The 288358-nt window shown below is 36.9% G+C and overlaps 11 protein-coding genes and 1 long non-coding RNA gene across 25 annotated transcripts in view; 4 read left to right on the top strand and 8 right to left on the bottom strand.

The window, feature by feature from the left end:
• chrnb2 (cholinergic receptor, nicotinic, beta 2) overlaps positions 1-401 on the top strand; it is a 32812-nt gene extending 32411 nt beyond the window's left edge. The window contains exon 6 of the mRNA XM_051866767.1: positions 1-401. This exon is cut by the window's left edge and continues 2912 nt beyond it. The gene's annotated coding sequence lies outside the window, so the exon portion shown is untranslated.
• Positions 402-4771: 4370 nt separating this feature from the next.
• On the bottom strand, positions 4772-6474 carry s100t (S100 calcium binding protein T). Its single transcript, XM_051866779.1, has 3 exons — positions 6328-6474; positions 5375-5537; positions 4772-5292 (listed from the first exon to the last, which is right to left on the bottom strand). The coding sequence occupies exons 1-3, from the start codon at positions 6405-6407 to the stop codon at positions 5125-5127; spliced, it is 411 nt and encodes a 136-aa protein (XP_051722739.1). The 5' UTR covers positions 6408-6474; the 3' UTR covers positions 4772-5124.
• A 1464-nt stretch (positions 6475-7938) lies between these two features.
• On the bottom strand, positions 7939-15852 carry si:ch211-105c13.3 (uncharacterized protein LOC325758 homolog). Its single transcript, XM_051866786.1, has 3 exons — positions 15633-15852; positions 9840-9967; positions 7939-9128 (listed from the first exon to the last, which is right to left on the bottom strand). Exons 2-3 carry the CDS (start codon positions 9957-9959, stop codon positions 8961-8963), a joined length of 288 nt encoding a protein of 95 aa, XP_051722746.1. The 5' UTR covers positions 9960-9967; positions 15633-15852; the 3' UTR covers positions 7939-8960.
• Positions 15853-19100: 3248 nt separating this feature from the next.
• On the bottom strand, positions 19101-25506 carry LOC127497917 (toll-like receptor 13). The gene is made up of 4 exons (XM_051866737.1): positions 22552-25506; positions 22200-22408; positions 19480-19600; positions 19101-19357 (listed from the first exon to the last, which is right to left on the bottom strand). Exons 1-4 carry the CDS (start codon positions 25081-25083, stop codon positions 19346-19348), a joined length of 2874 nt encoding a protein of 957 aa, XP_051722697.1. The 5' UTR covers positions 25084-25506; the 3' UTR covers positions 19101-19345.
• Positions 25507-26041: 535 nt separating this feature from the next.
• Positions 26042-39173, bottom strand: pbxip1b (pre-B-cell leukemia homeobox interacting protein 1b). The gene is made up of 9 exons (XM_051865955.1): positions 39033-39173; positions 37156-37244; positions 35757-35969; positions 35473-35652; positions 33367-33589; positions 30958-31001; positions 30716-30832; positions 30174-30441; positions 26042-29267 (listed from the first exon to the last, which is right to left on the bottom strand). Exons 2-9 carry the CDS (start codon positions 37216-37218, stop codon positions 27886-27888), a joined length of 2490 nt encoding a protein of 829 aa, XP_051721915.1. The 5' UTR covers positions 37219-37244; positions 39033-39173; the 3' UTR covers positions 26042-27885.
• A 917-nt stretch (positions 39174-40090) lies between these two features.
• On the bottom strand, positions 40091-42863 carry lenep (lens epithelial protein). Of its 2 annotated transcripts, none has more exons than XM_051866792.1 (2): positions 41627-42863; positions 40091-40260 (listed from the first exon to the last, which is right to left on the bottom strand). In XM_051866792.1, exon 1 carries the CDS (start codon positions 41847-41849, stop codon positions 41658-41660), a length of 192 nt encoding a protein of 63 aa, XP_051722752.1. In that variant the 5' UTR covers positions 41850-42863; the 3' UTR covers positions 40091-40260; positions 41627-41657. The 2 variants fall into 2 exon arrangements, with proteins under 2 accessions (XP_051722752.1, XP_051722751.1); XM_051866791.1 differs by having other exon boundaries at positions 41647-42863.
• Positions 42864-43003: 140 nt separating this feature from the next.
• shc1 (SHC (Src homology 2 domain containing) transforming protein 1) lies at positions 43004-85775 on the bottom strand. 5 transcript variants are annotated; one of them, XM_051866760.1, is made up of 14 exons: positions 85518-85772; positions 78206-78339; positions 64076-64240; positions 61934-62004; positions 58171-58234; positions 54914-55033; positions 52561-52614; positions 51295-51346; positions 50875-51001; positions 49494-49653; positions 48771-48828; positions 48256-48378; positions 45994-46229; positions 43004-45860 (listed from the first exon to the last, which is right to left on the bottom strand). In XM_051866760.1, exons 2-14 carry the CDS (start codon positions 78251-78253, stop codon positions 45732-45734), a joined length of 1407 nt encoding a protein of 468 aa, XP_051722720.1. In that variant the 5' UTR covers positions 78254-78339; positions 85518-85772; the 3' UTR covers positions 43004-45731. The 5 variants fall into 5 exon arrangements, with proteins under 5 accessions (XP_051722720.1, XP_051722721.1, XP_051722718.1 ...); XM_051866761.1 differs by lacking the exon at positions 78206-78339 and adding an exon at positions 73786-73827; XM_051866758.1 differs by lacking the exon at positions 78206-78339 and having other exon boundaries at positions 64076-64836; positions 85518-85775.
• Positions 85776-87810: 2035 nt separating this feature from the next.
• flad1 (flavin adenine dinucleotide synthetase 1) lies at positions 87811-98027 on the top strand. Of its 8 annotated transcripts, none has more exons than XM_051866755.1 (9): positions 88236-89169; positions 89785-89865; positions 90136-90360; positions 90582-91341; positions 91489-91636; positions 93745-93843; positions 94393-94582; positions 97498-97571; positions 97657-98027. In XM_051866755.1, exons 3-9 carry the CDS (start codon positions 90202-90204, stop codon positions 97790-97792), a joined length of 1566 nt encoding a protein of 521 aa, XP_051722715.1. In that variant the 5' UTR covers positions 88236-89169; positions 89785-89865; positions 90136-90201; the 3' UTR covers positions 97793-98027. The 8 variants fall into 8 exon arrangements, with proteins under 8 accessions (XP_051722717.1, XP_051722709.1, XP_051722714.1 ...); XM_051866753.1 differs by having other exon boundaries at positions 89710-89865; XM_051866749.1 differs by lacking the exons at positions 88236-89169; positions 89785-89865 and adding an exon at positions 87814-88217 and having other exon boundaries at positions 90211-90360.
• A 1273-nt stretch (positions 98028-99300) lies between these two features.
• LOC127497928 (uncharacterized) lies at positions 99301-102493 on the top strand. The gene is made up of 2 exons (XM_051866768.1): positions 99301-99395; positions 99940-102493. The coding sequence occupies exon 2, from the start codon at positions 99945-99947 to the stop codon at positions 101544-101546; it is 1602 nt and encodes a 533-aa protein (XP_051722728.1). The 5' UTR covers positions 99301-99395; positions 99940-99944; the 3' UTR covers positions 101547-102493.
• Positions 102494-109240: 6747 nt separating this feature from the next.
• Positions 109241-166440, bottom strand: si:dkey-246i14.3 (ephrin A4). The gene is made up of 5 exons (XM_051866777.1): positions 165817-166440; positions 126911-127206; positions 120006-120074; positions 112410-112436; positions 109241-111006 (listed from the first exon to the last, which is right to left on the bottom strand). Exons 1-5 carry the CDS (start codon positions 165933-165935, stop codon positions 110909-110911), a joined length of 609 nt encoding a protein of 202 aa, XP_051722737.1. The 5' UTR covers positions 165936-166440; the 3' UTR covers positions 109241-110908.
• Positions 166441-182261: 15821 nt separating this feature from the next.
• On the bottom strand, positions 182262-235867 carry LOC127497949 (uncharacterized). 2 transcript variants are annotated; one of them, XR_007925713.1, is made up of 3 exons: positions 235112-235867; positions 233306-233503; positions 182262-182835 (listed from the first exon to the last, which is right to left on the bottom strand). It is a non-coding gene; the product is annotated as an uncharacterized LOC127497949 (long non-coding RNA). The 2 variants fall into 2 exon arrangements; XR_007925714.1 differs by lacking the exon at positions 182262-182835 and adding an exon at positions 198324-198402 and having other exon boundaries at positions 235112-235866.
• On the top strand, positions 202394-266667 carry efna3b (ephrin-A3b). The gene is made up of 5 exons (XM_051866776.1): positions 202394-203316; positions 255216-255502; positions 256126-256191; positions 259673-259750; positions 264225-266667. The coding sequence occupies exons 1-5, from the start codon at positions 203210-203212 to the stop codon at positions 264344-264346; spliced, it is 660 nt and encodes a 219-aa protein (XP_051722736.1). The 5' UTR covers positions 202394-203209; the 3' UTR covers positions 264347-266667.
• Positions 266668-288358: the final 21691 nt, after the last annotated feature.

Here is a 288358-nt window from a genome sequence, read left to right as displayed (position 1 = left end):
CAAAACATCTGTGTGTTGGCCAATCAGAGTGCACCTTCTTATTCACACTGGCACTTAAATGCCCGCCTCCTATTCTCACCTCCCTACCTTGGCTGACCGATCACATTTAACCTGTCAAATAAAGATTAGAAATTCATCAGCTCTTCGTGTTTGACAATTCTTGGCCTATTTGCACAAATAACACTTGTGTTTCTCTCTTAGGGAAAGTTAAACTCAATGTTTTGCACTGTATGCAATGTCTTTATTAGTTCTGTTTAAATCCTCAAACAAGATGGTCTAGAGTACTTTTTAATTGGATTTTGTGTTATTCTGCTGCCCAAGGACTTCTCACTAGTCTCTAAACTCACATCCGTTGGCATTGCCATCTCCTGACAACATAATAAATTCATGTCTTATTTCAAGTTGGCTGCGCATCCTCCTTTATGAAAGCTCTTCAAGCCAACTTTTCATGAGAGCATCTTAGAGAAAGGAAATGCACGTCCACATATTATATTAATGTGACCTTCAGTTTATACTACATAAAACAGGACCTTGCTTTTGTATGTTCCTACATCCCTGGTGACAAAAATAGTGAATGCTTCATGTAGAATGCAAAGAAGATATAATTTTACTGAATAAGAAATGGGCATTATCATGCAGTCTTTCTTTAAATGAGTGAGCTGCTGTCTGCAAACACGAAAAATCGAATTGGCCTATGCCTGAGACCTTTTGCTCAGCTTTGGTTCAATACAGCCCTCTAATGGTCAAGAATAAACTCACTCCACTTCAGTGTTCATTCATTCTTACGCAGTATTTTGTTTGTCATTTTTGTCTTTTAACGAAATTATCCTTAAACTCGAAATACTCGAAAAACGTTTGCGCCCCCCTCGTAATTAATGTTCTTCATAATTTGTGTGTTGGGGAAAAAAATACTGAACAAAACTATTTGAGTATAGGCCTACAAATACAATATTTACAACAAATAAATAAATAATAGGCCTAAATAGCACGGTATTCTTTGTAGGGACGATATAAAAGGAACAGATGGCCCATAATAAAAATCTTGTTATCTACTCACCCCCATTTTTCTCCAAACTGTTGGTGATTGTAACGTCAAGTAGGCTACCACAAAAGTAGTCCATATGATTAGTGTGCGTTCCAAGTTTTCTGATTTAATTTGATCGGTTCATGCATAAAAAAAATAAATAAATAAATAAAAAAAATCCATTAATTCAATTCATTCGAAATTCGCAATTCAAATCTCGCGCAAGAGAATTTTTGTTTTGTTCGTTTACATCAGTTACCCCAGCACTGCACATTTTAGGCCCTGTTTACAACTGGTATTGCGTTTTGGTAGGGCTGTTCGACTCCTAATTTTTTGGAATCGAGCCCGATTCCAATTCGTGGTTCTAGAATCGATTGGAGTCGATTCTAAGAATCGATTTCTCCTTCTGTTTTCGATTCTTTTTCGATTCTTGTTTTTTAGATTTAAGGAACCTATCTCGCCACGACTACAGGGTATTAAAGTCGTAGAAAGTAGCCTTCTCTTAATATGAAGCTTTATTAATAATATAAAGGTACATTTCTATCTCTGATTGATTTTAAATTGTAATTTTGGCTGCACTGCACCTGAAATGGGTCATAGTCCATAGCCCAGCAGTAGCGCTTAAAAAAAAAAAAACCCTTAGATAGACACAAAGTGTCTACATTTGCACAGTTCAGCTGAATTATGAAGTTTACTTTAACTGCTTACTTTAACTGTTTACTTTTAATGCTTTGCCCAGAATAAATATATAAAGCAAACTGTACAATAACCAGAACATTAACAACAACACTGGTGGAGCGCGTGATTTATCTGTCAATCAGATGCGTGGGGAAGTTTTACTATTCCATGAGGCCACGGGAGAGGATTTGTGAATGGCGGTGGTAGTCGTGTGATAAGGCCATCATGGCGAATGTATGTCCAGATTACATTCATACTACACACATTCATACTATAGCCTATAGAACATACTTTTACTAGTTGTCATGAAATAAACTACTTATTCAAAATAAGTTCTTAGAGCATGCGATTTTGGACGTCGAAGCCCCAGTGCTGCCAATTTAGGATTTTGTTGCTAGATTTGGCGACTTCCCCGTCCCTTTTGAAACTTTTTTTAAAAAAAAAGCCTAGCAACAAATCTAGCAACTTCTTGGACAAACCTTATCTAGATTCCGTGGTTGCGTTCCACTCCACTTTTAGATGCGCACTCTCGAACTTCCCTAAGCACTTCCCCTCAGGTGAATCCCTGCCGCCATTTTGAAGTGCGTTCCACTTCGTGAAGTTTACATGGACGATTTTGACCGAGGGAGCGAATCTAGGCCTACTTCATATATAGCCTACACTTCAGGCAGCTCCATATACCACAATGCAACACGATTGTGACGTCACAGCAGATCGCGTTTAATTTACCCCACCACAAGTTTTAGCTACTCTCAGCTGAAAGCAATTGGCAACACTGAGCCCCAGTGTTTTAATCTGTTTGTCCACTTTCAACCACTTCTGTCCTGATTTCTTGGAGGGGAGGGTTTATGGGTGGTTAAATGTATGGTTTTTTTTTTAGATCTTTCAATCTAATGGACAAAATAAGCTTGCGCAGTTTACATTTGAACATGCGGAGAGATGACGAGAAAACATACAGAGAGCATCAGTTTTAATTTCTGCTCTGACAGCTGCAAGACCACGCCGAACACTGTGAGTGCGTGTTAGAAATCAGAAATGGTGAGAGAACATTGTGCTTGGTACGTTTTTCGTACTTCAAGCTTCAAACCTAGCTTGGGTCTTTAGCCGACAAAGTTTAAATCCTATCTGGCTAACGCACTTCTTATAATGTTTACGCAGAGAGTAGGCATAGTCTTGGCTGTTCAAACACATTTAAGCACATGAATGTGTTTGAATGTGTTACACTACGAAAGCAATCAGATTGAAAGCGTTTTCACTACCTCTGGAAGTTGTCAAAAGTGGAAAAGCTCAAAACACATTTGACACTTGTATTTAGCGTCAACCACTTGTGATCCGATCGACCAAACGCATCTTAATACCAGGTGTAAACAGGGCCTTAGATGTCTCCCTAATTAAACCTGATTCAAATTATTAGCTCATTAGTAAAGACTCCAAAGCTGCATCTGAAATCTTAGGGTACACTTACACGATGATGTACTAGAAACAGAAACGTTTTTCCTTTGCATTTTTTTCACGTACAGACGACAACATTGTCAAAACGATCCCCATTCACACAGATCTGTGAAAACAACGAAGCTTTAATTACTACAATAGTAATTTCTCGCTAGAAATGACATCAAAAACTTACATTTTCACACAAATTGACCACCAACCGCAACTTTCAGACTGCATCTTTATTTATTAGCTCAACTGTCACAGAATAGAAAGCGTAGGATTGTGGGATATCAAAGTGACTTGAAGGCAAAAAAACACTGTGGTACGTGGGGAAGGAGACCAGAGGCTGTTTTTTATTGGATTTCAATAAAGGCGAGGCTTCACTACGCTGAATAAACTGCTTTTATGGGGAAACGGCTTTTCATTTAATGAATTGACAGCTCATTGGCTAATCTTCAACATGTTTGCTCTTAAACATTTGTTTTGGATTGATCTATTTTCTATTATATGTAATATATAATTAATTTAACTTGCAGTCGAATGTTTTCCTTGACATCTTGCGATTTTCGGGGCATGCGAGTTCCCGAACATAATGCATGATGGGATACGCTTAGCCTCGAATACCGCTCAGAAGCGGTATTCAAGATAGTGTGGGTTTAGTGTGCATTAAGGGCACTGCACTTGGGCATTTTTAAGACATGGGACAGTCTTGCACACTTACTTCCTGTCGCGTACACATGCTCTCAAGTGGCCAAGACCGCAAGTGTGGGTATTTGGACAGGGCAAGTGATTGACTGTCGCACAACTCTGAACAAAATGACGTCAAGGCTGTAATGTGATAGGTTATCAAGACACATGTTAGCCGTTACGCTTTCTTTGAGCCACAGACCCTTGTACCTCCCAATAATAAGACCATCTCTGCATCTATGCTGCCTTCAAAAATCGATCAGATGAAGGTATCTCAGGAGACAGGTACTGAAGCTAACATTGGATTCGGATGTGCCTTGATGCCTTCCTACCTTGGAATGAGTCCTCCGAAAGGCAGCATTTTTAACTCTGCAGGACAGTGGCTCTCCAGGAGCAGGATTGGACACCCCTACTCTAAGACTTCAGATGAGTGTCAGATAAGAGAGATATCAAAAATGTGCAGTGATGGGACCAGAGTTGGGAACCACTTGCGTAGGGCAGTGAGTGCCATAATGTACATAGAAGAAGAAACTCCACACAACTCTAGCTCACTGGTTCTCACATCTATTGTCAATGCGCTACAGTATATATTTGAAAGTGTACAAGGTCTGAGAACTCACTCTCCTTCTCCACATTTGAGAACTTCTAAAGTTATTTATTTATGCTTGTTTTATACTGATTTTAGTGTGTTGTCACTGATAAAGCCTGTTTAGTTTTTCTTTTAATATTAGCCTATGTTATGTTGTGTATAAGGTCGATCCCCTTGTTACTGACTATAAATTTTAAATAATCATTCTTTATAGATTTTTCTTCAATTTTTGCTTCATCCTTGTATCTTTGATTAAATAATAATAAAAAAAACTTTAAGATGTCTAATAACAGTAACATTTCCAATACAGTGGTGTAGCATTACTGCTACATTCCCAATGAAAAAGCACACCAACCTCATTTATTTTAAATTTGCAGTTTAATATGGAGAGATTATTTTAAAATGAACAACTCCAATTGTTAAAAAACAAAACAAAGGAAGAAACACATATTCACATATTCAACAAAGACCATCTCACAATCTCATTCCTTATGCTTTCATTTCTAATAGGTTGTTTCAGGGGTTGGAAACATGTTGCTCCTCATGGAGCATTTTGTGTACCCAGGATTGCACTGAACGTGGATGAAGAGGTAAAACATTTTCGGTATCAGTAAGCAAGATTCATACACACAAATATTTCCCTTCTCCCCCCATTTCCCTCTAATCATCCTTCACTGGTCATGTGTTGGCTTTTGTTCAGAGAAATTCAGCTCTACTCTTTCTTCTTTCCGTCCTTTTCGTGATACTCAAGGAAGAAGTCGTTGCAGGCGACGGTGAGGGCGCCCACAAGGATGATGAACTCTGTGAAGTCCACCTCACCGTCGTTGTTTGAATCCAGGTCTCCCATAACTTTATCTACCGCATCCTTATCCTGTGCATTCTGTGGAGCAAGAGAGATGCAGACAAATTTTTCAGAAACGTTTGACTCTTGCAAAGAAAACAAAACTCTCTTTTCTCCTCACCCCAAGGTAGTTGCCCAGCTCCTGCGTTAGCATCTCTTTGAGTTCCTGCCTACTGAGAGTATATTTGTCGCCCTCATTCCCAGAGTACTTGTGGAACGTCTGAATCATCAGCTGCATGGCGTTCTCCAGAGTGGAGGCATTCTCTGAGTTAAAAGCGGACATTCTGGGAAAAATAAAAAACAACATTTATTGGTCACTGTAGCAAGTGACTGTATTTAGACTTATAAATGCACTCAAGGATGCACAAAAGGTTTTCTTTAGGGGGATTATTTCTGGCTCATGTTAAATATTTAAAAGCGTGAGGCAGGCTTATTTATCTTCAGACCACAACAGTAAAAACATTGCAAAAGAAGCAGTAATATATTCTCAGCATAACACGCAGTGGCCCCCACCTTCCCCTTCCTGATCATCCTACGAGGGGCTTGACTCGACTACAGAAGGGAAATGTGACTCGCCTGATAAGGGTGAAATCCTAAACTGGAGAAAACACTCCGAACCTGGGGAGGAAGTTACTTTGCCAAGTGTAATCCGAGCCAATCTCAGTGCCCACAACTCGGTACACATACACATATATTTAAACAAACACTGCCCTGGGTTTGAGCTGTGCTCTGTCCTGATGGATGAACTGATACATATATTGGGTTGGGTCGGCAAAAATAACTTAAGAGGAGAAGAAAACTCTCCTCAGATACTTCTACACAGATTAGCCACAAGCCATGCAAAACTTGAGGTGGGGAGCTTCAGAAAAGCCATTTTAAAACATGCTTGTTTAATAGCTGCTCTTTACACCAAACTTTAATTTAGCGCACGATTCTCTTTGTGCAAAAGATGCCCAGGTCTTTATTTAGCAGTCTGGTCCAAAAACTTATAAGAAGCATCAGGCAGCCATCTAGCATATAGCAATACTTCACAATTTCAATCTGTTCTTCCACCCATCCTTTGCTTTCTCTTACCTTGCTGTTAGATGGTTGCTGTTCTTCTGTTCCTTGAGGAGAGATGAATGCTGGTGAAGACAGGAGGCGACGGTCAGCATCTTATATACCTACTTGGTTCTCCTCCCATTATACCTTGCACTCCTCCCTCCCTCCCTTCATCTATCCTTCATTTATCTCTGCCTACCTATTTCCCACCTTTTGTCCTCTCTGTTTACGCATTCACAAAAAATACAAAAACAGTGTTGCATAAAAGAGTAAATGATGTTGATACTCATTGATGTAATTGAAAGAGCGAAAGTTTTCTGCCTTAGACGGTAACTTGAGCAACTGAAAACAAGCCACATACTGTTTTGTTTTATTGATCGACTTTCATACTTATCTAATGATACAACACGAAACTCATGTATATAAACATGCTCTGAAGACCTGGACTTTACTGAAAGAAGAGCTTTTGGGTAAATAGATATGTTTGATCCTAAAGGTTAGTTATATGTACTGGTGCTTGTCACATTAAACTTTTAGAGACGTGATAGTTCAGCACCCCAAACTAAATCATTTATCTCCTGTAATTGATGACTTAGACACAAACATCACTGTACCAAAAATCCAACAGCTCTAGAAATACCACAATATTAGCAATTATGCTGTAAAATATTGTTTATACATAATGTATAAAGTATATGTATATATATATATTGACTATATATATATTGACTATACATATATATATATATATATATATATGTATAGTCAATACATAAAATACACATGTATCTCTTAAGATATGTGAGTCTATATAATTAGAATGAATATAAAAGCAATTATATAATATGAAGAAGTACATTTCTTGATGATTTTTTCCCTAAAAGTTATTAACATAACAGCATATTCCATTAGATGAAATAGGGTCAGGTGCCTGAGGACTGATTATGTTACAGTCCAACCAAGGTTACATGGCACAAATGTGGTTACTAACAGCCCAAGGGTCTTTAGAGGTGCTGATTTTCTCTCAGGTGTGTGTGTGTGTGTGTGTGTTGAGTGAGCATCTGACTACATGTGGTCCTGTCACACCTGATACTGCTGCACAGGTGTTAATTCATCATTAAACAAACAGTGTCCATACACATATGTCAGCCAAGGTTTGAGACTGAAAACACACACACACACACACACACACACACACACACACACACACACACACACACACACATTTTTTTATATGTGGTTTACGAGGACCTTCCATAGGTGTAATGGTTTTTATACTGTACAAGCTGTTTATTCTATCCCATCTACCCATCACAGAAAACTTTTGGAATGTTTTGAAGTTTTTGAAAAAAAAAAAAAAAACTTTAGTATATTTTTAAATCCATTTTGTTCACAAGGACAAAAGAAGTGTAAACCATGTTTATGTTGTAATACCCATGTCATTATACAGATTTGTGTCCTCTTAAACCATATAAGAACACACACACACACACACACACACACACACACACACACACAAATGGGCAAATTGAAAGAAAACTAACCATTCAAACATATGTATTGATGCTAGGGCATGTTGTACCTAAAGCATGATGTTTAGCTTGTATTACATGTCTGAAAATGAAAGGACAGCTTAAATGACAATTTTGTCATTATTTCCATATTTTTATTGAAAAGTTATACAAAAAGTTCTCCAGTAGTGTAACGTTCTATTTTACCTCATCGTTCTTCCAAATAGGACAAATCTGAAGAGTAAATCTATAAATCCATTTGTAGCATGGCTTACATTTTTATGCCTTGCTTTGTTTATTATCTAAGCAAGCACCAATCAAGCATAAAAAGCACTTATTTCATTGCGTAAAAACAATTAAAGGTAGGGTAGGCAGTTTCTGAGAGGTTCGCAATAGCAAGCTACCTTTGAAAGCATAAAATCCAACATGAATGCGCACAGCCAGAGCAGAGTCTGCAAAGTGTTAAATTACCTCATGTCTCAAAGCACATTACATTATGATAATAATGAACATAAACAATTTTAAGAGCTCTGACTTGTACCACCTGACTGCTGCAGATTCATTTCAGCGTTGATAGTGTTTCCACAGAAAGGCATAATTTGGAGTTCAAGGACTTGAAGCTCCAAGTGTTTGGGTTTGCCTACCCTACCTTTAAATCCTTTATGAAACCACATGAGTCTTGAAATAAAAACCTGTTACATGGAATTTAGACAAACGGAGAAAAAAAAAAAAAAAAAAAACTTTTTGGGGAATGGGGGGATTTAGCACTTGTACTTGGCCACAGGTCATAATTTCATAAATGTGAATACATGTAAACAGTATTATAATTTGAATGTAATGTTTTTAAAATGTAAAAGTGTTTCATATCATTTTAGTTTAATTGCAGATTTTATATTGCATTAGTGAGAGATTGGGGTTAGTTGTTACACTGGGAAGTCAAGGGCTAAATCACAGTATATATATCGTAATTTCACACATTTTTATTAATGTCTGTTGGCCAAAAGAACAGTTTGATATTTTGTTGGTGTGCGTATACAGACTTTTACAATTTATGAAGTAAAAAGTGTGACAACCAGCCCCATTCTCCTTTATTTACCATGATTACTGTTGTAATACTCCAGCAATACAAATTAGTGTCAGTGTAATCAACTGTCATCAGTGCTTTGGGGCTTCTTCATGTCCACTGGCTGTGGTTTTCTGCTCACTCAGTGAGTTCGCCAGGTAGCCCACCAGCGTCAGGTACTCCTGGAAACTGACTTTCCCGTCCTGGTTGTCATCCAGTCCTTTCATCATATCCTTCACTGCTGAAGCACTGTCAGTGTCCTGAGAGAGAGTGTTGATATTTAAAATTATTTAATTTACAACTAATTAAATCATTTAAAACTATACATTTAATCATTTTGTTATTTATAATAATTTTGTTATTTAAAATTAACGACCAAACAAAAACTTTCGTTTCAAGTGGTAAGTGGATTCTAACTTAAACACCTCTGATTGGCCATTGCGTTCAAGAAATCAACAGATACGGCTACATTGCTCAACACGGCAAAACACATTGTAGATAGAAACCTTTGACACTCTCCACAGCACTGGAGTGTTTACCAAATATGTTTCGCCAATATCAGATGGGGTCCCCTGATTCCCTATAGGGCCTAAGTGGGCGATTACCTCGCTTATTGATTTAGTCCGCCCCTGGACATAGTCTTGACATTTACTCATTATTTGACATGCTCTTTAGTGTGACATGCTATACTCCATCTAAAACTATTATTTAAACTAAAATTTATTTTGCTGATTGTTTTTATACATTAAATTAGGAAATATTTGTACTTTTAATTTTAATTCAGTTGTCACACCACAGGCCCACTCAAAATAAATCAATGAAGGCAAAAAGATGATTATACACTTTTTAAAAATAACATTTTGAACAAAAAATCTTTAAGATGGACATGTTATGTGTCAACTAAAATTGACCAAAAAAACTGAGAGATTTGTTAAAAACATCTGGTCAAATGTAAGAACTGAGCTCCTCACACTCAGGATGTTGCCCAGCTGACCCTGGACTAACTTCTGGAAGCTCTTCGCACCCAGGCTCTCTTTTCCACGTGCTGAAGACAGGTACTGCATAACAACGGTTTTAATGGCACCCTCCATATCTGTAACTGTACAAAGGAGAGGAACATACATAAAACATCATACATAGAACACAAACTGATTCACTTTTCATCCTCTGACAATAAGTGTACCTCATGGGATACTTGGAAATATTTTGATCTAGCTTTTTTAGCCTATAAAACAGACTTATATTTATAAATAATAATATATGTAAATAATATAATATAATATATAATAAAGTTCTTTGTGTACAGACAACAACATTGTTAAAATGATCCTTGTTCACACAGATCAGCGAAAACGACTAAAAACGCTGTATTGTGCATGCCAGGCCAGTAGTTGACTTTGTAAAGAAACTACTATAGACTGAACATGTAATATGCATGTGCATGATGTTACCGTTTCCACAAATTCACGTTTGTTCTAGTTTACATCGAGACAACAACTATATCATTTTCAAAAATGTGCACTTTGAAACCTATTTTTTAAAAAGTTTGCATTTTCAGGCCTAAAATGCATAAAAAGTTTTCCCTTTTTAGTTGAAAACGGTGTCGTGTAAACAGCCCCCTAGTCTGTGTATAATGAGCCATCATTTTCAGTCGTTTCTTTTTCTGTTCTCTTCTATGTTAAGTTGGTTGCTTTACTCCTGTGTTTCTCTTGTGCTCCTGCATGTCTGTTATTTTGTTTGTATTGTTATTAAACATTACTGCTGCAATTAGATCCTGCCTCAATGTTGCAACTGACTGTTATGGTGGTGCCTAAGATAAAAAAAAGAAATAAAAAAAAACCTAAATGTTGGGAAACACTACAATAAGTATTGTAAGGATGGAGTCATAATGTTTGCAAGTGACGTTTTAGCAGCTGGGATAACCAAAAGGAAGGGCAGGCACTGGAAAATGAGTGACCTGAGGAAAGGGATGATGCTAGAATAATTAAAGAGCATGAAGAAGGGAGGCGGGAGAAAGGAGCAGAGGAGGAGTGTGTAGAGCTGTAGAGTATATACCAAGACAATGGAACCTGTGATCTTTAACGGATATTCAATCCACAGGCTCACATTACCGTTGGGGTTGCCTGCTACATGTCTGTTACACTCTCTCTCTCTCGTCCGACAACAAAAATACACAAAAGCCCATACACACTCTTTGAAGGATGCCCACTCTCACAGGCCTTTTCTCTTGGATGAATACCCCTTTAAATCTTCCCTACCAACAAACAAATTGAAGCAATAAAGTGTAAACTACTGCACTTCATATTCTTGTACTGTAGATCCCATTGCATATTTGACACTAACAAATAATTAATGATCTAATTTGGGTTTCCTTCCAGTGACATTTAGCAGGCTAATCCATAACAAACACAAGGTACAGTAAAACACCAGTGAAGGCCACAATTCCACAAAATACACCAAAACACCAAATACATAAAAGCAAACATTTTTATATTATGGATGATAACCTGTCAATAACTGCTACTGAAATTCTATACTAGTTTGTCTAATGAAAATAAAAGCCTAAAAATGAAGCATTTTAAATACAAGTTTACACATCACAACATTATAACGTACAGTATGAAAAAAATGCTAAAGATTACATTTAATAATGTTATTAAATTATTAGTGTTTTTAAAGACTAGCTTAGATAGTATAAGATAGACAGCAAATTAAATCTAAATGTAAAAACAAAAAAATTAGAAAAACTCTAATATTGTACAGTATATCATGCATTCCTAGTTTTTTTTCCTGTACAGACTACTAAAAAACTAAACGGGAAGGGGGGAAAGATCAGATTTTTGCTGCCTAACTGAACAAGGCGTGCATTTTCCTTTGAGACGAGCTACAACGCTCACATGAACAAACAAAATTAATGTGATTTTAATGTGGGTGTGACGTATTGGTAATTCTATAGGCCACCCCTTTCAGGTAAATCTTCCATCTGACAGACGTCACACCTGAATACTTACACTACACCACTAACATTAGTACATTACACCACTGCCCTGCCATCTTCCCAATTACTGATGGACCTCTATTAACCTAATTAGAGAGAGAGAGAAGCCTGAGCAGGGCTTTGGTAAAAAATACTGAAGAAAGACCTGGTGGAATATATTGATAATAAAGGTTATTATTCCTCTCTCTTCTGAACAACCAAAGTGGCATTGCATTACTATAGTTGCAGATGTGGAAAGACAGATTCTTTGTATGAATAAGATCATGCGTGTGGCTGCGAGAAGCTGGTGTTTGCTGCAGAGAGAAGTGTCTTTGTCTTTAAAAATGTTGTCATTGTTCTAAATGGGATGCACTTCATTAGGAGTGATACTCAAGCTCAGACTGGGACAGACAAAGGCAGAAGCATCAAGCAGGATGATTGACAGGTGCTCCTAGTGATTAGTCTCAAAGGACCCAAACAAACTGTCATGTAATGAGATGCTGTGAAATTCAGAAGTCAACAAAACCCATTAACTCTTGCAATACAGGCCAGCTGCCAAACGGAAATGAGCGCTAAAAACACGCTGGAAAGCATAGCGACAGACTTGTTCAGACTTCAGTTAGTGCCACAAAATTCTCAACACATTAGCTCCTGTGTTGGGAAGTAACTAACACATTTTTTATTTATTTTTCAAATTTCAGCTGGTTTTATAGGCCTAATGTAGCTTTTCCAGTAATGAGTTACTTTACTAAAAGTGTAGTGTGACTAAACGCTGAGCTGAAGGAGTAAACAAACCATCAAATATGTAGCTTTGGAAAGTCTGATTCTGTTGGATGAAGTGTTGGAGTCTGATTTATTACAGTGAATCATTTTGTTTCATGTAAATGAACAGATTTACAAAAATTGTTATGCGTAATTTGACTCGTGTATGTAAATTAGGGTGTTTTTCTTCTATTTCTAAATTTACCTGTTCAAGTTTAATACTGTTAATTGTAATTGAGTGTTAATTCATTCAAAAATCACTCATTATGTTTGCGCCAGAAAATGTGGCTATGATTAAATTATAAAGTACATAATTGGATATACATATTTTTTTATTTTTTTAAAATAAATTGCCGCTTTAACTGTTGGTTGTATCAACAGTAGCTTGACTGTAGTGTAGCTGCTTCAAATTATTAATGTCATTTATTACTCACCCTCATGTCGTTCTACACCCGTAAGACCTTCATTCATCTTCGGAACACAAATTAAGATATTTTTGATGAAATCCGATGGCTCAGTGAGGCCTCTATTGAGAGCAAAGCCACTGAACCTCTCAAGATCCATAAAGCTACTAAAAACATATTTAAAACAGTTCATGTGAGTTCAGCGGTTCTACCTTAATATTATAAAGTGACGAGAATACTTTTTGTGCGCCAAAAAAAAACAAAATAATGACTTTTCAACAATATCTAGTGATGGCCGATTTCAAAACACTGCTTCGGAACTTTACGAATCGAATCACTGGTTCGGAGCGCCAAAGTCACATGATTTCAGCAGTTTAGTCATTTGATAGGAGATCCGAATCACTGATTCGAAACAAAAGATTCGTAAAGCTCAGAAGCAGTGTTTTGAAATCGGCCATCACTAGATGTTGTTGAAAAGTCATTATTTTGTTTTTTTGGCAAACAAAAAGTATCTCGTCGCTTTATAATATTAAGGTTGAACCACTGTTGTCACATGAACTGTTTTAAATATGTCTTCAGTAGCTTTCTGGATCTTGAGAGGTTCGGTGGCTTTGCTCATAATAGAGGCCTCACTAAGTCATCAGATTTTATCAAAAATATCTTAATTTGTGTTCCGAAGATGAACGAAGGTCTTACGGGTGGAGAACGACATGAGGGTGAGTAATAAATAACATTATTTTCATTTTTGGGTGAACTAACCCTTTAAGTTTGTAGCTTGGCAAACTACACTTTCAAAATGGTGACACTGTGAATAGCAACAGTCTTTAGTCAGTATCACAATATGTATTTCATTTTGTGCATATGAAAATGAGGCTTTGAAGAATGGTCTATTTAATAGGTTCAACATATTGGTACCAGGTTACACAACATTACAACCATTTCCACTGCCTTGTTTTCATTTTTCAAATAAATAAATACAGCGTCTACCCTAAATAAGGTCAATGGGAAGATGTTTTGCTCACGGGGGCAAATAAAAAATTAAATATTGGCAAAATGAAGCCTCGGTATGCTTTCCTCACAGTTTTCTTTGTTGAACTGCATTCCATTCCTGCTCCTCTAGATGTCCCTCCAGGCTACTTGTGGTTTACCCTTGTTTCCTGATGTTAACTAAAAAATGTCAAACTTGCATCATGTTGAAAATGTAAAGAATGAGGATAAGAAACTGAGTGAATGAATAAGACTCATGTTCAGCTCACAAACAGATAAGCTTTTTTTAGTTTGTGCAGGCAGGTGGTTCATGGCTCTTACTTCAAGATATTCTTGTTCCTGCAAGGACATACGTTAGTTATAGCTATTACACTTAACTCATTGCCCTAACATGACTGGAATGATCTCATTCCTAAAATAACTGAGGGGATACAGGACACATCATACGTAGGCCTATAATATTTTGTTCTTTTTTAAGGAATATATGTATGGATGTAAAGTAATTGGGTAATTGTACATCATTACTGATTATATTCGAGAATGTATATTTTGAAACATTAATTGGCTACTAATATTAGGCTAATTATATTTTCTTTTTTCTATAGGCCTACAATGAAGTGAATGATCTGGAACAATGTAATTTTGGGGGTGGACTGTCCAAATAAGGATAGTTTTCGGTATTTTTGTTATGTTATGATATTTTTGTTGGTGTTTTTTTCCAGTTTATGTAGCCTAAATGTTGAAGCTCTCTTTCCGTGAGGTGTGAATCATTTCCTTAGCGTGTACCAGGCTGTCAGAACTTGAAGGCAAGGTTGAGCAAGTTGTCTCGAGCTCTGGGTTATCGGACAGCTCCCACCATTGCTGTCTTATCTCTGTATTCATTATTAACGCCGTTCTGGTGGCCGTGTCGTCGCTGACACATTGAGGTCGTGCTTCGTCCGGTTGAGGATCGAGTGCATTTCCCCAAAACGCTCGTAAGGTCGACTGCAGTGCTTATCACCGCAAATGACGCATAATAAGGAGGGAATGTATTCACTTCACGTGGAGGATTTGCGGCAGAAGCCGCGCGCGTGAGCTCTGAGAAAACGCTCTGAATTAATAAAAGGCAGGTTTCTGATTTCTTCTTTGGTGTAAAAAGAGAAGGGCTTGCGTTACTTCTATAGGGAATTGGATCGTCTACTTGTAGTCACCGGACAAGCGAGCCTACGGTCGCGCTTAAGGACTGAAATATTTAGGCAGAGTAGGAAGATTAAACGGAAAGTGACACATTTGAACTGGGCACGAATCCTTATTTATGGAAGCCCGTTGACTTGATGCCAAAGTTTTGTGTTCAAGCTGATTTAAGCTGGTCTTCCAACCAACTAACAGACCAGTTTTACCAGCTGAAAAGTGCCCCAAACTTCCCTAAAACCAGCGAACAGACCAAGCTGAAAGACCAGAAAACCTTTAGGCTATTTATAGCAAGGATATCGAGACAAAGCAAGTTAAATAAATAATGAATATTCTAAACACAGAAACACATGTGTTATAATACCCACAAAGCCATCCCATTTTACTCTAAACCGACTAAATATTATCAAATAACACAATAGAGTTTGTCTGCTATCCTCTTAGGATCAAATAGGAATGCTTACCTAGTTTTTGCAACAAAACTTTTCTTCTGCTGATTCTTGCCTCTTCTATGTTAAGCCAGTACAATGCCTATAAAATGCCTCTTCTGTGAATTCCAATCTTCCCAAGTTGCTTTTTTTTCCCATCAAATCACTGGGCGTATACCCAGAACTTTATGGGTGGGGAAAACAGGATATATTACTCAAGAGAGGTGTTGTGCGGACATAACTCCCCTCAAAGCGTAGTCTACAGTCATAACCAAGCTGGAAAATGAGGTTAGAGGTGAGAAGAGGTTTTAGGAAGTTAATAATACAACTTTACAATCATTTTTTTCTTTTAATTTCTACCACATTTTCTGCTTTTTGGTTTATTATAGTGTGTTCTGTTCCAACTGCACTGCCCATGTTTAAATGACCTGTGTGAGAGAGTGTGCCTATCACAAGTAGGAGCATGTATTTGGTTGTTGCACAAAGGCTTAGTGAGACACTAGCATAGTGAGATCATCATAGCCACACCTTAAGAGTTTAGTCAGAGATCTTTTTCCAAGTTTTCAGCCAACATACTTTGCCAACATATCAAAATATACATTTAGGAAGTCTTCTTTAGTGTAACTTTCTTTCTGCATTATGAAGATATGTTTGTGAGGGAGGGGGAGAGAAAGAATGCAGCTATGTGAGAGAGAAAGCACAGCATACCAGAACACAATTATCAGGAACATGTGCTTTCCAATTACCAAGACAAAACCCTCACAGTCCACTGATTCTCCTCCACCCTGTTCTCTAAGCCAACAGTCTCTGTGTTTGGTTGGTACTATGCAACATTAATGTAGGTTTTGTTTGCCTTTGAGTAGTATTGTTTGCCATTATGGTACTGCAATACAACAGAATTTCTTGCTGTAAGTGTTGTTGACTTTAATCACAAAAGTCAAAAGTATAATATATATATATACAGTATAAAACATTATTTTATAATTTACTCATTATTATTTTAAATGTAAATATTTAGTTGAAGCCCTCTATTGACTGAATATCATGCCAGTGAAAATCTGAGCTACTGTACCTGCTCAGAATAGTAGGTTAACCTATCAAAAAACTTTTTTTTTTTCAGTATAAGATCTTTAATATAACATGGGTAGCACTTCTTACAGTTAGAAAACACATATCTGGATGTACGGCTAACTAATCATTTTAAAATCATGGGTAGCACCATGGGTTGTATTTTGGGACCAAAATAAGTCTTGAAAGGCATGTATATAAATATTTATCTGAATGTAAAATCTATCACATTGAATCAGACAGAAAGTGCTGTGTTAAAAATATGAGTAGCACATGCTGTGAAGCACGACACACCTAAATCTTAAAGGGTTAGTTAACCCAAAAATGGAAATTATGTCATTTATTACAGAACACAAATTAAGATATTTTTGATAAAATCCGATGGCTCAGTGAGGCCTGCATCGCCAGCAAGAACACTCCCTTTTTCAATGCCCAAAAAGCTACTAAAAACATATTTAAAACAGTTCATGTGACTACAGTGGTTCAACCTTAATATTATAAAGCGACGAGAATGTGCTTGTGCTCCAAAAATAACAAAATAGCGACTTTATTCCATCTAGTGATGGGCGATTTCAAAACACTGCTTCAAAGCTTTACGAATCTTTTGTTTAAAAGCCTATATCGAGCGCGTATCAAACTGCCAGAGTCACGTGAACTACTGAAATTTCAAAACACTTATGACGTAACAAAGCCCCGTTTACTGAAATCATGGGATTTTGGCGCTCCGAACCACTGATTCGAAACAAAAGATTCGTAAAGCTTTGAGGCTTCATGAAGCAGTGTTTTGAAATCGCCCATCACTATATATTGTGTAATAAAGTAGCTATTTTGTTATTTTTGGCGCACAAAAAGTATTCCCGTCGCTTTATAACATTAAGGTTGAACGACTGTAGTCACATGAACTGTTTTAAATATGTTTTTAGTAGCTTTCTGGGCATTGAAAAAGGGAGTGTTCTTGCTGCCGATGCAGGCCTCACTGAGCCATCGGATTTTATCAAAAATATCTTAATTTGTGTTCCGAAGATGAACGAAGGTCTTACGGGTGTGGAACAACATGAGGGTGAGTAATTAATGACAGAAGTTTCATTTTTGGGTGAACTAACCCTTTAATCCATCCTCTATTTGAGCTGTATCGCATTGGAATTGCAAAATGTAATAATAATATAACCTGTAAATATATTTTAAAAGCAATCTTTTATTATTTTTATCTTTTATTAGACAATATTGTTTAGTTAATATTTTCTCCCAGTTGTCAAGGTAGTAAAGAAGGTTGCTCAATTTCATAGGCGTAACTTCAGAAATGACGTTTGCATGCCAGCAAATGTATTGCGCAAGCTCAGATGTGAAAAGCACGTCCCAAGAGGTTGATGGTTTCAGAACAGGTTTGCAGATCAGCTTCAGTCAGTGGTGACATTATGACAACGATTGACTGATTGACTGCACAAAGCAACAGCTATCTGGGCACAAAAAAAATGTATGCCTGATTGCAGGCATTCCAACTACATTACATTACAATAGGCCTACATTTTTACAAGCAACATATACCACAAACATTCATTGAATTATAGTAGTGTTGTTGAGCCAGTGATACATTTTTAAAGGGCTCTGAACAGCTTGAAATTGTTATGTTTGTGTTATCTGCTGCAAAGAGCTCAGAGTGATCAGTTAAGTGTCAATTAAACAAAGACAGCTGTTGATGTTTCAGTCACATGTGGTTTTGTGAATTTCGTCTAAAATGTCACTGGAGTAAAGAATTAAAATATAAACTGACCTATGTTAACATGCCAGTTCTTTGTGCTTAATCAGACTATAGTTTATTTAAACCGTGTGTGTGTGTGTGTGTGTGTGTGTGTGTGTGAGAGAGAGAGAGAGAGAGAGAGAGAGAGAGAAACTGTGTAACAGCGCCCTATAGTGTTTAAAAGAAGGTATTGCTAGATTTACATTCAAAACCACAATACTTGCAGGATATCAGTGTTGAGAAAAGATGTTTTTGCTGAGGTATTGCAGCAAATAAAGCACATCTTTTGAGCACCAAGTTCTGTAAAGAAATTCATTCACAGGTACAGTTTATATTTGTCTACAAAACTAATTTTAAGTATTTCAACATTTTTTGACTGGTGTAAAAACAGAACATATAAACGAACATTCATAATGGAAACTGAAAACATGTTTTCTATTCTGAAATGACTTTTAGCACCAATGGTAGGTGATGTGGTTTTACACTCGAGTGTTTATGAACTCAAACATGTTTTTCCTACCCTCTCTCTTTCGTCCTACATATTTATAATAGTAAGATAGGTATAATGATACAGATGAGGAAATCAGCTTCTAGTTAATCTTTAAGTGACAATGGCTAGAGTATCTCTTCTGTTGTAACTTGTGAAAGCTGCACTCTGTGTAGAATGTAAATTTATGTGCAGACATTGATGAAAAAGATGTGATAAGAGCAATTTATTCATTTTATCAAATTAATAATTAAGTTAGGATTAACATACAGTGAAAAAAGCATGAATCAACAAGTTGCTTCATATACTCATTAATTAACACTGACAAGCATAACATTTATAAGCGTAACAGGCATTTTTAAAAATGGAATGAACTAATAAGATTTGTTTTACAGTGTATCACTTCTCCTTGACCACAGTCCTTGTGGAACGCACCAGATGTTTAACGGTGTAGTTTCAAGAAGCTTCCTGTAAAACAATTAGGATATTATTTCAAATGTAGTTTGACACCTGTAACATGATTCTTTTTTAAAGCTTCAGTTTAGATATTTGTCATATTATAGTCATACTAAATGTAGTATCTTTTCAACCTCAGTGTCATTCATGTCTTCTTCTGCAATGTTCCTCCTTAAACGATCCCAAAAGTGCACTCTGTCAGCTTCATCCTCTGGCCAGTCCAGATATGTACGGGATCTCACCAGTCTGGCCAAACTATTGAAAGTAATGGCAAACGTGTTTAGACAATATATAAAATGAGAAAATGAATCTGTTTTAAAGAAATCCATGAAATCAGAACGATGGTGTAAGATGTCCTCCCCACCTTTCATTTTCCTCTTGACCATATACTGTATCACTAAAAGTCATCTCAAAACATTTTTTGAATTATTAGATTTGACAACTAAATTTTCAAAAGGCAAATTTACAAACAATATTTGATTTAGTACATTAGTAACAACTTTCTTTCAAATAAATAAATTAGTTAAAATCATATTAAATGATTAGCATATGTACTGCAAAAAAATCAGATGACAGTTTAACCTAATAATACAGTTTGGGGTCGGTTAGAATTTTTCATGTTTTTGAAAGAAATATTTTATGCTCTCCAAGGCTGCATTTAACAAAAATACAATAAAAAACTGTATAAATGTGAAATATTATTATAATTATTACATGTTATAAAACGGTTAGTTCCTGTCCTTGATTCTGATTGGTCAATAGCTGTGTTTTATTCACGATAAAACACGGCTATGACCGCTTCACCCAACGGTTCTGTGTATCACTAAACAACACCCTTAGCAACCACTTTTAGCTACGTAAACTATGTTCTCAATTGATATTGTTCATTGAAGCTTACTGTATTATGTAGAAGAGTATTGAAAAAGATCGAGTGAGCGAGTTATTACCTGCATTCAGATTTAGCATTTTCCTTCAGGTCAGTCCTGTTCATAATAAAAAATCTGTTTAAATGCCGATGTATTATCTTGTCTTTTTAACATTTAAGGGGTTTTCCCGTGACTGACAGTGCTAGTCAAAGCATTTGTCATTTGCGTCCGTTTTCAAAACAATTCAGTCTTTTCAATATAAAAGTCTTTGCTACTGACTGACACACTCATAAAGACAGTCTTTGCCGCCATCTAATGGCTTGAAAATCAAACTTCTGTTGCTGTTCATGTTCAGGGACTATTTTTTACGGCGGAAGGATGGCTGTTAGAAAAAGTTTACTTCATGAAAGTTGCATTGATACATATTTCTGGCTTTAATATTTGTATTGTGTGGTAACCGTTTTATAAAAGCAATAAGGTACTCAAGGCTAGTGCTGTATCGTGAATAAGTCATGTATCGTGATTTATTCTCAATACAGCACAGCCTCAAGTACCTTATTGCTTACTTATAAATGTTTTTTTTTTTTTAAATGTAATTTATTCCTGTGATTACAAACCTGAATTTTCCTTCAAAAATCATTCTGATTAGCTGCTCGAGAAATATTTATTATTATTATCAATGTTGAAAACTGGTGAGCTGCGTAAGATTTTTTTGAAGAACAGAAAGTTCAAAGAACAGCATTCATTAAAAAAAAAATAATAATTCTTTACTGCCACTTTTGGTCAGTTTAATCTGTCATTGTTGGATAAAAGTATTCATTTCTTTTTTATGGACCTCAGACTTTTGTATATTGGCTGATCCATTGTCACTTCCTACACTCATCTCTAAATATGTTGCAGTTTTGCAGTAAATGTTCTTAAGAGGGTCATCTTCCAATTTCCCATAATCAGTGTTGGGGAAAGTTAGTTATTGCATTAGTTACTTTTAATGAAAAGTAATGCATTACATTACTTTTATGTTACTTTTTCTCACCTGGGCTGGGCTTGCTTGTTTGTTTTTTAATAACAACAAAAAAAGTTCTATTTTTTTGGCAAATGTAAAGGCCCTTTTACGAGAAGGTGCTCATTGCAGAGCAAATGGGTGAAGCTTACGTTAGCTCCCCCTCGCTGGACGTCTAGCGAGGGGGAGCTAACGTCCAGCGAGGAGGAGAGAATGTACAACCACACCCTAATCCTACCCTAAACCTACCCACAACTCTATCTCTCCACCCCACTGGACTTCCAGAGAGGAGGAGCTGGCCATCATAGACTCTGCAGTGAGTACCACTTGCCTTTTACACCAAAAGTGAAATGAATAAGCCTCAGGCTGAATGAAATGCATATTTACGCCTGTACAGTAGAGGGCGCAGCTCAAACAAACCTTTCAGCTGTGCTGCCATTCTAGATTAAAGAAGAACAGGATACAGGAGGAGGAAGTTCAACACTCTTATTTCTAAATCTAATATAAAGTAATTTTTGCTTATTAGTATAGTTAAATTGGATCATTGAAGGTCAGCAGCAAAGACATTGGAAAATAAAGTGAGATTAAATACATAAAGTATGTTTGTGAAATTTTAATTGAATATATTTAATTATTACAGGTTTGCATAAAATTCTGAGTTTGCATTTTGCTGTTGATTTTGTGGAATAGTGAATCTGTTTTCGTCCAAGCAAGATGAGTAAATGCCTGCTCATATTTAGCCTAGAACTACAACAACCATCATGTTCGCACACAGCGCACACAACACCTCTGCGCTTACTCACGATTTCAATCAACATGGGGACAGGAGAGCTGTCAGTCAATAAATGTGAAAACAAAGTAACTTGCATTACTTATTTGAAAAAGTAACTGTAAATTTAAAAAGTAATGCGTTATTTGAAAAAAGTAATCTGATTACGTAACTCACGTTACTTGTAATGCATTATCCCCCAACACTGCCCATAATTACCGATGAAAAGCAGAGAGCTCAAAAGGAGAGATGTGTTCGAGGAAGATGAGGATGAGTCTGTGTTTCTGCTCTTCCAGCTGCCGGTGTGTGGCCACTCGCATCTCCAGACTGCACCAGTCACTACGCAGATAGCGGCGGCTGATCAAACACACTGTACACTGACTGCTGTAGATACTCTCGCTGATGTTGTCCATGATATCTTTTCCCACCTACAAGATGTTCGCAATGAGACTACATCTTGAAAATGGATAAACTGATAATGCTTATAAAAAGCAGGTACCTCAACAGCTCAACTACTTAAATTCAGAGGATCAAATAGAACATCATTTCATTTCATTTTTATACACCTCACCTCAAAGTCTCTGTTGTGCAAACAGAGCCTCAATCTCGGGTTCCCTTGTTCCTCCAGCCGAGGAGCCATCTCCCCCAGAACCCAGGCTTCGTCTCGGCTACAGAAAGACACAAAGGCATCGTACTGCATCTCCTCGATCTCCTGGAGTCTTCTCCTCCTCTTATGCCACTGCCTGCCAAACCTCCTCTCCACCCATCCTTTCTGGCGGAAGAAGAGGACTACGCAAGGCCAGCGAGCAAAACGATATCCAACGGCTGCCGACAGCAGAAGACAAATGCTGCCAGCTGTGGCTACATAACAAATGTACTGTGCGTCAGTCTGACATAGCTTCTCCATGGTAGCCAAGAAATTGAGTTTCTTATAGTGCCAGACACACTTCTGCTTCTGCAAGTAGATAACCTGGACTTTTTCCGTGCTCTCTGCCCAATCAAGGATCCAGCCACTAACACAACTGCACTGAAAATCCACTCGGTCAAGAACAAATGCTGTTAGTGCTGGCAAAACTTCAAACACACCGTCAATCAAGATCAGAGGATGGTCGCTGTAGAGACGCAACAGTTGCAGAGATGTCAGATCTTTAACCATACTCTCAGTCAGGAAGCTGAGATGGCAGTTTACCAGCACTAGGGTTTGGAGTTGTGTTAGGTTCCTGAAGACACTTCCAGTTTCTGTATAATTGAAAAAGTTCAGGTTGATGAGCTTGAGACGCTTGAGACGGTGCAGTGTATTGATTTTAGTGTAACTGAGATGTGCTCCTTCAGCTTCTCCTGAGATCTCAAAAGATTCCACGTTTGGGAAATAAGGTGCCATGAACTCGTTCTTGCATATGAAAAAGGTGCAATTCACTTTCAGCTCTTGAACTGCCTTGAAAACAGAAGTTTTACAGTCCACAAAATCCAGCCTGTCTCCATTTAACTCCAGAAGAAATGTTCCCTTGGGCTGTGGTGTACTTCCCATGTAAAAAGTTGTTCCATAATGTGCATCGATTCTTAGTCGTTGTATTTTCGGTGGAAACCCATGAAAAATCATATTTAGATGCAATGTATAAACATACTCCAATCTACCAAATGACAGTTCACGAAGCTCCCGCTGGTCCCGAAATGTTCCGTCCTCAATAGACTCAATGACGTTATCATCGATAAGCAGGATTTCCAAAGCCTGAAGAGATCTGAAATCCTTTGCAGTAAGCTGTGAAATTTTGTTCGAATCAAGCTTGAGAATTTTAAGGTGATGCAAACCACGAAATGCATTCAGCTGTAGGGTTTTTATGGTATTTTTACTGAGAAAGAGTTGCTCGAGAAAAGGCATACAAGCAAACTGGTCTCCGTCAATTTCTTTAATTGAGTTTCCGGTGAGGTCTAGTGAGGTTAAGGACCACACAGTCCCATTCACACCAACACAGAATGGTGCTTCTTTCAACTTCATATAGGGCATTCGCAGTGTTTGCATACCTGCGTTTCCTGTCCAGAAACTAAAGTCCAGTTGGTCTACTTCCGAACTGCTCATGAATAACTTTGTCAATGTTGTCCCACAATCCTTTAAGTCCTCTGCAGACAATCTGTCTGTTGATGTATAAATGAGGCTGAGGGATTGAAGATGAAGGTTGGAGGCAAGATGACACAAATCTTTGAAGTTTGTTGAGTATTTTTCTACTGATGTCCCTGACAAACACAACTCACTGACTTTTCCAATCCCAGACTCCCAAATACTGTCCAAAGACTCGCCTTTGAACTCCAGAAAAAAGCTGGAGAGGTTCTGGAACACAACTAATGAGTTTGCTTGGATAATTTCGATACTGTTCCCTATTAGATAAAGGTTTCGAATCCCAGAAAGAACAGTCAGAGGCCAGGTCTTTGATCCCCCTGGACATTCTTTGGTCTCAATCGTTGAAATCCCACTTTCTCTAACATTCAGGTCCTTCAGATGGGACATTCCATCCGGAAGATAACAGAAAATATCACTAAGGTCCATTGCACAAGTTCTGGTAATGTCTAGTTTGATTACACTAACCAACGGATCAAATATACTGCTGGATACGTTGGATAACTTCAGACCTATCAGTGTCAAATCCTCTAAATTAGTCAAACCAGCAAATGCAAGACTTTCCATGGCAACGGATCTGCAAATGTTATCACTGAAATGCAGCCAGAGATACTTCAGATTGGGGAGTCCTGAAAATGCACCAGACTGAACCCTCGCAAGGCTTATACCATCTATTTGAAGGACTTCCAAAGAAGGTAAGTGTGAAAAGGCATTGGCAGGAATGCTTGTTATATCGCTGATGATGCAGAGGGATCTAACCTCATGACCTACCTCTGACAGATCAGTGCGAAGGTCTATAATATTGCAGTCTGTGTATGGACCCCTTCCTGGAAGATGGTTGCAGTGTGGAGTCTTGGGCATGTCTCTGATGAGATGCTCCTCAGTGGTTATGCAGCGTTTAGTTATAAAAGTAAAAACAACATTGCAGATACTTAAACCCAGTGCAAATCTCCACCAGAAGCTCGAGCAATCTGAGTCTGTCACACCCATTTTGAAGGAACTTTAAACAAATCTGTTCCTATGCCTTGACTCTGCAGAGTTTTCATTCGCATTTACCCTCACACTGCACTTGTTCAGACCCTGCATCAACTATTATTTCCCTCACTTCCTCTTTTACTGTGAAAAAAACAAGTTCTCTTTTTTAAACAAAACAAAAAAACACTCATTTCAAGCTCCGCCTCTTTGATGTGTAATTGTTTTCTCACTGAACCACCAGTTTGTCTTAATTATTCTTAAATGGGACATTTTTTAAACTGTTCCATCAAACAGACTTGAGAAAATAGGTAAAGTACAGATGAAAAATATCACTCCATATGTTCGATAAGGACATGTGGGACACTGATTTATGCATGAATTTCTTATAAAATATTATCTGATTTTCTTCAGAATTATGATAACACACACAGGTTTGCTTTGCTATCTTAGTGAGGACATTCCATAGACATAATGGTTTTTATACTGTACAAACTGTACATTCTATCCCCCTACACTACCCCTACCCCTAAACCTACCCATCACAGAAAACATTCTGCATTTTTACCTTTTTAATAAAACATTTAGTATGTTTTTAAAGCTATTTTAAATATGAGGACTCATGAAATGTCCTCATATTTCATTGTCGTAATACCAGTGTAATACCCATGTCATTATACAAATTTGTGTCCTCATAAATCACACACACACACACACACACACACACACTTCACAGTTCATTGACATTCATGCATAAATTCAGACTCTGTATGTTAAAATATGGTGCAGCACAGGAGGAACCGAGAAAACTGTTTTTTCTTTTCAGGAACTACAAAGTGATGTTGTGATGAAGAGATAAGTTTCACCAGCTTAGAACCGCATTCCAGTCACTGATGCAGGCCTCATTTTGAAGTTTTCCTAAAAATATACAAATCGTATAGCAAATAACTTTCACAGAAAAAAAACACATCATGCATAACCGCATGCACCTCTTTATTCTGTAAAAAGTTTTACAGCAAAAACATTTCCCACTACCAACATAACCATCTGAACTTCAGCAATTAAACTTAAAAAAGGCAAATTGCTTTAAGTATTACATTTATCTGTGTTGTGCTTTTTGTTACTATTTAGTGGTCTGTGACAAACTTCTACACGCTGCCTTTAAGTAGTTAGAGATTTTGCATTAGATAGTTCAACAAAGCACAGGTTCTGTGAAATCTGTAAATGTGCAAGCAGTTTTGCCTGACAGCGTATATAGTTCGACACAAGTGCAATAGGATTCAGATGAAAAACACATGTTACACACCTTAAAATGACAAACCTTCACTCACCATAAAACTAAGATGGCTGGCACTTTTCTTTAAGGATTTGCTTATATTTTTGTTGGCTATAGCAACACATTTTTTATCAATTACAAAAGGGCCAGACAATACAGGCATGTTATTTACTAAAGTTCTCCTCCATTAAAATTAATAATTAATGGTGAAACTCTCAAACAAATAAAAAAACAATGGGTTTTAAGTCCTAACCCTAATGACAAACAAAATAATTTAAAGAATTTAAAAAAAAAGCAGAGCATAATAAAAATTATGAACATTAATAAAACTCTAACATAGTCTATCAGAACAATTCTATTCAATATCTGTACACAGAGTATAAGCCAAGTAAGATCTTAAAATGCACATGGATAGTTACGTGACTACTTTAAGAGACAAAATAAGAACATTATCACAAATGAGCTTTGACTGTAACTCTCACACTCAACACTGAACTACATTCTTCTGATGAATATTCCCAGACAAATATTATATTTGTGCGAGATGTGCCAGGTCTTAAATATACACCTGATGTGCCATAACTCATAACAGTAGATCAGTCCCAAGAAAACTCAGTTCCTGACATCATTCCCTCTGTCAGCATGTTTTCCTGGAGCTGGATTCAGGAATATCTTGACAAAATGATCAATCATTTTAATGATAAAATGATTTGACTTTGTCTGATTGTATACTAACCTTCAATTGAGGTTAAATTTTTCTTATATTACAACAAACAGAATACTACAAATCTTACAGATAAATTTATTCAAATATTAATTTTTTTTTTTTTTTAAATAGCAAGCACCTCATCATCTCTAAAAGGGTTTTCTGTCTCTTTCTCGGCTGATAACTAACTTTAATCTAGAACAAACATCCAACAAACTTACAAGTATGCTAGATTATTAAAGTAAAATATACTGTAGTAGTAATATGTATTATGGATCTAGTATTATAATGCTTAATATTAAAATATTTGAATGGTCCCATGTATTTTTTTTTAAACATCCTTGCAGTCTATATCCTAATTTGAAGATGACATTTACAATGATTTTTAACATTTTCCAAAATTTTAATTCTCTGTCAGTTTTTTTTTTTTTTTTTAAAGAACCATCTTAAGAAAAACAAAAGATTCTTAAAAATTCTTGTTGGTAAGACACAATATTCTTAACATTTCTTAAAACAGAAAATAATAAGAAAATAAAAGTTACAAGTTTCATTCTTAAGAAAGTTTCTTGAATCCAGCCCCAGATCTATAGATGACAGAGCAGGCGACTCATATTGTATAACATGTTCAGATAAAGGTAAAAATGACAAGTGAGAAGAACAGTGTTTAAAGAAGGACACCATCATCACTGAGGCCTTACAGTAGTGCTTTATCTATGAAAAGAAAAAGCAAAGCCTTAATGATCAAAATGAATATGCTCTTTAGAAATGACACTCCACATTATTAAGCAGGAAATCAGGCCCGATAGTTTCCAGATGTACCTTTCACCTTGAGGATTCTTCAACCTTTCACTCTTCCGCTCTCTTTCTTCTGCTCTCCCTTCCTCTCAACCTTCCTCACTTCCTTTGGAAGTGCAAATTTCTCCATTGCCTCCTTTTCAAATTCCTCCATCTCATCGTCATCATCGTCATCGCTCTCCTCTCTCTCGCTGTCGCTGTCTTCACCTTCAGCCATGTCCTCCAGAATGTCCCCCACATCTTCCACAAACTCACTGAACGGCATCTGATCATGAGCGAACACTCCATCCGTGAAGAACTCCTTCACCAGCTTACGGAGCTCTTCTTCCCTGGAGGTCTGGTCCTCGGCATCCTGGAGCTTGTTCAGGTAGGATTGGAGAAGTGTTTCGAAGTCCTGCAGGCCGACTGGAGAGAGCCCCTCGACTCGAGCGCAGTCTGCCACACCGCTGCACGTCTCCCGCTGCCCATTATAGTGCTGTATCCGCTCTCTCTGTTTGCTCCAATAGTTCTCATGGTCGGAATGGTGATGGGAGGTTGTCTCGTGTGGTGCTCCATGCCCATGTCTCTCCTTCTGCTGTTTCTCCTTTTCATTAGTACTCCTTTTCCCCTCATTTTTATGGTAGAATGCCTTGTTTTTTTTCTCCTCCTTTATTCCCTCTCTTTTCCACTCTTCATCTTTTGACTCTCTTTCTTTCTCTCTCCAATGCTTTTCCTTCATTTCTTTTCCACCAAACTCTCTCTCTCCTTTCCATTTTTTCTCTGTTTTATCATTGTGTTTTCCCTCACTCTTTTCCTTTCTCCACTCCTTTTCACCTTTCCATTCATCTGTTTTTTTTTCTTTCCGTTCTTTCTGTTCATTCCCAGCACTCTGTTTATCGCTTTTCCAGTCTTTGTCATCTTTCCTCTCCCCTCTCAGTTTCCATTCCTTTCCCTCTTTCCCTTTCTTTTTCCCAGTATCCTTCCAGTCCTTTTTGTCTCCCCTCCTCTCATCCTGTCCAACATGTTTGTCTTTCTTCCCATTTTTATCTTCCTTCCATTCTTTTTTCTCTTGCCACGCTTTGAAATCTTTCTTGTCTTCACTTTCTTTCCCCAGTTTACCATCATCTCGTTTTTTGTCCTTTATCCCCTCTTTTCTCTTCCCTGATTTACCTTCTTCTTGGTGGCTTTTATCTTTTTTCCAGTCCTTCTGTTCTTTAGTATGTTCTCCCTCAGTTCCTCGCTTGCTCCTTTCTTTGTCTTCTTCCTTTTTTCCACTTTTCTTCTTTTTCCATTCTTTGTCTCCTTTGCTTTGTTCCTTCTCCTCACTCTTTTTGTCCCAAGTCTTCCTGTGCTTCATGTCTTGTCTTTCTATGGGCGGTACATCTCTTTTGTCTCCAGCAGGGGGAATCTGAGAGGCTGCAACGGGATGCACAGGTTCTGCTCCTTCTGGAAGAGAGTTAAGATGGAGTTTTATTTAATTTTTAAAATACATATATTTTCAATACACAAAAAACAAAAATAGAATGTAGCAACAGTTTAAAAAAATATTATATATACATATATGTAAGCAATAAGGTAAGAGAGGCTGTGCTGTATCATGAATAAGTCACAGCTGAAGAGCTTCAGCCTTGACTTATTCACGATACAGCACTAGCATCGAGTACCTTATTGCTTTTATAAAAAAGTAAAATCACTAAAAGCAAATAATCCCTGACCGTAAAAAGCAACAGAAGTTACATTATTACGCCATTAGATGGCAGCAAAGACTGTCTTTATGAATGTGTCAGTCAGTAGCAAAGACTTTTATATTGAAAAGACTGAACTGTTGTGAACACGGAACAAGACGCAACTGACGAATGCTTTGACTAGCGCTGTCAGTCACGGGAAAACCCCTTAACTGATAAAAGGACAAGATATTGCAGCGGACATTTAAACAGATTTTTTATTATGAACACAGGACTGACCTGAAGGAAAATGCTAAATCTAAATGCAGGTAATAAACTCGATCACTCTATCTCTTTCTCACAATACTCTTCTACAAAATACAGTAAGCTTCAATGAACAATATAAATTGAGAATAAACTGTTTACGTTGCTAAGTGTGGTTGCAAAGGGTGTTGTGATGTGTAGTGATACATAGAACCGTTGGGTGAAGCGGTCATAGCCGTGTTTTATGAGTATGAGGTCTCTGCGGAACAAAAGTGGGCATTTCTGTATTTGTGGGTGTTTTCAAACTGGTGGGTGTTTATAAATCATGCAATGAAAATGATCCCCTTCACCCGACCCCACCCCTAAACCCTACCCACACTCTGACGTGGGCAAATCAGGTAACGCTCTCAAAAACGCACCGCACCTGTGCTCTGTGTGAGCTGTGAAACTTTGGCTCTCAGGTGCTCCAGTTCTCTCTGCAGTGATGGCAGGGCCTCCAGCTCTTTCTTTGCTCTCACATTTTCTTCTTTCATTCTCTCATTCTCTTGCTCCAGCTCCTTCTGAAGAGCAGGTACTCTGTCTAGTTCTCCTTTTATCCTCTGGTACTCCTTCTCCAGCTCTTCTCTCCTCACACGCTCTTTCTCTCCCACCTCTGCCAGAAGCTGTGCTGCTTTCAGTTCACCTTGATGTTGCTGAGTTTGCAAACAGGGCAAATAATGAACAGTGAACAACTGAAACACTTTAAAGGGGCCATACATTGGAAATCTAAAGTTTCCCTGCTCCTTTGAAATATAGAAGACAATGATGTAATACAGAAATAGCCTTATTGCATGTAACAGTCGAGCCAAAGTAAATTACAACAGCGTTTGGAGGCCTTGAGGAACAGAATAAGAGATCATTTATACTCTCAGGTGTTTTTGGTCCATGTTGTTGGTCCATTTAGCATGGATCTGCACATGTCTGTACCTGAAGTTGTGCCTGTAGTACCAATATTTGCTGATCTTCCTTTGCCTGTTTGTTTAAAATATCTGGAGGCTGAAGACCAACAGGTGTGTCTCTGGAGACTTCAGGGTTGAGCCACTCCTATCACACACAAATACATCTACAATTCAAAAGGCTAAATAATACTGACTAAAATATAAAGTGTAGGTCTGCAAAAAAAAAAAACAAAAAAAAAACACATAAAACAGAAAAGCAAATGATCTGACCTGATTTGTTGGATCCTTCAGCTCTTTAACATCCATGTCTGCTTCTGAGAGGAAAATGCAAGTAAAAATAACATGACAAAAGCATACTTGATCATATATAATCATGAAAAAAGCAACATAGACCAATGTAAAGAAGCTGGGGAAATTAACATGAAGCTCTCAATAATAGGGATGATAGGATCACACAGAAAGCATGCGGTTGCAGCACTGCATGCAGTGTTCAGAATTTAATCTATAATAATGTGTTTGATTCGTTTTGTAAATGTATGCATCATTCATATCACTAATCTGATATGGTCTTTCAATCTTTCAGAGTTGTTCAGAGTTGTTGTGCATCCACTTGGCATTGCAGAAAATTAATGCTGCACAAACAATTTCAGTGCCCAGAAAACAACTCTCAATTTTACATATTCAGCCAGTTTCACAGAGAAGGCTTAAGCCTAGTCCTAGACTTAAATGTATGCTTGAGCTGTTTTAACTGAAAGCAACTTGAACAGACATCTTAAAATATGTCAGTGTCATTGTTTTGTCTCAAGATGCACATCAGTAATGTTTTTTTTTTCTAAGGCACATTTATAAAAGCTACTTAAATGCCCTAATTGAACTAAGGTCTAAGGTCTGGCTTAGTCTAAAGCCCTGTCTGTGAAACCGTCCATTTAGTATTATTCAAAATAAGGATATTATGTACACAAAAAATACAAAAATAAATTATTAAGTTAAATAATACAATTACAATAAATAATACACTTATTATTAGATGGTAATGAAGCATTAAAATGTTTTATAAAATGTCTGATATCAATATATAGTCAGTTATTAAAATATTTTGTGGGGTGCTGAAAATATTTTAGGCTATAAAATATTTTGAGTCACATACAGCGAGAGATGAGCTTGTATCAGTGATTCTCAACCAGGGAGCACACTAGGGTGCCTCAAGATATATTAAAATGATGAAAAATAAGACAAAAAATAAGCTAAAACCAAAATAATAATAAGAATAAATACTAACCATCTTAAACCATCTTTTTTTTTTTTTTTTTGCTGTTGTCTTAACTTAGAGGAACCAGGGATTGCATACATGGAAAACCTGGATATACGGTATGAGGCAGCCTAAGTTTAAAAACGTGATTTCTAGGTTGAGAACCAGTGGTTCATATCTAGCACATGCATGTTTTCAACAGCAGCAACTATTCACCAGCAAATTACTTTGAGCTAATTATCTTACAGCTCCATTGAAACACACACACACACACACACACACACACACACTCTCTCTCTCTCTCTCTCTCTCCTTCTACCACCATCCAGGTCCATGTTTACTTAGCTATCTAAATGGGGACATTCCATAGACGTAATGGTTTTTATACTGTACAAACTGTATATCCTATCCCCTTACACTAACCATACCCCTAACCCTACCCATCACAGAAAACGTTCTGCATTTTTACATTTTTAAAAAAGCCTTTAATTACTTTATTTTTATAACAGTTTTACAAATGAGGATGTCCCTAAAGGGAGGTTTTTGGAGATTATGTCAGGTTTTGGTCACTTCTGGGTACAAATTTGTCCCCAAAATATAGTTAAGTAGCTACATGCACACAAACCGTACACACACGCACACACTCTCTCTCTCTCTCTCTCTCCTCCTACCACCATCCAGGTCCATGAGAATACCTGTGGAACAACACACCTCAGTCTCAGACACAGGAACATATTCAAATTCACTATCTGATAAGGGCCTCTGTATAGGTACATTTTGGTCACATGATCCCTTTTATAACAAACCATATTCATTATCAGTTTGTCCAGGAGTCTTTACAGAGATTGATAACCATCATTATCTCAAACAATCACATTTGTAAGTATGCAGTTCATGTATACGTCTCTAGTGACTGATAACCTAATAACGGCATTGTCTTTACTAGGCATCAAACTGAAAAAATGGAATTCACATTCAAATTTAAACTTGGTAAGTTTTAGGATTTTTAAAAAAAAAAGTCACTCAAATTGTTATGCTGATAATATATAATTTGTAATGATTGACATTTTATTTTAAATAAGAATAATGCAAAAAGAAAGCTTTTTTTTAATGATCCCTAACCTAAAGCCCCACTCTTTAGTGCTGAATATGGTAATTAAATAAGTATCTAATAAGTATTATTAAAATTATACATTTATTACTATTTGATTATCTGAACATGCTAATGAATCCAGAAAATATGTGGCTATATGTGGCCTTATGTGTTTGTATTGTGAATGTGGATGTGCAAATGTATTGTATAGCACTATGTGAAGTGACCTTGAGCTATGAAAAGGCGCTATATAAATAAAACTTCTTCTTCTTCTAGTGATCTTTAGACCAAAAGCCTCAAATGAAAAAGAGTGTGAAAACAGGAGCGTCATGCTCACCCGAGAAAAAAATGGTTCCTAGTCCTAGAAGAATGACAGCTGCAAGGATGCACTTGTTCAAAGAAAAGACTGTTTCCTCCTCTCTTTGAGGGGGCTGAAAGTCTTCCTCCTCTTCCTCTTCATCATCATCTGCCTCAGTCTTGTCCAAAGAGCTCAGGTGGGAGATTTTTCTCTTTCGTAAACCATCCCACTCCTTCCTGTTTGTCTCTAACACTTCTTTAGACTCTACACAAAAACAGGGCATATGAGTATTAGGAGATATTCAGTATATACTAAAAGCATGGTTTTTACACAAATACACAATCTAAACAAACAACCTTTTTACAGCTGGTTAGTACAGCAGCCATGTCGCTGTTTTTTAAAATAGTTTAGGAGGGCCTTTATGAATGCTTCATATGTGTGTGTATAATAGCTAACATTATTTGTACAACTAGGAGATGAACATCCTTTTTTGGCCCTGGAACATATGATTAACCATTCACTAGTGTCCTCTGATTGTAGGGTTAGGGTTGTCTGGTGAGGCTCCACTCGTGTACTGAGACTAAGGCTCTATTTCTGGAACTCCCCACAGTCACTTCATCAGTCTGGTCTGCTGCTTCAGTGAACTAGCATTAAACTCTCTCACTGCACATTAGCAAGATGACTAAAACACGCCATACTGTAGCATTTCCAAACAAGATTATCATACATTCACAATACCGTTTAAAAGTTTGGTGACAGTAAGATTTTTTTGGAAAGAAATGAATACTTTTATTCAGCAAGGATGCATTAAAGGATTAGTCCACTTTCAAATAAAAATTTCCTGATAATTTACTCGCCCCCATGTCATCCAAGATGTCCATGTCCTTCTTTCTTCAGTCGAAAAGAAATGAAGGTTTTTGATGAAAACATTCCAGGATTATTCTCCTTATAGTGGACTTCAATGGTTGAAGGTCAAAATTACAGTTTCAGTGCAGCTTCAAAGGGCTTTAAACGATACCAGATGAGGAATAAGGGTCTTATCTAGCGAAACGATTGGTCATTTTCTAAAAAAATAAATAAATACGTTTTCCGTAAGTTGAATGGTGAATGGACATACAACGTAAGCTTTTTGGAGAATACGGAAGGCGGTCTGGCGGAAGCACTTGTGAGGCGATCATTGTGACCGATTGTTTCGCTAGATAAGACCCTTATTCCTCGTCTGGTATCGTTTAAAGCCCTTTGAAGCAGCACTAAAACTCTTCAACTGTTTGTTCAACCAAAGTCCACTATAAAGGAGAATAATCCTGGAATGTTTTCATCAAAATCCTTAATTTCTTTTCGACTGAAGAAAGAAGGACATGGGCATCTTGGATGACATGGGGGTGAGTAAATTATCAGGAAATTTTTATTTGAAAGTGAACTAATCCTTTAAATCTGTCAAAAGCGACAGTAAAGACATTTATAATATTTCAAAAGATTTGTGTTTCAAATAAATGCTGTTCTTTAGAACTTTCTTTTCATCAAAGAATCCTGAAAAAAAATGTATCATCATTATTTCCACAAAAATAAATTTCTTGAGCAGAAAATAAGCATATTAAAATGATTTCCGAAGGATCATGACCGGAGTAATGATTTCTGAAAATTTTGCTTTGACATCACAGGAATAAATTACATTTTACAATATATTAAAATAGAAAACGGTCATTTTAAATTGTAATAATATTTCACAATATTACTATTTTTACTGTATTTTTAAACAAATAAATGCAGCCTTGCGGAGTATAAAAAAACTTTGCAAAAACAAACTTTTGAACGGTAGTGTATGTTGTTACACAAGCTGTTTAAAGCACCACAGCCAAAGTCCTACAATGATTTTGCTGTAGACTCATACCTTCCTTCAAATTACATATAAACACCGTAAATTTAATAAACTAAAGACAAACATTGATTTACCATCTTAGACCATTTAAAAAGATTTGGGAAATAAATACAGAATGAAGTCTGTAGTGTTTTCATGATGCAGGTACAAGCAAATGTTCACTTAAACAAGAGGGGAAAACACATAGAGAATGATGCATCCAAAATGTAATCAGAGTTGACACGCTGTATATATAAATAAAGAACAACATTAAACAGAAATCAAGCTGTCAAGCTGCCAGTGCCAGGAGAAACTGGGCTCTCTGAGTGACCTGTAAGGGCTTCTCGCTCCTCATGGTCAGTGGTCCAGGAGCTGACGTCCTCAACAGTGGCACTGACAGAGCTGGGGTCTTCATTGACATGTGCCACATTCAGCTGCGCCCGACCCTCACTCTCTGGAGATGTTACCTGGCAAACATTTGGTAGATCAACAGAATTTACAATATGATGTAAAATTTGTTATGGCCATCAGGATTTGAGATCATCTGACGAATTTATTTAAGGAAGGACACCTGAGTTTCCTGTGCTTGTTCTGACCCATGGGTGAGCGCTGGGTCCAACTGCAACTGTGATGATGTCTCTGTCTCTGGCTGGTGAGCAGACGCTTCAGAGGAGTGCTTCTTCAGGTCACTGTTGGTCTCCGATGGGGGCTCAGGTGCTTTTGAGAGCTGCCCCTCGACCTTAAGACCTTCAGCTACCGGACCCACATTCTCAACTCCAGACTCCTGGACATGAAAAGTGTCTCTGTCAAACAAATCTAATCTCCTCTATAATTTTAGCATTGTCTTGACACAATATCCTACAAAGTGAGTAGGAGTTTATTTCATTGTGGGTCAATGACATTTAAGAGTGTCTATGATGAAGGAAAAATCTAGTTTAAAAATAAGCTCTGAAAAATGTTGGATTCATATGATTTTTAAAAACTGTTATACCATTTTCAAGAAAGGATTAAATTTAATGATTCTAAAAATGTCATGTGGTGTGACCAAGTAATAATAACATACAGTATTTTCCAAATAGGAATATGTACATCTGAATCATTTTCAATATGGTTTTTACATCTATTTTTCAATGTTAATGTATAATAATGTTATATGTAATGTGTTTAAACAAGTTTCAGTAGTTAAATAACACTTCAAAGTTTTTTAATTCATTTTTTGACTGTTTTTATGTCAGGCGGTACAACCAAGCACTTGTCCCACCTGACATGGAAAGTGTGCTTAACCATACTTGAAATTATCAGTTTTTTTTACCAGTATTTGAGAGAGATCTACAAACATTTTCACTCTGCAACAAGGATCAGTTAGGGTCCTCTGGATAATGCATTATCATGTTATTACGTTGTCAATTCATAATAAAAGAGTCATGTTTGCAGTTGTGCCACCCTGACATTCAAATTGCTGGACAATTTTTTTTTTCAATTTTCTCAACAGCTTTAAAACTACTGATATTTATAAAATGTTTTTATATGAAATGTTTCGAACCTAAAATGATGCCATAGTATTTCGTTTTTAATTTTTTATCATTAAGACACCATTTTAAATAGTTTTCTTAGTCTGTTCATTTATTCAGACAGTTGAACCGCCTGACATTTTGAGGGTGTAAGATAAAAAAACATAAAATAATATGTATTATTTAAACGTACTTAAAATGAATTCAAACTAAATAGGTTTTATAGAATAAGGTGATATATGTCACGAACTTCTCAAATTATTTTAAAAGGAAATAATGCACTCGGACACAAACATGTAGACGTCATGTCATTGACCCACCTATTCATTTTAACTTAGAAATGAAAAACATAATCATCAACGTAATGTCACTGACCCTTGTATCAAGACATGAATGCATCAACATGAACATTTTCAAACCTCAAAGACTTCCACCCCTGCGTCTGACACTAAAACGCACCTTTACCACTGGGGTAAGAACAGTCCAGCTGTTGCCATTGGCACTGTTGCTGTTTTCAGACATTGCCCCCTAGCGGCTCCGTCCAGCAACTGCAAAACACACAGTAAGTGTTCTTGAGCACTTCAGAAAGTCATCAGCTTTATTTCAGTGACAAATCAACAGACAATATAATAAAAATTTAAGCTTAAACTGTATTGCGGGTTGAGTTTCATTGCATGAGTCCATTACATTGCGTAAAGGACATGTAAAAGAACTTTGAACATGTATAATACTACTGTTTTGCATACATCACATATGCTGTCATTAGACATTTCAGAATTCAAATGGACGATGTTTATATAATAGAGATGGCAGTGAGTGAGTTCAATGAGGACGGGGACTTCACTTCAGGCCTCTGTTAGTGAAAAAAGCAAAGGAGTGAAGGAGAGAGTGAAAAGCTGGAGGTGTTGTGAAAGAGTTTTCACTTCATTAGTATTATCCTTGTGGTTTCCCATTGGTTGCACCACCGGTTCCCTGGCTGTTAAATATCTTGGCACAGAACTGTGTAACTAAGGACGTCAAGAGAAGCAGCACTAAAGGCATTAATGCAAGAAGAGAATGGTGGAGTTATACTCCTGCTGACAGCACTGACAAAACAAAGCAATGGACCTACTGCTCACTACCAGAATACCAGTGAGAGAAGCGAGACTGATGTGGGCTACTTTTCCAAGTGGGCCAAAGTCTTATAATCATTTCAATGATTTACAGCAACTTATTCAAACATTCTTCCATTTGTGCTAAATCTTATGAATATTCAGTAGATCTGGATATTAAGTAGATCTGACAAAGAATGGGAGCCAGTTAAGCCAAAATTTCAAAAATGAAAGAGGCCTAATCACAGACGTACCACTTTGTGACACACTTCACTCTTTAATAAGGATCTTCTTCCTTTCGCAGTAATTTGGGTCTGCTAATAATGTGACTCCCATGAGAGTTTTTTTTCAATGTAGCCATGAGCCATGAGAGTTGTTGAGGATCTAGAAGAATGTCTGAAATAGATAACAGCTAAAAATAACACAGAAAGAAGCACAAAGTGCACCTAACTGAACTGGTATTATCCGAGAGAATTCTGTTACGAAATTGGAATTTAATGTTTATATAAACGAATAATTATAAAAAAATATTATAATACATTATTTTTGTAAATGATTTAACTATGTCACAAGCTTAAAATATTGACAATACTGCAGCAACAGTTACTACTAGTTTCTCACAAAGCAAAAACAGGGGATTGTTATTTTTGAAAGCTTAAATAAAGTTGGAAGGGGTTCCATATTAATGTAATTGTAATTGTAATTACAAGCAATGAATAATAACAATTACTGATTATCATTTCACAGAAGCAACAATAACTGAAAACTATGATTACCATGGTAACGTTAAATGTTTAGATTTCCCATATGATTAAACGGTTAGATTATCCCACAGTTTAGCCCAGATTTAAAAGGAAAAGCTTCATTAGTTCGTCTGCATCAGTCTTATCTCTCTCATCACCTCATCCGAAATAAAATGCCCATACAAGGAAACAACTTCACGTTATGAGGACACCAGCACATCTATTACTTTCAAGCGTCATGAATACTACACTGCACGCCATCGTATGTTCTCTGTGTGTTTGTATGTTACAAGGATGTTGGACGTCTGTGTACATTTTAAGCAGAGGCAGCTGTCAAAATGGGAGTGTTCAATATAAACCCCGCAAGCAAATGTCCTAGGCGCAGTTTACATACATGCACATGCCGGAAATACAGAAAAAACAAGCTGACGGGTCTAACAAATGGTTTATGTGAGTTTGGTTAAATATGAAAAATGTCAAAAAGTATCAAACAGAAGCATACCTGGTAACTCTGAAGCACCTTTAATACAGGTTTTATTTCCACTACTTTCTCGTGTCTTGTGCAAAGTTGCAAACTCCAGTGTGCAGTTTTGTCTCCGACACGCCTTCTGTCTGTAAAGTTTTCCGCCAATCAGCGCTTGCCGTTCAGCTATGTCCCGCCCACATGCTGCCTTCTCCACCAATGACAGCATACTTTATCCTCCGTGCTTCAAAGCACTTTTTTTTTGTGACTGACAAACACAGGTGACATGAAAATGAGGAGCATATGCTCAAACAAATGGGAAAAGGATCCGAACAACCCTCCATCCATATATATTAGACTTGTGTAGGCTACGAAAAATCATAGAGAGGTGTCCTATTACTTTAATTAGGCCTATTTGTTTTCATTAATTATAATATTTGGACTTTTTTTGTTTTTTTTGTTTTATAGTTTCAAAAGCAAGGACTGTTTGGAGCAAAATCACTTGCTCTAACAGATTAAAAATGTTTGTGATGTTTTAAATGAATCAAAAAGAGACCATAATTTTATAAAGAGACCAGAGTTTTTATTCTGTAGACTTTTGAAAGAGATCTGAGCCATATTTGAGGACGTCAGTATTACTGTGCATGTGCTTATATCACTTTTCGACTTTAGTAAGCAACCACTCAGAATACCCTATCTGCATATTAACATGCTACAACCACATCATTAGCACCTGTACAAAAAATGATGCCATAACAACCACCCAAAAGCTTTGTGGTGACGAGTGTTGCATTAGCAAGCACAAGCACAACCTACATTTTCTTCTGAAGTTCTACAGACAAGTGACTCTACATTGACTTGAGTTTATATAGTATTTATTCTGATAGAGCCTATATAATATGCTACTTCCTTTGTAACCATTTGTGTACAATGTTGAGTATGTATTATAATGAGCATATTCATGGCATGTTGTATTTGCATATATTTTTAATACCTTACACAGTCATGGTTTGACTTTGTACCCTACATTTTAAACATTTAAAAAGCATCAGGACCTCTTCGGGTTTTTTTTATATATATTTTTATTTATTGCACAGTTTTCTCAAACAGTCTCTTTTAAAACATGTTTGAATAATGCTTTAAACTGCATTAATACAGCAGCCTCTAATGCTTGTAAGGCATGTGCGTTTATGCATGTGTAAAGAGATCTGAAATCAGGCCAAAGCATCAACACATCTGTGATGAAACATCCACTGGCTCAAAAACTCTGAAAAAAGAAAAGGAGACATCATAAATAACACTGTATATCTGCTTTAAATATGATCTGGCAATTAATATACTGGTTTAGTAACATGATATTTACAGAATAATATAATCACTAGATTTTGGGGGTTGCCTGGGGCGCCCTCTATAGGTAGCATCAGCAGACTGCACACAATTAAACAAGGTCAAGGCCAAACGTCTGTGACTGTGAGCCCTCGTTTTGTTCAATAAATGTTTGAATCATCGATATAAATGAACATTAAATATTGCTTAGCATTAATATCTTATAGTCCTTTAAACCTGACATTTAAATTACTTCCTTTTTGTAGTCATACAGCTTAACATATCAAAATCAGTCAACACTGTTAATATTGCTATTGTTAAAAAAATAATAATAAAAAAAAAAAACTATTAAAAACCCCTTTCTGTAATTGAAATAAAGCTGAAACAAAATATAGAACTGAAAGCCAATTCAAAATTTTTTTATAAATAGTAGACTATAATAGTATACTTAAATAACAATGATTGTATATGCTACGTTGGTATACATGCTCACAATCATTTTTTCATGTCTTTCCACACCCGTAAGACCTTCGTTCGTCTTCGAAACACAAATTAAGATATTTTTCATAAAATCTGATGGCTCAGTGAGGCCTGCATTGCCAGCAAGACAATTAACACTTTCAATGCCCAGAAAGCTACTAAAGACGTATTTAAAACAGTTCATGTGACTAAAGTGGTTCAACCTTAATGTTATGAAGCAACGAGAATACTTTTTTGCACCAAAAAAAACAAAATAATACTTTATTCAACAATATCTAGTGATGGGCGATTTCAAAACACTGCTTCATGAAGCTTCGAAGCTTTACGAATCTTTTGTTTCGAATCAGTGGTACGGAGCCTGTATCAAACTGCCAAAGTCACGCCCCCAATGGTGAACCATTGAAATTTCGAAACACTTATGATGTAATGAAGCCTCAAATCACGTGTCTTTGGTAGTTTGATACACGCTCTGAACCATTGATTCGAAACAAAAGATTCGTAAAGCTTCGAAGCTTCATGAAGCAGTGTTTTGAAATCGTCCATCACTGGATAGTCGTTATTTGGTTTTTGGCGCACAAAAAAGTATTCTAGTCGCTTCATAACATTAAGATTGAACCACTGTAGTCACATGATCTGTTTTAAATATGTGTTTAGTAGCTTTCTGGGCACTGAAAGTGTTAATTGTTTTGTTGGCAATGCAGGCCTCACTGAGCCATCAGATTTTATGAAAAATATCTTAATTTTTGTTCCGAAGATGAACGAAGGTCTTACGGGTGTAGAACGACATGAGGATGAGTAATTAAGCAGTCTTGTTACCTCCAACATACCTGTAAAACCTTTGTTTTACCTTTCTTTCAGTCAATCCATGATCTCTTTGATGCACCAGCAGCAGAGCAGGAAGTAGAGGCACTCTTTAAGAGACTGGATAACTCCATACGCCACATTTCCTCCCAGTATGCCCTTGCCATGGCCCATCCTCATAGCTGCATCTCTCAGGTTTTGGCCCAGTGAGGAGGGCATGGCCTGGGGCAGCGGGCGCTGTGGGTGCATCTCTCTCCAACGCTCCACGGTCGACTGGAGAGCGCGAGCAATACTTGAAGGGAGGAACTGGAGGAGAGCGGGCCAGGTCCTTGTTTGCCGCGGCGTGTTGTGGGTCTCCACTTTTTCCTTCAACCGTAACCTCTCTTCAGATGAAACCCTGAAGCGAACTGTGTTCCCGCTCTATGCTCTGACAGGGAAACACGGACCCAGTGCCCCCTGCCTTTTATTCAGCTGTGGAAAATGCCAGCTAAGTGTTCACTGTTATTGCACAATGGCCTCACAAAATCTCTCATCTACCTATTGTTCATCTCTAATTCCTCTACTGTCCACTGAAAGGTCCTGAATGACGGTCAAAATATTCCCCTATAGTGCACACACAAATACAGATAGTCTTTTCTCATGTTATTTATTCAGTAATAATATGATCAGTGTGATGTAGGAAATTAATGATATCACTTTAAGGTCTCATTAGTAAACGAATTAGCTAACATGAACTAACAATGACCAATTAAAGCATAATCTTTGTTAACGTCTAGTTGTTCATTGTTTGTTCATGTTAGTTAAAAGTTCATTATCAAATATTAACAAACAGTACTTTAGATTTTGAAAATGCATTCACTCTTAAAAATAAAGGTTCTTTATTGGCATCACTGGTTCCACAAAGAACCTTAAACATATTTTCATCACACAAAAGGCTCTTTATGGTGGAAAAAGGTTCTTTTGATTATTAAAACGCTCTTTACATTAAGAAAAAGTGGTTTCTTTAAGAACTTCACTAAAAAGTTTTTTGGGGAACCTAAAATGAATCTTCAGTGGCATCCCTGCGGAAACCTCCTTTGGAACCTTTATTATTAAGAGTATATTAAAGTTGATTAATAAATGCTGTAGAAGTATTGTTCATTGTTAGTTCATATTAACTGAATTCACATAGTTAACTAATGTTAATAAATGAAACCTTAGAAGAAGCCTGTTATGGCCATTATAGCAATAAGAATCTGAGATCTGACATATTCAGGGCCTGTGAACCCCTTGAGCAATAGATTTATGCTTATTAATTGAGGCTGGCTGGTATATAAAACTAATCTAGATCAGAGCCCTCAAAGAAATGTCAGTTTTATCATTTTGTGCTAAACAAGGCAATAGGTAAAATGAAACGCACCAAGAAAGATGAATGATATATATGTATTTATATATGTAATCTATCGTTTGATACAGGTGTAAACATTTATGTTTTCCCCAAAGAACAACAACATAAAACAAATTATTAAAATAATCAAAAACATGTATTTTTGTTTTTTAAAAAAAGAAGCAACAATTATATAGGCAAACAAGAAAGAAATAGCCTTTGGCTTAGAAAATAGCAAACAACCAACCACAACACAAAAGTCAATATTACCATAATAACAGGAAGGGTTTCCATGCAACAAAAGGCTGCTGTGAAATATGAAAATGAGCAAACAGTTGAGTGGCAAGTCAGAGTTGTAATAGCCAGATTATTCCAGACCATTCCAGCCCTGCGTATGTATGCATCCACGCACACAGACTCATAAACACACTTTGTTTAAACTCCATTACCGTTAGTGACCAGATCTGTGGTGCCATCAGCACATAAAAGCTGTGACGTCAAATGATAAAAAATAAAAAACATCCAATTTGAAATAGGCTAAAAATCACACAAGTGTGAGGGCTGGTCACATACAGCTGCAGCTGGAATCCGTCTGGATTTTATAATGTGGAATGAATGTTGACCGATGACTCAAAATACACAACTTACATCCATTAAAAAGTCTAAAAATAAAACCGTTGCCCATTTCAGATTCATAAAGCATCCAGATAAGGGTCTTTGTACATCCGACTAAGCAAATCCTCATCATTTACATAGATGCGTGTGATGAACACAATGTGATTGCGTTGTCTTCAGGAGAGCTTGTCAAATCTTACTCCTTTGTTTTTTCACCCAGTACAATCCTGTGAGTTTGCAAAATCCCAAGGGATTCATTTGACACAGATCCACACAGTGAATGACTGGTTTTAGACAGAGCTATTAGCATAGGCAAAGCTTATTTACATGTTCTCTTATAGGGCATCTAAAGTTGGTCTCCGAATAAGAGACAGAATTAAAGGTGTTTATTCACAAATGCAAGTTTAAGCAACATAACATGATGCTAACCGATTTTATTTAACCCACAGATCAGCACTAAACTAAGCACAGTAAAAACAGCATAGCAGAATTAACGTGCAGAAGAAAATGAAGACTGCTTTCCCAAAATCTGTACTAAGCCTCACTAAACTTGTGTCATTTTTGCAGTAGATTATTTTTTCAGTTTCGTTTTATTAAGAAAAGAAAGTGTCACGATTACCCATAGAACCACAAAAGGCGACTGTGTTTTATCGGTGTGTCTGTGTTTGGTGAAAAAGGCACAATCAATATCAGAGCAAACAAAGATGAAAAAAAGTGGTTTCCTGTCTGTGGCTTCAACAGAAACTGCACTTGTGGCTGCAAAGACACGTTCAGAATTCGTTTGGAGTGCTCTTCCTCTTCCTGGACGGAGTGTCCCCTTGCAATATGCATCATTTAAATGCAGAGTAATTATAGTGAATCTTTAAAAACAAGACGCATATTTCACGATACACATATCCTCCCACTTTCTCAAGGCTCTCAACATACTGAAGCAGCTGAAACTTTGTGAAAATTGATAGTCAATGCGAACAGAAGAAACATCCACAAGGAAAAGACAAAGAAAAATAGAACCTCCATGTCCCAGAATAAAACCATCCAGCCGATGATGTCATCAGCTGATCGACGAGATGACATCATTGCAACAAATATATAAACTCCTGTTTAAAATGACATCATAAGTAGGCTTTAAACTGTTTGATATCAAACCGCAGTCCCTCAGTCTTACACACCCATTTTGACAGATTGCACTTCATTTTCTTTTCTCTCGTCCCTTTTCTCCCAGGCTGATATATATATGATGTTATGTGGAAAGGGAATGTTCCCTTTTTCCACACACTAGTTCGTAATACCTCATAATGGGCAGCGTAAGTTCCTCACAGCGTCAGCTTAATTGCATAAGGAAAAATCCACACAGCTTCCATGCTGCTAAAGCTTTCACATATGTTCAGGGTGTTCCCAAAAGGCCAAAATTCCCAATTTTCCTAGGGGATCGTGTTCGGAATCCTGTAAAGGGTTTTGTGGGGGTGAGAATAAGATGCATTTTGAGTGTTATCCCTTGGTGGGAACACTGGAAATTCCGGTAGGATTTACAACGGATGCGATTGATTTGATGCGGATGGTGACATCTGTGATTGGAGAATGAGTGCTGTATTCTCTTTAAAGTTTTGCATATTCATCAAACAGTCTTGAGACCACGGCAATGTGAGGATTTACAAACAGACCACAACAAAATGGCTCTCTGAAAACGAACGACCAATATGAAGCTTGAGTCTTTGGATTTCGCCCATTGCACTAGATGTGAATCTTTAGAGTGCTACAAAGGTTTTGAAGTTTTAGTACATTCACATCAACCCTCGACTCTAAAAATGCCCGGGCCTGTTGCCATGGTTACAGGTGCACCCCAGTCTTAATTCAAGACATGATATTGTGTTGGGGAAGTGATGTCATATCAATTACGCATCAGCTTCTCTTTCAGACGCCTTATTGGTTGGGTTTTTGTAATCACTTATTTCAAGTAGAATGATTGCATCGCTTCTTAATTTCATGGTTGATGCGGTACAAAATTCTGTGTTTCTGTGAAGATATGATTAGCTTACACTTCCATTTGGAAAAAAAAGTATTTCTCAAAAAGAGTCTGGCAAAAAAGAAGTAAGAAAGGGAGGAGTTTTTTCTCTCTTAAAAGTGTGGTGGAGAAAAATCAGGCTTTTTTCTCAAGCTCGGCGATCAACTGGCTGCTGCAGACACACCTCGCTTCCTGCCGAGATGATTGGCAGCCGGTTGTCCATGTGATAGCTAATCAAGTGACTGACACTTTCGAAACGGTGGTCTTTGGTGCGCACCTACAAATTGTGAAAGGAAAGATACAGAAGTTAAACAGTCATATTAATATGCTATAGAATTATATAATGTTTTAATAATGTTTTAATAAGGACCAAATATTGACAATGTGGTATTTTTCACCATCTTACTCACCACTCCCTCTGGATCCACCAGAAGCAGGTGTTTGGGTTGGCCGCCCTGCTGTCCAGTGAGGACGTACTGGCCTGGTGTGGTGCCTGACTCCCGCACCAGGAAGTCTCCATCCTTGGTCAGGAGTCTTTCGGCCTGTCTGCGGCTTAGAGGTCCGTGGAACCAGGGCTCGTTCTGTAGCTGCTCTGCCATAGGGGGCGCCACTGCTCCCGACACGCCTAAAGCAGCATCAAATGGCTCTAAAAGACAGAGATCTTTGGTGAATTTACTTTCATTTATTCTATCTAGCACTTATAACTACTACTAAAAAGGGCTTTTCACACTTGAAATAGTTAACCCTGGGTCATTCTAAACCCCGGGTATATGGAATCCTGTAGGGCTTTTCACACTACGCTTAACCCCGGATTATCGTCGTTCTAAACACCGTTTTTAACTCCGGGTAAAGGAGGGTTTTACACTTGTAATTTAGAAACGGGGTTAGCACCTCTTTTTACCCAGGGTTACCGCCGCTTTTACGGTGTTAACCCCACATTGCGGTGCCAAACTTAGAATTTTAGAATTTTAGTGAAGTAGAGACCATTTCATCCAGGGTTTAGGAATGTACAATGTGAAACATCAGCTTATGAATATCCAGGATTAATTGTTAACACAGGGTAAAGTATGAGCAGTGTGAAACATGAAGCAAGATAACCCAGGATTCTGTTTAGCCAGGGTTTATAATGACCCAGGGTTAACTATTTCAAGTGTGAAAAGCCCTTGTGTTATCTTGCATCACGTTTCACACTGCTCATAATTAACAATAAATCCTGGGTATTCATAGGATGATGTTTCACACAGTACATTCCTAAATACTGGGTTACCAGTCTTTATTTGCATATTTGCAGTATCGGTGTCACTGATTGGATGAAAGCAGCACGTGACCTGTTTACATAAAAGCTCTAGCATTATTGCTGAATGTACTATCGAGTTTATATTGAATAGACATTTTGGACTATAAAAGCTAACAATTGTCATTTTCTGTCAGCATTTTACATGTTTCCTCTCAAACGCTGAATTTAGTGTTTATATACAATGCGCAGTGTTTCCATGACTGTCCAAAGCACACAAATATGAGTATGCGATTGGTTGCCTGTTGCTAACCATTTGGCTGTAACATTCTAACACTGCATCGTTTCACACTGTACAAATTTGCCACTGCAATGTGGGGTTAACGCTGCAAAAGCAGTGCTATCCCTGCTTCAAAATTACAAGTGTGAAAAGTTCCTTTACCCGGGTTAAAAGCGGTGTTTAGAATGATGATAACTCCTCCTTAGGAGTCATTCCTCCTTAGGAGTCTCCAGAAACATTCCTCCTTAGGAGTCACCAGAAATAAAAGGCTAGACTGTATCAATATTGGTGATTTTAACTTCAGCATCAAAAACAGAGTTGAAGTTCAGAAGACTGATTAATTTTTGCAAATCACACTGTATGAATTAATTAATTGAAAACAACGATTCAAGCATTTGTTCGCATCATCATTTCAAAATAAAAGAGCCTGAGTGGAATTTGTAATGTATTAAAATGTTTTTTATGTACTGCTGTTTATTACTATGCTTACATTCTTATACTGATTCACACTAGTGTTGTCAAAAGTACCGACATCAGTACCAAGTTGGTACTGAAATTTTAAAAATGTGACGATACCAGCATTTCCCACTAGCATTTTGAGCGCTGTTGAGTGGATTCTTAAACACCTCTGATTGGCCATCGTGTTCACGCGCTCAACAGATATGTCTGTGATTGGCTAAAATGATCAACGCTTCAAAAACACGTTGTAAATAGACACACATGAAGCTCTTCACCGAGCGCTTACACAAATACACACGGGAGCGTTTGAAAGCAGGGGTCTATCAGCAGATCCGTCCATCAGCGGATATATTAGGGATTCACTGATAGACGTCTGCTTTCAAATGCTCCCATGTGTATCTCTTGGTACCGAAGTCAGTACTTTGGACAACACTCACACACAAAAAAATAAAGCATTCTTCCTTGTGTTTATTTAATGAAACACATTGTGGAAAAATGCTTAGATTTATATTATTGCTGTATTCTATTGTTTCAGTGATGCACACACACAAAAAAATTACTGAAAAACAGTATGGAGAATGTTTTGAATATTTCAAAATTTATGTTTTTAAGCCATTTTAGAGCAAATACATAAATATCATATATTATATTATTAAAACATCTTTTTTCATGCTATATCATCAAGCAAGTGTTACTCACTCATGTCAAACGCATCTCTGTGAGCATTTCCATTGGCTGCTGCAGCGGCCGCCGCTGGGGTGCGGGGTTTATCCACATTGACGTATGAGGGGTCATCAAACAAGCCTCCTTCCTTAACACCCACTGAAAGGGAGAGAGAGAGAGAGGCCAGTGAGGTTAAAGTGAGTTAACCTTCAGATGAGTGCGCTTAAGCGGTGCCATTCTGAGTCCTATTGTCAGCAAGGCCGGCGATCCAGAAGCCACCTCTCAAAGGAGCTGTGTAATAGGTTTGGGAAGAGTCCAACAGAGAGCAACGGACAGTGACAGAAAAACCGCTGACTCACTCTGCAGAATGACATTCTCAGCTGAGAGGAAAATGAAATGTAGGGAAGTGTGACAATATAAGAATGACAAATACTATGTGGCACTATGAAAGGAACAGGGCAGGGATTATTAGTGTGAAAAGTGTGTGTGTGTGTGTGTGTGTGTGTGTGTGTGTGTGTGTGTGTGTGTGTGTGTGTGTGTGCAAACCTGACCTGGCAGAGGAGGTAGAGGCTGCTTGTGAATATCGTTCTGGCTGGGCTGTCCATAGGGCTGTGGAAACATATCACATTAGAGTGTTGACACATTTATTCACTAGTGGTGTTTCGTTAAAGAATGAATTTGTGTTTCTGAATCTTTTAAGTGAATGAAAATCACTTTTATACACTATATCACTTTTACATACTGAATCATACTGCTTGTTCACTGAAGTCTCTCTCTTTTGAGACGATGAGCTCTAGTTTGAAATGTGTGACTGCTTTGGTGGCTTTACAGCCTGTAAAGACTTACTGTAGCATGAGCTAATAGCATTCATTTGATTGTATTAAATTAGTATTTTAAATTAAATAATAACAATTAATAAGCAATTCCAAGAGGGTCCTCTTATCATCGGTGCTCAGACCCTAATGATTGTATTTTTTGTATACCTTGACAAAACTTGCTTAGCAGTTCACACAATGAGGGGAAAATTTTGTTGTCATGTGTAAGGAAAAAGCTTATGATGCTTAAACACTGTCTTCATAGATTTATAGATACAAAATTTAGACTTGTTTCAAAGAACGTTCTTTGTAACGAATCAAGTCAATGACTCGATTCACTCATAACACATAAAAGACACTCATTTAATGGTTGCCACTTAATGGTCACTGATTCAAAAGACTCACTGAGATCAATCAAACTAACTGACTAACACATGCTCATAGAAATGTGTGTCTCACCAGCGTGGCTCCTGTACTGTGTCCAGGACGGGTTCTCATGTCAACCAAGCCTCCAGGGGGAGGCTGTTTACCCGGGAAGTTATTGTAATACGGAACGTCAGGGGGTGGAGCCATGTCCTCTTCCTCTTCCTCCCAGGCTGACCCATCAAAAGGAGCCATGCTAAAAGAGAGAGATAAGCATTATTATATTGTTATTTTTTAAATTATATTATTATATTTACATTGGCATGCTGTTTGAGTGATGTTAAATGATGTATTGCTTTTTTCTGAAACAAGCAGTGAACAACCAGCAGTAGGAACAACAAATAATTGAAAAACACTCCAAAAATAACTTTGCAACAACATACATCATTTTTTGAGCAGTGTTATTTTAGTATTATTTAAGGTATTAATTAATATTTTGAATTAGATTTTATTTTTTAAATTTCTAGTTCTCATCTCAATTTTAGTTTAGGTTTTAGTAATTTTGTTATGTGCTTTTCATCACCTTGGAATTGTAAGGTTCTATCTGACATTCTTGTCAAAATTTATTCACATATTCTTATTCTGTGACAACTTATTTACATTATGTGATTTTTATTTTAAGTTGTGTACATTTTAGGACTTTTTTTAGAAAACAAAAAGATTATATTTACAAAGTCAAATGGAATGCAAAAACTTTGAAGCTCAATATCTGAAAACTGCTCAGAATGCAGATAGAACCTTATAATTCCAAGGTGGCGTTTTGTCATTTTTATTTTACTAATATTTCTATTAAGCATTAATTTAATTTTGTTTCAGTTTTAGTCTTTAAGTTTAATTTTAGTTTCAGAATATATTTCAGTTAGTTGTTAATGCAACATTTCTCATTTTCATTTAAGCTTAATTTTTTCATCTAATACTTATAGGCTATTTTATTTCATCTATTTCAATTAACGAAAAGATTTTAAATAGTTTTAGCTTATGAATAGCTAATATCAACACTGTTCTTGAGATGCAACATTGCATAAGATATTAATACTTGTTACCATAGATAGTACGTTGAATATAAAGTATATTTGGTATATCTGGAAGATTTTCCAGAAATTTTAACTGGACATAGGACGGACACACAGACACACACACATAAAAAAATTGATGTTTTACAGTGTACGTGTGAGTAAAAGCAGTGCAAATAGACACAATGGCATTGTGCTTTAGCATTCATAGCCAACAAGTCTATACCAACATATTTTTCAGGCTCATAAGGGTATTTAAGACTCGTTTACATACAGAATTACATACAGAAACAAAAGACACACACACACACACACCGGATATTAAGGTCTCTTCCAATGACGCTCGGAAGATAAATGTAAATGTTTGCACTACATGTTTGATCAGGCCCCACACACACTCTTACCGATCATGAGGGGTAACCAGTTTGGGGGGATTCTTCAGGTACTGTTTAAAGCGCAGTTCAAAAGCCTGACCGATGGTGCTGATGACCTCCTGAGCCAAGCCCTCTGAGCATTCCAGGATATGACACGCTACAATGCAGGAAATTATCATCAAATATCATATTCTACAATATCAGATATTATAGATCAAGATATCATGCAGACATTGCTTAAAGGTATAATTCACCCAAAAATTAAACACGTCATTCCAAATCAAGTCGTTTCATATCTTTTGGGTAAACGATTCCTTTAATTAAAGAAATATTAAATAACGCCTCATAACTAAGTAATTCGGTATTAAACATCAATTGAAATAAATGGGAAAGCAGTAATTTATAATTAATTTACAGATGTGACAGAATTCAATGTGAAAGTGTTTTTACCTCTTTGATTGACGGGGTCTTTGGCGACGTAGGCAACATACTCTGCTGTGTCCTGGGGAGAAACAGAAAGAAAGGGATGGAGAAGAAGAAAAGAATGAACAGGAGGACATTAAGAGAAATTACAGAATAGACACACAGAACAAAGGGATAAGCAGAAGAAAGTAACTCTTAGTTGAGGCAGCCTATTCACTAAAGGGCAGGAAGCAGAAGAGGAAACAGTGGGAGAAAAAGAACAGATGACTACAGACAGCGGGACAGATGAATAAGACAAATGAGCGAGGGATGAAAGAATGAAACTGAAGCTGATAGATCCATGAGCAAGATGAAAATTAGGAAATTAAATGTATCTAGGGATGTATCAGTTAACAGACTAAATGATTAAACGTATTTAATTAAAATTAACTATCAAATAATAATAAAACTAATCATAATAATAATAATAATAATAAAAAAGAAAATATAAATTAATTTATTTATATATATATATATATATATATATATATATAAAATATTATTTATATATATAATTATTGATTTAAATAAAAGATTAAAATTAAAATTAAATAAAATTATTGTATTTCCTATTATTATTATTATTATTATTATTTGATAGTTAATTTTAAAAAATTCTAAAATTTTCTAAAATTATTATAATTATTAGTTTATTTATTAGGTTATTAATTAATAATTATAATAAATATAATAATATTATTATAATAATTAATACATGTAATAATAAATATAATAATTATAATAAAAAATTAAAACAAATTCATAATTAAAATTATTAATTCAATTAGTTATTTAAATAATATATTTGTGTTTATATCAACAATTAAACACACATATTAATTATTAAATAATTAAATGTATTCTAAAATTGTGCTTTATATTTATTAATCCATAAATAAATCAATTGAAAATAATAATTACTTATAATTAATTATTAGCATACATCCCTCCAGCTGTCATGCTGCACTACAATACACTTTCAAGGTCTATACAGTGAATGCACTCGTTACTTAAAGAGAAATGCTCTAACAATGACTACATTAAGCCATTTTCTTTTTAAAAGCAATCCAAGGCTTTGCATGGCCATCAGCTCGGCTAATTACAAAACAGATTTGTGCTGCAGTTGATTAAATCAACAACTGATAAGTTTAATCAATGAAATTAACAATGACGATCACCGGCCACTGATGAACATCCCTAGTAAAGACAGAAAGAAAAGTAGAAAGATATATCGAGAGACGGGGTGTGACTCACTGGATCTCCTCCTGATGCAAAAGAGATGGACTGCATGTGATGGTTGGCGATAATCTGTAGGGAGAGAGGGATGGAGAAAAGGACAATGTGACAAAAAAAAGACAAAAAAGCGCAGTGGGCATGGCATGAAGAATGAGCAAACATGTAAGTGACAGAGGATGAGTGAAAGCAAAGGATGGACAGAGGGGGAGAAAAGAGGAGAAATGATGTGGTGAGACTGCGGTCTAACATAGAGGAACAGAGCAGTTGTGTGCAGTAATTCTGCATGGTTTAGATTCATTAAGATAAACACATATCAGCAGGGCAATTACTCCAGGCCCTATTCTGGGCTCCAGTCAGCTGCCTGCTGAGCAGCCCAAACGCTGATAAACCTCACTGCGCTAATGCGAAACACACTGGCGTATAACTGAAGAATTATTAGCGAGGAACAAAAAAAAAAAAGGCCTGTGGTGCAGCTGTAAACAAGCCAGAGGATATCTGCTCCTGCCGACTACGCCAACTTTACATAATCTATCGGGCCTCTGGGTACCACACTTATTTAGTTAAACGTCGACAAATATCTGAAGATTAGCCCCTTGGAAGACCTAATGCAGAATACTTCTAGCTATTTCTATTTTCTACTATTTAGACACACTAAATAAAATAAAAAAATACAAGAAATAATTACAATTAAAAACAAAAAATAAATAAATAAATATATATATATAAAAGAAATACACTAAATACACTAAAAATGTTTAAAGACCATTTACACCTGGTAATGACATCCATCTTGGATGATCTAATTAAAAATGGCGAGCAGTTTTATTTTACTTATTTTTTATACCATTATATTATTAATATTTTGAATTTGATATTTATATATTTTTCATTTTAATTTTAGTAGTTTTGACATGTGCTTTTTAAAATATTACTATTTACTAGGTTTAATTAATTTTTATTTGTTTTATTTTAAATTTTTTTAGTACTTTAACTAAACTTATTTCAGTCAGTTTCCAAGGCAACATTTTTAGTCTACGTGTTTCATCTAATATTTACATTTTATTTAATTTCAATGAACAAAAACGTTTTAACGCTTTTAGTTTTAGTTAATAACTCAGGCGAGACTAGAGCTGTATGATAAATTGGTGAAGACCGCACTCACGATTTAAACACCCATGCAAACTTATTCCTAAATGACATTGACTTGGCTGTGTCTATTAAACCTTTGACAAGTGTAGTCACAGCCCTGTTGCTGTCCCACAGAAAGCAGCTGTCATCTATTGGTATGAAACAGCTTCACAAACAGTTTTTTCAACCACACAGTATAATTATTTTTGTAAAAGTGTATAGTTCTGATATAAACACTGATGTCTACAGTAGAAATCAAAATAGACTAATTGCCTTCTGAAAGCAATCTGACGCTTCAAATTAGAATTGTATCAAATAAATTGTTACGCCAGTAGGTGGTGAATACTGACTGTTAAAAAGATTCATTTGTCATTGAATCATTCAAGAGATTCGTTTAAAAAACACAGATTCATCCTGTAATGAAACAAGTGAAGTGGATCAAGTGCATCATTGAATCATTCAAATTTTTAAAAATATAATCCAAAATTAATTAAACTTTTTTTTAATATAGTCTGCAGCAATTAACATTTTGTCAGAACCTCTATTAAATTACATGTTATTTTGTTCAGTTTTCTACTCAGAACCGTGGGAGAATCGTGATCTCTATTGTAAGCAAAAAAAAAAAAATTGTGATTCTCAATTTAACCAAAACCGTGCAGCTCTAGGTGAGGCAAATTAGTGTTTAACACGTCTCAAATGTGTCTCCTGTGACCACTTGCAACAACCACTTGTCATTGCGTGCTGATAAATTACAAAAAAGTAAAAATGTACATAATAATAATTTTGCATTTTGCATTTTTGGATTTTTCTTTTCAATTCACACAGAACCAGCTAATTTAAAACCTGTATTTTAGCACAATGGATGATTGACAAGTGAGTAGAAGTTCTTTTGCTTTCTTAGCTTATTTAGCGCTAACAATTTGCGATCAGAGCCAAACTAGTGTTTACACTTTTCAGGGAAAATCAACCTATAATTCACTTATAGCTGTTTCTGTACATACTAGCACAACCAGAATATGAGAAAAGTATTTTAACATTGCAAAAATGTTCAAACTTCACTCTTAAGACATACAGAGAAATATTTTATTCAGAAGGGATAGCATAATTCAATCCAACCCGTCCTGCTGTGAAGAGCGTCTGCATGACGCAGGCCGCTTTTATCATTAGATGAGGGTAACAGTGAATTTCATACAAGAAAGAAGGCACCGTATTATAACGTCTGTGTGCATGTGTGACGTCTAACCTGTTTGCAGTCGGCTGCCAGTAGGTTCAGACTGCTGGTCGACACGGTGAGGTTGATTGTCATTCCAGCAAACTGGAGATTACTCTTCCCTAAGATGGAGGAGAGACAACGAGAGGAGGGCTGGAGAGAGACAGAAACAGACTCCATTAATTACACCAGACACCCAGGTTAAAAAAAGAAAAGCTAAAAATTTCATGACAAAGATGATGAAAACTAAATATTTTATGAAAAGAGATTTTAAATGGGAAACAGGGAACATTTTAAATAATTTGGTCTGTCTCAACTCAAGGCCTGTTTCAACTCATATAACACATATAACCCGTTTCAACTCATAACACATATAAGCTGCAGAATTTTTCAATGCCTATAGTAACACGTCAGGCTCAGGTTAAGGCTCAGAACGATTTATTTAAAAGAAATTAATACTTTTATTCAGCAAGGGTCCATCAAATTGATCAATAGTGAGAATAAAGACATTTATAATGTTTCTATTTCAAATAAATGTTGTTCTTTTGAACTTTCTATTCATCAAAGTATCAAAATCTATCATTGTTTACACAGAAATATTAAGCAGCACAACCGCTTTTAACAGAGATAATAATAAATGTTTCTTGAGAATCAAATTAGCATATTAGAATTATTTCTGAAGGATCATGTGACACTAAAGACTGGAGTAATGACTGATGAAAATGTTTTGCAATCACAAGTATAAATTGCATTTTAAAATATATTAAAACAGAAAACATTTTAAGTATAATAATGTTTACTATAAGTATAATATTACTGTATTCCTGACGCTTTATATAAATAGATGCAACTACAAACTCAGCAGAAAAAAAAAAAGATTTAAAAAAAAAATGCAATCATTTGTAATACACGCTTTTACAAAGCAAAGAAATGTGAAATACCAGAATGAATTAGGGTAAGTGTACCTATTAAGCCCACTAAAATCTAAGTTCAGGTGTTTTTCATAGATATTGAAATGGTTTATAAGAAAAATAATTTGTTAAAATGCAAGATTAATCTCTCATTTGAAAATGCATAATTAGTTGATGTACATTTTAGAATATAAAATTAAGATATTTTATGAATACAGTTAGAAGTTTGGGCTTAATTGGTACTTTTGGCACCATTTAAGCCTGCATGTTTTCCAAATAAGCCCACATTATGATTGATGGAAAAAATATAGAAATCTATTGGTTTTAAAGAAGTAAAACATCAATATATTCAGTGAGAGGGAAGTATTTAAAAAATTCTTTTACTAATGTTTGATTAGAGCCCTGGGTGGGATGGGTAGGTGTTAGTGGCTGGGGGTCCAGGCCGGTGGTCTGAAGCCTTAAGTCGGCTTGACTCTGGAGTTGTAGCTGGAGTCAAGCTGGAAGCTTGACCGGGTGTATCCCGGGAGCCAAGCCGAGTTGGGGCTCCAAACTCTGGGCTTATAGGGGCCTCCTAGCGGGCCCTCCATGCTCGGAGTATAGAGCCTTAACTCGGCTTGGCTCTCGAGTTATGCCCAGTAATACATAAGGAACTTTAGGACAAAATGGGCTCTATCTCAATTGAATTAATGTGTGTAATTTGTGGGCCTATCTAAATATAGTTGTAAATTAAGGTAGTAAGTAAGGTAAGTTTAAGTTAAAGTAAAAGGTTAGTAAGGTAAAAGTACACAAAGAAATGTTATCATTAAACACTTTCACTCAGAAAATTGATCAAAGTTTGTAATTAGAGGGATTCCTCATTGAAACACATAAGGTGGGCTTAAATGAAGTGAGTAATGGTGAAAAAAGACTGTTTTCCTTTAAAAATGTAAGATATGTTTACAAAGATATGCATGGAGCTTAAATATAATGTGGACTAAGCATCATAGTGATTTTCATTGTGCCCACATTAAGAAATTTTAAGATTTTTTCATTTAAGTTTAGCTTGTGTTGGCTATAGTTTGTATGCATTTCGTGGCGCTGTACCATTGAAGCCCATCTTTAAAAAAAAAAGTTAATTTATGAAAATAATCTGTTCTACAAAACAATTTATAATGTATTTATTTGTAAATTAATGTAAAATGAATCACAAAACATTTAGTATTTGTAGTTCACATGCTTAATTCTTTGTCAGTCTATCTTTCAGTAAGGCTTATGGTTTGACATTGAGATTAGCTTTGTGCTCAAGCTAATAAAACTCATCTTTCCATTTAAAGGAAAATGATATAAAATGATAAAGTACTATTTGTTTATACACAAAAAACAATACATTTATTTCTTATTTGACATAATATCTATATACTTGCTGAAAATTGAATGGCTGAAAATTGGAGAAATGTGTTGATTTCTGAAGGGTCCCGAAACCCAAAAGTTTTTGGGTGTCTTTTTGTGAGGTCCCCTGAGATATAATGCACATGAGTGGGGCTAACTCAACTTTGCCAAATGTGATTGGTATGCAATAAAAATGTCAGGAAAGTAACAAATCACTGGATTTGCTAAAATAATGAGCAGCAAAAAATATGATTTTCTCTTTTTTTTATTTGACTTCAAAGTTGAAAGTGGGCTTAAAGGGTACACTTACCCTAGTTCCACATGCAAGAACAGCAACACAAACACTTACTATTCCGTAAATCTGCCTAAATCCAACAGATCCAACTACACTTTGGAGTTTAGTTTCACTTTTGTGTAAATTAATTAACATTTGGATATGAATACGACCCTCTTCCTCATGTAAATTAGATTTAATGATGACAATGTCTGTAATAGACTTCAAGTGCCATACTACTGATAACCATTTGTAATTAACAGCTGTTATTAAAGGGACAAAAAAAATGTGATAACCCAGAAATTATTTTATTGTCTGCACAGAGCTGCAGTAGAACACAACATAAGCCATCTGCTACAGTTACGCTGCTGCTACGCTTACACACCATTTATGCATGATGTGTGAAACAGGTCTGTCTTGATCATAACCAAGGCAGGGCTCCTCACTCATACACAAACCCTATAAGCAAACTGAAAGTGGTGTTGCACTCAACAACCTCTGAAACCAGCCATAAACCAAACACCACAGTCTGACCAGCCGAGACACTTCAGCAAACGTGCGTATGTGAGAGATAATGTTTGCTGAACATTACACAGTAACATTTTTACTGGAAACTGGTTGGGCCGTAGAACACTGTGAGGTTTGTGAGCTGTAACTGTAACTAACAAAAGTGTGAATATATTGCAAGGCTGAAAGTCTATGTCTGAGAAAGTAAGATAAGATAACGCTTTGAATACCTTTCTCCTTCGCTGAGCTCCTTTGGCACCTGGTACTGCCTCACACACCACTGATATTGCCTCCCTGAAATACAAAACATACGGTTATAAACATACACACATGCCGCCTACACGTAGTGAAGAGAACATAATCAGATTGTTAGATGAGAGTTTCCATCACACTCCTTTTCATGCATTCCCAAATTTCATATGGCTGAGGGACAAATACATTAGAAAAATGCTCCAATCTTTCCACTTCCTGTCATCACACACATGCAAGCAGGCAGACATGCATACACCAAGGTTCTTGTTCACTTATTATTAATAATTACTTCTTATTAATATCACTATTGTTACATTTATTTATGCCAGTAATAAATTTATGTCAGCAACAAGGCTATTTTCCTGGCGAAAACAGAAAAAATAACAATTTATACAATTAACAAAATACATTTCAGGTTAATACAAGATAGATATTCTAAAATAAATTTTTTTAAATACATCAGTTAAACATCTCTGAATAAAACCATTGTTTATTTATATTAAAAACATTTTATTGCAGCCCAATAAAATGTTTAATAGTCATTGTAGTTTGACATGGAAGGCACAATGGTGGTCCTTCACCTTTTAATAAATAACATGCGTAAGTCTTGTATGACCTAAACGGCATCTAGTAAAAACAACTTGATCATACCTAGATTTGAAATTAGTAAAAAAAAACATTCTTATACTTGGACTTATTTTGTATAACTTGTTTCCTTTGCATTTATCCCATTCCATCTGCCACACGTTATTAATAGGAGTTTATTACTGGTCTGAGATCAGAGGGTGGAATTTCTATTGTTAACAAAACAATTTATCTGTCAAAAAAACCCACCCAAATAAAAAAAGAAGTGTCTGATTGACATAAAAAAAAAATAAAAAAAAATGCAATAACCAAACTGTGATTGGTTGTATTTTTTTTAATCTTGGCATAAGCAGAATAAGTCACAAGGCTGTCATCTTTAAAACACTCAACATTAATAAATCTCAAAATGAATATCCATTTCTCATCATAATAGAGTGGTGCATTCCCTCAAGATTTTTCGATGAGGTTTTATAATGGGGTTTTTCAATTTATGAGTAAAATAAAGCCTGTGATAAACATAACTTGACGATACTTTGGTGTTTTGTTTTATAACATAAACTGCACAGACTCACACCCCAAACTATCTTATCTAGTTACTTACTAGAAACATACATTTTTTTTTTTTTTTTTTAATTACTGCTTTTAATTTCACGTTTTCGGTATGGGTGTGTGTAATTTACTGACAAGTTATATTTACCACAGGCTTTATTTTACTCATAAATTGAAAAACCCCATTATAAAACCCATTATATAACCCCATAGGAAACTCTCAAGGGAACAAGTGGCGAAATAGTCTTCTTGGTTTTGACATCATCCTTGTACCACTCTATGCTGTAGGGCTGCACTACACAAACTACTGTAATATTTCACTATAAAAAGCCTTGTGATGACTGAAGTGCAGCATTTAAAATAAATGCTTTTAGCTTTAAGTATTTTATATTTTTACAATAAGGTTTAATTAGTTAACATGAACTAAGAATTAAAGGGTTAGTTTACCCAAAAATGAAAATTCTGTCATTAATTACTCACCCTCATGTCGTTCTACACCCGTAAGACCTTCGTTCATCTTCAGAAAACAAATTAAGATATTTTTGATGAAATCCGATGGCTCAGTAAGGCCTGCATCGCCAGCAATAACACTTGTGTTTCAATAACACAATAACCTTATTTCAATGCCCAGAAAGCTACTAAAAACATATTTAAAACAGTTCATGTGACTACAATGGTTCAACCTTAATATTATAAAGCGACTAGAATACTTTTTGGGCACCAAAAATAACAAAATGGCGACAAATAGCAACAAAATATTCAACAATATCTAGTGATGAGCAATTTCAAAACACTGCTTCATGAAGCTTCGAAGCTTTATGAATCTTTTGTGTCGAATCAGTGGTCCGGAGCGCATATCAAACTGCCGGAGTCATGTGAACTATTGAAGTTTCAAAACACTTATGATGTAACGAAGCCTTGTTTACCGAAATCATGGGATTTTGGCGCTCTGAACCACTGATTCGAAACAAATGATTCGTAAAGCTTCGAAGCTTCATGAAGCAGTGTTTTGAAATCAACCTTCACTAGATATTGTGGAATAAAGTCGCTATTTTGTTATTTTTGCCGAACAAAAAGTATTCTCGTCACTTTATAATATTAAAGTTGAACCACTGTAGTCACATGAACTGTTTTAAATATGTTTTTAGTACCTTTTTGCACATTGAAAAAGGGAGTGTTATTGCTGGCGATGCAGGCCTCACTGAGCCATCGGATTTTATCAAAAATATCTTAATTTGTGTTTCGAAGATGAACAAAGGTCTTACAGGTGTGGAACGACATGAGGGTGAGTAATTAATGACATAATTTTCATTTTTGGGTGAACTAACCCTTTAACAATACTTCTATAGCATTTATTAATCTTAGTTAATGCTAATTTTAAAATGTACTAATACATTATTAAAATCAAATATTGTATTTGTTAACATTTGTTAATGCACTGTGAACTAACATGAATAAACAATGAACAGCTGGATTTTTATTAACTAAAATTAAAAAAAGATTAATAAACACTGTAACAAATGTATTGCTCGTTAGTTCATATTAGTTAAAACAGTTAATACATTAACTAATATTAACAACCGAAAAATTAGTATAAAATTATTAAACTGGTTCTTTTTTGGTTATTGACCATAACCTATCAAGTCAGACACAAAAGTGTAATATCGGTAAGCAAACAAACCATTTTTTTTAATGTGTATTTTTGAAAAATAAATAAATATATAACTACAATTAAAATTACAACTAGGTGAAAATTGCATTTAAAATATGAAAAAATAAATAAACAAAAATTAGTTACTTTTCAAAACTACAATAACTTATAGACACCCTCTTAATGCTTTTTCCTTGAATGCATTTCACCCTCCAGCGAGAATCGAGGATTATGCATGAAAACAGTTTATCGAGCAGCTGCTACTGTCAATATTGAGAAGCAAATGTGTGTTACGTCCATTAACAAACAGCAGCGCAAACGCACACGCAAACACAGAGAGAAGGGAGGAAACCATGAGGGTTCCAGAGGATTCTATTAAAAGACTTTGTGGTTACACAGCAGGGCTGCTGCTATTATAACGCCTCCTTCTTCCCTGATATCTTACTCCCATAAAAAAGCACAAAATTTCATTGTGGAACGTGTTGCACTAGCTACTAATGTGGTTTAATACGGCATATATGTCATGTATATGTCGTATATATACACATACAGTCTCATAGTTCTACAGATAACAACTATTAAACACTTTCATGACCCTTCATATGTGTACCCATATACATACATGCAGATTATTCAAAAAAAATGTGAGAATGGAAGAAACCAAATGGTTGTGAGAATAAAAAAAATGACTGTGTATGGTCATTATTTAGCATTCCTCTCTTGCGTTCTCTTTCTGTCACACTCTTTGAGAGAGGAACATGAATTTTTCATTAGAGGAGGGGCTTTTAACCAGACCAGTGCGAGAGAGTGTATGTTCCTGCACATGTGCATTAGGATATGAGGAGAATGTACGCCTAAATCACTCCTGTGGGACGCTGTGAATATACATCCACTGGAAATTTGAGCGAATATGAGAGGAAGTGCAAGGCGAGAGTGAATGTGTGTGCGTGTGTTACCTGGTAACCTGAGTTCTCGTGTTGAAGTCCAGTGCTCTCATCGACTGCAGCACCTCCACACAGCCCATATACTGCAGCAAAGACAAAGAAGACAAAACCTTCACTTAATGCACTTCCTGTGAGAGACCTCCAACCACAATTCAAAGCACAGAATGCAGCTGAGTGTTGCACAGTTGCCTTGTGTCAAGATTATTGAGTTGGCCACACATCTGCAGTGCATGTGGTTAAGTGTGTACGTGTGTGTGTGTGTGCATTTTATGAGAACTGATGCTCTAATAACGAAGCACTAATCAAATAAAGCAGTTCTCAATGTAGTTCCTGCCCGTAGACTTTGGATTCATCTGAAAATGCCACACATTAAAGAAAACACAATCCACTAAGCATATTAAATGGACTGTTTCACTGAAAGAACTGAAAATCAACAGAACTCCAAGCTGTTAACCAAACTTTATGTCAAAATTAGGGCTACGTTATTTAAAAAAACAACAAAAAAACAATGCTGTTTAAACATCAAGGCAAAATAATAATAATAATAAATTTCCAAAGACAAAGTGCAAAAACTACAATCAAATCAGAAATGCCTATTGTCTTCAAATTAATGTTTTGCCCAAACTCTTAAGGATTTTCACACTTCTGTATGATCATTAAAAAAAAACAAGTTAGGCTTCTTTCAGTGACCAAAAAGTGTAAAATAAAAGTTAAATAAATAAAAAAATAAATAAAAAAATGTGTTTAACTTTATTTTTCTAAATTATTTATTTTTTATAATTTTCTATTAATTGATCAGTCCACTTTACATTCATAGTTGCTTTAATAAATTAATATTATTATTGTTATTATTATTATTAGTAGTAGTAGTAGTAGTAGTAGTAGTAGGAGGAGGAGGAGGAGGAATGGATTATTATTAAATAATAATTTTAACAGTACAATAGTAATAGTATAACAATATTTTTACATTTTCTTAAGAAAATACAAGTACCATTCGCCTATGCAAATCTCACCACCACAATACTAGGATGTTCTGGGATGTGTCTGAAATCGTCTTCTAACACCGACTTTGGTAGCCTCCATGTTTACTTACAAATGAAAGGGTTTTTTAAAGGGTTAGTTCACCCAAAAATTCTGTCATTAATTATTCACCCTCATGTCGTTCCACACCCGTAAGACCTTCGTTCATCTTCAGAACACAAATTAAGATATTTTTGATGAAATCTGATAGCTGTATGACTCCTCAATAGACAGCAATTTAACAACCACTTTCAAGGTCCAGAAAGGTATTAAAGACATCGTTAAATTGGTCGACGTGACTGCAGTGGTTCAACCTTAATTTTATGAAGCAACGAAAATACTTTTTGTGCGCAAAAACAAAACAAAAAAAACGAATTTATTCAACAATATCTTTTCTTCTGTGTCATTCTCATACGTTTTTTACGTCTAGCGCTTCCAGGTTCTACGTCTGAACGCTGGCTCAGTATTGGCATCAGCATCACACACATGCGTCGTGCTGCTCACGTGATCAGCTTCGGCCAATACCGAGCCGGCATTCGGATGTAGAACCTGGAAGTGCTGGACGTAAACAACGTACAAGAATGACAAATTATGGTTGAACCACTGCAGTCACGTCGACTGTTTTAACGAAGTCTTTAGTACCTTTCTGGACCTTGAAAGTGGTGGTTATATTAGTGTCTATGTACGAGTCATATACCTCTCAGATTTCATCAAAAATATCTTAATTTGTGTTCTGAAGATGAACAAAGGTCTTGCGGGTGTGGAGCGACATGAGGGTGAGTAATTAATGACAGAATTTTCATTTTTGGGTAAACTAACCCTTTAAGCACTTGCAGTGTGAATGTAGCCTATGATATGACTGCAAGCCTATGAGATTTCTTTGCCCGTTTTATTATCAACCACTTGTGACACTACACCTCTCCTCAAGTTAAGGTAAATATTGTATCTGTAGCACAAACAGTATTCTTATGAATTATGCAAAGCTTAATACTTAAGGTTAGGAGTTTATTCAAGTAAAAGCACCACTAATTAAATCAATGGAAAGAGGAAAAAAAGGGAAACCCAACCAGAAAAGAAAGCAGAGGTTGGAAGAGGACAGATAACTGGACGGACAGACCCATACATGCATCTTACCCTGACAGTGTAAGAGACCCCACTGGTGCTGACCACATTGTCCGAGTGCAGCCAACCTCGGGTCGGCTTGTTGACGAAGGAGCCGTGCCGTGTCCACTCATCTCCGCCGAGCTGGCCCCCTTCCACACGGGCCCTCCGCGAGGCCCCGCCCAGCCGGTTCATATCCTGTGGGGGACGAGGAGGAGGAGATGGGGCTGTTAGAGAAAGGAGAGGAAGAGGAGGAGGAAGAGAAGAGCTGGCGGCGGAGGTCCTAGTGTCTTCCGGAGACTCTCCCAAACCTCCCTGACCGCCTGGCATGCTCGCCGGCCTGCTGGAGGCCTTCAGGCCTGGGAGCAGAGTGGAAGACACGCCCAGCCGCAGGGCTCCCATCTTGGGGAAGAAGGAGCAGAGGGTGGTGGGGCTGTTCTCAGCCTGCCGTGGAGACGAAGGAGGGAGAATGGGGGTGAGGGAGGATGAGGAGAGAGAAGGAGGGATGCCAGGAGGGGTGAGAGGAGTGAGAGGAGCAGAAGAAGGGAGGGAAGGATTGGACGCCGTCTCGTCTGTTGAGCTGAAGGAGTCGCTCCTAAAGGGCGTGTATTTGGTTTTGGGGACGAGCTCCATGATGTCTCAGCCGTCTCAGTGTCCACTTAACGTCCTTAAATATCTTTCCACGTTGCTCTATCGCAATCGATAACTTGTCTTCCCTGGTCTTTTATAGTCCTCTTTTTCCCTGCATCCACCAATTCCTTCATCATCGCACCAGAGAGATGACAGTGTGCTGACTGTTCAGTCCGGAAAGTATCAAAAACAGGATGTGAAAAGAGACGAAAAGACAGATGCAAAAAAGTAACGTTTTCTGTTGTTGTCATACACAGCGTGTAGAAGGTTTTGCATCAGATCTCAAGTCTGCATAGAGCTTCCTAGGACACTATAAATCACTAAATATAGTATGATTGTCATGTAGTAATTGGTATATTTATAAGTGCCTTAGACACACTCCCTCTCGATATATGTGTGAAAGAGTACTGTTGTGTTTTATATGCACGCAATCGTGTTTATGTGTGTGTTCATTGTCTTTGCATGTGCCGGGCTCCACTCTACAAGCTCTTGTCTGACAGAGTCCCATAAAAAGCCTATTAGCTGCAGCTGAGACTTTGAGAGAGGAGGCTTCCGTCAGACAGACGGATCAATAGAGTGAGAGAGGAAGAGAGCGGGAAGAGATGGATGGAAAATGCTGAAAAACTGATCCAGTGAATGTGGATCATTTAATGATGATTCAAACTGCTTCGCTCAGTGATTATTAGACCGACACCGATCAACATAATCTCCTTCGTTTGGTTTAAAAACTTAATTTAGCCCAGGTGTTAAAAAAAAGTACACCAGAGATCTTCAACAGTGGGTGCGTGACCCCTAGGATGTCCGCTAATTACAGCGTGATTTAAAACTATCTTATTTTTGTGAAAAGATTTAAATATGCATACAACATTAAGCTAAAGTGCAGTTAAATGTTTCATTTTTCTTTCAACATTAAAATGTATTAAGTAAAATTACAAAGTAGCCTGATTTACTCTGTACCTTAATAATGATGATTTTTATGGGGTTCAAGAATCATAAAAGTATATAAATATATTAATATGATACTATACACGTTATTTTAGGCCAGGTTTAAATTCAACACTTAATTTCATACAGTAAAAGAGGGCCTAAAAAGTTTGATGTGCGCTATCTAGCACCTAGATTACATGAAGTCTGAGTACACGCAGGCTTACTTGTACCGTAAATCTAAATCTGCCACCTCACTTCCTGTCACACATCTAAGAGCGCCTGGCGCTGACACATACCCATCTTTTCCCGTCACTCCCTTTCCCTCCTCCTCCAGATGATTTTGGGACATCTGTCGCCAAGCCGAGCTCTATCCCTATCTTTCTCCTCCTCTTCCTCTCGTTTTTTCCAGATCACCTCAGGCTGCTCTGCTTTTGCGCCCTCTGCGCTCGTCTCTTTGAGTCTATCCTCCTCTCTATCCTTCCTCTCCTGGAATCCCTCCCTCAGCCTCCACACCGTGTATCCCACAGCGTTCCTCCTCTCCTCCTCCAGCTTCTGCCTCTCCAGCTCTCTCTCCCTCTCCAACACACTCGCTCTCTTCTTCCAGATTATCTCTCTCTCCCCCACGCCCCCTCCCTCGTCTTCTTTCCCGTTCTCCAGGCTGTCCTGCTACTCCTTTATTCCTTAAAAAAACACCTGAGCCTCTTTGCAATCTGAAATTAATCGCAATAATTCACTGAATCGAAAAAACCCAGAAAAAAACCTACAACAAATTTTATATTATACACGGATAATTAACCCTGATAAACAACAGCCTGTAGAAATGTGATTTAGAAAAGGACAAACTAGACTCGGAAAACCCTGAAACAGTTAAGTCAAAGTTAAATATGGCTGTATAGAAGACAACATGGGTTCGAGCACCATTTAGAGAACCACTGATTGTTTGGTGTTATCTGTGAAGAAGTTAAAGTGTGACAATCCAGCTGCAAAGGAACTATGATGTTCCTAAAACAAGCACGTTCCAGCAATGTCAGGGTGATGATAATGAGACCCGATTGGCCAAATCTGAAGTACCGCCTCCAGAGATATGCTCATTAGATGCTAACTGGAAAATCAATCAGTCGCTCATTAGCCTAAATGACACCTCAAAATCAGGCAAACAGTCTTGGATGGAGCAGCTCTTTATAGATCTGCTTCCTGAGTGAAAACCTACCCTCTAAATGTCATTTAGCAAAGTCAAACACCGAATTTAACCGCACCAATGCACTTCCCCAGTGTAAAGCACTTTGAAAACCTCTGATAGAGAGGCAACAGTCTTGTAACCTCCAACAGTTCTGAGCAAACAGACCAGGGTAACTCTAAACCTCACAAATGATTAGCATTTATAGACCATTAACAGTTTCTACACCAGCTAGTAGCCAAGTCCAGCCGACTAGGGCCAAATCCAGTCTTGTTCTATTTACAATGGTTTTCACTGCATATATTTTACATAAGCAACCACAAAAACAATTTGAGCTTCTATTGTCGTGGCTTGCTTTGCCCCTTCAGGTGTTTATGATGTTTTTTTTCTTTTTAGCACCAGTGTGTGACCACAAAGCCTCAGGGCTGCAAAAGGAGAGACTGTCTTGCCTCAGATGTGCATGAACAATTGTGAAACATTTCAAGTTGTTCCAACAGATGTGACTGGCAGTCAAAGACAACGAGGCGTTCCTATTATCTCAACTGGAGTTACACAAGACCAGAAGGACCCAGGGGATTTATGTGCACTGAACTGCACTGCATCTACAAGAAATCACGTTAGCGGTGCTATTGGGCCATTCTTGCAGTGAAATTTCTCATAGAGCACCTATAAAAAGAACGGCTCGGACACGATTGACAAAGCACAATACGATATGAGCCTGCGCTGCAAGTTCGTAAACTGTATCACAACATGGCACTGAATCAGTACTTTAGCACTGCAGAGTTCACTGTATCCAAACAGCGTTGCTCTTTTTTTTTTACTGTGCACTTACACAGAAGTGTCCTAGACTTGACTGTATTTCAGAGTTGCTCATGAACTTTATTGACGTCAACACAACATGGCACAGAAGTAGCACAGTGTTTAGGAGAACCTGTACAGAGAAGTAGAAATCAAGAAGCAGACCATAAATAAAAACATTTAAATAATATCAGTATCAGTTTAACACACAATGGTAACCTAGCTTGGGTGTAGCACCTGTCGGTTATAGGAATATGGCAAAATCCCTGTATTGATATGATGATTTGTTTCAGAATCCAGTAAACATGAGTGAACGAGTCGCTGAATTGTATCTAAAGGTTGAGAGGTTCCTGTTCGTCTGAAGTAAACCAGCCACATAGACTATTGTCAATCACAGGTGTAGCTAACATGTCTTTAAGACATTGAGATTAGCTGTTTTGGATCACATTATTCATAAAGGTAAATCGGATGTTGAAATAGTGCAGTTGAGCTCCAACACAGATGGAAAAACCTGAGTTTAACTACACCATCTTTAATAAACATCATAATTCAATGATATTGATGGTCAGTGGAAAAAAGCCAATGTTGGATATGGCAACTCTGATTTAGAGATCGACTGAATGAACAAAAAAAGTTTCAGAGAAAGCACCTTGAACCCTCGTAAGGTCTGAAGGCACGACTCTTTCCTAACACTGGCGAGATTGAACTTAAAGTCCAGTTTAAAGCGTAACTTGGGACACTGCAACACACTTGCACTGAAGTTACAAAAGACAAAGCGTGAAAACTTAACATGCCAATGAAGCTGTTGCCATGGTAACAGACTGAGGAAAAACCGTGCGAGACAGAGTCATGACAGAACCCAAACAAATGCCAACAAGTTTCGCCAACACAAAACCTGTCGGCTCTCTCCCCGTCCAATCACGAGAGCTCAAAGCCAGCGAGAATCAATGTTCTGCAGCGAGCGCTGGCACAGGGTGGGAAAGTTCAGCCGCTGCAGCCACCAACACCTTAACAGTGATTGGTTTTGACACCAGAAAGCAGAATGAACCAGACGCACATCCGAATGTGCACACAGCGCAGTTGTGGCGCCATTCCAATGAGGAAATCAAATATTGCTCAAGAGTACACACACACACACACACACACTTAAAACAGACTCGTGCACGCTTCTGGGCTAAAGACAGCAGAACTAGCAAACACTAAAAAGTCATCCTGATATCTATGAAATATCTATCTATATATTCAAAAGCACCTTTTTATACACTACAAATAAAGACATCTAAATGTTTTGCATAAAAAACCTGATTTTTTTTTGTCTGCATAACTCTTAAGTAACACCAAAAACATTGGTTCAATAACAAACAGCACTATATACATTAGAAATACAAGAGTTTGTAGGCTGCCATCCAAAAAAGTCAAAGTGAAAGAATTTAAGGAGCTTTAAAGAGCTTTTTTTGTCCTCACTGTGTAGTTGTTACAAAAAGAAAAAGTAATATTTTATCTCCCAAGTCCTTGAATTTAAAAAAGAGAGTGAGAGAGCCACATTTTAGGTAAAACCGAACAACCTTCATGTACAAATCATAATCACGTTAATATTTAAACAGTGCCAGACAATCCTCTTCCTTCTCCTCTTTCTCCCTCACTCGCTTTCTGGCTCAGTCCCCTCCCTGAAAGACAAAAACACGCTCTTTTCTCTTATCCGCTTCTTCGGTTCTCTTCAAAATCACAAAGTCACGCCGGTTCCCTCGTTCAGCATGAGTCGTGTCCAGCCTCACTTCTGTGGAACGCCGTGATGAATGGCACAGCGGTCTTCTTTTGTCCTCTCCTTCCCCCACAGTCTCTCATCCTCTCCTCTCTCCACCTCCGTCTGTGTGTGAGGAGCGATGCAGCCGACTGTCCTCTATTCTCCTCTCCTCCCTGTCTGGTCTATCGCTCTCACTCTCTCTCTCACTGATGCTAGTGCTGATTCCCTTTGCACTCCTGCCCCCTCCCTCCCTTCCTCTCTCTCTCCTTGCAGCATCAGTCATTTATGCATTTATGAGAGTGTGCATGCATGCACAAGCAGCCGAGCACCTCTCTCTCTAATGCACACAATTATGATGGGGGCTGAGACAGAGAGAGAGAGAGAGAGAGAGAGAGAGAGAAAGCTCATCCATGGATGGAGGGAAAAAGCGGATGAGGAGCATGAAGTCTGCCCTCAACGCTCCTCCCATGGTAACTTAAGATCAAGCGAGTTAATGACTTACTACTTAATGATATTCCATAATCTTCCACACAATTTTTTCCTGTCTTGCTGACACTTTATCACCAAAATGAAAACTCTGTCATTATTTACTCACCCTCAGGTCATTGCAAACTTGTATGGCTATCTTTCTTCTGTGGACACATAGAAAAAAGATATTTTGAAGAATTGTTTTTGTCCATACAATCAAAGTCAGTGAGGTCCAAAACAATACAACATTGGACCCCACTGACTTTCATTGTGTGAAAAACAAAAACACTGATATGTTTTCCAAAATTCATTTGGAATGACATGAGGGTGAGTAAATGATGACAGAATTTCAAATTTTGGGTGAGCCAACTTCAACCACATCAATAAACCAATGCAAAAACAAAATGCAGGTCATCTGGTGCATCCTCAAGGTTATCTTAGCATTCGCGCTTACAGGTTCAGACCAACCTGGCAATAAGCGTCTAATCAAAGTGTGTAAATAACTAGAGTGTTGATTTGTTATTCATTCAGTCGAGTGACCTGAATTCAGGGTTATGGGGGAAGAGTCAGCTGAACTACAAATCCCAGAGTGCACTCTGTTCGCTTTCTTGCTTTCTAAGGACACAGGGGACTGTGAATGCTGCAAAGGTGCATCGATTCATTTTTTTCCTGCTGCTTCTTCCCTGTCACTTCACTGTGCTGAAATGTCCGTCAGAAACGTCTGGAGGGAGGGAATATTCGAGCTTAAACACGGTTGCATCATGGTCCTTGGCTCCAGGGCATGGGCATGTCTGGCGAGCACACACACTCAGAGCAGACAGGCGGAGGGGGAGGGAGAGAGAGAACGAGAGAGTATGCAAAACACACATATAGGAAAGAGACACAGCTAGACAATCACAAGAAATGAATTAATGCAGACAACAGGGTAAACAAACATGATCACTTCAAAAAGACAACAGATTCAATTACACACTTTTAAATTTGAAGACAACAGACAAACAAACATGACAGGGCTCAATAATAAGGCTGATGAAAGTGTTATGGGCCAACTGACAGAACTGTCTCTTGTCCTCTCTAGCCAATACATCTTATGTTTATTGGTGATGTGCATGATTTATGCTTTGGAAACTGTTCTTGTGCTGATGTAAATAGGTCACCAAGGTAAAGTTATTTAGATGCCAACATAGATTTTTTATTCATAAAATGTAGACAATTTTAAACAATTATTGGTGAGAGTTAAGGGATAGTTCACCCCAAAATGAAAATTCTGTCATAATTTACTCACCCTCAAGTTGTTCCAAACCTGTATAAATTTATTTGTTCTGCTGTACAAAAAGGAAGATATTGGAAGAATGTTTGTAACCAAGCAGATCTTGCCCCCCATTGACTAACATTTTTTTTCCTACTATAGTAGTCAATTACAAACATTCTTCCAAATATCTTCCTCTGTGTTCAGCAGAACAAATAAATTTATACAGGTTTGGAACAACTTGAGGGTGAGTAAATGATGACAAAATTTTCATTTTGGGGTGAACTATCCCTTTAGGATATCCTTTTACAATATATCGATACTATATCAGTTATCAGCCAATATTACAAATTATTTCTTTATTAGTATCAGTCGATATTGGATTATTTTTTATTTTTTTAGTAATTTAAAGAGTTCACCCAAAAATGAAAAATCAATTACTCACCCTCATGTTTTTCCAAACCCATAAGAGTTTCGTTCATCTTCAGAACACAAATAAAGAGAGATTTCTGTCCCTCCATTGACAGTCCACGCAACTACCACTTTGTTGCTTCAAACAGATCGTAAAACTAATCCATATAAATCGAGCCATTTAGTCCAAATTTTCTAAGAGACTCGATCGCTTTATATGATGAACAGGTTGAATTGAGGCTTTTATTCACATATAAATATTGATCAGCAAACATAAACAGAAGCTCAACCGAACCTGCTTGATGCGTGAGAACAAACCTCATTGGTTCTTGCGGAAGCTCAAACATGCTGCTTAACACACGAGAATGAACCTCATTGGTTCTCGCACGTCAAGCAATCATGCTTGAGCTTCCGTTTACCATAACTGATGTGTGCGTTGATGAATCTTAATGATGATAAATCTGTTCATCAAGCGATCATGTCTCTTCAGAAAATTTGGACTAAACCACTTAATTCATATGAATTAGTTTTACGATCTCTTTATGAGCTTTTTGAAGAGTCAAAGTGGTAGTTGCGTAGCTGTCTGTGGAGGGACAGAAAGCTCTCAGATTTAATTCAAAATATCTTCAACTTTGTTCTGAAGATGAACGAAAGTCTTATGGGTTTAGAACCACATGAGGGTGAGTAATTAATGACAGAATTTTCATTTTTGGGTGAACCCTTTAAAAGGTTATTTAATTTACCGTTTCCATTATCTAAACTTTCATTGTATGATGGTCAAACTTTGCATTTAATCCGAGAATCACGTCCGTTTTGAACCGTGGTGTCTGGTCTGTACGGATTAACGATCCCTATACTCGACATCAAACATCCTGCGATGTGACTATTATTCATTGCTAAAATGATATATCGTGCAGCCCTACTGTACATTATAATGCTGTGATGACTAAATTAAAAAAATGCTTTTAGTTTTTAGTGCTTTATTTTTTAGTTTATTTAGACAAAATACAACAAAACTGTAATATCAGCCATTTATCAATTATGAACCATAACATAATACTTGTCAATATTGTCAATAAATGTGATGAGTTAAATGGTTGAAAATTACAAACAAATCATGTTTTGCACTATATGACAATTTTCTAGCAAAAAAGTTAATTATTAAATCTCTCAATTCTTTCCAAATATTTTTTCCTGACACTAGGTTTAATATATATAAACTTGTAGTGAGTTCAGCAAAAAAAAAAAAATCTTATTGTTGAGCCCTGTGAGAGCTGCAAATTTTAAATTGAAGAGATAAACAAGAACCACAATAAACACAATGTGCAATATCAAGATTTTTGATTCATATGCAAGCATCCAAAAATAAGAAAATGAAAAGATCTATCCCAAAAGGAACCCAAGAGGAACCCACAGCAGATAAGAAATACAGTAAAACCATGCTTGAGGAACAAACAAACTCCCGCTTTACTTTACAATTCTGGTGCCATGACCCAAGATCTCTAACACATTCAGATGAAATGAAAAAGCAAATCCACACCTCAGAAAGAATAAGTAGGAAAAGAATAGGCGAGTACACTTGTGGGAAAGTGAAGATCCAGACACCCATCCCATCACCTGGTGCATGTTGGGAGTGCATCCCTTGGCATAGAGGCTGATGATTCTCATTAATGACAACATGACAGTGTTTCACCTCTTAGAGACCCACACACTTTCGAGCATCTCAGAACGGAAGGACAGGAAGTGAGCTAACAGAGCAATGCAGAGCCAGGCATTATGGTAAATCTAATGACCTACATTTTCAACTCCCTGCAGAAACATAACGTTGTGTATAAAGCACAGTGCGCGTGCATGTGTGGAATGCAGTAAAAGATATTCATAGACGGCACTAGATGTTCTCTTCTGACCCGGCTCACTGTACTAAAACTGCTAAACTAACTTTTGTTGCCATGTAACTGCAAAGAACAGACTCATAGATTGAAATAACCAAAGCCTATTTTAACTCTTAATACAATAATTGACTACATACACAGCAAAAGTGCAGCATTATTCAGCACGAGGCTTGTAATACAACTAGTTAATCAAAATACACACCCAACAAATAAATGTAATTTTACCTAAATGTTTGATGACAAAAAACTCCAATTATAAAGGGTTTAATTCCTGTCGGTTGGGTCTCTGACTGAGTAACAGCATACGGCAAGGTTTATAAGTTAACCAAGTGGCTTCAACACGAACTCAGAGGTGGACGAAATGGTTCAGGTCAGGTTTTTTGGTAATGTATGACCAGCCTCCATGCCTCAGGATATGTACGTGCAGGTGTGTTTGGGAACGCTTACCACATACTCCATCGGAAAACACTCTTTTGTGTGTCACTTTTCCTAGAAAGTGCATGTAAACGTATATTAGCATGTTCACACGAAATCACATGACACATCAGCAAAGCCACCAATCACAGCAAGCCTTTGATTAGCCTGAGAGCCATAATCATACAAAAGAACTAAAGGAAGGCTTAATTGGCATAAAAACATTCAATTGTGTCAGGTATGCGTTTTTGCATGATTCAACCGAGGATTATGACAATCGATTTTCTTAATTAGTCCCTCTTCTTCGTAGCACCTGGGAGAAAAACAATCACATGGCTGTAAACCCAATTCATTTGAGCCAATTCACAAGTACATCTGGCTACAACTGATATTGTTTGATTGTGCACGCATGCATGTGCATTCAAGATTAAAATATACCCCAAAAAAGAGAAAGGCGCATTAAAGAATGTCTGCGGTCGTGCTCAGACAAACCATGGAATGAAAGGAATGACCGGAATGACCAGGCAGGACGGGTAATGGGCATGTATGCTGTAGCTTGCTTGTGTCTCCAACATGCGCAGATTGAATCGGTGACAGAACGCACATGTTCCAGCCTGCTGGGAGTTGGTCAGAGCAGGTAACATTCTTAAAGCAGCCACCCAGAATAGAATTGTTCCTGCGTTCAGTAACCAATAGCAACTCTTCTGGAACACTTTGTGTTACTTTGGTAACAATGCACTCTTTGCTTATGAATGATGCTCTGCAGAGCGCACAGATCTCAAAAAGCATTGTGGGTGCACTTCGAACCCACATTCACACTCTAGCAGATTGAAGATGTGGGCAGAGGATGAAAGGCAGCAGACTCATATTACCACAATAATTTAAAGTTCTTAATTAGTGTACAGAAAATTTATACAAAAAATATTGGATTGGTACTTTTTTTTTATATTATATTCTGCATACTACTGTAATCAGAGCAGGATTAGTATCACAGAGACTTCTGGTCAGCGTCTAGTTTGGTTCATATTGCTACTTATTCTAGAAAACACCAACTTAGACTGACTAATATGAAAAGTAACCGATCAAGGTTTTATTTTATTTATTTTTTTAGGTAAAGTTTACACTGTTCCTAACCAGGTGTGATGTGACAAGTTTCCAGTGTGTGTGTGTCCCTTTAAATGCAAATGAGCTGCTGTGCTCAAGAAGAGGGCGGAGTTTCAAGAGTTCATGTTAGCACATAGTGTTAGCAGCAGCGCCGATTACCTCACGCAGACTCACCGAACATGTCTGAAAATGCCTTTTATGTTCAAAACGGAGTCGGTCAATGATGGAGTGACAACATGTAGAATGCAACAGGATGTGGTTAGTTTATGAGTTTATGTAGCTGATGTGGAGTTAACTATCTTAAAGTCATTGATTAGCATATTCTGTCATGATAATCTATTAATCGCTCCTGTGGGATCTGTTGTAAGATCCTACAGAGCCAGAGATATGCTGCATGAAGATTGAACAGGTATAGTTTAGTTTAATTACGGTTATAACTTATGTTGTCATCTTGCTTTTATGACATGCTATTGCATTTGTGTTATGTTCTGTAATGCAATAACATGACCTCACCCCTTTGTTGCGTGTTCTCGTGGGCAGGGTTTAAGTAAATTTTAGGGTTAGTGATGTCACCAACCAGTCCCTACTAGCCGTGTCTTGTAGTCCTTAAACAGAGAATTCATTAAAAGAAAATATCTCGCTTTGCATTGAACTTTGAGTGTCGTAACTTTGCAGATGTTGTTTATGCTCTAACAGCAACATTACACACTAACTGAAGTTAAAAAAGTGAAATCGCAGTGAACCACCCCTTTAACTGAAAACAAAAATGAATTGGAAAAACTGAAGCCAAACTAAAACACATTTTCTTGACTAAGTAGAATAAAAATGGCCACAAATTAATTTTAGTTTTATTTTTTGAAAAGCAAAATATTGTAAAAGTTTCAAATTTCATAACTTGCTTTCATTAAAGCTGCGCAGAAAATAAATTTATTTGTCTAAAAATGAACTAATTACTGACAACAGTAATTCATAACGGTAAGCTTATAATGATGATTTAATTTGAGCTGTTGGGTCAGATTTCACAGTTTTCAAAAAACAATGGAAGACACCGCCTTAAAAGACATGATTTACAGGTATTTGTCTATTATTTTTATGTTATGTCTTTGTTTTGGTTAGTTTTGGCATCATTAGTGATATTTGCTCTGAAAAATCATGTCCTGTAAGAGACCAAGAAGAGCCCAACTCACGTAATCACCAAAACAATGTTCCTCCGCAAGAAACTTGTAGTTTAAAGGGACAGAAGAAGAAACTCATACAGGTCTGGAACAACATGAGGGTGAGTAAATGATGACAAAATTTTAATTTTTGGGTGAGCTATCCCTTTAACGCCTCAATCACTAGAGAGTCAAATCATTCATACTGCAGCTTTAAACATAAAAAGTACCAATGTAGCCCTGAGAAATTTAATGACGCTACACTTAAATTGCATCAATCAAAATAAACTGAAAAACACACAAAAAACCCACTAAACCTAAAAATAAAACAGAAATTCTAAATTTAAAACTATAATAACACTGCAGTGACAAGCAACTTGTCTTCCCAGTCCCAGTGGTACACAGTTCTGCATTAGCCCGAGGTGGATTGTTGATATTAGGAGAAGGTGTACGTGTTTGCACTTCTCTTTCTGGGAGTGGACAGAGGCTCAACATAGCCTGAGTTTTTTCTGCGCAGTCCATAATAACAGGGTTGACCGGAGGACTGAGCTGAACTACACTGAAGCGCAATGTTTCAGACTTAGCAGCCCTGAAACCACATGTCTTAGTCATAAAAGATTAGGTAAAGGCCTGGAGATGCAAGTAATGCCACTTTCTGTCTGACTCACAGCTGTTTACATACACAGACAGAACCTGAGTCCTCTGACCAAGGTGTGACCTCTGCGGGATCACGGGAAGAGTGGGAATCTCATGCAAATCTTCACAGCAGTAAAAAAAACCTAAGAAACAGCAGGTTTTCAAGTGAAGCAGGAAAACAACATAAAAGGCCCCAGAGAACTTTTACATGTGGTTTCATGTTGGTCTTATGAGACCTTTGATTCTCTCAGGAATGCATACGAAAAGCCCATCTTTCACATACAAACACACAAACACACACATGTTCTGTGCACTGCAAAGACAGCAAAAGTGATGTGAAATACTACTCTAAGAGCATACCAGAACTATTAGCAATCCCAGAAAACACACAATAGCTCCCTGTTTTTCGCTGTCACACACTGACACGATTACCGAGATAAATACTGTACATTTATCATCAATCTGTCATTGCATTGGCTTTTCTGAGTGGACATTAGATTAGCATTCACTCAGACTTCTAGACTACAAAAGTGGGAGCCATCTATTTTAGGTCTCTCTCACTTCTTCTCTCTTTTCCAAGTAATGCATAGAGTTGCCGCTTCCTCGAACACCAACTTCCACTCTCTCTTGCAGCAGAAAATAGATCTCAAAATCTAAAGAAATTAACAACAACTCGCTGTTCCATTTAGCCAGTCTTAAAGAGTACATATAAACTGCTAGGTCACAATACATCTCTTGTTCTTTCTGCACTCTTCCTTAAAGAAACCGCTGTGATCAAACAAAGGAACAAAACAGGGTTTCCTGATATACTACGCAGCCCGTAAGTGACATTTGCAAAAAAACAAAAAGATAATTTCATGTCTTTCACAAGAAATGTTTGTATGTGAACAGGAAAACTAGATGTATCAGAAACGGTAATGTCAGCATGCAAACTTTTCAGTCATATTATTGATTCAAACTAACAGCTGGTTATCAGCCTGTTTTCTTACCTTAGTTATCCTCTAAATTCATAAGTTGACCTCTACTATGTACACTACCTATGCAAAAGTTTGGGTCAGCAAGAAGTCTCTTATGCTCACCAATTTTACTGCATTTATTAAAATACAGTAAAAACAGTAATATTGTAAAATATTACAATTTTAAACAACTGTATGTACAAATGTAAAATTAATTTACTCCTGTGATGGCAAAGCTGAATTTTCAGCATCATTACTCCAGTCTTCAATGTCACATGATCCTTCAGAAATCATTCTATGCCGATTTGTTCCTCAAGAAACATTTCATATTATTATCAATAGCTATGTTTCTATCCACCTATTTTTATGCGCATTTTGGGATATCGCATCGAAAACTGCTGGATGGAAACGCCAAGATGTGCATAAATTCTAAAAATGCGCATAAAAAAAACGTATGTGCTCGTTTGAGTCGGATAAATTTTCTATCCAATAAGAAAACATGCGCATGAACTACAATGGAAAGACATTTACCGAATAAATTCCTCGATGCGCATAAAAAAAATCATGTGACTTTGTGCGATGGGACGGCATAACTGTACTAACCAGTGGAAAAATCTTGTTGCAAAGCATGTGAAATGCTGTTTTGGTCATTCAGAAGTCTGTCGTCAATGTGGTTCGGTATAATTCCTCCCAGAACTGTCTTACATGACTGCGTTTCCAAACAACAGCATCCGCCTCTGAAAGCAAGATAACACATTTATTGCATTTCGTTAATTTATTATATGAAAATTACTATATACAGTGGCGTCTTCTACGTTTCTTAGTAATATTTAGCACCAGTTTATCAGGAAGTGATGATTTTGTTCTCTTTGACTCACTGGATGGAAACGGTGCTTTATTCGCAAATGTTTTATGCAATATTGCGCATAAGTTAAATTCGCAACTTTGGATGGAAACATAGCTCATGTTGAAAACAGTTGTGCTGATTAATATTTTTTGTGGAAACCTGATATTTTTAGGATTCTTTGATTAATAGAAAGCTCAAAAGAATCACATTTATTTGAAACAAATCTTTTGTAACACTATAAATGTGTCACTTGTGTCCTTTGTCGAATAAAAGTATTAATTTCTTTAAAAAAAAAAAATATATATATATATATATTGACCCCAAACATTTGAATGATGGTGAATTTGTAGTTTTCCCATGCACATATGAAAGCAAAAGTCCCAGGGTTTCTTTCTACAACACTTCACCTTTCATTAAAATGTGTGCAAATCCTGAGCGACCAGCACAACATCTTGAGTACACAGTTTATACAGTTTAGGAAAGCTTAAAAGAATAAGTACACCAAAGTATGTTTTAATAATGTGCGACATTACAAGCAGAAAAAATGTGGCACTACAATAGAACAAATCTGGGATTGACCTTAGACCAATCACATGCTTAAACGAGCAACAAAATACATGATTTGTATTTGTATTGACTGATTTTGCAAAGTAGGTCAAAGTCTCCAGCATTTTAACTCATAATCATCCCTGGATCACTGTCAAAATCTCAACTAGGGAAAACATTTGCATGCTCACATTTCCAAATGCCTAGGCGTCAGGGACACAAGTGCAGGATTTGAGAAACAGCTTGTGTGTCTCTCGCAGTCGGTATGCCACGTGTGGGTTTACTCAGAGCGAGACCATTTGGTCAAAAGGCCGTAGCATCCTTGGGGGTAAAAAGTTTACAGAAACCACAAACAGCTCATCAGGACTGAGCAAGATATGTGTGATATTAGAGAAGGTTTCACCACAGGAAGAGGTCAGAGGTCACGTAACACTCCTCACACACCCAAACTTTCAGGGTGAATTTTAAAGAGATAGTTTACGTAAAAATGAACATCGTCATCATTGATTCACCCTCATGTCGTTCTGAACTGGTATTATTTTCTTTCTTTCATAAAATGTTTGAGAGCTGTGTCAGATGGGAAGATTATCAGCAAATTGTAGGGTTTCAGAAGATGTATAATATGGCATTAGGGATGCACAGATACCATTTTTTAAGGACAGAGTACGAGTACTGATATTTTTTTTCTGGTACTCGCTGATACCGATACTGATGCCTATACGTTTATTAATTTCTTTTTTTTTTTTTTGGTGATGTGGCAGTTTTCCAAGCACAACACAGTGAGACTAATGAATGTAGGACAGCTTCTTTATTATTACTCCAATTAAAAAAGTAATAATTTTTATTTTTATGCTTGTCACAAACTTAAAGAACAAAAATTTCGCAGTGTCCAATAACCTTCAAAGGGCATAATTACCAATATATACAATTGTTATATAAAAAGAAATTTACAAACAAATGACTAACAATACAACAAATACTATAGAGATACGAATTAAATAAACTTGTTTTTCAGATACAGTATGTTTATTTACTATGTATACATTTATTTAATATCTTTTGTTGTTTTATTAACATTAACAGGCTACTGTCCCTTTAAGACCGAATCCATGGATGAAATATACTAAAACATATCCTGTTTTCACCCACCTGAGATACTCCACACCATGGACATTTTGACAACTATGTGTGCATTTGACCATTCAGGCGCAAGGAGAACTGATTGCGCGCTGTCTGAGAGAACTGGGATCACGCGCAAGAAAGAGAAAGAGAGCGCGTGAGAGGTTAGAGGTCATCATTATTTTTGAAGTATTTCCACACCCCTGAGGCTGATATTATTTCTGCTGCTGCCGCCGGTGTCTCTGTGCACGGAAAATTCTGTCAGTTATGTCACGTGAGGTATTTCTTTGGTCTTTGGTATCGGGGGTATTTTTACGAGTACGAGTACAAGTACATGAGCTTGGTATCGGGCCGATACCGGTATCGGTGCATCCCTATATGGCATTATATGAATTATATAAATAACCATGATCGTGATGCTATCGGATCCTGGAAGTCCTATAGGTTTAGCCAAGTAGCATGTCATTCCATGATCTACGCATTGTCTTATGTTATGTTTGGGCTCATTCGAGACCACCTGCTCTAAATAAAGATATTTAATCTATTATGGTTTACTAATGTTTGGTGAAGTAAAGTTACAAACAAAAAAGTGGCACAAAACGTGTATAGCGGCATTTTTTCATACAAATACTTGGTATATTTTGGTCACTAACTGAAACAAATATGTAATCTGCTACTTGAGGCCTTTCAGCGATATATGACCCAAGTTTATCTGTTATGTACATTTTCATGTACAGTCATTATTTTAGCAGTTATTTTAGCAGTTATTCACACTATGAAAATTGAGCACATTTAATGTGTGTTAAAAGTGATGGTCATATTCCCTATATATTTACTAAGTTTTAAAATGACACCTATTTTTTGTGTTGGTTAAGCAAGTGGTTGTTAAGTGATGTGATAACTTAGTAGCACCCCCCGCTTCAACTTTAAGAAGTTGGTTTTGATTTTTTTTTTTTTTTTTTTTTTTTTGAAGAAATTGATTGTTAATTTAAAAAATGATCAATCATGGGAATTTATGTAAACTGACATCACTGCAAGGACTTTAGAGGCCTACCATGTAAGATGAGATACAGTTGGTCTTCACTTTCTGGAGTGAAATTTCACAGTTGGTGAATTTTAGCAAAAACCTGACAATATTGTCACTACCCCCATGACAAAACATGTCAAATAAGAGACAGGATGTTGACGTGAGGAGACGAGGTGGTCTGTAAAGAGACAGGCAAACTAATGTACCACACATGAAGAGAGACAGACAGACTGGAAAGAACCTTTGTCTATTTTACTACCTGCTTGTGGATCATAAACAAAGAATGTGGTTGTATTGTGTCAGTAGATGGGTGGGTCAAATATTTTTATGCAAATGGAATATTTAGAATATTTTCATTTAAAAAAAATAGAATATGGAATCAAAAATGCTGAATGAAAACACTTACATGCTTACTTGAGGTGGATTATGTCCATTAATTCTGTCCATAAACTACAATGAAAGCATATTTACTGAATAAATTCCTAGATGTGCATCAGAAAAGTATGAGACTCATTTAACAACCAATTTAAAGATCAGCCAATATCAATATCAGATTTTAATTGTACATGCTCATTTCCATTTTTACATTTAGATAACCTTTGCCGTCATCTAACGCTCACTTAAAGATAATCTTTAAAAAGACACTAATAATCAATTAAGAACACTGGTAAATATAATCTTTAGCAGATATCAAGATTAATATCAATTTTTCACATTGTACATTATAGCCTAAATTTACTTCTATCCCAATTTTAGTTTTTTTTAGTTTTTTAAACAACTGATTTTAGATTTTATTTTTTTAGTCTTTGATTTTTTATTTACTTAGAGAAAATAGTATATCACTGTAATATCTGCCATTTATGGGTTATCAGCCATAATGTAAAAAATAATTATCAGCCAGAATTTTAGCATAAATTAAGTTTACAACTTGGATGGAAACATAGCTAGCCTGTGTGTGTGTGTATGTGTGTGTGTGTGTGTGTGTGTGGTAGGGGTGGGACGGTTCAGATTTCTCACGGTTCGGTTTGTATCACGGTTTCGTTACAGTTCGGTATGTGCTATGTTCTGTAAAAAAATAGGACAATTGTCAAATAAAGATAAAGAAAATAAAAACAAATAATCTAACTACAAGAAACAGCACAAATAAATACATGAGAGCTAAGATACAAATAACATGAACAATGCTTTACATGTTTTTCAGGTATCTAACAGCTTTCAGGTACAGAAATTGGGAAACTAGAATGCATATCCATTGACTGAAACATACATTAGCCGAATCCGTCTGTCTGTTTTGCACGTTGTTTTCAACAAACCATATTATAGATGCGTCGTCAGATTTGGGATGAACCGCGGTGCAAGCGCGTGCTGAACCGTGGGTGGAAGACCGAACGGTTCGATTTTTTACAGCGAACCGTCCCACCCCTAGTGGGTGGGTGGGTGTTCTTGTATATATGGTTTATGAGGACACAAATGTGTATTATGACATGGGTACTACAACTTCCTGTGTCCTCGTAAACCGAATGGCTTAAAAAAAACAGTGCTTTTTTTTTTAATTAAAAAAAATGCAGTATAAAAGCCATTACGCCTATGGAGAATCTCCGTAAACTACATATACAAGTATATATGTGTGTGTGTGTGTGTGTGTTGAAGGCAACAGAAAACATGGTCAGAATTGAACAGGAAATGCCCCCTCCCTACCACCAATCAAGTGGTGTGAAAGAGAGGAAGAGAAAGAAACAAAAGACAATGCACGCTGCTTGACATTTCAACTACACACCACACATAGAGCATTATCACGGTCTATCATCCATGTGGCTTTAGAACCTGACCATGTTCCTCTATGCGCAGCTGAACTACTCGCTTTGTTGCAAACCAAATCAACATCCTGTTGACTCAAGAGTTGACCACCTACACATCACTGCCTCCAGATGTTCTAGATCTGGCCAAAGTTCTCACTAACCATCTGCACAAAGGTATCTTCATAAAGAAACCTTCAGGATCACAACACAGAAGCCTTATGACAGGAGACGGAGGGCAGGCTGGGACAAAGCCACCGCCTTTAGCAGTCACTGAAAGTGGTGAATACTCCTTCAGATATGCCACAGCTGAATCTGAAACCCATGGAAAAACCCATTTGACATCCTGCCCAGGGTAAAGGACTAGAACGACAGCACAAATTTAAGCAGTCAACTTGACCAGACAAACTATATTTCTCTGTTGTCTAGCAAACATATGCGACATCTGGGCCATTGAAAACATAAACTACTCTCCGATAGCACAGGAACATGATATCCTGTCGAGTGCTCCTCAGAGAATAGATGGGAAGTTTGGGACAGTAGCTCAAAGTGGCGTATTTCTAAACTTGATATAAATTAGAGGAAGTCAGACAGTGGAAAACATCAAAAACATCACTAAAAAACAAACACACAATGGGGATTAGTTATGAAACACAAACAGAACGAATTGTTCATAAATACATTCTTACATAAAGAGTCCCGTTTAATCTGGCCTGCTCTCACTTCATCAATGCAATTCACTGGGCAAACATCATTCAATATGTATTTATTTCATAAGCAAATTTCTCATGTGTTTGGCTCAATCTTTTGGAAGACTTCCAACTAAAGTTCACAAATTTAGAAAGAGGAAGAAGTTTATCGGAGGCCTCAAAAGAGAAAATACAAGTCTACTCTGTTTTGACAGATCGGCTCTGAGCCAGATCGATACGCCTCAGAAACAAAAATAGCTTTTTTCTGAGCAGAGAGTTTTTCATCTGAGATTGAGCAGGTGTGTGTCACTGTGATATCAGGCCGTCTCAAGAATCAATTTAGCAGTAATAATATTCACTGTCGGCCTGTTCCTCCTGCTTCTAATCAGGTGGAATTGTGAGCTATCTAGTGCTTCCTTCACCAGTTAGTGTCATCTGCAGGCAACCTGATAACATATCTACTTAGAAGAAAAGAGAAAAAGAGAGAGTTACTATAAAGCAAGCCTGTCAGTTCATCATAAATCCTGTTTGGCTCTGTCATGACACCACCGTCATTCATCCTGCTACAGATATCTTGATCTAAAAAGGGGAAAACAAAATCAACTGGTTCTGATTTTGAAGAAATTTACTAATCTGACTAATAAGTTCATAATAACGATCAGAAAATTAACTATCCCACATCTTCTCTCACTGAAGCCCAAAACAGACTGTAAAAAGTAAAGGCTCAAAGAACTCTTCCTAAGTTATGCACAAGGACATGAAGCAAAATATGATGGAACTGGGCCAGCTGGCCTGTCTATACTCATGTAAGATGAAATAGAGGCAGTCAAGACTCAAATACAATTCCATCAGTGACAAAACTACTGACTCAGTTTCCTGAGACTGACATCACAGCCATTGTTTCATAAATTACTGCACAATCTAGATTCCATGTACAGTTTTCGGTCTTATGTCACAGTCAGATATCTGAATCTGATAGGAATACATAGTATCGTCCCTTGTGTTGGACTGAATCATTATTCAGTTGCTCCAAATGTCTGCGACAGCTGCTCATGCAGCAGATAAGAGCTCATGCTGGTGTAGGATTCGCAGCTGGTGAGATCAGTCCATGATAAACGGCCCTAATGTTCAGGACAACTGCTTTTCACAACAAGAGATTATTTATATTTGTGTCACTGTAACAATACAACCTAACAGAGGTAGACAGGTTTGATCAATATTTTAGATATTCACTTTTCTTCTTTTTATAATGATGCCATTTGCTGGTCAATACGTTGTTTAGCTTAGGAAACTTGTTAATACATCGCTTTTCTTAGGTAAAATGACCCTTGTAATTATTTTTAACAATTAGACAGTCCAAAAGTCGTAAAAACTTTGGTGTTAAAATAAAAAAATATATATTATTACTATTATTATTATTATTATTGTTGTTGTTGTTGGATACTGAATACCAGAGTAATCTAAGTCACAAAAAACAATATCGGTCGATTTTTAAAACATAATACGCATAAAAGGCAAAATTAAGTACTTAAAAGTATTTTATTTCAAGTAAGGATACAACTTAGCCTACTTTGCCTTGAAAGAAATTACAACTAATCTCGATTATTGAAAAGCTCTCAAGTGGTCTTACAGTAAGCACGTTGGGTAATAATGAGACAAAAAATTTCCTCAATGACAAAAAATGTCAGTACAGACTGTAGAAGGGGCGATGTTTTAAATAGCTAAAACAAAAGTAAAGCGTCAAGTCTGACTCAAACCCTGCGCTGTAACAAGTCGAAACTGCTTGATTTCACCAGACACAAGCATTCGAGCACGTTCCCGTATGGAGCAGTATGGATTCCTGTCCAGTAAAATACAGTCATGACTGTGGTCAACTTTTGCCTGAACTTACCCGCTCGCTTCCTTTCGGCCCCTCGATTCCGGTCCTGCTCTCCTAAGCACTTTTCAGATTAACTCCTAAAAATATCACATTTGAGGAACAAAGTCAATCCAGATACGGGACAGGAACTGGTCTCGCCATGCTCTTCTACACGTCGAAGTACGAATAAGTCATGAAACTTTTCTTTTCGGCTCTGCCTTCCTTTCCTCACCCAGTCTACCCCCCTTTTCCACGGTCCAAAAAAAGTCGCACTTCCGCGATCTGATGGCTGCTGTATCATGTGGTTTGTCGTCCACGAGAGCGCCCGCACCTGGTTCTCTCAGCGCGCGCCCTTGACCTGTTTTCTACATTCAGAAACGGCGATTAAACAGGAATATGAACTCATTCATGGACTTTTCCGGGCGCTTATGGACATTATTGACAAGGAAACTACTTGTAATTAAATTACGTACATAAAACAAAAACTTATAGTCTATAATAGGCTACTGTTTTATTCATAGCTAACAAAACACGAAGCAAGTGTAAACAACAGGTTAAATGTCTCTCCTTCTGTTTTATTAAAAAGAAAATAGTCAATGTGCAAGCTCAAGTAATTTTTATAGTAGTCTATTGTTTAAGCAAAAATGAAAGATATCATTATTCAGTCACGTATTTCCGTCAAAAAGGATAAATCGTTAAAAAGAAAAAAAGTAAGCTATAAAATTGGTCCATAGGGCTCATACGCACTCAAATAGCATTTGAGTGAGGGCATTTCATTGGTTTAATCTACTGAAGGGATGGGCACAGTGTGTACTGCGAACAATATTTGCAGCAACACTTTTTTTTTTTTTTTTTTTTTTGTGAATAAACTAGGTCAGGGGTCTTCAGCAGTGGATAGGCCTATGCAGCATTGTTTTCGCCCAAATTAATTTTACAGAATGAATGAATGAATGAATTTATTTGTTTATTTGTTTGTTTATTAAATAAGTAAATATGCGCTAAATTAAAAAAACAATATTAAATCAATTTGGACAACGTTGGCATGTCCAGCAGTTGACAATAATAATAATAATAAATACTACATTTATGCATTTTCCGGATACTTTTATCCAAAGCGACTAGAAAAGCAATTAGATCAGGAGCCAAAAATATTCGTAATATACAATGCCAGGTTTAGGCTACTTGATAGCTAGGTTATGAAGCAGGTAGAGAAGAGGAGAAATGCAGTTTTGTTTTTTTGTTTTTTAAAGAATTTCCTGCTTGCTAGGAAGCATTTCCTGCTTGCTGCTTGCTAGGAAATGCTTAAATTGCACTTATTGGAATAATCATCTTAATTTAACAAATGATAATAAGCACTTTTTTAAATAGCTGGAATTATTCAAAGACTCGTTACGTCCAATCATGCACTCTCGTGTCGCCACCTATGTAACACGCAGAAAGAATGACTGAATGAATCAGTCAATGAATCGTTGTGTTGAACCGATTCAAAAGATTCGAATCACTAAGATTATTCAAAATCCCCACCGCTAGAGGGAACCCATGGTTTGACTCTACTTTTTCTCTTCCGGGTTTGGGGACTACAAACTGACAGTGCATAGAGGATGCAAGGCCACTAAGAGCAATCATTTGTTCAGATTCAAGCTAATCGTTAACCAGTTTACAGTACAATAATTCAAACAGCAGACCAGATATTTTAATAGAGATAAGAGAAACACTATATAGAATTAAAATAATGGGGCTTATGGTGGTATTTTTGTGGATACCAGCACATAACGGAGTTAAAGAAAATTAAAAGGCAGATAAAATAGAAAAGGAAGTTACTAAAAGTAATCACATTGATTTTAGTATCAGTAGGGCAGAAATCAAGAGTATTATTAAAAAGAGATTGAAGGACAGATGGTAAAGGCAATGGGAAGAAACAAGAAAAGGGCAATAGTTTCATAGGATTCAAAGGAAAGTGGGAGAAATGAGGTATACAGGGAGGAATAGGAGGGAAGAGATAATAGTATCAAGGCTTAGGTTTGGACACACTGTTTAAAATAGGTAAACATAACACAGGGAAATGTGATTTCTGTGGTCAGAAAGAGACGGTAGAACATGTTATGATATATTGTCCGAAATATGAAACAAATAAGACATTTAATTAGGAAATTAGGAGAGATGAACACGTTTTGATTTAATAGATATTCTGAGAAAAGAGTCAAAATATATGTGTTATAATCTATTGTTTCAATATCTTAGAAAAACTAATTTATTCTGGTCCACACTCCATACCAGTTGGTGGCGGAATGCACCAGTAAGTTGTTTGCCAACCGCCAATAAACCCAAGAAGAAGAAGAAGGAGAAGGACTACAAACTGAGTAGCTGTTTTCACAACAGAGAAGAAAGTGCACGCAAACTTTATTGGTTGCGCGTGGCGGTGGATTTTTCAAAATGGTGCGCGTGTGTGCTTATCCTGGATGCTTCAACCGAGAGAAATCATTGAGACTCCGTCAGTGGGCATCAATGCAGGAGGAAAGTTTGACTTTTCACACATTGCCCCTGCATGATCTAAAACGATTGAATCGGTGGCTGCTCGCTCTTCGTCGAGATAGATCACCCATTCAGTCTATCCGTGGATTGAGGGTGTGCAGCGAACATTTTTCACCAGCCGATTTTAGTGTAGCCAAAGGAAATAAAAGACGATTGAAATCAACAGCTGTACCCAAGCTGTTTGTACAACAACAAACTGAGGTGGGTGTGGAAATAAAGATTTGGCATAATCATGAGTTTCCATGACGGTGGGGAGCATCTCAAGTGTGGTCGACCTACGTTATTGTTTAAAAAAAGTGTAGTTATAGAGCTTTAAATTTAACTGTGGTGCAATGGGTGCTACATCATTTATTTCCAGCAGTAATACAGTGCATTTAGTATAGTGTGCGGTATGCGTAGACGTCCCATATAAACATGCTATACATGTCGTACTATTAAAATGACAGAAAATCAAACAAATGTAACCGTCTGACACATTTTTGTATCAAAGCTGCTTTCATTTGGTCACATGACTAAGTTGTATTTTCACAAAAAAAAAAGTTTAGTCCTTCGTTTTCATAGGAACACTTACATGTAGCATGTACAAATTACGCAGAAACAACGAAATTTTATAAAGAATGTCTGCAAATAGTCTGCTTTCACTTCCCGAAGAAGTTCCCGCCCTCGCTGCGCTGATTGGTCTGTTTATTAAGGAAGTAATGCAGCACCTCGTTTTAATTGGCTAACACGCGTCACGTGACCGGAGGAGCGCAACTAAGTTTTCCTTACTGATGTTACGTGCGTTGTTAGGGTCTTTTCTCGTTCGATAGGAAATATTTACGAATCAAGCAACTTTTTAAAAGCAGAATTACGATTCAGCACTTTATCTGCGCATTGTATTAACTAGTGTATAAATGTTTACGGCTGACTTGCTCATAGTTTTCATGGCAGGAACATGCGGTGCACTTGGGACTTTGGTATTACTCGCATGACCGTGACAGTACCTTGAGAAAGGAGACTGTAACTTAAGTTTGACCAACTGTAATGCAATCATTGATTTTCCTGACTCAGTCTTGAATAAGACTGAGTAAGACTTGAATAAGTGGTTCCTTGAATACATTTAGGTGGCCACGCCATCCGGACTAACGGCATAATTCAGTTACATGCATAACAGGTAAGGGAAGCAAACCATTTTGCCAACAAACGCGTGTTTCTCTGCTTAGGATAAATTTGTTATTCCTATAAACATCCAGCTGCTGTCACAGACCAGTTACCACTGATTCAGTGACTCAGATATAATTATACAGCTACAAGAATGTTCTGTCCTGGGACGTACCATTTTACAAATTTTCCTAATAAAATTGCGATTTGCAAATAAAAATGCAGTTGTTTAAAGCTCCAGGTTTCCTGTGCATGTTTGTAAGACTACACCATTTTGGCCAAAAATTGTGTAATTTATATATCAATAATACAACAATAATTATAGTAATGATTATTGTTATTGTAGTTTATTATTATTATTATTATTATTAAATAAAATATTAAACAAAACAATAATAGTACTGTTGTAATATTTCACTGCTAAATAGGCGAATTGAGTATTTAAGAAAATATTACAATAATAAATTATATAGGATAACTGTAACATGTACTTATGTCTTAATTTATGCTTTTTGAAACTTTTACCATCAAACTTTTTTTTGGTGGAAAACAGGTTTTTGAAGATTGTTGGTGCATGTTGCATTTCCAAATTTATGGCATAAGTGAACTAAACTCAGAGTACTTGCAGACAGGAGATCGTGTGGAGCGTCAATTACTGTGACTCGAGCTGCTCTGACGCTGAAAACGATGGATCATGAGCTGCTTGAATGTAAATGAACACAGTGCCGTGCTTCACTCTGAAACCTTCAGAGCATATATTTATTTAAATTGCAGCTTTTGTAATCTAATATTTGCATGTTGCGACTTTGGTTTATTTCGATTAATCATGCAGCCATAAGTTTGAAGAAAATCTGTTCATTAAAATTAAAGGTACCTCTTGATTTCATGTTTTCTTGAAATTAAACACTAATTTGTGGCTTCAGAAGTCAAGTCAGAAGATTAGTCTTATTGCTCAGACTTTTGTGCTTGTTCCCAACAGACCATCTCCATCTGTCTCTTCCTTTTCCTTTCTCTGCCTTTCTTCTGTGTCATCATTTTCGGCTGAATGCTGCAGGCATTGCCTAAGATTAGGAGAGCAGTTAAGAGGGTTCAGCAAGTCGGAGCCCAAATCATCCCAATGGCTCAGAACTGCAATGCATCCTCCACGCAGAAAGATGGTGCTGTCACAGCAGCTATTCTCATCATAGGAGATGAGATCCTCAAGGTAAATTACAATATTTTTTAATAATAGTCACAATTAACCCTTTGTCTTGTATGGACTGTTATTTATATGACATTTATATTAGCTCTATATGGATTTTGCTTACCTATTTTCCGACCATTAACAGTACAGGTTTCCACGTTTAGAGCAGAAATTATACTCTTTTAGATTTACTTAAAAAAGCAATATGTTAAAAACTTTTGGTTTATATGCTTACATTGCAGGGTCACACTGTCGACACTAACAGTGCCTTCCTGTGCCGTGGACTTCGTAAACTTGGTGTCACGGTAGAGCGAATCACTGTGGTACCTGACGTCCAGGAAGTCATCGCTAAAGAAGTAGCCCAGCTTTCGTCCTCCGTTACTCACCTCATCACATCCGGCGGCATCGGTCCCACCCATGACGATGTCACTTTTGAAAGTGTCGCTATGGCATTTGGCGAAGGTCTGCATGCCCACCCTGAACTGACAAAGCTAGTGGAGGGGTTCTTTGGCACCGTCACTCCTAACAGTGCCCCCATGAAGCTTGCCATGGTCCCCGTTTCTGCCAAACTCAATTTTGGCATAGACCCTCAGACAGGCCAGCGAAATCGCTTCCCTCTAGTCAGTGTCCGAAATGTATACATATTTCCCGGCATCCCCTCTCTGCTGGAACGATCGTTCAACGGACTAACCCATCTGTTTTCAGGTTCTGGTACCATCTTTCACACCCGTGAGGTGTTTGTGGATGCGGATGAGACTGAGATCGCCCCGAGTCTCACAAAACTGCAGGCAGGTTGGGGGAAGAGTGTCTCTCTGGGATCTTACCCAGACTGGCTTAGTAATTATCATCGTGTGCGACTGGTTCTGGACTCAGACAGTGTGGAGGAGGTGGATCGGGCACGAACGCAACTGATAAAAGAGCTACCTGAAGGATCTGTGGTTCCTCTCATTACTGACCCAGTGTCAATCGCACCTGAAGAGGTGTACTCTCTCTCGAAAAGCGGTAAGCTTCTTTCTAACCACATTTATGAGCTGTTGCTGGTCAGTTATGTGTGTTTGATCTTGACCAGTTTACAGTCAATTGAAAATAACCTTGTTAAATGTGTGAAATTAGCTGTAAGAGAATCTTAAATCATTAAATATCTCACAGAGACACTGCTTGGGAAGAAAGTAGCTGCAGCATTGGGGACCATTGAGATGGCGCTGGATAAATACTCAGTTAATGAGCTCTGTGTTGGCTTCAACGGTGGCAAGGACTGCACAGCTCTACTGCATTTATTTTATGCTGCTCTAAAACGGTAAGAGAGGCAAAATTAAAGACAAGGGGTTGACAAAAGGGACCTTATGGGCCTAATTAAATTACAGTTGACAAAAGAAATTTATTTGTACAACTTATTTGTACACTTCAAGTACAATTAAAGTTAAAATTTAATTAATAAACAATAAAATGTATATTAACTGTCTTTAATAAATAATAAAATATCAAACCAAATGGCATTTGTTTTAAAGTGATAATTACCACAAAAATGTGTTGTTACAAACCTGTACGAATTTCTTTATTCTGTTGAACACAAAAGAAGATACAATAAAGCTATATTGAAAGTCAAAGGGGTCCAGAACAACACTGGACCCCACTGACTTGAATTTGACTTTCTTTCTTTTTTTTTCAAAATAAATGCTTTTGTGTTTCACAGAAGAAATAAATTCATATATCTTGAATGACATGAGGCTGAGTAAATACATTTTCATTCTGATGTGAACTATTCCTTAAGATAAGCAAACCTTCCAAAAAATGTCCAAATATGCAATTTGAATTTAAGACTGGTATAGAGTGGTGCAGGTCTGATGTCAAAGCCCTGCCCCTGGTTCCCTTGAGATTTTCCTATGGGGTTTTATATTAGGGTTTTTCCATTTATAACATAACTTGACGATACTTTAAGTTTTGTTCTACAACGTAAATTACCCATACTGAAAACATGAATTTTTAAGCAGTTATGTTCAGTTTTACTAGATTATTTAGTAGATAAGACAGTTTGGGAGTGTGATTAGCAATGTTTCCATCCACCTATTTTTATGTGCATTTTGGGATATCACATAAAAAGTTGGATGGAAATGGCAGAATTCTAAATTCTAAAAATGCGCATTAAAAAAAACTTTGAGTCTGATGCACTTTTTTTTAATCCGATAAGAAAACATGCACATTAACTACGATGGAAACACATTTACCAAATAAATTCCTCGATGCGCATCAAAAAAATCATGACTGCACAATGGGATGGCATAACTGGACTAACCAGTGGACCGGTCTTTTTGCACAGCATCTGAAATGCTGTTTTGGTTGTTCTGAAATGCATGAGCAAAGTCTGTCATCAAAGTGGTATAATTACCTTCCAGAACTGTCTTACGCAACTGCGTTCCCAAACAGCAGGCATCTGCCTCAGAAAGCAAGATAATGCTTTTATTGCGTTTCGTCTGCACGCTCTGACACAAGTAATATATTGTATACGAAAATGATTATATATAGTGGCTTCTCTTTACTTCTCTTATATATTATTATATTTAGCACCAGATTATCAGGAAGTGATGATTTTGTTCTTTTTGGCTCATTAGATGGAAACGCTGCTTTATTTGCAAATGTTTTATGCAATATTCCAGTTTTTACACACAAGTTAAATTCGCAGCTTTGGATGGTAACATAGCTAGTGTGTGTAGCTTATGTTATAGAGCAAAACACCGAAGTATCATCAAGTTATGTTTACCACAGGCTTTATTTTACTCATAAATTGAAAAACTCCACTATTAAACCACATAGGAAACATCAAACATTAGCAGTTATCGCTGTTTCCATAGTTAATGTGATGAACTGTTCCTGCAGTTATTCTGCTAAGACACCTGTGTGAAATTGAGGAGAACTGACTTCCTTCATCCACTAATAATCACCTTAAGATGTAAATGCATAAAAATGGTTTAGAACAAAAAAAATAAATATGCCCAAAGGCCTAGCATCAATTGTTTGCATGTGGTTTGATATTTTGTATGTATGAATTCAGTGTGGCTTAAGGGTCCAAATACATTTTGGGGCACCATATGTATTTGTAAATGCTGTGAGTTGGATTTTATGTCCAAGTAATTAGCAAATATGTCTTTTTTTTTTTCTTTTTTTTTTATAAAGAAACAGCATGGACTTGCTGAAGTTTCACAGATATCCAAAGCTCATGCTGAGCTAATTTCAGTGTTTACTGGCACTTTCACCTGACTTGCGCTAGGACTCAGCAGGCTGTTCTCATGCCTTGCTTACATGGGCTTTACTATATCACATGGAATTATCAGTAAATTAGTGAAGAATTCAGATATAATTTTACTTTTTTTTTTTTTTTTTTTTTTTTTTTTTTTTCCTCTTTCTCAGGCGGTTTCCAGATGGTAAAGATAAACTGAAAGCTCTGTACATTCGAGTTGTCTCTCCTTTTCCAGAAATGGAGAGGTTTTTGCAGGATACAATTAAAAGGTAAGACAAGGTGCCTTTCAAAACTAAAATAAAATAGGTACAGCAATGATTTAAAGGGGATAACAGAAATCTGGAATGGTTTTCTTTCCCCCTGAGTAGGTAAATCACAGACTTGTGCCTCTGGCATCTCTCCCAGAACTGTTTGGCTGCATCAGGAAACAGAATATGCAAACATATGATTTAGTCTTTTCTGATTTAAACAACTGTTTGGACAATTTCTGAATTGTGACGTTTTCCAAAAAGGCTTTAATCATTTGTTATGTTACTGATGTTAGAATCACCAGTCATGCTTGTTTACCCACATGTATAAAATGGGATCTGGTACCCATCAGTCTCAAGTTCAACTCACTTGTGAGACAGACATTAATTCGAGAAGTGCCATCTGTAAACCGTAACAGCTCTGTACTGCCACTGACAAGCCAGATGCAGTCTGTTAACCACGATGAGTTGACCATGGATCCATCCCATCCAGCCTCATTAATTTATCAGTGTCCATCAAAGCTCCATAGGTGCAATTATTTGGCACATGTCTTCCTCTCTCTTCTGTAGGTATGACCTGGAGCTGTTCTCAGTGGAGGGTAGTATTCGGCAGGCTCTGAATGAGGTCCAGGAAAGGAGGCCGGATTTACGGGCAGTCCTGATGGGAACAAGACGGACCGACCCTTATTCACACACACTGACACCCCTATGTCCCACCGACCCGGGCTGGCCTGATTACATGAGGGTCAACCCACTACTGGTGAGGGGGGAAAAATATATATATACATTTACAGTATCTCACAAAAGTGAGTACACCCCTCACATTTCAGCAACCATTTTATTATGTGTTCTCAAGGGACAATACTATAGAAATGAAAATTGGATATACTTTAGAGTAGACAATGTGCAGCTTGTATAGCAGTACAGATTTACTGTCCTCTGAAAATAACTCAACATACAGCCATTATTGTCTAAATAACTGAGAACAAAAGTGAGTACACCCTAAGTGAACATGTCAAAACTGTGTCCAAAGTGTCAATATTTTGTGTGAGCACCATTGTTATCTAGCACTGCCTTAATCCTCCTGGGCATAGAATTCACCAGAGCTGCACAGGTTTTTGCTGGGATCCTCTTCCACTTCTCCATAATGACATCACGGAGCTGCTGGATGTTAGACACGTGGTGCTTCTCCACCTTCCACTTGAGGATGCCCCACAGATGCTCAATAGGGTTCAGGTCTGGAGACATACTTGGCCACTCCATCACCTTCAGCTTCCTCTGCAGGGAGGGCATCATGTTCTGCTTCAGAACGTCACAGTACATGTTGGAATCCATGTTTCCCTCAATGAAGCACAGCTCCCCAGTACCAGCAGCACTCATGCAGCCCCAGACCATGAAGCTACCACCACCATGCTTGACTGTAGGCAAGACACAATTTTCTTGGTACTCCTAACCAGGGCGTCGCCACGCATTTGAGCCAAACAAGTTTATCTTAGTCTCATCAGACCACAGGACATGGTTCCAGTAATTCATGCTCTTGGACAGGTTGTCTTCAGCAAACCATTTGCGGGCTTTCTTGTGAGCCAGCTTCAGAAGAGGCTTCCTTCTGGGACGATGGTCATGCAGACCGACTTGTTGCAGTGTGCGGCGTTTGGTCTGAGCACTGACAAGCTTCTGCTTCTGCAACCTCTAAAGCAATGCTGGCAGCACTCATGCATCTGTTTTTTGAAGCCAGCTTCTGCACCTGATGCACAGCACAAGGTCTCAACTCAAGGTCTTTGATTCAACTTCTTTGGCCTGTTCTGAGTGGAACCCGTCTTGGAAAACCTCTCTCTATGACCCTGGCCACTGTGCTGTAACTCAGTTTCATGGTGTTACCGATCATGTATGGTCCTGTCAAGCAAACAAAAACATGAACATGACGAATAGGACATGTGGCTTTGCATGGTTAAACGACATACAACTGTTATCACTTAGGGTGTACTCACTTTTGTTGCCAGCTATTTTGACAATAATGGCTGTATGTTAAGATATTTTCAGAAGACAGTAAATCTGTACTACTATACAAGCAGCACATTGACTACTCTAAAATATATCCAAGTTTCATTTCTATAGTATTGTCCCTGTATTATAGTATTGTTGCTGAAATGTACTCACTTTTGTGAGATACTGTACACTGGGGGTATAAAGATACACATGTAACGATTCGATACAAATCACAATACTGAACTCATGATACGATACTATCATGATATTTTAAGCCAAAATAATGGTGAGTTGTTGTTGTTGTTGTTGTTGTTATTATTATTAAAATAATAGACTCACACAGAATCTCCCGGTGCTCGCTATGTCCCGCCTCGCCCGCTATTAATGCACTATACATAAAAGAATAAACTATCTAAAATGCTTAGAATAATCATACTACTAAAACTGATATGGTGATTTAAATGATGTTTGCGCTTTCACTTTGACGAGGGCCGTTCCAGCAGTGCGTATGCGCTTCAGATTATCAATGCGGTTCTAGTCGCAAGAAAGCCATTCCCAAACTGTACTTAGTTCATCCAAAAAAATGTTTTCTGCATTTGCTCTCATGTTGTTTTCGCGCGTCACGTAAGCATTTGTACGTCCGTGTTTACTACAGTATGTGCGCCATTGTAAATCTGTTCATCATGTCTCTTCAGAAGACTTGGATTTGGATTAGACCACTCAATTAATTATTTTTATGATGCCTTTATGACTTTTTTTTTTTTTTTTCTGGATCTTTTAAGTGTTAGAGGAATGGACTTTAAACGGAGGGACAGATATCTCTCAGGTTTCATAATATCTTCTATCTGTGTTTGGAAGTTGAACGAAAATCTTAGGTTTGAAACGACATGAGGGTGAGTACATGATAACAGAATTTAAACTTTTGGCCGAATTATACCTTATAAATACAGTAAGATGAGTCTTGGATAAAACTAACTATATCGCAAATCATATTGTTTACATCAATGATACATATCACATTTTTATATCGCAATATCTCAATATAATGTATTGTTACACCCCTAATATACACACACTACTGTTCAAAAGTTTGGGGTCGACAAGTTTTTATTTTTATTTTTTAAATGTTTTTGAATGCTCACCAAGGCTGCATTTATTTGATCAAAATATAGTAAAAACAGTAATATTTAAAATATGTACAAATTTTCATAAATATTACAATTTAAAATAACTGTTTAATTGTATTATAACTATTTTAATATAATTTGAAATTTAATTTATTCCTGTGATGGCAAAGCTTAATTTTTTGCAGTCATTACTAGACTTCAGTGTTGCATGTATATGATACTGACTCCAAAAACAGACAAAAAGAAAAGAAAACTGAAAGGTTTCACCCATGTTCCCACCTTTCCTGTAGTCTCTAAACTGACTCCACAGTCAGTAAATCACTGTCATGTCTCCCACTCACTCTCATGTAAGCTGGCAGCAGAAACAGCCAAGAGATGGTGAATGATGATGAATGAGGCTCTCAAAGATCATTACGCAGCAACTCCATCATCCTAATCAGTGGTGCTTATGTAAAAGACACGGCAGTACAGCATGTTCTTAGAATTACAAATGACCCCTGATCGGCGTTACTTAGGTTACATTTAGATATTTGCTTCATATCCATTATCTCTTTCTCTGTAGGAATGGACTTATCATGACATCTGGGAGTTCCTGAGAACCCTGTATGTGCCCTACTGTATTCTGTATGACAAAGGGTGAGATGCTTCTATTCACAGTATTCACTGTTCAAATGAGATTATCTTCCTGGTTTGCTTATGCCCTTATCTCTCTTCCTCATAGATACACTTCTTTAGGCAGTATGGATAACACATGCAGGAATCCATCTCTTAAAATGGTGGACGAGAGAGGTGTGACCCGCTACAAACCAGCCTACAAGCTGGAAAATGAGGAGGAGGAACGCAACTCAAGGGCATGACAGGCTTCTCTAAACAAACACATCTTTATTTTTTTTTAAGAAGACACAATGGATGACAGATGTGCAACTGATAACATTTTGAAGAAGGAACAGAATCTGAAATCCTATCAGATATAGACCTCTTGAAAAACCTGTAGTTTGTGTACTGTGTCTGTCCATTTATGTAGGCAAAGGAAAGCGAGAATATGTCACTATGCTGTATTTAAGATTTTTATTAAAACAGTATCAAAGTGTCTTTTTTTTCCTCTCAAATCATTTCTGGTATTATCCATAATGTGTTTTGCATCTTTTGGTTAAAAAAAATTTGCTTGGCACTTCACTAGCAGCAACTTCCGAGTTTTTAGGTTAGAAACAAACTTAGTTAAAATAATTTCGAATCGTTTTAAATGACTTATGAATTATATAGTGTTTCTGTTCATAGAAACAAACATGTAAAAACTCGATTAGACTTACTTGTTGACGTCTGGAGAGCAGTCTAGAGCGAGTGGTTGAAAAGAGATCATCTTCTTTCACTCACACTCAGCGTCACAGTTAATGAAATGCAATGGCGGTTTCCGGCCTCAAGGGTGCGATGTAGTCACGTTGTACATTTAAAATGGTGATTACAATAAATTACTCTATATCCAAGCCAGATTTAATCCAAGACTATCGATCTCCTCACCCATCTGGAAATCAGTCAGCGGTCTGGCAACGAGAATCGATGCGGTGTAATCTAATAAAGCGACTCGTTTACGGACGCGCGGACTGTTACACCTCTGATTACCAGCAGCAGCACCATCATCATCTACAGTATATCAGTCAATTAGGCCTACCGCCTACCTTTATTTTATTTTTTTGGGCTGTTCACTTAGTTACATCTTAATTGTCTTTCAAACATGTAATTGAAAAAGACTAGTAGAATTTTTAGAGATTTTCTCATGGTTATAAATATAAATAAAACAGTTCAAATACAATTGAAATAATCTACATTCAAGCCTGAAAAAGTCATCTAGTATTTCTGTGTAGCCTACACATACACACAAAACCACCAAGGTCGACTCACCAGTTTTATTACTACCATTATCAGTTAAACATTACAATTTTATGTCATAATTACAATTTAAAAGAAATTGCAATATCTTTATTGCAACTGTAATAGATTTTTATTACGAAAAGAGCAATGTTCTACAGAGCAGTCTTACAATAGGCTACTTACAAATGCACACACATAGAGGTTCAAATGTTGAATGTGTTTTAGTTAATGAAGTCAATGTTAATGTTTGCCCTTATTCTGACATTCATAAATCCAACTCGTTCTCTCTATCAATCTCTCTGTGCCTTAATTTCTGAAATGATTGGAATAGCTATATCTATTATTTAGAAGCAGGTGGTCCAAACATTCAAACCAAGATCCAGATATACAAAGTGTCACACCTTTCCCTTTACCACTATCAGTTCAGAATGCTGATGATGACTCATGCAACTTTCCTTAAGGAGTGGCAACAGATACTCATATTAAAGGTTAAATGAGAATGATAATCACTGACACTTGTCATCAACATCGTACAACATCATACTTCAAAAAATTATCTTGAGTTTTTCACAGCCTCCAAACATCAAAAAGGTAAGTCTGATAATATTGTTTTATATTTTGTGTATTTATAGACTCATTAATAGAGATTGTATGAGTTAGTTTGTTAATTGAGTTAAATTTGAAACCGTAACTAAACTGTTTGTTCAGTTTATCTGTACCTTCTATGTTTCTGTTTAAATCCAATTATTATAAAAGATTAGTTTACATTTTGTTGTCTCAAATGGGAACAGCGCACTGGACATTATAGTGCTGAAATGAATATCATAACTTTTACTATTTGGTGAATTAAGTTTATTTTTTTTCTCTTCATTTAAAAATAGTTGACTGGTGAGAATGCCTGGAAAACCTTTCGAATTTTGTCACATCAAACAAAATCAAAAATCAAATATAGGTTACTTACTAAACTGAATTTGTTCATGCGACACAGTTAAGATAAAAAATAAAAAAAAAAAGGTGTTACAAAAATTTGTGGTTGGAAATTATATTTCAGATTAAATAATATGAGAAATGCTTCAATCTGGTTCATATAAATTTAACAAAGAACTGTCATTTTCTTTTTTGAATTTTCATCTAGACACTATGGCCGGACCTTTGAAACTTATCACATGGAACACTTGTGGAATTAGAGACACTGCTGATGTCCAACAGAAAAAAGAAATGATTTGTCAGTGGCTGAATGAACAACAAGCATCTGTTGCATTTCTTCAAGAGACACATATAGGTATCAATAACGTTAAACATGTTGAAGACATTCATGGTTGGAAAGCATTTTATAGTGTTCATCATCCACGTAGCAAAGGTGTTGCAATATTGATAAAAAATGATTTGCCTTTTGAGTATATAAAACATGACATGGACCCCACAGGCAGCTACATTGTACTCATTTGCAAATTATACAGTAAATGCTTCACTCTAGTTAATGTATACAACCATGCAGATGAACACAAGGTGTTGCAGTGTCTTTCTGAATATCTATATCAGACTGCCAAAGGTGTCTTGATAGTTGCAGGGGATTTCAATACTGTTCTAAACCCAGATCTTGACCGGGAGTATCCAACAGGAAATACAGAGCCCCTTAGACCTTATCTCGAGGATTTCATCTCATCTTTAATGCTTGTAGACATCTGGGGACAAAACAATCCTTATGAGAGAGATTCATTCACTCGTTTTCCGTGGAAAATATCCAAACAGCAAATCAAAAAAACACCAGGTCAGAAGAAAACGAAGAGGAGGGGTGCATCAAGACTAGACATGGTCTTCATGCAGCGGAATGAACTGTGGCTTGCTGAGAGCTGTGAAATCCCCAAGGTTCCAAGGCATAATATATCAGATCACCACCCTGTAGTTCTGAGTCTGTGTTTGCCAAAACCAAATAACACCACAACAGTTCTCTCAAATGACCCGACAGCATGTTCCAGTGGCATAAAGAATATGGTCATTGAAAAGAGGCCTTATAAGAGGATACCAGGTGAAATTAGTGAAGCTGAAGTTTTGAAAGCGTTAATGTCGCTTGTAGAATATGAAACCCCACTTGGGGAAAATGTGCAAACAATTAAGATTAACAAAGAGCAAAAATCACAAGAACTTAAAGAGCTTTTTAACACAATGATTAGAGGAGGAATTCCTAAGGGCTTCACTGACAGTGTGAAAGAAAACGGAAGGTACTACTTTAGAGCAGAGTACATGATACTTGCCACAATACTTCTTAGGCGAATGGAAAAATTTCTTCAGCCCTCATTCAAAAGCAAACCAATGAAAATGAGCTGCAAACTCTTCATCATTGTTAGCTTTCGCAGCACGCCCAAAAAAATCAAAAGAGATTATTTAAGACAAGCTTTAAAATCACTGAAGCGCATCCATCCATCGCCCCCACGCGATTTCAAGATTTTGGAAAAGCTGCTTCCAAGCACTGGCCAATATAAAGAGCTTAGAGAAGGCTGCCCACTTACACCAACTCTTCTGACAATGGCTCTGAAACACCTAGCCTGTGCCTTAAAGAACGATTTGAAAGAATCTGTGGTTGATGTGTGCCATCATAGAAAATGCATTACCATCTACATGAATACTGTCCAGTATCACATTCTAAATCAAAACATTAACAAATTTCAATTGCAATCAGGGATTTCTCTTTTACCAAAAGTAGGACAGGTTTGGAAAAGGAGAAGGAATTCAAACTCATAAAAGGCTATATCTGTGAGTAATGTTGTGCATGAAACATGCATGACAATTTAAGGTCCAGAACGGGAATGGTGTAGAGACGAAACATAGGATGGATGATTAGGATGCAAATTATTTCCTCAAATTATTAAACAAGTGTCACATTCTGAGTTTGTTTTTGTCTTCTTTTTTTTTCTGTTCCATTCATGCCTGAGTTTCATAGATGTGCCTTGTCCAAATACCCACACTTGCGGTATTGGCCACTTGAGAGCTCGTGTACGCGACAGGAAGTAAGTCCGCAAGACTGTCCCATGTCTTAAAAATGCCCAAGTGCAGTGCCCTTAATGCACACTAAACCCACGCTACCTCGAATACCGCTTCTGAGCGGTATTCGAGGCTAAGCGTATCCCATCATGCATTATGTTCGGGATCTCGCATGCTCCGAAATCGCGAGATGTCAAGGAAAACATACGACTGTAAGTTAAATTACTTATATATTACATATAATTTGATAGTAAAATATAAAGTGTTGCACATTTTATTGATGCAAAGATGAGTAGGCTATGTGTATTTTGTACATGTGGAAATACATCATGTAAGTAGACAAGTGGTCAAGTGCAAAGACCGCAAGTGTGGGTATTTGGACAAGGCTTTAGTTTTCTAGTATGTTAATTCGTTCTGTTCTCTCCATCCCTGCTTGTTTGTTTCCATGGCTACACATTGTTTGATTCATTCAGTTCAGGTGTTCTTTGTTTAGTTACCCTTTGTTTGCTCTGTGTATATATGCCCTCAGTTTTTAGCGCCTTTGTCTGGTAATGTTTGTGTTTGCATGTTGGTTGAAAACATATCTCCTAGTTTTTCTCTTGGATTTTGGTTTAAAAAAGAACTGTTGTGAACTCTCTATCATTGTGTGCTTTGATCACAGCCACAGAACGTGACAACAAGCTTGTAATAATGAAATAAAATCTAAATGTCTGTAAATGCATGTTTCTGTTTTCTTTTAAAAACTCAGGGATGAGTTGAAATTCTATTCTCTAGAAATCAACTCCAGGCCACACAATTGCTATCTATAGAGTTTTAAATTGCATTCATGAATCTCCAGATTCATCATTTTGTCAATGACCTGCACAATAAAGGGGATATTATAGATATATTACAAAGACAGGAGCCACACAAACTAGAATCATTTCATCAGACTGATTATGACACCTGGGCTATAATACGGTATGTCTACCTAAATACTGATATTACAAATTATTGCTCACTAAAAGTGGAAAAAAGATTGTCTCACAACACTTTAAGAAAAAAAATATTTTTTTCTAATTTAGGCTATGTACTTCTTTTGTATTATTGTTGTATTTTTTTGTATTATACAGCTCTAAAACACGTTCTAAATATAAAATATAAATATAAAAACAATATCAGTGGAATCACTTTCAGAACGATTTTGTTTCAGATGATGAGCGATAAAAACACTGACAGCCAATCAGAATCCATTCTGCTTTAAGAGCGCATGCAGATGGCATAACAGCAGCGCGCGCTTCTAATAGAACAATATCTTCTGGTGTGAAAGCTATCGTTATCGTTGTAGTTATTGTTGTAGTTATCGTTCTTGGTGTGAACTGGACTTTACTCTTGATGCCTCCATCAAGGTTTTTATTGGACATGTTGTGAAGCCGAAACTGTTCAGTGCAGTTGCTTTTGTATAAGAAAACTTGTTGAAAATGTACTGATCACACAAAGTCAGACTGAGACTCGAGAAAGATCACTAAGATTATTCAATAAACTAATTTTATTGAACTCATACCTCCTGACTTAAGGCCAAAACATTTTTTGAAGATTGGGAATTGTAATATAGCCTAATTATAATTATGGTAACACTTTACGATAAGAGTAGGATACATGAAAAATCTTCTATTAATATTAAATATCAAATTCATTAACTATTAAACATGCAACATGTAGTTAAGGCTCTTATTCATGCATGAATATGACTAAGGTAAGCTCTTAATTGGCTCATGATTAGTTCATGTCTTCAGTAATCATGAGTTCATGTTGAAGTAAGTATTAGTTCAAGTATTAGTACAATATTATACTTCACAGTCTCACCAGGTCATCTCTGTTAAGTGTGTAACAAAGTAGCCTGTAGCCTAACTCTGTTTTCAGTTGATGCATGAACAAAACTTCACTAAACGTATCGCCTGCCATCCAAGAATCGCAATAAGCTTGGGCTTTGCTGCTTTTAATATGAAACAATGTCTCAGCTTTCAAATTCTGTTGGTTTTATCAAGAAATTCAAACAATAAATGTGTTTTTGCCGCTCTTTAATGAGTCATGACAGATCGCTGTAGCGTGTCAGTTTAAACCGCACACGAACGGAGATCATTTCTTCCTTTCCTCTTTACCTCTAGTTCTAGCACAAAATAATGAAAAAAATAAAAAAATATGAATAAACATGTACACAAGAATTACAATCACAGAAAACAGTGATAATTTAGATGTTCTCACATTATATATATATATATATATATATATATATATATATACAGTGCTCAGCGTAAATGAGTACACCCCCTTTGAAATGTAACATTTTAAACAATATCTCAATGAACAAAAACAATTTCCAAAATGTTGACAAGACTAAGTTTTATATAACATCTGTTTAACTTATAACATGAAAGTAAGTTTAATAATATAACTTAGATTACACATTTTTTTTAGTTTTACTCAAATTAGGGTGATACAAAAATGAGTACACCCCACAACAAAAACTACTACATCTAGTACTTTGTATGGCCTCCATGATTTTTAATGACAGCACCAAGTCTTCTAGGCATGGAATGAACAAGTTGGCGACATTTTGCAACATCTATCTTTTTCCATTCTTCAAGAATGACCTCTTTTAGAGACTGGATGCTGGATGGAGAGTGATGCTCAACTTGTCTCTTCACCATAGGTGTTCGATTGGGTTCAGATCAGGAGCCAATGAATCACTTTCACCCTGTTCTTCTTCAGAAATCCAACAGTGGCCTTAGATGTGTGTTTAGGATCATTGTCTTGTTGGAAAAGTGTACGACGACCAAGGGCATGGAGTGATGGTAGCATCTTCTCTTTCAGTATAGAGCAGTACATCTGTGAATTCATGATGCCATCAATGAAATGCAGCTCCCCGACACCAGCAGCACTCATGCAGCTCCACATAAGGACACTGCCACCACCATGTTTCACTGTAGGCACCATACACTTTTCTTTGCATTCCTCACCTTTGCGACGCCATACAGTTTTGAAGTCATCAGTTCCAAAAACATTTATCTTGGTCTCATCACTCCAGAGTATAGAGTCCCAGTAGTCTTCATCTTTGTCAGCATGGGCCCTGGCAAACTCTAGGCTGCTTTTTTTGTGCCTGGGCTTTAGGAGAGGCTTCTTTCGTGGACGGCACCCATACATGCCATTCCTCTGCAGTGTACGCCGTATTGTGTCACGGGAAATAGTCACCCCAGCTTGGCTTTCTACTTCTTTAGATAACTGCAGTTAACTTGCATGCCGATTTTCTTCAACCCTTCTCATCAGAAGACGCTCCTGTCGAGGTGTTAACTTCCGTGGACGACCTGGACGTCTCTGTGAGATGATTTCAGTTCCATCTTTTTTAAATTTTTGTACCACTTTTGCTACAGTATTCTGACTGATAAGTAAAGCTTTGCTGATCTTCTTGTAGCCTTCACCTTTCTGGTGTAAAGAAATTATTTTCTGTCTCAGGTCTTGTGACATTTCTCTTCCATGTGGTGCCATTGCTGACAGTATGAAATGGGAAGGGGTTTTAACACCCTTTTATAGTCAACTGTCAGCTGGACACCTGTGTAATGAAGAATTAAACTCACCTGTGGTTGAATTCTTGTTAAATTAGACATTTGTAGTCTAAAATTTAGCTTTGCTCCAGAGACTTTGAGGTGAATTGTACTCATTTTTGCATCACCCTAATTTGAGTAAAACTGAAAATTTTGTTCTCTAAGTTATATTATTAACCTTACTTTCATGTTATAAGTCAAACAGATGTTATATTAAACTTAGTCTTGTCAACATTTTGGAAATTGTTTTTGTTCATTGAGATATTGTTTAAAATGTTACTTTTCAAAGGGGGTGTACTCATTTACGCTGAGCACTGTATATATATCTCTGCAATCTTGATGTCAAACAGAATTGGAGAGAGAAGATCTTTTATATGATTTTTTATTCTAATAACATGTTACTAATGCCATACATAGTCATAGTCATTTCTCCATGTTAAATCTTTTTAGGAAAGGGGGTATTTTACATATTAGGAAAGGAGCCACAGAAACCAGGACACTCCCATCCATGACTGATTATGACACCTGCGTTATACATGTTCTTACATGTTGCTTATAAAAACCATTGCTGCAAGAAAAACAAATAAGATTGTCATGTTTACTAAGAAACACATGGATGAAACTTATCTGTCAGCGCTTTAGTTGTATTTATTGTCCCAATGTGTATTGACTCTAAGGGGATTCACCTTCATAGCACTGCATTCAAAACTTTTTGAAAAGTATTTTCAGTGCTTTTTATTTGATGGTTAAACCACTTTGTATTATTAGGGTCAGTACTGTAAATCAAAAAAAAATCATAGAATGAAAAGAATATATATGAAAAATAAAAAATGAAACTAAATTGAATTGTAAATGACATTTCTAAAACTTGTTTTTAAAAGTAGATGAAAAGTTGATGAAATCTGAGAGCTTTCTGTCCTTCCTTTGACAGCTATGTAACTACCACTTTGACTCTTCAAAAAGTTCATAAAGAGATTGTAAAACTATTCCATATGAATTGAGTGGTTTTATACACTGAACAGATTGAATTTAGGCTTTTATTCACATATAAACATTCATCAACTCACACATCAGTTGTGGTAAACGACATGTGAGAACCAATGAGGTTCATTCTCGTGTGTTACGTAGCACGAGTTGTGAGTTGTTCTTGCGCGTCAAGCAGGTTCGAATGAGCTTGTTTATGTTTGCTGATCAATGTTAAATTAAATCTGTTAATCATATACAGTCAATATATTGAGTTGCTTTAGAAAATTTGGACTAAACCACTTGATTCATATGGATTAGTTTTATGATCTCTTTATGAACTTTTTGCATCAACATGTCAGTTGCATAGCTGTCTATGGAGGGACAGAAAGCTCTCAGATTTCATCAAAAAGATCTTCATTTGCGTTCCGAAGATTAACAAAAGTCTTACAGGTTTGGAACGGCATGAGAGTGAGTAATCCTGCTGCCTTCATGCTAGAAATTTGATAATTCCCACTTCTGAAGTCGTGATTACGAGCTTATCGCATTCAAGTTTCGACATGAGAGGGTGTCCATGTGCAATTTTTTACCTTGGAAGCTCGTATTTACGATAATTCTGAGAGCATGTGAAGGCAGCATTAATGACAGAATTTTCATTTTTGGGTGAAATAACCCTTTAAGAAAGTATATGAAATATAAGTGCAGAAGCAATGAATCCTGTTCTGTATTTGTAGCATGATCTCTTTGATAAAATATAGTTTGCTATAAACCTTAAATGCATACCTCGGGTCTTTGTAGTGACCCGGGACGTCATTCACTACCCTCCTCCTCATTCATTTTTTAAAGTTAGGCATTAACCTTCTTAGTATTCCTTAATCAATTAAAAAAAAAAAAAAAACAATTATAAAAGAATGCCTGTTTGCCTGTCCCGTTTGATTTTTGTAAAAATTATAGGGTCACTAACAACCTGAGGTGTGTAACACTATAAGTATATTTTTTCTGCACAACAATAATTGAATCTTTGATGACTGAATAAGTGCAATTCAACTTTATTCCACAATGTAGCAAAGTCTGATACGCAATGATGAAGTGACGTTTCACTCATAGTTACCGCAGGCAGAAAACAAAAGAATAGGAAGTATCATCAGCAAAGCTTGAAATTCAGCTCAGCGATTTACTCTAGAGCAAGTACTGAATGCAATCAAATATTAGTGACACTGTCACTAGATGGTGGATCTGGTGAAGAAGCTGACAGCGATCAAAATATTGATTTTGAAGATGCTGAATATGATAGCTTTGAGAATATGTTTGAGATATGAGCCAGATGCTGAATGTACTGGGAAATGAGCTCTGATGAGGAGGCTCTGATAAAGGTGACAAAATATGCTTTATTTTATTCTTGTGTAATTGTTACTCTAATATCAGGAAAGTTTTAATATTATCGCAACAGGTAGAGATCCATCCGTGAAATAACATATCATTTGAAATTAATATGCTCATGATATTAATAAACATTATGGAGCTGCATGATCTACACACAACATACACTTTCAGTACACTGATATTTTTTTTTATAACAGTTTAACACTGTTTATAAAAGAAAGGTTTAGTAATAAAGATGTGAGGACCTAACTCCAAAGAGTGGCTTTTCATGTCCCAGGACCTCATTCCACCCAAAGGTATGCATTTAGGGATAACGAAGCAACGCTGAAGAATTTACTACTAATTTTATAGATTAACAGTTTGCTTCCATGATGATGATAGCCAGTTACACTATTAAATTTGTAATTTTTGACCTTTTACTTAAAGATACCTTTACTACTTGCATATTATGACTGGGTAAAACACTGCCTGGGGTCTTGACACTGTTTTTGCTTTCTGGTGGCACTCGTGAGGAATGATTCATGGTGACTCAACACACACACCTTCTCTTCTCTGGGACTGTCCATATGAACAGTTTCGTCAATAGAGTTTCTGTGGCTCAGTGTGGAACAGATGCCATCTAGAGGAGACAAACACTTCCTGATATGCACTGCATGTTTTTGAATTGTAATATAATTACAATATTGCATTTTTAAGGTATAAATATATAACATATTAAAACTGAAATTAATATGCTCCCTTAAACAATTAAAAAATATTTCATTCTTATCTAACAAAATTATGAGAATTATTTAAATTCTTAAAAAAATACAAATACAGGTTGCTACACGATTGAAAAAAAAAAAAAAAAAAAAAAAACTAAACTAAAAATAAACAGTAGATGATTTTCCTAAATTAATTATCATATCACTGGCTCATATTACTGGCTCCAGATTCATCTTCAAATAAATATAAAACTGAAATGTACACTCTAAAAAACAGAGACTGATATTTGAAAAGCATTATTTATTTCTTCAGCTCATTTTGCCGTAGAAAAATGGCTATGACAAAAGTTCTTCACAGAAGATGCTCACCACTTCACAAAAATGTGAAACATTCAAATTACAAAGAAACATCATTCCTACATACCATGTAAAACAAAGAAACAAAATCTGTAAACTGATTGTTCTGTTTTGGCAAACCTTATTGAAAATTTGAAATTAACATAAAACATCAGAAATTACAAAGACCCAAATACCCAGGTGAAAAAAAAGTACATTTCAATAATGTACTTAAAGTGCTCTATTTTTGTTCACTAATTTTGTACTTAAGATTATCTTAATATACTAAAAATTCTTCTTTAGTACTTAAGAACATCTAAGTGTACTCAACTATACTATTTTGAGACAACATGAAATATGAACTAAAATGTGCTTTTAATATACTATCTCTGTATTTAAAAAATAAATATTTAGTTACCACTTGTAGTACACTATGGGTTCAAATGTACTATAAGTGGTAACTAAATATTTATTTTTTAAATACAGAGATAGTATATTAAAAGCACATTTTAGTTCATATTTCATGTTGTCTCAAAATAGTATAGTTGAGTACACTTAGATGTTCTTAAGATTATCTTAAGAAGTACTAAAGAAGAATTTTTAGTATATTAAGTACAAAATTAGTGCACGAAAATAAGTACATTATAGAAATGTACTTTTTTTCACCTGGTATATGTATTAAGTTCTGGAACTTAAGGGGGCAAATTTGCTTCACTAGAACTGAACTGGAAGTTTAAAAATATTAATTCTAAACAATTATTTAAAATACAAAGTAACAAATAAACCAAAAAATATGCATTTGAAAAATATTTAAATAGAAACATTTTCTGTTTTACTTATTTTGGGCTATTTTTGTTGATCTCCTTAAATATGTTATCCTGAATTAATACTAATAATTCACTGTTCAAATTAAAAGTTTAGTAAATAAAATATCCCCCCCCCCTCCCCTCAAAAAAAAAAAAAAAAAAAAAAAAGATACAAATGGTTAAACAAAAAAATGAAACAATACTCCGCATATTCACTATAATTAATGCATTATTTCAGACTAACTGCAAAAAAAAAAAAGATCCTTTCTCTCTCTCTCTCTCTCTTTTTTTTTTTTTTTTGTTGCATATTTCCTCAAGTTCAAAATGAACACTTTCATTATATATAATTCACATACCCACAAATACTTATGTGAGCAGGGGGAGGAAGAAGAGAAGTGATCATGTTGTCTGAACCTAAATAAGTGCCCAATGAATCATCCAACTGCTTTCACACTTCACAGAGAGTTAAGAAACATGCAGACCAATCAGAAGAGTCCATACTGAGTGGCGATTGACCATACACGCCCCACAAAAGTTGAACAGGAAGTAGTTCTTTTGTTTCCTGTGTTTTCCTTGTGTCACTCAGTCAGCATAGACCGGTGTGAGAATGAATCGCACATGATTCCGAACATAAATTCAAAAGAAATTCAAGATACAAAAAATCCAGGACATTCCAGGTAATTCTACAGTTCTGCCAGTTCTGCATAAAGTCAATACAGCAAATTCATTTTTAAATGCTGTGATCTGGCTTTGGCTTCAATGTATTCTTTTTTTTCCTTTTTTTTTTTTAATAAGATTTTTAAAAAAAAGTACAAAAAATATTTTTTTCCAGCTAATGATTATTGGATATGTTAGTGATCATGTATGAATGGTCACTCTGTCCCTGATCTTTCACTCAGTAGTACAAACAGCAGGACCGGGAGCTTCATCCTCCTCTTCGTCTTTGGCTCAGTTTGTTGTACAGTAGGACAGAGGGGGGAGCGAAGGCTTGTAAAGGAATGTCTGACTCTTAAGGACAGATGGATTAAAAGAAAATGAACAGTAAGATAAGCTCTTTGAAGGTAGATTAGTGTCGCTCCGTTACAGAGTGAACTTTTATCAGAGCAGACAGCAGTAAGGAGCCACTGTGAGTGGACGGAGAGACTGCCAGAAAGGAAACTGAGGGATGGAGATTAATAGCGTGACAAAAGTGACAGCAAAAGAGTATGGGAAAGAGAGAGTCTCTCTCTGTGTGTTTGTGTGTAATCCACAGACATAGAACAAGCATTTACTGTAATGCAAACTGTTATGGAGGAATATATGCTGCAACAGAGCATTTGTTTTTAGGTTTTCTGCTTTAAGAAGAGATATTAGAGGAAATAATGCAAGAGGAGAGGGATGAGGAGGAGAGAAAGTCGTCCGACTGTCACAGAATGGACAGCTCTGCTTTGTGATGGTCTCTCTGTGGCTGTAATAATCAGAAAAAGTAAACAGACAAAAATATAAATGTACACAAGCATGTATACATAAATAAACATAAAAACACATACATATTTGGGATGCATGATATATCAGCAACAAATCCCCAAATCTAAGGTTTTATAAACCTATCTGTATCGACCCATGTTGGATTTTTAATTGTTTTTGCCTATTTTAGCATTCACATCCTTTTGCACAGGGGTGAGGAACATCTGGCCCCTTTTATGGCTCTTAACACCATTCAAGAATGCAGTTTTATATGTCTAAAAAATAGAATTGATTCTGTTTATGGTCATAAAAAAATATAGAAATTAATTAAATAATACACACACAAAAATATAATAAAATTTTTCAAATTATAATTAGATTTTCCCTGGTGTGTCATCTTAATTCATTACACACTTGAAATGGTTACTGGCAAGAAAAAAAATGGTGGATGAGGGTTTTTCATGAAAAAAAAAAAAAAAAAAAAAAAAAAAAAAAAATGGATAAATGGTAAAACATTAAATGTTGACCATATGTTTTATAGATGTTTTTGAGATATATATATATATATATATACACACACACACACACACACACACACACATATACACACACAGTAAAAAAAGTAAGTTACCTGGTTGCCTTAAAATTTGAGTTCATTGAAATTAAAATTTTGAGTTAATACAATGAAGGCGATTGGTTTAATCAATAGAAATTCAAAATATTATGTTACATATTTTGAACTACATTAATTATCTAATTTGATTTGACAAAAGAAAAAATGTTATGATAATGTAAAAAAAAATGTTTTTACAGTCTGTATCTATCTATCTATCTATCTATCTATCTACAAAAAAATTATTAAATTGTGTGTATATATTTAGAATTTTTGTTTTCTATTTTTTGTAATATATTTGACATTTTTAGTGATACAGTCAAACCAAAAATTATTCAGACATTTTTGATATTTTTTTATATATTTTTACTAGTGGGTGTAGGACACTATAGTTCATTTATGTAAGTGAGGATAGCAAAATATTATACCCAAAAATTCTTCATACAGTGGACTACCAGTAAAATTGATAAAAATTTGGAACCAAAAATTATTCAGACGCTCAAGTGTTATCTGACATAATTAAGATAATTTTTTTCTGACACAGTTTAACTCTGAGATCTTGTCATATTTTATTACCATTTGTTTTTTTAAATATAGTGAATAAACTGTATTAATGAATGAAATGTTCAAGGTGTCTGAATTTTGGTTTGACTGTATAGAATACTTTTATTTATATAGATTATAAACATAGATTTATATATAATGTATATAGCCTATTTGTTTTTGATGTGTAATTTTATACAATGAATCAAAGGACTTTAGAAGTAAGGTGTATGGCAATAAACACTAACCTTCTTGTCTTGATGATCCAGCTGTTGCTAGAGGATATAAAGAGAGGAAGGGAGAAAGAGAGAGAGAGACATGTCAGGTGTTAGCTCTTTCTAAAGTTTTTTTTTTTTTTAATAACTACAACTTGGAACATCATTCTTGAAAACAAATGATGAGAAAAGCGCACATAGAGACACGTTTACCATTACTCAGGCAGAAACATACTGAAAAATTACTAACGGCTGCGCAACCCAAAATACACCCTCAATGCAAATTCTCTTAAAGGTCGCACACAGAAAGATAGCGAAAAAAATGAAGGTGGAAGGAGATGAAAGATTCTGCAAGAAACAAAAAAGTGGACTGAGAGGATGAACAAGAGAAAGAACCGTGGAAAAAGGAAAGATTTAGAGGGGGAAAAGGAGCAAGAGATACAAGACTGAACAGAGAAGGGCCACAAAAGCAACAAAGATAGAGTGATGGAGCGAAACACAGGAGAAGACAGAGGAGAGAAAAGACGAGAGGAGGAAGTGTGAGAAAAGCAGAGGGAGAACGCACAGGGAAGGCGAGAGCCTGAAAGAAGGTCAGACGGCAAAAGGAAAGAGACGAAAGTGGGAAGGAGGGAGGGAGTTTGTGTCTGAGTGTCACTCTCTCAACAGGGGGTCAGACTGAGAAACATAATGGAGAAAAGATGAATGGAGAGAGAGAAAGAGAGAGACATGCGGAGATATCGCAGATGTGGAGGAATGTACAGTGTAGTACACTCAACAGGAGCAGAAATGTGTTGGCTAAAACTATAGAACAAGTAGAAAGTAGAAGACAAGTGTACAAAACAAATGGGTAGAAGACATAATATTAACTTTTTAAAAAATATTAACATGGTTTTAACAAGATTTAAAGTGGTATAGGTTCTGTGCATGTTTACATTTCAGATTTTAAAACACATTTTTGTCTTTACTAGTTCATTTTAAAATGGACAAATGATAATAATAAAAAAAGGTTTAAAAGTACAATTATTCCACGTACTCTCTCAATTAATCTGGTCATACAAACTGCATGTATAATAATTAAAAATATTTGGAAAAATGTTTTACAATGTTTTAGATGAAGTAGCATCACACTACAGGACGTCAATTTTTCAAAAGCATTTCATGTCAGCTAATTGGCTGCTCGTTAAACAAAATCAAGGTAACATACACTAGTTTAAGTTAGTTTAACTTTAACCCATCATTGACCAAACAGAGAGATAAAATCCTTCATGAAATATTTCATTCAAAAATAGCTTCCTCTGATAAAGACAGTCAAGGAATTAGACAAAAGATGGATAAAAGGAACCTGCCTTAATAGAAAAAAGACTAGCAATGAACATCAAAACAATAGAAACAAATAAAATCAAGTCATAGTAAATTGTAAGTGAAGTAAAAAATGTAACAATATTTATAAACATATATATCACATATAAATGTATATCAGGTAACATGCATCATGTTCTTTGTATACAATTTTTCCACATGTCTCTTTCCATATAAATCAAATCTTAGAATGCTGGAAAGCATGAAGAAAGATTTTCAAATTAATTTGATGACTAAACTAATTTACATGGCAAGTGCATTAAAAAAAGAAACAACAGAAAGGAGTCAATCAGTAATTGTTTTGACCAAAAAATAAATGAATTATTTTTTTGTTTTTTACAAAACACATTAAACAGTGCAAATTGATTTTGAAAGGCAGAGTGGAATCTCAATTAAACCATGTTTACATATGACAATATACAATAATAATATTAATTAAATCTAATAAAACAATGTATATAATGAGTATAAAATAAAAATAAACAAATACAAAATATGTTCATTTATAAGTTAATGGTAAATTTAGGAGCATAAAGAAGACCTTAATCAGGCATTAAACAAAACTAGGATGATTAAGAAATTATATTTTTATGAACATTTTCTTATATTTTATAATTACTATTATAAAGTGTACATAAAAGTGTTTTATGCCAGTATGTGCATCATTTTTAACAGAAGAGGAACCTAAAATTTAAACTAAAAAGAGAAAAAGGGAGAAAAGATAATTATAGTCTTGAAGGAAAAATATATTATTTGGACAAAACTATTTATTTTCCTCTCTTACTGAAATTAAATAAAATGTTTGCTTCAACAAAATGGCAGTTTTTTGTTTTCAATCACAAAATGGCTGCAGTTGCGCTTTCCTTGCATAAAACATGGCTGCCATGGTATGATGCAGAGAACGACCAGGAAAAGGATGCGAGAGATGGAAAACAGATGAGAGGGAGAAAAAAAGAAAAAGAAGGCTTCCCTGCTTCATTCATTTCTTCAATTTTACACTTTACACGTTCTGGCAAAACGGAAAACATAGCTGACCTTCCGAAAACGTAACCGTATTTTTTCTTGTTTATATTTTCCGAACAAACGCTCACTGCAGGGAAAAACTACACTTGTGTAAAGGCACCGAATTAGTGTTTTTTTTTTCTTTGCGCTTTGGAAAAAGCTCTGGTGAATGACAAAACTAACAAGGCGAGAGAGGTGAATAAAAGGGGGAGGACGAGGTATCCACTGAGGTGGGCAGTGCAAAACGGACAGAGTTTCGGGTTTTTAAAACAATTAAAAAGATTGAAAAACAGACAGAAACTGGAAAAGGAAATGGTGTGCTCACAGCAGGACCGAGTGAGTTAAAAAGAGTAGAAAAAGACAGGGATCAATTAGAGAGAAAGTAGAACTGACTGAAATGGTTTTTCACAGCGGGAGAGAGAAGGACTGAGTAAGACGCTGAATGAGGGAGAGGAGGGGAAAAAAACAACAGCAGAATTAATGTTTTGACAAGTTGCCCCGAGTAAGTGCAGGGAGCGGAGCAAAGTGAATAGGATGAAAGACGAGGGCACCCAGGAGCTGTTTTCCACGAGACGCCGCTCCATCAAGACAGAATATTGGCGAGTTTGTTGTTTTGGTTGCACTTTTATGATCTCAGCGCTGTTTCTTGCCACCAAAATCCAGGTATAAACATCATAAAGCTTTTTTATTATGAGCACTGATGCATTTTGATATATATTCGAGCGAGGGGATGGATTTAACTGCGACACAGCGGCAGCTTTTGAGGATCCTTCGAGCATGAGACTGCTGCTGTTCTGGGGGAAACATTTCACTGTTACACACCATGAACAACAGAATCCGTCATGGTCTATAATGAGCGCTACATTCAGTTCTTTTCTATATATGAATAATTCACAGACATAGCAAGCAAATAAAAAGCTTATTTTACAGAGTTAACCAACCTTCTAAAAGACAGTATGTCCCATTTGTTGTTGTGACACGACTCCCTCTGGTATTACTGATCTCTGTGCTGTCCTTAGCTTGTTCTGTTTCCCCATGAGCCTGGTCATTAAGGCTCAAATGACCTAGTGAAACGAGCTCTGCTTAATTAAACTTTAAATACAGCTAGCTGCTGGTGCCGCGTGACTGAGATTTAGCTCCGGCTGCGGTTGTAGTGTTATTTTCCACGGCTCTGGTTCTGAGGCTAACGCTCCTGGGTCTGACAGAACCCTCAGTCGAACACAGACTGTCAGATAAAAGACCTGCCACAGGAAGGAACCGAAGTCGGTTTGTGGCAATACCAGGAGGAACAAACACCAGCTGTGCAAAACATGCCCTGGCGCAAAGTCCCGTCACCCACTTCTCCTTTCATTCGTCTTTACATACAAATGATCAGAGGGAAAATGTTGTAAAGGTGTGCAAGAAGGTATGCGGAAAAGACGGAAGGGCTGAAAGTGAAAAGTGGTGGAGAATGCGGATATATCTGAAAGCAAATTAGGATAATAAGTGCAGATATTATTTTTAAAGGTTAATTTTAGGCTTATAGAAAAGAAAGCTTAAATGGGTCAATGACGTGACGGGTCATTTTTTTGTCCAAAGGCCTTAATAATAATAAAAAAAAGAAAGATATGACATCCAAAGTATGTAAGGTAGTACAACTAGATCTCTTTTATTAAATCCAAAAGGTTTTAATTATATTTTACTACATATAAAGGTATATTAAAGATTTTGAAGTGTCAAAAGGTCATTCAGTTTAACCGTCCAAAGGCCAATACAGCCATTTCATTTGTGATTAAAATATCTTAAAATGTAATAAATGTATATTTTTTTTATTCTGGCATAATTTTATAGCATCATATATCAACATAGTGCAAAATGGTATTAAAATTGTGTAAAAGTCGTTCCTTTGTTATGAGAAAGAATGTCTGGAAAAATTCATTTTATTGATGTCATTCGGAGTAACCAATATAAAGGGACCATTTTGGATCAAGTCATGCAGTCAATATCCAGTGACAGGATGTGACATCATTCAGACACCTGCAAAGGACCACATGGTTGTGAAGCAAAGTAACTAACTCTCTCTTTAACTGTTTGAGAAATTCATGTTTTCACTTGCTCATACGCACGTCCCGAAACATCAGGTCATTCGGTACAACCGTTATAAAACATGGAATATTTTAAAAACTTGTACTAAATATAAAATGTTTGATTGTAATTCTGCTAGCTAGCTAGCAAGCTAACTAGATAGCTAGCTAGATATCAACCTGTTAGCATTGTTTGAAAATATCGTCATTCGGTGTAACCAAAAGTGTCATTAGGTAAAACCAAAATTTTGGTTAAACCAAATTACTTTTTTGATGACAAATTTTGTCCATCTTGTAAAAAATGACAAAAGCAGTGTTAATTGATTAAAAAAAAAAAAAAAAAAAAAAAAACACAATCTCATTGTTATTTCTTAATAAAACTTCAAAATTAATTATATCTCAATTATGTTTTTTTTTTGTTTTGTTTTTTTGACACTTTTAAAAACCTTATTCGTCAATGACCCAAATATATTTTAGCTGATATCAGGAAGGGTTGACAAAAATGGAAAAATAAAATGAACAAAAAATTGCTAAATTTAAATGAACACTTATTTTAGACAACAGAGATAAAATGGTGTTGAAATTCTGGCCGATACAGATAAGTAGATAATTTTTTATTTTGTTTTTTTGAATTTATACTACATTGTTAAAAAAAAGATTCAAACACATAATAAAAACTAAAACAAGTAGTTTGTATACAAGTGAATACATGAAGACTGTATGAAATATGCTGTAGGAAAAAAAAAAAAAAAAACAAACAAAAAAAAAACATACTGCTCATAATAATAAGAGTGACCCAAAATCAATTAATGCTGAAAAAATTATATAAATATATTTTATTATATTACATTACATAATATTATAGAAAATTATATATTATTATACAATATAATAACATATCCCTATTGAACCTAGTTAAAATCAGTTAAAAAAAGCGGACACAAGAAAGAATACTTATGTTAATCGGCCAATCAATCACAGTTGTCAAACAAAATGCTTAAGAATTGTCACATATATATGTATAAATATAAATAAATGTGTCTATAACTATTCAGGACCATGATGCAATGGACAGATGGAATAGAAGATGAGCAGAATTCCAGAAACGGACAGGATTTGAAGAGAGATCAAACTCAGTGAAAGTGTAGTGGATAAGACTGATTAGTTTTGCTCTGGTAACGACAGATCATAAAAATGAGGGAGGGGAGGAAAAGACTAAAAGAAACAGAGTGGGGAAGATTAGTGCCACTCCAGGAAAGACTAAACACAAGGAGGAGAAAAAAAAAAAAGTAGGGAGGGAGAATCAGGGATGCTACAGTTTAGTCTGGATTAGTTTCGGTCAAAGAACAGAAAAAGAGGGAAAAAGATAGAGAGGAAGGGAAAGAGAGAGGGATAAAAGAGATGGAGCATCTGAAGCGAGAGCATGAGAAAAGGAAAATGTGCAAAGACGAGGAAGAAAAGTTGTCATTCCATGCATTCAGTAGAGCATCTTCCATGGATAAAGTAAATGTTAGTCAGAATGAATGAAGAACCCTTGCCTCTTCAAAACAACAAAAAACTCTATCTTCTCTTATCAAATATTTGCTCCTAAAATAACTAACATCCACCTCAGATCATTCTCTGCTACAGATGTTTCACATACAAATATTTCAAATCAATTGCACAAGCATTTTCTGCCCCAACCGCAAACTAGAAACTAGATATTACTCAGTGAAGGTTACACAACACTCAGAATTTAGAAAAGCATCTCCTTAAAGACTTCAAGAATTTGATTTCACAACAGAGTTTCTGTTTGATTTACTTTTTGTGGAACAAATGCAATGATTTCCCACTTAACTGAGCAACTGAGAAATTTAAATACAGTGCTACTGATCTCCAGTCAAACTAACCAGTAAGAAACATAAAACATTTTTATAGCTGAATTATTACAGATGGTACCATGAAAAGTTAGAGAAACTGTGAGAGGCCAGAAGGCAGGTTTGGGGCCAGGGCAGGACTTAGATATTGGGTTAGACAGCTTCTGAGTTGGTGTGCGTGTCTGTGCATGTGTGTGAAGCAGGAGGTGGAATTGGGTCGGACGGCTTACGGACTGGGCTGCCATTCCCACTCTTACTGGGCGGCATTCCCTGCTGATCCCGCATCAACCAAGCCGAGCGGAAGGTCAACATAACTGCAGGGGTCTGAGAGCCAGCCTTGCTCGACGCACAGGACACGCACACACAGTAAACACACATGAGCTTTCACACATCATCTTATAACAAAAGGAAAAGGAAAAAAAGCAGTGTGTATTTTTTAAAATTATTATAAATTTTTGAAATAGGAATTTGTACGTATATTTATGTAAATTTCAATTGTTATTTTATTAATATATAGACCGTTTTTATTTATATATATATATATATATATATATATATATATATATATATATATATATATATATATATATATATATATAAACAGTTAACATATACATTTTAATTTAAATAATAATAATTTAAATCATATTTTAAAAAAAATGCTTTGAAACTGGCAATTTGTATTTATATTTTTGTCAATTTTTGTTTTTTATAAACATTCTGTGTTGTGCGTATATAAAAAATCCAATCATTTAAAAAAAAAAATATATATATATATTATCTACAAAATATTTGAATTTCAAAAACATTGTTTTATTATAACAAATGTTTATTATATCATTATCGTGATAATACCATATTATCATTGTCATTATTGCTTATTATTATTAGTATCACTACTACATAGTATGTTTTTTGCATATAGCAAAATATATGTATATACATGAATAAAAAAGTACAAATTTCTCATTTTAAAATAATTATTTTAAAAATAATTATGTTATTTCCCAACAACAGAAGGCGACTTGTATACAGCAACACAATTACGACATTAATTTTCCCATTTTATTCTGCACTTAAAACACTGTGGCTGAGAAAGAAAGAATAAAATGACCAGGGAAAGGGGGAATGCATTAGCAGAAGAGGGGAAAATTGGAAGAGGAGGACAAATCTGCAGAAGGTAGGCAGGGAGAAGGAGGGAAAGCGAGAGAGCGGTTGCGTGCAGAGAGCGGGGCATGTCTGATTGCGTGAGAGGGTGTGTGTGGGGGGGTGACATGCTTTTTTTCCAAGGAAAAAAGTGTGGACGAAAAGAAAAAAAAACTAGGGGATGAAGAGAGGACTGTACTTACTCGGTGGACAGCACACAGTGACTCGTAGTTTCATACAGGGGAGAGGGGGTCCATCGTCTGTGGATAGTGCTGGAAGAAAAGAGACGGAGAGAGAGAGTAAAATAGGAGACTGATGTCTTTGACACTGGGAAAGAGAAATCTAAATTTGTTGCCACCAAATCGATGCTTTAGACTGCTCGCACAAAACACAAATACACATATAACCCTGGGCCATAAAAAGACTGCTTGACTCTGATGGAATGGCTAATCCATTAACGCAAGCAGGAGCTGTAACAGGCTTGTTAATGCTGAGCTCGGCAGGACCGACTGTGAGCCGTTCCACAAATGATGGACACTGATGCAGTCAGATGGGCTCTGTGCAAACATTCACACTTCATAAACTTACATGATTACACCGTTACAACATTATTTACACACCTGGAGGTCATATTTGCTTTCAGCTCATCTCCTAAGTGTGATCCAAGCATTACCTCATATACTCGTTTTGAAGAAAATGACACAACATTGTTGAATCAAACTGCTCAAACACAGGCTAACATTTCCTTAGTGGGAAAAAAAGTTGATGTTCTGACTATGAAACATTTTGAATGTTGGTGATAATGTGTGTAATTTACATCAGACTACACTTTTGCTTTGTTGTTTACTGTAAATTAAAGGTTCTCAGAGTTTTTTAAAGCCTTTTAGGAAGTCGGTTTCTAGCATATAATGATATTAATTTACGGCAATCCCGAAACTGTAGCTTGTTAAGCTACTCATTTAAAGTAGTTCAACTGCAGTCAAAGAAGCTTTTTGAAAAAGTAGTTCAAAATGCAGTGCGCCCCAACACTGAATCTGAAAAAAAAAAAGGCCTCAAAGTTTTAAGATTGAATTTTGATGTCATTTGATGTCAATTCTTTAACTCAGTTTTCATCGAATTGGAGCAAAGTTGAGCTGAACCTTTCTGACAGATCAGAAGAGACTCAATTTCAGTCATAACACAATTTTGACAAAATGTGTAGTTACTGCATTTTGAATAAATTTAAGATATTTTTATATCTTTTTTCAGACAGCAGTATTCATCTGACAAAAATATTCATGATTCCAATTAGGGCAACAGCATTACACCGCATCAGTTTCCTCTAAGAATTACCAATAACTCTACAAAAAATATAATAATAGTCACCATAATTTATACTTATATAATTTATAACATAATAACCCCAACTAAATACTATATATTTTTTGTAAAATATTGTATAATAATTTTGTATAATATTATATACTGTATAATATATAACAAAAGAAAATAACTTCCTAACAACGGCAAAACATAGCCGTTGTAATATCTAAATTTATTGGTATTGGTAATTTATTGGTGATTTCAACAGCCACCTCAAGACGTCCATCTAAATGTCAAATAAAACAGCTTCTATTAGGCTACTTGTGAGTTTTTATCTTAACAGATTTGGCAAAAATATAATTAATTTTTACCTAAAAGGAAGAAAAGATTACTCACTGCACCTTTAAAATGATGACTCTTACTGCTAGAGCATGCTGCTATGTTAATGTGAAGAAGGGTAAGTCTAACTTGTACACACAGACAGAATTTATGTACATGAACATGTATACACACACACACACATGTATACACACACATGAATAAACACCCTGAAACACAGCGTGTGCCCTATAATGCCATGCATACCTCATTAGCATCAGGCCATGTTATAACAGCTATAAAGCCATCATGAATCTCTTCCCAGAAACCGAGCAGCAAGTCTGAGGTAGACACGCTTAAATTCAGGCTTGAGTGGGTCTGCCGTTTTAAAGAGCGTCTCTGGCTCCACATTTAATCATAACCATAAATCCATAACAGCCATTTCAGTAACACACGCCACAGCAGCGGCCATTTTCATCTAGTAGAGAGGCTTTTAACCGAACGTCTAACAACCGCAGATACATCCATTTAGCATGCGCAGTAATTTCACATTGACGATAATGAGAACGGCTGACTCCAGCGGGGCTGTATGTGTGTGTGGTGTGTGTGGTTTGTGTTTTGGTTTTCTAAACCCCATATGCATTTATGCCATACCTTAATGGGTATGTGTTCATGGCATTAGAACTCTGGATTTCAAAGCAAAAGTCTGAGACCACTAGTGAAAGGGCTACTCTTTTTCTAATTTAAGGCTTTTTTGTTTTTCTTCAAAAATTATATTACCAGCATAGAAATTTAAAGGCACAATATGTAATTTTAACCACTAAAGGTTTCTTATTCAAAACAAAGGCGTAGCTTGATGACGCCTTGATTTCGCAGAATCACGGGAGATGTTGTCTTCACGTCTACAGCCGGTGGAAAACAATTCGACGAGACTCAAGCAGAAATCATATTAATGGATGAGCTAATGTATTAAAGATTTATTAACATTACTGTAGTATGAAGCAGGGTGTGGCTGAAAACCTTTGGAGCGGAACGAGGCCACTGAAGCGATTGCTAATGAGACAAGCGTCATAATGCTGAATTTTGAAATTTGTCATAATGCTACTCTGCGCATTCGCTCGACAGCTACTATGAGACACTTGCTGCACACTGCAGTAAGGTAGATCAATATTAGGCATGGTAAAACATGGTACTCAAGGTAAATCAAGAAAACGAGATTTAAACAATAAGACTTACTGTGTTGAGCTATATAACATGATTAGATTTTTGTCGATGAATGTATCCAAACAGTTGCTCACCTGTCTAATAACACACAAAATATATTAAAGCATCTTTGGTGTTTCCATGGTTTCTACAAAATAAAAATCGTGGATATGATGTCATTGATAGGCAAAGCACGGACACGTTCCGTGTCCTGGTTAAAATGACCTATTTCTCTGTATTTAAACATTCTTGGAAAAATTTGGGATCATGTAAGTACACAAAGTCAACAAAAATCTTATCAAAAATCAAATCATATTAACTTTTTTATTTGGAATAGGGTCAATGACATATAGGAGTGTCCACGATAAAAGAAATAAATCTAGTTTAAAACATGTGCTAAGTTCTTAGAAAATGTAAATTTAATTGATCTAATATGTGGTGTAATCATCAAGAAAAAAGTAAAAAAATATATTTACCTTGGACCTTAAATATATAAATATTTTTAAAAGAAGTACCATGAATTATTAATTCATAAACAGTTTTTGGGGTGGCCAACAAAATTATATTTTAAACTTAAAAAAAAAACATTTAGCAGTTGTTAAAATATTTTTAAAATTTCTATTATTTTTAAGGAAAAAAAAAAAAAGTTAATTTTAATACAGAAATTAAAACATGCTCATTTTAAAAGTGGTATATCCAGTCAATGTATGATTTTTATGTACACTGTAATTTTTTAATTAGTAAAAAAAAAGTAAATTATCATTGACCCATGTCCTGTTGATTTAATGACAGTCACGCTCAAGCTGCATAAATTTCACAAGTTTGTGCAAAACTTGAGCCATGTTATCAATCTAAAAGGAAACAAGCCAATGGAAGGGTCACCGTTAAAAGTACTTCCTGTATTAAAGTCTAGTTTGTCTTGAAAGCATGACTCTTTAGTAGTTATCTCTTCCGTTTCATCCTCGAATGCTCCTGTATGCGCGCACACACACACACACACACACACACACACACACCAACTTGAATTTAGATCGGACACACTGATCCCTTGTTTTCAGCTACAGGATCAAGCTTAAACAATTAAAAAGACAGACACATTGTTACGCTTTCTTTGAAGTGAACAATAGACAAACACACACACACACACACACACACACACACACACACATACACACACACAGTATCAGCGTAGGGGTGGGTTTGTGAAGTTTGACACAAAGGCTCTGTGCTGTGTATACACTCTCATGCTTGAACAATGCTCTATTGTCCTGGTCAGCACTGCTGTAATTTATGTAAAGATACTTTCCCCCCTTTCTGTCTCTTTCTCTTTTTCCCACCCTCTCTTTGGCCGTTGTTGTCCCACTCTTTCTTTCAAGGACACTCCTTCCTCTTCTTCTACTCTCTCCCTCGACTGCCATCCTCCACCTTACAAGACTCCATCACGCCACGCTTTCATGTTCTTAGTTTACTTGAGGGGCTTTCGCACTGGGTAGTTATAGGAACTAGCCATCAGGGCGGTCCCCTGAGAACGAAATTTTTCCCTAGAGCCATTTTCCTGGTTGCATTTGCGCCACCAGGACTGGGCTCCTGGACTGGACTGGACGCCTGGACTCCGGCGTCTGGCCATCTATTCCTGTTTTCCATGTTCGTGGAGTTAGTTTGTGGAATAAGTGTGTGTTTACACTGCTTTTTAAAAATGGCGAGTGCCAGAGTTTCAAATGGCATGCATTCAGCCAATAAACGTACACTTACGTCACTGGTAGTTCCTATTGTGCTGGGTTAGACCCTTCTCTGAAGTAAGAGGTAATTAAGAATTAATTCCCAGCTCCTGAGGTGCGAACACACCAAAAAAAGTGTGTTTTTCCCGGCAATATAGGAACCATATGACCAAATGTTCCTCCAGTGCGAAAGCCCATTTGGTTTTGTTAGATAAACTAAAATTAATTTAGTAATAAATATAGCGAGTTTAAAACACATCAAAGGTCTGTATTCTCAATGTGATTTTGGTCTTGACCTTCTGGATTGCATCCAACAATTAAAGCCATACAACATCGTCATTTTGACCTAATATGTTTAATTGATATTAATATCATAAGAACTAGTTTATTTTTTTCAAAATTATTATTTATTCTTTTTTTTTTTTTCAGTTAACTGGAAACTATTCTTTAATAAACTAATGTTAATTACCAAACCCCTAATATTTAGACTAGAGTTTGTGCACAACCTTTTTACTGCGTTACAAAAGCCATAACACGTCTTACAAATGTAACATTGTAGCAACACTTGCGAATCTCATGTAAAATGAATAGAAAAAAAACAGCCCATATATTTAGTTTGACCTCCTGAGGTTAATGTCAACATTTTCTAAAGGTTAAAGCACCTCCTTTCACTGACCACTGGTAAAACAAACAAACAAACAAATAAATAAATACTTATATATATATATATATAATAAATTTTTCACTTCAATTCTAGAGTTTCAGGCTTTTTTTTTTTTTGCAACATACTCATTAAAAATGCCATGTGTGCCTTTCTAACCCAGAGAGAGAGAGAGAGTGAGAGAGAGAAGAAGAAGAAATAAGAGGAGGGAATTGAAGAGCTTTGGCCTGAAACCAAAGCTGTAAAAAACAGGAAAACTGTCATGTAATTTTATGGCCACAGACCATCTTTCCTTCCTTTTTGGGCTTCATGCAGAAGAGGCGAGAGGATGAGGGTGGAGCCAAAGGGCAGAAAAGGAGCATTTTCACTTATATTCTCATTTATATAAATGAGAAAAAAAAAAAAACACATGAAAGATACACAAGCAGATAAACACAAAAACACATACCAGCTCCTGTTCACCAGGGTAGCAACTAAATTAAAGCTGTACATAATTTGTTCTATATTACATACACTACCATTCAAAAGTTTGGGGTCAGTATGTTTTTTATTTTTGTTTTGGAAAGAAATTAATACTTTTATTCAGCAAGGATGCATTAAATTGATAAAGAGTTACAGTAAATACATTTAAAATGTTACAAGATTTCTATTTCAAATAAATGCTAATAAATATTTTGTTTACTTTCTATTCATCCAAAAATCCTTAAATTAGGTGTGCAACAGATAACAAAACTCACAGTTCGGATCATATTATGGTTTTGAGTCACAGATCGGATCATTTTTCAGATCTGCAATAAAAAGTGAGTGTGTGGCGGCCGGGGTGGGGGCGGTGGAGCAAATATACAGTCAAACCAAAATTTATTCAGACACCTTGAACATTTCATTCATTATTACAGTTTATTATAGTTTAAAAAAAATGGTAGTAAGATCTCAATGGTAACAAGATCTCAGAGTTAAACTGTGTCAGAAAAAAATAATCTTAATTATGTCAGATAACACTTAAGCAAAACATGGTCAGGTCAAAGTGTCTGAATAATTTTTGGTTCCAAATTTTTATCAATTTTACTGTTAGTCCACTGTATGAAGAATTTTTGAGTATAATGTGTCACATTTTACTTTATTTTGCTATCCTCACTTACATAAATGAACTATAGTGTCCTGCACCCACTAGTAAAAATATATCAAAAATATAAAAAAAATGTCCGAATAATTTTTGGTTTGACTGTAAGTTTGCTTTCTATTTATTACTTAAAGAACACTTTGAGTACTTGTTGTTATAATGAAACATCTTCTGATGCTAAACTAGGGCACATTGTCAGTGATGTTTCCCAAGGTGTAAAATGGCTTAAATGTTTAAGTTGACAGGACTTAAAAGAAAACATGCAAACTTTCACAATATATTGGTTAAACTTTGCAATTACTCCACGTCCGTATGGATCAACTATGATGCATTACACCCCTAAAAAAAAAAAAAATGTATCATGGTTTCCTCTAAAATATTAAGCAGCACACTTGTTGTCAACATTGATAATAAGAAATGTTTCTTGAGCAGCAACTCAGCATTTAGAACGATTTCTCAAGGATCATGTGACACTGAAGACTTGAGTAATGATGCTGAAAATTAAGCTTTGCCATCACAGGAATAAATTACATTTTAAAATATATTACAATAAAAAAAACTGTTGTTTTAAATAGTAATAATATTTCACAATATTACCGTTTTTACTATATTTTTGATCAAATAAATGTAGAGACTTCTTTTAAAAACATTTAAAAAAAAAAAAAAACGTACCGCCCCCAAACTTTTGAATGGTAGTGTAAACTAGGTTGTATCCTAGTTTGAGTTGTATTTAGTGTAAATGTATCTTTTCAATATGTTGTCACGTTTCTGTTCTCCAACACTTACAGCTATAGTAGTAATGGTGTCCAGGAAGGAATTCAAAGCCCAGGGAAAAGGGTGTGAAGCGCTGGATCTTTTCAGAGAATCTGACAGGGCCATAGGGAGCGTACGGCTGGTTACACTCCCATCTCTTAATGGCATCTTTAGTCTCCACGCAGCCCCTGAACTGGTGCTCTGCCACCAGGTAGAGAGCCAGAGTCTCCACAGGGCCGCTCGTCGGGTGGTCGGCAGGATAGTGGGGACACAGTATATCCAGATAATCACTCAGATTGACCTGGACAGAGTAATCATCTCCTGTTAACCTGAGAGCAAGAGAGAGAGGGGGGGGATATTAGAGGGTGTATTTCTATCATGAGAGAAATTCATGGCCACAATCACTAAAAATGGCATTTTTCCAAGTCCACAGAACAGATTTCAGATGCGTCAGCAAGATCTGCACTGAATCATGCTCGGATCTGTGCTCGCTTGGCCGCTTCATGGAATATTATTAAGAGTTATCAATCAGTCACTGCTGAGAAACAAATGCTTTAACATGACAAAAAATACCTGATGATACGGATAGAAGGATGCAGTAACAATGTGAATTGTAAAATAAAGATTAAAGTTAGGCAAGCTTTTTACTCGTTTGTGTTACTCGAGTGATACTGCAGGGTAACACTGAAAGAAAAGAGAAACCCTGAGGATTTCAGTAAGGTCAAAAGATTCACACAGCACCAGATACGGACCATGGCTCTCAATAACAGCTTCATGCTAATTAGTGAGAGTTTCATTCTTCTCCTTCCACACACACAAAGTCAAAAGTCAAGTTGCACTAATAGGGGAAGAATTAGCATAAAATGGCCCTTAGGGGCTTGGTAAATAAATTCACTTTCCCATTTGTTTACACACTGTTGACTTTAAATGGATGTGTGTACAAGACACCATCAATAAAATAAAAAAAAAAAAAAGAAAGAAAGACAAACAGACAGACAGAAAGAAAAAAGAAAGAAAGAAAAAGAAAGAAAGAAAGAAAGAAAGAAAGAAAGAAAGAAAAATGAAAGAAAGAAAGAGACAGACGGACAGACAGAAAGAAAGGAACAGACAGAAAGAAAGAGACAGAAAGAAAAGAAAGAAAGAAAGAAAGAAAGAAAGAAAGAAAGAAAGAAAGAAAGAAAGAAAGAGAAAGAAAGAAAGAGAAAGAAAGAAAGAGGGACAGACAGACAGAGGGACAGAAAGAAAGAAAGAAAGAAAGAAAGAGGGACACACAGAAAGAAAAAAGAAAGAAAAACAGACAGAAAGAAAGAAAGAAAGAAAGACAGAAAGGACAGAAAAAGAAAGAAAGAACGAAAAAGGGACAGACAGAAAGAAAGAGGGACAGACAGAGACAAAGAAAGAAAGAACAGACAGAAAGGAACAGAAAGAAAGAAAGAAAGACAGAAAGAAAGAAAGAAAGACAGACAGACAGACAGACAGACACAGAAAGAAAGAAAGAAAAAGAGAGAAAGAAAGAAAGAGGGACACAGAAAGAAAAAAGAAAGACAGAAAAAGACAGAAAGAAAGAAAAAGAGAGAACAGACAAACAAACAGAAAGAACAGTCAGAAAGAAAGAAAGGCAGAAAGAAAGACAGAAAGACAGACAGACAGACAGAAAAAGAGACAGACAGAAAGAAAAAGGGACAGACAGACAGAAAGAATGAAAAACAGACAAAGAATGAAAACAGACAAAAAGAAAGAAAGAAAGACAAAAGAAAGAAAGAAAGACAAAAAAGAAAGAAAGAAAAACAGACAGAAAGAACGAAAGAACAGACAAACAGACAGAAAGACAAAGAAAGACGAAGAATGAAAGAAAAAGGACAGAAAGAAAGAACAGACAGAAAGACAGACCGAAAGAAAAAGGACAGAAAGAACAGACAGAAAGAATGAAAAACAGACAAAGAATGAAAACAGACAAACAGACAAAAAGAAAGAAAGAAAGAAAGAAAGAAAGAAAGAAAGAAAGAAAGAAAGAAAGAAAAACAAACAAAGACAGAAAGAACGAAACAAAGTTTGTAGCTCCATTCACAGGTACTTCAGAAGTACAGATGAACTATAGACTGTGGAAAAACAGGTGAGAACCAGAGCAAAGGAGCAGCGCAGATGAAGCGAGACAGGAAGAGAGGTGAGGGTGAGAGAGAGAAGGGTTACAGAGAGGAGAGACAGACACATGGAGGGAGGTAAAGAAAGGGTTCTATTTTAATTAGTGGCCCTAGAGAGAGTTTGGTGGGAGACAGCAAGAAGACAAGATGGATTTTAATTGGTCTTTCTTCACTGCAAGCGTGCGTGTGTGCCAGAGAATGAACCGAGCGAGGGATGAGAAGAGGCCACGAAGGAGAAGAAGAAAAGACAGGATGTGAGAGTAAGGCGGCTGGTCCAGGTCTGTCACCGGGAGTCTTTTGTGAAGAAGCGACAGAGCGAAGGAGGCAGAGGAAGTCTGAGAAGGAAAGAAGGGAGGAAGAGAACGCACACGGGCAGAAAAATGAGGAGGGGGTTATCCTGAGTTAAGTGGGTGGACAGAGAGACGACGGAAAAAGGCTAATGAAAGACTCCAGACCAGAGACAGAAAGAGCAAGGGAGCCAAACAGATTGAGGCAGATGGAGTGCAGAGGGAGAAACTGAGAAAGTTAGAGAGTAAACTAGGTATCCGACCCACAGTCTATGCCCTAGTTAAGAAATTACCTCAATATCTGGTGTAAACTTGTTACAGTAGCCAGAAAATACAAGACGTGGTGTGGCTGAGGTCATCTTTCCATAAGCTTTCATATCAAACCATCAACAGAGATTCAAGATAAAGATCATCTCTTCATCAAACTATCACATCATAGTCCATCCAAGATCTGACAGCAAATGTCATATTTACAAATATTGCAAGCTTGGCTAGTGATGAGACATCTATAAGTTGCTAATTAGCTGTCAAGCAAATGTAACTTTCATCAGTCAGGCCCATTTGAAGGGACCATCATCTCATATTGTAACCGTTTACTGCGTCACAGTTGAATAAATAAACACTGGACCAGAACTAATGGAGCTTGTTTGACCTTTCCTCTTGTTTTTTTACAGGATAATATATGTCGGCCTGGTTTCACAGGCAGGGCTTAGATTAAGCCAGGATTAGACCTTAGTTCAATTAGGACATTTGTGCCTTAGAAAAAACATTAGTGGTGTGCATCTTAAGACTATGGAAGCTTGTTTCCGCCACTGAATAAAAAATAAAAAAGGTAATTACGACTTTATCTCAGAATTCTGACTTTTCTCAGAATTGCAAGATATAAACTCACAATTGCGAATTATAAAGTCCAATTCTGAGGAAAAAAAGACTGACTTTTTTTTCCTCAGAATTGCGAGTTTATCTCCCGGTTTCACAGACAAGGCTTAAGCTAGTCCTACACTAAAATGCATATTTGAGCTGCTTTAACTGAAAGCAACCTGTACTGACATATCTTAAAATAAGTCAGTGTCATTGTTTTGTCTCAAGATGCACATCAGTAATGTTTTTTTTCTAGTGTACGTTTATAAAAGATACTTAAATATCTTAATTGAACTAAGGCCTGATCCTGGCTTAGGCAAAGCCCTGTCTGTGAAACTGGGCCTAAAACTCGCAATTGAGTTTATATCTCACAATTCTCTTTATAACTCACAATTGTGAGTTTATATCTCACGAGTTATAAAGACAGAATTGGAACTGAGTTTATATTTCTTGCAATTCTGACTTTATAACTTGCAGTTGTGTCTTTATAACTTGCAATTTTGACTTTATATCTCGCAATTGTGAGTTTATATCTCGCAATTCTGTCTTTATAGCTCACAATTGTGACTTTATAACTCGCAATTGTGAGTTTATATCTCGCAAGTTATAAAGACAGAATTGGAATTGTGAGTTTATATCTCGCAATTCTGTCTTTATAACTCACAATTGTGACTTTCTAACTTGCAATTCTGACTTTAAATCTTGCAATTCTGTCTTTATAACTCGCAATTGTGAGTTTATATCTCGCAATTCTGTCTTTATAACTCACAATTGTGACTTTCTAACTTGCAATTCTGACTTTAAATCTTGCAATTCTGTCTTTATAACTCGCAATTCTGTCTTTATAACTCGCAATTGTGAGTTTATATCTCGCGAGTTATAAAGACAGAATTGGAATTGTGAGTTTATATCTTGCAATTCTGACTTTATAACTCGCAATTCTATCTTTATAACTTGCAATTCTGACTTTATAACACACAAGTTATGTTGTGTGTTAAAGTCATAAGTATGATATAGAGAAAAAAGTCAAATTGCGAGATTACGCAATTCTGACTTTATAACTTGTAATTGCAAGTTTACAGTATATCACACAATTCTGAGGGGAAAAAAAGTCTGAATTGCAAGATAAAATCTCACAATTACCTTTTTATTTTTTATTTTTTTATTTTTTTTATTCAGTGGCAGCACAAGCTTCCAAACAACAGCACTTACATATTTCAAGATATGTCAGTGCAAGCTGCTTTTAGTTAAAAAAGCTCAAACATGCATTTTAGTCTGGGACTAGCTTAAGCCTTGTCTGTGAAACTGGGGTTAAAATCTAATCTGAGAATCAGTTTTCATGTTTAAATGAATTAAAGTATGCCATTGGATATTACTTAATCATTAAAGGGGGAATTTTCCACTGGCAGGATGGGCTTTAAATAAAATGTAGCAGGCTATGGTGTTCATTCGCTTTTGCCAAAAATTTCAACACCTATAATGAACTTTGATTTCGGCACCCTATTGTGGTCAGTGAAATATGTTTGAAAGAAATAATTAGTTTTATTCAGCTAAGATGCATTAAATTGATCAAATGAGACAGTAATGACATTTATGTTATAAAAGAATCCTGAAAAAAAAATATGGATCACAGTTTCCACAAAAATATGAAGCAGCTGTTTTTTCAATGGTTTTCAACATTGATAATAAGAAATGTTTCTCGAGGACCAAATCAGCAAATTAGAATAATTTCTGAAGGATCATGTGACACTGAAGACTGGAATAAAGACTTAAAAATGCAGCATGATAAATATAAAAAAAAAAAAAAAAAAAAAAAAATTATATTATATATATATAACCAACCTCAAACTTTTGAACAGTAAAGTAAAATAAGATATCATAAAATGTATCAATTTAAATATTTAAAATCTCAGTTATATGAGTGTTCAGAAACTTTGAACTACAAAGTGTAACCCAACCTGATCTCACAGGAAAACGTAACTATGTTACGAGGTGGTGATTTCGTATGAATTTGTCTGATGTGAATCGTACAAAATATACAATTATTAGACAAAAAATAAGCATGAAGGTCCACCCCTAACCCCACCCCTAAACATACCCGTCACTGGGGCATAAGCAGATCGAACAAAAACATACGAATGAGATCATATGAATTCGCCACAAATTTGTCAACGTAAAAAACAGTTACGATTTGCCGCGAGACTGTGTTGGTGTAACCACACAAATGACAAGATCAAGAAAAGACCGTTTCAAAAAGACAGTTTTCAAATCGAGGAGTAATGCACCGCAATTACTCAAATGTACACAAGTTATTATGATGAAGCTTCTGTAAAACCACAGTCTGTATGCAGAATTGAACCCTTAGATGGTTAAACCTTCTGGATAAAAAGGTTAGCAAGACCAAATTATGTAATTACGGCATTTTGGAAATGTGAGTACTGGTGCTGAACTCTGACAGTGTCAGACAGCATTATACTGTAGTTATAATATTCAAACCGCTGTAATTCGCAGACACCAATAATTACGTGTAGCTGAGGTTCCAGTCTCGGCACGCATCTCTTTTACAGTGTGGCGGAGATGAAAGTGCAATAAAGAGGTAAAGGAAATGTGTTTACTGCTTCCCCTCCTCCTCCACACATGCAGCGACTCGAGCGATGACACAACCGGCGAGCTGATCAATAGCTGTGACTGAGTATTGGTGATCAATCTCCATGACAGGCTGAATCGATCAGGAGTCAGTCAAACGTAACTCAGACAAGGCCTTTTGATCAATTTTGCGCTGTGTTCAACACCCTCGAGCTGCATAACACATCTCAATTAACACACCCACACACTCACAAATACATGTACACAAATAAAAGCTTTAGTGAATTGACAACTAAAGTTTAAGCATGTAGTACAACGCCTCCACTTCCCTACACACTAAAAGCTGGCAAATGGATTTACATATTACTTTACAGAGGGTAACAGAGTGAAAAGGTGAGTGAGGGAGCAAGAGAGAAAAGGGAGATATAAGGGACAGAAGACATAAAGCAATCAGCAGAGAGAGGTTAAAGTGTCAGGCTCTGTCAGGTAGTGTGAAAAATGAAAATGCCCTGAGTAAGAGAGAAGTGGGGGGATCTGTAAACTATGTGGTAATCATGGTCATATTCAGCATGCTGATAATGTGGCTGCTTCCCTTGAAGGGAGTTCTGCCATGGACTTGGGCTTGACAAGCTTCAATGAATGCATTAGCATTAGTGCAATAATAATGAAGAATAATTCTCAGTTTACTGAAGAAGAATAATAGATACTTCACAGATTTATGCACTGGGGTTGTCAATTTAATGTGTTAATTTCATTGAAATTAAAATGGACTAAAAACACAAGGATGATTTGGGATATGGTATGATATGGCCTGTGTAAACAGGCCCAAATCTACCTCAGACAGACCGACGAACTACAAAATAGTTTGCTTGGGTACTGTAGACTATGATGGGGTCATGCTCAATGAATGTAAAAAAAAATATATAATTCAACGAATTTATAAAAAATAAAAAAAAAAAAAAAAAAAAAAATTATATATATAATATATATGAATGCTATTTCATGCAGTCTGCATACTGTTAAAGAGTTGCATGCTCATGCTAAACATGGCCAAAGTTTTAAAACACGAGTTGGATGTATGATGGAGTATTTCTGTGCCAAATACACTACTTCTGGTTTCGGAGAGTTTTTTTTCCGATTATGGCTCTTTATCACGTAATAAAGGGCGGAAATCCTGTCAACGTGCTTCATCCCATCAACGTGCTTCATTCGGGTTATGGAAGCCGAGAGATTTTTCAACAATGTCACCAAAGGAGTGTGTTTTTAGTTGTGAGGGAAAGATTAAGTTTTCAGCTTCCCAAAGAACCCAGCTTTAAGGGAGCAGTAGATGAAGTTTGTTTTTCCCGGGGCAGCATGTATGTTTGTTTGTTCCCTGAATTTCGGTGAGGAATGCTTTGTAAACAAGTCCTAGGTCAACGCTGGATTTGCAGATCATGGGCGGTGAGTAAAACTGCATCAGATGTCTGTGTTTTGTTGGCAATCGGTGCACAAGTGCATAAAATGTAAACAACACAAACATTTTTGTTTCCTTTTTATTTATAATGATGTCGCAGCTTGCAGACGATCTCTACGCAAAAGCTGCGCGCGCTTGTGACTTCTTAGCTTTGCCCATGGCAGGCACACCTCCAGGAGCTTGGCTTTTTTCGGAAAGACTCTGTACAGCATATTTATCTTTTATAAATATGATAAAACGAAAGACTTTTCGGAGATATGAAGTATGCAATACTACTCTACAGGTACTCAAGATTAACATGAGATTAGTAGAAACTGTGTGTGTGTTACCTACCCTTTAACAAAAATAGAAATATATTTAAATAAATAAACAATCACTTTAATGTTTTAATCTGCAACAAGTATTGGGCCCTATTTTAACGATCTAAGCGCATGGTCTAAAGCGCAGGGCGCAAGTCCACTTAGGGCGTGTCCGAATCCACTTTTGCTAGTTTAACGACGGAAAAAAATGGTCGGCGCCAGGCGCATGGTCTAAAAGGGTTGTCCTTATTCTCTTAATAAGTAATGGGTGTGTTTTGGGCATAACATGCAATAAACCAATCAGAGTCTCATCTCTCATTCCCTTTAAAAGCCAGTTGCGCTTGCGCCATGGCAGATTTGCTATTTACATGACGGAATTTGCAAGTGGGAAAACTGAACGCTTCTCTACTGAGGAAACGGATCTGCTCGTGCACGAGGTTAAAGCGTGTGAGCAGACCATCTACGGGACAAACCGGATTCCACCAAACCATTTTTATCTTTATGCACACAATCGTTGTAATCCTTTTATTTTTAATATTTGGCATGTTTGTGTGCTGCTGCGTGTCCGTGTGTGTAAAAAGTAGAGTGTACGCGCGTTGTGCACCCGTATATAGGCACATATTACTAACGCGCTCTTTAAATAACAAAAAAAAATATTGTGCCATTGACTTTAAACCAGGTTTCAGTTGGTCAATGGCACAGTCTATTTCAGTTGCCTCAAAATAGCAACACGCCAACAATGCACCTGAACACACCTCGTTTTCAGACCAGCACACCCATGAGCGCACAAATGGGCACACATGCATTTGCTATTTAAACAACGTGGCGCAGGATGTGAAAATGATAACTGCGTTGAATTGAAACTAGCAAAAAACAATTGCATCACACCTGGCGGCGCATTGTGCCGGGTGTATGATAGGGCCCATTGTCTTTAAATTATCTTCATTTCAGGGCTTTCCTCAGCAAGTACCAGACTCATATGGAAATACAACTGGAACCGTTCCTTACCATCCTTAGAACCTTTCAGCCTGAAGGTGAAAAAGTGGCTAAATGATTTTTGCAGTTAATATGCAGTGAATTGTGATTCATTCAATTAAGGTAAAAAAAAAAAAATACCCAAAAACAAAAATTCTGTCATTTACTCACCCTCATGTTATTCCAAAATTGTATGACTTTCTTTCTTGTCTGGAACATAAAATAAGGTAATTTGGAAAATGTCTCTGTGTTTTTCGTCCATGCAATGGAAGTCAATTCAACATTAAACAAATCAACATTCTTCAAAATATCATCTTTTGTGTTCTGCAGAAATCATGCAGGGTTGGAAAGACATGGTGAGTAAATGACGACAATTTTTATTTCTGGGTGAACGATCCCTTTAATAAATAAAATATCTTTTTTTTTTTTTTTTTTTTTTTTTTTTTTTACACACAGACCTGCTATGCATGAACAAATACTAAAGAGGCATGAGATCTCAAATGATTAAATCATTAAGTGATTAAATACAGACACAGTAAATTATCCTACAAGATCCATATAATGTCTACAACTTATATTGTGTCTGATTAAATCCTGCAGTGCTGGAGCCAAACTGGAGTCATTATACCATTACAGCAGGCGCTTCACGGTTTTAATAATAGAACATATTCATAGTAAAACAAAAAAAGTCTGTGTGGGAGTATACGCCTGAGCTCGAACATGAATGAAAATAGGGGCCGACCCTGCCAGCAGCACCTTTGATCCCTTTATAAAAGAGAATAATTAAAATACGAACAATTTCACAACCACGGTGGAGGAATACAGAGCAGCCTCGACAAGGCGCGCATACCAAATGAGCTACGCAATCTCGCTTCAGTCTTACTGTACGCCACAACATAATTGCTAAATGGACCCGATAATTGATCAACAATGCTAGGCTATACACAGAAAAACACAAAAACATGCTGGGAAAGGAAAGGGAGGTGTGAGGGGTCGGAGCGTGTGAACTGATTGGCTCCTCAAGCTTCATGACTGGTGAAGGTGTGATTTGGGGGTCCTGATGGACTTGGAACCTTGTAAGAACTCTGAAACCAACCAACGAGGAAAAGGGCATATTTATGTGGTGCTGCCTTAGGGCAACCAGCAGTAGGGTTATCTGAGGAGCTTTGATAAGAGAATGCCAAAAATACATGAAGACAGGGACTTGGAAAGTTTTGAGAAGACAATATGTAGAGCGAAGACTGGAACTGAGAGAAAGAGAAAAAGTTGTTGTGTTATTGGAATGTTGGAGGATTTGGTTGAAGGGTGCAAAGGACTCAAGGTGGGCTGGCACGCTCGGACAAGCCGAACTCTTCCAAGGAAGACACCAGCATGAGAACGAGGGATGTGGAGCAATGGAAAGAGTAAAAAAAAAAAAAAAAAAAAAAAAAAAATGTTAGAGACCTTGGCAACAGGCGAGGCATCTGAGGGGATTCGAGGGGGCTAGAGGGGTGAGAAAGAGAATGAGTGAGAGAGAACAAAAGAAAAAGAGAGCACACTCATTCTCCAAAGGGGATCCAACGCTCCACTGCACTTTCAGTCAATGGTTCATCCCTCCATCACACAGAGTAACGGGAGGAAGAGCAAACGAGGTGATTTCAATAAAAAAACAGAAATATTTTATTTCGAAAAAGAATATCATTTTTCTGATCATTTTCGACGGCGCTCTTTCATCCAGTCACTCCATCTTCCTTCGGCTGCAACCCCCTTTTCCACTCAGGAATATATCATGTGACGTGCATATGACCTGTATCAAAGTCGTCCTCATATTCACCATTAACCCTCTACCTTGCATGTTCTATCTTTCGCCTTCTCTCCGCCAATCTCTCGCTCTCTTTCTCTCCCTCTCATCAGGTCACGTTAGACTCTGGGGTTTGACAGCCACACTGCAGATGCAGCCCTGTTAGAGCCTGTTTGAAACAGGACTTCAAAACCAACAGTGAAGAACTCAAAAATCACACAAATGTGGAACGTTACAACACTGAAAGGTTACACAGACACACCTTACACTCTCATCTCGCAGGTCTAAATGAGCAGTTTTGCTAAATGCAAATGGTAATACGTAACTAGCGACACAATTATTCATAGTTCAAATGAATATGCTTTTAAGGAGGAGAGCCATGCGCCCAATCAAACTCTGGTAAAAATTAAGATACTCAAATTATGATGATGCCAACATGGACAGGCTGCGCGACATGCACTTACTCTCCAAAAGCATAAACAAAACCACAAACAATAAATAAAATATTATCCAGACCACATGGATACGTGGTACATGGTTTGTGACAACCACAATGAGTTTTGTGCAGTGAATTATTGCTGCCGAAAGCATGAAACCATTGAAATTCAATTTTGTATAATGAACAATTTTGGTGTTGTGGTGGGTTGCCAAATGAGGTCCAATAAAAATTCTGGTCCTGAAGCAAAACCAGTTGAGCACCACTGCACCACAAGGTTCAAGATCAGCATAGTCACAGATGCTCTCATGTACATAACCATTTAAATGTTATGATTTATCACTTCTTTTTTGTGATAAACAGTGTTAAAGGGTCTCACATATTATACATACATACATACACTACAGTTTGGAATCAGCTCACCAAAGCTGCATTTATTTGATCAAAAACTGTTTGAGTAAAAACAGTAATATTGTGAAATACTATTACAATTTACATTAACTGTTTTCTATTTTAATATATTTTAAATTTAATTCAGCATCATTACTCCAGTCTTCAGTGTCACATGATCCTTCAGAAATCATTCTAATATGCTGATTTGATGATTAAGAAACATATTACCAATGTTGAAAACAGCTGTGCTATTTTTGTGGAATATTTTTGTGGAAACGGATACATTTTTTTTTCAGGATTATTTTATGAATATGTTCAAAAAACAGCATTTTTTAAAATAAATGCTTTTCTAACATTTACTTTTAAACAATTTTACTGAATAAAAGTAAGATTATTTTAAAGAAATTAATAGTGCCCCAGCCTTTTGAACAGTAGTGTGTTTATGGGTCATTGACGAATAAGGTTTTTAAAAGTGTAAAAAAATAATAATAATGGAGATATAATTAAGTTTGAAGTTTTATTAAGTGTTAACAATGAGATTATGTGGTTTTTATAATCAATTAACACTGCTTTTGTCATTTTTTACAAGACAGACAAAATTTGTCACCAAAAAAGTCAGTCGGTTTAATCAAAATTTCGGTTTTACCGAATGACACTTTTGGTTATACTGAATGACTATTTCTCAAACAATGCTAACAGGCTGATATCTGAGGCTAATTATTTAAATATTTCAAGATACACGCCTGTCACATTGTCAAAACGAGAATGAATCCAACAAAGAAACAGAATCTGACTGGCAAGTTCATGAGGCATAATGTGATTTAACAATTCTTTTAAAAATGATAATTGTAAAAGCTTTGTAAACAAACATGTAAACAATTTTTTCATAAACCAGATTATTCATGATGCATTTTGTCTTTTTGGATTAGTAAACATTAAATATGAAGTAGTTATGCAGAGAAAAGCAGGAAGACTTCAGGGACTGTCAGCCAGATGAAGGCAGCCGTGCACAGCCTCCATAACCATCACAAATCCAAAAACACATTCAAACCGCCTCACGAACAACAACAAGAAAAAACGGCTCTCTGCCACAAATATGTCCTTCCTCTTTGCCCCCTCCTGCGATAAACCAACCTAAGCTCCAGCATGTGGCGTATCCCCAAACCCCATGTTAGCCTCAGCGCTAGCCCAACAGGCGCTAAGCTCCTCACACGGCTCTGATGTGTTCAACCGTTTCAGACCGTGTGCGTGTTTGTTCATTCAGCCATGTTGTGTCTAACTTGACTATTAAAGCTCTTCAGACAAACACCTACTTGGGTTCTCACTTTGGCCATCTGGTACCCCCGTATTTACTCCTTAATCTCATTCTTTCTTTGACCATTTCCTGTGTGTTACTCTATATGACGCTCTTGAATCGGTCATCTTGGTCTCCTTTAGGTCTCGTTCCCCCCCTCTATTTCCTAAAAGTGTTGGGAAGCAGGATCCAAACCCTTTGTTAATGGATGTTATTCCAAAGTCTAGTGGAGGAAACGCGCGCACACACGCAAAAACAAACAGAACTCCTGACCTTAAGCTTCCTTTTTGGTGCCAACATTTTGCGTTGCTCTTTCTATCTCTCCAAAGGCGCCAGGTGTGGGGCCACATGTGGTTAGGGGCTTAGTTTGTTTCCTGTGAGGTGCTGGCTTTCCGCACACACTAAACAACCTCACGCTAGGAATGTATTATTCACTGTAGTGCACAAAAGTTTGTGAGTGAGATAAGGCAGGTTCATTTAGAGCTACGGACCGCTTATGTTCCAGTTGAAAGAGCAGCACCAACCCGTAGTTACCTTTGCGAGGACAGAACAAGGTTGTTCTGCAGGTGCAGCAATTCGAGATATTGATTTCAACATTTTTCAGGACAAGGCTTTTGTGGCATGGGAAGCTGTAACTACACCCCAGAAAATTAATTTCTATCGTTATGCTGAGGAGAACTTGACTAAGATAAACGCTACTGACTGAGCTAAGCTGTATTTGTTCGTCTGTGGCATTTTATAAAAACTAACGCATGGGAATTTCTTTTGGTCAGTGAAAAAAATGATGCTGGAAATGCCATATTTCTGCTTCCTAATGAATGTACTTGTAAATGTGCGTTTGTGACTGTCAAAAGATCAGTGCTCATTAGGAAGTCTTATTTAGAATAAATAAATCATAATTATAAGAAATAAAATTAAAAAAAAAAAAGATAATATTTTCAACAACAACAAAAAAGATAAAAAAATATATGAATAAACAATTGCAGGGTGCTGGAAGTCCACAGAAAATTTAGAATAGAGAGGGAAAAAAAAAAAAAAAAAAAATGTCCAATACATTTTTTTTTTTTTTAAATCTGTCAAAGTTACACGTAAAAATGTAAATCAATCAACATTATTTTGAGACCAAATCAAATTATTTGTGACCCTGGAGAACAAAACCTGTCATAAGTCACACAGGTATATTTGTAGCAATAGCCAACAACATTATATGGGTCAAAATTATCGATTTTTCTTTTATGCCAAAAATCATTAGGATATTAAGTAAAGATCATGTTCCATGAAGATATTTTATACATTTCCTATCATAAATATATAAAAAATTTATTTTTGTGAGTGGATATGCATTGCTGAGGAATTCATTTGGACAACTTTAAAGGCGATTTTCTAAATATTTTGATTTTTTTGCACACCCAGATTCAAGATTTTCAAATAGCTTTATCTCAGCCAAATATTTGTCCTACATCAACGCAAAGCTTATTTATTCAGCTTTCAGATGATGTATAAATGTCAATTTAAAAAAAAATTGACCTTTATGACTGGTTTAGTGGTCCAGGGTCATATTTTATTCTGTAGCAGCCCAAGTAAGAACTAAAAATCTGCATATAGCTCTGGGAAAGCAAATATTTACAATATTTTCCATATAATATTTTATAATTTGCGTTTGCAAAGCATGAAAACGTTCACATACAGGTTTCACGCTCAAATACATGCGTATGCATGGTTAGCAAATGAGACCCATTGTTCCTTAATTCAATTCATTAATTCATTCATTAGGCTTGTTCGCTCATCCATTCAAGCTAATACATTACAAGCAGATGCTTAAGAGTGACCTACATGCTCCTGTAATCACCATGCAGCGGTGTAACGTGTGTGAAAAGCCGTTTCTGTGCTCAGAGAAGCTCAGGCTCGCTTAGGGCAAGGAGGTTGGCCGCTCTTCAGCAGAGCTGCTGGAGATAGGTTTGTAAAGGCGTCTAAAAAGGAATGCACCGTGTGTATGTGCATGAATGAGGGGGGTGTTTAGCATTTAGCCAGGCACCGGAAGACTTTGTGTGCCCCCTGTTTTCAAATGCGTTTATCACTGGGCAACGGTGCGGCCCGGGGCTCTTGAGGCCGGAGCTCAAACAGAGAGCCGGGTCTATTTTCTGCCTGTTAGCACAGCGCCCCTTTCACCAAGAGTCAGCAGGACCCACAGCACTACAAAGAACAGGAGGGGATGACTTTAGCATGGTGTGTGTTTGTGTGTGCGTGCATAAGTCAGGATCTGAAAGAGGAAGATTAGTAAATGGCCTTCTCAGCCTCGATGCGAACCTCGGTGCTGATGCTCTATACTATTGAAGTGGACACTGGCTGGTTTTCTTGCTGAATACAGATAAAGCTAATACCTACATAAAATAATAGCTTTTCTGTGAATAACCCAAAGCATTTAAAGGCCCCTTTTATAGGCCTTTTCACCCATTTAATACCATGAAAGAAACTTAGTACCTACTTTAGGTTGTGAAAGAAACCCCAAGAGCAAAAAAGAAAGAGAAAAATGATTCATTCATTATAAGCCAATAAAGCACCAACAGAGCACAATAAAGCCACAATTATAGAGAGTATCATTTGGGAAAGTGCAAAAATTATAGGGATAGTTCACTTAAAAATGACAATTCTGTCATCATTTAAACCTTAATGTCTCTTCAAACCTGTATGACTGACTTTCTTCTGTGGAACGCCTAAGGTCATATTTTGAACTGTTTTTGTTTATATAATGAAAGTCAATGGGCTTGTAGTTTCATGTAGCCAGACCTTTGCCTGATGATGACATAAGGTCTGGGCTCTTTAGCCGCTGCAATTGGCCAAGGTCCGCCCACTTAGTCAGGAAGATTCTGTCTGACTGACATGTAAAGTGACCATTCACCATTTTGTTTTATACTTACGGGGCTGTTGAATGCGCGATCTGATTAGTTGATCAACGTTCCAAGGTGTGCAATTATTTTCAGGCAAATGCACGGCTAAAGTAGTTCTTGGCAGGTCTTGACCGCATTAGGGGCCATTCACACAGAACGCATCTTTGCGTCTAAAAACGCGAGACGCAGCGCTCAGGAATGGTTTTTAAAAAAGCGCAGCGTAAAACACGAGGGTCTCGAGACGCGCTTTTGAGACGTGATGCAATAACGACAATAACGGAAATAACATAAATAGGCAAACAGCAGAACGAGTTTTGACATGGAAAAAAAGAAAATAAGATAATGATGAGAGCCTCCTCCGCCATGTAGCCGTCAAATAAAACAGTTGTCATGCCAACTTGCTACTGTAAACAGAAGCTCGCAACGCTTGCCCCGCCTCCGAGTTCTTCTGATTGGTCCACTGTTTTGGAACTGACATTGATGAACGGTGCTGCGTGTAAAAGTTGAAATTCTTTTAACTTGACACGGCGTCTTAAAAACGCGGCGCTCATGTGCGAGGCACTGCAAAAGACGCGAGACGCGAGTGTAACGGCCATGCACGTCCATCAAGCACGTGTTTACATAGAAAAACAATGGGAAAGTAGAAAAACGCATTCTGTGTGAACGGCCCCTTACAGTAGGTCCGTATCACTTCGCCAAATGATTTTAGTCATTTCAAAAAGGTCCTCACAGCCTACAACCGCAAAAGAAACAAAACCCACAACAACACCAACCAAGCAAATAAATATTGTAAACAATAGGATGAAAACGACAAATTAGTGTCATGGTTTTTGCCACAAAATACGTTTTATTGTGTCCTGAAAGCGCATGCGCTCTCTCCCTCCCTCTCTCTCTCAAACGTACACACGTACTGTACAACGTTAGTACGGACACACACTCGCACAGAAACGTTTTGTCAGCGCTGCTCTGACGAATTAATCAGTAAAATGACTCACCAGCGAGGTAATAACTGTGCGATTCTTGAGGTAGATAAACTTCTAGTTTCGTTTCGCCATTAGTAGAGACACTGCTGCCGTGAGAGGCACAGACACTCAGGTAGGCTAATTCGCATATGCTCTCTCTCTCTGTCTCTCTCTCTCTGTGTGTGTTAATAACTGCTTTAATAAGTGCGTTAATAACTGTATCAACGGTATTATTCTGCTATCAAGGCTCAAGCCTCCGTTACTAGGTCTGAAATGACGTTTTGGAATTAGCACCGGAGTCTTGGGATGAGATGCGTAAGAAATTAGTCCCACACACAAGAGTGTTTTAAGGACAAAAACCTGACAAATGTCTTGAAATACACCATCCTTACTTGTACAATGTCATGTTCAGGGATGTGTAAATGTCGCTAAAATAACAGCCCGGCGTGCTTTGACAGACTATCGGTTTATTCATGTTTACCTGCATATGCCACAGATATTCCCTTCTCAGTAAAGTACTTCACCTGATCTTACATTATAGATGTGAGAAGACACACAACTAATAAAATGAAATCACTCTGGAATTCAAAAGGTTGGCCAAGCTCAAAAATAGTATTTTTCTGTGCCCTGTAGGTAAATTAACTTTTTAAATTTTTAATTTTTTTTAATTCAACTAAATTCCTCAAACAAAACAGTTGAATGTATTTAAATTTCGTTGCATGCTGTCGGCGGAAAACCTTTTTCTGCATCACAGAAATTGTAAAGCCCTTCATCTAAGATGACGTATATTCATTATAATGGACACATGAACATATGTGAATCTGTGCATGTGGGTGTCCGGGGGTATGTAAGGCCAGAGGTGCAATGGTCTGGGAGTCAGCCAATCTGGAGCCGGGAGCTACGCCAGGCCCTCTGCGCCCCACCCTTTCCTCCATCGCCACTTCCAAACCTCACACTAATGATGGTTCTTACTGTTTTAAAAACCTTTTTGCCTTCGCTTTAAATACAACTTCCTCCTTTAGCTACTGTACAGCCGGCAGTGCCTTTCCTAGGTAGTGGGGGGGGTGTCTTTAAAAGGTCTGGAAAGATGACGAAAGGAACGAAGAAAGGAAAGCACACACAATGGAAAGTGCATTCAGAGACAGGTGTCTGGCATTGTGGCAGCTGTAGTGGTCTGCGGTGCACGAGCCCCTCTCTGGTCTGCAGGCCCAGCTGTCGTCGGTAAGTGGGTTAGGGCAAGCAGCCACCCGAGTTACATGCTCCAGTGTTCAACCTCGCTCCGCGCTGAAAAGGGCGCCTGCTAAGCAAATAAGCAATAACGATAAATCTGAGCTGGCTTTGGGCATCCATCATTGCAAAAGTGGGTCACAGTTTTGATAGGCTAGGAACTCTTGCCTCTTTCTGCCTCTCTTTCCAGCACACGTCCCTCTCTCCTGCTCTCTCCCTCTCTTTTTTTTTTTTTTTTTTTTTTAAATGGCTGCATGTTGTCGTCATCTCTTGCTGGTCCATTTTCTCACTAGTCATCCACCTGTGAAGCAACAACTTGCTTGTTCCTTACTTTTCCAGCTCTTTAATCCTCTTCTTACTGCTTCATAACTGCTAGTGGAGTTTGGCAAGCACTAAAAAGAAAAAAAAAAATCCCCTAAACTGACATTGACGGCAGGAACTGAGTCATATCTAGGGACCAGAATCTCAAGAAACTTGATGGGCTCTTTTGACTTGCCAGTAATTAACAACTTAGCAATCATCTTATCGACACCCTGGCAACCTCTCAGAACACCTAGCAACCACATAGCAATGCCCTGGCAAATAGCTTAGCATCAAGGCTGAGACTCATGCACAAGCAAGCAGCACTGAAAGTCTCAGTGGTTGTTAGTGGGTGAATTAAAACAAGGATTTATGGTATACTGTGCTTTTGCATAATACTCTAAATTACTTTTAACTTTCAATGCTCACTTCTGAAGACTGTAACTTGTGGCAACTTGTGGATCAGTTGAAATTTAATAAACTTTGTGACAGTAGCAGTGCAACATAAAACTAATAATAATGTGCAATATCTAAATCATCACTGCACTGAAATGGTTAGTGTATATAATTAATTAACATTTACATACATTTGATTCATAGTGTATACAGTTCAAAAGTTTTGGGGTCAGTAAGTTATTGTTTTTGAAAGAAGTTAATACTTTTTTTTCCAGCAAGGGCGCATTAAAATGACCAAAAGTGACAAAGACTTATTTCTATTATAAGTTTCTATCGCTAAAGTAATCAAAATAAATCTTGAAAAACCTTTCCACAAAAATATCAAATCTCAACATTGTTGATAATAAGAAATGTTTCTTGAGCACCAAATTTCTTGATTTCTGAAGGATTTACATAAAATACATAAAAAAAAAAATAAAAAAAATCAGTTATTTTGAATTGTAACAATATTTCACAATATTTTTGATCAAATAAATGCAGCCTCAAGGACTCGATATCGAAAGAATGAACTGATGTGGCATCATTTCGAACAAAATCAGGCCGAAACGAAGTTCGAAACAGCTTGCCAAAGCGAACTTTCTGGAAAAGGTAAACACCTTCATACTACCATTGGACCGTGGCCATTACGCAAGGTAGGTGTGCGCTGAGGCTCCGCCTTCTTTCACTTGGAAAATCTTTTCCAGTTCATTTCTCCTCTCGAGTCCATACTATTAGTCAGATGTCCATGAGTGAAAACATGAACATTGGAGAGCTGTTTTATAGAAAACGAAGTTGTACCTCTGATGAAATTAGAGACTGACACTGTTTTTCATGTTTAATACGGTAAAGCTGCTTGATTTTATCTATTTTATAAAGTGTTATAATTTAAACGCGACGTGACTTTACTTGAGTGCTGAATTACAGAGCTTGTGCAAGCAAACGCGCAACATTTTTACATATTCATCTAACCGTCGCTTTTCTTTTCTTTTTTTTTAATGTTTTTTGAAAAAAAGTCTTATGTTTACTAAAGGCCCCGATATACGTTCTTCGTACACTGATGAGTGTGGGCGGCGTCAGATGTTCGATTACAGTATATCGCTGGTCACGTATTTCGAACTTTGTTTTACCCCTAAACGAAGAACGTATATCGGGGCCTTTAGTAAACATAAGACTTTTTTTTCAAAAAACATTAAAAAAAAAAAAAAAAAAAAAAAAAAAAAAAAAAAAAAAGTACTGACCCCAAACGTTTGAATGATAGTGTATATATTATTATATGTAGTATTTTGTGCTTATAATGTGTTCTGCTCAATGAGTTTGTATTTTTTTCCAAAACTGAAAATTAAAATTACATATTTTACGTGAGATTTTGTTGATTGTTTGTAGATTGTGTTTGTTTTAAAACAAACACTATCACATTAGGCGTTTCACATTGTAGGATGTTTTGACCACACAGTAAAAACATTCAGATAACAGGGAACTTCTGGTCACCTACAGCTAATGAGATTTCACAGTGGACATGGCTTCCCAGTGCAAAACGAAGTTAACAGCAAAATGTCCTGTTGTAGCTGATCAGTATAAAAAATTAGATTTGGACAAGATGAAAGCTTTTAAATGGCTTTATAACATCCCGTCTCATTAGGACACAGTGTCATAAGTAACAAACTCTGATTCTTTTCTTCTTTTTCTATTGACAACCCAGAGAACCCAGCACAGAAGATATGAGGCATTATCATCCTGAAGTGGAAGAGGGATCCATCTCCAATGGTCTTCTCATGTCTCTCCTTCTCTTATTTGTGGAATTTGTATCTTTTTAATAAAGTTCTGTCGTCCCTCCCTTCACCCTCCACTTCCCTCCCCCACTCTCTAGACTCACTTCCTTTCCTTGTCAACAATTTTCTGTCTCTCTCTCCTTCCTTCCCTCCCTCCCTCTCGCTCGTCTCCATTTCCCATTGCCCGTCTCTCCTCCTCTGGCTCTTCCTCTCTCACACACTGTTTATTTAAGCACTTTCACGGTCACTGCATTGTAATCTCATGGGACAAAACTGCCCTTTCTCTTTTACACTCCCTCTCTCTCTCTCTCTCTCTCTCGCTCCTTCTTCCATCTCATCCCATTCTCTCCTGGTAACCTTCTCTATCTCTCCCTCACCCCCTCCTCTCCATCTTTCTCTGTCAAAACGTTTCAAATTCAAATTCAGATTGGTTTTTCCTGAGCTGAAAGGGCATGAAAGAGTGCTGGTGCTTGGCAGCCTTGAGCTTTGTGGTGCGGTGGCCAGGCGGAGAGCCCGAGGAGAGCCAAGCACCTCTGAACATGATCAGGTCACAAAGGCCTCAGCCGCACAAAGAGCAGAACTCGCTCCATACAAAAAGCCGCATCCACGGCCTGCATTAGGCACACATAGTACAAAAGGCTCAAAAACACCCCAAACAAAACCCAAGAACCCAAACCACACATTAGTCTTCTGTAACACAAAAGAAAAACTGAAAACAATTAACAAAAAAGGCAAAGCATTATCTTAAGATCTGATAAAAGCTCTGAAATAAGTTGAACAATAAGCAGAATTTAAATTACAATAATTAAAGAAATAATAAATTAAAGGGGTAGTTCACCCAAAAATGAAATCATCAAGCCAGTTACGCTTTTTTCGTAATCTGGATATGGAATTCGTAGGAGGTAGAGTAAGCGTTTTGAACTGCGAGAGTTTTACACTTTCTTCGTAACTTGAATACGGAAGCCGGTCTGGAGGAAGCTAGATATTTTACTTTATAACTTGTTAATTATGGATATTTTTCTTACACAAACGCATTGCTTCACTTCAGAAGGCTTTTATTAACCCCCCGGTGCCGTGTGGAGTAAGTTTATAATGGATGGAGGCACTTTCTTGAGCTTCATACTCTTTGGTCCCGTTTACTGCCATTATTAAGCTCGGATGTGTCAGGAAATGTATTAATATATCTCCAATTGTGTTCATCAGAAAGAAGAAAGTCATATACACCTAGGATGGATTGAGGGTGAGTAAAGCTTGGGGTAATTTTCATTTTAAAGTGAACTAATCCTTTAATGACAGAAATTTCATTTTTGGATGAACTAACCCTTTAAAACATTGATAAATTAAAATAAAAAATAAAATCAAATACAAAGAATAAATAAATAAATTAAACAATATAAAAAGCATAATCAATAAAAAAAAATTAAATAATAATAATAATACAATTAAAAATAAATTACATAATGATAAAACTAAAAGTATAAAAAATATAAAAAAAAATATAAAAAAAATTTTTTTTTTAAAAAGTATAAATCAAAAAATGATAAATTAAATATTACAATTAAAATAAATGTATATATGTATATGTGTGTGTATATAAGTTAGGGTTTTTTTGTTTTGTTTTTTTTACAAACTCAGCCAGAATCAGTCAAAAGCTGCTGGCTGAAGTGAAGCACCAGGGCCACCATTAGCTGTCTGTAAACAGGAGGACGCACTTCAAGTACAAAACTCTTTTAAACAGCCCACACAATACTAAACAACAGCCGAGCCATGGGGGAGGCAGGGCGAGGGTGGGTTCAAGGAGGACACATGTTGTGTAGCCATGGCTTCTCCCATGCCCCATGCAGAGAGTGAATTATCCACTTAATTTAGGATTACAGACAAGCAGCTACCGCTAGAACAATGAGAGAGTCTGATGCCGTCTTTTCATATAACATTACAAAACTCATCAGAAGGGGCATCTTCAATACAAGTACAGCTGTCACACCTCATTGTAAGCAGGGACATAAGAAAGATTCAAATGGTGTGTGACACATTGATGCATGGGAATTGATAGTCTTCTAATAAAGTGGTGCGATGAATATATTTTCAGAATTTGTAAATATAATGGTTGCTACGTCCCATCTTACAAGCATCATGACAATGATAAAGAACATCTAAATAAATAAATAATTACTTCCAAAACCATTATATGTGCTCATAGACAATTTTAATAAACTGCAATCTCAGGATGGCTGGTAGTGTCTCAGATACATGTCTATAAATTCAATCTCAGGACAAGGGAAAAAAAAAAAAAAAAAAAAGTGCATTTGATCCCACAGTCTGCACAATAATGATGGCAAAGCTGCCTACCATATGAGAAACGGTACAGGGGGCTCTGCAGGAAATCTGTTCAGTGTGTTCCAGACACTAACCGTCAGACCTGCTTGATGAATTGGACCCAGTCATCATCAGCACTGCTTGTTTTGATTGTGCTCTGCTTCCACACGGAGAGGACAAATCTGTTTAATAACCGGAGAATCGCGAGCTGCCGGTTTGAGGAACTGAAACGGTTATCAAAACACGTCTATCAGAAGAACACACCCAGAACTTCACGTGCACATACGCTGAACCACGGCACACATGGCTTCTCCACAGTGAGCATTAAAGTAGTGCGCAAGAAATCAGCACCATACCCAGCATTCCATGCATGCCACTCTAGACCCTTGTACAGGTATCTGCTAAACTCCTACAGTACTCAAAAACAGAAAGAATAGACACCCAACACACACCCCAATATACAATAACAAATTACACCCTCCTCACCCTCCCACAAAATATGTATAATCAAACAATAACATACATTCTACCACGCAAAGTCCACGCCTATACACAATAAAAAGAGTCATACTTAGTGCATTGTATTAAAGTAAATAACTCTATTTGCTTGTATGTATACACACATACACACACACACACACACTTTTGTAAACTACACATTTTAAACTACAGGCAAGTTACTGGTTTATGTCCAATAATATGAAATAAACAATATATTGACATTTAAAGCCACTTTCTGTCTATACACTGCTTTGCTCATCAGTTGCAATAGTTCAATGTGTTTGAATTATCTACATTTGTGGGCTTTTATCAGCAGATATTGATATGAGATTAATTTCTTTAATAAACTGGTACATGTTTTTAAAGGGGTCATGAATTGAGAAATAAACTTTTCCTTGAGCTTTCGATATGTAAGAGGTCATCGTACTATAAGAATATCCTGTAAGTTTTAGAACTGAAAACTTCCTTGTTAGTCCAATAAAATCTTTTATTGACACCTGATCCTGGAATGTGCCTATCTATGTCATAAATGGGTGAAATGCTGCCTCTGCAGAAGAAATAAAAGCCTACTTCATCATTTCAATGTTAGCCCTGCCCACTGAGTAGTAAGTGAGATGACGAGGAGAGAAGAGCGATACAGGACTAAAAATAACAAGGATCCTAATGCTAGGAATATGGTTATTTATTTTCAACAATGTGAATGTCTCAGTTGAGCATTATTTATTTGTATTCAGTACATTTCACTGTGGATTCTTTGGTAAATCAATTGCATTTCGGCGCAGTATTTGCAAACAAACTTTTACGATATGGACTCGACTGTAATGCAACAACATTTAAGTAACTGTTAATTCTAATGCCTGATCCGATATGTAATGTTTTATGTACAGTCAGATGTTCTTAGTTTATTTAACGATCAACTTCACATTGTTTCTCTTAGTAGGATGAAAATAATATGTTATTTAAATGGTCAAAGAATGCTCCCTTTACAATCTCTGGAGCTGTCAATCAAACAGCGCAAGTTTCTCAGTGACTGAGTTCTGGACTCTCTCCAAAACTCCAGTTTTATTCAACGAACCTCTTAGTTATATCGAGTTTGCACTGTTGGTTATGATGAAAGCATTCGTTGCAATGATGAGATCACCGTTTTCATGTGCTCAACAACATGTCTGTGATCGGCTACAATGTTAATCACTGCAACCTTTCATGCCACGTTCTAAATATAATGCCATAGTAATGCTATAATCAACACACATACATCACTGAGACGTCTATTTGATGTGTGTATTTTCATCTGGAAGATGTATTTTTTGGATCGTTTGCTCATCTGCAATACATCTCTAATACGTCCATCCTGTCAGATGTTATATAGACATTTAGAAAATGTCGTTAAGATGTTTATGATTTAGAATGTATGTAAAACTGCTTTTTTAAAGATGTTTATCAGATGTTTGTACACAACAGATGTTTTCCAGATGAAGCGCTCTTTAAAAGACATCTTGGAGATGTACATGTGCTATCTATAATATACGGATAAATATATACTGGATCAACCAATAACAAACCAAACTTGCTCACATTTACACCTACTTACTGGGGGAAAAAAAAACATTAGAAATGTACACACAAATCTTACAAAACTCACAATATGGTAATTTTTTGATACACACTATTCCCCAAATGTCCTTCCTTTAGGGTAAGTAAGCATGACGAGGGTGTTTCTCTCCACGACTGCACAGTGACAGTGATAGTAATACCTGCTGACATCTCTTCCTCCCCGTCTTCCTCTCTCCCTCTCCTCACCCCTTCTTCCCCAGAGGGGCTCCCCTACCGAAGCAGGCGCTGAAAACTGTTGATTCTCCTCCTGCCATCCCTACATAATGTGCTTGCCTTCTTTCTGCTCATTCAGAATGGGCATAAATGTTTTTTCCTTCTCAGCAGAGAGAGGGAAGACAGAAATAATGCAGGGAAGGGTGGATTATCAGGATGTTCTGCTGGTGCCAGTGTGTGGACTATAAAAAGGAGGAGGAATGATGAATTGTAGAATAAAATATGAGTCACTAATGTATGTTTCAAGCCAACGTGAAATGTTGTTCCATCTCTCTTCCGAATTTCTGACAGTATTCAACAAGATTGGAATTAGGATGAGATTTTATCCATTTGTGAATTGATTGGATCTAGAAAAATGGCTGCTACATTTCAGAATAGCCAAACTAATGATAATTTGCTTAAAAAAAACTATTTGGATATTGGTTAATATTATTCAATAGTCCACAGGGCCTCATTGACATCAGCAAGAAGGAAAGTCATTTCAGAGGAAGAACATGATTATGAAGACAAGTGGGGGGTTTTTTTGGAAGAAAATGTACTGATTAAAGGCGCTGTAAGTAGTATTTGAACTACGCTGTTGGACATTGTTGATATTTGAAATCAACCCAAAAAAACCCACCCCTGTCTTCATTGCTCCGCCTCCAAAACTCACACTGCAATCCTAACCACCCTGCTCCGAGTCAGTCTCGAACCCCGCTCTGATCGGCATGCTGGCATGCGATCAATGACGCTAAGCACCGCATTCTATAGCGGTCGTCAGTGTGCAGTGGTTTACCTGCACAACTCTCACTATCTGGCCGCTGTTACACACGCAATGCGAGTGGATGTCTGTTTATCACAGCTGGCGCACAACAAAATGCTTCACGAAAAATAAAGCGCAGTTGATGAACGAATGACAAGGAAGCACAAAAAATGAACACACAGTACACAAGAGTAAATACAAAGTGTTCGTTGTTAGTCACCAACAGCACAGCAGCTCCAGACAATCAAAACCCAGTGTACTCACATGAGAAGTGGGATCAAAGCAGTTTTCAGGCCTTTCCACCTAACTCTCTCCAGCGCTGGAAAGCTTTTCTAATATAAACCGTGTCCTAAAGCGCTTATCATAAACCTTCATTCCAGTGATATTCTTTTGAGCTGTTTTGTATTGTGTCCCATTTCTCGTTCTGCAGTTTTTTTTTTTTTCTTTCTTATTTTCAAATCTCCCTCTCGTTCTCTCTCCTCGACCGTCATACGCCCCCTAATGCTGATTGGTTAGACGTTTGTTGTTGGTCTCGGCCCGACTAACTTCCAAACAGTGTATTTGAAATATTACTGAGTCCCCCTTTAATCATTCACATTAAGGCCAAGAACATGCATTGATTAAGAAAACAGGGTCAATTTTGATTTCATGTTGACTTTAAAGGGGTGATGCAGGAATCAGATAAGAAAATGGCTACTTTTCAAGTTGCAAGATAAAGTGTGGAGAAAATCAAACACTATGATAAGAATAAAGAAGTGGTTTGACAGGAAGATAAGAGTCTGAACCACAAATCAACATTCTCGCCCACTTTACACACACTGCTACCCTTCAGTCAACCGCAAATGTTAATGTGTTCACCGATACACAAATGGCTCTTTATAAACTATATGCATGCTAGGTCACAACACAAAGCCAAAAAACACCCAAATTAACATGATACCTAAAGTCCACAAGGTTTGTTTGCAAACAAAAGATTGAATCAGTTCACTTAGGAGACTATGCACTGTCCTGTTCTTCACTTATACCTACATTTTACAGCCTACTACTCATATTGTGACAGAATAACTGCTAATAAAATGGTGATATGTTTTGCTTTTTGGTAATGAGTAACTAGGTAAGAAGGCTAATTTAAAATGCTGGACTATTGGTTGGTATATGATTAACTTTTCTATTAGGTTCTATTGCTAATACTTTACTGAATCATTTGCCCTTTAGTTTTCACAATGAAAAAAAACTAATATTCTAAATATTCTATAACTATTCTTGCAAGTAATAAATAGTTTTTTAGTATAAAATGGAAACTCTCAGAAGAAAATGTGCATAATACACATTTCTTTTAAAGGTTTGTTTTATCAATTAATCCGTATTTGAGCACAACAAACCTGGTATATAATGTACATAATGTCACATGCATTGGCTTTTCTTTCTGAATGTGTTATAGATTACAACCCGAATTCTGAAAAAGTTGGGACATTTTTTAAATTTGAATAAAATGACTTTCAAAATCACATGAGCCAATATTTAATTCACAATAGAACATAGATAACAAATGTTTAAACAGAGAAATTTTACACTTTTATCCATTAAATGAGCTCATTTCAAATTTGATGCCTGCTACAGGTCTCAAAAAAATTGGCACAGGGGCAACAAATGGCTGAAAAAGCAAGAAATTTTGAAAAGATTCAGCTGGGAGAACATCTAGCAACTAATTAAGTTAATTGATATCGGGTCTAACATGATTAGCTATAAAAGGGATGTCTTAGGGAGGCAGAGTCTCTCATAAGTAAAGATGGGCATAGGCTCTCCAATCTGTGAAAGAGTGCGTAAAAAGATTGTGGAAAACAATGTTCCTCAATGTCAAATTGCAAGGCTTTGCAAATCTAATCATCTACGGGTGCATAACATCATCAAAAGACTCAGAGAAACTGGAGAAATCTCTGTGTATAAGGGACAAGGTCGAAGACCTTTATTGGATGCCCGTGGTCTTCAGGCCCTCAGACGACACTGCATCACTCATCGGCATGATTGTGTCAATGACATTACTAAATGGGCCCAGGAATACTTCCAGAAACCACTGTTGGTAAACACAATCTGCCGTGCCATCTGCAGATGCCAACTAAAGCTGTATCATGCAAAAAGGAAGCCATATGTGAACATGGTCCAGAAGCGCCGTCGTGTCCTGTGGGCCAAAGCTCATTTAAAATGGACTGTTTCAAAAATTGGAAAAGTGTTCTTCACATTTTTAATTAATGACCTCAAACTTTTGAACGGTGGTGTATAATTTAAATATGCTCATGGCAGATACAACTAAAACAACACGAAAATGAAAATGGAAAATGAGTAATTGATGGTCATGGAATGGCAGAGGAGGAAAGAGAGGAATTGAAAGTGTTGGAATTTCACAGACAGACATCACAAGCTGGCACGGATCTGTATAAGGTCTAGCTTAAACGGTATATCAGGCCAGGGCACTTCTCTCCCTGTCTCTCAGATAATACATGTCCATTAGCAGCAAAAAAGTGGACACCACACAAGATCAAAGTCTCACAGAGACAGAGCATCCTTCACATCCTACACAGGAAAGAAAGCTGTGTGTGTGTGTGTATGTGTGTGTGCGCATTTCCCTAGAGAATGTAGCTTTTCCTTTAAACAATTCTGCATGTGTAATATTGAAAGCCAAAACAATAAGATTTCCGGTCCACATTTGATGCCTCACAACAGGCAATGCTAGAAACGCAATATCTCCTAGCCAGGCTAATACAATTGCACAAACACAGTAAAACCCACATATCCCACAATAATTCAGTTTGCAAGCTGAAGTGTTGGCGCAGGTACTGAGTTGGAGGTATTTTCAAGAGGGCACCCTGAGGTTAAGTCCAGTAAAAAAAGAAGAAAACACTGTTTTCAGTTATGAATCCTCAACCATGGTCATATCCACCCCTGCATTCCTCATCAAACACTAACCGGTGTGAACAACTCCCCAACAAATTTGACTACAAAACCCTGTCCTAGTGAAAATATGCATGCAATGCAATCACCACATGCTGTGTCTTTACGCTTCAATAGCATTAGGGAGGTGAATCAGTTGAGCTGCTTACTGTGCATAATAAAATATATTTTTATACAAAGGCCTAAAGCAAGGAGAGTGCTATTGTCAGGGCTTTTGTCAAATGCAACCAAAAATAAACATTTTTGACCATTTAAAAACTTTGTGACTCATATCATCTCCAGTGTTTCCTGTACATTCCAGTACACAACAATGAACACAGCGTGATTCGTAAACAAATGACTGTTATGAACTAGTTCATTTTTAATAAGTCAAACAGTTAGGCCTATATTTGAATCAGACTCACTGACTTAGAGCTGTCTTAGAGCCATCACCGAGTTCACAACAACAATATTCATGTTTTAGTGCAATAAGGTCCAGTTGTAAGGCAAAAGTTTGACATGTTGCATCAAGTCAGAAACAGTTTTACCAAATATGTTTTGATTTTTATAAGGCAAATACAATCAGGACCACAAGAGCGACATCATCAAATTGGAAAAAGTACACTAAACATCCTAGTTAAATTAAATCATCATAGTCTAGTCTTTATATTACAATATTCCTTCATCACAGCATTTAAAGTGTTCACCCAAAATTGAAATTTATGTAATTAATCACTCACCCTCATGTCATTCCAAACCCGTAAGACCTTCGTTCATCTTTGGAACACGAATTAAGATATTTTTGATGAAATCCAAGAGCTTCTGACTTCCCTATACACAGCAATGTTATAACAAATTTCAAGGAGCCGGAATTCTGACGTAGAACCCGGAAGCGCTGCACTGTGTTTACTACGTCAACAGCATAGGAGGCTGACAGGGAAGAGAAAAAAAATAGTTGAATAATGTCATTATTTTTGTTTTGGCACACAAAAGGTATTCTCGTCGCTTCTTAACATTAAGGTTGAACCACTGTAGTCACATGGACTATTTTAACGATGTCTTTACTACTTTTCTGTGCCTTAAAATTTATGATGGCATTGCTGTGTATAGGGAGGTCAGAAACCTCTTGGATTTTATCAAAAATATCTTAATTTGTGTTCCGAAGATGAACGAAAGTCTTACTGGTTTGGAACGACATGAGGGTGAGTAATTAATGACAATTAATTAATGACAATTTTTGGGTGAACTAACCCTTTAACGGTGACTATTGTTAGAAGATAATGTAAAAAGCACTCAATGACCTGAAGAGTTTCTGAACAACTAAGTATATCAAAAGCAATTCTGTAATTTAGCAACTAAAAGAGTAATTTAGCTCCTAAATGTTTCATTTATGGAGCAAGTGGCCGTTTTGTCTTGGCACAAGTACACAATTTGCTTGTAAGTCGGCAAAACACACTGTGTGGCTCCAAAAATCCTTTAACAAATATCAAAACATTTCTTCAGACACCAGGAATATGAATTTACACATTAAACTTAAAACTTCATTTTATCTCCCAAAAGACACATTCAGGCCACTGGCTGGCATACAAACTGGCAACATACTCAGTCTCTAATAACGCAACAGCGCATGCATGCGCATACACGTGTGCACAAAACCAGGCATGCAAAGGATAGGGAACTGGTGAGTGATACTGATGTGGTCACGCTGAGAGAAGCGCTATTGGCCAATGTGGAAGTGTGAGATAATGGAGTGGACTTGCTGATAACATCTGTACGGTGGGTATTAGCCAAATATCCAGGCAAGGCAGAAAATATGGAAACTCTCTCTTCACTGTGTGCAGCGGAAGCCGGTCCTGCGCAATCACAAAGAGAAATCTGAAACTCATATAATATCACTAAATTACAATATTAAACAGATGACAGAATATGACTTTCTCCGAGGTAGACTGAAAGGTTATCCCTACCAGCTCTGGCCAAATTCCACCGCTCAAGACCCATTTTATAAGATTATATCCGTTTCATGCTCAGTCCATCAACTTATATCGGCTGGGACTTCTTCAAAGAAGCCGACTGGACCTCAGCGAATCGGGAACAAGCCATAGGACAGAGTCTGTCTGTAAAGTCCCTCTATGAACCTCCAAAATCTCTTCATGCCCACTGGGCCAGGTGGCCTTTACTGTACAGACTGATAGGAGACCACTGAAGAAAAAGGAACATCTTCTGAAAGATGCACAGTTACGAATTTAGCAATTTCAAAAGTAAGTTTTCAGTCACCTATGTAAGCCAAGTAAAATATTGCGATACAAAGCGAGGAAAATGTGACATGAAAAAAAGTTACATGAGAATTAAAAAGCAGAGGATATATCTAGCAGTGCGAGGGCAAGTTCCTCGGAACATATTTCATAATTACACAGCAGGGAAAAATGTGATAAGGACATAGTTGAGGTTGCTGAGTACAAGGTTGAGGAATATTTCCTGTTTTCGCAACATTTTCTTTTGATTTATGCAGTCTAACTATTCCTTAGGTCATCTACATTATCGGGAAATGCCTGTTCATGACAATGTGCTGGAGATTGCTAAAGGTTACGGGCAGACGCCGGGCAGGACAGACGAAAACAAACAAGCAGTAAATATAGTTCATATGGATAATTATACAACCCACTATGATGCATTAAGCTATACAGTCAACCACATAATAACCAGCGAGCGAGTGAAAGCAGCAGGGAGTTCACTTTCTTACTTCCTCCTGAATGCGAGCCCGAGTGTGATTATTTCTGAGAAGGTTTGTTGATTACAGTTCACAGGTTCTCGTAGCTAATGATTTATAGAAGTAGTAGGGAGATTATCCGAAATTGTGGAAGTCCTCGCCAAGCACGAGACGTGCTTAGGGGTCCAATCACGACAGCCCTGATTGAGCAAAATTACAGTTGATCTTCAAGCTTTAATTTAAATTTGCATGCGCATGGGTGCGTCCGCCCCCGTGCTGCCTGAGAGGTCCGATCCCGCCTCTCGCTGTTGAATCAAGGAGAAAACATACTACATTGTATTTGGGGTGTGTGTATGGGGGGTTGATGCGCTCGTACGCATGAATTAACACTCATGTGAACACACAGTCCTCCATTATGCACAAACGCTACTGAAATTATTCAAAGTTCCTTGGGTATTAATTGATGGTTTATTTCAAAATGAGCAATTAAAATAAATACTGTTTTTTTGTATCCCGCTCTGAAAAACACGTAGCCGTGAGAGATAAAAGGGAGGTGTTGAGAATGAGGCACTTGGTATTTCGAGAGTATTAGAAATGTGCTCGAACTTGTTGAGCAAGTGACTCACACACACAAGAGATGAATACACACACATACACAACAGATATAAAAGGTAAGTTGAATTTGTACAATGGTTTAATATCACTGATGTACCTAATAAAATCTTTGATTTGAGCATGTGCCTGTAAGCATTAGTTCACCAAAAAAATGAAGGTTCAGGGTTGATAGGTTTTCACAACAAAACACGCCCAATTGCTACTTAAAACTAGCCCATTCGCGTTTCAGGGTTGTCTCCACGGTGAAAATCCCATTCTGGGGGGTAAAAATCCCATTCTGGGGGGTAAAATCCACATTTTTGGTGGGGTTCCCCTGGTAAAATTCGCATTCCAGGGGCTAAATATCATGTTATTTGGGGTCAATTCAACCCACGAACATGAAAAACAACTCGTGACAACAGTGTAAAAGTAGCACAATTCCGCGGAAAAACCGCAGGACTTGGCAACACTGGTTGACATTTACTTGACCTCATGTTGTTCCAAACCTGCATGACTTTTCTCTCTGGAGATATTCTGAAGAATGCATCGGTCACACTTTTCCATGCAGTTACAATGAATTGAAAATGAAGCTTTCAGGTTTCAAAAATGCAGCAAAAGCATCACAAAAGTGATACATGCTCTATATTCCAAGTCTTCTGAAGGCATACAAAAGATTTGTGTAATGAACATAATAAAATTGACTTATTCACTGAAAATCTGTAGCTCTCCTTGGCACAAGAGTGTCCAATTCAATTCATGAACAAATCTTTCCTTTGAGTTGGATCTTTTCAATGAATTACAGTAGTGAATCCAGTTAACAAAACAGGTCTGAATGATTCATTTAAACTCTAAATGAACTCTCACTTCAACTCCATGATTGAGTCACAGCCCCTTAGAAGGGAAGATCATCAATGAATCTGTACTAGTTTAGTAGTAATCATATAATTTTATAGCATTTAATAATATTAAGAATTAGCTTTTATTGTCACATTTCCAGTTTTCATTTTATTTATTTTTTTTAAATCTCATTTTGTTTGTTTTTATTAGTTTATATATATATATATATATATATATTATATTTATTTCTATTTAACTTAATTTTTATTTCAGTCATTTTAGTTCAACTTAAAGGTGCAGGGAAATGCTAACGAATCTGGGAAATGCTAACGTTAGCCTGCTAGCATTAAAAGCATATGATCCCTGCAAATCGCCGTCCAAAGCCACACCTCCTCCAAAACACATGAATGCACAAAGCGTCACAAGAGACGGCATTAAACATGTCTCAAAGTACATAACAACACAATAATAATGAACGTAAACAACTTAGAGAGCTTGTACCTGACTGCTGCAGATTCATTTCCATGTTGGTACTGTTGACATGGAAACACATAATTCCAAGTCTGACTGAACAGCTCCGGATAGAACGTCACGAATGTCAATCTCTTAATTACAGTAGTTATGGTGTGAATGCAGCATAAGCTCGTTGTTTTGATTCGGTAGGAACTGTAAAGGTGGCTGCTGTTTGTTTGCAGTGCTCCGTGTCTGAGGTCTGTCTGTATAAACTCTGCATAGCATGAAACGAGCTGATGATGTATGATGTCTGCCCAAGGGTATGTAAAAACATATGTTGACAGGCAGGTAGGACATCGTATTATTTCATTCAGATTGAATATAATAATTGGATGAACATTTTATGGTCCTACGCCTTCACACAGATATATTTATAAAAATACATTTAGACTTCTGTAGAGAATCACTTATTGCACCTTTAAACATGTTTTGATTTAGTTAGTTGCCAAGGCAACATTTCTTATTTTTAAGTTTTTCCATCTAATAATAATTTTATATACCCTACAGAACAATAACAAAACTGCAATAAATAACTAATTTGGTCTCTCATACAAAGCTATCCTATCTTCAGAAAAAAATTGTAATATAGTGCATGAGTCATCTTAAACACTTTTTCCCCAGTTTCACAGACAAGGCTTAAGTCTAGTCCCAGATTAAAATGCATGTTTGAGCTTTTCTAACTGAGAGCAACTTGAACTGACATATCTTTAAGGGGTGGTTCATTACAATTTCACTTTTTTAACTTTAGTTGGAGTGTAATGTTGCTGTTAGAGCACAAACAACATCTGCAAAGTTACGATGCTCAAAGTTCAAAGCAAACCCAGATATTTTCTTTTACAGAATTCTCTGTTTAAGGACTACAACAAACGGTTGGTAGGGACTACAACGAGCTTCTTCCCGGGTTGGTGACATCACTAACCCTAATATTTACATAAACCCTGTCCCCGAGAACACGCAAAAAAGGGGTAAGGCCATGTTATTGCATTACAGTATGTAACACAAATGCAATAGCATGTCATTAAAGCAAGATGACAACATGACAAATTATAATCGTAATTAAACTATACCTGTACTATCTTCATGCAGCATATATTCTCTGGCTCTGTAGGCATTTTACAACAGTTCCCACACGAACGATTTATAGATTATCATGACAGAATATGCTAATCAATGATGTCCCACATCAGCTACATAAATTAAACAACCATTCAGAAACATCCTTTTGCATTCCACATGTTGTCACTTCTTGAGTCTCTCCATCATTGTCCGACTTCGGTTTGAACATAAAAGGTTGAAGAGTTTGACATTTTCAGTGAGTCTTCGTGAGATAATCGGCGCTGCTAACACTATGTGCTAACGCGAGCTCTTGAAACGCCGCTCCCTGCTTAGGAACAGCAGCTCATTTGCATATAAAGGGACACACACCAAAACGGAGCATTTTTGCTCAGCCTCAAAAAGTGACAAATTTAACATGCTATTAAAAAATATCTGTGGGGTATTTTGAGCTAAAACTTCACATACACACTCTGGGAACTTTAGAGACTTATTTTACATCTTGTAAAAATGGCATTATACCACCCCTTTAAAATATGTTAGTGCCATTCTTTTGTCTCAAGATGCACACCAGTAATGTTTTTTTTTTTTTCTTTTTTCTAAGGCACATTTATAAAAGCCACTTAAATGCCTCAACTGAAATAAGGCCTAAGCCTGGCTTAATCTAAACCCTGTCTGTGAAATCTAAACCCTGGCTTGTTTGAACACTTAAGTCATTCATTACAATTGTATGGAAAGAAGGGACCAGCAGAGTCTTCAGAATATCTCTTTTGGTGTTCTACAGAAGAAAACAAAAAACCTTGGAACAACATGAGTGGGTGAATGTGCGTGCACAAAAAAAGAAAGAAAAAAAAAAAGAAGCTTTGCCTGTGTGTGTGAGTGCATGCGTGCGTACGTGCGTGCATGTGTGTCCGAGTTAAGTCAGAAAGCTCCACTGGGTGTCTACACAGCCGTTGCATCAGGTTTCAAACTTTTTGGTTAAGATCGTAAGAAAACATGAGGAAATAAAAGGGCGAGCAGAGAGAGCGTGACAGATAAGAGCAAAGCACATGTTATAAGCTTTATCCACCTGGCAGGCCATCTAAAACGTCAACTGATAAACGAAAAGCAACAAGTTTCTCACAGCAGTTCACAGCTCAGTTACAAGTGAAAGGCAGGAGTGGAGATTAAGGAGAAGAAGGAAAAAAAAAAAATTATATATATATATATTTCACACATACACACCAAACACACAGCTAGACAATCCCAAAAGTCTTTAGTTTCTCCCACTCTTTCCAAAGTATTGATGTGATGAAAAATTACATGACTACCTTGCAGCGCTCATGTATCCAAAACCGAGCCTCATTAATCTGGTTATATTGCACTATTTGGTGTAAACAGCAAAAATCAATGTCTGTGCAACGTGTTCATTGTTTGCAGCACTGGAGAACCGTGAAGCAAAGGAGTTGATGTTTAGTCTGCAGATGCCTTTACCTAAATCGGTGTTAATAAACCACATCACTGCATAACAAGACTAAACACGACTACACACCAACCTTGAACGCAAGTGTCTGTTTGTGTACGTCAGTGAGCCCACAAGCTAAGAGAAAATTAATCTTTCTATCATATGAATAATAAACTGCATGCCACACAACAAATCTGTAAAACTTTTAAAAACCCTCTTTCTTTGATGAGAAATTAATGAGCTATGACAAAGAAACTAGATTCAAGCTTTTTAACTATTTGCGTGTCGCTACACGAGGCCCGTCGCTGAAAAACATGTCCATATGGAGAGCTTCCCATGTCCGAGTTTTTCCGAGAGAGGCGGAGCACAGCTGTCCCTCCAGGCTGTCCTAAACTCATACAGCCAATCCAGACCGAGATAACACCTGGAGTGGCAGGTGAGCATGCCATCAGTCTAACAAATGACACCAATTAAACCATTATAGAGCAAGACAGAGGACAGATCTGTAGCACTGCAGGAAGAGAGCTGATTTGCACACATCATTAACATTGATTTATTTAATTAGTGCTACGTTCAGCACTAATTGATCAAACCTAGAGAAATTGTTCACCAGACTGTAAGGAGCCAGAGGGCATTGGATTTTACAGCATATAGCTGATTCCCCCTTTCAACAGATACAAAAGCTCTGACCCTTGATCCCAATTAATGAAATTGGAACACAGATACACAAGATAATTACTAACTGCTGCCGCTTCACACCGAAGCTGTTTGTTTATCTGTTGTTTTGATCCTCTTTGTTTGTTTTCCCCAGTCTCACTCTACAAACATCCATATAACGAACACTCTCATATTCGATCTAATTTGCACAGTCCAAAATTTGGGTTAATTTAGTTTTGAAACTTTTAAGTTTCTCATCTAATATTTGTATTTTATTTCAGCTTAATTTCATTTAACAAAAACAATTTTTCTTAGTTTTAGTTAACAACACCACTGGAAACGCACACTGTGAGAGTACTCTGCATTTGAAGAACTTCTTTGAACATTTTCAAACAAAGTATAAGTATGCATGAAGTATGAATACAATCTGGATTCAATACATCCACCACGTCATCTGACCTACAACCTCATCTGCATCGCCGTTCCCTGTCATTAATAAATATGACAATCCTTTCCCATGGCCTCATAGTCCAATGTATGCGCACTTCAGGATCTCAGTCATGTGGGAATATATTTGCATACTGGATTTATGAATATTCTGTATTCAAAACTACTAATCATTTGATGTACATTTGACATACCTTACAGTAGGAAAGTAGGCATATTCAGATGTGGGGAACAGTTTTTCCACCCTTAAAGGTGCAGTAAGCAATTTCTGAAAAATGCTGTTGAAAGTGGATCGGACCGAGCACCACAACAAACTTGTAGCCAATCAGCAGTAGGGGGCGTATACGCTCATGATGAGGGAAGAGAGAGAGTGAGCAAGAGGGAGATTTGAAGAAAGACTATAGAAAGAGAGATGGCTGAGAGGCATTACAAAAGAGAATAGGTCCGAGGAAAATCGATGGAAAAAGAAGGGTTAAGATCAGGCAAGATCTTTAATATTAGAAAAACTTTCCAGCATTGGAGAGACATAAGCAGTAAGACTAACAATGAACTTGCTTGTATATACTCATGTACTGTATGTTCATTTTTTGTTCTCCCTTGTTGTTAATTCATCATCTTCGCTTTACTGCTATGATAGAGACATCCAATCTTGTGTATTGCGTGTTTGTGCATTTTAGGGGCGGAGCAATGTAGGGAGGGATGTGTTTGTTTGGGTTGATTTCAAATAACAACAGTTCAACAATGATTCTAAGAAATCGCTTACTGCACCTTTAATGCTGCAACATTTATTATCTGAGGCTTTGTAAATTGCCTTGAGCGCTGACTGAAAAGCATATACATTAAACATATTATTATTAGTTAGGGGTTAAACGGATTGTTGTTGTTCTGTACGGACCAGGACCCATGGTTTGGCTCGCGTGTGACTTGCGGATTAATTTCAAGTTTAACTGCTATAGACTTAAAGTTTATAATTTGCACGTGTGTTGTCTTGCTAGTTTACACATTCAATAGATTTTAAACTATTCCAGCGCTAGAAGAGGCAAGAAGAATTTAATTTGTTACTCATCTCGTGCGCTGTTATCTGTACGCACACACACACACCAGAGGCGTGCACACAGAGAGAGGCGCGTTTCAGATCCGAATTGATTCCTCTTCCACGCCTCTTTGCACTTGGATGGACACATACACAAAATTTGTTCAAAATACCAGTCTCAGCAAGTGTTCTTGTGAACACAGTCGGTTATGTCTCAAAAGAAAGAGAACAAGAGATGGATGTATATCATTATTTTGGATCTGTGCATTCGGTCTTAAAGTGACAGCAGCCTATAAATACCTGCAGTTGTCTATATGTCATTAATGTTAATCAAACTACAAAACAGCTTTAACAAAGATTAATCTATATTCAATTTTTACAGTGAAAATAGTGTCATTTTACATATAATTATTAATGAATACTACAGTTAGACCTCACTTTATTTGGAACTTTGTTAAGCTATATTGTACATATCTATGCTTGTAATTCGTGTATTTGTTCTTATTTTTTACTGATTGTTCACTTGCCTTTAATAATGTTTGAACTTTATTAGTTAGGCTAGTAGTTTTTGATGTGGTATCAGAGTACTTATAGAGGGCTTTAAGTATTAAATGGGAAGCAAAGTGACCCCCACCCCCAAAATATTTTTTTCTTGCTGCTCCGAAAAATGATCCGATCCATGACTCAAAAAACGCAATACGATCCGAACCGAGTTTTGTGATCCATTGAACCACTATTATTAGTTATAATTAAAACTTCCATGGTCATGTGATTTCAAAATGGCAGCGCCCATTTAGTGGCAACCCACCCAATATAGAAAAGAAAACATTAGCTTTTTTGAAGCCTTTTTAAATTTTCATCTTATGTGATTGTACATAATTTGCGGTATACTTATAAAAACGCTGTTCATTTCTTTCTTTATGCCTAAAACTTTAATTAGAAAAAAAAAATGACAGTGTACCTTTAAGGTACAATTAATACATCAAAGTTTGGTGGAAACAGTGAGGCATGGGAGGACACGTTACCACATTTAAACCCTTTAATAGGTGCAGGTGTGTTTTGGGCTACAGACATGAAGCAACACAAATCTGGGAGCGTTTTGGGGCTTAGTCAACTCACATTCACTGGGCTGAGCTCCTGAAGAGCACCGCGCGCTGAATTACGCACAGGGAACGCAACCGCAATCCTGCGTAATGAGGTTAATTGGAAACAGTCAACACGATGAGTATGAATTAAAAGTAATTGTGATCTTACCGTGTGTTTGTAGAATTCCAGTATACAACGTGTCTCTTTGCTGTCGTTGACAAAACATGTATAAGCAGCGCCAGAAGTCTCACCATAGAGCAAACTCCAGAGCACCTTGGCACGTTCATGACTGAAGTCGACCAAGCCCTTGTGGGCCGATGATGAAACGAGTTTAAACTGAGGTTAGATTCAGTTTTGAGTAAAACAAACAAAAAACAGCAGAATTTTACTGGGATAGAAGAGAAACACAATTCCCAAGTCGTCCTCTGAACGTTTTTACAAGAGAGACATGTTCTGCTTACTAAATGCAACAAGAAGCTGCATGTTTTTGTTTATAAAGTCACAAAACATATCTTGACGTGTGCGACAAGTTCATACAGAAACATTCTTGCGATTCCTTGTGACGTTTAGTATTTCCTTGTGAAGATTTGATAAGTATTCCACTTTACGCTGACATAAAAAATCTTTTCTTCAAATGTAAATCCAGTGTTGACTTATAGGGTCCAAGTTTGACAACAACTCCAAACTTCTCATGAAAAGAAGAGACAATTGTTTGTAGTCGCGGGACGCTCTCAATCACGGCCGTTGATAGTTGACAGTGATTAGGAGTGACTGGAGTGCGTTTCTGGGCAAGGCGGAGGACACGGGTGTGTGCGCGTTGAAACTTTGAGCCAATCAATGATCTAGGGGGCGGGGCCGACATTCCATAGTTTTTGAAGGTGTGCTGCACACAGTGCCCTGACAGCTCCACTTTCACCGCATATGGGACAAAAGTCTTTCAAGTAAGTTTCTTCCTCGTGAACTTTTGGCTCGTGCAACCATTTTTCTTCACATTTAACCTGTTATTATGTTGTTACAGAAAACTGCATTCTTCCTAACATTTCCCTTTGCACTCTAAGTCATAAGGCATAGGCTAACATTACCATAAATGAATACTGCAGCAGTTCTCCATTCTGGGCCTATATATATAAATTATGTTTATTTTAAAGAAATTAATGATTTTATTACACAAGGACTCATTAAATTGAGCAGTTTGACAGTAAAGACTTTTACATTATTACAAAATCTTTCTATTTCAAATAAATGCTATTCTTTTGAACATTCTATTGATTCTGAAAAGGTTTCCACAAAAATATTAAGCAGCACAACTGTTTTCAACATTAATAATAAGAAATAATAATAATAATTCCTTACATTTATATAGCGCTATTCTGGGTACTCAAAGCGCTTTACATACAGAATATGAAATGTTTCTTGAGCATAAAATCATCATATTAGAATGATTTCTGAAGGATCATGTGACACTGAAGACTGATGCTGAAAATTCAGCTTTGCCAAAAGTTATTTTAAAATGTGTGTGTGTGTGTGTGTGTGTTCTGGCATAGGCTATGTGGTTTATGAGGACACAAATGTGTATAATGACATGGGTATTACAATGTAAACATGGTTTATGAGGACACTTTCTGTGTCCTCGTAAACCAAATGGCTTAAAAAACATACTAAACGGTGTTTTTTTTTAAATTCAAAAAATGCAGAAAGTTTTCTGTGATGGGTAGGTTTAGGGGTAGGGTATAGGGTGATAGAATATACAGTTTGTACAATATAAAAACCATTACACCCAAGTCCCCATAAACTACATATACCAACATGAGTGTGTGTGTGTGTGTGTGTGTGTGTGTAATGGATGTATATATTATCAGGGAAATTATATGCTTTTTCACTTTAATAATCCGTTTTTTGTTAAGCTATTGTCACCAAATAATGGGCTGTTTGATTAACCAGAATAACTAGCTCAGTAACAACACTTGAGCAGATCCATTTTAAACCCACTGAACATAAAGGACATTTGTTTGGCAGAGAAATCTCCACAGTTATTACACACCCTAATTCTCCTCCTCAGACTGGTTATTCATGAAAAGGGGAAAAGGGCTGTTTTAAGCATTGGGGAATGTATTAAGCATGTTTATCAGAATTAGCCATAAGACTTCTAGAAAATTCATTGTCTTTTGTCCTTCTCAATGCGTTGTTTCCGCATACTTTGTTTATTTTATTGTTTCCCAAGAAGCCAGTGAAGTATCATTCTGACATTATTCCATAGTGCATGAGGATGTGTCCTTGAAGTTGTTTTGGGGTACAGCTTCTGGAGACTTTGGCTCTAGTCCTGCTTATCTCTGTGGGAGTCTACATGTTTTCTGTTTGTGTGTGAATGTGTTGATAGGTAAGGGAGAGGCAGAATTAATTCACCTTGCTGACGACAGAAATCCCAGGAGAGTGCGTGTTCAGGCAGTAATCACCGTGGCCACCATGTGCGGCAGCAGTCGGTGGTCCCTTGTTATTATCTGTGCGTGTTAAATTACTGGCCCAAGATGTGAGTAATGCAAGGCAGGTACGACCAGTGGTGCGGCAGGCCCATCACTCTTAGTGGCAGGTGGAGAGTATTCACCAATAACGTTGGGAAGCGCGGCGGTGGGTATATTCGGTTGCTAATTCTTCCAAGTCTTCCCCTCGCTATGGCACAACCTATTAATTCCCCTGTCCTCTTCTCATTAATATCACATGATTGTGCAGCGGCGTCTTCCCCTGTGTGATTTGTCCCTCTGGAGGATTCACAGTCCCCCGACAACGAAGCAGAAGTTCCTCGTTCCCTCGCTCTCATGAACGTGGGATAATTACACAAAAGGTCTTACCCACCGAGGCCTGAATTGGCCTCCTCGGTTATTATCTAATTAATAAAGCAGCATGATAATGGGCGGCACATACACCAGAGAGAGATATTCACGTCTGGGCCTTCATATCTGACTCTGTGTCGCTTCCTGACCGCAGATTTGTCCTGTCTCAGAATTAACAGGATATATTCAGGTCTTTGTGGCGGTGTAGCACAGCTTAGAGCCCTTGTGGAGGTCATATCTGCAGCGCAGCAGAGCTCTGATTTATATAAATGTAGATCTGGGTGCCAGTGGTCTATGTGGGCTGAGTCTGGGCTATTGTGTGGGAGTCTCAGCAGTGCTGTGGTAATTAAGAATTGGGGCTAAACGGGGAACAGTCACCTTGTGCTCCTCCAGGAGCCACTCTGAAGTGTGTTTCCTGCTCCTGCAATCAGGTGTTGTTCCAAAACTTGTGTCCCCACCTCACCCTGCTCTTGTTTTATGTAGTTTTAGCAGGTTGAACAAGAGCAGAGGTTGACAGTCAGCCAACATACACTGTAAAATGATTCCTAGACTAAGTAAATGATGAAAAAAATTTGGTTGATTATTGTAGTTTTTTTCCCTTAATATTCTGAAGGTCCAGCATTTTAAAGTTTCAGGAACACAAGTAAGCAGCTTTTATTTTACAATATACACTAGTAGCTCACATGATAATTACAAAATGGTGAATGTAGTACATTCGGATTACATTCATACTGCACACAATTATACTATAGCCTATAGAGCGTAAGTAATTCTATCTATCTATTACCATTTCAGTCGACCCTTGGTGATCCTATGGCCATCCCTTGCCATATGCGAGAGACTGCCCATGAATTTTCTTGGCAATGATTTTTCCAGGGTAGGTTGCCAGGTCTTTCCCCAACCCTCCCCGTTACATGGCTTGGGACTCACACGCACACACACACACACACATTCACACCTATGGACAATTTTGCGTCTCCAATACTGGGAGAAACCGGGAAACCCATGCAGACTCAGAGAGAACATGCAAACTCTACACAGAAAGGACTACGGTACTCGAACCGGGTACCTTCTTGCTGTGAGCCGACAGTGCTTCCCACTGAGCCGCCCCACAAAGTAATTACTTATTAAAAAAAGGACCTCCTCGAGAGTATGCAATTTCAGATGTAGCCCGTGTGCTTGTTTTAGGCTAGAAACTTTTAAGTTCTTTATGCAAGTACGTAATGGTTAACATGCACTCTTGCGGTGGTCTTGCCGATAACAAACGTCAGTACTCCAGGGGCGATAGAGCTATCTTAAAATATCTGTGCCAATTAACCAGATGTTAGTATTTGAGTAAATTGCTGTTTCACAGACAAGGCTTCAGCTAGTCCTAGACTAAAATGCCTGTTGTTTATTGTGTTTGAGCTGATTTTGAGGATACGTAGCATTGCTCAAGGATCTTTCTGTATGTTCTCAGGTGAGAGTGTGTCTTTAGAGAGTGGCATATGTTTGCTTCTGAGAGCAGGGCCGCAGCTATGGTATCTGGGGCCCCAGTGCAGGTTCGCTGTGGACCCCCACTTGGTTGAAATTGCATTTCAGGGGGGTCCCCCCGGTTGAAATCCCCCAGAGAATCATCACCACCGTTCTCCCCTCTAGCGACAGTCCTGGCTGAGAGTGACAAAAACCTGTAAAGGAAAGGTTGTGTGGAAAGCTTGTTTATGGAGATCGTTTGGGAGTATTTTATGCAAATTATTAATCTTGGGCACGTGGTCGCTTTTTTAAAATAATCTAAAATCATTAACATCAGAATGAGGTTAGAATAAACTCATGTGCATACACGCATGTTGTGAATTGTGCCGACATTTTGTTGAAAAGTTCTCCTGTGTGTGCAAATACGAAACAATCCACTCAATTATTAGTGAATGAGACCCACTGACTTGATATGCTAAAATAAACTATATACTATATATAAACTATATACTAATAAACTGTTGCTCCGCTATGACACAGTAGTTGACCTGATAGAGAAAACTGACCATAAGTAGACGATGACACATAACCTTGCTATAGCACCCCTTGAGGCAATGCTGATAATGCAACACATAAATGAAACATTCATAACACAATAAACACACAAATTCTAGCTTGTGTAGCTAAAATCAAATGCATTTACATACTTCAGTATGTTTGGGGCCTTATTTACATTGTTGTAGTTGTATCGTAACGGTGTTTGTTCCTCTATTAAAATGATTGGTTAGTTAATTGTTATATAGGTACACTATTCTGGGCTTTCTTGACTTTGAAAACATAAAATGGCAAGTTACTTGGGCAGGAACATTGTTTTATTTACTTGTTTTTTTTTACTTTAGCTTTAGTTCTGCTCTTCAACTTGGTTGAATCTGATGGTTTTGGGTATACCCATGGTTTCCTGTGATCAACAGATAGAAATAGCTTCACCTAGAAAAGAAAGACCTACGAGACATGAAAGATGTCGTCTGTGCAAGTAAGTCAGACCTTCCTTTCTTTTATTTTTTTGCGGACATAATACAAATGTGCATGCATGAATGACAGAAGAATTACATAAATCTTTAGTGTAGGCTTACTGTAGTCAGGCAATAACATTTTTGAGCACATATTTCTTTTTTGTATATACTGGCTCAATTTGTAATTTCTAAAAAAAACGAACAAGAAATGCTTAAACTCCTTTTACTACATTTCTAATTAATTTCTAACGTTATAAATGAGCATTGTTAAGCATTAAATTATGTAGTGATGGTGGTTAAGAAGGATAGTTCACCAAAAAATGAAAATTCTGTCACATGAGGGTGAGTAAAAGATTTTCATTTTGAGTGAACTGTCCTTTTAATGTTCATAATGTTATGACATTTTACAGAAAATTCCTTTTTGGGGGTCCCTGGATCTATAAAGGATAAAAACCTTTAAACTTTAAACACTTAGCTCCCCATAACATCAACAACACTTTTCTCATAAGCAATGCAAAATGAAGTACATAATATTGGACCATTTAAAACTATGTACACGTTCAAAAGTTTGGGGTCAGTAAGATTAGTTTTTTTTTTTTTTTTTTTTTTTTAGAAGTCTCTTATGCTGACCAAGGCTGCAAAGCAGTAATATTGTGAAATATTAATACAATGTTTTCTTTTCAAATATATTTTAAAATGTAATTTATTCCTGTGAATTTACAGCATCATTACTCCAGTCTTCAGTGTCGCATGATCCTTCAGAAATCATTCTATTATGCTAATTTGGTGCTTCAGAAATATTTCGTATTGTTGAAAACAGTTGTGCTGCTTAATATTTTCAGGATTCTTTCATGAAAATAGTTTTTTCTTAACAATGTAAACATCACTTTTGATTAATTTAATGCATTATTGCTGAATAAAAGCATTCGTTTGTTTTAAAAAAAATCATTTGAACAGTATAAATATGACTTCTTTTTTTTTTTTATAGAACTCTTTTAAGTTGACAGTTTTGAAATTGTTCCAGAGTTACTTTCTTTAGATAGATTATTGTTATAAGTATGGCTAAGTCAAACATTTACTTAAATTAAGCAGAAGAATTTGAAATCTCAAAAAGCCATGCAAAGTTTTCCCTTCCTTTTTGAAGTTTTCTGAACAGCTCTTTTTTTATATAGGGTTAGTAAGTGTTCTTAGAAACGACAGCAGTGGGTCTTTCTCTCTCTCCATAAATCCCTCAACCCTATCAGTGTCACTTATGTCCTCCTTGCCTCCCTCATTTCTCTCTTGTTTCTCTCTCTCCGTCCCTGTTGTACTCCAGCTGTCAGGGGAGAGTTAATCCTGTTATCTGTACAGGCGCAGACTGACAGTCTCACACACATACACAAACACACATTTTCCCAATCCGCCGTACTGTAATCAACCAGGCTGTACACACCACTCTCCCCTCTATAATTAACTTTCCTCTCAACCGGCGTGTAACACACACACGGACTCACAGAGGCACTGCTCAATTAATTAGGCTGCCCACATGCAAACTCGAAGGGAGTGTGAGAGAGAGAGAGACCGGTTCCCTTTCACTTTTCACTCTCTAAACTGCCCCGCTGCATTATAAATTCAATGAAGAAAGTGTGATAGCAAAGACATTTGAGACCTGGGATTGATGCATTTATGCTTGGCTTTATTTTTGGCCTAACACGGTGCATATTGTTGGCTCTTAACAGCTAAAGACAATGTCATTGAATGCATCCATTCAGGTTTGTGTTGTCTTTGTGCATCATGACGGTGTTTGTGTGTAGGTGAGAGCGCGTGAGCTTTTGTTCATGTAAATGAAAGGGAAAGCTCCAAAAGAGGTAAAAAACCTGCCATGCCAAAACAAAACACGCAAACACACAGACGAGCAGGAAGACACGTCACTCGCAGGCATTCAGGTTGAGCTGTAGCCTTTATGTTTTTCACACAGTTTCTCTTTCTCAAGCTCTCTCTCTCTCCCTTTCTCTCTGAGGGGTAATTACAGTGGTGGGCTCAAGCCGAGTCGGTAAACGCTTCTCTTTTCCTCTTTCGCTCCCACCAAGCAAATTATGCACTGGTTACTATAGAGACCTGTTTACAAAATGTTCTTTTTGCCTTTTTCTTTCCTCCCCCCTCTGCCCTCACTCGCTCCATTTTTCCCTTCAATTTTCTGCCGCTCCCTCAAACTCAGTGTGTCTCCTTATGTACTGACTGATGCCTTCATCCGCCTGTCTTTTTATTTCTTCCTTAGTCTCTTGCCTGCTGTCTCTATGCCCGACTACACACATAACACACAGTTGCACACAAGAACATGATTATATGAAAATATAATTGCGTATGATATTGAACAGCTGTCTGTGTATGACATAAATGATGAATGTCTTTTTTAATAAAGGTGCAAAACAAACCTGTTTCTTTTCGTATGTTATTCTGATGATGTGCAATTTCAAAATTGGCACAGGCCCTATTGTGGTATACATATTACATTTATGAATTTAGTTGACGTGAATCTTCAAGCAGTGAGAGTGGCATTCTGCTCTGTGACATGCTATATTTCATCTAAAACTATTTAATACTAAATATTTCTCAATATTTAAAAAAAAACATTTAATTCTTACATCACAGGACTATTTAAAATCACTGAAAAATGGTTTAATTACTTAAATGCAAAATGTTTTATTTACCAAAATTAGTAGCATAAAAACATTTACATAATTTGATGTGACGAATTGGCTTATTTGATTGGGAACCTAGAAATAGAATCTTAAATGTTAATTTTATATTTTACATGGCAATAAGTGGCGTCATTTCACCAAAAGCCAGGGTATGGTAGACCCTGACAACGTCATCTAATCTTACTCCCTCGACGTGACAGTCCCACTTTCTTCACACAACTTTTTCCGGCACAAGTCTGAATATTATCCAATTTGTGTTATTTTTAATATGATTACCAAAAACATTTTTGTTCATCCTACAAAGATCATCCTCGTTTATAACACTAAAATTCAATCAATCAAAAACCACAGCCAATCAGAACACAGTGTGGGCGGGCTCTCGCGGCATTTGCACTGCATCAGAGATTAAACTTGACGGCACTCGCAAGAAATGGATAAGTACATAATCGATTTCACAAATGTTACACCATTTAAACATTATTAAAAATACAAACTGAGCTACTGAAACAATCTTTGTCATAGAATACACTTGTTTGTTCACAGTTTGAACGTTCTTGCTTCCATTTGTTTAATTTCAAGATCTGAGGTAAATTATCCATTGTTGCTTTTACTACGGCTACAAAACTGGGAGAACTAAATGATATTCAAAGTAACATTACTCACTTTGAACATTAAATAAAGCACATAAACATTACCTGAGATTATCATTGCCATACTTTGTGTTGTTGTTCCAGCCGCTTCGCAAAAAAAAAAAAAATAGAAACCAATTTTGCGCGTCACCGTCGCGGCTGGTTAGGACAACTGGTAACTTAAACACCTCTGATTGGTCAATATTTTCAACAGAAATCCCTGTGATTGGCTACAATACTCAACGCTGCAAAATCACGTTGTGAATAGACAAATTGGCAGCACCAATGTGTCTTACATGACACGAATATAACAACCAGGTCGCTTTAATTTACTTTTCTGTTTTATTTAACAATACAAATTATTTGTTACACATAGTAATATAGGCTAACTCCGTTAATCCTGCATGTAACGAATAAAATTATATAAGTTGCATTGACTTGACCAGGCATTGACGCCTCTGACGGCAATGTTTTTTTGTAAATTATAATTTACATAATGTCCGCTTGGAATTATAAGGTTCTGTCTGACATTTTTTTTTTTTTTTTTTTTTTTTTTTTTAAAATGAGTTTTATTATTCTTATTCTATGACAACTTATTTACATTATGTGTGTGTGTGTGGTTTTTTTTAAATGTTTTGGGACTTTTTATTTAAAAAAACAAAAATGTTCTATCTACAAAGTCGAATGGAATGCAAAAACTTTGAAGCTCATTATCTCAAAACTGCTCAGAATGCAGACAGAATTCCAAGGGGATGAAAATCTAAGACTTAAAATTAAGTCTATAGACAGTAAAATATAACCATTTCATCGTGGTTTTAGACTGTATGAATACAGTTTAACCTAAAATCTTAATTTCAATAAATAAATAAATAAATGTTGACTCAAAGTTGTGGTGTATTCCAGGTAACCATGTTATCAGTATGTGTGATTTCCCTGGAAATGAAACCCATTATCATGTTACTTGCACATCTTATCTTGTCCTTGCTCAACTCTTCCTTTCTCTGTTTGTGTTTCCTGGCTACACACACTTGTCTTTCCCACACACTTGTTATTGGCAACCTCCTAGTGGTACCCAGTGTATTCAGAGGATGTTTCTTGCTTTTTTTCCCCTTGTTAAATTCCTTCTCATCGCTCCACTTTGCTGCCTTGGTGATCTACTCCTATTCTATCTCATCTCTCTCTCTCTCGCTCCCTCTTTGGGCATTTACTTTTCAGGCAGGGATTGACTTCTGCCAATGCTGCTCAAATATGACAGTGCTTAGACAATAAAAGTACACCATCATGGCAGCTTGAGAATACAGTACACAACCTGAGAGAGAATGTTTGAGATTCACACGAGTACAGCACAGCATCTAAAGCAAAGGTTCTAAACTGGTCATGCTACAGACCCCGGATTTTACATTGGACAACAAATGGTTACCCAACACAGCAGCAAAATTGTTTATCATACAAAAGGCACAATATGCAAAATTATAAGCAGGGCATGTCACGAGATATATACAGTATAAGTGCAATTTGGAAACCAGAGGGCCGGTTCACAAAGAATGCATTTTTTGCTTTCTACAGCGCTGCTTTTTAATTGTTTTCTATAAAAGCATGTGCTAATTAGAAGCCTTTAACGTATACATTTTGCGCATGAAATCTTTGATTTAAAGACACCGTGTCAAGTAAAAAAAAAAGGGTAAATTCTTAGAAATGCATCTCAAGAGCCGGAGTTCACAAATGCAATGCATTGCCTTGCATTTGTGCGTTCCGCTAAACACTGCTTTTAAATTGTTTTTCATTTGCCTTTAAACATAAGAACGCATATTGCACATGCGATTTAAAAAAATTCTAGGCTGATGAATGTAAACGAACGCAAGCTCTCGACCCTGAACATGACACAGCACCATATGCCATGTCGTAATTACCGTAATTTCGAGATGACAACACATGACCAGTGTTGCCAAGTTTGCGGTTTTACTGCGAAATTGGGCTACTCATAACTCTTGCCTTTTTTTTTTTTTTTTTTTTTTTTTTTTTTTTTACTTTTCTTTTTTTCACTCCAAGGGAGTGGCCTTGGAGCTCATTTATGAAAACAGACTGTTTATGATTACTTCTAGTGATTTTTAAGTTGAAATTGTGTATTAAGCATAACAGTGACTGTAAAATGTGTATCTTGGGTATGGGAGTGGCATATGTTGAATTCTGATATTTGGATAGGATCATTGGGCTTGTTTTGGGGTATATTTGATTGCTGTTTGGGCTTGGGGAATTAAGCATTTCTATGGCAACACTATTAATACCTAAATTAATATGCAGCAGTCAGGTGGTACAGCGGTCACATGGTACAAGTAGAAGCTCTCAGAAAATTCCCATCTTACAAGCTGTAATTACGAGCTCTACGAGAATGTGAATGCTTTTTACAAGTTGAATCTTGTATTTACTGTAATTACGACATGGCGTAAATGCACCTTTTTTAAACGTGGACACATGTGTGAGACAGTGAGAAGGCAAGGCAGTGGGTAATGTCCACCTAGCGCTTGTTTACATAGAAAAAGTTTTCAGACACAATAAACCTCACAAGAATCGAAAATGGGCTACTTTCCCATAGACTGGAGTGAGACCATAAACGTCTCTCAAGCTGTCGTGATCTTTTTTTGCGCTCTGTGGTGTGACTGACACATCGCTGTAGCACTTCAGTTCAAACAGAGGCAGAGCGCACATGAACCGATCTTCTCTTCTGCTTTACAACACGAAATAAACATGAATGGATGTAGGATGAATGAATACCGAAGGTATGTTGAAAGAGACAGTACAACTTACCGAAATCCGTATCGTGTCATATGTAAAGTTAATCGATCAATCATTGTTTCAACCGCGGAAAAGCGGCAATAAAATAGCTTGTAAAAATGTCACATTTACCATAACATTTACCTCAGAAAAGCTGTTCAATGTCAAAAAACTTGTTACTCAGCTACAAAAATTTACTTAAATTAGAGAGGAGCATTTTGATATATCCACTATGTCTATAGGCCATTTCATATTCATTGTACTTAACATGTGCTTCAATACTGAATGTATAAAACCGTTTTATGACAGCCACCATTGAAATGTTTAGGCCGAGTAAAAAAACGAGTAGAAACATGGTATTAAAAATGAGTAGAAACATAATTATGTCTTTAAAAAATTTATTATAACATTATTATAAAAATTCTTTATGTGTAATTTATATGTAAGTAGCTTCAAATCAATTAATTTTAACCTTTAATATTATAATGATGTACCAGCTGTAGTTCCCTGTATAGTTTACAGCATTAGTTGAGAGATATTTTCTTCTTTGAGGAAATTTGCCATGTACTGTAACTGATAGGCCCAAATTAATCATTATTGAATTGAAGGTAATCAAACTGAAATCAAATCGCAAGCTTCTGAATCAAAATCAAATCCAATTGTGAAATTTGTGTCAATGCCCAGCCCTAGTGTCAATAAATGTTTTTTTGTTTTGTTTTTTTTACTTGAAGCAAATGTTTTTTTCCATTTATTTTCTTGTCAGAGTGCACCAGAATGCTTAGTTTACATGTTAAAATCACCTTTTTTTTAAATTTTCTTTTACTACTATTTACTTTGTAAACATGTCACCTTTTTCAGAGAACTGAATTCGTGATCGCGTACTGAGAGATTTGGCTTTCTGTGCACGTATTAATCGGAACACAAATTAAGATATTTTTGTTGAAATCCGATGGCTCAGTGAGGCCTCCATAGCCAGCAATGACATTTCCTCTCTCAAGATCCATTAATGTACTAAAAACATATTTAAATCAGTTCATGTGAGAACAGTGGTTCAATATTAATATTATAAAGCAACGAGAATATTTTTGGCCAAAAAAAAACAAAATAACGACTTATATAGTGATGGCCGATTTCAAAACACTGCTTCAGGAAGCTTCGGAGCATTATGAATCAGTGTGTGGAATCAGCGGTTTGGAGCACCAAAGTCACGTGATTTCAGTAGTTTGGCGGTTTGACACGCGATCCGAATCATGATTCGACATGCTGATTCATAACGCTCCGAAGCTTCATGAAGCAGTGTTTTGAAATCGGCCATCACTATAATAAGTCGTTATTTTGTTTTTTTTGGCGCACCAAAAATATTCTCGTCGCTTTATAATATTAATATTGAACCACTGTATTCACATGAACTGATTTAAATATGTTTTTAGTACATTAATGGATCTTGAGAGAGGAAATGTCATTGCTGGCTATGGAGGCCTCACTGAGCCATCGGATTTCAACAAAAATATCTTAATTTGTGTTCCGAAGATTAACGAAGGTCTTACAGGTGTGGAACGGCATGAGGGTGAGTAATAAATGACATTATTTTCATTTTTGGGTGAACTAACCCTTTAATAACAATTTTTAACATCGAGAATGTCCCAAATTCTGAGAGAAACGGCTTTCTGTGCTCGCACTTTGGCAGTGTGCCAGTCAGCACCGTACCAAATTCCTTTACAGGATATGTTGCTCTTATAACTCTTTTTAACATCAAGCACGTCCCGTTCTTTATATTCTCATTCATGCATTTCATCATTCTGAAGTGTCAGTATATTGCTATATATTTACATACCGCGATATACACAAATATAGCAAAATCTCTAACGGTAGACATTTTATATCGTGGTAACGATATATATCATCATACCGCCCAGCCCTATATGGTGGCCTGGCATAATGTTTATTACCCAGGAGTCTCTGATTCCTACAGAGTAACTACTCAATGTCTTTCTCACCCCTATCCTGTTCATGCAGTGCTCGGAAGCATTGTCAGCACATAGTCCAGTGTTGTGTTCAGGCAATTAATTTAGACTCTTCTTTCATCTTGCTCTGTCTTCCCTGAAAATGAGTGGTCCGCGGGGGCTTTAGGGCTTTATAAGGGCCAGGGTTTTAAGGGTGGACGTATATTAGACTGCATAACGACTAGAATTTTTGGTCTTTCGAGATTTGAATAAGGCACATGTTTATAGAAGACATAATTTTGGATGGTTAAAGTGCGATAGACATCTTTTGTAGGTGTGGCTGTATGTATTAAAGTGGGTTTAGGGAGCATGGGCGGCTCGTGCTGATGGGAAGTAAAAGTTAATTGTTCCCCAAAGGCACATGCAGAGTTGGAGGACGGGATAGGCTCGAGATGATTGTGCAGATTTCTTCCTCCTTCATTTCGTTCCCTTCGCCCTAGTCTCCTCTGCTTATTCTTGTTCCTGTGTTTGTGAAATAAATAATAAATATGTTTAATTAAAACTCTAATACACTGTGTTTCTGTTAATCCCAATTTATGTACTGTAATTAAGTCTGTCTCCTCAAGCTTTGTTAATTGCTCACGCATATGTAAATATGCGAGGCAGTCAGATTGATTCAGGTTTATATGCATAATCACAGTGTTTGATTGTGTCTGTATTTGCGTGTGTGTCTGTAAAAACATTTGCATTTTGGTTGACACAGAGGTGTGTGGGCAGAGAGAGTATTATTATGCTGTCATAAAGGCGGTTGATTGGTATAATGGGATGATACATAATAATACAGCTCAGCTTATTTGTTTACATGTCCTGATGTAGATAATATATAGCCTACATCCATCAACTCAAACAGATTAAAATGAAGACAAGAGTTTGAGTATATACTCTGTCTGTCTATTTTGTTCGTCCATCCATTCACCCAGGCTGTTTTTCTTTCTATTTGTCTGTCTGCTTTCTCAATCTCTCTCTCTCTTTCGCTCCGTTGCTCATTAGAGACAGAGGGAAAGTGATATCATTCTAATGATTACCCTTTTTTCCTCTCCCCCACTCTCTCACTCTTTTCAGTAAATGAGTGAAAGTGATATCTCTCTCTAATGATCAGTGTGAATAATCGGCCTCTATATAAAGTCTTCCTTTAGTGTTGGAAATCACTCTCGCTTTTCTCCCACTCTGTCCTTTCATTATTTCCTCTTTTTATCCATTAGCCTTTTATGAGGATGGTTCTCCTTTCATAGGCTTTCATGCTGTTTATTAGCGATTGAGGATTTAGAGGAATAATTAAATACAAACATGCAAGATCATATGCACCCACACATTTGCAGGTTCACTGCCGTTGCAGGTTCATGTTTGATATTTGGCTGTGATTTCAACTTAAAAAGCACTAAAATGTCTTGTACAACATATAGGCCTTCATAATTTCACAAACTGAAAATATGGGACCTATAATGCACCTTTTACAAGATGTAATATATGTCTCTGGTGTCCCCAGAATGTGTCTGTGAAGTTTCAGCTCAAAATACCCCACAGATCATTTATTACAGCTTGTCAGATTTGCCCCTATTTGGGTGTAAGCAAAAGCACGCTGTTTTGTGTGTGTCCCTTTAAATGCAAATGAGCTGCTGCTCCCGGCCCACTTTTCAAAAGAGGGTGGAGCTTTAACAGCTCGTGCTTCATTTGCTCAACAACAACAAAGCTGGAGAGTCTCATGCAGCCAAAATGACGATTGTCAGTAACGGTGTTCAGCCTTACATTGTTCAAACCGGAGTTGGACACTGATGGACTCAGGAAGAAGTTATAACTTTTAGAATGCAACTGGACTTTTCTGAATGGTTAGTGGATAAATTTATGTAGTTGCTGTGGAGTTGATTCAACTCATCGACTAGCATGTGCCCTCATGTTAATCTTTTGTGCAAATCCAGCGTTGAATTGACCCTCGTTTGTGAAGCAGTCCGTCGTAAACACAACAACTCTTCCTCTTCTCTAAAGCAGCCCAACATGGACTTGTCCCCTTTGTTGCATGTTCTTGGGGGCAGGGTTTATGTAAATTTTAGGGATAGTGATATCACTAACCCAGGAAGAAGCTGGTTGTAGTCCCTACCAGCCATTTGATGTAGTCCTTGAACAGGGAATTCTTTAACAAAAAATATCTCCTTTTGCATTTAACTTTGAGCGTCGTAACTTTGCAGATGTTGTTTATGCTCAAACAGCAACATTACACTCCAACTAAAGTTAAAAAAAGTGAAATCATAATCAACCACCTCTTTAAACTACAAAAACATGAATTTGTGAAAACGCTGATGTTATTGACGTAGTGTTTCTTTACAAAGTGTCATCGCCAACTACATCGCCTGGCATGAATAATACAGCTTTTTTTTTTTTTTGTCGTTTTTGTGGATCCATGTGAACGGGATTGTTTTGACAGTGGTGTAGTCTGTACACGGAAAATGCAAAGGAAAAACTTTTCCGTTTTTAGTACATCATTGTTGTGTAAACTTACCCTCAGTCAGGTTGATATTATCATATTAATGAAGATTTTTTTACACTTATTAATGGAAAAGAGAAATATACAGGTCTTTCTACAGTACGTGTGCCATTTGTGACACTCATATGTACAAATAATAATGATTTTAGTTGACAAGATCAAGTTATCCAACAACCCTGTTATCATCATACACCCCCCCCCCCTTCAAATACCATAAAGATCATAACTAATATCATAATTTAATCAGCATTTCATAACCTTCTATGAAACACCTTGAGCTAAAGGTAAGTCAAAAACTGTCTGCTTGGTTACAGACAACATTGTTACCTTTCTAAAGTTACCCTTCATCGTTATAGCTTTCTATATTTATATGCCAAATGCCAATATATATTTTAAATTAATTAATTAATTTAGCTTGAAATGGCACAGTACCATTTATTGACACTTAAATTAATCCATTCATTAACCATTTCAGTCGTATCCGACTCTTGGTGATTCTGTGGCCATCTCTCACCATACTCCGAGAGACTGTCCATTAATTTTTTTGGCAATTATTTTTCCGGGGTAGGTTGTCAGGTCTTTCCCCAACCCTCCCCATTACTGACACTTAGTTTAAATCTCTTTATCAAACTAGAAAAGGTATGTGTTACACAGAATGGCCCTCACATCAAAAAGACATGGAAAAAAGACAGAGATTCAACAAAGAAAAACAGGAAAAAGTGAAAACAGAGCCAGTTTTCCACGTGTTTATTTTGTGCTTACAGAAGTTTTTTCCAGCTTTTTTTTCTCTCGTTCTGGTGTGGAGGACTTGAGTTATTAAAACGCCAACCTTTCCAACAAGAAGCAATAAATCAACCTAAAGATCCTGGGAGAGAGAGACAGAGAGAGAGAGAGAGGCAGAATGAGGAGAAGCAGATCTGAGAGCGCAAGGCCTTGGAGAATGGATGGATTGGTGAAAGAGAGGACAGAGTTGAGAGAAGCAACACTGGTAAAGAATGAAACCAAAACTAAATAAGATCCATAGGTGTTGCTCTTCAAGCCTGAAATCCTGAAATTGATTTAGTCCAACTCTAGATCTACTGAAGTTTTTTGTTATTAATAATATTTTACAGAATGCATTATTGTAGGCTATTACTTAATCTGCTGTGTCTCTGATACTGTAAAGCACAGTGCACATACACATACACACTCAATCAGAGTCAGCCAGGCCTGACAAGTTGAGCAAAGCTGGGTGAAACGGTTAAATAGTTTAGTCTCTGCTTAAGTGGCTGTCTCTCTTGATATCTCTCACTGTATTCTTCTCCCTTCCTCTCTCTCCCATCTTTATTCACTGCCAGATACAAAGAAAAAGACATTCATCAGGATAAAAACACATCCAAAGCATCCTTAGTCTACAAATGTGCTTGCATATATGCTTTAATCTGTGCGTGTGTGTGTGGTGGTGGGGGTATAAAACCAAAGAGTATAAAAGCAAATCTTTTTTTTTTTTTTTTACTTTTGTTCTGTAGCTGCTATTTTGAAAACACATACACTACGCTAACAAAAACTAGCTAACTACATTTATGTAAGGAGACAATTTATAAATTACTTAATATATTGAACAGGTAATTTTTACTAAATACAGAGACTCTAATCAATTAATCCTTAATCTGTTCATTTGGTTGAACCATCCAAACAAACCAAATCAATAGAATAAAGCAGACTTTCCAGCGCTACATAGAGAGAGGAATGATAAGGATGAACTAATTCTGAATAAATCAGGCTTTTCAATGCTACACACACACCATATTTTGTAATGTAATGTAATGTAATTTAAGCTATTTTCTACAGCCTAAATATGCGAGAATAGAGAATGGGAACGTGACGCCATCAGCGCAATGCATTCTGGAACTTTAGCACACCAACGAGACTGAGTAGTAATGTAGGTAGACTTTAATACATTTAAAAACACATTAAAATGGTGAACTCTTGCCGAGTTGAACGGTCTTAGCTGCTGTGATAAAAAATAAAGTGCAGTAAGCTAAATGGTAAAACTTGTTTTACAAACAGTGTGTTTATGATTATGACAGTACATTAAAATAATATGTAAAGAAACTCGCTGTTTTGTACAGTTAAAAAATGAAGCGGATAACACCGGAAGCCAGACACATTCAATTTACAAATGGCCGCGCCCGCTCTTACAGTGGTTAAGAGAGAGGGTCGTTTATGAATCTTTGGAGCAGCATTGAGGAAATATATGCACAGTTAATAAAACTTTTGAAAGAAACATGCCTGAAGGAGCAAATATAAAAGGTTGTGGTTTATTTTATTTCTTCACCGCCAAAAGCAGCGAAGGGCTACATTTATGCTGTCTACAAAAAATGCCCAGATAAAAGTATCCCATGGGACAGGAAGTGAAGCTAACGATGGATTCGGACGTGCCTTGATGCCTTCCTACCTTAGAATGCATCCTCCGAAGGCAGCACTTTTAAGCTTTCGGACGCAGCCATGAAAGACAGCGGGCCGTTTAAGACTCACTAAAATGCATGTACTTTTCAACGGTACACGAGAGAAAGAGCCATGTAGGTGAGTGCGTTTGATTTATTTCTTCAGCTCAGACATTAAAACCAACAATGTGCCGCTTGGTTGGGCTATAGGCTACACCACGAAAAAAAAAGCTTTTTACGGAAAAACGCTGTCACTACTGAAAAAGTACTTAAGGTACTTTTTTTTTCTTTTCTTTCTTTTTTTTTTTTTTTTTGTGGTAGGCCTATAGGCTAAATGAGAAATAGGCTGGATCTCAATCTCTTTATGAGATTGAAGCTGTGACTCACAGTAGAGATGATGAGTTGAGATGCTCCTACAGCTCTGATAAGCTTGATTTAACCTCATGACTGTGTATCGGGACTCTAAATGCAATTGGGCGTGTAGCTAAACGCGCGCACAATTCACCAACAGGGAGCACTACCGCGTTTGCAAATATCACCGCTGTTCTCACCTGTGAATCACTAAACCTCCTGGTGGTTCGAGAAAAGAGTAAAGAAAAGAAACACTTGACTAAACCATGGCACCACGGGCACATCAACACTAAACCCCGCCGTGTGACTTAATCAACCTTCCCATCATTTCTTGGTAAAACGCCTGGAGAGAAAAAGAAATTGTCTAGACATAACATTAGCGCAGTGTCGTAAGAGGGATGAGACATTATTTCTTTGAGCGTATAATGTCTCAGAGGATAGAAGTTTTTTTTTTATCTATTTCAGGAAGAATACTATTAAACCAGCTAATGACCCAGCAGAACAGAAATCCAAAACCATGGCAACAACTGCAAAAGAGCCACTTCTCTAATTACATATTAGGAAAATCGGATACTGTAATTAAAGAAAATTAAATATGGAGATTAAACAGATCTAGAATGGCAACTGAGTTAATGGCAAAGAATTTGTTAGATGTGTGGTTTAGTTATCTGGTTCTTTTTGTGAACCAGTGACTATAACATGTCCGATTTTTATTTATATAAGCTACATAGAACATAAACATATTTATCTGAACATGAAAGTATTTTTACGATAGGCCTAATTTATGCATTATGTGGGTCAATGACATGATGCCCCTTTTTTGTTTTTGGTCCAGATCTATTCATTTAGTAGTTTAGAAATGCAGTTCATTGATAGTTACACACAACATGTTTTACATTACTGAATTAAACTTCAATTTGATATTTTTGGGGGGCATAAATTCGAATTTGTTAGATATTTTATATAATTAAAAGAATAAAATTCTTGAAAACAAAACCTCATTAAGTACAGTAGTTTGGTATGCTGTTAATATTTCTTGGAGAGTTTAGTTTTTTAAAAATATTATAAACATTTGAAAAAAGTTTGTCTATTAAATCAAAGTCATGTGGTGCAGAAAAAAAACAAAAAAAAACAGGAAATGATATCGTACAGACCAGAGTCATGACTGTGTGTCATATCAATAGGCTAAATCTCTTAAATTATTTAATAATTTGACCTCTTTATGAAATGTCATGGCTTTAAAATGTCATGTGGGACACACCAACCAAAAACAAACAAACAAAAAGAATGATACTTATGGATTAATATTTCAAGAAAAATTGTATTTTATCATTTGCCAGTGACCCATTTATTGTGAAATGATTTTTCTTTACATCAAAAAGTTATTCTGCACTCATAAAACTGCGCTTATACGCTTATGTCATTATAGTCCTGATTTTTTCCCCCCAGAGTGCCTGTTCAAAAAGTCAGATTTGATTTGTAATTTCTGTCACCCAGCTGGTGCTGATCAGCCTGTGAATGCTGGAGGTTATGAAACTATAATATCTCTCATTTGTTCCATATTTCTGACATCAGTCATAAATGAGATCTATATGTTCAGATCTAGCTCACTGACTTACATCATAACTTCCCCCTTTGGCTGTATTTTGATTGTTTATATCCATTTGTCTCACATGGGGAGATACATCAACAAATCCTAGAAATTGCACATGTATTGCATTTTTGATATTGCATTCATTTATTTGTTAAATTGATATATTGATATATTTAAACCTGGAAGTAAATAAGTTTATTTCATGTAAATTTATTTCCTGTTTATTTATTTTAAATGTATCAAAGCTTTTTTATTCAAAATTTGTTTACATTAGAGAAATACAGTAGTCATTTAACTCTACTGTAAATGGACAGTTAGATAAATGGAGGTTAAATGAAGCGAAGGAGAGCAGAAAGAGAGACATGGTACATTGACAGACTAAAGAGAACGAGGGAAACAATAAAAATTGTGCTGACGCTGAATTTCATGTCTATAATAAAAGTGAGAAGGGAGGGGTCAGAGAGAGGAGAGGTTAAAATAAGCATGATGACGGGGGGAAGGGGCCCGTGTGACTGAGGTACCGTCATGATCACTGTGAAGAGCCACGAACAGGAAGCACAAACTAAGACATCAATATGTTAAAATGGTAAAAAAGAAATAGAATAAAGGGAGCACAGGGAAAGACAGAGGAGAGAAAGGTTGGAATGAGGGAGGAAAAAGAAAGGAGAGGGGAGATGATGGATGCGCTGCTCTCATTTTGTGCCCCCTAACGAAGACTCTAATTAGTGTTTGTGTAATTCTGCACTGTCTTCACTGCCTGCTCATCTTAATTAACTACATTCATCTTCACCTCCCTCCTCTCTCTCGTTCTATCCCTCGCTCTCTCCGTCTCTCCCATTGCTCTCTTAAAAATAACGCCGACTGACTGCGTCCCACCTGGAGTAGATCTGCTTTTACTGTAGAAACCTCCCTCTCTCTCTCTCTCTCTCTCTCTCTCTCTCTCTCTCTCTCTCGAACATACACACTTGCTCTCTTAGTGTCAATAAAGTTTAATTGGTATTATTTTAAGGGATTGCAATATTGCCGGAGCATTTAAGTAGTTGCTTATACAGGTGTATGAGGAATAATGAGAGTAAATGGTGGAAAATGCTATGAAGAGTATGTATAATACATCACTGCAAGAGCATGTGACCATTGCCTTGATTTAAATTCATTTGCATAGTTTAAATTGATTTAGAAAAAAATCTGTAATTATTTTATTTATTTATTTTTTGCATTTTGTTTGTTTCAGTTCTGCCTGTCGTTTAGAGTCTGCCTGCTTTTATCATTATTAAGCTGTGATTGCTGACTCTGTAGTTGCTCAGATTTGTCTCTGGCAAGAGTCCTAACAGTAATGAGACACGCTGCCAATTTGTGCGCTCTTTTTAGGGTCCGGAAGCTGTTTAATTTGCTTTGTGTTTGGGGTTTTATTTTCCATATGTTTCCATAAGGGTATTATGTTCCACATACTGTAGGTGCTTTTAGTTTGATTGTAATGTTAAAGGGATAGTTCACCCAAAAATGAAAATTCTGTCATCATTTACTCACCCTCAAGTTGTTGCAAACCTGTATGAGTTTCTTTCTTCTGTTGAATACAAAATAATATATTTTAAAGAATGTTGGCAATCAAACAGTTGTCAGTAGCCATTGACTTCCATAGTACGAAAAAATGGAAGTCAGTGGCTACTGTCAACTGTTTGATTAACATGTTTGGGACAACATGAGGATGAGTAAATGTTTTTGGGTGAACTATCCCTTTAATGTTTGGTTTTTAGGCATTTTTGAGGGTCCAGATAGTCATGATGTAAAAATCACAGTAATGTTGTATTGAATTCAATATACATGTCAACTGTGTCAAACTTATTACTCAATTAAGTCAGTGTATCAGAAACATTCTTAAACGGTTAGTTCACCCAAAAATGAAATTTTCTGCCATTAATTACTCACCCTCATGTCGTCCCAAACCTGTAAGACCTTTGTTTGTCTTCGGAACACAAATTAAGATATTTTTGATGAAATCTGAGGGTATCTGATCCACACATAGGCAGCAACGTCATTGCACCTTTTGAGGTCCGGAAAGGTACTAAAGACATCGTTAAAATCATCAACGTGACTACAGTGGTTCAACCTTAATATTATGAAGCGACGAGAATACTTTTTGTGCACAAAAACAAAACAAAAATAACAACTTTATTCAACAAATTCGTCTGTTCCTGTCATACTGCTACTGCAGAGCTTCAGTGTTTATGTCTGGACGCGGGCTCAGTATTGGCCGTTTCCTGCGTCAGTATCACATGCATACGTCATGCTGCTTACATAACCAGAGCCGGCCAATACTGAGCTACCGTTCGGGCGTAAACACTGAAGTTCTGCAAAGAAAATAGCGTAGCAGTATGACAGGGGACAGATGAATTTGTTGAATAAAGTCGTTATTTTTGTACATATTTTCATCGCTTCATAATATTAAGGTTGAACCAGTGTAGTCACGTCGAGGGTTTTAACAATGTCTTTAGTACCTTTCTGGACCTCAAAAGGTGCAGTGTCGTTGCTGCCTATGTGTGGATCAGATACCCTCGGATTTCATCAAAAATATCTTAATTCGTGTTCTGAAGATGAACGAAGGTCTTACGGGTTTGGGACAACATGAGGGTAAGTACTTAATTACAGAAATTTCTTTTGGGTGAACTAACCCTTTAAGTGAAAAAAAAAAAAAGTGCATTTGATTGCATTTAAGTGTTTTTTGTCTTGTGTCCTTCCTTCCTGCTATTTATCCTCCATTGATTGGACAAACAACCAGAAAGAAGAAAGTTAAAAAAAAAAAAAAAAAAAACATAAACAAATGACACATTTTATTTCATACAGAGCATGTAGTCTCAGTGTGAAAATGAGAAGGTAGGTGTGATCTAAGGTTGTCACTTCCTGAAATCTGGGCTTTTTTCCCCCTCTCTTTCTCTGTTTCTTAATTGATTCACTTCCAGTTGACATGACACATTATATGACGTCAGTTTAAAAACAACAGTGTCAGTATTCATCTTAAACGCATCACTTCAGACTCTTATGGGCTGTTTGGTAGTTAACTCTGATTGCCATTATACAGTAAAATTAGACTACATCTATTGCAGCAGTGTTGTTGTTGGACATTCTTGGACACATTTCTTTCCACTGTAATATTGTATATTTAATAATTGTATATAAAAATCAGCATTTTTGTGTTGTTTAAATTCTTAAAGTGTATTTTGAGAGATTTACTTGAGAAGCAAAAAAGACTTGATTTCAGACAATATGTTGAAATTTATTTTCTTATCTTTATTTACAATTTTCAGTAGCCATTACTCCAGTCTTCAGTGTCCCATGATCCTTCAGCAATTCTTCTAATATAATGATTTGCTGTTCAAGAAACATTTCTTATTATCAAGGTTGTTATTCTTTGTAATATTTTTGAGGAAACTGATACATTTTTTTTTCAGGATTCTTTGATTAATATAAAAAGTAGAAAACGAAAAATTAAAAGAATGGAAAGTAACTGGGTGTGGGAGTGGAAATATATGAATAAAGGAGCATGTAGGAAAGTACAACAGACATAACCAGAGTTAAGAAAAAATATATATCAAAGAGGAAAAAAAACAAATAAATAAATAATAATAATAATAAAAAAAAAAAGATTGACAATAATAATGATGAAGATAATAATAGTTATAATAATAGTTACACTTAGTTATACACACACACACACACACACATACACATACCCAAATCATACTGGCTGTTATGTATGTTTTGTTGGTCTTTGTATTTGTATTTTGCATTTAATTTCTTTTCTGTAAATATTGTAATTGTCTGTTTGCATAATAATAATTAAAAAAAAAAGAAAAAAAAAAGAATGGAAAGTAGAACAGAAACAGTATTTATTAAAAATCTTTTATAACATTATAAATGTCTTTATTGTTCCTTTTTATTAATTTATTTATTTACTTACTAAAAGTAAATGAAAATCTTTCTGACCCCAAACTTTCAAACAGTAGTGTGTGTACATATATTAATTAGACACTTCAGTCTTGATTGTTTGATTCTTGGGAAATTGATTCTTCACTCTAAAAAATGCTGGGTTAAAAACAACCCAAGTTGGGTTGAAAATGGACAAACCAAGTGATTGGGTTGGTTTAACCCAGCAGTTGGGTTAAATGTTAGCCCAACCTGCTGGGTAGTTTTATCAACTATTGTTTAAAAATTACTGTATTGCTAGCCTAAAATGAACCCAAAGTTTGGAAATTAACATGTATTAATATGTTTAATAAATTACCATTAATGAATAATAATTAAACAACGAACATTTATTAAATTTCTTATTAATAAATGTTCACCTTTTGATTATTATTGTTGCCTCTAGTAATTATGTGTCTGATTTTTAATTTCCAACCTTTGGGTTCATTTTAAGCCAGCCATATAGTAATTTTTAAACAATAGTTGGGTTTATTAAAACTGGGTTAAATCTTTGCACGTTGGGCAAACATTTAACCCAACCACTGGGTTAAAACAACCCAATCGCTGGGTTTGTCCATTTTCAACCCAACTTGGGTTGTTTTTAACCCAGCGTTTTTTAGAGTGCTGTTTCAAATGCCACAACCAGGAACAGTTCTGAAGCATGTTGCATGCAAAAATGGCTAGAACCGGAATACTCCTATAAACAGTAAACAGCAATAAACAACAATAAACAGTTCCAATCTGATTGGCTATGGGTTCTGCGCAATTTCCAGGAGTCAGGATACACGGATGTTTATCAGTTAGTTGATTAAACTATGTTTACAAGGTACCAGTACTATTCTGATTTCACATTTACCCATGAACCCTTAAACAACATACCATTGGGCTGTTATTTAAGAGAATAAACTGAATTAGACTGATTATGCAAGTTAGAAAGTGAAAGAGCAGTTCCATGACTTTTATAACACATTCTGATTGGCATTACAGGAAGTATGAAATCACATTGTTTTAAGTGGAAAAACTATGAATCATAATCCATTTCTTGCTTAAGAAATATCATTAGTGTGTTTGTTTGAATAATAAGTGAATAGTCTTAGGTAAGAAAGCACACACATTATTTTTAACTATTTTGCACCCTAACAAAGAGCGTATGAGTAATTCTTGTGATGAGTGATGTTTTTGGCTTTACAGCTGTGTGTATGATCGCCACCGCCCATCTGCCCTGTGATGCCACGGCCCAGTGAGACCAGCACTCTCACACAACAGCTGGGAGATGATGCTATAAACTGCCATACAAATCTCAAGCTGACTGCAGTCTGCAATTATCATCAGGGTCATTATCACACATCCACTGCATTCTTTTAATTGAAAAAACTATAAACGTCTCCAGCTGATAAACACTGAAAGGAAGCACTCAACGGCCATTCAGAGGGATGAAGAGAGAGCAGGAGAGTCGAAGCGGTCCGGTGAATATGAGCAGAGTCACCACCTCATATTGGCCAATCAATCAACCTGTCTGACAGTTATTATATTAAGCAGCCAATCAGATTGCTCAGCCTTAGGCTGAATAAACAGGAAATGATGTGATCACTTGGGGAAGTAGGGCATGGCATACTGACACAGCTGGTGTGAAGTGCAGACCTGGAACAAATTATTGTTTATCTGTAAAACAGAATGAACCAAATTATATTTTGGATTTGGCTTTAACACCTTTACCACCAAAGTTTTTTTTTTTTTTCTCTTCTTCTTCTTTTTATTTGTAGTTTTGAGGCCATCTATATCACGTTTAGCAAATACACATTTAAAATTAATTTTTTCCCCCTCTTCTAGATCAAAATTATTGGTTACTCTTCCTACACTGTAGGTTTCTGTCCAATCAAATACTAGCTTGCATAAAAATGTCCCGCCCCCCAAAACAACCTGCAATGACAGCAAGCAGCAAATGGTTCATGGCTGACATAACTGAAGTCTATTGGCTTTTTTTAAAAGAATAAGCCCTTATGCCCCACCCAAACTTCCTGTTTCAGTAGGAAATATGTCAGAAAAGAATTATTTCAAAACAATACATAAATATATACACTACCTTCAGTATGAAGTTAAATAACTACTTTTTTTTAATGAAATTTATACTTCAGCAAGGATGCATTAAATTGATCAAAAAAAGTAAATACATTTATAATGTTACAGATGATTTCTATTTCGAATAAATGTGATCTTTTGAAATTTCTATTCATCAGTGAATCCTAAAAAATAAAAACTATAATGGTTTCAACAAAAATGATAAGCAGGACAACTGATTCAACATTGATAATAATAAGAAATGTTTCTTGAGCAGCAAATCAGCATATTAGAATGATTTCTGAATGATCATGTGACACTGAAGACTGGAGTAATGACTGAAAATTCAGCTTTGCCATCACAGGAATAAATTACATTTTAATATATTACAATATAAAACACAAAACAGTTATTTGATACAGTAATAATATTTCAGAATATCACTGTGTTTACTATATTTTTGATCAAAAGAGACTTACTGACCCCAAACATTTGAATGGTAGTGTATCTAAAACTGAATAATATATGGTTTTTATGAGATTTTTAGAAGTGAGCAAGAAAGAAACCATGTTAAAAGATTTCAAGGGATCTTCAAGGAAATATATGCAAACAAAATGTTTTTGTTGTTCGACGTTCAAATGTTACTCATATCCAACACATGCATTATTTAATAAGTGCAGCTTATTAAGGTTATACTTTCAAAGCACCGTAATGAAATATGGTTAGTAGACAGTATTCTCTTGTACACGCTCTTACACGCTGTCTTTAACGCACACACAAGCTTGCGTGACAACCTCGCTGGTGCCTAAAGCTATCTGGTCTCTTAAGGGCACGTGAACTTGAAATACTCTGCTGCTCACTCTCCCTTCTCTTAACACACACACACACACACTCACTCATATATGCAGACATGATCGATTCACATGTGTCGTTATGGTGTGAACCGCTGACCCAGGCTTTTAGAGAGTAAGGAAAAGATGCTATTGCAGTGAAGGGCATGACTCCTCACAGTAATGTCTCAGCACTAGTCCTGACTGTAGTACTTTTAGCACCCTAACTTAACACACACACACACACACACACATATTTGAGATTGGGGATGCATAAGAAAATATCAGGTTCATTAACTTTGAAAATGCTGTTGGTGATTTGAGGGTGAAATGCTGCTCACTAATTAAAATGAATGATTTTCTCTTGTTGACAAAGATAATTCTGTAAATATTTTATATGACTTTATAATATTTTATTTATTATGCAGATTTGCTTGAGTAAAAAAATAAAATTAACAACTACATATAATTCAAATGTTTTATTTTCAGTATTATATTTTTAATGACCATTTTATTCACTTTAAAATGATTAACATTTAGAAGGAATTTTTAAATAATAATGATAAATATGTTCGCATTCTTTGTATTGACATTTTGTGTAATAGAACAACAACTAACAACTAAATAGTTAAAATGTTTCATTTACAGTTTTATATTTTTAATGACAATTTTATTTTTATTCATTTTAAAATTAATAACATTTAGAAGAAATTGTAAATAATGAAGATGATGATATGATAAATAGGTTACAAAATTGTTCACAATCTTTTAATTGCCATTTTTGTATTTAAAGAGATTAATTTTTCACATTTAACCAAGCATATTACCAATCACCTACAAAAAGCAGATATCTCTTCCATTTTGCACAAAATGCAGTGCAACCAATCATGTAATCAACCATTAGAAAATAAATAAATATTTATTTATAGATGGATATAAAAACATTGAATGTACAGTATAACTTTTATGCAGGAGTATTGTGAAGACCATATGGGGAGGCAACATTGCAGAGATTGTGATGCTCTTACAAAATTGATGACTTGGTAAGGAGAAAGCTTGTTTCCAAGGCCAATGGGAACCTTAAAGAAGCTGAAAGAAGCTGTAAAAATTTATGGCGGTGACTGGACACTCCCCACATATTACAAGTCTGGGTTTTAGGGTAGGAATTCAAGGCAGAAACTATTTCTTTCAACAGATAACATCCAAGCTCATATGGATTTTGCAAAGAGACACAACACCCAAAACCATGGCAGAAAATCCAAAAGAAATATTTGCAAAACCAACACAGCCCATTCCAAACAAATATTATCCCGACTGTCAAGCATGCTGGGGCGTTCTTCTCATTGGCAGAGACGGCTGTGCACAAGAGAGCTCTGCTGTCTGACTGAGCTTTAAAGGATAACGAGATCAACTGTCCAGGTTTCTTACATTGTGGAGACAGTAAAAAGTAAATTTGTTATTTGTCTATTTCTGCTTGACCTGACCATTGCAAAATGTACCATTTTTACAATATATTCTAACAGACACATGGTAAAAACTTGATAAAATTAAAAACAATCTATCTAATCAAACCAAGAACTTTATTAGTTTGATAGTTCGGTTACCAAAACATTTATTATTGTATTTTATTTCCATTTTAAATGTATATTTTATTACTACCTTGACAGTAACAAAAGGGCAGTTTTAGTACAGTTTCTTCATATCCACTGTATATAACTGCTAACTTTAATAAAAGTCCTTCTAGATGCAATTGGATTAGGTTTCTTTTTTCTGAACAAATTGTTTCCATAAAACAAGTGCAAATGTGTTGCCTCGTTGACTCTCCCCTCTGGCTCTCCTTCATAAACACACACAAACACAAACATACAGTAAGTGCTCAGAGGGGAGAGGATATTCCTGTGGGGCAGTGCAGCTCTGTGGGCCTGATTTATGTCAGCGCTGCTCAGGGAAGTGCTCTGTAAGAAACCCAGCAGCGCCCAGTCCTCCTCATCTGATCACTGATCAGCACCGCATCAGCAGGAGGCCACGTCAGCTGCTCTCCCCTGGAAAACTTCCACAGTCCTATAGTTTCATGAACACTGGTCACAAAAATACACTTTCTTAACTGCTGGTGGTGCTGAGAACATTTATGTTTTCTGTTAGGCTACATTATTTGTCAAGTTTAGCCTTTTTATTTACAATAATGTTTTATTAAAGTGCATACTTAAGTACAAATAGCCTATGTATTATCTGCGTTTCTTAATGTTAATCTGAAAATATATAGGCCTATATTTGTTTTTTTCAGCTGAGGTCATTACTAATCTCCTGCACCTGAGGGAAAGTATGGAGACTTATGAATACTGTTGTCGTTGGTAGGTTATAGTTGTGTGTTTACAGATAAGTTTAGTGTTTCCTGTGGTGTTTTGTGTTTAATTATGGTGTCTAATTGGACGTCATTATTAATTATGTGAGTCTAGTGTTTCTTCTAATCACATAGAACATCCCTTCAACACAGAAATCTCACTCACACACATGCACACACGGCCATGTACACACTCTCTTTCTCGCACACATACACACACATATGGACACTCAGTCCTGTTACCCAGTGTTCATTCCTGTTACAAAGTGCTCAGTCCTGTTACTAAATTTATTTATTTTTCTAGAAAAATAAAGTTAAACCACTGTTTTTATCAGTTTTGTTTGATCCATCATTTACACAATTGTTAAATAAATTAAATTATTTAAAAAATATACAAACTTGAGGCTTTTGTTTTCTTTTAAATGAGAAAATTGCTTTGCGTTTTTTATTAAAATACACCTTGCTTTAATATAAAGTGATTTTTTGTCACAAATATCAATTATTTGAACACATAACCAACCATTTCTTCAAAATAAACACTTTCTTGAGGTGAATACAAAGGAATTAACTGACATGCTTTTAAACATGCTTTTTAAATGGCACGTGAGTTTTGGTAACAGGACTGAGAAAACATGCATCCATCTTCTGCTTTGAAACCTTGTAAAAACTTAAATAAAATTGCCTGAGATTGACCAATACACATTTGGAATAGTTAAATGTGTGTAGTATTAGATTCAGTGTTGAAAAAAGATAAAAAATAAAGTTTAATTTTGAAGAGTTACAACAAGCAAATGTCACCCATTTGGTGGAATGGCCCGGTGAACATATGTAAAGTATAAATGCAGATACACGGGGCCTCTAAAATGAAGGAAAATCGCTGGGATTTTCGCAAGCGGAGAAGAAACTCTATTTGCACAATAAACAATACAACCCGGAAACTGCAAAGCTCGTGCATGCGAACATTCGTTGCCTATGTTACCTGTGATGTTTTGTGTTTAATTATGGTGTCTAATTGGACGTCATTATTAATTATGTGAGTCTAGTCTTTCTTCTATCTATGGTGAACATATGTAAAGTATAAATGCAGATACACGGGGCCTCTAAAATGAAGGAAAAATCGCTGGGATTTTCGCAAGCGGAAAAGAAACATTTGCACAATAAACAATACAACCCGGAAACTGCAATGCTCGTGCACGCGAACATTCGTTCACGGACAAGTTTGGTTTCACGCGTAGGCCTACTGCAAGTTTGTCTCAGCGTTTTTGTCACTTCAAAGGCTAATATTGCTCACCTCGCTACATCTGCGTCTTTTTGTGAATGTAAGTACAGTAAAAGATGTATAAAAATGTTATTCCGTCATTAATGTTAGAGTTAACACATACTAGAGTTTGCTTTGCTCACTTTTAGTCAGTATAATTAAACTGACTGACAAAAAATAGTACAGTCAACTCTAATAATATTATGAGATATAGGCTAGATAAATGTGCAAACACTTACCTTGTAAAATCAATGTTAGTCATGTGGACATAAGTTTCTAGAAGCTTGGTAAAAGTCAATATGAGCCTCTGGCTTTCAAGTCAAGGGAATTAAATCACAAGTAAGGCCTATATATACTTGAAAGTATAAGATTCAGATGATCATGAGAAGCAGACCTAACATGCTTTCTTTGGATTTCTGAGTGGAAGCCAAAGATTATAAATGAATAATGTTTTAAATGACGTGTCTCTGAAATTTTAGCCTTTGGCTCTCTGTTGGTAACATGCCGAATTTGAGCAGAAGCTTGAAAAACACAAGCACATCTGCACGGTATTCTGAACAAAACCTGCCAAACATTTCAAATTTGATGGGGGAGAGAGGAAAAGATCAGTGAGAAGAGAGAGATCAAAGCAGGAAGAGTGTGGAAGAGAGAAGGGAGAGAGAGAGAGAGTGAAATTGGAGGGGGAGGACTGTTGGGAGAGAAGAAAGATGATGAAACACTTTTTGCCGAGTAATATTTTCAACAAAACCGTCCCATTCATCCACATATATCAGTCATCAGAATCCAAACAAATGTTTCTCTCTCTATCCTTCTCGGAAAGCCTGCCCTCGCTGCACGGCCTTCATTCCACAGCTGCCGGCAGGGCTCTTTCGTTCATCCATCTTTTCCAAAGTGCTCTCCTTCCCTTCTTCTCACCCTCTCCCTCTCTTCCATCTCGCACTCTCCCTCAGCGCGCACTAAACAAATAACGATTGTATTTATCTCTATCATTCTCTCCATTTTCCTTTCCTCTCTCTTGTTTTCTTGCTCCCTCGTTCAATATTTCATGTGGATGAGAGCGTATCTATTCTAAGCTTGCTTTCGCCGCCTCCCCTTCCTCCCCAGTCGTTTAAAAAAATCCTTTTCTCTCCACATCATTCTTTCTGTCTACCTCCTTTCCCTCCATTTCTATAAATCTCTCTCTCTCCCATTTCATCCCTGATGTTCTGTGTCCCATCTTTTTGCTCTCCCTCTCCCTTTTTCCGTGACTGGACAATGTCCACTTCATTTATACAAAGAGGTTCTTAGCCAGCGAGCCTTCTCTTTTTTGCCATTATTTAGAGCAATACACATGCAGACACAGGCTTTTCTGTTTTTGCACCTCTTTCATTGTTATTTTCTTCATCTCTTTGCTGGTGTTACTAATATCTCTCCGCCTTCTTCTTGATCTTCTTCCCATCTCTCTCACTCTCTCTCATGTGCGCTCTATCTATGTCAGTGTTGTTTTAGGCACAGCAGTGGAAGGTAAACAGTGAGATTGAAAATTCATGTCAGACAGATGAGTGAGAGGAAGGGAGTGAGTAAGGGAAAGAGAATGACAGAAAGAGAGAGAGAGAGAATATGTGTGAAGGGCCACTTAGCTTCTTAATTTTGAAACAGAGAAGTTCTCAAGTAGAATCAGTCCTGCAAAACCACAATTTGTGAAAGTGCACTTAAAGGAATATTGTGGAATATAACATTGATTTGACTTGTTCCTTTATTTATTTATTTTTTTTAAATATTCAAATTCATTGAAACGGTTAAAAATGAAAACACACACACACAAACACATTATAGTAATGCACTTACAATGGAAGCTAGCAGCCAAGTGTTCCAGAGAGGTTAAAAGCAGAAATGTGAAGCTTGACTTTTTTTAAAGCACTTACAGGAATACTTCAGTTAAAAAGATTTGGTATTTGAGCTTAAAATGATATAATAAAAATACAAATACACAAATAATATAAATTATATATCCATCCATTCTCCAAACCTCTTACCCTTTGCAGAGTCGTGGGGACACTGGAGCCTATCCTAGCCTCTTGGGCACAGACGGGAAACATCCTGGACACATGGTTAGTCCATCACAGGTTTCACACTCAGACACATACATTTTATCATGCAAAATGTATGACTATATCACGCAATTCTCACTTATACATACATTTTATATTTATATTATTATTATTAAAAATAATATAAATATGGTAAATGTATAAATAATACATTTATAAATGTATAAATAATACATGTATCATGCAAGTGGAAATATTGGTTTAATTCAGCCATGTGTGTTTAAACCAGAAACTGTTTTTTTTTTTTTTTTTTAAAGAAGAGGAAGAGCGAATTGTACAGGGTTGTCTATAAATCAATGTATCAGAATGGTATTGTATACGTTATTGAACAGCTAATAATGTGTTCTTAATGTTACAGAATTGTGAGATATAAACTCGCAATTCTGAGAAAAAAACGTCAATTTTTTTTTTACTCACAATTGGACATTATAAGACAATTGTACAATTTTGACTTTATAATTCACAATTCTGACTTTATATCGCATAATTCTGACATTATATTGCAATTCTGACTATATCATGCAATTCTCACTTTATATCACGCGATTCTGACTATAACTCACAATACTGACTTTATATTGCTATTCTGAATATATCATGCAATTCTGAAGAGATCACGCAATTCTCACTTTATATCTCACAATTCTGACTTTATAACTTGCAATTCTGACTTTATCTCACGATTCTGACTTTATAACTCGCAATTCTGACTATATCACTCAATTCTCATTTTATATCTTACAATTCTGACTTTATAACTCGCAATTCTGACTTTACATTACAATTCTGACTATCACGCAATTTTCACTTTATAACTTGCAATTCTGACTTTTTATCTCACGATTCTGACTTTATAATTCGCAATTCTGACTTTATATCACGCAATTCTGACTTTATATTGCAATTCTGAATATATCATGCAATTCTGAATAGATCATGCAATTCTCACTTTATATCACACAATTCTCACTTTATATATCACAATTCTCACTTTATAACTTGCAATTCTGACTTTTTATCTCACAATTCTGACATTATAACTCGCAATTCTGACTATATCACTCAATTCTCACTTTATATCTTACAGTTGCAACTTTATAACTCGCAATTCTGACTTTACATTACAATTCTGACTGTCACGCAATTCTCACTTTATTATCTCACAATTCCGACTTTAACTTGCAATTCTGACTTTTTATCTCACGATTCTGACTTTATAACTCGCAGTTCTGACTATATCACTCAATTCTCACTTTATATGTCACAATTCTGACTTTATATCAAGCAATTCTGACTTTATAACTCACAATTCTGACTTTATATTGCAATTCTGACTATATCACGCAATTCTCACTTTATATCTCACAATTCTAGGCTTTATATCTCGCAATTCTGACTTTACATCAAGCAATTCTGACTATATCACGCAATTCTCACTTTATATCTCACAATTCTGGCTTTATATCTCACAATTCTCACTTTATATCACGCAATTCTGACTTTATAACTCGCAATTCTGACTTTACATCAAGCAATTCTGACTTTATAACTTGCCATTCTGACTTTACGTCACAATTCTGACTATATCACGCAATTCTCACTTTATATCTCACAATTCTGACGTTATAACTCGCAATTCTGACTTTATATTGCAATTCTGACTATATCACGCAATTCTCACTTTATATCTCACAATTCTGACATTATAACTCGCAATTCTGACTTTATATCACTCAATTCTGACTTTATAACTCCCTTCTTTATTTTTTTATTTCATGGCGGAAACAAGCTTCCATAAAAACACCACATAGACACATAAACAACATTAGAAACTTGATTTTCACCGCAGAGGGGTCTTCAATTTAATTTATTCACAGTGCTGCACACTTGCTTTTAATATCATATTGCTAATTGTGTTTTTTTTTTTTTTTTCTTCAAGCTTATTTTCTGTTGCAACTGACCACAGTTGTATTTCATGTTGAATGTTTTAAAATGGCCATTTTACATGTGCTAGATTCCCATGGTGTGATCTTTTAAATGAGATTTGGGAATGTGGGCAAACACAGGCAAATATAAATCTGCATTCTTATTCAACAGTCTACAGAGCTCATTCCATTCTGCCCCAATGTCTTCAGTGTGACGGTGACGCCGCGTCACCTCCCGGTCACAGGGAGAGAACTTCCCGTGTCATAAGGTCAGCCGTACAGTCCGATGTGTTTGTGTTTTAGTTGGATAGTTTATATCTGAAAGCAAATCAAAGTTGGGCAGGAGCTGAATGTTCTATTAGATTGAAGGCTATGAGTATGTGGAGATTGGATTTGAGAACGAGAACCGGCCATGTGACAGATAGAGCCGAGCAGGAACTCCCCGAGCTAAATGTCATAAGGGCCACGGTGTCACGGGGCCTGAAAATGATACACTACCATTTTTCATCATCTGCTCCTGAGACAGAGAGACACAATTGAATTGGGAGGCAGTATTGCAAATGAAAGATGTTTTATGAAAACTGACAATGGCCTGTCATGGTTATATAAAATGGTTTGAATCGTCGTAAATAAAGAAACTAAAAAAAGGATGGAATAGAAAGGATATGTAAATCTCACTCTAGGGGGAGCGCACAACTGACTTGGTTGAATATTACAATTTAGGAGCTATTTATGATTGCAAATTTCAAACTCAATTTGCAACATACTTAAAATACATAGAATCTTAGTCTGTGTGTGAAGGGGTGTTTTGAAGAGGGAATATTTTCCTCTAGACTTACCGTACCAATTTACATTTTTTTGCTTGAGTTCCAAAACTTGTGTGCTGACAGGGCAAAGGAACGACTGTTGAAAAGAGGAGTGAAATATTTCATCGCTGCTATAGAAACTCTGGCGGAGAGAAGGATGGCAGGCCGATGAGAGTGAGGCACACAAAGAGGTGACAGAGGTAGATCACGAGAGAGTGAGTGAACAAAAGAAGGACTGAAATAGACTTCGAAAGAGTCAATGTAGCTTGACACAATGGGTGTAGGGCGAAGACAGGAGGAGCTGGAAAATGTGTGTGTGTGTGTGTGTGTGTGTGGGGGGGGGGGGGGGGGGGGGGGGGGGGGGGTTGCTATGCTTTACAAATGGGCAGGGAGGAAAGACAGGTGAGAAATAGTAAAAAACAAAAAGAGGGAAAAGACAAAAAGACAGAGGGATTCCCCAATGACACCTAATCTCTTCCTCTCTTTCTCACTGTCCTCTCTCCCTCTATTCCCTCCTTTTCTCCCAATAAATCATTTTGACTTCTGCTTAACCAACTCATTCCCAGCAGACGGGAGGCAAACTGCAACTATCCCTCCTCTGCAACTCTTTCCTTCCTCTCACTCACTCGCTTTTTCTCATTCTTGGACAAAAAACCCTCCTAAAAAAACACAAACTATCAGACTATCACCAAGGCAACGTGTCTTAAGGCATAATGACATCACCTTCATGTAATAAATATTACATAGCACTTTTCTTGTAACTATATTTACAACTATTTCTGTATCTGTGCATTTATCTATTAATTTGTATTCCATATACATGATAGATAGATAGATAGATAGATAGGGGGAGTGTTTGTATGTGTGTACAGGTGTGTTTATAATTATGGCAGGCTTGGCAAAAGGGACATATCTTTCATACTGATGCAGTTTTAACATAAAACAAATTTCACGCGCGCACACAGGAGCACGAGAGACTGATTACTATCATATGAACATTAACATCAGCTCAACATCCTTTATGTGTGGATGAGTAGATCCTATGAGTGAAGGACAGAGATAGAGATGAGCCAATCCATCAATCCATTCACCCTCCTAAGAGGATTTTCCATAATTATTCCATATTAGAAAAGACTTACACTGTCTGGAGAGAGAGAGCAGGTGTGGATAGAAGGATGGAGGTTTGCGGATAATAGGATATAAAGCACTGCACTCTGACAGACAGTAAGAGGATTGTGGTGGTAGGTAATTAAAACTGCACTAGGAACGGTCCCCATCGTAATTGTTAAGTTAGCCTATATGAATTAAAGTTTTTCTCCTCCGTCGCGAGAGCTGCTGTCTGAAAGCATCTCTGAAAGACGAGAGCTGGAGCCAACGGACGCGCGCTTTTGTCCTGGGCAGGAGGCGGAGCTGGTGACTGAACGAGCACAGCCTACCAAACAGCGCGCGCTGGTGTGTGTATGTGTGTGTGTCTGAGAGAGAGAGAGAGCAGAGCAGTGGATATGGCCAAAGAGAGCGAATAAAACTCGCTCGAGCACTTGTTCGTCACACAATTGTAAGTGTGAAACATCCCGCAGCCGCGCGCAGGATTCTCCACGCGCATCCAACCAGATACGATCTCACGAGCAGCATCAACAAAAGAGAAAGAGAACATAGTATTACAATCACGGAGCCTCGTTATCTCACGAGTTTCTCCAGCGCTACGGTGAGGACATATATCTCTCCTTCCCGCATTTAAACTCCCACCATCCGGCTGTCTGCATCTCCCTGCTCCGTCTGCGGAGATCCATCAGCGCGCGAACAGCGGTGGTCTCCTATCGGACCATTGGATTGGGGTTGACGCCATGGGGACAGAGGGAGGGGGTCTTCGTCATGGATTCTGACTTTTTAAACACTTAATATAACACACAGATTGCGAAAAGCCTATCTAAGTAGTTGAGCGAGCTGCACTTTAGGTCGCATCTCTTCCTGTCCTTCTTTATCGAACGGGATGGTTCCAGCGCAGAGTCGCGTGGGGTGAGAAGATCTTGCAAGACTGGGAAGAAAAGCGAGAGATCGAGGGATTATGGCACTCTTCGCGCTTTGTCTTTTTATTCTGACTCTCACCTGCACGAACTTTGACCTGGTGACTGCAGCCAGACACGCTGTACACTGGAACAGTTCAAACATATTGTAAGTAGCTTTTATCGTCATTTTTACACTAATAAGGCCTAATTTATTAGAAAATATATTTTAACAGATTTCAAAAAATGCTTAAAAATAGCTAAACCCCGCTTTAAAATCTTTTCAGCCGGAATTGTAGCTACAAAATAAACCAAATGTCGTAATTACCTATTTTGAAACCAGTTTAGAGGTTTACCTAGATTTACTGGGATTCCCTCATGGGGCAGGTGCGTCAGTAGACCAGGAAAGGAGCTTTTTGGGATGTGTCATGTTTGTGAGTGTTTGTGTGTCTCTCTGTATGACCATAATCAATAATCAATGCATTTTTTTATTTTAAAGTGATAGATTAAAGTGATAGATTTTCTAAACTTCTTGATCTTGAAAATAACCACATGCAGGTTAGGCAGATGTTTGTTGAATAGTAATGCTTTGTAGCCCCTCAAATTGGTTCAAATTGTAGCTCATCTGAGGTCTTTGTTTCATTTGCTTTTAACTAAAGTAATTGACACAAAGCAGCTTTACAGTTTTATGCCTCAAGCCTCAGTTGTAGTGTCAAAGTCATCCAGAAAACATGGAAATGATCGCTTGAAACTCTAGATGTATAGGAGTGACTTCTGCCCCAAATATGAGTCTAGTATAGTTACATATCTGCTAGAAATATGTTAGGTTTGCGCTTTTGTCCTCACGGAACCTCTTTCTCTCTCTCCTCCTTGTGTGTTTCTTTCCATCACTTCTCCATTCTCTCTCACTCCTGTATGTTTCTCTCAGGGAGTCTCCGTCTGTCTCCCACCTCTGCTTTTTCGCTCTCCTCCCTCTTTCAGCATCATACATGGAGCCCAGTGTACAGTCCCCTGTTTCTTTTCATTCCATCTGCTGTAATTAGCAGCACTTTTTCAAAATGACCTCAATATGCCTGCATTGTGACACCATTCAATCTCAGCATCTCTCACTGTCACACACACACTCTCTCTCAGTCTCTCTTTCTCTCACACTTCATTATTTGACTTTATATTAGAATGGCTGAGGTGTTTAGGTCACGCTCTGACTGAACGGTAAATTAGAGCAATGGTGCGGATATGGATGGGAGTGTTGCTGTGTTAGTTTGTCATCTGGCACTACCGTTTTTAAAACCTATGAAACAATGCAGGAATTGACCTAGTTTACAGGTACTGTTCACACTAATAAGTAGCTTGGGGCAGAATACAAATTTGGCCTAAATCAAAATCAAATTAAACACATGGACCTGCAGCAGCCCACCTGCCTGAGAGCTTCTTATTTACAGGTACTCCTATCTAAATCTCAATCACCCTTCACACATTTTACAGTGATTATATGAAAATCTGGAGCCTGTTTTAAGCCGGGCACACACTGTATGATTTTTATGGTCCTAAAATTGACATTGGACACCCTCTAGATATAAATTTGACCGTCTTTGAGTTTCATCCCTATGCAGTTTGGGCCTTTTGTATATAACAATTTTATAATTCATATTTTACTCATTGGACTATATGATCATTATATCACCACTGTTTTGAATATGGCCATGTGGTATGGCCAGTAATTTCTGTGTTCGTAGGATGACAGAACTCGCACATCCTCCCAGAATTAATTGATTTTATCTTAGTAGAGCCATGCAAATGCAAACACTTACAGTCTGAGTGGTTTTCAACAAACGGGCTGGGACCCACTAGGGGGCCTCAGCAAGCTTCCAAGAGGGCCCTAGAATGACTTGAAATTATTCAAATTAATATATTATTATTACTATTATTTTCACGAGTTCACACTTACAAATAATCAGATAGAGTAAAAGATTAAGCGTGTTTGGCGTGCTGTCCGAAGGGAGGGCTCTGAGCTCGCAATTTGCCCCGAACCCAGAGTAGCCGTGGTTGGGATAGTAATCAGCCGAGACTGAGGAGTCGGGGTGGTGGAGGGATGCGGAAAACTGTCAAGAAACATAGGCGAGTCGGCCTCCTCTCATGCTGATTGGATAGATCATTTGAAGGCAAGGCAATTTATTTATAAAGCGCAATTACAAACAACAGTTAGTTGACCAATGTGCAGTAACACTTTTTAAACGTACAAAAAGCAAAAACATACATTACACACCAATATTATACAACACAGACCAAGGCCGTAACCATGTCTTGAACATTGGGGGGGACCATGGTTTTTTTTGGTTTTATTTAAGAATTAAATAATTAAAAGATTAAAAGGGATTTAAGGGAATAATGAAAAAGAAATAAGAACGGTAAAAGTTATAGCTCAATTGTAGTTAAAGGGTTAGTTCACCCAAAAATGAAAATAATGTAATTTATTACTCGCCCTCATGTCGTTCCACACCCGTAAGACCTTCGTTCATCTTCAGAACACAAATTAAGATATTTTTGTTGAAATCCGATGGCTCAGTGAGGCCTGCATAGCCAGCAATGACATTTCCTCTCTCAAGATCCATTAATGTACTAAAAACATATTTAAATCAGCTCATGTGAGTACAGTGGTTCAATATTAATATTATAAACCAACGAGAATATTTTTGGTACGCCAAAAAAAAAAAAAAATAACGACTTATATAGTGATGGCCGATTTCAAAACGCTGCTTCATAAAGCTTCGGAGCGTGGTCGAATCATGTTTCGGATCGCGTGTCAAACCGCCAAACTGCTGAAATCACGTGACTTTGGCGCTCCGAACAGCTGATTCGACACGCTGATTCATAACGCTCCGAAGCTTCATGAAGCAGTGTTTTGAAATTGGCCATCACTATTTAAGTAGTTATTTTGTTTTTTTGGCGGACAAAAAATAGCCTTGTTGCTTTATAATATTAATATTGAACCACTGTACTCACATGAGCTGATTTAAATATGTTTTTAGTACCTTCATGGATCTTGAGAGAGGAAATGTCATTGCTGGCTATGCAGGCCTTACTGAGCCATCGGATTTCAACAAAAATATTTTAATTTGCGTTCCGAAGATTAACAAAGGTCTTACGGGTGTGGAACGGCATGAGGGTGAGTAATAAATGACATTATTTTCATTTTTGGGTGAACTAACCCTTTAAGTAATCAATTTAAACTATTTGCAAATAATGTTTTTTAAGAAATATATTCACTCTTATTTGTATGTCTAATATGTCAAAAACGCAAAACGTTTCTTGTCTTGTCACATTCAGTTTTACTGAATTACTCAAATTAATCAAATAATAGCATGTTTTATGGTGGTTATGGCTCTGACACTGACATCTAACCGGATAACATTAAATGACAAAATATCAATAAATAAGGACCTATAAAAAAGCCAGGGAAAAAAATGAGTTTTTAAAAGAGATTGAATTTGTTCCTCCCGAACTTTGTTAATAAAACATTATCTATATTTTGAAAATTGTGTTGGACAATGAGGGCCTTGAGTCAAAATGGTTAAAAACTACTGACCTACATCAAGAGAAATATTTTACAATCCACAAAATTTGTATTTCTGGCCAAAATCATGCAGTGTGAACGTATAGTATTTTGATGTTAATCACACATACTTACAGCAAAGCAACATTTACAGACAATGTTTTAAATCTTCTGATTTTGAAGAAGTACAGTCTTATTGATAGCTGGAAGCGATAGTCAAAATATTTATTAAAACAACACGCAAGGGCCGTTTTGCACACACCAATTTCGCGTGGGCCAGTTTACGCCTTAGGTGTTTAGCGCTACAGGATTATATCTGCGCCTCCATGTGCTTTTAGATTTACACTAGAGTTCTCACTGTGCAGAGAAATGAAAAGTGCCTCTTCCACCCAGTTTCAGCGTACAGAGAGAGCCGTCTAACTGCATTAGCATCCGTAGCAGCACGGGGCGGATATGCTACGTGATAAAACCAAATTAAACTGGCTTATTTTCAAGGATTAAGTTTAATAAGACTTCTGCAGCAAATGCTATTACACACTTTCGGCCCACTGCACAGTAGATACTGTGGACATTAGCCCCATTTTACTACGAGCTACAGTGTTCCTCATTATTTTTGTGTTGTTTCAGGAAGTGTGTACTTTGTTTTGGTTAAAAAAAAAAAGTGTGTGGGGAAATTAGCCTGTAAGCTAGCATTATATATGTATATGTGTAGACTTCCCTCTCTCTCCATAACTGCTCTGCAACACTGATGACACCCTGTTACCTCAGCTTGGCCTAGTTATACAGCACAGAGAAAGAGAGAGAGAGCGATTTAGAGCTGTGATATTTAAGCATTGTATTGCTGAATGTCGCACTATATTCTCGCGCTATATGTCCGCTTATTCTCAGGAGTCAGAGCCTAAATGTAGCACAGCATGCTAATAGCGCTAATAGCTGTGGTCAGTGTGCTGAATTTGGGTCTACAGCCAGAGTTGCACAGTCACTCTGTCTCTCCTCGCTGTAGACTACACCGAACAAGCTAGTATTCTCTGGATAGTGTTTTGACTCGGGGGTGTGATACAGAGCGCGTGTGTGTGAGTGTTCTACAACTAAACGTCTTTGTTTCGAGCAGAGCACGTTTGGTGTAAACAGTAAGAGAGGCGCCGTCGGCTATGAGGTAAAAAACGAAAACAAAGCAACCAGACCACTGCCTCCTCATTCATCTTCTAAGAGAGTTATAGCTGAGAGTGTACCTTCAGCTCGCACACATACACACACTGACAATTACTGAGCGCGGAGTGGGCAGTGATCCTAACGGCCCAACACTCTCGCTCCAGTGATGCGTGTCCCGGAAAAACTGAACCGTCTCAGATGCATAATTGAGAAAACAGGGTTGAATAAATACATACGAACTGCTGGTTTTCCTTGGCAGACACACATCTGCTGACGAAAGGATTGATTCTGTTCACACATTCTCAGTGAATGCTTCATTACAGTCACATGAGGGAACGCTGTGGTATGTAATGGAGAAAAAGCACTGTAAACACATGTGTAATGTTAGTAGAGTTGAAGTGCGTATGGACTCCAGGGGCGAACAGATCTGCTCTGTTAGAGCACGATTACAGAACGCAAGTGGAAAACACCAGCCTGGTCTGAACAGAGACTGCTGGAAAGCATTAAAACTACAAATCAGTGTTGGGTGAAACTGTGGGGCCTATCAAAGTTTGTTTTTGTGCTAACATCTAACTCAGCTGTGTTATTCAAGACCAAAATATGATTGAAAAATTTATATGATTGAATCAACCTTCAGAATCAACCCATTAGAATGACATTTTAAGGGTTAAAGCAGGTAGAATAGCTAAGGTAACTTCACATTTTTCCTTTTTGAAGTGCTTTATTGTCATGAATTATGTAAGATTAGTATGGGAATTGTACAGTAAATTTGGTGTCAGGGTGTGGGTTGTATATAAGGGTCTAGATTTAAAAAAAAAAAAATTCTATTTACTTTTTCGGGTGCAATCTGACAAGAGTTAACTCAAACAATCCAAATGATCTTTTGCTGCCCAAAGCATAGTAAGCCAAACGTTAACTATCTTAGTCTTTTTTAAAGATTCATTCAATAGTGCTTTAGCTAGTGTTATCTTCGTGTCCTTTAAGTATGGATACCACAGTGGTGTATGGTCTGTCAATGTGGAGTTTTATGTAAATTAGACTGATAATAATGAGTTTATAGAGAGCGTTTACACAATAATTAATTCACTTATTCGCCAACAAAAAAAAAAGCAACTTGGGAATCATTACTGAATTTTTTACCAATCATCAAAACTTTCCACCTTGTGTATGACGTACAGATGTTTTTTTTTTTTTTTTTTTGTCTTTCTTTCTCTTCTGTCTTCAGACCTTTTTTGCTTCTTCAGCCATTCAGGTACTGATTCTCCCGCTGTCTCCGCCGATAAATCTCGATAATAATTGTGTTCCATTGTCTAATTTTTATTCTTTATTAAATATCTAATATTAAACCTTTAATGTTTTTTTGTGATGTATTTATGTATATGTAAATCTGTAGTGAAAGTAATCATGACTGTATTCAGGAATACACTTAACGCGAACATAATTCCTGTTTTTGAACCTCTATTTACTGTTAGGTGAAATTGCATGGTCTGACTGCTTTTTTTAGGTATTGAAATATTTGGAAATCTTGTTTAAATATGCCTGTATATACATTGATGAGCCAAAACATCATGACCAGTCACAGGTGAAGTGAATATTGTTGATCATCTCCTAACAAGGCCACATACGTATTAAGGTCTGGGTAGATTAGATGGTAAACAATCAGTTCTCGTAATCAACGTGTTGGATGCAGGAGAAATGGTCAGGAATAAAGAACTGAGCAACGTTGACGAGCCAAATTGTTATGGCAAGGCGACTGGGTCAGAGTATTTCTGAAACGGCAAGGCTTGTGGGTTGCTTCCGGTCAGCAGTGGTGAGAATTTACCAACAGTGGTCTGAGGAGGGACAAACCACAAACCGGCGACAGGGTGTTGGGCGCCAAAGGCTCATCGATGCACGAGGGCAACAAAAGCTATCCCGTCTGGTCTAAACAAACAGAAGGTCCACTGTGGCACAAGTCACACAAAATTTGAATGGTTATGAGAGGAATGTGTCACAACACACAGTGCATCGCACACTGCTGTGGAGCTGCGTATGGAGCTGCTAAGAAGGTTGCCTGGTCCAGTGAGTGCTTTTTACACCACATGGTCGGCTGTGTATGTTCGTGCTGTTTACCTGAGGAAGTAATGCCACCAGGATGCACTGTGGGACGATGACAAGCCGGTGAAGGGAGTGAGATGCTCTGGGCAATGCTCTGCTGTGAAACCCTAGGTCCGGCTATTCATGTGGATGTGAAACACCTAAACATTCCCTCATGATTAGGGTGTTTCCTGGAACGGAAGTGGCCTCTTTCAGCACCCTGCCACACTGCACACATTATTCAGGAATGGTTTGAGGAACATGATGAAGATTTCAAGGTGTTGCCCTGTCCTCCAAATTCCCCAGTTCTCAATCCAATTGAGCATCTGTGGGATGTGCTGGACCAGCAAGTTTGATCCATGGAGGCTCCACCTCACTTGAAGGATCTGCTGCTAACATCTTGGTGCCAGATAACACATGACACCTTCAGGGCTCTTGTAGAGTCCATGCCTTAGCGGGTTGGTGCTGTTTTGGCAGCACACGGAGGACCAAAAGTATATTAGACAGGTGGTCATAATGTTTTGGCTCATCAGTATACAAGTAATATGAACATTTTAACTTTTTTTGGCTTCCTTTAGGGGTTCAAGTGGGGTCAGACCCCATAATCCTTTCAGAAAGTGCACACTGTATAAGACGACGCTACTAATTGCACATCTGAAAGAAGATTTAATTGTCCTGATACTCAACTTCCTGCAGTGAAGTGGTGTTGGATCGCTGTCCAGACACTAGAACTAGAAAAAGGGTCTTGTTTACACCATGTTAAATACATGCTTTAGTCGAATAATTGTAGAAGTTTATCCCCCTTTTTTAGTTTAATAATAGTACATTTTAAAGTAATAGTAAATCCGCAATAGTAAATTTTGACCTTATGAAGATATGCCCCCTACTATAGGTGAAGTTTACGAACATGTGCGCTCACCCTGCACCTTGACGATTTAAATTTAAGGTTTAATTAATCACAAAATAATTGTCGTTGTATACTTATAATATTTTATGTAATATAATAATACGATTTTTGGCAAGGGGTTGGTAAAGAATGCTATTATTTGATACAAAAATACAGTAAAAACTGTATATTTTATATTATTAAAATATAAAATAACTTTAATATATTTTAAAATGCAATTTATTCCTGTTATGGCAATAAAAAAAATTAGTAGCCATTATTCCTGTCTTCAGCGTCACATGATCCTTCAGAAATCATTCTAATATGCTGATTTGCTGCTCAAGAAGCATTTCTTATTATTATCAGTGTTGAAGTCAGTTGCTCTGCTTATTATTTTTGTTGAAACCACAATACAGTTTTTTTTTTTTTTCAGGATTCTTTGATGAATAGAAAATTCAAAAGACCACATTTATTTGAAATAGAAATTGTTTGCAACATTATAAATGTCTCTACTGTCACCTTTGATCAAGTTGATGCACCTTTGCTAAAGTAGAATTAATTTCGTTCCAAAAAATGAATAAAATTTTTTTTTGAAAAAAATCATACTGACCCCAAACTTTTGAAAGGTAGTGTATGTAAGACAGAGTTACTGTACAGCAGATTATTGGATGCGCAGGTCATTGCGTAGCTGGTGTGTGAGTGTATTTGTGTGTGTGTGTGTGCAAGAGAGAGCACAGGTGTGTCCAGGTGTTGTGCAGATGGCTCTCACACTTACAGGTTGGTTCAGGTGAGGTGAACTGATTTCACGCTGTGTGCAGGTTAAAATCTTTGGGATAAGCATCCACCTTGCTTATTTCCTGTATTGTCATTAGCAATGCACAAACAAGGGATTTGATTGGCAGGTGGATGGAAAGATTGAACAGCAAAGCTCATAAATCAGATAACAGTCTGAGGTTTGCATATGCAAATTGCTTGGTGCATATTCATGAGTAAACGGAGAGATCTATCTAAGTGACAGAGAAGACCTGGTTCTCGTTCATCAACTCTGCGTTATCATTGAGTTGAAGCTGGTCTGTGCGCGTGTGCGCCTGATGTGCTTTATGATGTTTGTATCTATGTGAAGAGCAGCAGTCTTAATTAATAACGCCAGTTCAACTGAGGTTGATGAATGAGGCAGTTGTGCATAACCACATCCACTTATCACACCAATCACTTCTGTTTATTTATTCCTTGTCATGGTGAGGGGTTGCAATGAATGCAGGGGATGCCATCTAAGATGTTCCACGCTCTTTCTTTTCTATAACGGCGCCATTACTTAGTCATTCATAATCACACTATTTATTCATTTAATGTTTTTAATACCCGCCTCACCTTCTGTGGCTCAGCCTCCCTTCATTTCATTCATCTCCTCTTTTTAATTCTAATTATGAATACCATTTCTTTATTTATTACCCATATCCAAACTGTGTGACACTCTCCAAGAGCATGATGAGAGCAGTGATCCCAGCAGTCTTGGCACACTGTAATAATCCAATAAATAATTGTTGTGCTTATGAGCATTTTGGAGTTAGTTCCATCATGTTTGGTTGCACTGATATATATTTTAAAATTATGGCAGATACAGATTAATGATAATTATTTTCATGTTATGGCCAATAACCAATAAATGGTCAGTATTAAAATTCTATACTATTTTGTCTAAAATTAAAATGAATCACTTCTACAAGTGAATTTAGGCATCACAACATTATAATGTACAGTATGAAAAATTTATATTTATTTTGCGATTTGCTCAAGATTACATTTAACAGTGTTAATAAATTTGCTCATATAGTTTTTTAAAAACTAATTTTAAGTGAGCATTGAAGTGAGCAAAATTATTGCACAATTATTTAATTCAGTATTGGCCAATATTTATATACCATATTGCCTGATAATGATAAATTAAAAAAAATATCTCTCTGCCGAGAACCAAATTAATATTTTGTGCATCCCTAGTTCCAGGTAGTATCATACATAAAGGTAGCTACTTTATACTTATAAATGTTAGTTCATCAAGCAAGTTGACAAATCTATTTAAACTAACAAATATTATAATATTTAAAAAACAAGCCTTTTTTGTGACAATTTAAGAGCATTAGACTGCCGTGCACATGCTCAGTGTGGTTCATGTTTGACCTGAAGGGGCAATGCCCCCTTTTGCCCCCTCGTGGTGCCGGGTCTGGATAAGTAGTCTACTTTTTGATTTACAGCTACTAAGCTCTGAATATACACACAAATCTGCATACAAATATATATAAATATACTGTACATAATCCCCTGGATGTTTGCCCAGCTAGCCTAACTGAAAACTGTAAGATTTCAATATTGAAAACATTTTGTGGATTTGTTAAAAGGGTTGGTGATTCTCAGCATGCTGTGCGGCATTAATTAATTATTTTTTGTTGTTGTTGTGCAAAGTTAAACAAAAAAAAGTTGTGTGAGGTGAGAAAGTTGAGAAAAGTGAGTCTCATCATGTCGCCATGACATTTTTAGTTTTCTCAACTTTTCATTTTTGACAGTGCAGTGGTAGGAGGGGGTCTGTTTTGTACTTCAGGGAGGATGTTAATGCAGATGGAAATGATGTGTATTTTGAGCCTCTTCCAGTCTCCAATTATTCACTTCAAAAGCAGGCCAGATTTGACACACCTTTCATTACTACGACTCATGATGATGAAACGAACAACACCGGCTCTCGCCTCACACCACTCTGTTTTATTATAAACAAATGATTTACATAGAAACACCATCTCTGTGGTCTCGTCATCCCTCTTTTTGTGAAATGGCCATGATTCAGTCCTTATCTGAAAGTTGGTTTTCTTAATTTCGAGTCAGTTCTAACTTGTAACACCTCAAAGAGTAGAACAGTGCTCACGTCTCCTCTTTGCAAGGCAAATTCCCCTCAGTACAGCTTGAGAAAAAAACAGACTAAACCAGCTTAAACTGGTCTCTGAGCCTGACCAAGCTGGTGTTAAGATGGTTTAAGGCCCCGATATACTCAAAGCGAAGTTCTTTTTCGTTCTTTGCGTTAAAAAGAAGTTTGAAATATTTTTTTCAACGCTGTCTACAAAAATGTCCAGTCACGTCATTTTATACAATATCTTGCTTTAAAGTGCCCCTATTATGCTATTTTAAAGGTTCCTAATTTTGTTTCGGAGGTCTCCTACAACAGGTTTACATGCATCAAAAGTCAAAAACACTTTCATTTTCTCATAATATACATTGCACATCACCTCATTTCTCAAAGACTCAAAAACAACTTGTCCGAAGATTCAGTCACTCTAAACCCCTCCTTTCCATGAGCCTGCTCTCTTCTGATTGGTCAGATGGCCTGTTGTGATTGGTCTACTGGAAATGAAACGCTCATTACCACAACTGAATGTCAGCTCCAGAGGCTTTGTAAATCCTCAGCGATTGTACACAGTGGATAGGTTTACATGTACCCAAATAATCCATTTGTAATCGGATTGACGGCTCAATTGGATTGAAAAACGTTCATGTGAACACCTTAATCGATCCGATTGAGGTTGATCCGAATGAAATTTCGATTGGATTGAAAGGGGTGGTTTATTCCTTTTCTAATCCGATCCAACAGCAAAAAATGACCATGTAACGCTTGAATCCGACTACTTTCTCAATCGTATTCAGAAGTCTCTAGGGCACATGCGCAGTGCAATGTTGACATGCAACCTCGGTCAGAATTCACTACAGAAAGTGAAAGTGAAAACTTTTAATATTGCCAGTATTTGATGCTTTTGACAATATCTCTGGCTATCGTCGATACATGATCAACGTCTGTTGACGCAACCCGGGTTGCAACCCTGTGTGCCTGTCCGCTACGCCACTGCCAACAGGACAAAACTACACAATATAAACAAAACTATGTATTTTGAACACTCGGTAGAAAATATATACATCAATAATTAATCATACTTACAGGTTGTGATTCAAAGGGAAAAAGTTGGTCCAAATGAAGTGGGTATGCTGTCCCATATTTAATGGATAAGCGTTTTGCAAATCCTGAGTTGACCTTGCAAGCAGTTTTACTGTTGTTATATTGCTGTGGAAACTTCACATCCTCATCCTTAAAGTGTATACAAAGAGAATTTGCTTTTGCAGAGCAGAAAACAGCATCTTCACGACATATACACAATACAAACCTGCTACAGTGTTTGAGGGCAAAGTAGGCTTTGTTCGTGGGCGACCAATGCAGACCATAGGTGGGCATTATGCAAATTTGTTACATTGTTATGTATGAATGTTACAGAAGTGAGACTGGAATTACTGACAACTTGTTTTGACGGTTCAGAATCGATTCTTTCTTTTCGGAGACAACAACTTTATTTATCATGCACTTTGATCTTTAAAACTTTGCAGTTTGCAGACCTTTTACATTCACAAACAGCTATATTACACACTGCGTAAAAGATAATATCTGAAAAAGCAGAATAGGGGCACTTTAAAGCAAGCAGTTTTACATTATTAAACATGAAAAACAGTGTGAGTGTTGCTTTCAATTAGAATTAAAATGTCAATTTCTACTATTAAGCAGCTCTCCAGTGTGTTCATGTTTTTACTCGCATCTGACCTCGATAGTTTGAAGGTGTTTACCAGCCGGAGTGAACTTTTCCATAGAGTTTGCTTTGATAAGCTGTGTCAAACTACTAAAACAAACTCCAAACAAACTTCGTTTTGGCCTGATTTTATTTAAACTGATGTCACATGACTTTGTTCCTCAATTTCACTTGAAGTGGATCAGAGCAGCCAGCTGACAGATGCCAAAAACCCCTTTAAAACCAGCCAACAATTATCTTGGGCTGGTTTAAGCATTTTTTTCTGCAGAGAAAGACATTAAGTGTGCTTCAGATCACACACACAGACATAAACGTGCATATACGCACTAATGAATGAGTTTGTATGGTTGTGTGTGTGGTCCCTCTGAGTGTATGTGTGTGGTCTCTTTATCTGTGTGTGTTTGTCTTTTGAAGAAGGGGAAGTGAGCAGTGTAAATGTCTGTGATTTGAACAGGAAGAGCCGTGACTCCCGCTCATTTAAATCCAGCAGGCTGATGGAGGTGAATCGCTCAATGGAAGAGCCATCTCATCTTAATGAATAGAGGAGAAAAAGAGCATTTGTAGTCTTTCATTCTGTCTCTCTCTATCTGATTCTCCTGTTACTCTGCTCTTTCGAGCTCTGGCACACAGAACAACAGCTATCTTGCACACAGACAGGCTTCAAAGCCTTCAAACACACACACATATAGTGAAATGCTGCCTGGGACTCGTGTACACGGTGATATACAGACACATGACAGCAGGATATATCCCTGTCTGTGTGTGTTCTGTAAAATTGGGTGGTTTGAAGGCTTTCTGCCCTCTTTTCACATCAACAAAAGACAACTGGCTCATGTGATCCATTTGAACACACACGCAAGTCCACAAGTAGGAGATCGAGTAGCACTAATCTAGACAGACAAGCTAATTCACAAAGTATCGTATATGCAAATGTAAACGTGAAGAGGGTAAAAAGCAGAGGCTTTCAAACAGGTTATAATCACAGTTACTGCTGCTTCATGTTAGTTTAGTGTGACCGCCGCGTGATCAGGGTTTTCAGCAGTGGTTAAATGACACTTTCATTTTATTTCTTGTCTACGCATAAGGTTAAACTGCATTAAGAGTGCCTTAAGGAGAAGGAGTGTGTAATTTTTCTTTTTTTTTTTTTGGATGTTGAAATACTTTTTCACAGTTTAATATGTAGAGACGGCTATAAGTAAGCTATTTGTAAACGCTGTGGCTCTGTGGGACTTTCAAAACATTGCTCTGTTTGTTTGAGAATCCTGACCAGGCTGGCATAGCAACACTGGCTCAACTGAGTTTAGGGGTGTGGCTATCTGTTTAGCTGACCAATGACAGAGAGTGTTTGGGAAACAAGTTGGAAAACAGTCATTAGCTGAATTTGGAATAACATACTAATATCCTACTTTTTTATTTCTGCCATTTAAAGATATATCAGATATTGCAAATGTACATATCGCAACGGCATGCGATATATGAATGATTTTAATAGATGACTACAAAACGTTGCGAAAAGTCAAAGTTTTAGGTCAACGCATATAGCAGTGAATAGACTGGGCATGTGACTGTTACTTACATGACGTTAAAAAAGAGTTACTAACCCCAATAAGTTGCGTAAAACAACTCCTTGCGGTCTCGCGCTGCCTGTTGTCTGACACACACATCCGAAGCGCGCACACAAGCCGCCTCTCTGACAGCGCGCAATCCCTTCAGTTCACGCCTTATTGCACTCAAACGGTCAAATACACACACTGTTGTGTCAAAATGTCTGTCTTGGTGAGTATTCATGTAAACACAGTCGGTTATGACTTAAGTAAACGTTATCAGTTGGGAAAGAAACCGGATCCGTTTCAGTAGGATCCGTGGCTGTGCATTAGGTCTTAAAGGAACAGTATCCTAATACAGTAAACCTTCTGCTGTCTGTCAAACAACAAAACATAAAGAGAAATTCACTCACTGCTCTTGACTGAATAACTTTTGTAGATTTATTATGAATCAATGTATATTTAATTCATGTAAAGACTATGCAGTGTTTTAGATTTACATTTGATCATTCAGTTTCTGTATTGTTTCTTACTTGAATGCTATTTCAAGAATTTGTCCTATTGTGTTTGTCCTCTTGTATTATTTTTTAATAACAAAGATAAATTAAAATATCAAAAATAACTAATCGTCCACCCCTAGTTTCAGGTGTTTTTGTTTACCTGGATGTTCTTGATGTTAAGATTTAGGTTGATGTAACTATACTTTAAACCTTGACTTAGTTTTTTTTTAGCCTAAATTACATTTAGTTAGATAAAAAAAATATCTATTAGCCTACCTGTTTATTTTAGTATGATCATTACATATATAATTTTTTTGTTTTAAATAGCTAATAAAAATAGCGTTTCTCTAGGGAAATGTTATATCGCAAGAAATATCGTTATCGCAATACTCTACAAAAATATCACATATCACATATTTTCCCAGTATCGTGCAGCCCTAAATTCAGCTACACTCAAAATAGTTTTGTGAGGTAAAGTTAAATAGTTATTTAGTTTAATATTATTTAATATGCTTGAATCAATCTACAACAACATAAGTACTTTTTTTAGTGTCAGTTCATGTAGAAACAGCTCCTTATGATTATCTACTGCTAAGAATGAGTGTGCAACACTAAATAAAAAAAAAATAAAATAAAAAAACTCACAGCTGCTTCCCATGACAGTTTTCCCATATTCCCCTTTGCATATAACATAATTTTTAATGGATAATTGTGAGCGCTTACCCTTTATGAGTGTGTGTATGGTTACGTGTGTGTGTGTGTATGTGTGTGTGTGTGTGTGTGTGTGTGTGTGTGTGTGTGTGTGTAGAATGGGGCTTTTAATGGGGATTTTTGGCCATTAAAGCCATCATTAGCCGGGCCACGAGTGCGCCCTGTTCACCATAATCATGAACATAATTAGAGAATTAGCGAGAGTTTGGGAGTAAGTGTGTGTGAGCGTGTGTGTGTGTGCACGTCATGGATTTTAATGGAGAGATTTTAAATGGACAAGCTAAATTATGACCTTGTATAATGGCCTTTTTTATCAGCCAATGTCAGACTGTGCTTCAGAAATGGGTCTCTATGTCACACTGATGAGTGTACGTGTTTGTGTGTGTGCATTTGTTATTGTGTATAATAATTCACGGTTTTGTATTTTTTTTATTTTTTTTTTATTTTTTTTTTTTAGGGCTGTCAATAGTTTGAAAGTTTTAACCTAATTTTTTTTTACATATGTCAGTTAATAAATCAAACTAGTTGCATTTAAGTTCATATACCAATATTTGTTGAAAAAAGCCCAAAATAAAGATATCAGATGCTAGATTATTTTAAGAATATTTTTAAAATGTATTGTTTGCCTCTAGAAGCAGCTGACTGCAGATTCACAAAAACATGAAGATGGTAATTAACCACACAAAATTAACAGCTTAAATTGACAGGCCTAGATTTTTTCTACAAAATCCATCTCATTGCATTTAAATCGATTTACCTCTTGAAGCATTTTCTGTCTGACTGCCCTTCTTTTCTGTAACACTCAGTAACTCCTACTCCATGCACATGTAATCCATATAATACAGAATGTACAACAGATTCTGCGAAATAAACTAGCTTCTGTGAGTGCCATCAGAAGTGTGTGTGTGTGTACATAAGTCTTTACTTCCAAATCCTCTCTTGCCTGTATGTGGTTGCACAGAATATCAATGCCCTACTGCAAGTCCCACTATCTGAGTATGTGTGGGGAAATGCAGTTGTTAGTATTGCAGGCTTATGGTAATAAATGCATTTTCACAGCAGTTAACAGAATTCTGTGTCACATCCCGGGAGAAAGACAGAGAAAGGAAAGGAGATGTCTAGAAAAGAAGGATTGAGTAGAACACAGGTAGGTATTTATAAAGAGAAAGATGGTGGGGGGGGAGAGACGAGAGAGAGAGAGAGAGAGAGAGAGAGGGGGGGAGAGCTCTTTTCTTCTTCCACTCTGGGTTTACTCACACGTGCGCGCACACACACACACACACACACACACACACACACACACACACACACACACACACACACATGCTAATACAGACTCATTTTTTTGCAATGAACGGAAGCAATAGAATGCACGATTTTTCTGTGGGTTGTCAGGGGTGTAAAATATACTGATAATTTGATTCTAAATTTAAGTACGGGTAAAAAAACATGGGGTTTAAATTAGTTTTAATACTGTGCTGACGTATGAGTTCAGTTTTTGTCAGCAGCACAAGGAGGTAAAGTATTATTGTAGTAATTGCACTTCATTTCTATACATAACTATGCAACTTACTATATACTTTATTTTTTATAGAAGTATTTCTGTGAGGAATTTGTACTTTTACTGTAGTACTTTTAGTCATACTTTTAATTAAAGTACAAAGTACATTTCTAAGGATTTGTTACTAACATTTTGGTTAAAGTGAGGGTAGTGTGTCAAAATTTTACTCAATTAAAAGTCAAATATCTAGTGAATGCTTTTAATTGTACTTAAATAGAAAATGAACTTGTTTCTTATAGGATTAGTTCACTTTGAAATGAAAATTAGCCCAAGCTTTACTCACCCTCAAGCCATCCTAGGTGTATATGACTTTCTTCTTTCTGATGAACATAATCACAGGAATATTAATAAATATCTTGACGCATCTGAGCTTTATAATGGTAGTGATAGGGATCAACGAGTATGAGCTGAAGAAAGTGCTTCCATCCACATCCATCCATCATAAATATGTGCTCCACACGACTACGGGTTACAGTTTGCTGTTGAAAATGACCAAGAAGCAGCCTTTTCCCATCATTTAAGTAACTTTTTGCACAAATTGTGCAAAGCCGCCTGTTTAATTAAAAGCTTCTCAATGACTCTGAAAGGCAGGATACACCAGATGTTAAGTTAAAAATGATCCTGAAACATGTTACTTCAAATTGTTTATCTTTAAATTCAGCAGCAGCTGATTTTATAATTGTTTGACACCAAATATCCGATTTTGTTAATGCTTGTGTCCAGTGCACCTTTAGTGACATAATTTCATATCGAAATGAATTTACTTTACTTAAAATAGCCACTGATATCAATGGCAGTGTAATTTAATTCGTTACAGTGGCTTAATTATACAGTAAATATAGACTTTTTTTTAATTTTTAAGACGACAGATTTATCTTATAATGACCAGTTTACATATGTACTTCGTACTCTGAATTTGTACAGGAAATTCTTTTTAAAAAAATTTTTTTTCCTTAGAAATGTACTTTTAGTACTAAAATTACAAGTATTCCTTTTCACTAATAATTCTTCATTAACAGCACAAATCTCCCTAATAATACTAGTAAATTAGTGTTTGGGAAACCCGTGTTTCGCTAACATGAACTCACATGCGCAACACAATAGCACACTCCGTAACTGTATAAATCTCTGCCTGTTCTGAACAGTCAAAAATAAAATTTACATATAAACAGTAAAGCTATAGACACATACGCACAGACACTTCTGTGAAGGTAAACTCATTTAAAAGTTGAATATACAGTTTCTTCAGTATTGCAGTTGTCACAGGTCTGAGGAGATATTTCTAACAGCTGTCATGAGTTAAATATAATTGAGAGAGGGAGAAGAGAGAAGAGGCTCGGGAGAGAGGGTTCATTAGAGGAGGGGGAGTGGAGAGAGAGAGGATGGGGAGATAAAGGAGAGATGGGAGAGAGGAGGGAAAACAGAGATGGGTAGAAAGAGAAATGGATAGAGGGATGGCATGTTGTTGCTATGAGATTGGGTCTTATCTGAGGCTCAAAATGACAGCAAGCTGACAACACTGTGCAGCGCTGTGACACGAACAGACTTTTCACACACACACACACACCCACACACACACACACACACACACACACACTGAGCAACAAGCGCTTACATGCACAATACGGTTGACAGACATCATTATGCATGTGCACACATATACTTACTCTCAATCACGTGCACGTGACCTAAAGCGTATCATGGTTATACATGTAATTTATGCGTAAGTGTGTATTCTTACTCTCACACAGCAACATTTTTGTTCACAGTACTGCTCATATACATAATTATGCAGATACACACATGTGCATGGCCAGGCTCTCACACACGGCTTTTGGAGCCCAGGGTCATTATTTTTGATGTGATGTACAGCAGCTGGAACATGCAGGGGTCTTATATTCTTCCACTGGGACTGCAGCAGACCAGCGAAAAAGCTTGTGTGTGTGTGTGAGGCAATTTATGATATGCACGGTGCGCCGGCTCTGAATACATTACTTGATCATAATATTTCAGTGTTTTCATCTATTTAATCTACATAATATGCTTCTGCTACATTCTCAGCTTTTTAGCTGCGTGTGTGTTTTTGTGGTGTGTAGCATATCGGTATTATTGTATGTTGTGTGTTCAGACTGTCTGGCCTATTTGAATTTGAATCAAACTGTGGAAGAGTTGAAATGAGAGTGGACAAGGCAGGAAAAAAGAGGGAAAGGAAGGAGGTGGGGTGTGAGGGGGTGGTTAGTCTGGAGTCAGGACGGGGCAAGATGAGAGCAAAAGAGAGGCCAGACTGCCAATCAATTGTAATTATAATGTGGGTCAATTGTAATTAGATTGAACTCTCATGTGACACTGCCACAGTGATATACAGTTAGCATTGCGGACCATATGCTGTTTGTGTTTGTGTGTGTCTGTCACGCTCAGTCAGTCATATGAAGGAGGTCGGAGACAAAGTGGATTTGAATGCCACACAGATTTGACTTTGTCCGATTTTGGGGTCGGCAGATTTAAATACATTACCATGTCAGACACTGGTTTGGGCCTTCATAGTGTTGCATTTGAATTTACCATTTCTGTTTGCTTTTGTGATGAGCAGGGCGGGCGAGAGCTGTGAGGGAACAGCGCGAGAGCTCGAATCTCTCACGGAGGAGCTCCGGAAGCATAAAAGGGGAGCGTTGACAGTAAAGGACGAGAGAGGACCAGGCCTGGACTTTGTTATGTTTTATTATGTTTGTGCCGGCATTACTTTTGTTTTGTTGTTTGTTTATTTTGTATTAAAGTTATGTTTAACGTTCGCCGGTTCCCGCCTCCTTCTTTCCGTATCTACGAACTGTGTTGCTACATTGGTGCCGAAAACCCGGGAGCACGGCAGCGAACTCTCCGTCCCACCTGTTGATAAATCGCTCCAGCACCACCGCCTCGGGCAGCCACTCGCGGTCTTCACACTCCCGCGCTGCCCGACCTCCTCAGCACCGCGATCCCCCTCAGCAGCAAGGGCTCTCCGACAGCATGTCCCTCCTTCCTCCCAAGTTTCGGCACCAATGTAACACAGTTCGTAGATACGGGAAGAAGGAGGCGGGAACCGGCGAATGTTTAACACTTTATTATATAAATAAATAAACAACAAAACGAAAGTATGCCCTCACAGACGACTGCCGGCCACACAAACATAATAGAACATAACATGAAGTCCAGGCCTGGTCCTCTCTCGTCCTTCATTGTCGTCGCTCCCCTTTAATGCTTCCGGAGCTCCTAAATGAGAGATTCGAGACCGGTGCAATGCGCAGCTGACGCTCGTTAACACTCGCGCCACCAGACTCGCACCGTTCCCTCATGGCTCTCGCCCGCCCTACTTGTCACAGCTTTATGTTAGTATTCCCATTCATCTCAATGGCAGTTGCTCAGCTAGTGCAGGACTCAGCGAATGTATCCCTGTATTTGAATATGCCTATTTCCCTACTATAGTAGGCAAAAAATAGTATGTGAGATTAATAGTATGTCCAAATTCATAGTGTTTATAAAACAGTAGGCGAAAAGTTCCCAGATGAACTACTACTTCCAACAACATTCTGAAGTGGATATTGTACTATCCTATGTGGCCATAGTACAGCAGTTGTGAATGGTAGTGAAGTGATGCATGTGACAGTGACAACACGTCCAAATTTAATTCATATTACCCATATTCATATTATATAGAACATACTTTTTTAACGCTCGCAAAGTTTGTTCTTGATCAAATGTATACCTACTTGGACAGTATGCTATTTCGGACACACCTCTGGATGCAGTTGTTTTTGAGGCAAGATTTTGTCCTGCTTGGACCCCAAAGCAATTATAATGGCTGAGAGAATGTTTTTCATGGGTATTTTATTCTGTGCCTGATTAGAAATGATAAAAAAATCACGGTAATGCTTTATTTTACTGTGCCGTAGTTAAATGTTACTACATGTATTTACTATAGTAATAACGGTAAATTATGCATAATTACAACTAACCTTAAACCAAACCCTAACTGTATATAAAGTACATGTAGTTAATTAATAGTACTCAGTACTTATTTGAGCAATTACATTGTAACTACGGCACTGTAAAATAAAGTGTAACTAAAATCACTTTACCTGTATTTACTCTTAAAGTTTATTTAATGTCTTTTAAATTACATATCATTTTATAAAACTGTTAGTTCCTGTCCTCGATTCTGATTGGTCAATAGCTGTGTTTTATTCACAATAAAACACGGCTATGACCGCTTCACCCAATGGTTCTGTGTATCACTACACAACACCCTTAGCAACCACTCTTAGCAACGTAAACTATGTTCTCAATTGATATTGTTCATTGAAGCTTACTGTATTATGTAGAAGAGTGTTGTGAGAAAAAGATTGAGTGAGTGAGTTTATTACCTGCATTCAGATTTAGCATTTTCTTTCAGGTCAGTCCTACGTTCATAATAAAAATCTGTTTAAATGTCCGATGTATTATCTAGTCCTTTTAACAGTTAAGGGGTTTTCCCGTGACTGACAGCGCTAGTCAAAGCATTTGTCAGTTGCGTCTTGTTCCGTGTTCACAACAATTCTGTCTTTTCAAAGTAAAAGTCTTCGATACTGACTGACACACTCATAAATGCAGTCTTTGCTGCCATCTAATGGCTCAGTAATGTAACTTCTGTTGCTGTTCACGGTCAGGGACTATTTTTTTCTGGCGGAAAGAAGGCTTTTATTGAAAGTTTCCTTCATGAAAGTTGCATTGATACATATTTTTGGCTTTAATATTTGTATTGTGTGGTAACCATTTTATAAAAGCAATAAGGTACTCGAGGCTAGTGCTGTATCATGAATAAGTCATGGCTGAAGGGGTTGCTTCGCGTACCTAACAACACCCTTCAATACAGCACAGCCTCTCGTACCTGATTGCTTACATATTAACAAAATTAAATATTATTGGGGTTAAGAAGCTCACAGCTTAGCCATTTCATGCCTTCCAAAAATGATAAGGAACTGTGACAACATCTACAATAAAATATTGAATTAGGCTACTTTCAATGTCTGCTGTCAGCATATGTTGCTAGCAGCTTCTTTTGAATTGCAGTCAATTGAAAGATGTTTTTTGCCCTCAGAATGGCTTAACTGATAACCAACTAAGGGACTGAGCTGTGCTAACCAAACAAACTTTGACTTATTGTGGCCACGTGTCACTAGATGTGTCCAAAACTATGTTGTCATTTTGTTGTAGGCCTATAAATAGTGTTAGTAGTGTGTTCACACTGAAAATTTCAAAAAGAACAAGTGCACTTCAAATACCTGAATGATGCGCCTAATTAACACTTCATGCACTCAACTGTTCTAGCTTTCATTACGTAGTGGAAAGGAAGGGGAAAAATTCATACGCTGACCAGTGGAGTACAAAGTGTATAGTATAATTGCATACTACATTGTTTGGGACTCAACTACTGACTCTATCACACACTTGTACACTTGATATCTCACCTGAAAGATTAAGAGTATTAATTGTTAAAGTATCTAACAAAAGTGGCCAGTGGAATATATTTGTTACAGTCTGATTGTTTCAGTATTAATTTACCAGTCCATTTCACAGTTGCAGATACACATCATAATAAATGCCTCCCTCAACCATTACCAGTTTCACTTGGCTGCCTATATGATAGCTATATGTGTGTGTGTGTGTGTTTTTTAGACAAGTTAACGGAGTGTAAAGCTACAAGAGCTGTCACTAACAGAGACCCCGGCATCACTGGGTAACTGAATGGAGCGTATCGGAATCGGCTTATATTTTCTGGTTTTGACATGCCACTTTGACATAATTATACACCAGCCTCCAGTCAAAGACAGCACTAATGTTGGAATGAGAGGTTGGAGGTGGGCCCAACATCCAGCTTTGTCACTCGTAATTAGTGATAAACTTTTCTTTGAGCCTGACTGGGCATCGGCGTCTTGTTTTGAAGTTGGAATCAATCGACAGCGTAGCGACGCCCCATCAGGGATGTGAGTTTCCCACTGGCAACTTTGTCATTGATAATTAGAAGTGAGTTTCTAATTTGTTATTGGGCGTCTGTTGCAGATTCCTTCCTCCTCCTGTTTACACCCATCAGACACGTCTTGGATTATCAATAAGAAGGGGGAAGCCTGTCATGGTCTCTGGTTGATGAAATTTTAGCAGGCAGAATGGGGGTGAATGTTGAACAGAGAGGAACTAGATGAGCTGAGCAAGAACATCGCTTAAATCAACACAGAAAGTGCTGGTCACATAGCGCTGCACAGTTCTTTGATTTATATCTGTCCTAGTCAGCATTACAGCTGTCTCCCATTGGGACAATTAAGACTACACATAGCAGAGCCCCTACATACTTACATGTGGTTAACAAATGAAGTAGTGTCCAGTTTCATCGCAATGTCACACAAGGACCTAGTAACTACAGATGAGAGCTAGTGGCCTTGGACTTGGACCTTGGACCACACGTTTCTAGTTGATGTGAGGCAGGCTTGTTAGCCTGGGAGAAGATCCTTAAGTGGTTTTTGTGCTTTCTGTCATCGGCTAACCACATAACAGAAGAGTCTCACACGGGATTTTTCACCTGTTTGCTATTTATAGCGAGTCCAAGGTCAAAGAATACCAGCTGCAAGCTGTGACTCGTAGCATTTCCCAGTGCATACTGTCTGCCAGGCTGCTGAAAGGAACATCAGATCTAACTACTAGTAGCAAAGGACTCCTGAAATCAACCTCATTACATTCATTTAGACTCAACATTCAACTAGATTTGCTTGATTTTGCATGCCTGCTTTCATGCAGATAAATTAAAAGATTAGTTCGCTCAAAAATGAAATTTCTGTCATCTCAAATCTGTATGACTTACTTTCTTCTGTGGAATGCAAAAGAAGATATTTTACATTTACATTTATGCGTTTGGTACATGTAAATGAGATATTTTTGCAGTAAGTTAGAATAAGTGGGAACTAAAGCTTTCAAGCTTCATACAGGATGTAAAAGATTTTTAAAAATGGTCCTATTTACTCATAATCTTCCAGTAAGCTCTTAGTTCAAGAACCATTGCGAGTCAGTGTGTTAAATCAGTCAGTCTAATTCTTCAATGAATCATTTGTGATTTTGTGAACCAGATCTATCCATTCTTGCTGTGATCCAATTAAATGCTTCAATGTGAATAAATCTATAAAAAAAAAAATTTAATTTCAACTTTCTTTCTTTCCTTTTTTTTTTATTTGACAAACATATTATACATTATGGTATGGTACGATATTCAAAATATTCTCTTTTCTGATACTTTTCCACTGAAGAAAAAGTCATATACAGGTTTAGAACAAGAAAGTGAGAAAATGACAGCCAAATATGTATTTAGGGTAAAATAAGTTTTAATGTTTTGCATCATTCATCAAATGCAGTTTACTATTACTCATTTCTCTTTTTAGAGAGAGAGAAAAAAAAAAAAAACGTCTCAAATCTTTTTTTTTTTAGCTGTGTAAAGATTGATTGGTAATGGCTTGTCAACACACACCTCCGCAATAAATCCAGTATCTGAGCCCAGCAAAAGCTAGCCTGAGGCGAAAGTAGTGCCACGTCCCTTTGGGTAGGAGACTAGGCTTAAAGCCCTCAGAGCATATTGAAATGCCATGTTCGGCAGATCTCTCATTTGTGAAGCAGAAATCACCAACTAACCGTGCAAAGAGAGATTTTCAAGTGGGATTTCTCACACTCTAACCTTGTAGTGCTGGAATTTCAAATGAGATTTCGCCACCTGCTAGCATGCTAGCGTAAGGGGGGATTCACCTGCTGTGTGGGGGGCAGGGTTTATCAACCATTAACTACTGTTCACACCAGCGCAGTTTCCCGCCAAATGGTTATCTCTACCGGCCCACCTGCCTTCCTCGCCGCTTTTCTTAGCGAAGGCTCAGCTAGCAGATATTTGCAGTACAGCGTAGCATGCCTCACCTGTTAATCACAGAGCTGTGTTATACAGGGCTTTACCACACTGTCAAACCCTTACATTCTTGTCACACTATAGTGCTTTACGCTATGTGCAGGCCGTGCTATCTCCTGCAGGATTAGCTTGCTCTTCAGATGGTTGTCAGATTAGCTGTATGGAGCTATGGATATGCTATCTGCATGATCAGAGGTGTTTAGTTATGTCAGTCACGGTGTTAACTCTTGGTAGTGTGTTGGTTTTTATCTGTGCTCTCAATTTGGATGACTAAAGGAAAAAGTTCAGTGCTATTGATCTCCAGCCAGTTTATTTAGGAGGTACCAAAGGTTTCTTGAGAATTCAAACAAAACCGATTCTCTAATCAGTGTTCCCACACTTTCTGACCAAAGACTTATCATTACTGGAAAAAGATTTTGTAGAAATCATTTTGTTGGGAAGATTTTGTTTTGTAAGTAAGTCATGAGTTACTTGATTTTAATGAATGTATTTATTTAGTGTACAAATTTCTCCAAATAGACCATAAACAGACAGACTTAGGTTATCATGCTGGTTTGCAGGCAAGCTTTATTTTAAATATATTTTTTACTTATTTCCATGACTTTTCCAGGTCTTGAATTCCTTGATATATTAACATTGTCTATAGCCATAGGAACCCTGTTTGAAGCTCCAACACTGTGTTTCTTAACTGCTTTTGCTTCAGGGCCCAGATTTTACATTGACCCAACACTCTATGGTACCGAAATTATTTGTTTCAAGCAAAGTTATTAATATTACTACGTACTGTATAGACTCTACATTATTCAAAAATATTAACATGACATAGGCTGAATATAAAGCCATATAAAAACCTTCCCACAAAGAACTTTTCATTCTCTATTTTTTATGTGACCTAAAGATCATTGAGCTGATCTGAAGAGCCTATAATAGAACTTTAATCTATAATATTCTTGATAGGAAGAGGATTTTTTGGTAAAGCATAAAGTTTAAGATTGAATGCATGTCAGGAACCCCCTCTGCTCTGATGTCATAGGGTTTGCGTGTGTTTACAGGAGCAAGGACTGTGATATTGTCTTACGCTGACCGAGGCATGTACAGTTTCATATTTTGCCAACACTGCATGTGAGTTTTCAAGTGATCGTTTAGTGTAACATTGAGATGAGTCTGCGTTGTGGCGTCTGAGCTGATCGAAAGGCTTCTACAACTCGCATCTCAGCCTGTGAATCAGCAGAAGCAAACACTCACACCAGATAGGCTACACAATGTAAATAAATCCACATTATTTGGGGTGGAGAGATAAATATCATCTTTAGCAAAGAAGACAGGAGGAAAGGCAGTGGAAGCCAGAGAAGAGATGAGTGTTGGATCTTTGAGAGTCTAGTTGACAGCATGTAGAGGGCTCGAGTAAATCCTGGGCTCAGAGGAGCCGCAGTGTGAAATAGAACAGCTTACACTCACACTGGGGGACTTCGGGACATCACATTCCTGCTTTCATCCATCCCTTTCTCTCCTTCTCTCTCAGTTTTGCTCTTTCCTCCCTCTCTCCCTTTCTCTCTGGGGCCATGCTGTGTCTCCTCTGATGCCCCATAAGAAGAGCAGTCACGGTCCATTGAGCTGCATGGACAGCAATTTGGTTGAGCTGCACTCAAAGCTCAACTCACGAGTTTCTTTAGGAATAGTGTGACAGGAGTGTGTGCGTAGTGAAAGGTTTAAGGTTGATGCTGGGATCTCAAACAATTTATTCCAGAGATTTTGCTGTATTTTAATGCTAAATTGCTAAAGCAGTGGGTTTGATACTTTCCGATCAGTCTAAAGAACAGACGCGGCCCCTGGGCTAAAAGGACTCTCTGACTATGCATTCATATGGATATGTGTGTGTTTGAAGCGCTGTTTTGTGAAGCGCAGACTTTTTTCATATGTATGTGTCCATTTGAGTCTGGCATTGCTACTTTAGCCGCACACGCTAGTCCATTAGCATGTCAATTTGGCGGGTTCCCTCAGCCTGGGTTTGGATTCCAACTTTTAGTCTGAAATTAATCACAAATCACTCCCACAGAGAGTTTCACAGAGGGGAAATACAGCCCACTGTGACTGAATCTTTGTTCCAAAGGAAGGAATTCGATTTACTGTGAGAATTTTTTATTTTTTGTATTCAGTTTTGTTCAGATTGTTAATTTTCCTTTCACCCCGGTTTGTTTTGAAGGAATATCAGAGCTTTATTTGACCTAGCATTGTTAACGTTAGCTACTTCCTTAGTCATTGCTGTGATTGAATAAAGCCTGAGAGAGAGAGAGAGAGAGAGAGAGAGTGAGAAAGGTACTTGAGGTTAAGATAAAGGCACTAGATTCCATTAAACTTGGATTCACTTCTTTAGTTTATATATTTAGCCGTTTAGTGAGTGATCTGATGAGTATTGATTTAGCAGAGTGGAATCATTGCTGCTGGGGCGGACGGCGTGTTCACACAGCTAATCTTTCCATTTAAATTATACATTTCTTTTAGAGCGAGCGAGCGAGAGAGTGATGCTGTGTTTCAATGCCTTCCAATGCAAATTTTGACCACTATTTCTATGCATGATGGAAAAAAGAATGGGGCCAGAAAAATTTTATTAGGTAATCAAATATTTAGAAAGATTACCTTGAGGTGTGCACTGAATGAGACCCGGCCACAGTCAATAGCAATCTGTATCCTCGCTCTTACTGTGCGCCTGAAACCAGGGTGTTTGTGTGCTCACCGAATAGCTGAGAATTTTCAGCATGTACTGTAGAAATATAAATATTTAAATCTGACTTTTAGCACCTTGGGCTGTTTTTCACTCTTTGTTCGAATGTGGTCACTCGTGACTTATGCCACGCTCCAGCGCAACGCATTCTGGGCATTATTTTTTACCATGGCGAGTCTGAGTTTGGGTTTAATGTTCAATAAATGAGCCATATCCTTGCTTCTAGTTCACACACACACTCTCTGGCTCTCTGCAGTGCTGATTGGCAGTCATTGTGCTGGAGGGTGAAATATGACTCTAATGTGTTTATCTGTAAACTGTGCAGTGTGCATTATAAAGTGCCATTCTCACTCCATACGACACAGCTGATTACGACGGCCTCGCTTAGTTTAGCCCTCAAGATAGAGAGAAAATGCGTAAGAGGAACGACTCTATCACTCCTCTTTTTGGCCTGACGGCATCAAACCGTGTCCGTTCGATCGCTCACATCAGCGCCGCAGGCGGATAACTATTTCGGAGTGCTCTGACCATTAAGGACGGCGCTCGCCATCATAATAAAACAATGAAACAATTAAAGTGTGTGTACGCGCACAGGAATTGCTTTTTAAACAGGTTTTTCATGCTTCGCCGGACTGGGAGAGTGACTCTATTCCACATCGTTGCCGCTAGTCTTACGAGAATAATCATATTACGGACTAATCGCTTGCGCACGCTCGCACCGTATGCTTGACCAATCAAATTAACAAGTCATCAAAGTGAACTTCAGAGTAATTTGCTTTTCTGGTCCGCCAAGTGAGACTCCCTATCTGAGCCACACACACACACACACACAGTGGGATGGAGGGATAAGCTCCTGGGAGAGCAGGATGGGATCAGGGCCATCAGTAGTTAGTGGAGTCTCATTGGTGAAACACACACTGCAAATGGTTCAGGTGTACAACTATGCAGAGCGATGATTTCCCCTGTGTGTGTGTGTGTGTATTATAGGAGGAATTCATGTCGGAGTGTTTAAAGCTGGATTTGTGGGTCGGAGGGGTCCGACTGTGCACATCTGTTGAGAATTAGAAATCGAAACCTATTTACAGAGCTTATGTACGTAAACTCAACCTATGTGTCTGACGTGAAATCGAAACCTTTTTCACTGACAATCTCTTTTCGGCTCCCTGGACTGAAGTATTACAGAATATGAGACTGAGCCTGTTTACTGAAGCTCTCAGCAGACAAACTCTAACAAGAGAGGAAGGCCAAGACCTGGAAAGAGAGAGAGAGAGAGAAAGAGAGGGAAGGAAAGAGAATGATGGAAAAAGAGATTGGATGTCATGCTCAAAGTGTGATTATTCTCTCTCTCTCCCCCTCTTTTTCTCTATTTTTCTCCCACCCTCTCTGTCCATCAGTGCTGTTCATGATTAAAATGAAATTGAATTAACGCAGGCATGAATTTACCCACATCCTCTGGCAGATAGATAGATAGATAGATAGATAGATAGATAGATAGATAGATAGAAATTCATTTCATCCTTCTCACTTTTGTTTTCCTTTTGTTTCTTTTTCTCCAGTTACAGCCTTACTGTGCTGAGTATTCATTTATAGCTTAGTTAATTAGCTTTTCATATTTTTCAATCTAACCTTTGACCTCAGAGATTCTTCCTCACACACCAATACATAAAGTTCATTTTCTTCATCCGTATCAAGGTTATTATATTACATTATATTATTTCATTTTTTTCTTGAATTCTATAAACGCTATTTTGTTTATGTTTTAATTTCAGTTTTCATTTTTAGTAAAGGAATCAATTGAGGAATTGTTTTACTAAACAAGCTTATTAAAGGGATAGTTCACCCAAAAATGACAATTATTCCATGATTTACTCACCCTCAAGCCATTCTTCTTTCAGACAAACACAATCGGAGATATATTTAAAAATATCCTTAGTCTTCAAAGATTTATAATGGTTGTGAATGGTAACCCAAATTCTGAAGACAAAAAAAAATGCATCCATCCATAAAAAAATAAATCCATGCGACTCCAGGGGGTTAATAAAGGCCTTCTGAAGTGAATCAATGTGTTTGTGTAAGACAAGTATCCTTATTTAAAACTTTTTATCTGGCACGACAGGCGTATGCATTCGACGTACGTCCAAAAAGCGTTAACTTCCGCAACGTAGTACACAATGACATGACGTACTACGCATTGTGTACTACGTCATGGTAGTTAACACTTTTTGGACATACGTTGAATGCGTATGGCTGTCGCGCCAGATAAAAAGTTTTAAATATGGATACTTGTCTTACACAAACGCATCGATTCACTTCAGAAGGTCTTTATTAACCCCCTGGAGTTGTATGGATTCATTTTTTTATGGATGGATGCGTTTTTTTTGTCTTCAGAATTTGGGTTACCATTCACAACCATTATAAACCTTTGAGGACTAAGGATATTTTTAAATATATCTCCAATTGTGTTCGTCAGAAAGAAGATAGTCATATACACCTAGGATGGCTTGAGGGTGAGTAAATCATGGGATAATTTTCATTTTTGGGTGAACTATCCCAAGAAGACAACTTTTTTTATTTGATTTTCTTTTTCTTTTCTTTTTTTTTTTTTTTTTTACAAAAATGTTTTGAAAATAAATTTTCATGCTAGTTTTAGGATCGGTGTACAATAATAACTGGGGTATTAGTTTGATCTTTCCCTTAACGTGTGACATTTTCATGATGAAAGCAGTCTGCCAGTATCATCTTGTGAATTGCATATACAGTATGTACATGTATTATGTTGCTGAAAGATATACTATCAAAATTAGCATAAACACACAGGAGAAAGTTCTCATATAAATATGTCATCTGTATAAATATTTGAGTAGATCCTAGAGCAACTCTTAGTTTCCCTCTTACTAGTGTGAATTCAGGTGACTGCTGCCCGCTGGAGCCGGAATGGCCTCGTCTGCATATGACTGTGACTGTAGGATAGAAAGCCAGTGTGCCAGGATTCAGGCTTCAGTGCTTCTTGTTCATTTCTCAGCGATGGCTCAGCAGCGATGACATTCCTTGCTTCATCGTTGCTGAAGATCTCATCCAGCACATTACTGTGCCCTGAGGAATGGATGAAAACCTGGAGTCATAATCATTGCAATGAACACAGATCATCATTATGGTCCTTCTAATGTTTCGCCTGAGCTTTTGTGACTGATGGATTGGAGACATACTCTGAAAATTTAAAAAAAGAGAAGATAATGTGGGCTTCTGCTTACAGAGGACGTCTGTGTGTTTATGCGTCCGTTGGTTAATTATTCACCATCGCGCCACATGCTGTTATTTTGAATTGTGATGTCATTTCAACACACTGTATATCACAGGGCTCTCAAATTAGCTGGGAGCCAGTTGTACAGTTACGACAAATACAATTATTTTTACCACCATGAATTTCAGGAATGCACTGATTTTAACATTCTTGTCAATACAGATACTGACAATTATTATGCATTATTTTTATGCATGGATGGATACAGTAAGATATTGCTCTTAAAAGGACAGTAGATGGTTCTCTTAAAATGTTATATATTTGACAAATTATTGTTGCCCCTTTAAGTTACCCATAGATGACTGTAAATTAAATCTAAAAATAGGAGGAAACAAGAGCCAACAAATAAATATCCAGTATCTGCCAGTAAATATCCAGTTGTTGTGCATGGTGTTCACTATAATGAAGGGCAGTGCATAATTTGAACCATATCCTGCCAGATCCTGTTCTGAAAAATGTCAGATTTTGGAGTTTTGCTGTCCAGCATTTGTTTTTAAATGTTCCAGCATTAACATGTGCATTGCATGTGACGCAGAGCAAACGTGGATTTATGCAGATGTATTTGGAGGTTATGTTTTGCTATTTGCCCTCAACATATATATTTTTTACCAATCATCTTTCATTCTCATTGGATGGTGCTTAACACTTGTTTTGTGCGCAGTGAGCAGCTGAAATTTTAGAGAGAGTTTTTCTATTCTTCTATTCTATTAAAAATTAGTTAATATCGGCAAAATGTCAAGCATATTTTCATTTTTCATATCCGTGAGGATTAGGTTACTATATAACAATCTTTAAAGCCAACACAAAAATTGTCATCATCATCAATTGCCTCATCTCTTTCAACCTGCATGACTTTCTTTCTTCTGTGGAACATAAACTTCTGTAGATATTTAGAAAAACTGTATTTGTTCAGTCAATGGGGTCCAAAAATTTGAAAGAATGTCTTCTTTTGTCTTTTTTGTGTTCCTTAGAAGAAATAAAGTCATTTGGAATGACATGAAGATGAGTAAGTGATGCCTGAATTGTCATTTTTGGGTGAAGGTATATTCCACCAAAACTTTTCTGTCATAATTTACTGTTGGTAACCAAACAGTTTTGGTTCCCATTGACTTCCATTATATGGGAAAAAATACAATGGAAGACAATAACAAACAAAACTGTTTGGTTTACCAACATTCTTAAAAGTATCTTCTTTTGTGTTCTACAGAAAATAGAAATTCATACAGGTTTGGAATGACATAAAGGTGAGAAAACAACAGAATTTTATTTTTTGGGTGAATTATCTCTCTTAAGAGAACTACTGGATAACATTAAAGACCAAACCAAATTGTGCCAAAGAGGTGACTCACCCAACGGCCATAAAAGATGGCTGAAAAAGGAAAATAGGAAGAGAACCTGACCTTGTTGCAGCTCAATGTCTCCTTTCCTTCACCCACTATAAGTGAGAGTCGTCCTCTGCTGCACCAAATCTATTTATGATAGATTGCACTCTGGAATTATTTACGACAAAGGAAGTCTGGACATTTGGAGAGAATCCGTCCTCCAGACACCCACATACTCATCCTCTCTTTACCACAAAGGGCAGTTTTCCACCTCAGGAGATGAAGTTTGAAATGACCTCCGGACACACATCAACAGCTGCCCCGCTTTTCCTGCCCATTTACACACTCGCTCTTTCTCTGAAAGGGAATTGTATTGTTAGGGGAGCTATTCTAATTAGAGTTAATTACCGCAGACTCTCTCCTCTCTGTGGTAAAGTGAGCGTTCTGTCACACGACTGTAATAGAGACGGAAATAGAAACGGGATACTGGGAGACAGAAGGTTTGAAGGGGATTTAGTGAGAGTTTGTGTGCGAGTTCCTGTGATGTGTATCAGGATTGGTAGAATCATTATCTGTCACTTTGACTGACTGGGTTGTACATTTTCCATCGTGCTCTATTTTTATGCGTCAGTAAAATGTTGTAATGCTTGACATTTTTAATGTGACATTTGATATCAAGAGCTCTTATGTTCTTTCCAAGCGCTGTGTTTTTGATATTTTCTGTTTATTTCCTCTAGCAATGCGAAAAAAGACCTGTGACACTAGTCTTGTGATCTGGTTACCTGATTTAATATGTGATCTGTTTCATTGGACAATCAAGCATTGGCTCTTTGGAAAAACAGGCATCTACCTAAATTTTTGCAAAACTCCAATAAATTTTATTCCTTTTCACAGTTTCTGGTTTCTTGCAAAATTATATGTTATGACTTCAAAACACCTTTTACCATAGTGCATGATTTGAATTTGTCACATTTGCATCACATAACCAGCTCCATATGTATGGCTTTTCCAACCTATGACAAACTTGCTCAGTAGCTCATCTGGTATTAATCAGCTTTGCCCTTGGAGTCCCATGGAACATGAGTCATGTTAAAAGAGCTCAAAAACTTGTAGAAGCAGCTAAAATGGCTGCTTCTACAAGTTTTGTAGAAGCCATGGGTGCAGCAGGCGCAATGATATTACGCAGCGTCTCTCACAAATGTCTCAATGGTTGCAAGGCACGCTCCCTGTGCAAAAGCAGGGGGTCACAGGCGCTGCGTAATATCATTGCGCCTGCTGCACCCATGGTACGGCAGCAAAGTTCCTTGATTATTACGCCGGAATGAGAGTATAGTTCCTAGCCATATCGGCCTAGAAAATCGCAACTTTTCATTTTCCGTCGGTCTTAGTACACAATGTAATTACAGAAGAGTCAAGTTTTAAATAGGAAAAATATCGAAACTCTTTGGTCATTTTTGAGAGAGATGCTAACGGTCTAATCAGATTCAATGAACTATGCTAAGCTATGCTAAAAGTGGTACCGCCAGACCGGAGATCGGCTGAATGGATTCGAAAACGGTAAAACTCAACTGTTTAACTCTAGGGGAGTTGGAAAATGAGCCTATTTTCAAAAAAAGTGGAGTGTTCCTTTAATTGCATTAAATATTTGTAACGTGTTAAACTGAAAACAAAATTGCCTCGGTGCCGCGGTGGGCAAGTGATGAAACCGGTGTTGCGACTGAACACCGGTAACACCGACTACCGTATCAAGCCTACTGTACTGGCATAAAAATGCATTTCCTTCAGCTTATTCATTTGACTTTTGGTGTGAAAGAGCCTTTACATTTGCCAAAAATATAACTTCTCTGTTGTTATTAAAAAACAAACAAGCAAGTCCAGTAACACATTACTTTCCATAAAAAGTAATTAAGTAACGCAGTTAGTTACCTTCTTAGGGAGTAACGCAATATTGTAATGCATTACTTTTAAAAGTAATTTTCCCCAACACTGACTATCAGTTTAGTGTTAATGGTAGGTGGTACAATTATTTTCAAATGTGATAGAGCATTAACCATTTAGCGTTACTCACTGGACATTTCATCTCCGAACTCCTGCGATACCTACAACAACCAACATACTAAAACATTGCCAGATTCATGTTCATCTGTTTTGGATGAAACTGAACATGCTTTTAGCGCCACTCACTTTTGGCACATATCGCAACATGTGCAAGAAGCTACGTAATTTACCAGAAATGTTACCACAAGCATTCTCTTGTTTCTCTCCTGGTCAATTTTTGCAGCGACCGCACTTTAAAACTTCTACATCTTTAATCCCTATTTTAACTGTGGGAATGTTTGGAAATTGCAGTAGACTAGACATCAGATTTTTTATTTGTCAAAATAACAGAAAGCAGGTTTTTTGAATTTGATAAATGTCTGAAAATTGGTCACATCGGTTTTGCTGGATTTCCTACAAATCAGGCTTTGTGACAGGCAGAGGGAGGGACAGACAGAGATAGAAAGCAGCCAAGAGAGGGAGGGAGCTGATGAGAGAGAAACAGATTGAGAGAAAACGAGAAAGGGAAGCTGGGAGAGATGAAGGGGTCAGTCCAAGGAGATAAGGAGGGAGTTAAATGAGAAATGCACAGAGAAAAACAGATATTTTACATATGGCCCAGTGACAGCTCAGAGGGAGGGAGAGAAAGAAAGGACAAAATGAAAAAAATAACAGTGAAGTTAGTGAAATATAGAAGAAAGAGTTGAGCGAACAAGGATACAGGAAAGGGACAGATTGTATAAAAAAGGAAAAAGAATTACATGACCCTTACAAAGAGCACTGTGCAGACACACTGTAAAGAATATTTTATCAGGTAACCTAGAAAATGTGCTTCATGTGGTAACATCAAGAAGAACTGGTTTTAATGAAGTCATAAATATTATTTAAAAGGGTTGAATCCACCTGACTACATTTGGTTACACCAGCTAAGGTCATTTTTAAGGGTCAAATCAAGTATACAAATAGCTCCTAAAGATAGCAACTTTGTACTGTTTGGTAATTCGGTACTTTGATTTACCATTGTACTGAATGTTCACTATGTTCATGCACCATGGTAATTACATTAAAGTAGAAGGGGTGTACCAATATTAAAATTCTGTCAGATAAACAGATAAATATTTTCATGTAGTAAATGGCAGATATTAAAATTTCATACTATTATTAAAGAGGCTATTACTGTATCTGTACATGGATGTAATCTGTACATGCAATTACTGTAATTTTATTGTCTTCATAATGTTTGACAAATAAAATATTAGTACAAAAAAATCATGCAATTATGTTGTATACTAAATACATAAAAATATCAAAACACTGAAATGAATAATTTAAATGCTACAAGTGAATGCTACAAGTACATAATGTACAGTAGAAAAAATAGATATTCACCATTTGGATATCTGTTGAAAATTACATTTAACAGTGCAGCAAAATTACGTGTTTTTAAAGTGAATATTCAATATCAGATGTTACAGATTAAAAAAATGTATACAAATAAATTAAAAAATGACCATTATGGTGGTATTCCTATATTGTGCATCCCTTCAATGTGCATCATATTGTACCAAAACTGTGTCAGAAAAGTGTCATGATGGGATGATTTATACAAGAGGAGTGAAAACAAAATTACATGTTCGTTGGCACACAGAAACAAAATTAAAAGAAAGAACATCTGTGTGTGTTTATTTGTGTGCTGTTAGTGTCTGGGAACTCTATATGGCCGTATCGCACTTCCAGCGTGAGTGAATGAATGTTTCTGTTTCTCTTTTGCAGTCTCTTTATTGCATCTCTGTAACATTATGTTATCTCTGTAACCTTGTAATAAGGTAAAGCTTCTCATTTTTATTCAGTGTTCCCCATTATCTCTCAGTATTCCTTGCTTTCTCTGTTTTGTTTTATTTTTCTCCTTTGTGCCAAAATCAGCTCTTCATTAGTTTTCCTGATAGCACATCTATTTCCTTCTCTCGTTCTTTCTCCTCTGTGTTACTACAGATACGCTCAGTTGGCTTTGTTTGCACGTTACCACAAGGAATGTGAACTTGTTCGAGTTGTACATGGAGAGGATGGGGTTTTTTGTTGTTGTTGAATGGAATGGACTATAAAGGGACTGTGAAAAGTGTCTCTCTCTCCTTCACTCTCTCTTGTTCTGTGATATTAAATTTTCATCCCCTGTAGCAGAGAAAGAGGAAGGCTGCCCGCTGACAATGGAAAGTGAGGAAAATAAATAGAGAGGGAACTGTTTGTGCGTATGCGTACGGTTTCAGTATTTTGTATGAATAAGCTCTTTTTCTGTATTTTAGACCTCATTATCTACACGAGTCATAAATCTTACTTGAGTTACAGATGTAATAAACCTCTGCTAATAAATTTCTTCTGATGTAAAAAAAAAAAAAAAAAAAAATTTATATGCTATAATTTATATTCAATACTTGATCTTTTGAATTTTTTTTTAAATGCTGGTAATAGGTTAAGAAATAAACTGAAAAAATTATAATAATAATAACAATTTATGATTAGTTGTTATTGTTTGATGTTAATATTTATTAATCATTTTATTATAAAATAAACTGAAATAATAATAATAATAATTATTATTATTATTATTTTAAATTCAACTTTGGTTGTTATTTTTCAATAAATGAAAACATGAAAATAATAATATTATAAACTGCTGCCAGTATTTAATAATAATAATAATAATAAAAAAATTGTTTATTATTATTATTTTAAATTCAACACTTGTTCTTTGGTTGTTTTTTTAATGCTGGTAACAATTTAAAAATTAAACTGTAATAATAGTTATTGTATAATGATAATTTTATAAAAAAATTTTATTATAAACTAAACTCTAATTGGAATAATAATAATAATTATTATTATTATTATTATTATTATTATTATTATTACTTTAAATTCATCTCTTGGCTTTGGTTATTTGTTAATTAAAATAATAATATAATAATAATAAAAATAATAATATTATAAACTGTTACCAGCATTTAAAAATAGCATTTAACTCTGAAGTGATTGATAGGATTTTTTTTTTAATTACTATATATATTGTTGTTCTTTTTAATAGTCAACTTAGGCTATTTCGGATCATCAGTCATGCTCGGTAAACACCGTCTGTCACAGATACGAAGATGTATTTTTAATTTTACCTAGCTGACTGCACTAAAAACCCCACAGTCATCATGTTTTCAGGTCTTTTGAAGATTAATTTTGACGTGACGTAATATCTAAGTGGCTGAACTTTTTACTTACTTTTCAATTAATGTTAGCCTTCCCATTTACGCTATCATTTTGTTCATTCAGACTGGCGCGCGGAACACGCACAAACAAGAGGTGGGATTTATCACACAAACCAATCATAGCTAATCAAAACAATTGCATCCAATCATAGCACAATGGAGGCATTGCCTCCTCTCACTTGACTTTCCCCCATTCATTCTCAATTACCCCCCACAAAATCCACCGCACCCTTTTAGGGGGTCTGTTGATTTTCTATGAGGGGAAGGGAGGCACGATAGACGCGGACTCCCGCTGTAACTTTACCTGCGGGTGTCGCTATTGGACAGTGTTACTTTAGAAATACGAGTGACTTTTTAATATCATATTTTGTAATATTTGCTTTGTTTTATTTTTGTAATATGGATTATTTTCTCATTCTATTTTTTTTTTTTTTTTTTTTGAGGAGGCATATATATATATATATATATATAAAATACGCATACAGAGAATGATTGAGAGATGTCACCAACATCTGTAGTGGCGTATTGACAAGTATGGCAATAGTAATCATAAGATTAAGAAGAAAAAGAAAAAAAGAAGTGAGTGAGAGTAAAGGGGGAAGAATGAGTCTTGAGAATGATAGACAGCAGACAGAGATGTCTAAAAGAGTGCCCAAAATAAAAAAATAAAAAAGAGAAACCAAGACAGATGGAGGATAGAGATATAGAGACAGACAGATGTGGAAGTGAGAGCAGAAAGTGACAGAGTAAAAGAAAACTAGTGAAAAGGGGGAAAAAGCAAGCAAGAAGACCCTAATGAAAAAAGAGTGTAAACCAGCCTAAGCTAGTTTATTGCTTTTAAGCTTGTCGGTTTGCTGGTTTTAGAGGGGTTTTAGCCTGGGAGACCATTAAAAACCAGATATGACCAGCAAAATCACCTTTGATCTGTTTTTTTAGCAGGGGAAAAACAAAAAAGAAGGAAAGAGAGGTCAAAGAAACAAAGGAGAGTGGTTTGTTGTTCTTGTTTGACAAAATGAGCTTTTGTACGGTGGGCAAAAGACACATTAAAATATTAATCAGCAAGATATACACAATCAGACACACACTGTCTATCACTCCTTTTTGTTTTGCCACACACTTTCACATCTTTGACGAGAGGAGATGGCAACATTAGACGTGTGGGAGAGGAGAGAGGGCAGCGAGGTTAATGGAAACACAAACACACTTACAGCAGAGTCCTATGTGCCATTTACTCCAGCTCACATGTCTTTGCGACTCTGACTGGCAGAACGAGATCATGGAATAGACTGTGACATATACTGAACTGGAGCCGCAGCTCACACATTTCTCCCTGCATCCTGTCCGGCTCAAAGCCGCTCATGGACAGAGCCCCGACTGTGTAAACAGTGTTAGCGTGAGTGTAAATGTAGTTTAATGACAGCCCTGCATCTGTGTGTGTGGGTAAGTGGGTGGGCTCGGGTTCGGAGAAAGCGCTTTTAGAGTGAGTACTTGAGACCATTACACTGCTCCAATCTGCTCTTTTCTTAACCGCTGTATTGATTCTCCATAAGAGCCTCCAAACTACCAGTATCCAGGGCTGTAAACATGCCACACAGTGGGAGTGCATCTGTGCATACATGTGATGAGGTAGTGGGGCTCGTTTTGGATCAATGTGAGGGTCAGAGGTTAATGTCTTGAAACTACAGCTCGATAAAGGTGTGCAGGTTTGTCGTTTTTAACGGACTGAGTGCGTTGGAGATTAGCTGAAACTGTGAAGTTCAAGAGTGTCTTTATTTACTCTGCCTTTTAATTTGCTTTTGTCTTTAGCACCTGGAATATATATATGGTAACGCTTTAGTTTAGGGTCCAATTTTCACTATTAATTAGTTGCTTATTAGTATGCATATATGCATGTGATATTCTGACAATGTTTACATTGTATTTTTGCTGAAATACTATCACCTTTCTGGTTATAAAGACAATAATGTGGTTTATTTTGTGCTTAATGCTGCTAGTTTTTCATCAGCTGTCACGTTAGAAATGTCCAACATATCCTTGCTGCATCTAATTCTGTTTGTTTACGTTCGTTATTGTAGTACTGTTACTCACTGTACTGTAAAGTTTTCTCACTGGTGAATGACACATGATATAATCCAATAACATTGTCTCTGGCCGTCTCGCTTCTGGTCTGTGCGTGTTCATGTGTTTTTGAGGAGGCGTGGCTTTGGATGGCGATTTGCAGGGAGGGTGAGACGTACGTTTTCAATGCTAGCAGGCTAAAGTTAGCATTTTCCCAGATCACCTACTGCACCTTTAACAACTGCTTACTAACTATTAATAAGCAGTAATTAATTATTGAGGCAAAAGTCATAGTTAATAGTGAGAATTGGACCCTAAACTAAAGTGTGACTTTAATCCAAAAATAATCAAACAACAAAAAGAAAGTAAAGTGGCAGGCCCTCAAAGACGACTGCCGCATATAAATATTATAAAACACCAACAGGTCTGGTCCTCTCTCGTCCTTCACTGTCATCACTCCTCCTTATATCCTTCCAGAGCTCCTCCTTGGGACTTGAGACCGTTGTGGAGCACAGGTGACGCTCATTAACATTCGTGCCACCGGCCTCGCTTCGTTCCCGTGGCTCTCGGCCCCACCCTGCTTGCCAAAGTGACCACAGCCATCTAATCATGCTTAATACTCATTTAAGTCAAACTTTTGTTGATTGTCCCCATTACCTCAAATGACTATTTCTCTCCAAGGCCAGAAAAATGCCAAATAAGACTAGAGTTACTGGCCATAATAACCCTCAAGGAGGTTATAGAGTTGCCTTCAAATGTATGTGCTGTTAAACTGGTTGTTGTTATTATTAGGAAATGTGGTTAAATAATTTAACCAACTTGCTCAGCAAAATGAAACCCAAAAAGAACTGACATGACAAATTTATAGTCTTCTATGCAAACTGTGGTCTGGACCAAGGTATTATTGCTAACAAATCTAAACCTAAAACCAAACAAAAACATTTTCATTACTTGAAATCAAATAGAAAAAACTTAAACTTATTTTATTTCAGATAATTGCCAAGGCATTTTCTTATTTTCATTTAGTTTAAGTTGAAGTAATAAAATAACTAAAGCTAAATAAATTAAAACTTATTAAAAACTTTATAGACATAAGAAAAAAAAAAGTCAAAAACACTCAATACAATTACCACAATTTTAACTAAAATTAAAATGAAAGCAGAAAATCCATTGTAAAAAACAATTCAGGAACAATTTTTTCTTTTTTCTTTTCAGGACTGTCAGTGTCAACTAATAATATATTTGAGTTTAATTAAAAGTGTTTTTCTTCAGGTTTATTCATTTAACATTCCTCTAAAAGTGGTTAGTACATTAGAACAAGTGGGTAGAACAATAAATTCCAGTTATGTAATTTTGCATATTATGCTTTTTTCCACATTTTTTAAAAGTCTTTATTCATGAAAATATGTTAATATATTTATATTATTTCAGGAATAGTGGCCCTTGCAAGAAAAGAAAATACAATCGACACTAAATTAATTACTTGTTCACTTGCAATGATAATAAAAATGGTTTGAGTCGACCACAGTGTTTTGTTTTGTTTTGTTATATTAATAATTAATATAATTATTAATTGTAATTTGAAGAGATTAATTAAATTGTATATTAATATTTTTAAGGATTACTAATTGCACAAATGTATTGAACAACTTTATTTTGAGTGTAGAATGTGAAACTAGTTGAGTCTCACTGGTCTAGAGTATGTTTAGGACTTAAGCCTGATGGACACGTCCTCTTTAGTTCAACGTCCTGTTTCACCTTCTCTTAGTCTGTCCGTCCCAGTTTCTCACTTCTGTTCCTGTCGTTCATTTTTTCATTTGCATTTCTCCTCTTCCTCATCCTTTCATTCCTCCCCTTCACTCCCCTGAATGTGTCCATCCATCTCTGTCGTTCATCATCCATTTATTTGAGACGCGCACACACACAGTCAATGCTAATTCAATTTTAATTCATGACACATGGCCTGTACTGAAATCAAATGCTCTTAGAATGGAACCCCCAGCTTAGACCCCTGCTTCACTCTTTGTCTTTCTCTCTCTTTCTCTCTCTCTGTCCTTCTTTCCTTTCTGTCTGTCTAACAGATTGTTTTAGAGATCCATTTAAAGCTCCATACTAGGGTAAAAAACAAACAAAGGAACAGAGTGAAAATGTTTTTGCTCAAAGGTTGCTCTTTCAAAGCTCAAGAGACATAAATACTGTATGTTTTATTTAAAGGGATTTAAATATAAAAATTCTGTCATCATTTACTCACCTTCATGCCGTTCCAAACCTGTATGATGTTATTTTTTCTGTTTACCAAATTTTCTTTTGTGTGTGTGTGTTCCACAGAAGAAAGTCATACAGGTTTGAAAATACTTGAGGGAGAGTAAATAATGACAGAATTTTCATTTTTAGGTCAACTATGTCTTTAAGTATCAAATTAGTCTCAGATGATTCTTCTGCAATTTTATTGGAGCATCAAAATAGTCACAAAAAACTGTTGACAGAATATAGATCTATAAAATAAATGTAGATAGAGCTCACATGATTTGGTCTTGAAAGAATTTGATTTAAGCACAGTTTGGAACATTAAGATCTCTTCTGAAACGCTTGAGGAGACTTGTCTGGGATTACAAGTCTTATTCTCTGGAGAAAGATCTGAGTAGCAGGAGACTTTAGAAAAAGTTCCCATTTGCTCTCTGTGTCTAGAAGAAACGATTGATTTCTTACATATATCTTACTTTGTGGTTATTCTTTGTTATGGGAATGGAACATACAAAGATAAAGGCAAAGTGGTAGGATTTGACTGAAGCGAAGTTTAGTATGTAGTCATCAGTATATTTGACACACATCTGGTGTGGCAAGACATGTAATCATAGTGTGGGTCTTGAAAAGCAGGAATTGAGCAAGCGCACCAGTGAAATTCTGTAACTAAAAATTCAGTTCATTTTCAATATATAGAGAAAATGATTTTTAATGGTTCTGTAGAAATCTTTCGAAACCTTTCAAAACTTTCACATGTACAGTGAGCTCCAGAGTTATTAATCAAAGGTATATGCTTCTGTTGAAGCCATCGGTCAGCATCATTACATTTTTATTTTTAAAAATTAAAGGTGCAATATGTAAGATTTTTGCAGTAAAATATCCAAAAACCACTAGGCCAGTGTTATATATTTTGTTCACTTGAGTACTTACAATATCCCAAATTTTTCCAACTATTTGTAAATCATGAGAAAATTTCAATTTTAACCAAGGCTCCGGGACGTGTGAGGAGTCGCTTGTCAATTGCGTCATACCCGCGTTATCCTCGGTTTCCGGTTTTATTTTGTAGAAACCATGGAAACACCAAAGACGCTTTAATATATTACACGTTTTAATAGACAAGGGAACAACTGTTTTGATATATTTATAGACAGAAAACTAATTGTTGTTATATAGCTCAACAAGATTAGTCTTATTGTTTAAATCTAATTTTCTTGATTTTTTGCGAGTACCATGCTTTACCATGCCTCAGAGAAAAACACTATTTTGTCAAGTAGCTAACATAGCATGATCAGATGCAGCTTTATTTTTAGTAACAGTAATACAGAATTTTCTCCATCATACAATACGTTTTAAAAGGAATTGCATGCCATTTATCAACACAAGCCATCCAGCATTTAATATGATATTCTAAAATCAATCTAGCTTACTGCAGTGTGTCTCAAACAAGTTTCTCACAGCTATTTAGGCAACGATTATAGATTTTGTTGGTACGATTATAGTCTGAGGAATAATCACGGTTTCACGATTATTATGCATTCATTAATTTCACAACACTACTAATGTATAAAATCACAAACACTCTTTAAAGTTTATTTATTGCTGCCTTCTGCAAAATTACACAGTAACCTAATAATACAGCACAAAAATAATTATAAAGATAAACAAAAGTCCATCTCTCCCTTTGGAATTAAAGGTTACCATAAACATCCATGTCAGTATTTCTCTTTTGAAAAAAACAATTGGAAATAATCACAAAATGATTTAGTGTTTTCAGTTTGTGCATTCCTTTTACATTTCTTTTGGACCTGAGGACTTGGAAACATGGTGAAAAAATGTCTTTTTTTTTTACTTAAACATAAATAATACTATAAGAGGGATAAATCACAATGAAAATAAAAATAAACAATGTCCTTGTCTCTTTGGAATGAAATATAAGGTACAATTTAGCTATGGATTTCCCTTTTATTTTTTACCCAGCTATTGAGTTATCGTCTTTAATGAGACTAGTTTTTCCGGCTTTCCGTGTTTTCACTGTTATACAGTAGGGGGCGCTAGTATGCATCTCCTGAACGAGTGCAGTATCTTTATGCCAAAACACAGGCGAAGAAGCAGAAAAGAGCGATCTCAAAATAAGCAGATGCATATGAAAAATAATGCGATCATCAGCATTAAACAGCATATAAATCAAAACTGTCTAACCATACTGAATGAAATGTCGACCCAGGACGAGCTATAGGACTGTGAAGCTTTGGGGAGGGGTGTTGATGAACTCAATCTAACGTTAATCAATCTTTGTTTTACATGTACATGAAGGTAGAATAAAACAGATTTTTTTTGTTTAAAAGCAGAGGCTCTGTTCTTTCTTTTGATATACTGCATGTTCAGATATTCATACAACAAAATATTGTAGGGGCCATGAAATGTTTGTGAAAATTACAAAACTGTTAAAAACGGTGGTAGGGTTCTTTGGTGGAAATAAAGCTTCGCTGTTTGGTCCCTCTGCCATAGTTAATCTGGTGTGTGGAGTAGTAACCTCCGTGTCTCTGATAAGCACGACACTTTAAGCTGATGCACCGCTAGTTTAACTTTGTTTTCATTTTGTGCAAGTTGCAACAGTTCTATACAACAGAAACATTCGGTGTAGCAGAGCCTTTACGATTAATTAACCGTGACATTTTAAATCGCAGTTAATTGTGAAATTGGTTAATTGCTGCATCCCTACTCACAGCAGCCACCGAGCGAACGCACAGAGTAACGTTATAACATCCTTTTCAACACTCTCAAATGTATGTAATATGATAAACAGAGCTGCGTTACCTCATACTCATGACTGGAAAAGCGGAAGCGGCGCCGGCGACTGTGGCACAATAAAAGTTCCGCTGCTTGTGAGGCGTTTGTTGCGCAATCGCTCCAGCGGTCTCGTTTAGCTCCCACAACACTCGGCCCTGCTCTGCTTCATACTACAGTAACGTTAATAATCGCATCCATGAACATGATTTCTTCGTGAGTCCTATCCCTATTCTTTTGCATCGTCCGTTGAGGTAAAGACCATATGTCCCAAGATTCCGCGCTCAAACTTGGCGTCATCAAGCTACGCCTTTGTTTGGAATAGGCCTCTAGTGACCTCTAGCGGACAGAAATTCTACATACTGCACCTTTAAGCTGAGCTGAAGCAGTCATTACTCCAGTCTTCAATGTCACATGATCAATTAGAAATCATTCTAATATTACAGAGCTCCTAAAGGGACATGGTGATGGAAAAAAATATGAGATAGAAGGGAAAAATATTTGTCAATGCTTTTGTGTTCCCCCGAGAAACTTTGCATTTACTCACCAAACCTTTGCATTCGTTTGCAAAACCTTTACGTTCCTCCAAGAAACATTGCGTTCATTCGCAAAGAAAGTTTTGCGCGTGAATGCAAAGTTTCTCTGGGGAACGCAAAACATTTGCAAGAGAACACAAAAGCTTTGACATTTTTCCTCCCACCTCATTTTTTTCCCATCACCTTTATAAAATATGCTGATTTGGAGCTCAAGAAACATTTCTTATTATTAGTAATGTAGAAGCTGTTTTATATTATTTATTTATTTGTGCTGCTTTATATTACAATATTTTCAGGATCCTTTAATGAATAGAAAGTTAAAAAGAACAGCATTTATTTGAAATCAAAATCATTTGTAACGTTATAAATGTCTGTATTGTCACTTTTGATCTGAATTTCTTTTCTTTTTTTTATGTTTTACAGATTTTGCCAAAAAATCAAATATATTATTTATACACAGAACCAATGAATTTAAAATCAAGTTTTATATTGTACCATCCTTAGCAATGTTTCACTCATTCCCCTATAAAAACATATTAAGTATTTTATGTACTTTTTAGCTTTTTATACTTTCATATACTATTAAGCTTTGAATGAAAGGTTGTGATGTTGTGGTTCATCTTGGAGCTGGGGGGTGGTTTTATTCATGGCCTAGAACTCTTTATTGAAGAGTTTTATAAAATCCCTATGGAGAAAATCAATGGGAAAACACTTCTGGAACCAAGGCTACTGACAAAATGGGCGGTTACTGTTGCACTCGATATGCCCAACAGAGCTTAATCAACACATTAAAGAGCCTCATACTGCAGGACAGACAGTGGCTAGGCAATAACAACACGTATGTGGTACAGAGACACCATATATATATATATATATATATATATATATATATATATATATGGTGTCTCTGTACCACATATGTGTGTTATTGTCTAGCCACTATCTGTATATATATATATATATATATATATATATATATATATATATATATATATATATATATATATATATATATATATAGACGCCTCATTAGTGTCTGTTTCTATGGGCTGCTATACATAAGCTGTCCGCCATATTGGAACGGTCAAATCCAGTCTGTGGCCACTCGAGAGCAGTTTCACTGTGCATCTGCAACCTAGTTATTCACATGTATGCATATCTATATTTTCAATAGACATTAGCAGATGATTTCCACAGCATTTAGTATATCATTAATGTGATAATTCTGCATATGGATATTGCATATTGAGTTATACATAAAAACACAAACCAGCACATTCTCGCTATCCCATTTCGTCTGGAATTTATAGCTTGTGGATTTTACAGCCACAGGCTGCACAATATTTGAAATATTTGATGAAAATTCATTGATTTGTTAGTGTGAGTGATGACCAGCATCATGTTAACCATTCTAAGATGGCGGACTCGTCAACATGTCTGGAGCGGTCGAATGTGGCATCTGCGTATCTATGCGATCCCAAGAATTATAACTAACCCCAAAGTTAAACAATATAAAACAATTGAGCAATCGGTTAGATTATAAGATTTGCTTTCCAGGTGCATGATGGAAGATCAACTGCCCACAGCTAATATAATAACATATATAATAGCATACAAGAATAAACAGAGACGTGCAGACACACACACACACACACACACAAAGAAACAAGGCCCAAAAGACGCATACATTCTCCCTCTTCATTGCTCAGATGGGAGCTGTGTTCTGTAAACTTACTTGAACTTGCAATAAAGAGAGCGAGGGGGTGAAGGAAAGATGCAGAGGAGAGCAAGAGAGCCATATCCTCATTGTTGTTCAGAAGAAAGGGGGTAATAAACAGTAAAGTGAGGACCAGTGAGTGTGTGTGTGATGCCAGTTCAGGTGACTGAGAAGAAAATCGAAAATGGTGTGACTGAACTGATATATTGAAAGGGATGAAATATTGTGTGTATTGACAATCATATCTGCACCCTCTGTTTAATAAACAGACTCTCCTGGGTTGACTTAAAACTTCACATACTATCGACCAGCATCAGAAAGTGGCACTTTGTGTGTGTGCGTGTGAGTGAGAGTGAATTTATCTGTTGGATTAGTACAGTTCAGAAGGCTAAAACTTGCCATCAGTGCTGTGACAGTGAGCGACTGCATCGATACAGAGGGAGAGAAGAGGAAGGGAGAACGGCAGAAAGGAGTGAGATGTAGAGAATGAGCCGCAGAGAGGAGTTAAAGTGAGAGAGAGCAAGAGATTGGTTGGTTTCTAATTGCCTGTGGCAAATGGGCTTTGAAACGAGGGGAAGTGAGTGGAGGTGTGTGTGATTTACGCTCACACACACACTCTGCTGATGTGAGGGGAGCGGTGATGAGGTCGGCCTTGAGAGCAAGTAACAGCGGCTGAACTCTCCCCCACCGACACATATCAATTCCTTAGCAGATTTAAAACCAAACACACACTCTTTCTCTCTCCCGGCTGAAACACTGATTACGAGAAAGTTTGATTGATTAAAACCCCGCACTGAACCCAGTGAATAGTAAACGTCTGTTTGGCTGCGGAGTGTAGAATCACATATTAATTTTATTGGGGTGGCATGTGGTACGTTTACAGCCGCATGCGTGTGTGTGCGAGCCAGCAGCAGTGGCTGTATGATGCCTCTGAATTTAATAACCTTTCAATAATTTACCGCTGTAGAGGAGGAAAGAAAGGATGAGTGAAAAGAAAAAGAGAGTAAGAGGAACAAAATGAGTAGAGGGATTGACCAAATAATTAGATGGGAGACATAAAATGGCGAAAGAAACATGGAGGACTAAATACTATCAGGGGAGTCATGCACCTGTTTTTTTGAGGCTCTTGGCTCATCTTCACAGATAAGACATGACAACAACAACAAAAAATATGCAGGTTAAATGCCTAATATGCTTTAATAAGCTTTTTTTTTTGTAGGAAAATGGAATAAAGAAAAATTAAAACAGTTTAAATAATAATTTAAAACTATTGAAAATCCAGTAAAATTGAACTAAAAATCTGTCTGTGCATTAAGCTGCAAATGCATTAAGCATTTTTTTGTAACCGCGTGTACTTGTACACACAGGTCACACATGAGCATTTAATATTTTTGCAGTAATTAGTTTATCCACAAGGTGGCAACCGTGCCCTGGGGACGTCGATTCACAAGGTAAAGAAAAAAATTGGATAAACAGAACAGACCGGAATGCATGCAAGCTACAGCGACGATAGAGGCCCTACATAGACGAGAGATTGTGTGAAGAGGTTAAAAAGTACCCTCATTTGTACAACTCTAGCATGAAAGAATACAAAGATGTATACATCGTGGCGAGAGATTGCTCAAAACTGCACAGGCGTCGAACACCTGTGTATGCGTACGAGTCAAATGAAGTATACTTTCCAAGGCTGTGAGTTCGACTGTGCTTGTACACTATCGTACACGTAAAAAAAACAAAGTATACCCAGGTGGAAATTTTTCAGTGAACCTTTCTGCAAGTCACTTTGTTACTCCAGTAGGTGGCGACAAATGGTGACAAGTCTTTATAAGTGAGCCATTTAATCATTTTCTCAAGCGATTTATTCAAAACCCTGATTTATTCAAAACCCTGATTTATTCAGGAATGTAACAAGTGAGTGAGTCGCTAAATCATTAGGTGTGTTCAACTCAGGAAACAGGAAGTGAAGCTAACATTGGATTCGGATGCGCCTTGATGCTTTCCTACCTTGGAGTCTTCCAAAGGCAGCATTTTTAAGCTTTTGGACGCAGCCAACGGCTCACTCGTTACGTTCCTGAATCAATCTGTGTTTTTGAACAAATCTCTTGAGTAAATGATTCAATGACTCAATCACTTGTTTCATTCCTGAATTAATCAGTGTTTCTAAATGAATCTTTAGTAATTAGGTGTGTTCGACTTGAAGCTGCACTGTGCAGACCAATCGGTGTATGACATCAAAGTACCGTGAGAGAGTTTTGAGAGCTTTAGAATCTTTCTTGCGGTACTTTGATATCATGTAACGCTAGAGGTTGCAGCCTTTAGCCTCCTCGCTAGAGCATCCGACTCCCATGCCGGAGACCCAGGTTCGAGGCCTGCGCAGGGCGGGGCGAGTAGGACCTGGGTAGAGGGGTTACACTGGTGCCGTGACCCGGATGGGAGTTAGGTTTAGGGGGGTGAAGGTCGAAGGCTTTGCTTGTGCCAGCCTTTTTTAAATACTCCATAATTTGTTTTAATGATTTGAAATCTCCTACAGTAGGGTTAACGTTTCCTCTCTTCATCGCCCCCTCGTGGACATAATAACAACTGCAGATTGTCCATCAGTCTTCCACCTCTGACTTTACTGTCATCGTTCCCGCACTGCAAAGAAGTTTGTAAGAAAAGACAAAAAAGGCCTTTTGTTTTTTGAAAGGCTTCTTTGTGTGCTTTATCCTTGAAATACAAAACAGTAGATTTATGAAGGAAATCTGACAGGTCGCGTGGTCACAACGAAATGTGCTCGCACACATAGCCTACACAGGCATTAAATTTTGGCTCATCCTGTCAGTCACTCTTTTCTTTATCTAGGCAATGGTCTCGAAGGTATAAGGGTAGCCTATATTTTTGAACGATAAATCCTTTTGAAAATTTCAGAACAGGGCAATTTGACATGCCTTTTAAATGTTAAACATTCATTTAATTGGATTTTAAATTGATTAAAATATTTATTAACAAAAAATAGGTCTAGTTGTTTTACTGTTTGAATTTTGCTCAGGTAGCGCTATTTAATTGTTGACATGAATGAAAACGAGGCTGTGAGGGATAGAATAGCCTAGTGCGTTCAATGGATTGTTTTCCTCTAACAACATATCGATTGTTCAGCTGACAAAACGTCTTTCCGAAAATATAAATAAATAAACATTTCAGTAGACAAAAACTCTATAAAATTTTTTTAAAAAGCTGTGAATAATGTGATCTTCGACCTTTATACAGTGCGTGCCATAAAGAATGTCTCGTTTTCATTTGCCTTAAATTTAAAATGGCGTCTAACATGAATGATGCTGTAACGACATGTCCGACTATTGGTCAATATGTATTGAATGAACTTGATAGCCTACCTTTATTTGGCCATTAAGATTGGAAACACTAAAAAGATGTGTGCCCACATATAGACATTTTCTTTAAAAATTAAACCGAGTAAAAAGTGTGACGGCCTCCTGTTTTCCCTATTACGACTCGTGCAAACAGTTTAAAGGGATAGTTCACCAAAACAGTTGACAACATTTATGGTGCCCCACAACTAAACATTCTTCAAAATATCTTTGTGTCCAGCAGAACAAAGAAATGTATACAGGTTTTGGAACAACTTGAGGGTGAGTAAATAATGACAGAATTTTCATTTTTGGGTGAACTATCCCTTTAAGAAGAGTCGCATAACAGTGATGGCTAACAATACCAAGTTTTACAGTTTCATTTTAGCGTATCTTTTATTGAAAAGGCTACCGTATTAAAGCAATAAAATCTTTACTTTTTTCCCGTGTATGTTTCCTTTCCGTTTTGCACATGGTGTATGAATGAATGTGTGTGTAGAGGGGTGTGACGAGATATATACTACACATTGCTCTTACACACCATCATTTGCATTTAAAAGTCAGAAGTGAGACGGAGGAATAGAAAGAGAGGAGTGAGTGATGATCAGAGACGAGTGTGAAGGGGGAGAAGCGTTAATGCAGCGGTTTTGATCTTCATTTAATAATTGAATAATAATCTCCCAGGAGAAGTGACCTAGAACCGAGAAAAAAGAAATGGATATTCATTTGCGCTTCTAAATACTGACACCTGCTGGTCAGTCGTTATAATGGCAACCTCCCTTCATTGAGAGCCCGATGAGTTTCACTCCATCCTCTCGGCGTCTGCTGGTGTGACATTGACAAACGAGTGCAGTGAAGAAGCGACCGCGGTTGCGTTTTGAATTCTGACACTTGCACTGCAACTTTTCCTACCTGCAGTAAGACTCGTCCCGCGAGAGCTGCATTCACTCCGCGCAAACGCTCCTCGTTGTTTATATACGTTGCGTTACGCGCGCTTTCATCAGACTCTGTCATGGAATGGTAAGACTCATTGTCAATACAGCTGTGCACTGGAGCGGTATAACAATATATTACTACAGGTCCCAACACAGCCATCACTCGTCTCTCCCTTCTTCATGCTCACCTTCATTCTATCTCACAGGCCCGAGGGAGCTTCCCCCGAAATGCAAATGTCTAATACAAGCCTGCACTGATTCTGCCTGAACTTCTGCCGAAGAAAATGCATTCATCATCATGTGAAAACTTATTTGTCCTCCTTTAACCTTGAAGCAAAAGGAAAGACCTGTGTGTGTGTGTGTGTGTGTGTGTGTGTGTGTGTGTGTGTGTGTTTGATAATATTTACAAAACAACTACTTGCTTTGCCCTGATCTGGAATGATATACTGTAAATGTAGCTAGATAAATAATATATATAAAAAGTGAATGAGCTCCACTCAGATCACTGGATCATTTCCTGTATAGAGAGGTCACAGGGGCCGAAAAGAACTCTTTTTTTGCTTTTCATTTTGGAGGAATGTGAAATCAGCTGCACCCGACCTCTTGCCATTTTAAATCAGATGTGCTTGACTGATTCTAAATTTGAGGGCATTTCTAGTTGTTCTCACATTCAGCTTGGCTAGTTGTCATACAAAAAAGATAAGAGTTTTCTTGGCAAAAGTTTAGTGATAATTTAGTAATTGTCGAACACGACTGAATGAATTCAAGGCGCACATTTTCATTATGCAAATGCAGGTTATAAAGGTTTCTTCTCATCATGTTAGTGCATGTTATCACTTTGAGAAAACCAATGAAAAAAAAAATGTTTACAGATGACTATGCTATATACCAAACATAATGCTGAAAATAATGATGTACCATTTATGTTAAATATGAAAAATTTACAGAAAGATTTGGAAATTTGAGTATGGAAAAGTTTTGAAATGGAAAACATGTAGGAACCCTGTTAAATGATTGGTGACTAGTCACAAATACACTTTCTTTTAATAAATTATGTAAATTTGCACTATATGTCAGAGCACTGCCCACAAGTCTATGGCTTTGACACATAATTTTGACACTAAATTTTATCCTATTAGTAATTGTTTTTCAGTTGCTTATACTGTATGCTTTTTTTGTGTATGTGTTAATGGATAAAGATGCAAAATATGTCCAGCATTATTAGAGCAATAATTGACTATAATTGTATATGTGTGTTTCTCTGTGTCATCAGACTTCGTAAGGAGGGCTACACGGTGCAGGTGAATGTCAATGACTATCTGGATATCTACTGTCCTCACTACAACAGCAGCCAGAGAGGCGTGGCCGAGCAGTACGTACTTTACATGGTCAGTTATCGTGGTTACCGTACGTGTGACCCGCAGCTGGGCTTCAAACGCTGGGAGTGTAACCGTCCCCACGCCCCACATGCACCAATCAAATTCTCTGAAAAGTTCCAGCGCTACAGCGCCTTCTCGCTCGGCTATGAGTTCCACGTTGGGCAGGAGTATTATTATATCTGTGAGTATATAGTGTGCTTTATCTCAGCTATACATGATTCCAAGTCTTTAGTAACGCAGCTATTTACATTACTGTATTATAGTATATGGATGTCAGGCAACCTGTCCAGGACATCAAAAAGAAAGAAATAAAATATTATGTTCTGCTTCAAAAAAAAAAAAACTTTTAGTGTAATTTTTTTGCATTACTACATTATTTTCATAACAATTAAGTATATCATCCCAAATTTTCATTATGTGAATATTAATTTAAATTTTCCAGCCTTTAATATTTGATGATTTTAAATAATAAAATAAATACTTGTATTTATATGTATTATATATATTTATAATTATATAATTTAGAAATCGGCTTATTTTATTACTGTATGTGTTATAATAATCCATATATAGTATTATATTTGTACACACACAATGCTAACACTATACACTCAACTGTATCTGTAGGACCTTATGCATGCATATTCATATAAGGTATTATTTACACACAGTACAAGCTTCTTTTTAGATGTTAGATACTTATATAATATTACTTATTTAAAGCTTCTCTGTATTCAGTATTATAGACAATATTACAGATATTACTGACTGATAGATGATTGAGATTTTGCTGTTTTGTTTTAGCCACACCCACTCATCACCACGGGCGGAGCTGCCTGAGATTAAGAGTGTATGTCTGCTGCTCAACAGGTATCGATCTCTATCCACCCGTCTGTCTGTCCATCCATCCGTCATTCCATCATACATCCATCCATCAACTCATCATCTCATCCATCCATCCAACTATTCTATTTTTCAGTCAATTGATCCACCTGTCCAGCCATTTATGAAGTGCACTCAATCCGCGTTTCTATAACTCTTCTATCTGTCTTTCTGAGGATTAAATCAATCTGTTTACACAGACAGCACACTCTCTCCCTCTCTTTCCCCACTAGGTTTCATGTCTTAATGTTGTTGTTTGGCACTATACAGTGATTCCCAACCAGGGATACGATTACGATTTTGCTTCATTAAACCTACACTACCATTCAAAAGTTTTGGGTCTGTAAGATTTTTTTTTTTTTTTTTTTTTTTTGTATTAAAAAGAAATTAATACTTTTATTCAGCAAGGATGCATTAAATTGATTAAAGTGACAGTAAAGAAGATGTTTCTAATGCCACTAAATGTTTCTATTTCAAGTAAATGCTGTTATTTTCAATGATCTTTTCATCAAAGAATCATGAAAAAATGTATCACCGTTTCTACAAAAACGTTAATCAGCACAACTCTTTTCAACATTAATAATCAGAAATGTTTGTTGAGCAGCAAATCAGCATATTAGAATGATTTCTGAAGGAATATGACACTGAAGACTGGAGTAATGACTGCTGAAAATACAGCTTTTAAAATATAATGAATGAAAAATAAAGTTTTAAGTTGTAGTAATATTTCACAAAATGACTGTTTTTACTGTATTTTTGATCAAGTAAATGCAGTCTTGGTGAGCAGAAGAGATTTCTTTCAAAAACAATCAATTGTACCAACCCAAAATGTATGAAAAATAGTGTATATAACAGAAATTGTAACTTATTAAAAGATTCAAATAAAAAAATTGAAAAAAATAAAAAATAAAATATTACAAAGACCTGCACATGACATGCAGGAAGAATGTATAATAAAATATAACGAATTAAGAATTAGTTCCCTTGTTTTAGTTAAATAGTGGCCATGAATTAAGATTTTTTTCACATAACATTCATTTGTTCTCTTGTTTTAGTTAAAAAACAAGGACACGTTGTACTTATTCGTTCCCCCCCATTTTAATTCCGTTAGATCGTGGCCATGAAATAAAGGGAACAAATTCCTAATGTGGCCACGAGATATATAGATATATATATATATATATATATATATATATACACACACATATGTATATGTGTGTGTGTGTGTGTGTGTGTGTGAGAAATATCAAGCATTCAGAAGTTAAAAAAAACATACTCACATAAAAGGCTGTTAGAGTATATAAGACAAAAACAAAGATTGGGAAACACTGCTATAAACCATTCTATTGCTCCTCTGTCATTTCTTCCCTCTCTCTCCCTCTTCTCTGGTTTCCAGGTGCTGTCAGGATTCATGTTCTCTCACAGTCAGTTTGCTGGCACTGAGTGTTATTTTAACCCCTCACCCTCTCTTTCTGTCAGTGCTCATGTTCATTAATAATATTCCAGCTCAGTGTATGAATGTGAGAGAGAGAGAAAGAGAGAGCAAACTGTGTGCTGTCTTAACCTCTGCCCTCTCTCTTGGAGTCTCTGAGTTCTTGTGTCAAGATGAATCTGTTAGTCCTGCTCAGTCAGGTCTGAACTCCAGTGCCTTGAGTTCAAAGGGCTGAAGCAGGGCTGATGTATTTATAAGGATGTGGAAAACTACTAATGAGCTGATGAGTTGAGTCAGGTGTGTTAGATTAGAGAGATAAAATGTGCATTGATGGGGGGCCCTTAAAACCAAGATTTGGATCCACTGAGCTAAAAAAGAACTAAACAAAATGCAGTTGTTTTCCAATGCACTTTTAAAAGTTGGATCAAATTTGGTGTCGCCTTTAAAAACACAGTGCTTGTAAGGGGACACTTAAAGGGTTAGTTCACCCCAAAATGAAAGTTCTTTCATTAATTACTCACCCTCATGTCGTTCCAAACTCGTAAGACTTTTGTTCATCTTCGGAATACAAATGAAGATCTTTTTAATGAAATCTGAGAGATGTCAGTTCCTCCATTGACTGTCTTTGCAACGACCACTTTGACGCTTCAAAAAGTTCGTAAAGAGATCAGAAAACTAATCCATATGAATCGAGAGGTTTAGTCCAGCGCAAGAACAAACCTCTTCCAGAAGCTCAAACGTGCTGCGTGACACAGGGGAATGAACCTCATTGGTTACGCAGCACGTTTGAGCTTCCGGAAGATGTTTGTTCTTGTGTTATTCAGGTTAGGTTGAGCTTCTGCCTAAATGAAATCTTTTCATCATAAAAAGCGATAGATTCTCTTCAGAAAATTTGGACTAAACCACTCGATTCATATGGATTAGTTTTCCGATCTCTTTATGAATTTTTTGAAGTGTCAAAGTGGTCGTTGCAAAGGCAGTCAATGGAGGAACTGACATCTCTTAGATTTCATCAAAAAGATCTTCATTTGTATTCCGAAGATGAACGAAAGTCTTACAAGTTTGGAATGACATGAGGGTGAATAATTAATGACAGAATTTTGGGGTGAGCAAACCCCAAAATAAAGAAGTCAGACATGCAACATTTCCATAAGGGTTTTTAATTAACGCTTAATGCCAAAGCTAAAACAACAATAATAAAATATTGTTTCCGAAAATAATTAATTGTATTTTTGACAGTGCATTTGTTCTGAAGGCAAAACAAATTATTAAAATATTATCTGACAATTTTTTACTTTCTGTTGAGCTGACAGAACATCTTTTTTATGTATTCACTATTAGAGAAACATTTTCAATTCAGATTTATTTGTAAATCAATTTACAATAAATGGAAAATTTATTGCCTATTCACAATAAATTATAAATTTTCACTTTCTCTTAAGCTGGCAGAATTTTTTCTACCCACTACTGTAGAAACATTTTCATTTCAAAATTATTTTGTATCAATTACACAGTAATTTAAAAAAAAAAAAAAAAAAAAAATTATCATTTCCATTAAATTATTATTTTTTATGCAGCGTTAAAATTAATGGCAGTCAAAAGAATAAAATAATCACAATTAATCATGATTTTCTAAAAGTGTAAAAAAAAAAAAAAAATCTAATGCAATAATTGTATAAAAAAGAAAATTAAATAAAACACAAATTAAATTGACATTAATTTTGATAGCCCTAAAAAATTCTATTACATTTTCCTTGGGTCCTCTATTGTTCACTGCATGGTGAGACCCCAGTAAATCCCTTGACTGTTGATAGTTGTTAGACAAGTTATCGACTAGTAGACCATTGTTTCATGATTCATAACCCATCCCTGTGATGCATGTAGCCTGAACTGGGGATGCTAACTACCCCCTCCATCCAGTGTTGTATGACCTGAAGGAGCTTACAAATAAATTCCCAAGTCCTTTGAGAGCATGTATAAGATCCTTCAGAGGGAGGGGAGAGTGTGTGTTCTGATTCTCCTTTCATGTCTTCCCAGCATCTGATTCAGATGATGAGCCCCAGCCCAGAGAGCCAGACTACACTCTAAGACCCAACATCAAAATCGATGACCTCGGTGAGTTACGCACACACCAGACGGACCACCCTGACACTTATACATATGCATATAAATCACTGACTAAGTTGACATTTACACCCAAGGTTTCTATGGCCAGATCTGTGGCATCCACACGCCTCTTTCTTAGTCACACAGCAAGCTCATAAATCATAAGTGTGCAAGTATGAGCAGATTTATTGTTATAAATCAAATTGGGTATGAAGTTATGAAGTTAAATCCACTTAATGTCATTTGAATGTGTAATAAAAATGCATATGAGATCAACTCTAATTTGCTTTTCCTGTGCACACGGCGTATACCAAAGAAACACAGTAGTTATCTGCTAACACACAACTTATAGGCAATGACTGACACTAATGATGCCACAAGCTAAAAGGCAAACGAAGCGTGAGCTGCCTGGCTATAGTTAGCTTGATTAGCACTGAGGTTAGTGTTAGCGCTGATTAGCAGTGGCAGAACTAGCCCTCCAGTTCCCAGCCTTACAGTCACATCCTGCACCTCCTCACCACCGTGGTAACCCGACTCAAGGACAGCGACGACCGGCACCATTTAAATGAGAGAAAAGAAATTGATTTGACTTCAAGTGTTTTTAAGGAATAAAGAGGCATCGATCTGTTCGTGTTTTTTTTTTTTCCCGAGCGTGTGTTTTGAGACAGATGGATGTGGATGTGTTTTGGGTCGTCTCTGGGTCGGAGCCACCCAACGATTTCCAATAACTGGAATCTGAGTACCGGCTCTCTGCCGCTCGCTCCGATCAGGGGTTCAGTTTTCAAACAGGCCAGAGAGGGGAAGAGAACAACCGCAAGAGGCCAGCCGGGTCTCAGGAAGCCACACATCTCAGTACTGCTCCATGCATCTGTGTCCAATAGACAAAAGAAACCCTCTCGTCCTTGCTCACTGCTGTCCCATTAGTATTGACCAACTTAAAGAACCAATGGAAATTATACATTTCTAAAGTGTACTTCTACAAACAAATCAAAAGATACTCACAAAACTGCCACTTGAAACTCTAGAATGCTGCAAGTGTTTTTAAATTAAAAGAAAAAAATACATAAGCACTTACTAATTTAAATAAAATTGGATTCTGAAAACATTAGAAACATAAATTCTCATTTGCAGGAATCTTAATGTCAGTTCTGTAAATCTGCTGGAGCAGTTAGTCCCATTAATGGCAGTACGTTTCACAGTACGAAACAAATTTATATTAGTACAGAGTGACTCACACAAACACACAGGCAATCACAAATACAGATGAAAGAAACACAAAGGCAACTTTTATTTGGCCTTAGGGGAATAATACAGAACAAGAAGATGATGTGTGTGGCATTGTGCTCATACAATTCTCTTTATATGCTTTTTTTAACAATAAAAACAAACCATTTCCTGCTTGTATTAAGGAATATAGGGTAATGCATTAGATATCCTACACTAACAATGAACAATACTTTTACAGCATTTATTAATCTAAAGTAGTGTTGATTTTTTTATATACACTGCCATTAAAGTATTAGTTCACTTCAGAATTCAAATTTCCTGATAATATACTCACCCCCATGTCATCCAAGATGTTTATGTCTATCTTTTTTCAGTCACAAAAAAATATGGTTTTTGAGGAAAACATTTCAGGATTTTTCTCCATATAGTGGACTTCAACGGCTACCAACGGGTTGAAGGTCCAAACTGCAGCTTCAAAGGGCTCTACACGATCCCAGATGAGGAATAAGGGTCTTATCTAGCGAAACGATCGCCATTTTCTAAAAATAAATAAATAAATAAAACATTTCTATACTTTTTAAACACAAATGCTCATCTTGCACTGCTCTGCGATGCGCCACACATTACGCAATCACGTTGGAAAGGTCACGCGTGATGTAGGCGGAAGTACCATGGTAGGGCGAAAAAACATCTTATTTTCTCTTCCAACTTCAAAATCGTCCGACATCGTTGTTTTACCTTTTTTTTTCCTTTTTTTTTTTTTTTGTAAAGGCAGTTTGACTTAGTCTTTGCACTTTTTAGACACTGGATAGGTACTTCCGTCTACGTCACGCATGACCTTTGCAATGTAATTTTGTAATGTGTGGCACATCGCAGAGCAGTGCAAGACGAGCATTTGTGGTTAAAAAGTATATAATCTTTATTTATTTGTTTTGGAATATGACTGATCGTTTCGCTAGATAAGACCCTTATTCCTCAGCTGGGATCCTTTGAAGCTGCATTGAAACTGCAATTTGGACCTTCAACCCGTTGGTAGCTGTTGAAGTCCACAATATGGAGAAAAATCCTGAAATGTTTTCCTCAAAAACCATAATTTCTTTTCGACTGAAGAAAGAAAGACATAAACATCTTGAATGATTTGGGGGTGAGTAAATTATCAGGAAATTTGAATTCTGAAGTGAACTAATCCTTTAAAAAGTTTGGTGTCGGTGTGAATTTTTTTGGAAAAAAAAAATCTCATGCTTACCAAGGCTGCATTTATTTGAACAAAAATACAGTAAAAACAGTAATACTGTGAAATAATTACAATTTAAAATAGCTGGTTTTAAAATGCAATTTATTAAAGTGATGGCTATCATAGTTATTTGGTTCTGTTCATTCTTATTTTTCACCACTTGGACTCTGTTTGTGTTTTCACCTTAATTAGTTTGTCGTCATGGTTGTTAATTTGATTCATTGTTGTGTTCAGGTGTTTATGTCTCATTATTCTCTCACTATTTAAGTTCAGTTCTGCTTGCATTCATTGTCGTGTTTCGTTTATGTTGGCGTCAGTTGTACGTCTTAATGTGAGTTGTGTTGCTACCGCTGTTGGATTACTCTGTGGATTATTAAAGACCGTTATTCTTCATCATCTTCGTCGTTCGTCTCACCACACAACCCCATAACAATTGCAATGCTAATAATATGCTGATTTGGTGCTCAATAAACATTTATTCTTCTTATTTATTTATCACAGTTGAAAACTGTTCTGCTTAATATTTTTGTGGAAACCATGATCATTTTTTTTCAGGATTCTTTGATGAATAGAATTTTTTTTAACAATATAAAAAGTCTTAACTGTCACTTTTGATCAATTTAATGCATCTTTCTTTGCTGAATAAAAGTAGGCCTATTAATTTCTTTAAAAAAATCTTACTGACCCCAAACATTTGAATGGTAGCGTCTATATTTTTAACATTTCATGTTGTAGAAATTAACATCAGCTAATGTATTAAAACAAACGTGAATTAACAATGAACAACAGTTAATTATTGACATTAACCTAGATTAATAAATGCTGTAAAAATTGCTGTTCATTGTTATGTTTTGATACCTAATGCACTAACTTACGTTAACCATTTGAACTTTATTGTAAAGTGTTACTGCAATATTATATCTGATGCAAAGTTCTTTGTTCCGTAATGTAAGATTTGACTTCCCGTTCAGGTCATTGATAGGACAAGCTCATCAAATATCTCTGTAATTCATTCTCCAAATGAAAAACAACTTCACACTTTAATCTGACCAGCTGATTTAGTCAGATGACACAACAAAGTACAAATTCAAGCAAACTAACAAGCTGGAGATGTCTATTCTTCCAGATCATGTGATTGTATCTGGCCTGAGTTGTGAATGTTGGCACAGAGTGTTGAATTCCAGCAGGTAAACAACATGTCCCAGAACATCCCACACAGCTCTTCTCTTCCTGCCTGGCATCCAAGGACTCCTGTCAATCAAACATTGTCCTGCCATAGTGGTTATAATGCACTTTATTTGCACAGTACCTTATAAACTTTTAATCTAACAAATATTATTTAACACAAAACTTTGTTAAAAGGAATATAAAAAGCAAAAAATACAGACTGTTAAAAAAAGATTAATAATATTAAGTCTCATTGTTAAATGCTGTTGTAATTAAAATGTTATCTGCGTAAAAAGGTGATAAAAGACAAATTAGCACCCCAGATGTGTCTGGAAAAACTGTCACATCTTGTGTCTGTGTGCAATAACAGCATATTATTCTGTCAACAACACACTTGTGTAATGTGTACGTGTCTGGAGATGTTTTTTTTGGCAGTCAATTTGCGTCACCCACTGTTCCTTTTGACCTATAAGTGAAGACGTGTGTTTATGAACTTGTCTATCACAAAGTCCCTGATCTGGAAGACACCTGCTCGCAGTTGCAGACACCAACAAACTGGTTATGTTAGATGTTCATCTCCGGTGATGATGTAGCAAAATTCCATAGATTATTTTGGCACATCTGACACTCCTCTTGTACCTGATAATAGTATAGATTTATGTTTCTGTTGTGTTCACAATGAAGCCTGTCTACTACAGATATCTTCAGTACATACCTGCCTGAGTCAACACGTTTTATTTTTAACTCCTTCCCTTAGGCCTCAGCTGGTCAGAGAGTTTTCTATACCTTAGTGAGTCACGCAACAATGGTGTCTAGACCTCAGCTGGTAATTTTAATCTGTCTGTCTCTCTCTAGATGACTATGATAATCCCGAGGTCCCTAAATTGGAGAAGAGCATCAGCGGTAGCAGTCCATCCAGAGATCGCCTTCTCCTAACCGTGGCATCACTTTTCTTCATCACCCTCTCGGTCTCCTAGCATCCACCTCCTATCCGTCACAACACCAACGAGGCCTTGAGGGGGGAAAGGAAGGATCTAGGGCCGACAAGTTTGCAGATAAAAACTTGGAAAGGAACAGAAAATAAATGAATCACTTGATGCTGCAACAGCTTACGAAGTGTCAAGCACCAGCCCACAATTCAACAGTTGTTTCATGTCTTAAAACGGCGACACAATTTGCATGTCGCACAGACGATACTAATACAGATCTGAACACCATAATGAGAACTATGCCATTTCAGTTTCAATAGTGCAGATTTTTTTGTGTGTTTGTGTGGCGCCTTCGGTGCTTGGGGGTGGAGCGGATCTTCCCTTCCCTCAGAAGGTTTGATGGCTCCATTATCTTTGAATTGGCAGGTTAAGAGTTTAAAAGCGTCTCAGATTCAGTTTGATAAGATCTGTAATGAAACCGTCGAGAAGCTCCTGTTACTCTTCGCTCAAACCTGGCAAAATATCTGAACTACCGTTTAATCCAATTCCAAAAGTGTTTGTTTCTCTCTGTGTGTTTCTGTTGCTAGAGAGACGTACAAACCGCTGGATGATCATGTAATTGCCGTCAGGGATGAACAGCAATATTCATTTGATGAGTTTAAACAAGTCTATAATAGAAACCGATCTCACAGACTTGAAATCAGCTCATCTTTTACTTTTCTATTGACGAGGCGACAATTTATAAAGCGTTAAAAAAAATCCAATTACATCTGATTCTTATTTGAACGTATCATAGTCGCACATGAGGGGCCGATATGGTTGTTCTGTGATGCAGAAAATTGAGAAAGAAGTGATTTCGCACGAGCGCCAGCACAAACGCATTAAACACATCGAGACAAACAGAAGCCAAATAGCTTTTTGTTGTTGTTTTCTTTCCTTTTCCTTTTGATAAAAGGTGCTTGAGTGAGTGAGTGAGTGAGTGAACGAGTGCAAGTGTGTATGTGTGCGAGTGCATTAGCTCAGTGATGCTGGAATAATCTCCTCTAGACTTTATGGACTTGAACTGGAGGTGGACACCTACACAGACACTGTACATAAGACACATGCATTTATTTATGTGTGGACATTGTGGACGGTCTCCGCTCATTCGTTCGGACCACACTGATTCCCGCTGGATTCGGAAGAAGTCCAAACCATCTTCAGCGGGTTTGTTCCAGTTTGAACCGGCTGTCGCTGCTTGCTACTTGACTTCTTTCGGTGGTGATCAGCAAGACCAAATGGAAATTGAGGGGTCTGGTGGTTATAATCCGTTTCTACGGCAACAGTTATTCAGCTATACACACACCTAAAGGCACTAGAGTCCAGCAGGAAATCAGAACAACACACATGAAAAGAAATAACAGCAATTACTGGCAACGATTCTGGTGACACTTTTGCCAAGAGTAATACAAGCAAACAAATGCTTCGGGGCAGGTAGTTATTGCGTTCTTATGAGCTTTTCAAGGAATAAACAGCAGTGTATGCATCAATCATTTTACAAAAAGGTTCAAAATTAAGGTTCTAACTCTTTTTACATAGACTAGGGCCTTATCACGATGGTAACGACATCATATCACGGCTCATGATAATAGCAACCAGCGCCGCTTCTCGCTCTAGAGACATGCAAATACTGCTTAAACTACCGATGGCATGTGGTTTAGGAGAAATGATGTGTGGTAGAGGTTTTCTAACTTAGATTCATAATGGACACCTTCTCTCACACCTACAGGCTGTCTTTAACAAATTGATAAAGCCGTTTATTGTATCATTCTGCTTTTGCTCTGAAAAATCATTTCAATTTCTGTGGAACATTACATCTGCTTTATATTCCATTACTACGGCTGCTGTGGTTTCACTGATTTAGAGCAACTTCAGAACAAACTGAACACTAATTTGAATGCTCGAAATGATACTTTACAGACTTGAATCTACAGTTAATTTGTTTCATGTTGTCTTTCAAAGACGTTGGGTTGAGGATAAGTAGTTTTTTGTGCATTTGGGTATTTTGGGGGTTCGTTTTTTTCTGATGGAATAATGTAATATTTCAGAAGAGTGGATCAGGCAAAGTATCACTCTTCAAATGTTGCACTTACAAAAACTTGGACACGAGAATTGTGTGTGTGTGTGTGTGTGTGTGCGTGTTAGACTGCAATTGTTAGAAGTTGATGTTTGTTTTAAAAATAGCCTAAATAACCTTTTAGTGTGCGTGTGTGTGTGTGTGTGTGCGTGTGAAAGAAAGAGAGATCAAAAGGTAATAAAGATAGAGGACGGTGTGAATGTGTGTGTTTATGCAAGTTGTTATCCATTGTTTAGTCTAGGCATTTTCTGTATGAGTGGGTGCGAGTCAAAGAAACTGTATTGTTTTGGACGAAACAACAAAAGCATTTATTAGGGTTGGAAACAACCAATTACAATCATGTTTACCTTCAACTGGAATGAATTTAAAGAACTTGAAAAAAGAAACTGTAAACTGAACGAACCATAACAAAGCTTATAATAATAATAATCATGATAAAAAAAAAAAACACCAAGCCTTTGATTCATATTTGTTACAGACACAACAGCACAGTTTATGAACTCATATGTTTTGGTATTGAAATGTCCTTCTGAATTTGATTACTGTCAGATGAAACCAAAGGACTAAATCTAATAAGAGTACACAAACATCATCTCCCCCTCACTCTGACTTCCCATCTGCACATAAAATATAGTTTCAGGTTTCCCACTGCTGTCATCAAAGGCAAGCCATACTTTTCCAATCTCGCAGTCTCTTGTATTTTGTTCACTCCATCATCTCTTTCAAATCTATTATCATAGTGTTGGTTATCTCTGCGCAGTGTGTGAAAAGCAAGGAGTCCGAAGATGAAAGGATTACTATCAGAGGCTGACCTGATGCTGGAACCCTCTTATCTAATCACTTCTCCATAAAGATATTTCTACATATCAATCGACAGGGGCTTGACGTGTCACTTTTTAAAAATGATACAAGCAATTTTTACATTCTGAGCCTTCTTTCTTGGGCCAACTTACACAGATAACTATGTAATTGTGTGTGTAAGATTACTATACCAGTCATTTATTTATTCTTTTTTTATACAAAATTATGTGCAGATTTGTTTTTTTTTTTTTGTTTTTTTTTTAATTAAAACAATACAATAAAATAATTGCAATTAATCTCATAAATTCCAACCAGCCTTTTGAAAGCAGAATTAGAATTGAAACAGTACAGTATCAATAATCAATTCAATAAGTTTTTTTTTTTTTTTTTGAGTTATTTAGCTGAGTTATAGTAATTTACTTTATTTCTAACATTAATTTAGACTGCCCTAAAATTAACCTACATTTTATAAAATCCTCTCTCTCAGATTTTTTGAGGACCTCTGGCACCCTCTTGTTGGGTCCCTGGGGGCCCTCGGATTCCACTTTGAAAACATCTGCTCTAAATCATTGTTTTTCAACCTGAGTGCTGTGTGATGCAAAAGGGGTCTGTAAAATGATTTTAAATAGAATGTCTGCTTAATATGTCATATGTATATTCTGACGTGTAACCTGTTCCCATAAAAATGAAGAACTGACAATATAACAAAAGATTAGACAAGTCACTTCAGAACGTGTGATTTGTTTTCCAATTCAGCTAGCAAACGATAAAAATCAGCCAATCAGAATCCACCCGAGTTTAAACGTAGGCATTTAAAAGGGCGCACAAGATGCAGGTACTAAAAACATCATTAAAACAGTCGACGTGACTGCAGTGGTTCAACCTTAATTTTATGAAGCGACGAGAATACTTTTTGTGCACAAAAACAAAACAAAAATAATGACTTTATTCAGTAATCTCTGCTCTTCCCTGTCATTATCCTAACACAGTAAGCACAGTGAAGGCTTCCGTGTTTACGTCCGAATGCCAGCTCAGTATTGGCCAAAGCTGATCACGTGGGCAGCACGACGCATGCGTGTGATGTGAAGCAGGAGCCGGCCAATAATGACTCGGCTTTCTGACATACAGGTGCTGGTCATATAATTAGAATATCATCAAAAAGTTGATTTATTTCACTAATTCCATTCAAAAAGTGAAACTTGTATATTATATTCATTCATTACACACAGACTGATATATTTCAAATGTTTATTTCTTTTCATTTTGATGATTATAACTGACAACTAAGGAAAATCCCAAATTCAGTATCTCAGAAAATTAGAATATTACTTAAGACCAATACAAAGAAAGGATTTTTAGAAATCTTGGCCAACTGAAAAGTATGAACATGAAAATTATGAGCATGTACAGCACTCAATACTTAGTTGGGGCTCCTTTTGTCTGAATTACTGCAGCAATGCGCGTGGCATGGAGTCGATCAGTCTGTGGCACTGCTCAGGTGTTATAAGAGCCCAGGTTGCTCTGATAGTGGCCTTCAGCTCTTCTGCATTGTTGGGTCTGACATATCATATGACTGTGGAAACTTTACACTGGACCTCAAGCAACGTGGATTGTGTGCCTCTCCTCTCTTCCTCCAGACTCTGGGACCCTGATTTCCAAAGGAAATGCAAAATTTACTTTCATCAGAGAAAATAACTTTGGACCACTCAGCAGCAGTCCAGTCCTTTTTGTCTTTAGCCCAGGTGAGACGCTTCTGACGCTGTCTGTTGTTCAAGCTGAAACCCATGTCTTGCATACGTCTGTGCGTAGTGGTTCTTGAAGCACTGACTCCAGCTGCAGTCCACTCTTTGTGAATCTCCCCCACATTTTTGAATGGGTTTTGTTTCACAATCCTCTCCAGGGTGCGGTTATCCCTATTGCTTGTACACTTTTTTCTACCACATCTTTTCCTTCCCTTCGCCTCTCTATTAATGTGCTTGGACACAGAGCTCTGTGAACAGCCAGCCTCTTTTGCAGTGACCTTTTGTGTCTTGCCCTCCTTGTGCAAGGTGTCAATGGTCATCTTTTGGACAACTGTCAAGTCAGCAGTTTTCCCCGTGATTGTGTAGCCTACAGAACTAGACTGAGAGACCATTTAAAGGCCTTTGCAGGTGTTTTGAGTTAATTAGCTGATTAGAGTGTGGCACCAGGTGTCTTCAATATTGAACCTTTTCACAATATTCTAATTTTCTGAGATACTGAATTTGGGATTTTCCTTAGTTGTCAGTTATAATCATCAAAATTAAAAGAAATAAACATTTGAAATATATCAGTCTGTGTGTAATGAATGAATATAATATACAAGTTTCACTTTTTGAATGGAATTAGTGAAATAAATCAACTTTTTGATGATATTCTAATTATATGACCAGCACCTGTAGAACCTGGAAGCACTGGACATAAACAGTGTATGAGAATGACACAGAAGCAAAGATATTGTTGAATTAAATTGTTATTTTTGTTTTGTTTTTGCACGCAAAAAGTATTCTCATCGCTTCATAAAATTAAGGTTGAACCACTGCAGTCACGTTGACTGTTTTAATGATGTCTTTAATACCTTTCTAGAACTTAAAAGTGTTGATTATATTGCTGTATATGAACGAGTCATATACCTCTCGGATTTCATCAAAAATATCTTAATTTGTGCTCCGACGGTCTTACGGGTTTGGAACGACGTTTGGTGAGTAATTAATGACAGAATTTTCATTTTGGGTGAACTAACCCTTTAACGGATAAGAATAGATGTTGCTGAAATGAATTAAAATCATTTGATTTTTCTCATCTTATTAGAGTCGCGCTTGATTCAGAGCGACGTGTTTAAACACAAACTCGTACATGACTGACTGACTGACGTGCAGTTAATTACTGTCTGTGGCTTGGCTGGTGAGTAAACCGTCTGAACACTGCAACAATAACGGTGATTGATCCTACCAGACACTCGCTGCTTTCTGCTACCGACCACACCGAGCAGACGCTGACTTCATCTGCTGTGGGAAAAGGACAAAGACGCCTCGTTAAATTAAATGATGGAGCTAATGAGTAAAATTTCCCATTTACAAAGTAGAACAGTAGCTGGCGTAGACAGACAGCAGCAACTGAACATCTGTACTGTGATGTGATTATTAGTGCATGTAGGAAAACCTCAGTAGCAAAAAATAAAAATGTATAAATAAATGCAGTGGTTACAAAGTTTACTGCCAAAGTAAAAGGGAGTCTTTTAGCATCTCTCATGAATTCAAAAATTGACGATTCTTATTTTTTAATGGAATATTGCAGTACTTATTATAAATGATTTATCCATGCATATCAACATTTATTAGGCTATATATATTTTTTAATTCATGTGCGTGCCCTCATTTCTACAGAGACCTTAACAACAACAGTGGCGGTTCCTCTCATGCTTGGCACACCTTTATCAGCTGCTGTGACTAGAAAGTGATTTTAATCTAATTGTTCACGGTCTAACTGGCTTGTGACACATACTTCTCCTGTGTTGGGGTTATTCCACCAGTGATATTGTATGTTAACTCTGCATTAGTCCCACTGTCTGCATCTGTGGCTATACCACATCCAAGACCTTGTCACCTGGCTGGTTCTCCTCAGCAAAGTCACATACAAAGTGGATGAGAAGACCGGGGAGTTGTCATTCATATCTGTCACTTGCTTCTTCAGGGAGTTTGTGCTTGACAGCGCAGGATTGCCAGAATCCACTGTCACAAGTCATAGTCATTGATCTGCTCATAGTCCAGTATTATAATTGTCTAGAGGAAGTACTTCGTTTCGCGGTCATTACTGTTTTCACTAACTAAACGCAGCTGGAATGGGACGTCCCCAGCGACCACGCAGGTCACAATCGCATTTTCACCCTCATCATGATCTGATACATCCACCAGAGCCACAGCTGTGCCCACAGTCATGCTCTCCGACATTTTAGCGATCTTAATGCTTCACGAGACCGATGCTCCGGATCCTGATCAGAGGTGCGTTGTCATTCTGATCTTTCACTACAATAGTCACAAGGGCTTTGGAGAATTTCGATTAGGGACTGTTGTCTTTAGCTTGAATGTAGAACTTGAGCATGCTGATTTCTTAATGATCCACAGAGCCTTTGACAAAAATGGTGCCTGTGTTGCGGTCAGTGCTTAGAAGAACTTGGACTACTGGTGACGCCTGATGGAGTTTGTAGGTCAGCCACAGCAGTTTCTGGCTTCAAGCATGCCTGCACTCTGATTTCTTCTTCTTCTTCTTCTTCTTCTTCTTCTTCTTGGCTTTTAAAAGAATAGTTCACCCAAAAATGAAAAATCTGTCCTCATATAGCTACTCATGCTCATGTCATCCCAAACCTGTATGAATTCCTTCTGTGAACTTAAAAGAACATATTTTGAAGTGTTTTCCCCCCCATACACTGACACTGAGACACTGTTTACACTTGGTATTAAGATCAAAATGGTAGTGATCAAAAGGATCACAAGTGGACAACACTAAATACAGGTGTAAACGGGGTCTAAAACGTTTTGAGCTTGTCCACTTTCAACCACTTCCAGAGGTAGTCGAAAACACATTTAACTTACGTAGTGTGGTCGAATGTGTTCAAACTTTGAACAGCCACAAAAGACCACCTACTCTCCGCATGCTGACCTAATGTGTAAACATTATGGGAAGTGCGCTAGGCAGATGGGTTTTAAACTTTGTCGGCTGAAGACCCAAGTTTGGTTTGAAGACGAAAAATGTACCAAACACAATGTTCTCTCACCATTCCTGATTTCTAACACACACTCAGTGGTTTGGTGTGGTCTTGCGGCTGTCAGAGCAGAAATGAAAGCTGATGCTTTCTGTATGTTTTTCCGTCGTCTCCGTGCGCACTCATATGTAAATATTGCGCAAGCTTATTTTATCCATTAGATCGAAAGATCTGGAAAAAACCATACATTTACCCGCCCATAGACCCTCCCTTTGAAGAAATCAGGACAGAAGTGGTTGAAAGTGGACAAAAGAGAGGGATTAAAATGTCTGCCTTGTGTTTTGGTTGATCCGATCAACCAAAACACATCTTAATACCAGGTGTAAACAGGGCCTGAAAGGGGTCTGATGCCTTCATGCAGGTTTGCAATGACATGTGTGTGAGTAAATAATGACAGAATTTTTGTTTTAATTATTTTTTTTATTGGGGTTGTACACCAAGGGTCTCACTGCAAATATAGCATGTTGAAATATAGTAGTCCACAGGTGTTACTGCATTTATTTGCCTCATCAAGATGTAAAAGATTGGATTGGATTAGAATGGTCCTCACATACTGATCATGTACTGAGCTCCTATTTGTTTAATACCATTACATCATTTAATCAGCAGGACAAGTGTGAGAACCGTGAGATCAGTGTGCTCTACCTCCCTATACAACAATAACAATAATTTTATAATTAATAAATTCTATAAAACAGTTAGTTCTGGCTCTGAATATTTGGCAATCTTTTTTTTTTTTTATCACAGGCCCCAAAACCGCTAAGTGACATAGGCCTACATTCGGGTGCAGTTTAACTTTAAGGTCACCAGGTGTCTCTGTTTCGTCTGTTGTACATTCAGAATAATAATATTGTAGATAGTTTTTCCTAATCCATAAAAGAATCCCACTGTCTGTTGTATAAGAGGGAGTGTAGGGGTCTGGGATTACACCATCTGAATTGAGTCTAGTAGGTTACGATATAATATCCATGTGAAACAAACCCAGAGCTATTGACTATGTGATCCAGATCCATCAATATTTTTGTTTTCATTGACAGTTGACATTTACAGTTGGTCTGTATATAGATTGTTTGCAGAATGAATCAATTAATTCTCACGAATGTATTGTAAAGATTCCATATTTCAAAACACATATACACATTCACTCTTACATAGCCCACTGGAACATTTTCCCTGGCATTTCCTATGATGAGTGATAGTTTTATTCAGTAAAATCTTCAAGTGATCAAACCATTTAAAATAAGACATATATTTGTGTCAAGTTATAGATTTGGTAAATATATTATGCTGAAACTGCATTTGCAAACACAGATGCTGAACCTCTGGAGAAATTAAAGAAATAGTTCACTCATGTAATTCATGATATTTTGGAACTATTTGTTCCATGGATCACAAAAGAATTAATTCTGAATGATCCAGTTCAACTCAATTCAGTGATCCAGTCAGAGTGGTTAACAGCTCACTGTTGGAGAAGATTATCAGTGAATAATAACTAGATTGTGGTCTATTTTTTTTTTTTACAGAAGATATAAAGTCATAGGTTTACGACAACAACAGAGTGATTAAATGATGACAGAATTTTTATATTTTGGTGGACTTTGTGTGTTTTTACTGTGTGTTCTGTAAATCTGCAGTTTAAGAGGGGTTTATTTGTGTAGAGGGTCTGTCTAAATCTAGACAAAATCTGATGCAGGACTGGCGCATCTGCCTTTTTTTTTTTATTCCGCAAGACACTCCTTGATCTTTGCTGAACTTTCAGAGGAAGCCTCTCCACCCACTTCCTATTGCTCAGTGCTATAACTGTTGGTTTCCGTGGTACCAGGATTGCCGTTGTTTCCGTCTTGACTCAGTGAAATGAGGGGAATCTGTTATGAGAATTTAAAGTGTGTGAATAAGGCCCACCCACTCACCCCATATGGCCCAATCAGAAATAATCTTCCAGTGTAACTATGTTAGCATAAATTAGCATCCATTAGCATACCCAGAATGATTAGTCATGTAGGCGACATGCCGTGCGCGACTTAAAATACTTCTCAGAAAAACGATTACTTGATTCTCCTCAAAGCAAAATGATTCCCACATACTCATTAGCGCCTTCAGTAGCCTCATTACTCTGTGTAAGCGCTTCCCTGAAAGCCCAAATCGTGCCATTTTTCACACAGAGAATTAACCTTGCCTTCGCACCCTGCTCCAGATGATTTTGTTTTTCTCTGTAATTTTCGAAAATGACCGTAAACACTAGACAGTGAAAGTGTCATTACTGGAGGGAGATGAGATTAGCAGTGTAATGCTTAGCGCTGGCAGAAGGACCGAAGTGGGGAAAAACCAAAGAGCTAATCCAGCACTAATGATATTAATAACTGTCCAATCGCATTCATCGCCAGTGGCCACTTCATATTTCTGAGCGACATCATCACCATTCTTGTCCCCTCTATTGCAGGCTAAATGCGGCGAGCATGTGAGCTGTCAGTCATACAGCCGGTCTATATACGGCAAAGTGTGTTTCATTAGTCAGTGTGTATCGAGGCAAAAAATGACTGAAATGTTTCGCTTGCCAACTGCTGAGAATTTTTGTCACCCTCTGATTTGCCTCCTTTTCCACTTTTAACCCTCTAGGCATCTCATCTCCCACTCTCTCTTCACCCTCCCCTCTCTCTTTATGCGTAATCCTTTTTTTAAGGCTGCATCCATACAGCTCTCAACAGATGAATGTTATATATAGACTTCCTAGTGCTATCAAACCTCATAGTGAGCACTTATTTACATAGCCTTCAGAAAACAGATAACCTCAAATATAATTTAAGACCACTTTAATGACAATATGTGTTCAAGCAATCAAACATTTGAACATTAATTCATTCTTTTTTTATTTTTTGCTAATATATATATTTTTTTCTTGTAATTCTTTGCTCTTAGAAAAAAATAAATAAATAGGGAAAAGTACTGCCCACCACTCAGTTTGTATCATGTAGGAAATAAAATACAGCAGTGCAGTATATGAAGCTTAAGCATTAGCACATTATGCAAGCATAAATATGCTCCTCAGACTAATACCAAAACCATTAATGGTCCAAAATCAGTCCTCTGAGAAATATGTTAATGTAATTTCCAATAATGTTCTTTTACTGTTATAACCGAAAAGTGTTATACAATAATATATAAACATTAATATGCATAAACATATTTTTGGAACCAATTTTTAATTGGAAATCTCAGTCTGTTCCGTTTTGTGTGTGTGTGTGTGTGTGTGTGTGTGTGTGTGTGTGTATTAAATCAAAAAACATAGGAGAACATTGATCAATATGAAATAAAAAAGGATATACACAAAAAGATCAACACTCCTGAACACCCTCCATTTCCTGTTACTTCTATAGTTCAGTTACATAAAGGAAATTAAAGTGAAAAAGTGATGAGCAATATCCTCAAAATGTATTTTTTTAAACTGTGAGCTTTTTTTATACAGTCTGATACAAGAGATTTCAACTGAGCACAGTGACCAATATACTGACACATTTCCTATTCAAACCTTGGATGAGTTTAATAAAAATTGGAAATTTTCTGTTCTGGAGCCAGTTTCATCCATTGGGATTTTAATTGACAAAAATGTTCCTGGACTCTATTAGAGCTATTAGATGAGACCGTAATGTTAAAGCAGGGCTCGACAATAAGAGCTTTAACAACGCTCAGGACAGTTGTCGGACATGTCACTGGCCCGATTGGGTCAGTGCTGCATCGACCTGAAAGTTTGTCATTTGCACATGTTTTTAAGCCTTGTAAAATTTAAATATTCAAGCCAAAGAAGAAGCGAAAGAAAACTCAATTCGGTACTCACACGCTGTGTGAAGTTTTGTGTGTTCACACATCTGAAGCGTGCGCCTAGAAAGCTGCGCCTGAGACAGCGTGTGAATACTGAATTGAGTTCTCTTTCTCGTCTTCTTGTGCATAAACGGACAAATTCACGCAGAATTATGTCAAAATGCCCATGTTGGCGAGTGTCCTAGTAAACATAGTTGGTTATGTTTTAAGTAAATGTAAACGGTTGAGAAATAAAACACATGTATAACATTTTATTCGATCATTAAAGTGACAGTATCGTAATATACCTGCTGCTGCCTGTATTTTTAATCAAACAACAAAAGACAAAAAATCTCACTGCTCTTGATTGAATAACTTTTGTAACTTTAATAAGGATTGTTTTATATTTAATTCTTACAGTGAAGAACATGCAGTGTTGTTTTACATTTGATTATTTAATTTCTGTACCTGAAAACTACTGTTAGACCTACCTGAAAAACCTAAAAAGCCCTGTTTATTTCATTTGTATGTTTGTTCTATTATATTTATTTGTGCTATTGCTCAAAATTTGATTATTTGTTCTTATTTTATTACTGTCTGTTTACTTAATATTTGAAATTTATATTAGTTTTTGCTGTGGTATCGAAATTGGAATTGAGAATGATGAAATTTCACTGGTTTCTGAATCATAACCTTATTTATTAAGGTTGCATGGGTCAAACAATGAAAACAACTATTGTAAAAGATCCGTAGAGGTCAGCCCTGCAAAATTTTTAATAATTCTCCTGAAATGCAGTTTCCGTTTGGAAGTTGCTTTGGTTTTATTTGAGTCCTTCAGTTTGGGTCACTGGGTTTGGTTGCATGGATATCGGATGTCTTGACCTAATTGAATAATTAGACAAACCAAGGGACATGGATTATTTGTAACTAAGGCCAGACCTTGTCCTTAAGCCACCTAGGGCACACTACACACAAGAATGTGCTATTAAACAAACTCCATTATTTAATCTTCGGACTGTAAGAGGTACGAAATATGACAAATATTTTGCAGATTAGTTATCCTCTTTGTGAGGTGATTGTATGTGTGAATCATGCTGCGCTAATGTACACATATATGTTTACATGTATGAGTCGAGCAGATGAGTTGAGTCGGTGCTGCCATCAGGGTGATGGAGAGCGGGCGGGATAAGAACTGAGTTCCACCTGAGCTCTTAAGACTTTTCAAACTAATTGCATTACACTGTCCTTTGACTGGTTGATAACAGATCCCCGTCCATTAACGTCACCCCTCCCACAGAACAACTGCGAAACCTGATTAGACTTTCACTCAATCATGATGCCTGTTTCATAACTATAGAGAAAAAAAATGCCATGCAGTATGATCAAATTTTGCAAGCACACATACACATCCTTCCTCTTTATTAACTTACATTGTTTTCCAGTATCTATACTGTCAAATTCTATACACTACCATTCAAAAGTTTGGGATCATTTTTTAAAATAAGTATCTTGCTGATGCTTATCAAGGATTCATTTATTTGATCAAAAATACTGTAAAGTTCATGTTTAATGATAAATTATTAGCTATTTGAACTGAACTGAATTTATATGGTCTAAATATGACCTCACTGATATGAATCACCTTACAGAATTGAAACATACATGCGATTCCAAATCTTTTTTACTTTGCACTTTATAAAGAAGGCTGATGACCCATTGTTTTCATAAGTTACTTGCTGCAAATTTCAAGTTTAAAGTTCAACTTTGTGAAGACTGCCAAAAGCATTTTTCATACTCCTATTTGCGTCACAGTATGCATGACTGCAAACCAAGTATGTACATGTCAAATGTTACTTTCAGGAGCATTTAAATCCATGATATACCCACACACAGAGCATGTGAGCACATACACAACCTCAAAATTTAGGTTGGCATAAGCAGTGGATTTTTTTTATGGCATTTCCAATTGAGCACTGCATGTTTAAATCCCTACAAGGTGTATTAAATATTCTCCAGTCATGTTATCTGATTGACATATTTGATTTATGGCCGGAAACTCACAGTCGTCTCAAGGAATCCTCTCAAGATCAAGACAGACTAAACTGACTAAACTTCAGCTTAAGAACAGAAGACAGTTCATCCTGTGCTTAAAACCACTAATAAAGCCAGAGATCTGTATCTGCTTATTGATCAATATGTCCCCTTAATAGCATTACAGTGCCATTACAGGTTTGCAGTATATGTTTGATAGGCCAGACAACCTTTAATTTGGCAGAGACAAATGTGACCTCAAATTATGTGATACTGATCTACAAGTCAACATTCTTGAAAGCAAAAACCACCTCAGGACAAACAGAATTACAGTACACAAGTAAGAAAATTATCTTATTTGTGGCCTAGCTGTTATCGTGCTTGTTGAGCCGTGGTGCCCATGTGAATGCCATGTTTCTTGAAATAATTTATTGCATTCCCTTGAAGTCTCTATGGATAAAATTGACCAGCAATAATTAATATGTTTAAAAGTTTGGGGTCAGTAAAAAAAAAAAAAAAAAATGGCAATTAATATTTTTATTCAGGAAGGACACATTAAATTGATCAAAAGTGGCAAAGTCACATTAGAATGTTACAAAAGATTTCTATTACAAATAAATCCTGTTTTTTAAACTTGGAAAAAAAATTCCTGGAAAAAAAAATGTCTGAAAAAAGTCTGAAAATGAAAAAACAAGCAACTGTTTTCAACAAGTTTTTCACGTGACACTGAAGACTGGAGTAATGGTTGCTGAAAATTCATCTTTGGCATCATTTTAAACTATATTAAATATAGAAATGTTATTTTGTAAATTGTTAAACAGTTAAATTTTAATAATATTTCACAATATTGTTTTAACTGTATTTTTAATCAAAGTAATACAGCCTTGGTGAGCATTAGAGACTTGTTTCAAAGACATTACGGTAGTGTGTGTTTCAGAATTACATATATAAACTGATGGCTGCTCAGTTTGTGTTATGATTCCAGTAAAGCACAATAAAATGTACTTTAATATAACCATTTTCAATGGAATACAGTTGTCACTGAATCTGAATTCTCAACATGACTTCCATATATGTGGACTAAAAGAATGTAGTGCAGCTCTTTTCTTGTTATTTACCAAAGATCATTTCTAGTCATCATGGCCACTCATACTTTGGCTGACAAAAGCATCTAAAACAATAGTTTGCTAGGTGTGTTTCTTCTTTTTTAAAAGTAGTGCCATCAACATGTATTGCAACTCTTCTAGCGGGAAAACAATAGCATGCGTCAGCGTCTTGGAATCCTGCCGAAGCTGCATCTACTGATTCAGAGTCTCGGTTCTGCTGTCAACATGGGATTTATGACACGTTTTAAAAGTTTTCAACAAGTAGGCCTAAAAAAAAACCAGTCAATATCAGTTGCTTCAAGACACAGGAACAGATTTCTGGTTCTATCAGCGCAGAAACATGTCCTCTGATTAGTGTTCGGGATGGTGAACATATTTCTTTTCCTCCCTGACAGATTTTCAACAGGTTTCTCTTCACTTTAAATGACGCATTGTGGCCATCTGGAAATAATTACACAGTCTATTATTCAGATCTGTGAGATTGCTGTGGATTGCAACAAAAGACCACAATAAATATCCAACTGCGCCCTCTCTTCTCCTGATTTTCCCTTTCTTCAGAAGGACGCACGTTCAAAATTGCGCTTTTTCCTTGAACTGAAAAAGAACATTGCACAAAAAAAATGAATGACTGTTTGATCTACCCAGCTTTTGTAAGGAACAGTGATTTTTGATTGCTGAGGTTTACAACGGGCTAAGGTTATTTTCGATCACAATATTTCTTTGGGTCAGTTCGGGACGAATGTGATGCCCTGACTTTGCTGAAAATAAAAGATCATTCCATTGCACAATCATTAAAGCCCCATAACAAAAACAACTTAGTGAGGTGCAGATTTAAAGCTGGCACATCTCATGTGTCTTTTTCTAGCAGATGTATGTGAGAGTGTGTGTATTTATACACTTTCAGTCAATCACTATTCTCTGCTAATTCATTTAGTAGTGCGTTCTGATTCGCCCAGTAATCTCCTGAAGGTCAGTAAATCAGCTCAAAGTAGTGGTCAGTCTGTCCTTATGTGACACTGAATGACCAATGCCTTGACTCAAGTTGATCATGAGTGATGCAGATGCAGGTTTGCATGATTGGGGCTAAATGAGGTCTTGATGAGCTGCCACAAACCGAAATGACCTTCTGGAGGGTTTTGCGGAGAGATTTTAAGATTTGGGCATTTTGTGGACAGAATGTCAATCCCATGGCCTTCATTGCTGCTATACTTCAATGCATCGCAGGCTTGCCCCCGATGACCCTTAGATGCGTCTTTGGAATTAAGGACTGATTGAACCTGTTCCTTCACGTTAGTAAACACGACCTTCAGTGCTCAAATCCAGCCTAGTGGGCGTGAATTAAGAGTCTGTTTACTCTCTATCTGAAGCAGTGAGTCATGTAAGGACAACCCAAGAACAACAAATGCGCTGTCTCACACCTACCAACACATTCAAGATTAGAATAACAATTAAATTACCAAACATGGCTTCTGTGAAATAAGACAAGAAAAGCAGAGATTAATGTTGATTATTTGTGTTTTCTTCTATTAATAACCCTAGATTTTAACAGTAAGAACAAATATACACTATACACAGGGCTTGAGATTAACTTTTTTTGCTCACCAGCAACTGTGGCTAGTGGTTTTTGCAAAGTTACTAGCCTCTCAGCATTTTCACTGGCCACAATTTTGACATTGATACCATGGGGAAAAACAGCTATATAGATATTTTTAATAAAATTTCTCATAATTTGGCAGCAGGTATATTAGGTTGCTGTCACTTTTAGATCTGACGCACAGATCCATTACACATGAGTTTTACTTCTCAACTGTTTATATTCACTTAATACATAACTGACTGTGTTTACATGAATACTCGCCAAGACCAGCATTTTGACATTATATTGTGCATATTTGACTGTTTAAACGCAATAAGCAGCAAAAAAGAACTCAATTTAGTAGAGAGGCGGTTTTATGTGCGCGCACTTTGGGTGTGAGCACAAAATCTGTGGGAATGAGTAAAATTAAGCGCAGTACGCACAATCCCATGCTGAAGTTCAAGCCCTGTAACACCAACAATATTCATCTGGAGCAAATGAAACAAGTGAGTGAGGGGAGGTGGGTTTGTGTGCCAACTTGCTGTCGGAGAGATGAGAGCAAGAAAGTGCTGCTGGTATCTTATATGTATCTATTCTGCAGAAAATGCGTATTGGAAGCGTTTCAGATATTTCAGTATTGATATGTATTGAAAAAAAATGATATTTTTGCACATAGTTTATTGTTTCAAATGCCTTTTAAAAAGACTACAGTTGAAAAAAGTATATAGACTGTTATATATAAAATTCAACCCGCCAAAGTGGCTAGTAGGAGTGACTGCATTACACGGCACTGCTGAAATCCACGGGAATTAATGTCAAGCCCTGACTATACAGTTCAAAAATTAATGTTATAACCTTGTCCCAGTTTTCAATTTTAAAATATGATTTGTTTAAAATTATGCTGATCAAAAATGTGAGTTAAAGCCACAATATGTGATTTTTCGTCGCTAGAGGTCACCTATTCAAAACAAAGGCATAGCTTGATGAAGCCGAGATTGAGCGCGGAATCATGGGAGATGTCGTCGTCACCTCATAGCCAGGGGAAAAGAATTATTAACATTACTCTAGTATGAAGCAGAGCAGGGCCGAGTGATGTGAGAGCTGAACAAGGCCGCTGGGGCGATTGCTAATGAGAGACAAACGCAACACATGGCTGGAGAGCAGCGGAACTTTTATTATGCCACTTTTATAGTCGCCTCTTCCGCTTCTTCCGGTCATGCGTTTGTGGGGAAATGCAGCACTGTTTTATCATATTAGATACATTTGAGTGTTTTGAAAATGATGTTATAATGTTAATCTGTGCGTTTGCTCGGTGGCTGCTATGAGACACTTGTTGCACACTGCAGTAAGCTAGATCGATATTAGAATGTAATATTAATATAAAATTGCTTATTTATCTGGATTTAAACATTTTTGGAAACATCTGGGATAATGTAAGTACACATGTCAACAAAATATATAACACTGTTCTAGTGGTTTTTGGATATTTTAATCCAAAAATCTTACATATTGTGCCTTTAAATAATCATAAACCATTTTTACTTATTGTGTGGGTACAAAATCATTTGTATACATTTTACACAAATTATGACCCACAGTTGTCATTTCCATCACAATTTTGCCACCAATAAAGTTGGAAAGTATTCAAAAGTTGATTACTAGTTTACCAAGGAGACAACAGTGTTAAGTTGAGACCTTGTGAGGCATGTGATGTGTAAAGAAAAGGAAAAATCTAATAAATGTGAGCAGAATATTTATTGTGTGTATTTCCAATTATGCTGTAGTTTATTATGCAAAAAGTTTGAAAATGTAATTGTGTGTATTTAGGATACATAAAATGTTATAGCAAGACAAAGGAGTTGGCCATTTTATTCCAAAAATATAATTTCCATCACCGCCATTTCGGTCATTTGAGATGTGGTGGAAATGACACTGTGGTGAAATGTGCTGAAAAAATTACATGCATCTTTGATGCATGTGTAGACATAATAATGGACAAATTAAATAAACTAGTGAGAGTGAAAAGTGTGTTTATAAGTTTATTTTCTAGTCCACAGGGCCAGAAGTTCCCATAGTTGAAGAAACACCTAATTATCTTCAGTCTGAAACAGTTCTCATACCACCACGAATCGGGAAAGCTGACATTAAATTTGCCAATTAGTGATTTACTATTATAAAAATGCATGTATCAGAGGACTCAGAATGGGGTCTCACAAAGCCCCTCTGCCCTTTAAAGACTGATGAAACTGGAGGTAATGAAAAGCAAAAACACACACAGTTGCAGTCTCTCTCTCTCTCTCTCTCACACACTCACACACGCACACACACCACACGCACACACACACACACACACAGAGACAATGTTCCAAACCCAGACCTTAAATGTTGCCGCAATTTACCACCAGACAGATTTTAAACCTTTCAGAATTTAATTTGAACATTTCTTAAAAGAGTTACATGGTCAAAGATTTTGAAGAGTTCAATCCTCTGCACTTCACTGTGACCCAACCAGCCGAACCGACTAACAAACACAGCACTTATATAACCTTGCTTTAAAAGAACATACTCAATCCATTCAGAGAGGAGACAGAGCACATTACAGAGATGGACAGTTCAGCAGAAAAACAGAGGTGGGAGGGAGTTAAGGTCAAGGTTCAGATCACAGGATTCTCAGTATTTTGTATGTTTTTTTTTTTTTCTTAGTTGCTTTTCGCATTACATTTTGTGTATGACACAAATATTAAAATGACAGATCAGGGTCACATACAAAATAAAAGAAAGCAGATAGCAGCTTATATATACTCAGTCACTGGGACATACATCATAATCTCAACCATCAGACCCCCCTCATACAGCATATTCAAAGTAGGGCAAAGTTATTTCCTTTTTAATCAGTTTCATATCATTCACATTTTCTCAAAAGGACAGACACACTTGTTCACTCTGACAGCTGTTTTTCCTCCCAACCGGCCCCCTTTCATTCATCCATACATCTCTGTGTTTCTGCCCTTGAGTTCTCACAGTCACAGTGGCTGATTGTCTGATTGTTAAACACACAAACACACACACACACACACACACACACACACTCCTTTGCAATGTCAGTGATGTCAGATCGCAAAAGGTTCACAAACATCACACCACCCTTCAAAAGACTCTGGAAAACAGAGAAACTACTGTGGAGGGAGAGATGTGCAACTTGAAAAGTTTTATTTGCTTTTAACAAGAGTTCTGAGAAGTGAAAACACACTTGACCTCTCGTAAGGAGATAAAATTATTTAGCAACATTGACTCAGGTTCGAGAATAAAATATTGTCTACCTACTATAAATCCGTGAAGCTTCGCAATCAACATCAGTTATGAGTCACTAGTGGAATTTGACAAAACAGCCCACAAACCATGAAGGCTTACTGTATGTGTTTACCTTTTTTTATGCACGTACGTGAGAGCGTGATGGGAAATGTGAGAGATGGAATCCTGTATTGCTCATAAAAACAATTCAAACACATAGACGATTAGAGGATTGTGACTGTTGAATGGCCCATAAACAAAAGACGTGTAGAAATCAATAAACTTGTTGCTTAAGCAGAGACTAAGATATGACGCTCCCCGTGCTCAAAATATTGTCACGTTGCTAACATTGCCTTGTATGCAAGGCTTTCCCCTTTGACAGCATTTTAGTTGCTACGCTCTATTTATGGAGGGTATTCCAGCGTTTAGTCACTCTAGGTAAACAGAGGTTGTGACAACCTTTATACATTTATAGAGAGAAATTACGTGACTTGCTTGTATTGTTGAGTGTTACAGGTGATGTCATTACTCTAGCTGACATTCTTCCTCAGTGTTTTCCTAAGATGCCTTTTGAGAGGTTATTTACAGTATGCAAACTTGATAAGATGTAGTCATTACTGAGGTCTTGGAAGGACGTTTTTGATTATTTTTCATACAAAAAACAAAACAAAAAAAAACATTGTGTTATGTCTTGATTAACTTGTTTAATAATTTTATCATCATTTCAATATTTTATTATGTAATTAAACATTCTTTATGTAGAATAGATATATGTAATGTAATGATCAAATTCAATTATGATGAAAATGTTCAAAAAAATTGCATTTCAGTTTTAGTTAACATACTTGAATAAGAATGTTCATTAAATAATAATGGGTCTCATTCACTAATAGTTGCGTAGATTATTTCGTATTTGTACTTCCCATGAAAAATAATAATTTACAATACGTTCGTACGCACATGCATTTGTTCTTAACATCATTCTGATGTTTGTGAATTTGGAGTATTCTAAATGAGCGGCCATGTGCACGATCAGTAATTTGCATAAAACACGCCCAAACCATGTTAAGTCAAGTCAAGTCAAGTCACCTTTATTTATATAGCGCTTTTTACAATGTAGATTGTGTCAAAGCAGCTTTACATTGATAACTGGTACATTGTTTGGCTGCACAGCAGCTCTTAAAGAATAGTGTCAATGCAGGCAGATCAAAGCACTGTTGAATATCAAATGTCAAGTCAAGTGTCTCCAACTAAGCAAGCCAGAGGCGACAGTGGCAAGGAACCCAAACTCCATCAGGTGACATCAGGTGGCAGACAAGTGGCAAATTGGTGTTAAAATGGAGAAAAAAACCTTGGGAGAAACCAGGCTTAGTCGGGGTGCCAGTTCTCCTCTGGCCAACAGTGCTTTGTTACAATTCAGGTTGCTATCATAAGTCCAATAGGATCGCAACATTAAAAGTATTTATTTCAGTTCCATCCAATTGAGGATCGTATTGAGGATCACGCCGGTATGGACGGTTGTTGAGGAACTGTGTCGTGGCTGTCGTGTCGATGAGGCCCTCACAGTGGATGATCTAGTTGACTCAATCTCTGCTGATACGTCAGGGCTGCGTTGTGGTCGTGTCAAGGTGGAGGTCCTTGGTGTCACCTGGATACGGCCCGGATCCGGTTGACTACGGTGAACCTCGGGATAAACAGAAAGACTAATATTAGCGTAGATGCCATGTCCATATAAGGGCTTTCCGCACACACACTTTCCTTCTAGTCTTTCGTCAAACTTGCCGCTGTTTGCAGACGTGCTGTTGCCCGATCCTTGAGCAATGGCAATCATTTTATTATATAATTTTTTATATGGATTATATAATACAATTAATGCAACATACTTCAATATAATTATAGTCGTGTTAGGATGAAATATAACGTAACACGATTATAAGGCGTATACAGAGTAAGTGCTGTTTGCGTACGTTTTTTCTTAAATTCAGAATAAATTTTATTACGAAATTTTTCGATGAATCTTGATTTGTTCATAAAATCGTTCGCATAATTTGTGCGTACGCATGCTTAGTGAATGAGACCCACTGCTTTTCTCTTTTCTCATTCTTAGTGGGGTTATTTTTTCTTATTTTTTTGTAAGTGTCTTTAGCCCTTGTCATCTCTCTGTCCGTCCTCTCAGTTTTTCCACTGCTTGTTTTGAACTGATACTCAATGACATATGCTGAAGTTAATATATTTTCTGTCTGGTTTTAATTTGAGAGTCACATTGTTTTATATCACACAAGACCACGACCAAAACCCACAATACAAATTCAGTGACATCACCGGCCATGTAAACACACACACAAACAGAGACATGTGCAAAACCAAACACTGTATTTATACTATAAACATACATTTGCACAGAATCCTTTTTATAGAGGACAACTAACTTTGTGTATATGCTGCCTTTTTGAATTTGTATAATGAATTGCCATGAATGAGATGCTGTGAAGCAGTTCAACTGTCCCATCACCCACCTCCTCGTGTATATCATTTCAGACTTTCACTCTAATTCTTCAACAAAATATATTCATAACCCTCTGAAGTCCCACCGGCTGGCAAATCTTTCACAGAAGTCATTTCCTTGCATGCAGTGAAGTAACTTACAATCCCACATGCAGCTATTTGCATACATTTCCAGAAACTAATTTGTCTTCGAATGTCACGCTGAATCAAATAAGAATCATTTCTCTTGAAATCATCAATCTTACCCAAATGCTGCTGCTAAACAAAAGTTATGTGTGATAAATGAGAACATTGTGAACATTAACAGTCACACAAGCGCTAATGACTTTTATCCTGTGGTAAAATTTATGCTAGCAAACTGTTTACCAAAAAAAAAAAAAGAACAATAAACAGTAGCCCGCTGAGGAAAAAAGGAACTATGCAAGAATGAGCATGGATTTATGGGATATCGTAACACCCATCCTGGAGTTTGTAGTTTCGAAGTGTAACACTCTGTGCTCTTGTATAATTTTAACCGAATCATTAAAGGGCAACATGGTAAAAATTCACTGAAACGACTTAACATTAATGCCTGAAGTGCTCTTGGCCCATCCCTGGATTAATAAATGAAAAACTGAATACATCAGGGGCACCAACAGGGCAGGAATGTCATTCCAGGTCTTTGAACAGGGCGCCCTACGGTTTCAGATTAAAAGGGGGACCCGAAGCATGAAGGTTTGGCTTATCGTCCTCACGGCCACATCATCTAACATGTGTAAGAAACTATGTTTGATACGTGATCTCAATTCAAGTTCGAGGGCAACTCAATCTGCTGCAACATGACCGTTTATGGTTACGTTTTAGCTCTTGGCTCTCTGCAGGTGCTCTCAAGTGTTTTACAGTGGGGTAAAAGTCCTTCCTGTGTAAATACTGAAGTGCACCTCAGGCCATAAACACATGGAATACATCATTCGATTGAGATAAGGACTCACACTGGAATTTTCTTCTCAGTCAACCACCCTTATCACAGTTGAGAGCGTGCTCACAAACACACACGTTGGGTTCACCTATAGATGCACGTAGGCATTTGGATTTGCACAGGACATTGATCATGCCCTTTGAATTTTCTTTCCTTGATTGCGTGAATCAGGAATTGGTCAGTATAGACATGCAGTGGTGCCCACACATACATGAATGAATACTTCTACATATTTGGATTTGTGCCCCTATTGACTTGTATAAAAGGGGGGTTGGTTTTCCATAATGTGACCCAGCTGTTCTAGATTTGTCGCAGCAAACCAGACTGCCAGGAGCCGGTAACGAGCTGGACTTAATTAATATCCAACACCCCCGTGGCCTGAACCTCGACCTGCTTGTTCTCTCTTTCATTCTCTCTCCTGCTGAGCATTCTCCACATGCAGTGAAATAATGAATGCAAAAATGAGAGCAATAGAGCTTTTAATGTGAATCTTTAAATGAGGAACTCTGCGCACAAATGATCTTTGGAAACCCTGCTGCAAATCATCTTCGCAAAATCCTGCTGCTAAACACAGTGGAAGCCAAAAGTCTACAAGGAGAATTGGGGATTAAACATTCAAAATATAAACTAAACTTGGAAATATACTGAAAGTTTTAAAATAATTAAACAAAAAATGACAAAATGAGAAGGGAAAGTACTTCAAGTACTTTTAGGGAATAAATATTTGGGGAAAAAATGGGATTAATTTAATACAAAATTTTAAACATTCTCTCAGAAGATGTTTACACAGACTAAACGAGAACTTACTAACTCAAGAAAATTTTGGCGACATATTTCATTCATGTATTTTTATGAAATACTACTGACTATTGTGTGATGTGTACTTTTAACTACACATGTATCAGTAAATTCACTGATTTAAATCTCCCAGTTAGTTGTAAGCTACATTAGCTGCACTGTATGTTTTTGATTTACTAAAAACAACCGGCTCAAAAGAAGCATTTGTTCTGTAATCAGACTACATTGGTTGTGCTGTGTGTTTTGCGCTGTAGATTTAAAGGAAGGTCAGATAGATTTTCTTTGTTGAGCAAAAATTGAGCA

This window comes from Ctenopharyngodon idella, chromosome 16 (assembly GCF_019924925.1).
Source record: "Ctenopharyngodon idella isolate HZGC_01 chromosome 16, HZGC01, whole genome shotgun sequence".
Classification (NCBI taxonomy): domain Eukaryota; kingdom Metazoa; phylum Chordata; class Actinopteri; order Cypriniformes; family Xenocyprididae; genus Ctenopharyngodon; species Ctenopharyngodon idella.
Note: the sequence above shows the minus strand (reverse complement) of the source record. Positions and strands in the feature narration are given on the sequence as shown.

Excerpts from the sequence above, each read along its gene's own strand:
- LOC127497917 (XM_051866737.1), bottom strand. The coding sequence starts at position 25,083 with ATGGGTGTGACAGACTCAGATTGCTCGAGCTTCTGGTGGAGATTTGCA. Across the intron at positions 22,409-22,551 it reads TGCACAACAGAGACTTTGAG|GTGGGAAAAGATATCATGGA; the intron begins GTGAGGTGTATA and ends AACATCTTGTAG. Across the intron at positions 19,601-22,199 it reads GAGCTCTCTGCTTTTCATCG|TTTGGCCAGACTGGTGAGAT; the intron begins GTAATTATGGGC and ends TACTTTCAATAG.
- lenep (XM_051866792.1), bottom strand. The coding sequence starts at position 41,849 with ATGCACCCACAGCGCCCGCTGCCCCAGGCCATGCCCTCCTCACTGGGC.
- flad1 (XM_051866749.1), top strand. The coding sequence starts at position 87,918 with ATGGTGCGCGTGTGTGCTTATCCTGGATGCTTCAACCGAGAGAAATCA. Across the intron at positions 88,218-90,210 it reads TTGTACAACAACAAACTGAG|GCATTGCCTAAGATTAGGAG; the intron begins GTGGGTGTGGAA and ends TGAATGCTGCAG. Across the intron at positions 91,637-93,744 it reads TTTTATGCTGCTCTAAAACG|GCGGTTTCCAGATGGTAAAG; the intron begins GTAAGAGAGGCA and ends CCTCTTTCTCAG.
- si:dkey-246i14.3 (XM_051866777.1), bottom strand. The coding sequence starts at position 165,935 with ATGAACGTGCCAAGGTGCTCTGGAGTTTGCTCTATGGTGAGACTTCTG. Across the intron at positions 120,075-126,910 it reads ACACCATTACTACTATAGCT|CACTATCCACAGACGATGGA; the intron begins GTAAGTGTTGGA and ends CTTTTCTTCCAG. Across the intron at positions 112,437-120,005 it reads CACTGTGTGCTGTCCACCGA|CAACAGCTGGATCATCAAGA; the intron begins GTAAGTACAGTC and ends TATATCCTCTAG.
- shc1 (XM_051866758.1), bottom strand. The coding sequence starts at position 64,675 with ATGGAGCTCGTCCCCAAAACCAAATACACGCCCTTTAGGAGCGACTCC. Across the intron at positions 52,615-54,913 it reads TGGCAGCCGACTGCAAACAG|ATTATCGCCAACCATCACAT; the intron begins GTTAGACGTCAC and ends CTCTCCCTACAG. Across the intron at positions 51,347-52,560 it reads TTGCATCAGGAGGAGATCCA|GACACAGCAGAGTATGTTGC; the intron begins GTGAGTCACACC and ends GTTTCTCCCCAG.
- si:ch211-105c13.3 (XM_051866786.1), bottom strand. The coding sequence starts at position 9,959 with ATGGAGGGTGCCATTAAAACCGTTGTTATGCAGTACCTGTCTTCAGCA. Across the intron at positions 9,129-9,839 it reads AGCTGGGCAACATCCTGAGT|GACACTGACAGTGCTTCAGC; the intron begins GTGAGGAGCTCA and ends ACTCTCTCTCAG.
- efna3b (XM_051866776.1), top strand. The coding sequence starts at position 203,210 with ATGGCACTCTTCGCGCTTTGTCTTTTTATTCTGACTCTCACCTGCACG. Across the intron at positions 255,503-256,125 it reads GCAGGAGTATTATTATATCT|CCACACCCACTCATCACCAC; the intron begins GTGAGTATATAG and ends GTTTTGTTTTAG. Across the intron at positions 256,192-259,672 it reads GTATGTCTGCTGCTCAACAG|CATCTGATTCAGATGATGAG; the intron begins GTATCGATCTCT and ends ATGTCTTCCCAG.
- s100t (XM_051866779.1), bottom strand. The coding sequence starts at position 6,407 with ATGCTGACCGTCGCCTCCTGTCTTCACCAGCATTCATCTCTCCTCAAG. Across the intron at positions 5,538-6,327 it reads AGCAACCATCTAACAGCAAG|AATGTCCGCTTTTAACTCAG; the intron begins GTAAGAGAAAGC and ends TATTTTTCCCAG. Across the intron at positions 5,293-5,374 it reads AGCTGGGCAACTACCTTGGG|AATGCACAGGATAAGGATGC; the intron begins GTGAGGAGAAAA and ends CTTGCTCCACAG.
- LOC127497928 (XM_051866768.1), top strand. The coding sequence starts at position 99,945 with ATGGCCGGACCTTTGAAACTTATCACATGGAACACTTGTGGAATTAGA.
- pbxip1b (XM_051865955.1), bottom strand. The coding sequence starts at position 37,218 with ATGTCTGAAAACAGCAACAGTGCCAATGGCAACAGCTGGACTGTTCTT. Across the intron at positions 35,653-35,756 it reads AACAAGCACAGGAAACTCAG|GTAACATCTCCAGAGAGTGA; the intron begins GTGTCCTTCCTT and ends AATGTTTGCCAG. Across the intron at positions 30,833-30,957 it reads TGAAGGATCCAACAAATCAG|GAGTGGCTCAACCCTGAAGT; the intron begins GTCAGATCATTT and ends TGTGTGTGATAG.